Source organism: Bubalus bubalis, chromosome 10 (genome assembly GCF_019923935.1).
Source record: "Bubalus bubalis isolate 160015118507 breed Murrah chromosome 10, NDDB_SH_1, whole genome shotgun sequence".
NCBI classification, from domain to species: domain Eukaryota; kingdom Metazoa; phylum Chordata; class Mammalia; order Artiodactyla; family Bovidae; genus Bubalus; species Bubalus bubalis.
The window spans coordinates 80,798,917-81,037,945 of NC_059166.1; the positions used below are offsets into that span (position 1 = coordinate 80,798,917).

The 239,029-nt window shown below is 39.0% G+C and overlaps 1 protein-coding gene and 1 pseudogene across 1 annotated transcript; both read left to right on the plus strand.

Moving 5' to 3' along the window:
• Window positions 1-5,948: 5,948 nt before the first annotated feature.
• On the plus strand, window positions 5,949-8,481 carry LOC102403239 (annotated as a pseudogene).
• Window positions 8,482-12,204: 3,723 nt separating this feature from the next.
• On the plus strand, window positions 12,205-233,862 carry ME1 (malic enzyme 1). Its single transcript, XM_025294822.3, has 14 exons — window positions 12,205-12,369; window positions 42,624-42,757; window positions 50,931-51,080; window positions 116,657-116,732; window positions 120,813-120,974; window positions 140,624-140,727; window positions 193,347-193,456; window positions 204,982-205,079; window positions 206,844-206,957; window positions 215,936-216,041; window positions 217,739-217,881; window positions 221,171-221,344; window positions 227,605-227,703; window positions 232,240-233,862. Exons 1-14 carry the CDS (start codon window positions 12,292-12,294, stop codon window positions 232,405-232,407), a joined length of 1,716 nt encoding a protein of 571 aa, XP_025150607.2. The 5' UTR covers window positions 12,205-12,291; the 3' UTR covers window positions 232,408-233,862.
• Window positions 233,863-239,029: the final 5,167 nt, after the last annotated feature.

Sequence of the window (239,029 nt, forward strand, 5' to 3'; positions counted from 1 at the left end):
TTTTCAAATTCGTTTCCTATATAGGTTATTACAGAATATTGGGTATAGTTCCCTGTGCATATAGCAGGTCCTTGTTGATTATCTATTTTATATATAGTAGTATGTATATATTAGGAGGTTGGGATGAGCATAGAATAAATCCCCAACCTCCTAATATATCCCCCAACTTGCACCTTTCCCCTTTAAGCCTGATTATTTTCAAAACCTCAGAATGACTTCATAACTCTTATACTGAATCTATACAAAATTTTTTTCCTCCTGCCCAAAGATTCCCAATGTCCCTATAGAAACTAGACCATGTCTTTTTTTTTTTTTTCCATTTTATTTAAATTTATTTGGTCATAATATCCTTTTTTTTAAAATTTTATTTTATTTTTAAACTTTACATAATTGTATTAGTTTTGCCAAATATCAAAATGAATCCGCCATAGGTATACATGTGTTCCCCATCCTGAACCTTCCTCCCTCCTCCCTCCCCATTCGGAAAGTGATTTGGTCTTGCTATTTCCACTACAGTGAAATTTATTTTAGTACTCCACATTTCCACCCTGGCCTACGTGCTTTCTCCCAAGCCTCTTCATCTGTCATGAATGAATCTCTTGTATAACTCTCCTGAGTACAACCTTTCATGCACATTTTCTCCCTCTCCCATAACCCAGGAGGTCTGGAGCTCTGCCATGGTATTAGAGCTTCAGCTTAGGACTAGACTCGAAATGCCAGGTTTCTGGTGCCATTAGAGATTGATGCTGCTACTGCTAAGTCACTTCAGTCGTGTCCGACTCTGTGCGATCCCATAGACGGCAGCCCACCAGGCTCCCCCGTCCCTGGGATTCTCCAGGCAAGAACACTGGAGTGGGTTGCCATTGCCTCCTCCAATGCATGAAAGTGAAAAGTGAAAGTGAAGTCGCTCAGTCGTGTCCGACCCTCAGCGACCCCATGGACTGCAGCCTTCCAGGCTCCTCCGTCCATGGGATTTTCCAGGCAAGAGTACTGGAGTGGGGTGCCACTGCCTTCTCCTAGAGATTGATAGTTGGTGCCTAATGCTGGCTTAGTTATATTTCTTCCAGATCACTAGATGCTAACCACTAGATACAGCCCATGGGCTCCAAATTAACAAGGTCAATGTATTTTGAGTTGATCTCCAAAAACACCGACTATTCTTTTAAACTTCAAGTTGGATAAAGCAAAACAAATAAGAGTAGCTTTTATTTGTGTGATTTTTTTATTCATTATTTTCTAACGTCTGTTAGAGCTACAAAGGCAAATAATTTAACACACTGTCAGGGATGAATGGCAATTTTAAAGCAATTACTAGCTGTTCATTAAAAGGAGAAATTGAAGTAGTTTTTTGAACCCTTTTTTTGTGTTTGAAAAACTTTACTTGAAAATAAATCATATTTGATATGTATTTTCTCTAACTGTAGCATCAAGTTTTTCAAAATATGAAGCAGATGTGTGTGTGTGTGCATGCTAAGTCGCTTTCAGTCATGTCCAACTCTGTGACTGAGAAGGAAAAAGTCACATAATATTGTCATTTATAGAACATCATGTTATATTTGAAAATCAATTATTTGTTCACTTAATTCTGTGATAATCTGTTATTTAGGTGAGTCAGGGTTAACTGGTAAATTCAATATATAGTGTTATGAAAAATGGTTACCTTTCTACACAGCTTTTTAACTTTAAATTTGAATCCTTATTTTTTTTTTTGGCTTGTTTTCAGTCCAGCTTTTTCAAAGTTAGACAAGTAGGGTGGATCCACACAGGTGTTTGGCAGAGGAGGGTATTATGAAATTTATCCTCCCTGTCTCAGAGTCGCATTATGTGGCTGGCTTTAGTGCCTCCTGGCAAGCAGAGATTTCAGGTATCCATACTGTAATGTGGTATAATGCCAAACTGTTGTCTCAATTTACCTTTGGAACAAAGAAGAAAATTGAGATTCCTAAAATTGTACAGTATATTGTTTTAAATATAGGTACCCACTGGGTATGTTCCAAAGTTTAAAGTTTTGTTTTTTCTGAATGTAAAAGTAATATGTACTCTTTATACAAACTTCATACATTACAGAAGTATAAACTAAAACAAATCATCAACAATTTTGGAGCAGAGTTTTCCAAGTTAAAAAAAAACTCTATCCATTTAGTATTCAGTATTACTTTTTGTGTTTTAAAGGTAGATCCTGGCCTTAGTAGGCTGAATTTCAACTCTTTAAAGTCAGGGTTTAAGTCTTTGTTGAATTTGTTACAATACTGCTTCTGCTTCATGTTTTGGTTTTTTAACTCTGAGTCATGTGGGATCTTAGCTCTCCAACCAGGGTTTGAACCTGCCACCCTGCATTGGAAGGTGAAGTCCCATCCACTGGGCCACCAGGGACATCCCCAGTATTACTTTTAATATGATATTCTTACTACAGTTAAACTAATACATGGTTCCTAATAGACCCCAATATCTTTGGTTTCTAATAAATAATTCTTTCACTGCTGCTTGTTAACAGTCTATGAAATGAGCCTCATTTAGTAACCTCCTAACTACTTAAGATAATTAAAGTATTGTAGAATATTGTATGGAGAAGGCAATGGCAACCCACTCCAGTACTCTTGCCTGGAAAATCCCATGGATGGAGGAGCCTGGTAGGCTACAGTCCATGGTGTCGCGAAAAGTCGGACGTGACTGAGCAACTTCACTTTCACTTCTCACTTTCATACACTGGAGAAGGAAATGGCAATCGACTCCAGTGTTGTTGCCTGGAGAATCCCAGGGACGGGGGAGCCTGGTGGGCTGCCGTCTATGGGGTCGCACAGAGTCGGACACGACTGAAGCGACTTAGCAGCAGCAGCAGAATAGTGTATTATAGCTAATTTAATATTCTGGCACTAATGTGTATATTTTCTATAAACTGTCATTTTTCAAAATATTAAAAGAATATATACCACATTAAATCACATTGAAAACAATTTTAGAAAGCACTTTGAAATCTTGTATTCACGATAATGATCGGTGACTCCAACATCTGATATACTGAAGATATAGTAAGGGTTGGGGTCTGTATCTAAACTGAACTATGGCTTAGCCTCTAGTTTACTTTTCTGGAATAAATTTTTCTCAACTTGTTTCCTTATGCACATTTTCAATCAGTGTCAATAACTTGTATGTATCAAGTGTACCACCCACTGCATATTTTAGATGATCTAGTACCCTAAAAAAAGTGATGGGAACAAGGAGTCTAATAGATTTCTTCACACTATGTGGCAGGTTGTATTTTCCAAATGGTTGCAGCAAATCTCCTATCTACATGCTCTTCTTCCAGTGTGGCTTTGGTACTTCTCCCATTGAGATAGGTTTTTGTGACTACATCAAGAGAGTATGGAGAAGGGACAAGGGTAAATAATCAAAAGGAAGAGCTTTTTTTTCTACTCTGGAATACTTGTGCTGGAAGTCTTCAATCTCCAAACAAGCAGTTTGACTGCCCTGAGGCTGCCGTGCTGTGAGGACCCAAATTAACCCAGAATGAGAGACCCCGTGGAGAGAGCCTAAGAGTACTTGAACAGAGGAAGACAAAGAGAAGTGTCTGGACAGCCGTCAACTACTCTATAACCTACCCCCTTTTCACTGGAAGCAATGATATAGACTTATTCTTGACAATGATGGGAGGTAGTTTTTATCTAGGTTGAGTTAAGCAAATGTAAGGAAGTAGTCAAATATTAATTCAATGAATATGAATAGCAAAAATATCGAGCTGGGTCTTTTTCATAATATATGTAACTTTATGTTTTAAATAATACAGTTAGTATGTGTGTGTGCTCAGTCTTGTCCAACTCTTTGTGACCCCATGGACTGTAGCCCACCAGGCTCCTCTGTCTATGGAACTTCCCAGGCAGGAATACTGGAGTCGGTTGCCATTTCCTAGTCCAGGAGGATCTTTCCACCCCAGGGATTAAGCCCATGTCTCCTGCATCTCCTGCATTGGTAGGTGGATTCTTTACCACTTCAGTCACCTGTGTGTGTGTTAGTCACTCAGTCATGTCTGACTCTTTGTGACCCCATGGACTGTAGCCCTCCAGGCTCATCTGTCCATGGAATTCTCCAGGCAAGAATATTGGAGTGGGTTGCCATTTCTTTATCCAGGGGATTTTCCCGACCCAGGGATTGAACCCACGTCTCTTGCATTGCAGGCAGACTCTTTACCAACTGAGCCACCAGGGAAGCCAAACAATACAATACATGCTATTAATGCACGGAAATGTTATTGACAGTATATATAATTTTACAAGGTGCTAAAACATTATACAATGGTACAATCCAAATGAGTATTCATCAGAGAACAGTCTCAATCAAATTTATGCCATTCTGTAGGAATATAGTAAGCAAATTTTTCAAGAACAGTTTGAAAACCAAGGATTATTTGAAATGTTGAATTTTCTATGTCCAATTCTGGTGGCTTATTAATTATTTCTGGATAAATCTTTTGCTAAAGAGGAAAGGATCTATGCCCTTTATGCCGAAGACTTAAAGACGACAGTCAAATAAATACTTGTGAAAGAAAAGTGTGTATGAATAAATGGATCATGAAATAAGTTAGAAAAGTTGTTTATGTGGAGTTCTGGAACAAAGAAGTGATGGGTTTCACAGAAAAGACCAAAAGATGTAAAATCACCATTGTTATGGAGTTGACATGTGAGCATTCATATAAGTGAATTGCATATTATATTTAAATATAAAAAGTTCTGTGGAGAAAAGTAAGGAAGACCTATAGAGAGTAAGGAAGATGTGTAAAGGAAGAATAGTGATTGCTGTATTCCATGGCATGGTTAGTGAAGGCCTCAGATGACAAATGACACTTGAGCAAAGACTTGAAGGGATTGAGGAAACCATGTAGATATGTAGGGGACAAGTGCTCCAGAGAAGGACTAGCAAGAGCAAAGGCCACGAGGCAGGGATGTGTGTATTCTGTTTGGGGAAAAGTAAGACAGTCACAGTCAGTTAGAACAACAGGAAAGAGGAGCGGGGAGATAAATGTAATAAAGCCACAGAGATAAAGGGACTGGAACAGTTTCTATGGGGCCTTATGGGTCAGCTAATGACTTTGGCTTCTACTAGGAGTGAGGTGGTTGCCATTGGAGAATTTTGAGCAAGAGGATTTAAATTTAGAACTAGTCTTTATTTTTAATTTTGGGATAGAAAATCTGAACTATATTTCGCATTTGGGAATATTCCTGTGGGGTTTTTAAGGCCCAGGTTGTATGAATGCCCTTTATGTATGTAGTGAGATAGAACAATTATTATTTCAAACCAGATGTGGCTAGAGTTGATTCTGCCTTTTAAAGCAAATGATATAGTTCATATCTACTGAGAAACAAATGTTTATATTATTATTGTATTTCCCCAGGGTATATAGAAAGATTACTCATGGAATATTAAATTGGAACTTGTCAGACATTTTATTCAGAAATATTTTATTTTTAAAAAACTTTAGGAAGACTCTTTTATTCTTTGTATGATATTTCCAACATTATGTGTTAATGGGCTTTTAAGGGGAGAAGGAAATGGCAATCCACTCCAGTATTCTTGCCTGGACAGAGGAGCTGGCAGGCTAGAACCCAAAGGGTAGCAAAGAGTTGGACATGACTGGGTGTCTAAGTGTGAATGCACAGGCTTTTAAAACTAGCATGGAAGCATTTGTTGTATTATGGCTACGAAAAATGCAATATGATTTCTAAATCATTGACTTACACATGAACTTTAGGAACATAATTCAATACCAATTTGGAAACTGCCTATACAAATAAGTAATGTTTTTTTGTTTTGTTTTTTATGTGAACCATTTTTAAAGTCTCCATTGAATTTGTTACAGTATTGTTTCTGTTTGATGTTTTGGTTTTTTGGCTGCAAGGCAAGTGGGATCTTCACTCCCTGACCAGGGACTGAAACTATAACCCCGGCCCTGAAAGATGAAGTCCCAATCCTGGACTACCTGGGAAGTCCCAGGTAGGAAATGTTAATGGTTAACCTTCAGTAGACCAAGTGGTCTTAGATTTTTCAAGTATGGAAAAGAAGATTTTAATTTAAATATAAAACTCAATTTAGTTTTTAAAAAGTTCAAGTATGTTTGCAGCAACTTGGGTATATGCATCTATCATTTCAACTGTAAATTTTATAAAATCTAAGTAGAGAACAAGTACTTCTGATAAAAATTTGGTGTCAGAATTGAGATGTGCTTTATGTATAAAATACACATTAGATTTCAAAGACAGTACAAAAGAAAAATGTAAAACATGTCATTAATTTTACATTGATAACAAATTGACATACTCATATTTTGGATATAGTATTAGGTTAAATAAAATATATGATGAAAATAAAATTCAACTTTTTTTTTTTACTTTTAAAAAACTTGGCTACTTGGAAATCTTTAAACTATATATACAGCTCACATTACATTTCTTTTGGATAGCGCTACTCTAGACTATTGGTTCTCAAAATGTGGTCCCTTAGCTACCATCAATATCATCACCTGGGATCTTGTTAGAAATGCAAATTTTGGAGCTCTACCTCCCACTTTACGAATCAGAGACTCTGGGGGTGGGGCCCTGCTTTAAGGAGCCTTGCAACTGATTCTGATGCAAGCAAAAGTGTGATAAACATTCTTCTAAACCAGGGGTCTGGAATTCTAATTTGGCTGCAAATTAGGATCATCTGGGGACCTTGGGGCACAGAATCCTGGTGCTAAAGTTACCACCCAGACCAATGAAATCAACAACTCTGGATCCAGTCAAGAGTGTTTTTAAATCTCCCCAGGGGATTCCAATATGGGAAAAAGATTGAAAACCACTGGCCTAGATCCTTGATTTTTAACCTAGGGCTACAGGAGGCCCAACCATGCTTTCTTTCCAGCCTTAGGTGTGTCTGCTTGGTTCTTCACCCTGCTCACCCTGGAAAGCCCACTGCTGTGATTTTCCTGCATGGATGGGGAGATACAGGGTGGGGGTGGGCAAGAAGCCTTTGCCGGTATCAGAAGTTCACATATCAAATACACCTACCTGCATGTGTCTGTTAATCTGTTACATTAAATGTGAACATGGCTGTGCCTTCTTGGTTTGATATTATTGGGCTTGATTCAACAGGAGGATAAACTTGGAATTAAACAGGCAGCAGAAAATGTAAAAGCTTTGATAGAGCAAGAGGTGAAGAAGAGTATTCCTTTATTCCTTTTAAGATTATTATTTTGGGTGGGCCTTTATCTTTGTCCACCACTGTTACCATTCAGCAGAAACTGGCAGGTATCACTGCGTTCAGTTGCTGCCTTCCAACAAGGGTCCTAACAGAGGTGCTAACAGAGACGTTTCTGTCTTCAGGGTCATGGAGATTGCTACCTTTAAGTTGCTCTAATGGTCAGTTCTCTTACTGTAGAAAAGTTAAAAACATTGGTAAACCCAGCCAATGTAACCTGAAAAACCCAGTTCATGTCACCAAGAAATGATGGATATCAAGCAACTCTTTGATAAACTCCCACTTCCAGTTGATTGACATCATGAAGAGGCATTGTGAAGAAGTATTCAGCATCATTGTAGTCGAGTATATACCTTTTCCTGTGCCCCATCTTGAAACTTCTGATGTTTGCAATGTTAAAATGTTTTTACAGATACATACATACCAGTGACACAGACTAAATAATGTCTTCTTTTGGGAGATTTATGATCTTCTAAGTTTCTGTGCATGTATAATATGATCCAGAGCATACTAGTATTGAAATAGGTGAAACAGCTAGCTTCTTTTTCCCAAATGTAATTCAGCCAAATACTGCAAGCACATTTTTATTACATCATTTGAAAATTATTAGTGTGCTTAATGAAAACTTTTTCAGGTATAAATGAACAGTTATAAATGATGTATGCATGTTCTGACTCAGTCTATGGATTTACCCCAAAATTATGAAGTCAGCATGCAGCATTTGTATTATTATATATGTTTTCATATATATTTAATGATTGTAATATATAATAAGAATGAAGTGGTATTACATTATTCCTAACAGTAGAGAGAATGCTTTTTAAGGGTTAATAAAGAGGGATATTACTTTCTTCAAAAAAAGTTGTCTTCTATGGAGCTCTAGACATTCTGTAGGGTCCCCCTAGAGCAGGGTTTCCTAATCTCCAGGATCTAATGCCTGAGCTGATGTAATAACAGAAATAAAGCGTACAATATATGTAATGTGCATGAATCATCCTGAAGCCATCCCCCCATCCCAGTCTGTGAAAAAATTGTCTTCCATGAAACTGGTCCCTGGTGCCAAAAAGGTTGGGGACCACTGCCTTAGAGGATTGGGCTTTTGCATAGACTTCTGTTTTCAAATAGATTAAAATAAGTGTACAAGGATTCCCTGGTGGCTCAGTTGGTAAAGAATCTGCCTGCAAATCAGGAGACAGGGGTTTGATCCTTGGGTCAGCAAGATGTCCTGGAGAATGGAACGGCAACCCACTCCAGTATTCTTGCCTGGGAAATCCTATGGACAGAGGAGCCTGGAGGGCTACAGTCCATGGGGTCACAAGAGTCGAACATGACTTAGTGACTAAACCACCACCAAAATAAGCGTACATCTCTTTAAAACCTTCTAGTGAAATGACTCACGTACCCATTTCACCTATTACTATAACACTCAAATACCAATAACTAATAGCTTGGTTCATCAGGAGTTCCTTGGAGTCAGGTAAAGTCACCCCAAAATATGAGGACCAGGGGAATCTGCAAATCTTATTCTATTAGTTTCTTCTCATGTATTTATCTTCCTACAGTTTGCTGCCCTTGGAAGCCTAAAACAGCTTTCCTTTGTCATGTCATTTCTCTACCGATTTCTTGTTCTTTGTTGAAGATGATGCATAGGCTGCAGTTCTAGGCTACTTGCTTTAGCCGCTCTTCATTTCAGTTTTCTCCTGGGTAATGTGTGCTGTGTGTTTTAGTTAATAAACTCTTTTTCTTTTGTTAACATGTCATCTTCTTAGAGTCCCAGCTGACCACCTAGGATGGGTAGAGATCAACTGTTGCCACCTCCATGTGAGCACTTATTCAAGTCCTGTTCTCACTGCAGTATGTAGGTAAAAAGTCAACTCTTGCCATGGTTGCCAATTACACTGGGGCTGGCCACGTTTGAGTCAGCTGTTTTTTAAAAAATATTTATTTACTTGGCTGTGCCATGTCTTAGTTGCAGCACACGGTATCTTCAATCTTTGTTTTGGCATGTGAACTCTTAGTTGCGACATGTGGGATCTAGTTCTCTGACCAGGAATTGAACCTGGGCCTCCTTGTATTAGGAATCTAAGCCACTGAACCACCAGGGAAGTCCCCCCACTGCCTACTTTTGATTCTGAACTTGTAGGGTCAGCCACTCTGGTAGACTTTCTCTTAATATATTGAACAGTGGAATTCTCAAAATTAGAACCCTAAAAGGTCAAAGTTTTTTGCTTCATACAGAAACAAACCAAGAGTCAGGCATGATAAGATATTCAACTTAAAAAAAAATGGAACTTATTTTACATAACAGTAATGGAATTGGGGGCAGGAGGAGAAGGGGACGACAGAGGATGAGATGGCTGGATGGCATCACTGACTCGATGGACGTGAGTCTGAGTGAACTCCGGGAGTTGGTGATGGACAGGGAGGCCTGGCGTGCTGCGATTCATGGGGTCGCAAGGAGTCGGACACGACTGAGCGACTGAACTGAACTGAATGTGTTTTTGTGTGAAGAAATACAAAATCATTTACTTAATATCACAAACCATCATAGAGCTACATCTTTTTCTGTTAGATTATCTTTTATTCTCATGAAAGTTACATTTGAAATGTTACATGTACTGTTAGGTATTTCCTGAATTTTCTCTGTGTGAAACCTCAACATTAGGTACGAATGCTGTAATCATACTTAAATATGATTGCAGTTCATTGTTCATCAAACTTGGGTAACAAAAAATCTGATTTTGATATAGTATTCTCACAGAGCATCAGAAACTACACTCTACTCCCTTGTTTGTGAATCACACCCATTCTTTGATCAACGGTGTGTAAAGTGACTGTAGTTTCTCACAAGGAAAATTCTAACAGAAGTTTTTTTTCTGTTGTTTGGTGGTTTTTTTTTTACACGTTTTTTGCAATAAAACCTAACTTTACAACCTTTAAAAAGGACTGAAAAAGTTGGTGTCCTTCCTAGTTGACATTTAGGTGGAAAAATAGGTTCTCTCCAGTAGTTTTGGTACTGCACATGGATATACAAAATGGCTTCCCCAGCTAGGCCTCATCTCTAGAGGGGTGGAGGGTTGGAGCTCTTTTCAAGAGAGAAATAAATGTAATGGAAGAGAGATGTGAATTTTACCTGCATTGGCAGGCTCGTGTAATCCCTCTGTAATAATGGCTTGGGGGATAAGCCCACAAACTCTTTGGGACTACTCTGTATTTACATCAGCTTTTCTATCTGTAAATATATCACAGAACTAGGACTAGACAGATAATGTGTGTAAATTTATGTACTAAGAGCTGTGTTATAATAAGGTTCTGTTGTACTTACAGTTTTATCTCTTTTTCAGTATCTTGTTTTGTTTCCAGGCCTGTCATTGAACTGTTTTTGTCTTCCATAAAATTCTTTTAATTGTAATGTGCCTGAGTTAATTCAAGAGAATGAGTTTTGTAAAGTATACCTTCTTCTCAGATGTTGCTGGGTTAATTATTTATGTATTATAGAACTCACAGTGAAAAGTGTTACTGAAATGCAAGGAATCAAAAGAATTCTGTGACACAAATATTCCCTATTAAAAAGCAACTGATTCTAGATAATTTAAAGGCCAGGACTAAGAAACTGCTGGATATACGTGTGGCAAAAAACACTACTGTAACAAATCTTTCTGGTAAGGAAAAGTAACATAATTAGAAATAAAACTCTTTGGTTGAATGTCTAATTTATGGATATATAAAATCAAGTGTGTTGCTGTGTTGTGCTAAGTTGCTTCAGTTGTGTCTGACTCTTTGCAACCCTATGGACCATAGCTTGCCAGGCTCCTCTGTCCATGGGATTCTCCAGGCAAGAATACTGAAGTGGGATATAAAATCAAATACTGAATCCCAAACACACCTTTTTATACAGTCATTAGGTAGGAACAGGGCAGAAACCAGCCATCCTATTAACTGAAAAGGAAACTGGGGCCCAGAAAGCTTTTAGTGTGTGCCGTGTTGGACACCCCTTTTGCCTGCGATATGACTACTTCAACATTCCTTGAAACTTAACGTATAAATATCAATAACAGAATTCCAGCATTGGGAGGTCTTTTACTCTGACTTTCTCGGTTTACCAAAGAAGAAACTGAAGCCCTTAAAGATTGAGGGCTTTATTTTCATCATTCAGAGGGGCAGGTTCTTAAACATCCTGGTCTCCAGAACTTTTAGGAACAACATTCACAGGAAAAACGTGACTGTTCATTGGGATCTAACATTTGCACCTTGTCTTTTAATGAAAGCATTAAAATAAAATTCCCAGGGATGGCACTCTCCTCTCTGGCCTTTCTCCCAGTTCTACCCGGGGCCGAGGCTTTCTGGGTCAAGGTTGGAAGCTTCCTCCGGCCCTGGCAGGCATCCAGAATGGTGAATAGAGAGTTTGGAAGCGTCTGATAGGAGACGCTTAGATGAATTAGATGAATTAAAGATGAAGTCTAATTGTCATCGGTCAGCTGAGGTCTTTTGCAAAGAGCCCCCCTGTCCCCACCTCCCCACCCTGGGTCTCCCTCTGTGCCTGGGCAGCCGTCCTCCGCCCAAGGCTCTGGGTTTCCCATCCTTTCTCAACCTCCCCGCGGCTGCGGCTGCGGGGGCAACCTTGGCCTGGGGTGATGGTACCCCGGGCCGGGCGGGGAGCCTGACCTTGCCCCCTGCCCTTTGGGTGCTCCATTGGAAGCACGTCCCGCACGCAGGGATGGGCCGGGACGGTGGCGACTGTAAACCGATGGCGAGCGGGGGGACCCTGGGTGTGTGGAAGGGAGCGGCGCCACCCGGGCCTCGCTTTTCTCCTCCTCCTCCTCCTCGCTCGCCGCTCGCCAGATCGCCTACCATGACTCAGCGCTTCTCGCAGGCTGCCCGGCTGGGGACACCGGCTCCTCGCCGGCTCCTCCCGCCGCGTCCACCCCCTCTCGCCACCCACGCCCGCCCCCCGGCCGCCGGCCCTTTCTCCGCGCCGCCGCTGCCGCCGCACTCCGCGCCAGCGTCCCGGCAGCATCCGCCGCCCGGCCCGCTCCCACTCGCCGCGCACGCTCGCCCCCCGCCATGGAGCCCCGGACCCCTCGCCGCCGCCACACCCCCCAGCGCGGCTACGCCGTCACCCGGAACCCCCACCTCAACAAGGTGAGCCCGCCTGCCCCTCCGCGGTCCCCGACTCCGTCCGGCTCACGGGCAGCAGCACCCCGACCCTCCCCCGGCGGCGCCGCGGACGCCGCCTCGCCCCTCCGCCCGCCTCCTCGCCCCTCCGCCCGTGGCCCCCGGGACGCCCCCAGGGGCAGGCAGACCGGCGGGCGGCCTCCGGGGCGACCCCCCACCGCACCCCACCCCACCCCGAGCCTCGGCGCTGGCCTAACGGAGGGGCCGCCGGGGGCGGAGGTGCGGGTACCCTGGAACGTGATGGGAGGCCGGGGGTTTGGCTCGGCGCCTCGGCATCTCGTTTGGGGAACGCAGGGGATGTACAGCTTGTTTTTAAATACTTCTCTGCTTCTCCAAAAGCCAGAGCCAGGGCAGAGAAAGGAGTGGCAGCGAAGGGCGTGAACGGTTGTTGTCTGTGAGGGTAGCAGGTGGGCTGCCCGCTGGGGCCTCGGGGTGCCAATCCAAATAACGAGGTCCCAATCCAAATAACGAGGTCCGCTCTGGGGTGCCGATCCCCGGAGGCTGCTGTGGGAGCGAGGTGGCCCTACTGGTCCAGCCTGGATGCAAACGTGCTCTGAGTGGCGGGTCACGTGAGCAACCTGAAAGTCAAGGCCTCTTGGTTTCTGGAGCGTGCCTGGTGGGTGGCTATAGCCTCGGGCGCTGCGTGGCTTGGTGCACCACCCTGCCCTAGACTTGGGGCTGTGGGGAGAGCCAGATTTTTTTGAATCGGGCCTTCTGGAAATGAATTTTCTAAGCCCTCCCCTCCTTTTCATTAAAAGGGCGATTCAGTGCAAGAGACCCCTTTTCAGATCCGTTTCCTTTTTCTTCACAGGTTAAACGCCCAAGATCTCTCTCAATGAAAAAACACCTCGGCATGTATAAATTTGCTTATTGGCTATTTAGCATTCACCCTCTTTTTATAGTCAGGTTTGTCTGCAGATGGTTCCTTTTGTGTAAAGGTGTGCTTTTTGACGTTTCCTTTGAATTTGGTATATGGAAAATGCCATCAGTCAGCACGGAAGCCTGTTGGTTCATTTTGGGATTCTCTTTACTAGACACTTTTTTCCATCAAAAACTGGACTCAGCACCCCTCTCCCCGACTATGTTGCCTGGTAATTTGTATATTGTTGTTAATGGCATGAAGACGTGTGGTTTCTTTGATTTAATAAGTTCTAGCTCCTGTGAGTTCTTTTTGATGTTTATGATGACAGGCAGTTTTACGTATCTATAATTATTTAGCATTTCTGGTCATAAAGCATTATGAAGTTTTAAATATTTCCCACTTATTTTTTCCTCAATGATTTTAATTGCTAGCTTTTTTTTCTTCCTTTTTATTCTAAAGGTTGGGGCCTATTTTAGGTAGGAAAAAAGGGAAATTTTGATGTGACAAAACAATTTATTGCTTGTTATAAAAAAACCTGCCTGCTATAATTCATGACCAAGTACTGGGTAGCCTCTTAACAAGAATCACGTGAGTGGTATAACCTGTTTGTTGTTTGAATTTCCTCAAGTTGCTGAGGAGGGTGCCTGTTTCAAGTGGGTTGATGGAATAGGCAATCCCAGAGCAAGAGTCATTATGCCATTACTGTTTACATCAAGAATTTATGATCTTGACATATTTTCAGTGCTCTTCATGAGTAAGGATTAATTTCTACTTAAGAATAATAGTATCACAGAGATCTTCCACCAAAGGCATTAAGGTGTAGGTGTCATTAATGTGTTAGAAACACCTTTTTTGAATTTGTAATTGAATTTTATTGCATAGAATCAATTTGGACTTAAAATTCAGGTGGCCGACTTTGGCGTGATTAATGGAATACGTTTTACTCTTGTACAGTCCTAAGACTGTGTGGTCCTCGTGGAAATAAGAGTATCTTCAGATGAACCATTGAAACTATAGCTGTGGGATCTTCTTGAAGGACCCTACTTTGAAGACCTCTGAGCCTTTAAGTTTTCCGCTAGCCCAGGAATTTTTGTTGGCTTTTGCGGTAACTTTGGCTACAAAGAAACACTAGTAGATGTTCCTCCTGTAACACCCTTCCTAGCCTGTCAGCTGGCTACACTAAGCCTTCTTCAGCCTCTCACATAGACCTTCATCACCTTACCTTTGGGTAACTGAGACAGTTTTCTGGTTTTGTTTTCAGTATTATAGTCTGTCTTACGTGTAGATGTGAAAGAAATATCTTCGTCAGTTAGCATGTTCTTCACGTTCTGCTTCTGTTATCCGAGTATTTGCTGTGTGGCATTATTTCCTATTATGTGATGTGTGTTCTCAGTCGTGTCCGACTTTGGGTACCTTGGGCTGCAGCCCTCCAGGCTCCTCTGTCCATGGAATTTTCCAGGCCAGATTACTGGAGTAGGCTGCCATTTCCTCCTCTAGGGGATCTTCCCAACCCAGGGATTGAACCCACATCTTCTGTCTCCTGTATTGGCAGGCAGAATTTTTTTTACCACTGTGCCACCTGGGATGCCCCCTCTAATCTATTTCCTATTATGTTGAGCATAAATCAGTCTGTCAATTAGGTTTACTGTCTTCTCCAAATTTATCTCATTAGTTCCTCAGTTTAGTTTTCCACTTAAAATATATTTGCTGAATCTCTTACTTAATACCTTTTGTCTGTGTGTAATTCCTACAATTAAAATATTTAGTTGATTTAGTTCTCTCTTCAGGGAAGAATCTCCTAATTAGTCTTATTATCATACTTAATACCTTTGTTTTTTATATAGTCTATTGTAGCATGTCATTTAGTATTTACTATAGTGTATTTTTTATTTGAGTTGGATTGTCATAGGGCAGGCATTGTAATCCTTAGTACAGAATTTTGCTCAATGTACATTAAATATTTAATGAATAAATGAACCATGTTTAAGAACTGTTTTTTGTCTTTCAAACAGAACTCAACTTTTAAAGCAGGTAGGTCTTAAAGTGGTAGTTTGAGCATTATTCTAAGACATTTACCCTTTTTAGTGTAATTTCTTGAAAGTAAACTCACATTGGAAGCTAAAGCTCAGTTGACTTCATATACCATTATATTGTATTGTGTAATCGCATATAGTCAGAAACAATGGAATTTGGTTTAAGCCTGGGCATGCCATGAAATTTTATTTATTTGCTGGATAACCTTTCAGAGGTGCTTAATCTTGGTACAAATTGAATTTAACAGTAGATGTGATCAGAATTAAAAAATAAAGAATTTAAGGGAATTCCCTGGCAGTCCAGTGGTTAGGATTCTACCCTTTCACTGCTGAGAACTCAAGTTCAATTGCTGGTCAGGGAACTATAAACACATAAGCTGTGCAACACGTCCAATAAAGAAAGAAAGGAAGGAAGAAGTTAAAAAAACCTTAGAGAAGTAGAATCTTTCTTCACTGGTAATAATCCTGTCTGGTTCCCACTGTTTGTATATTCACGTATGCATCACTGCAGGTGGGATTGCCTTGTAGGACGTGGAGAAGCATTTCTGCCTCACACATAGGAGATTCAGTATCTTTCTGCTCATAACCCAAATTGCTTTGGAGGTGCTTATCTTTGTCTGAGTTATATGTCCTCTGATCTAACATTTAATGTTTATAATTTTCAAGGATATCCTCTGATTTAGATCAGTTGTATTTCAAATTTTTTCTCAGGAATTTTCAATAATAAAATAATGTTTCATAAATCACTCTTCAGAGTTAAAATTCTACATACAAAACTAATCACACTTATTTTTTTAATTTCCCAACTTATTATTTAGCTGTATTTCTTCGTGCAGTGGTAGAAAACACTAGTTGATAGGTGTGTTACAATTAAGTTGTTTACATGGCTTCTGTATCTTTAAGACGAAATGATAAATGTGACCTGTAAGTAAATTAGATCCAGTCTAAGATAGTGATGGTGATTTATCTATGTCAGTTTTGGTGAGCCTGTTAACTTTTACATGTGAGAAATGAGCTTCTGGGCATGTGCTTTTGCAGATGTTTGTCTTGATATGCCAAGACCTAGTTGAATGTGTTGTAGGGAAAAAAGAGAGAAACAAGGCTGATGATTATGAAGGAAAGGTACCGTAAACCTCTTCTTTTTCTTCAATGTAAACTGTACTGGAATGAATCATTCAGAAATTTTTCACCTAGTATAGGCTTCCCAGGAGGCTCAATAGTGAACAATCCATCTGCTAATGCAATACAGGAGACATGAGTTCAATCCCTGTGTCAGGCCGATCCTCTGGAGGAAGAAATGGCAACCCGCCCCAGTATTCTTACCTGGAAAATCCCATGGACAGAGAACCCTGGCAGGCTACAGTCCATAGGATCCCAAAGAGTCAGACATGATAGCAGCTGAGCACACAGTTCTCTTGAGTTGCCTCAACAGTATGAGAAACTGATATATTATTTAATGTGAAAGCTTACTGATGTGAAGGCAATCATAAGATGTACAACCATATGCCTCCGTATTTGTCTCTTGCCTTGGTAACACAGGATAGCACAAAACAAAAAAATGTTGTGTTCTAATGAATAGAAGGATGAATTCGATTCGAGAACTGGTGATGTGGAGTATGGGCTTTGCTGGTGGTTGAGACAGTAAAGAATCTGCCTGCAGTGCAGGAGATCTGGGTTCGATCCCTAAGTAAGGAAGATCCCCTGGAGAAGCGAGTGGCAACCCACTCCAAAATTTTTGCCTGGAGAATCCCGCGGACAGAGGAGCCTGTCAGACTACAGTCCATAGGGTTGCAAAGAGCTGGATATGACTGATTGGAGTACAGAAAACGTTGAAGAGAGGAATAGCTTTGAGATTTTTCATTTTGTGTTCTGATGTCCTTCAAACTTTTGGACAAGTGTGGAAATATGAAATAATAGAATGAAGCCTCTAAAACTTTATGTCTAGAAGAAGTGAAGCCACCAATTCTTTTCATTTGAGTGAGATTTTCTTAACTGGCTTCATTTATTTTCTTTGTAATATAGAGTGATGATATCATTTATTTCTTTTACATTTTAACATACTTATTCAGAATCCACTATATGCTAGGTAATATTCTGGATACAGGGGATATTCAATGAATAAGATTCTTGCTTTAAATGTACTTATATTTCCATTGTAATATGATTTCTGTTTTACCTCTTTGCTCAGATATTAAAGAGTATATATTAGTTTTCCTTGAATTGTATATTATAAAACAGATTTTTATTACAACTATTGATATTTTTATATGTAGAGTTAGAACTCATAGCTAGAAAGATTATGAAGTACTTATTTTTTTAGTGTACTTTTTACTCCCTTCTCTCTTGAATTTTTTATTTAGCAAATCGAGCATGATTGTGTGACTTATTAAATTAATGAATTTTATAGTAAAAAAACCCCCTATATTTAGCTCTGGGTGAAACACTTACGTTTTAGTCTCAGATTCATGTAAATGCACTCGACTGACATCATATGACCTTTGCAATCGTTCATAGATTTTCACAGAATGCCAGGTGGAGGTTAAAGAATGTCTCTGTGGAGAAAAAGAACAAGGAAAGCTTTTTGCTTCTCAGGACTCTGCTTCAAGTGTGTAAGGGCTTGGAAGTTTATGAGAGAAAGGTAGAGGTATGCCCTGGGGAGTTAAACTTTTTGGGGTGAGTGCAGTGAAATGCAAAGACAAAAGATTTAGAGTCCAGTGAAACCAGCCTTTAATATATTTGACTTTGGAAGTAATCAGGACTCGGACAAGACAAGTATTTGGACTGTTTTCCAATGGTTTTCAAAACTGACATGATCAAATAATGTTACAGACTCCAGGTGGCCTGATTTGGTCTATTTATTACATCATTATTTATTTTATGTTACTAAGCCAACTCAACAAACATGTTGGCAGTGTATGGACCCAGAATTGATCAGCAGACATGTTGCAATTCAGCAGGACTAATTTGGGACTGTTGGTACCCTAAATTGTTAAGAAATTGTTTTAGACATGGGGCCTAAATATACAGTGTGGTTTTTATGTACTTTAAGTGCTATTTAAAATATTTTATGGCTTATATATTAATTTTTACCCATCTAACGTAGTTGTATATAGTATAGTACATTTTAAAACAAAGGCTTATTGTTGCCGTAAATGAATTTAGAGAATTTAAAACAATTTAAAGAATTTAGAGAATTTAAAACAAAGTCCCTGAAGATATATCTAAGTTAGCCATCAACTAAACTAGTTTTAGATGCTTGGGGCCTTTGAAATTAAAGAGAGGGGAGACACTGTGCCTTTAAGCTTCTGTAGTTTAACCAGGTAGTTTGGAAAGTCAAAATAGTAATTGATAATGTTCTTTAAAAACATGGAAATATAATTATCAGAGGTTCAATGTAAATAAACTCTAGACCTAACAACTATTATATTTTTACTATTCAGGTAATGCTTAAGTACATTAGCAAGAGTACTTACATGTTCATAGGAACATGATTATGTGAGTTATATCATGATTACATTATGAGTAGCCCAGTAGTAGTTAAATTCTAGACTATTTCATTAAGACCTGGAAACTGAAGGAGGCCTAAGGCTCCATTATAATATTAGAGTTGAGCCCCTAAAGCTTGTAATATATTAAAATACATTTAAAACATCTATTCAGAGCCCTCTAAAATACTTTCAAACTTCTTTGATTGTAAAACTATATATGTATAAGTATATTGTTATGGGCTGAATTGTGTCCTTCCTAAAATTACATGTTGAAGCTTTAACTTCCTGTTTCTCTGAATTTAAGCATATTTGGAGATAAAATCTTTGAAGAGGTAATTAAGGTAAAATCAAGTCTTTAGGATGGACCCTAATCCAATATGACTGGTGTCCTTAAAAGAAGAGATTAGGACTCAGTGGGAGAAGATACGCATCTACAAGTCAGGGAGAGAAGCCTTGAAATTGAAATGTAAGCAGCCCTACCAACTGAAATCTTGGTCTTGGACTTTGAGCCTCTAGAATTGTGAGAAAATGAATTTCTGTTGTTTTAGCCACCCTTTGTGGTCTGTCGCAGCCGGCGCGCTTCTCAATGAAACTAAGCCATGCCCGTGGGGCCACCCAAGACGGGAGGGTCATGGTGGAGAGGTCTGATAGAATGTGGTCCGCTGGAGAAGGGAATGGCAAACCACTTCAGTATTCTTGCCTTGAGAACCCCATGAACAGTATGAAAAGGCAAAATGATAGGATACTGAAAGAGGAACTCCCCAGGTCAGTAGGTGCCCAATTGCTACTGGAGATCAGTGGAGAAATAACTCCAGAAAGAATGAAGGGATGGAGCCAAAGCAAAAACAATACCCAGTTGTGGATGTGACCAGTGATAGAAGCAAGGTCCGATACTGTAAAGAGCAATATTGCATAGGAACCTGGAATGTTAGGTCCATGAATCCAGGTAAATTGGAGGTGGTCAGACAGAAGATGGCAAGAGTGAACGTCGATACTCTAGGAATCAGCAAACTAAAATGGACTGGAATTGGTGAATTTAACTCAGATGACCATTATATGTACTACTGTGGGCAGGAATTCCTTGGAAGAAATGGAGTAGCCATCATGGTCAACAAAAGAGTCTGAAATGCAGTACTTGGATGCAGTCTCAAAAATGACAGAATGATCTCTGTTTCCAAGGCAAACAATTCAATATCACAATAATCCAAGCCTATGCCCCAACCAGTAACACTGAAGAAGCTGAAGTTGAACGGTTCCTACAAGACCTTTTAGAACTAACACCCAAAAAAGATGTCCTTTTCATTATAGGGGACTGGAATGCAAAAGTAGGAAGTCAAGAAACACCTGGAGTAACAGGCAAATTTGGCCTTGGAGTATGGAATGAAGCAGGGCAAAGACTAATAGAGTTTTGCCAAGAAAATGCACTAGTCATAGCAGACACCCTCTTCCAACAAAACAAGAGAAGACTCTACACATGGACATCACCAGATGGTCAACACCGAAATCAGATTGATTATATTCTTTGCAGCCAAAGATGGAGAAGCTCTATAAAGTCAGAAAACCCAAGACCAGGAGCTGACTGTGGCTCAGATCATGAACTCCTTATTGCCAAATTCAGACATAAATTGAAGAAAGTAGGGAAAACCACTAGACCATTCAGATATGACCTAAATCAAATCACTTATGATTATCCAGTAGAAGTGAGAAATAGATTTAAGGGACAAGATCTGATAGACAGAGTGCCTGATGAATTATGGACAGAGGTTCTTGACATTGTACAGGAGACAGGGATCAAGACCATCCCCATGGAAAAGAAATGCAAAAAAGCAAAATGGCTGTCTGGGGAGGCTTTATAAATAGCTATGAAAAGAAGAGAAGCCAGAAGGAAAGGAGTAAAGGAAAGATATAAGCATCTGAATGCAGAGTTCCAAAGAATAGCAAGGAGAGATAAGAAATCCTTCCTCTGTGATCAGTGCAAAGAAATAGAGGAAAACAACAAAATGGGAAAGACTAGAGATCTCTTCAAGAAAATTAGAGATACCAAGGGAACATTGCATGCAAAGATGGGCTTGATGAAGGAGAAATGGTATGGACCTAACAGAAGCAGAAGATATTAAGAAGAGGTGGCAAGAATACACAGAAGAACTGTACAAAAAAGATCTTCATGACCCAGATAATCATGATGGTGTGATCACTCACCTAGAGCCAGACATCCTGGAATGTGAAGTCAAGTGGGCCTTAGAAAGCATCACTACGAACAAAGCTAGTGGAGGTGATGGAATTCCAGTTGAGCTATTTCAAAACCTGAAAGATGATGCCGTGTTAGTGCTGCACTCACTATGCCAGCAGATTTGGAAAACTCAGCAGTGGCCAAAGGACTGGAAAAGGTCAGTTTTCATTACAATCCCAAAGAAAGGCAATCCCAAAGAATGCTGAAACTACTGCACAATTGCACTCATCTCACATGCTAGTAAAGTAATGCTCAAAATTCTCCAAGCCAGGCTTCAGCAATATGTGAACCATGAACTTCCAGATGTTCAAGCTGGTTTTAGAAAAGGCAGAGGAACCAGAGATCAAATTGCCAATATCCACTGGATCATCAAAAAAGCAAGAGAGTTCCAGAAAAGCATCTATTTCTGCTTTATTGACTATGCCAAAGCCTTTGACTGTGTGGATCACAATAAACTGTGGAAAATTCTGAAAGAGATGGGAATACCAGAGCACCTGACTTGCCTCTTGAGAAACCTATATGCAGGTCAGGAAGCAACAGTTAGAACTGGACATGGAACAACAGACTGGTTCCAAATAGGAAAAGAAGTACGTCAAGGCTGTATATTGTTACCCTGCTTATTGTACTTATATGCAGAGTACATCATGAGAAATGCTGGGCTGGAGGAAGCACAAGCTGGAATCAAGATTGCCGGGAGAAATATCAGTAACCTCAGATATGCAGATGACACCACCCTTATGGCAGAAAGTGAAGAGGAATTAAAAAGCCTCTTGAAAGTGAAAGAGCAGAGGGAAAAAGTTGGCTTAAAGCTCAACCTTCAGAAAACTAAGATCATGGCATCTGGTCCCATCACTTCATGGGAAATAGATGGGGAAAGGGGAAACAGTGGAAACAGTGTCAGACTTTATTGTTTTGGGCTCCAGAATCACTGCAGATGGTGATTGCAGTCATGAAATTAAAAGACGTTTACCCCTTGGAAGGAAAGTTACAACCAATCTAGATAGCATATTAAAAAGCTGTCTGTCTAGTCAAGGCTATGGTTTTTCCAGTGGTCATGTATGGATGTGAGAGTTGGACTGTGAAGAAACCTGAGCACTGAAGAATTGGTGCTTTTGAACTGTGGTGTTGGAGAAGACTCTTGCGAGTCCCTTGGACTGCAAGGAAATCCAACCAGTCCATTCTAAAGGAGATCAGTCCTGGTGTTTATTGGAATGACTGATGCTAAAGCTGAAACTCCAATACTTTGGCCACCTCATGTGAAGAGTTAACTCATTGGAAAAGACCCTGATGCTGGGAGGGATTGGGGGCAGGAGAAGAAGGGGACAACAGAGGATGAAATGTCTGGATGGCATCACCGACTCGATGGACGTGAGTTTGGGTGAACTCCGGGAGTTGGCGATGGACAGGGAGGCCTGGTGTGCTGTGATTCATGGGGTCTCAAAGAGTTGGACATGACTGAGCGACTGAACTGAACTGTGGTACTTTGTTATTGCAGCTTTAGCAAACTAATATATTTAGGTAATTGAAACAAAATTTCATAATACACTACTTTTCCTTGCAGTGTACTTTGCCTTGCTACTCTAGTAGTATCCCATTTTAATTTTTAAAAAAATATTAGTTGTGATTCACTAGTGAATCACAATCCATTTAATCCATTAAAAAATCCAAGTTTAAAAAATTCTGCCCTTTGGTTAAGTAGTGCTTTCATGTAGCTGGGAAGATTATTATAGAGTGAGTTTATCATCTGTCTTAATGTTGCATCTGAAGTTCAGGTTTGACTTGGCAGTACTACACTAGCCTCCTTTTGTTTTTCCATCTACATATCCAAATTGAACTGTGGTGTTGGAGAAGACTCTTGAGAGTCTTGAGACTCATTGGAGAAGACTCTGATGCTGGGAGGGATTGGGGGCAGGAGGAGAAGGGGACAACAGAGGATGAGATGGCTGGATGGCATCACCGACTTGATGGACGAGAGTTTGAGTGAACTCCGGGAGTTGGTGATGGACAGGGAGGCCTGGCGTGCTGTGATTCATAGGTCTCAAAGAGTCAGACACGACTGAGCAACTGAACTGAACTGATCCAAATTGAGGTATCGCTTTAAACAATAATCTGGAAACTATGAGATTGTTATTGTTGTTACTAATAGTGGCAGGTCTGGTTAGTCAGCAAAACAATAAGATCTTATGTACCAAGAGCCAAAAGAAATTGAAACTTAGTGTTTTCATGGGCCTTTAAATATTTTGCTTATTCAAAATTTTGCTTATATTTAATTTTTATGTATGTTAAGTATAACATGATAGAATTAAGAGCAGATTGGTCATTATCAATAAATATGAAGATTAACTCACTGCTAATAAAATTATTTTCGGGTTGTTTCACAAAGTACAAGCAGACTGTGTTGCATATTGATAAAGAAATGTTACAGAAAGACTAGAAATAAAGATATGAGAAAATGAAAACAGCAAGAAACAGGATTGTCCTAACATGAGACAATGTAAAGTTCATGCCAAAAAGCATTAAATGAGACAAAATACACTTTATAATGTTGAAAGGTATGATCATGAGTGAAGTTTTAAATGTAATGAATGTCTGTGCACCAAGTAATAGAGCAGCTACCTTTATGAAAAAAGACGCTATAGGACATACAAAGAGAAACATCCAAAACACTAACCCTAGAAGACTTCACCAAATCTCTCTCAGTGCAGTACACGTCACAGAGGAAAAAAGTTGTCTTCATAGAGCAATTTTTTCCTCGAATTTTCCAGGAAATTTATGTTTTTCCATGTCATGGGAAGATTCAGTTGAGGACTTGGGAAAATGAGAAAGCTTAGTAAATAACATAGAGATATCAGAGTTACTACTGATTTGAGAGACCCATTGACACAAGTCAACAGGAAGAGCTGGAAATGGTACTTGTAGAGTCAGATGTTAAGGCTTACATTCCCTAGGATCTTCACAGCAGTAATGACTTGATCTGTCAGTTTTGCTTGTAGCCAAATTCTGACAACATCTGTCTTTTAATTTCTCTGTTTAGAGCATTTACATTTAATGTGATTATTAATGTGGGCCTCCTAGGTGGCTCAGTGGTCAACTCTCTGTCTGCAGTGCAGGAGTTGTGGGTTACACGGGTTGGAATTCTGGGACAGGAAGATCCCCTGGAGAAGGAAATGGCAACCCACTCCAGTATTCTGTCCTTGGAAATCCCATGGATAGAGAAACCTGGCAGGCTACAGTCTGTGGATTTGAACACAACTTAGTGACTGAACAGTAACGATTATTAATATGCTTGAATTTCTGTCCAGCATTTTATTATTAGGTGTCTGTCCTCTCTGCTTTTCATTCTTCTGTTTCTCCTTTCCTGCCTCCTTGTGTATTATTTGAATGTTTTTATTATTCCCTTTTAATCTCTGTTTTTGACAATGTCTCTTTGTGTAGACTTTATTAGTTGCTATGGAAATTATGATATACATACCTTTTAATAATCTACTTAAAATGAACATTTTACCACGTCAATTGGAACATAGAAATCTTACCATCATAGAGGTCTTACTGCTTTCCTCTTTATGTTACCGTTGTTATATGTATTATATTCACTTACATCTTCATGTATGTATTATATAATGAGATTATTATGTATTACAAATGGAGATATAATTGACATGCTGGCTTAAAACTCAGCATTCAAAAAACTAAGATCATGACATCCAGTCCCATCACTTCATGGAAAATAGATGGGGAAACATGGAAACAGTAGCAGAGTTTATTTTCTTGAGCTCCAAAATCACTGTGGACAGTGTTTGCAGTCATGAAATTAAAAGATGCCTGCTCCTTGGAAGAAAGCTATGACAAACCTAGACAGCATATTAAAAAGAAGAGACATCACTTTGCTAATGAAGGTCCACATAGTCAAAGTTCTGGTTTTTCCAGTAGTCATGTATGGATATGAGAGTTGGACCTAGAGAAGGCCAAGTGTCGAAGAACTGATGCTTTCGAACTGTGGTGCTAGAGAAGACTCCTGAGAGTCCCTGGGACTGCAAGGAGAGCAAACCAGTCCATCCTAAAGGAAATCAACTCTAAATATTCACTGGAAGGACTGATGCTGAAACTGAAGCTCCAATACTTCGGCCACCTGATGTGAAGAGCCAACTCATTGGAAAAGACCCTGGTGCTAGAAAAGATTGAAGGTAGGAGAAGAAGGGAGCAACAGAGGATGAAATGGTTGGACTGCATCATCGACACAATGAACATGAGTTTGAGCAAGCTCGGGGAGATGGTGAAGGACAGAGAAGCCTGGTGTGCTGCAGTCCATGGGGTCACAAAGAGTCAGACATGACTGAGCAACTGAACAACAACAATAATTGATACGAGATGTTATACTAGTTTCAGATATACAGTGTAGTGATTCAATATTGTATATATTGTGAAATGATTACTGCAATAAGTCTAGTTAACATCCATCATTGTACAAGGTTGCAGAAATTTTTTTTCTTGTGATAAGACCTTTTCAAGTGTACTCTCTAAACTACCTAACTTGCAATAGGATTTTATTGACCGTAGTCACCTTGCTGTACATTTCATCCCCTGGACTTATTTTATAATTGGAAGTTTGTACCTTTTCATCACTATCACCCGTTTTGCCCATTTCTTACTCCCCACCTCTGGCAACCACCAATCTTTTTTCTATATCTGTGAGCTCATTTTTGTCATTTTAAAAAAAATTCCACATATAAGTGGGATCAAACAGTATTTGTCTTTCTCTGTCTGACTTCACTTTAGCATAACGCTATCAGGGTCCATCCAGCTTATTGCAAATGGCAAGATTTCTTTTTTTTATGGCTGAATAATATCCCATTGTATATATGTACACCACACTTTCTTTATCCGTTCATCCATTGATGGACACTTTGTGTCCCTGACTTGACTGTTGTAAATAATGCCTCAGTGAACATGGGGTGCACGTATCCTTTTGAGTTAGTGTTTTGTGTTCTACAGATAAACACCAAAATGTGGAATTTCTGCATATGGTAGCTGTATTTTTAATTTGGGGAAGAACTTCCATACTCTTTTCCATAGTGGCTGCCCCAGTTTCACTTGTACCAACCATACATGAGGGTTCTCTTTTTTCCACATCCTTGTCAACACATGTTATTTCTTGTCTTTTTGCTAATAGCTATTTTAACAGGTGTGAGATAATATCTCATTGAGGTTTGGATTTGCATTTCCCTGATGATTGGTGATATTGAGGACTTTTTAATGTACCTGTTGGCCATCTATATGTCTTCTGTGGAAAATGTCTATTCAGATCTTTGGCCCATTTTTTAAAAGACAGAATTCTTTGTTTTTTAGCTATTGTCTGGGAAGTATTTTTGATGTAATAATTTAATGTAATGTTTATAATTTTTTAACTGTTATACTCATTTTAAAGAATTTAAGAGGGAAAGGACAATCTATTATAGTTACCCAAATATTTACCATTTCTCTTACTCTTCTTTCATTCCGATGTTTCAGATTTTTCTTACGTATCATTTCCCTTCGAGCTAAAGAATTGCCTTTAGCATTTATTTAAGAGCATTTTGCTGGAAACCAGTTGTCTGTTTTTTCCTTCATCTGAGATGCCTTTAATTCATTTTCATTTCTGAAAGATATTTTCACCAGTTATAGATTTCTGGGTTGACAGTTGTTTTCCTTAAACCCTTTAAAAATGCTGTTTCTCTTCATTTTGGCATGTTTTCCATCTGATGAGAAATCTGCAATCATTTGAAATATTGTGTGTATGTAATGTGTTGTTTTTCTCAGAGTCCTTTAAAGATGTTTTCTTTGTTTTTAGTTTTCAGCATCTTAAAATTTTTTTTGGATTTGGCTTTCTATATCTTCTTGGCATTTGCTGAGCTTATTGAATTTATTAGTTTATTCCTTGTACCAAAATTGGTAATTTTTTAGCCATTATTTCTGCAGATTTCTTTTTTCATTTTCCTCTTTTGAATTCTATTGAGATAAATGTTAGGCCTTTCGGTATTGTTCCACAGGTCCCTGAGGCTCTTAACTATTTTTTAGTCTTTTTTTATTTCTTTTCAGATGGTTAATTTCTAAAATTATCTATCTTTTAACTGACTGTTTGCTCTTACATCCCTGTTCTATTCTTGAGCCCATCTGTTAAATATTTTATTTCAGTTATTGTATTTTTCAGTTCTAAAATTTCCATTTGGTTCTTTACAGCTTTTATTTCTTGGCCAAGACTCTTTATCTTTACTTTTCTTTCAAAGTTTTGCCCTTATAGATTGCAGTATAGACAATAACTGATTCTAAGTCTTCATCTAATAACTCCATTATATGTGTCATCATGGGATTGGTGTTTGTTGATTATTTTTACTTTGAGAGTTAACATTTTTTGTTTCTTTGTATGCTGAGTAATTTTTCCATCTATTTTGGATATTTGAGTATTAGAAGATTCTAGGTTTTGGTTAAATCCTCAGATGAATAATGTTCTTTTTAGTTTTTTAGAGTCACTCAACCTGATTGAAAGTGAAAGGGTTAGTTGCTTGGTCGTGTCTGACTCTCTGGGACCACATGGACTGTAGCCTGCCAGGCTCCTCTGTCCATGGAATTCTCCAGGCAAGAATATTGGAGTGGGTTGCCATGCCCTCATCCAGGGAATCTTCCTGACCCAGGGATCAAACTCATGTCTCTCACATCTCCTGCATTGGCAGGCAGGTTCTTTATCACTAGTGCCACCAGTTTGAAAATTGGACCCACCTTCTGTGGATTGTGGTTCCAGGATCAATTATATTTTCAAAACCTACTTCGTAGTGTCTTTTGGATCTGTTCATCATGTGTACCACCCAGTGGCCGATGTGGGATCTACACAGTGGTTTGCTCTATGGTTTTCATATCCTTTGTTATGCTATTTAAAATCAGGTCTATACATGATTCAAAAATCAAGATTGCCGGGAGAAATATCAATAACCTCAGATATGCAGATGACACCACGCTTATGGCAGAAAGTGAAGAGGAACTAAAAAGCCTCTTGATGAAAGTGAAAGAGGAGAGTGAAAAAGTTGGCTTAAAGCTCAACATTCAGAAAACTAAGATCATGGCATCTGGTCCCATCACTTCATGGGAAATAGATGGGGAAACTGTGGAAACAGTGTCAGACTTTATTTTTTGGGGCTCCAAAATCATTGCAGATGGTTACTGCACCCATGAAATTAAAAGACACTTACTCCCTGGAAGGGAAGTTATGACCAACCTAGATAGCATATTCAAAAGCAGAGACATTACTTTGCCAACAAAGGTCCATCTAGTCAAGGCTATGGTTTTTCCTGTGGTCATGTATGGATGTGAGAGTTGGACTGTGAAGAAAGCTGAGCACCGAAGAATTGATGCTTTTGAGCTGTGGTGTTGGAGAAGACTCTTGCGAGTCCCTTGGACTGCAAGGAGATCCAACCAGTCCATTCTGAAGGAGATCAGCCCTGGGTGTTCTTTGAAAGGAATGATGCTAAAGCTGAAACTCCAGTACGTTGGCCACCTCTTGCAAAGAGTTGACTCATTGGAAAAGACTCTGATGCTGGGAGGGATTGGGGGCAGGAGGAAAAGGGGACAACAGAGGATGAGATGGCTGGATGGCATCACTGACTCAATGGACGTGGGTTTGAGTGAACTCCGGGAGATGGTGATAGACAGGGAGGCCTGGCGTGCTGCGATTCATAGGGTCGCAAAGAGTTGGACATGACTGAGCAACTGAACTGAACTGATACATGAATAGCCCAGAGGTGAGTCCCAGAGTTCATAAACAACTTTATGAGATTGCTTTTTTGAGTTCTCTTTCCCCTGTGATCTTTCTGATATTTCCTCTCTTCTTGGGGTCCACACTTTCCAGCCCACTTGCCAGAAAACTGGGTGTCTAGTTGCCCCGCTGCTGTGTACTTCCTCCAAATGCATTTGGATAGGGGGCCGAGAGAGAAAAAATGCAAACCAGACATTTGACCCATGATCTTGGGACCATCTCTCCTTTGGTGGAAAAGGAGGATTTTCATCCCTCAGAAATTTAGTTATCTGCAGTGATCATCCTTCTAACATCCACTACAGAATTGTTTGGGGGTTGGGACTAGAGAGAATGGAAAAAAAATAATAGTGAATTTACCTGCTCTGTGATCTTTAAAAGCGTACTGATTTCTGGTTTTTGACTAGAAAGAGAAATCTTCTCTGAGTACTCTTTTTGTATGCACTCAGTTGTACATCCAGCTTTTCTGCTGCTTTTTGAGAGGCCAGTTGATGAGAGAGGGGGATTAAAAAAAAAGGCCAGGTCATACTAAAGGGCAGAAGTCTAGGGAACCTCAGTGATGGTTTGGTGATACTTTGGATTCTGGTCTTTTCCCCAGGTCTTCTGCTACCATTTATTTTTCAGAATCTTCAGATGATTTCTCAATGCATTCTGTGCAAGGTCTATAGTTGGATTCAGTGGGAGAGACAAGGAAAAGTATGCTTACACCATCTCTCATAGGACCAGAACCATCAGATTGTTTTTTTAAAGATGTGAATGTGTGAAACTAAGTCTAACTTGATGTTTAAGTTTCAGGGGGAAAAAATCAAGAGATGAGCTCTCAAACATGTATTTACATTTTTGCCCATTTTCCTGAAAACTTATTTGCTACAAGCAGATAAATATTAGTAGTAAAGGTTATTCTGTGGAAAATCATCTATTTCTATGTAGAGTTCTATGGAAAATTTTCTGTATTCTAAGGATTTCGAAAGATAGTTGTTTTTTTTTTTAACATCTGTATAGTACTGCACTTCTGTTATTCATGTTGCGATGGCAAAAATACTGCAGAAATTACAAGATTCAGAGTTCCTTGGTGGAAGTGTGTTATGCTGGTTTTGTTATAGCTTCAGCTTTCAACATAGTTGCTCAGAGGACCTGGAATATAGGTAAGTATTCTATAAAAAATAGTTTATTAAAGAGATAAATGAAAGATTATTCTTGAAGTCATTCTGATAGCTCTGTTCTACCTTTCATATGTGGCCTTAAGCTCTCTACAGATCACACACCACTTTGGAGGATATTCATACTATTAGGTATGTGGCAGAGAATCTCTTTCCTTTAATGGGTGTAAGGATGACCCATGTATCATTTAGAATTAGACTTGGCTACATATAACAGGCTTCCCTGGTGTCTCAGATGTAAACTATCTGCCTGCAATGCAGGATACCCGGGTTCCATCCCTGGGTCGGGAAGATAACCTGGAGAAGGGAATGGTAACCTACTTCAGTATTCTTATCTGGAGAATCCCATGGACAGAGGAGCCTGGTGGGCTACAGTTATTGGGTCACAAAAGATTCCAACATAACTTAGTGACTAACGCCACACACACATATAACAAACAGTTCAGTTCAGTTCAGTTCAGTCGCTCAGTCGTGTCCGGCTCTTTGCGACACCATGAATCACAGCACGCCAGGCCTCCCTGTCCATCATCAACTCCCGGTGTTCACTCAAACCCATGTCCATCGAGTCAGTGATGCCATCCAGCCATCTCATCCTCTGTCATCCCCTTTTCCTCCTGCCCCCAATCCCTCCGAGCATCAGAGTCTTTTCCAATGAGTCAACTCTTCACATGAGGTGGCCAAAGTATTGGAGTTTCAGCTTTAGTATCATTCCTTCCAAAGAACGCCCAGGACTGATCTCCTTTAGAATGGACTGGTTGGATCTCCTTGCAGTCCAAGGGACTCTCAAGAGTCTTCTCCAACACCACTGTTCAAAAGCATCAGTTCTTCAGTGCTCAGCTGTCTTCACAGTCCAACTCTCACATCCATACATGACCACTGGAAAAACCAGAGCCTTGACTAGACGGACCTTTGTTGGCAAAGTAATGTCTCTGCTTTTGAATATGCTCTCTAGGTTGGTCATAACTTTTCTTCTGAGGAGTAAGCGTCTTTTAATTTCATGGCTGCAGTCACCATCTGCAGTGATTTTGGAGCCCTGAAAAATAAAGTCTGCCACTGTTTCCACAGTTTCCCCATCTATTTCCCATGAAGTGTTGGGACCAGATGCCAAAACCCAACAAAACAGCAGTGACTCAATTAAGATCTAGCTTATTTCTCTTTCATACCTGAAGGAAATTAGAGTTGGTCTGGGACTCTTTGGTGGGTCCACAGAGTCATCAGGAATGTTGCAGCTCTGCTGACTTCAGGAGCACTTCGTGGTCCTAATGACTGGTTTATAGGCATCATATGCTCTTTCCAAGCTGGCTGCAGGACAGGAACACAAGAAGATTCACTTCCTGGTGGAGTCAGCTCCCTCAGAGGAGCCCTCCCACAACCCACACAACACTTCTGCTTCCATATCATTGTTCAGGACTTTGTCACATGACCACATCGCTCTCCAGGGTGGTCTTTTTCTGATGCATGACCACCCTACATAATATTAGGATTTTCTTGCAGGGGAGGAAAGGAAGAACAGATGTTACAGTAGGCAGCTAGCCATCTGTACTGTAGCCAGAGCCGCCAGAAACAATAGGATAGAGATTGAACCAGTGTAAATAAGAGATATGATCATTATATTCTTAGAAAATGAGATAAATGGTTCTTAATATGCTTCAAGATCCTTGCAGATTCACTGAAGAAAAATAAAAATACAAAAATGAGACAAGTTTGTTTCCTTCCCGTTTCTGTGCCCCAAGCGAGTTGGTTTCCCTTTCTGGAGGCAACTACTGTGTCCATTGACCAGGGTTTCCATTATATATTAGAAATATTGTACACAGTGTGACTGTAAATGTTGTATGAAATTAATTTTATATATTAAAATACATTGACGTGGGGCATGAATCCCTGGGCGTGATGAAGACGAGATGGTGTTATAAAGAGAAAAGGTGTAGTTGAGAATATGTGTGTGAATCAGATGGATACATGAAAAAACAGCTGAGAGTCATGGTCCCAGGCTGATGACCCTTCTGTCAGCTGTCTGGTGCCCTGAAACTGGTTCTGAAGCTTTGTTTTCTCTTTCTTCGTTGAGCTAGCTTGAATACGGGGATTCCTTAGAGTTGGAATCACAGATACTGTGGGGCGAGTGCTTCTGACTGCCTTAAGCATTTTCATGAAAGGGCATAACATCAGGATGAAAAAAAGCAACCCTGGTTTAAGGTTTGAAACCTTACCTGGTCAATGAGGACTTGCCTATTTTATCATTCTTCTCACAGCTGCTGTTTCCTTCCCTCTGCTTTCTCCAAGAAGCCACTCTTTTCTGCCTCAGGGTTTGTGCCTCCGTTTCTGGCAGTGCCACCCCCAGAGTTTTTAACCCTCTCAGTGAAGTTGGATCTTAAGTTTTCCCTTTTCTTTCCCTTTTCTTTCTAAAGTTCATGAAGCTTTGAACTGCATTACATATGTTAATATATTAATATGAACAGTCACTGTTCCATTGGTTTAGTGCCTGCAATCACTGTAAGCATCCACTCAACATAAATTTGTTGAAAAATATTTGGTGAGTATGATGATTAATTTTGTGTCAACTTGACTGGGCCACTGGATGACTAGGCTTAGTCAATTATTATTCTGGGTGTGTCTGGGAAGGTGTCTCTGGATGAGATTAACATTTGAACTGGTAGACTGAGTAAACAAGACTTCCCTCCCTAAGTAGGGAACTCCTCTTCTTTGACTGCCAGTAAGCTGGGCTTCCCTGGTGACTCAGATGGTAAAGCGTCTGCCTGCAAAGCTGGAGACCCAGGTTTGATCTCTGGGTCAGGAAGAGCCCCTGGAGAAGGAAATGGCAACCTACTCCAGTACTGTTGCCTAGGAAATCCCATGGACAGGAGCCTGGTAGGCTACAGTCCATGGGGTTGCAAAGAGTCGGACACAACTGAGCGACTACTTTACAGGCTGGGACATCAGGTTTTTTCCCCCTACTTTTGGACTTGAGCTGAATCCTTAGCTTCTACACCCAGTGGCCTTCTCCCTAGAACTATACTATCAGCACTCCTGATTTCTCCAGCCTTTGGACTTGGACTCAAACTATACTGTTGGGTCTCTGAGCCTCCAGCCTACCAACTTCAGACCAGGGGACTTGTCAGCTTCCATAATTGCATGAGCCAATTCCTTATGGTAAATTGGTTCATATGTATGATGTATAAACATATACCCTACTGGCTCAGTTTCTTTAGAGAACCTGGATCAATACAGTGGGCTTTACAGTCTTCCATAAGGTAACTCTAAGAAGAGACAAAATATTTCTGAAAATCTCCACTGTGGATCTGAAGTAAGAAAGCCATCTTGTGGTGTTTCTGGGAATATCATGTGAAGTATATATATCCTTAGGGAACTGAGGCATAATTCTTTGCAACAGTTCTTAACATATTTTTTGCCAAAGTGCCCTTTGGAATTTTGGTGAAGTCTGTGTGACTCCTTAAAGGTTTAAATAAATAATTTCTTAAATAATACTGTTATATAAGAAACCAATTATAATAAAATGTAGCTCTCAGAACATGGAAAAACAAATGTGGGATATTGTAAGATATATTCCTCTTTAATAAAGACTTAAATAGCAAGACAATATATTTAAATATGGACAATTTAAAGTAAAATTTAGGGACTTTCCTCGAGGTCCAGTGGTTAAGAATATGCCTTGTAATATAGGGGATGTGGATTTGATTCCTGGTCAGGAAACTAGGACCCCACATACCGAGGAACAACAGGCTGACCCGCTGCAATTACTGAGCCTATGCCCTGCCGCTAGGGAGGCCATGTGCTGCCATGGAAGAGCCTGAATGCCGCAACTAATACCCGAGGCACACAAATAATTTATTTTTTAATTTATTTTTTAAAAAGATTGTTGAAGGTCATCAACATGACTAGACTACATGTCTGTTCATGTTCTAAAACAACCATATTTTGGTCCTAAAACTATTGTAATTTCAAAATAATGATAAATGATATTTCAAGATATATGCCACAGATTTAATGTGATATGAAAATATTTGTTATTTCTATTTATGACACAGTCACAGGAGCTACTAATATTTCCTTTGTTTCCTTCCTTCTTTTGTAATGGAGGGAAATACTTAGTTTCGTAGAATTAGTGAGGAAAGATGTCTGTGCTTAAAGACTCCTGACTTACACCTCCTCATTTCTTGGGGGTCTGTGATTATCAGGTATATGGACCTTAGGCTCACAACCTTTGGTAGGGAACTAAATTGGATCTTCACAAAAAGTACAGACAGGGCGTCTAAAAAACTGATTCTTAAATTCAGGAGCTTTCTGACAGTACCAAGACCATGAAGAATAAAAGTCAGTATTTACTTAGCTCTTGTGTATTCCTTGGAAGGAAAGTTATGACCAACCTAGACAGCATATTAAAAAGCAGAGACATTACTTTGCCAACAAAAGTCCGTCTAGTCAAGGCTATGGTTTTTCCAGTGGTCACGTATGGCTGTTAGAGTTGGACTATAAAGAAAGCTGAGTGCCGAAGAATTGATGCTTTTGAACTGTGGTGTTGGAGAAGACTCTTGAGAGTCCCTTGGACTACAAGGAAGTCCAGCCAGTCCATACTAAAGGAGATCAGTCCTGGGTGTTCATTGGAAGGAATGATGTTGAAGTTGAAACTCCAGTACTTTGGCCACCTGATGTGAAGAGCTGACTCATTGGAAAAGACCCTGATGCTGGGAAAGATTGAGGGCAGGAGGAGAAGGGGATGACAGAGGATGAGATGGCTGGATGGCATAATCAACTCAATGGACATGGGTTTGGGTGGACTCCAGGAATTGGTGATGGACAGGGAAGCCTGGCGTGCTGCGGTTCATATGGTCACAAAGAGTCGGACATGACTGAGTGACTGAACTGAACTGTGTGTTCATGATTTTGTTTTAAAAGTTAGTAACACAAGCATTTTTGTAATATTTTATAATTTACATAAGATGTAGAAATATCTGGTCTCACTTTATCCTCTCAACAACAGAGTGAGACACACATAACATACACACAGACTGTGTATTCCATATGTTTGATTACTCCTGTTTAGTAGATGCAAAAGTTGAAGAGAGTCTCCGTTTAACCCCAAACACTTTAAGTACCTACTCAAAACCACAGTGTTAAATAATATCTGCTTGTGAATTGGTGTATGTGTGCTCAGTTGTGTCCAACTCTTTGCTATCCCATGGACTGTACCCCACCAGGCTCCTCTGTCCATGGGATTTCCCAGACAAGAATACTGAAGTGGGTTCTTCAGGAGATCTTCCTGACCCAGGGATTGAACCTGCATCTCCTGCATTGGCAGACAGATTCTTTACCACTGCACCACCTGGGAAGCCCACTTGTGAATCAGATTTGGGTCTCAATGCAAATAGATTTATGTTGCCATGAATTCATATTTGCTGGTGAATTATGCATGTAAGTTTAAAGTGTACGAATCAATGGAACCTGTAATATACCCAGAACGTACTAGACAGCTGCCTCCAACAAAGACTTATCTAGTCCAAAATGTCACTAGTGCTGAGGTTGAGAAGCCCTTGTTTAGATGAAAGTACTTAAAGAAAATCCCCGCAAGCTCTGGCACTTAAGGACGGTAGGTGGAAATGTCATTTTGTCCAACCAAGTTGATCTTGAATGCCTGGTCAAAGTCAATTTAAAAAGCTGTCACAAGGGGATTAATTTAATTGAATAATCTAATGTATGTGTGGAAAGTTCAGTTGTTACTTGAGAGATTTCAAACCATCAGCTCTCTGTATTACTGTATATATTAAATATTTTTTTAGTTTGAATGGGGTGCATTGGTTGTTTAAAATAGAACTACATAGAACTGAACTACGTGAAACTGACAGGTTGTTTCAGATCCATATATTTATTATCCATTTGTTTATCTAAAATTGATTGAGGCACTACTCCATCCTGACTTTGAATTAGGTGCTGTCGTACAAGTATGAGTAGCATAGTGCCTGTCTTTCAGAAGCACCTAGATCTTTGGGTAAAATGGCTGTTAAACAGAAATAATGAAGAATAGGAAGTTCATGATAGAAGTTCATGATGATGTGAGAGAACATTGGAAGACATCTCTCTAACCCAGAGAGAAAGAGGAAAGCTTTCTTGAAGGGGATTCACCATTTAGCTATAGGCAAGGGACATTTATGCATGCATGTGTAATTTAACTGGTAGCTAAATGTGTTGAATTTCTGTCTAATTTTCATACTCTGTAGATTCCTTCTTTTAAAAATTGGGGTATAGTTGCTTTACAGTGTTGTGTTCATTTCTGCTGTACAGCTAAGTGAATCAGCTATATGTATACATATATTCCCTCTTTTTTGGATTTCCTTCCCATTTACCCTATAGGTCACCACTCTATAGATTGTTCTGCTTCGTCAAAGAGTTAAGAAATCAAATTAAGTCACCATAGACAATTATCTTGTAATCCTGATCTTTTGGTTCACTATCTGAGCAATTACTTTACGTATTATCATAGGCATACTTAGAGGGTTTGTCTGAAACATGCACACACACACATATGCATATATTTGTTGTTGTTGTTCAGTCACTAAGTCATACCTGACTCTCTGTGAACCCATGAACTGCAGCACGCCAGGCTTCCCTGTCTTTCACTGTCTCCCTGAGTTTGCTGAAACTCATGTCCATTGAGTCAGTGATGCCATCCAACCATCTCATCCTCTGTCACCCCCCTCTCCTCCTGCCCACAATCTTTCCCAGCTTCAGGGTCTTTTCTAGTGAATCGGCTCTTGGCATCAGGTGGTCAAAGTATTGGAGCTTCAGCATCAGTCCTTCAGTGAAGTGCAGATGTCCATGTGATCACTAGAGACTCTTCTGGCGATAGGTATTATGCATTTGGTTTGGATTATTCATACACATTTTGAACCAGGATCTTAGACTTAGTTTTATCCTTTGTGTATGTTGGTAGTTTGAATAGTTTACTAAGAATTACCAGTCTGCTTATGTAACAGGAACTTTTTGCCACTGTGAAAAATGTGAAATTGACCTTAAAACTTCTTTGAGAACAACAGCACTCCATCCTGCTGAAAGGATTTTGAAACTTTATTAATGTTAGTGTTTCAATTTCAGCGTCAGTCCTTCCAGTGAGTATTCAGGACTGATTTCCTTTAGGATGGACTGATTGGATTTCCTTGCAGTCCAAGGGACTCTCAAGAGTCTTCTCCAGCACCACAGTTCAAAAGCATCAATTCTTTGATGCTCAGCTTTCTTTATAGTCCAATGCTCACATCCATACATAACTGCTGGAAAAACCATAGCTTTGACTAGATGGACCTTTGTTGGTAAAGTAATGTCTCTGCTTTTTAATATGCTGTCTAGGTTGGTCATAACTTTTCTTCCAAGGAGCAAGTGTGTTTTAATTTCATGGCTGCAGTCACCATCTGCAGTGATTTTGGAGCCCCAAAAAATAAAGTCTGTCACTGTTTCCACTGTTTCCCCATCTGTTTCCCATGAAGTGATGGGACCGGATGCCATGATCTTCGTTTTCTGAATGTTGAGCTTTAAGCCAACTTTTTCACTCTTCTCTTTCACCTTCATCAAGAGGCTTTTTAGTTCCCCTTCACTTTCTGCCATCAGGGTGGTGTCATCTGCATATCTGAGGTTATTGATATTTCTCCCGGCAATCTTGATTCCAGCTTGTGCTTCATCCAGCCTTAATATGATTATGGCCACAAACATTAAAGTTGATGAATTCTGTTGTCATAATGAATTCCCACATGTGTATAGATTGTCGTCAAGAAATTTCTGATTTAGATAATGTTTGCCTTTTTGCCATCCAGCTTGATTATTTTTAGTCATTATCCAGAAAAAAGAAGACAAACTACTGAAGTTCACTGGAAACAATAAAGATTGTTATCATGGAATGTAGATCTTATTTGTTCTGTTCTTGTGGTAATAGTTTCTAATACATTACTCAGGACAAAGTTTCTTTCTCAGTTATGTTTGCTCTGTGCAAACATGGTTTCCAATATGTCTTCTGTTATGCCAGGAATTTTGTTTTCATTTCTGCTTGGTAGTCTCAGTTTTCTCAAGAAGATATACATAAATTAATTATTAGTGTCCAGAAGAATAGTTGTGCTGTTTGCTGCCCTCAGAAGTGAAACCACATACCATTCTGATGTCTAGGGATTTAGTCCAAAAGGTTTTTTTAAGAAGTAAGGCAAGTAATAGAAAAGAAGAAAACCAGGCTTGAACGTCGAGTGTTAGAGAATGCTTTAGGGAATTAGAATTATAAATGGTCTGGAAACCTAATATATGTATAGCTAAGCTTTTGAACTACATGAAAAAGACTCAATAGAAGTCATTTGAAAGTTAGAACCTGCATCTGTACCTTGGACACACTGTCCTTTCTTGGCCCTGCAGGAGAACCGTAAGGTTAAAATTCTTTGAAGCAGATATGTTATCTCATCTTTCTAATAAGAATATATTAAAGGTAGTGTGTCACTGTGAGGTTTTGGACATGACTGATCTGTGTATAAATTTCTCCAAAATATATCTCTATTAATATGTCTCTTATAGTTTGAAACAATGAAATAGAGAGCAGGGATTATTACATTGTTCAATATTCAACTTACTGTTTTTCTGAATACTTTTTGGGAAGCTCCTGTTTGGTAGGAATCACACTGATGTGTCATTCTTAAAACTGCCATATATATTTAAAAATTTTTCAGGGGTTTTAAGATTTAAGTTTACATATTCATTGTTTTTTCTGTTTAAATTTATTTGGCTACGTCGAGTGTTAGTTGTGGCATGTGGAATCTTCCTTGCTTCATACAGCATCTTTCATTGCAGAGCACAAACTCTCTAGTTGTGGCACGGGCTCAGCAGTTGCTGTATGTGGGCCTAGTTGCCCCACAGCATGTGGAATCTTAGTTCTTTGACCAGGGATTGAACTCACGTCCCTGCCTTGGAAGGCGGATTCTTAACTGGACCACCAGGGAAGTACCAATATTCACTAATTAAAAAAAAAAAATTCATAAAGAGTAGTGGTAGCTCAGCTGGTAAAGAATCCACCTGCAATGCAGGAGACCCTGGTTTGATTCCTGGGTGGAAAAAATTGCCCTCAAAATGGGATAGGCTATCCTCCACTCCAGTATTCATGGGCTTCTCTGGTGACTCAGACAGTAAAGAATCTGTCTGTCAAGGGGAAGACCTGAGTTCGATCCCTGGGTTGGGAAGATCCCCTGTTGAAGGGCACGGCAACCCACTCCAGTATTCTTGCCTGGAGAATCCCCATGGACAGAGGAGCCTGGTGGGCTATAGTGCATGGGGTCGCCAAGAGTCTGATGTGACCAAGTGACTGATCCTGGTGCATAGCAGTACAATGTGAGCCCAGTCATAGCACTTGAACTCAGCCCAGTGTTCCAGATTCCCAAGTCCTAGTGTTTTTTTTTTTTTTTTTTTTCTTTTTTTTTTAATTTAATTTAATTTTATTTTTTTAACTTTACAATATTGTATTGGTTTTGCCATATATCAACATTTATCCACCACAGGTATACACGTGTTCCCCATCCTGAACCCTCCTCCCTCCTTCCTCCCCATACCATCCCTCTGGGTCGTCCCAGTGCACCAGCCCCAAGCATCCAGGAGAATGGCCTTGAGACATGTATAATATCATATATGAAACGAGTCGCCAGTCCAGGTTTGATGTTTTTGTTTTCTTAAAAGTTGAATTGGCACTTCAGTGTATCTTGGAAAATTTGGCTAACAGTGTATGGAAGTTTGTAGTTATTAAACATCAAAGAATATCAGGAGATACCCAGATGGCATTTTTGTTTACATGGCATAAGGTATGCCAGACCTGTTAGACTGAGGAATTGTTTCAGACCAGACATTGGAAAATTCATGTAAAAAGACTGGCTAATTTCACCAATACATAAGTTAGTGCCTTGTAAAGCGAAAGAACAAGCCTATGTCAGTACTTCTAATAATGAGCCTTATTCTCAGAATATTAGTATTTTGATTACTATTTTTGCAGGCAGATTTTCCAGGGCATAACATTCAGAAGTTTGCTGCTGCTTCAGATACATTTATATGTTTTTGAGACTGTAACTTCAGCCCAGCATTTTTGTCCCCTATTTTTAACTTACAAGTTTTATTTCAAGCTAAAGAAAAGTCTGTTGAGGCTTCTTTTACAAATACATTACTGTATATAATTTTTATATACAGTAAATATATTTACAGTAAATATGCAACAAAATTTTATATACAGTAAATATACAATAATTTTTATATAATTACAGTAATATAATACATAACTGTAAATAACTCTAGGAGTTATTTCCTGACATTTTACTTTGTATCTTTATTAAAAGTTGTATCTTTAGCAGGTGAACTATGTCTTCTATTCTGTGTAGATTCCTTTTTCTCAAAAACATCCCTTTCTGGTTACTTTAAATTTAAAATATAATTTTACCAAGCTTATATTATACAGAGTGAAGTAAGCCAGAAAGAAAAACACCAATACAGTATATTAATGCATATATATGTAATTTAGAAAGATGGTAATGATAACCCTGTATGCGAGACAGCAAAAGAGATACAGATGTATAGAACAGTCTTTTGGACTCTGTGGGAGAGGGCGAGGGTGGGATGATTTGGGAGAATGGCATTGAAACATGTATAATATCATATGTGAAACGAATCACCAGGCCGGGTTCGATGCATGATACAGGATGCTCGGGGCTGGTGCACTGGGATGACCCAGAGGGATGGTATGGGGAGGGAGGTGGGAGGAGGGTTCAGGATGGGGAACACGTGTACACCCGTGGTGGATGCATGTTGATGTATGGCAAAACCCACACAATATTGTAAAGTAATTAGCCTCCAATTAAATAAATTTATATTAAAAAAAGGGCAAAAATTAATTTTACCAGGCTAATCAGTATCCTGAGCAGCAGTTTTAATGCTTTAAAATTTTTAATGTAAGTCTGTAGAATTTTTAAAACTTTCTGTTTTGTTTATGTAGCACATTGTGCACGCATACTCAGTTGCTTCAGTCGTGTCCGACTCTTTGCGACCCTGTGGACTGTGGCCCGCCAGGTTCCTCTCTCCATGGGATTCTCCAAGCAAGAATACTGGAGTGGGTTGCCATGCCCTCCTCCAGGGGATCTTCCTGACCCAGGGATCCATGTAGCACATTACTGAGGTCTAATTAGGTTGGTTAGTATTCTGAGCACTAGGGATAAAGTAATGGGAAAAAAGAGATAAAATTCCCTGACCTCATGGAGTTTGCATCCCTGTGGAAACACAAAGCACAAATGAAAAAGAAATTGGCATGGAAAGCTTCCAGCAACACCATGGGGTCCCCTGGTGTGGACTGGGATCCAGGCAGAGGACAGAGAGGATGGCTGGTCTGCTGTGCTCCAGGCAGCCAGGAGCAGGGGCACTAGACTGGATAGGCAGGGGTAGGGGAGGAGCGGTGTCCTCTCAGTGGGGGAACATCCTCCTGTCCACGTGCATTAGACTCTAAAGGACCCATGACCAGCCATGTAACACTGGGGGCTTTTGCACTGAAGGGAATGGCTGCTAGTGGAGCAAAACATCTTGGAAATGGGCACCAGCTGTGTGGATAGCACGTGGAGCAAAGCCAGGCGTGGTCATGGTAGGGCCAGACCCAGAGTGGGCACAGTCTAATCGAACAAGCCTCTTGAGCTTCAGTATCTGGAGCAAGAGACCTTCCCAGGGAGACTCCTCATCCCAGTCCTTCCAGGTTCATGACTACTGGGGTTTCTCTGCTTTACTTGCCTCATATTATAACCCGGCCTGTCTCTTAGGTCCATTCTGCATTTTTGTATCCATTCATCAGTTCTCTTTGGTTTGCTTGTTTTTGAGCCTCACAGTTTGTAATACTATTGTTTTGTACAGTCAGTGTTCATGTAAACTGATAATGTAGATATAATAGTAAGGCTCCAGTGGGCTTACTGGGTGAGACTGGAAAAGCTTTAGAGAGGAGGTGGCATTCGAGGTACGGCTTGGAAGGAGAGAAACAGGGAAGACTCTTGTCCATGGTATCCTGGAAGGGTAAAGGAGTGTGGTGTGTCCAGGCAGTAGGGAGAAATTTTGTATAACTAGAAGTGTATAAAAGAAGGAGATAGTTTGGGAGAGGAGTGTTGGAAAAGTTGCCTTGTAATCATAGATACAGTGTCTTCAACCTATTTTGTATGTATTGGTTTGGCCAAAAAGTTGGTTCAGCTTTTTGTGTGCGATGTGACAGAAAAACCCAAACAAACGTTTTTTGCCAGAAACACAGTATGTCATAGGTGACCTCCTCATGTTCCTCATTTTAAAATCTCTTAAAATAACTGCTATTCATTTTTCCATTTAATGATTCCAATACTGACAATTATATCTTCTTTCACTTGCGTGTCTTCAGATAATCTCCTCCTATGCATCACCTGATTTTATCCTAACAATATCTAAGCGACACGAATCTGAAAATGCTATCCTAATATTGAAAAGTGAGGAAACTGAGGTGTGGAGAGACCCCATGATTTCCTCACAGTCACATGGCTGTGCTCGAATGGATGCCAGATCTGATTTTCAATTCCGTATACTTACTGATCTCACTGGTGTGTAGATAAGCGTTTTGTCCTTTTCCCCCTCGAATTATTGCATTTTCCTTTTCTCTGTAGGACTTGGCTTTTACCCTGGAAGAGAGGCAGCAGCTGAACATTCATGGCCTGTTGCCGCCCTCCTTCATCAGTCAGGATGTCCAGGTCCTTCGAGTACTTAAGAATTTTGAGCGTCTGAACTCTGATTTTGACAGGTAACATGTTCCTGAAGGTGATTTTTTATGTTTCTCTGAGGCAGCTGTCTAGTTTATGTCTTATTAGATGAGCAAGTTTAAATATTTAGTGCTTTAGAAAGAGTAGTCAGCTTTGAGGAAGATTTGCCTGTAAATACAGTGATGTTTGTAAAAGAATTTACCCTGTGTAGGAACATCTGAAGAAGATAAAATTTTCTTTTCTAAACTATATCCACAGAGAAATGACTTTTTTCTCCTGTGACAGAGTTGTTGCTATCAAGGTCAGTTACGGGGAGATACCCTTCCAGACTAGGTGAAAGTGGCTATGAGTCAGATCTAAAGTACATTATAGGTGAAAGTGCACTGTTCAGGTTTCCAAGTGTGGCTCCAACACTGTTCAGAGTTTAGGTCACTTACTTTGTCTGCAGTCCAGTTTCTGTGTTTATACAAGGGTAAAGGTAACATTGTTCCCTACCTTTGGAGTTAGGCAGCTGAAGTTGAAATTCCAGCTGTATTTCACTAGCATTGGATCGTTGAGTAAACCATTAAAACCACTGCCATGACCACTGCATGTGTCTCACTGTTTTCTTTGGACTCTTTTTGTATTAAAATGTTGCATGCGTGCATGCTAAGTGGTTTCAGCTGTGTCTGACTCTGTAACACCATGGACTGCAGATCACCAGCTTCCTCTGTCCATGGGATTCTCCAGGCAAGAATAGTGGAATGGGTTGCCATTTCTCCTCCAGGGGACCTTCCCGACCCAGGGACAGAACCTGCATCTCCTCTGGCTCCTGCATTGCAGGTGGATTCTTTACTGCTGAGCCACTAGGGAAGCCCCTTAAGGTGTTAAACCCACCTAAACCTCGGTTTTTCCATCTCTGGGTTGAGAATAATAGTTACTTGAAAATGTTATTGTGAAGGTTAGAAGAGAGAGCTAACCCAGTATCTAGTAAGTCTTCATAATAGGGTTCTCCAGAGATATAGAACCAACAGGATTTGTGTGTGTGTGATTATGTACATAATGAGAGGGGGAGGGGTTTATTGATTGATTGATTTTGATTGTAACGAATGAGCTCAAGTGATTATGGAGGCTTGCTGCTGCTGCTACTGCTAAGTCACTTCAGTCGTGTCCGACTCTGTGCGACCCCATAGACAGCAGCCCACCAGGCTTCCCTGTCCCTGGGATTCTCCAGGCAAGAACACTGGAGTGGGTTGCCATTTCCTTCTCCAATGCATGAAAGTGAAAAGTGAAAGGGAAGTCGCTCACTCGTGCCTGACTCATAGCGACCCCATGGACTGCAGCCTACCAGGCTCCTCCGTCCATGGGATTTTCCAGGCAAGAGTACTGGAGTAGGGTGCCATTGCCTTCTCCGATGGAGGCTTGGGCATTCCTAAATCTGCAGGTAGACTGGCCAGCTGGAGCCCTGGGGAAGAATCTGATTCAAGTTCAAAGGCTTGAACTATTTTTTTTGCTGAGGAGTTAGAGGGAAGGCCAGTTTTTGTTCCATTAAGGTTTTTAAATGATTGGATGAGGCTCACCAACATTATGGAGGGTACTCTGCTTTATTCAAAGTACACCAATTTAGATGTGAGTCTCATCTAAAAACTACCTTCACAGAAAAGTCCAAAATAGTGGACCAGATATCTGGATACTGTGTCCCAGCCACGTTGACGCATAAAATTAACCTCTCCTTTTCAACTTGGAAGCCATGCCTTTCTCCTTAAACTAAACTTAATCTCTGCATAAAGACAATAAAAAGGTCATACTTGAGCCTAACATGATAGAACTAGCCTGGGAAAAACTGAAAACATGCTAACACTTAACCTAAAAGAGGATATAAAACCCTAGGGATATGTTTACTTTTCTCCTTGATATCTTTTAACTTTAATACCATGATGTAAAGTTAACAATACATTTGACCCTTGAATCACATAGATTTGAATTATATGGGTCCACCTATATGTGGATTTTTCTCAATAAATGCATACTACAGTACTTACACAATCCATAGTTGATTGAATCCTTGAATGGGAACTACACATGTGGAAGGCCAACTGTAAGGTATACCTGGATTTTTGACTGTGTTAGGGTTGGCACCCTTAACCACCACATTGTTCAAAGTGCTCAGTTCAGTTCAGTCGCTCAGTCGCGTCCGACTCTTTGCGCCCCCATGAACCGCAGCATGCCAGGCCTCCCTGTCCATCACCAACTCCCGGAGTTCACCCAAACCCATATCCATTGTGTTGGTGATGCCATTGAACCATCTTATCCTCTGTCGTCCCCTTCTCCTCCTTCCCTCAATCTTTCCCAGCATCAGGGTCCTTTCAAATGAGCCAGCTCTCCGCATCAGGTGGCCAAAGTATTGGAGTTCAGCTTCAACATCAGTCCCTCCAATGAACACCCAGGACTGATCTCCTTTAGGATAGACTGGTTGGATCTCCTTGCAGTCCAAGGGACTCTCAAGAGTCTTCTCCAACACCACAGTTCAAAAGCATCAATTTTTGAGTGCTCAGCTTTCTTTATAGTGCAACTCTCACGTCCATACATGACTACTGGAAAAACCATAGCCTTGACTAGACGGACCTTTGTTGGCAAACCGTATTCAAATGCTATGATATACAGTCAGTACATCTTATGTAACATGATAAAGGGATAAAAGAGGGAAAAATTATATTTGTTTATGTATCTTTGCATATGTATTATACATGTTTATATATGCACAGATATATATGTATTTATGTACACACAAACGTATTCATAACATAGTAAGGAAGAAATACTCATAATAATTGCACTCCTCATTTCTATAGCTGGTCATATTATCATAGCTGATATTTATAACTGTCTTCTTCCCCTACCCATTTCACATTTCCCTTGCTTTCAGCAAGTACTTCAGCCAGTCTTGATTCTTCCCCTGGTAGAGGAAGCCAAATTTTTAATTCTGAAGCGTCTGGGCCATTAGTAGTCCTGTTGGAATTGGGTGTTGTAGTTTTCCATTAACTTTAATTGTGGGGACCCCCAAGGGATCTCTTGTATTCCAGACATCCTTTTCCTTATGTCTATTATGGAGTGGTAATCCAGTTTCCCCTTGGAGTCAGGATCGGTCACTCCACCAGCACGGTAACTCCCTTCTTTGCCTGTTAATTCAGAGGCATGTGGTACCCAGAGTGGCCAGTGGTGGTTTTAACTTCCAGTTCATTGGAATCATTGTCTCCCAGTAAGACATTCTTCCCTTTGGAATGAACACTTTGGGGCCAGCGGAGCATAAGATCTCAGGGACAGGAAGCAGGAATTGATAGTGGACCACTTGGGGGCTTCCCAGGTGGCTCAGTAGTAAAGAATCTGCCTGCCAAGCTGGAGATGTAGGTTTGATCTCTGGGTCAGGAAGATCTCCTGGAGGAGGGAGTGACAGCCCCCCCCCAGTCCATAGGGTTGCAAAGAGCCCGACACGACTGACATGACGACGCACACACGCATAGTTGGGAATGACAGCGATGGTGCCACTGCTGTTTCGACCCCCCTTGGTTCCGGGACCCGTGAATGCTGGCTGTGGGAGAAGCAGAACCATATATCGGGCTCTGATTCAGAGCAGGTAGAGCCTCCCAGAGAACCTTGCCCAGCCCTGCAACATGTTGCCCCCTAGCTGGTGCTGTAACTGAATCTTCAGAAGGCCATTCCAGCATTCTGTTAAGCCAGCTGCTTTAGGATGTTGGGGAACATGTCAGAACAGTGGGTTCGATTAGCAGGGCCCATGGCCTCACTTCATTTTCCCTGACATGAGTTCCTTGGTCAGAAGCCATGCTGGGTAGAGTACCATGATGTTGAATGAGGCATCTTGTAAGTCCCTGGAGGGTAGTGTTGACAGGAGCATTGTATGCAGGGAAGGCAAGTCTTCATACAGAGTGAGGGTCTATTCCAATAAGAGCCAATGCCATTCCTTCCATGGTAGAACTTGTCCAATGTAATCAGCTTGCCACCAGGGAGTTTGCTGATGACCACATGGGACGGTGGCATATCAGGGCCTCAGTGTCAGTCTCTGCTGCTGGCAGTTTGGGCCCTCAGCAGTGTCTGCAGCCAGGTCGGCCTTGAGGGTGGAAGTTCATGTTGCTGAGCTCATGGGTACCCTTTATCCCTGCCATGACCACTTCTTTTATGAGCCTGAAGGTGGTAATGGGCTTCCCAGGTGGCACAGTGGTAAAGAATCGGTCTGCCAAGCAGAAGATGAGGGTTTGGTCCCTGGGGTCAGGAAGATCTCCTGGAGGAGGAAATGGCAACCCACTCCAGTATTCTTGGCCTGGAGAATTCCACTGACAGAGGAGTCCGTTGGGCTATAGTCCATGTGGTTGCAGTCAGACATGACTGAAGAGCAACCCTGCACACACACACAGGTGGTACTGGGTCAGCTGAGGAAAGGCTGACTGGATTATTCAACCATATGTATTTGCTTCTTAAACTTTACCATCCCTTCCATGTGTTTCTAAAGTCCTTCCTTTATTCTCTTCCATTTTTACTTTATATTCTTTTCCTGGGCCATTGTATCACTTGCCTCCTCAGAGCTAGTGACTTCGTATTTTTATCGCAGAATGTCCCTCAAATACTCACTGAGCATCAACTTAGTGTCAGGTGCTCTTTTCACTACTGGGATTAGAGACAATGATCTCTGCCCTCATGAAACTTAGGTAAATTATTTTTGAAAAGTAGTAAATGGTCAAATAATGAATAAATTATTTAATATGCTAGAAAGTGGCAAATGTTCATGAAAAAAAGAAAAGATGGAGTGTGTTAAGAGGGACTGAGAATGCGAGGGGGTGGGTAGGGTCACTTTTCGTTGTTTAGTTCCATGGTCAGGATGGACTTCAGTAAGAAGGTGGGTTATGAGTGAGTAATGAAAGGCAGTGAGACAGTTAGCCATGAGGAGACTGAGGAGCAGTGTTCTTTTAGCTGGCACATTCAGGGACCAACAGGGAGACGTGTGTCTGGAGCAGGATGAGTGAGCAGGAGAATGGTAGGTCAGGAGAAGAAGTTAGGTCATGGAGGATAGATTGTTAAAGATGGATTATGGAGGCCATAGTTGTAAGGCTTTTGCTGTTTCTCTGAGTGAAAGAGGGGCTCATTCAAGGTTTTGAACAGAAGGTCAACATGATCTGAGCTATATTTCTAGAAGACTTTGCAATGTTGAGAATAGAATATAAGAGTATTTAGGAGACTTAAAGGCAAAAGATGATGGTGATTTAGATCCTGGATGGTAGCAATGAAGGTGTGTAGATTTGGATAGATCTTGAAGCAAAATCACTGCTGATGGTGACTGCAGCCATGAAATTAAAAGATGCTTACTCCTTGGAAGAAAAGTTTTGACGAAACTAGACAGCATATTAAGAAGCAGAGACATTACTTTGCCAACAAAAGTCCATCTAGTCAAGGCTAATCCAGTCCATCCTGAAGGAAATCAGTCCTGGGTATTCATTGGAAGAACTGATGTTGAAGCTGAAACTCCAAAACTTTGGCCACCTGATGCAAAGAGCTGACTCATTTGAAAAGACCCTGATTCCTGGAAAGATTGAAGGTGGGAAGAGAAGGGGACAACAGAGGATGAGATGGTTGGATGGCATCACCGACTCAATGGGCATGAGTTTGAGTAAACTCCAGGAGTTTTGATGGACAGGGAGGCCTGGCGTGCTGCAGTCCATGGGGTCACAGAGAGTCAGACACGACTGAGTGACTGAACTGAACTGAACTGAAGCAAAGCTAGTTGTAAAGAATATGTCTACCCGTGCAGGAGATATAAAAGATGCAAGTTTGATCCGTGGGTTGGGAAGATCCCATGGAGGAGGGCATGGCAACCCACTCCAGTATTCTTGCCTGGAGAATCCCAGGGACAGGATCCTGGAGGGCCACAGTCCATGGGGTCACAAAGAGTTGGACATGACTGAAGCAACTTAGCACTGAAGCAAAGCCAGCATAACCTCGTAATGTAATAGAGATGAGTGTTAGAGAGCCTCTAGAGCCCAGGAGAAAACAGCAAAGAAAGAAAAAAAGGAATGATCAGTGAAAAGGGAAAATCAAGAGAATCTGGTGACCTGGAATTCAGGTAAAGAGAGTGTATGGAGCTGTAGGGAAAACCACTTGTGTCAAGTGTCCTAAAAAGTGTTGACTTAGCGATGATGATTTCCACATGGCTAGATCAGTGTTAGCATCATCTTTTAAGTCATCATTTTCTTCCCAGTTGTTAGTGTTCGGAGTTGAAATAACATCTATTTGCCAAGGATTAGAATCCTTGTGTCTCTGACTCCAAATTCTATGCATTTTCAACTATTCCAGAGAATGAGAATCAATCCAAAAAGGCTGGTAGGACTATTAAGGACAGTTTTGCAAGATTCTTCCAGGTTGTACCAAACAGTTGGAGTTTTATTGTATAAACCACTGAAGATTACAAGTAATATGATAAGGTTGATATTTTAAAAGATAATTCTGGTTCAGAAATGCCTCTAGAAAGAAAAAGACCTCTTGATCTAAATAATTAGAAAAGTCCCTTAAACTTTCTTACCTTAGTAATTTTTAGGGTCATTGTTAACATTCTGTAGTTATTTTCTGCTTGTCATTTTTCTTGGCTCTTCAGTACTGCAAATTAAACGATGAAGTCTTTGTATTTAGTTAGTTAAGTTACTGTTTAAACTTTATCTATAGTGGTATTTTTCATTTGTCTTTCATTTTAAAATAGGGATAAAGTCATTTAAATATTAAATAAAACTGTGCAGTTTCAGCACTGATGTTAGTGTTTGAATGACACCAGCTCAGGTTATTGTTCTTTATTTTTTTTAGATGATTAGGAATATTTCTTTATTTTTTTAAACTGAAACCTGATCCAATTTTTATTTTATTATTATTTTGGCTACACTGGGTCTTTGCTGTGGGGCTAGGGCTCTTCACTGTTGCGCACAGACTTTCCCTACTTGTGGTATGCAGGCTTCTCTAGTGAAGCACGGACTCTAAAGCATGAGGACTCTCTAGTTGCAGCGTGCAAGCTTAGTTGGCCCATGGCATGTGGGATCTTAGTTCCCTGACCAGGGATCAAACCCATGTCCTCTGCATTGGAAGATGGGTTCTTAACTACTAGACCACCAGGGAAGTCCCAGGAATATTTCTAAAGTCTTTTTTGATCAGATGTTTTCTATGTGACCTAAAAATTACTGTATGTGTTCAGTAGCTGAGTCGTGTCCAATTCTTTGCTACCCGGTGGACTGCAGCACACCAGGCTTCCCTGTCCTTCACCATCTCCCGGAGTTTGCTCAAATTCATATCCATTGAGTCGGTGATGCTGTTTAACCATCTCATCCTCTGCCGCCCCCTTCTCCTTTTGTGTTCAGTTTTTCCCAGCATCAGGGTCTTTTCCATTTAGTTGGCTCTTTGCATGAGGTACTCGAAGTTTTGGAGCTTCAGCATCAGTCCTTCCAGTGAATATTCAGGGTTGATTTCCTTTAGCATTGACTGGTTTGATCTCCTTGCAGTCCAGGAGACTCTAGAGTCTTCCTCAGCACCACAATGGGAAAGCATCAGTTCTTCAGCACTCAGCCTTCTTTATGGTCCAACTCTCACATCTGTACATGACTACTGGAAAAATCATAGCTTTGCCTATGTGGACCTTTGTTGGCAAAGTGATGTCTTTGCTTTTTAATACTTTGTCCAGGTTTGCCATAGCTTTCCTTCCAAAGGGCAAACATCTTTTAATTTCATGGCCACAGTCACCGCCCACAGTGATTTTGGAGCCTAAGAAAATAAAATCTGTCACTGCTTCCACTTTTTCCCCTTCTGTTTGCCATGAAGTGATGGGACCAGATGCCATGATCTTTGTTTTTTGAATGTTGAGTTTTAAGCCAGCTTTTTCACTCTCTTCTTTCACCCTCATCAAGAGGCTCTTCAGTGTCTCATTTTCTGCAATTAGAGTGGCATTATCTGCATATCTGAGGTTGTTGTTTCTCCTGGAAATTTTGATTATAGCTTGTAATTAATCTAGCCCAGCATTTCACATGATGTACTCTGCATATAAGTTAAATAAGTAGGGTGACAATTTACAGCTTTGTTGTACTCCTTTCCAGTTTTGAACCAGTGTATATGTTGTTGCAAACATTTAGTTTTATAAACAGCTATTTTATGACTGTGTTGGAATGTAGATCTAATTATGTCCCATTTCTACAGGTATCTTCTCTTAATGGATCTTCAAGATAGAAACGAAAAGCTCTTCTATAAAGTGCTGATGTCTGACATTGAGAAATTCATGCCTATCATTTATACTCCCACTGTGGGTCTAGCTTGCCAACAATATAGTTTAGCATTTCGGAAGCCAAGGTATGTAAAGTTTTATTTTAAATACAGTTTGTCTTCATTTATTTTTTGTCAAGTTTTTGCTATAATTAAAAAAATTATGTAATGAGATAGAAGTTCAGAAAAATCTAAAGCTTCATTTGGGCCCCTGGTGGCTCAGATGGTAAAGAATCTGCCTGCAATGCGGGAGACCTGGGTTAGATCCCTGAGTTGAGAAGATCCCATGGAGGAGAGCATGGCAACCAATTACAGCATTCTTGCGTGGAGAATCCCCATAGATAGAGGAACGTGGTGGGCTAAAGAACATTAAATATAAATGTATATATGACATTTTAAAATATTGTGTTTCATTCCTAGATTTAAGATCATGGGGAAGTTATTTTTTATAAACCAATTTGTATTTCCTTTTACAGATACTAAATGAACATTTTTTGGGTAAAAAAGGTAGTTGATCATAACTAAGTTTGTCTTTGAGATAGTAATTGCCTCTATTATGCGTACATTTTGTAACTTAAAGATTTTAGATTTTCCTGAAAATAAGGAGTATTGTTATTTAGTCGCTAAATTGTGTGCGACTTCTGTGATGCAGTGGACTGTAGCTCATCAGGCTCCTCTATCCATGGGATTTGTGGGTTGCCATTTCCTTCTCCAGCAGATCTTCCTGACCAAGGGATTGAACCCAAGTCTCCTGAATTGGCAGGCAGGTTCTTTACCACTGACCCACCATAGAAGCCCAAGGATTATATTATTTCCTAAATTCAGAGTTGGCATTAAACAGGCCCTTTTGTTGATTTCCTTTAAGTGAAATTGTAACCATCTTTAAAGATAAGTAAAATATAAAATGTAGTTTTTTAAAACCATGGCTTTACTTTGTCATATTACTTTAAATACTTTTGCAGCAAGGAACAATTGAAGTAAATATTAATGCTTTTAACAGCAGCAACAACAAAAGCTCAAGTTGAATATTTATGTGCTGCTTATAGTTCTGAATTTAAAATAAAAAGAAATGTTTATAAGTTTCTATCACAAATATAAAAGCCTACTGTAAGTTCTGTCATTGAAAGGAATGTTTCAGAGGTAAGATCTGAAAGTTAGTAGATTTCACAAAGGTGTATTGATGTAGTGGTAATATTTTGCACATTTGTGCCAATTGCCTTTTTTATAAAGAAAATAATTAGCCACATTATCCCTTATATAAAGAGAATAATGAATTGTAGATGGTCTGTTAAATTTCCTTAATAGCACATATCTGTATTGCATTTATATAATGGCTATGTTAACAGAGAATTTTTTTTCATAGAAAAACAAGAGTTAGAATTTAGCTGGTAACTGTATTATGATGAATAATTCTTTTTTGAGTATATGAATATTTTCTTTTTAAATTAAGCAATTCTGCTGCTGCTAAGTCGCTTCAGTCGTGTCTGACTCTGTGCGACCCCATAGATGGCAGCCCATCAGGCTCCACCATCCCTGGGATTCTCCAGGCAAGAATACTGGAGCGGGTTGCCATTTCCTTCTCCAATGCATGAAAGTGAAAAGTGAAAGTGAAGTCGCTCAGTCGTGTCCGACTCTTAGCGACCCCATGGACTGCAGCCCACCAGGCTCCTCCGTCCATGGGATTTTCCAGGCTAGAGTACTGGAGTGGGGTGCCATTGCCTTCTCCAAATTAAGCAATACATGTTCATTATTGAAAAATGAGAAAATACAAATATACAAAAGAAGTATTTTAAGAATACCTAGTTTCATGATAACAAAAAAACTCGATGCAATACTGTTTTCCTTATAGAAAGGATCATACTATATAAACTGTTGTTTACCTATCAGGTTATAGGTAGGTAAGTAGATAGATAAATAAATAGGAGGGGAGAGGGAGAGGCAGAGATGGGGTGAGACGTAGCACAGCAGTTGTATCAAAATGCTCACACATATTAATTTTAGGTGACGTATTCATGGTATTCTATCAAATTTTATGCAGTATTTCAAATTATTTTTTAATTTTTTTTATTTAACAATAATTGCTTTACAGAATTTTGTTTTTTTCTGTCAAGCCTCAACCTGAATCAGCCATAGGTATACATATATCCCCTCCCTTTTGAACCTCCCCCCGTCTCCCTCCCCACCCCACCCCTATAGGTTGATACAGAGCCTCTGTTTGAGTTTCTTAGCCATATTTCTTAGCCAAATTCCCATTGGCTGTCTATCTTGCATATGGTAATGTAAGTTTCCATGTTACTCTTTCCATGTGTCTCACCCTCTCCTGCCCTCTCCCCATGTCCATAAGTCTATTCTCTATGTCTGCTTCTCCATTGCTGCCCTATAAGTAAATTCTTCAAGACCATTTTTCTAGATTCTGTATATATGGATTAGAATACAATGTTTATCTTTCTCTTTCTGACTTACTTCACTCTGTATAATAGGTTCTAGGTTCATCCACCTCATCAGAACTGACTCAAATGCATTTCTTTTTATGGCTGAGTAATATTCCTTCATGTATATGTACCACAATTTCTTCATCCATTCATCTGTTGATGGGTATCTAGGTTGCTTCCATGTTCTAGCTATTGTAAATCGTGCTGCAATGAATAATGGGATACATGTGTCTTTTTCAATTTTAGTTTCCTCAGGGTAGATGCCTAAGGAGTGGGATTGCTGGGTCATATGGTAGTTTTATTCCTAGTTTTTTAAGGAATCTTCCTACTGTCTTCCATAGTGGCTGTATCAATTTACATTCCCACCAACAGTGTTAGAGTGTTCCCTTTTCTCCACACCCTCTCCAGCATTTATTGTTAGTAGACTTTTTGATGATCACCGTTCTGATTGGTGTGAGGTGATATCTCATTGTAGTTTTGATTTGCATTTCTCTAATAATGAGAAATGTTGAGCATCTTTTCATGTGTTTGTTAGCCATCTGTATGTCTTCTTTGGAGAAACGTCTGTTTAGGTATTTTTCCCACTTTAGTATTGGGTTGTTTGTTTCCCTGATATTGAGTTGTGTGAGCTGCCTATATATTTTGGAAATTAGTCCTTTGTCAGTTGTTTCATTTGCTATTATTTTCTCCCATTCTGAGGGTTGTCTTTCCACCTTGCTTATAGTTTCCTTTGCTGTGCAAAAGCTTTTAAGTTTAATCAGGTCCCACTTGTTTACTTTTGGTTATATTTCCATTACTCTAGTAGGTGGGTCATCAGAGAAGGCAATGGCAACTCACTCCAGTACTCTTGCATGGAAAATCCCATGGATGGAGGAGCCTGGTGGGCTGCAGTGCATGGGGTTGCTAAGAGTCAGACATGACTGACTGACTTCACTTTCACTTTTCACTTTTATGTATTGGAGAAGGAAGTAGCAACCTACTCCAGTGTTTTTGCCTTGAGAATCCCAGGGATGGGGGAGCCTGGTTTGCTGCTATCTATGGGATCGCACAGAGTTGGACATGACTGAAGTGACTTAGCAGCAGCAGCAGCAGCAGCAGGAGGTGGGTCGTAGAGGATCTTGCTTTGATTTATGTCATCAAGTGTTCTATGTTTTCCTCTAAGAGTTTTATAGTTTCTGGTCTTACATTTAGGTCTTTGATCCATTTTGAGTTTATCTTTGTGTATGGTGTTAGGAAATGCCCTAATTTCATTCTTTTACATGTAGCTGTCCAGTTTCCGCAGCACCTTTATTGAAGAGGCTGTTTTTGCCCCATTGTATCTTCTTGCTTCCTTTGTCAAATATAAGGTACCCATAGGTGCATGGGTTTATTTCTAGGCTTTCTATGTTGTTCCATTGGTCTATGTTTCTGTTTTTATGCCAATACCATACTGTCTTGATGACTGTAGCTTTGTAGTATATTCTGAAGTCAGGCAGGTTGATTCCTCCAACGCAATTCTTCTTTCTCAAGATTGCTTTGGCTATTTGGGGTCATTTGTGCTTCCAGAGTTGACTCATTGGAAAAGACTCTGATGCTGGCAGGGATTGGGGGCAGGAGGAGAAGGGGACGACAGAGGATGAGAGGGTTGGATGGCGTCACTGACTCGATGGACGTGAGTCTCAGTGCACTCCGGGAGTTGGTGATGGACAGGGAAGCCTGGTGTGCTGCGATTCATGGGGTCGCAAAGAGTTGGACACGACTGAGCGACTGAACTGAACTGAACTGTGCTTCCATACGAATTGTGAAATTCTTTGTTCTAGTTCTGTGAAAAATGTCATTGGTAATTTGATAGGTATCGGGTTAAATCTGTAGATTGCTGATTCTTCCTACCCAGGAACATGGAATATCTCTCCATCTGTTTATGTCATCTTTGATTTCTTTCATTCAGTTCAGTTCAGTCGCTCAGTCATGTCTGACTCTTTGCAACCCCATGAACTGCAGCGTGCCAGGCCTCCCTGTCCATCACCAACTCCCGGAGTCCACCCAAACCCATGTCCATCGAGTCGATGATGCCATCTAACTATCTCATCCTCTGTCATCTCCTTCTCCTCCTGCCCTCAATCTTTCCCAGCATCAGGGTCTTTTCCAACGAGTCAGCTCTTTGCATCAGGTGGCCAAAATATTGGAGTTTCAGCCTCAACATCAGTCCTTCCAGTGAACACCCAGGACTGATCTCCTTTAATATGGACTGGTTGGATTTCCTTGCAGTCCAAGGGACTCTCAAGAGTCTTTTCCAACACCACAGTTCAAAAGCATTAATTCTTCGGCACTCAGCTTTCTTTATAGTCCAACTCTCACCTCCATACATGACCACTGGAAAAACCATAGCCTTGACTAGATGGACCCTTGTTGGCAAAGTAATGTCCCTGCTTTAATATGCTGTCTAGGTTGATTGTAGCTTTCCTTCCAAGGAGCAAGCGTCTTTTTATTTCATTGCTGCAGTCACCATCTGCAGTGATTTTGGAGCCCAGAAAAATAAAGTCAACCACTGTTTCCCCATCTATTTCCTATGAAGTGATGGGACCAGATGCCATGATTTTAGTTTTCTGAATGTTGAGCTTTAAGCCAACTTTTTCACTTTCCTCTTTCACTTTCATCAAGAGGCTCTTTAGTTCTTTTTCACTTTCTGCCATAAGGGTGGTGTCATCTGCATATCTGAGGTTATTGATATTTCTCCCGGAAATCTTGATTCCAGCTTGTGCTTCATCAAGCCCAGTGTTTCTCATGATGTACTCTGCATCTAAGTTAAATAAGCAAGGATATACAGCCTTGATGTACTCCTTTTCCTATTTGGAACCAGTCCGTTGTTCTTTTATTAGTGTCTTATAATTTTCTGTGTACAGTTCTTTTGTCTCTTTAGGTAAGTTTATTCCTAGATATTTAATTCTTCTTGTTGCAGTGGTGAATGGGATTGATTCCTTAATTTCTTCTTTTGAGTTTTCATTGTTAGTATAGAGAAATGCAAGTGATTTCTGTGTATTGATGTATCCTGCAACTTTGCTAAATTCACTGATTAGCTCTAGTAATTTTCTGATACTGTCTAGGGTTTTCTATGTAGAGTATCATGTCATCTGCAAACAGTGAGAGCTTTGCTGCTGCTTTTCCGATCTGGATTCCTTTTATTTCTTTTTCTTCTCTGATTGCTGTTGCTAGAACTTCCCAGAACTATGTTGAGACACCCTTTTCTTGTTCCTGATCTTAGGGGGAATGCTTTGTGTTTTTCACCATTGAGAATAATGTTTGCTGTATGCTTAAAATGTATGACTTCCCTGGTGGCTCAAACGGTAAAGTGTCCGCTTGCACTGCAGGAGACCCAGGTTCGATCCCTGGTTTGGAAAGATCCCCTGGAGAAGGAAATGGCGACCCACTGCAGTACTCTTGCCTTCAAAATCCCATGGACAGAGGAGCCTGGTAGGCTACAGTCCATGGGGTCCCAAAGAGTCAGACATGACTGAGCAACTTCATTTTCTTTTCTATCATATATGGCCTTTACTATGTTGAGGTAGGTTCCTTCTACGCCCATTTTTTCAAGAGTTTTAATCATACGTGGGTGCTGAATTTTGTCAAAGGCTTTTTCTGCGTCTGTTGAGATCATATGGTTTTTAACTTTTAATTTGTTAATATGGTGTATCACATTGATTGATTTGCATATAGTGAAGCATCCTTGCATCCCTGGAATAAGCCCAACTTGACATTAGTGTATGAGCTTTTTGATGTGTTGCTGAATTCTGTTTGTTAAAATTTTGTTGAGGATTTTTGCATCTGTGTTCATCAGTGATACTGGCCTGTAGTTTTCTTTTTGTGTGTTGTCTTTGGTTTTGGTATCAGGGTGGCGGTAGCCTCGTAGAATGAATTTAGAAGTGTTCATTCCTCTGCCATTTTTTGAAAGAGTTTTAGAAGGCTAGGCATTAGCTCTTCTCTGAATGTTAGATAGAATTCTCCTGTGAAGGCATCTGGTCCTGGGCTTTTGTTTTTTTGGCAGATTTTGGTCAGAGCTTAAGTTTCAGTGCTTATAATTGGGTTGTTCATAATTTCTGTTTCTTCCTGCTTCTGTCTTGGAAGATTGAACTTTTCTAAGAGTCTGTCTGTTTCTTCTTCCAGGTTCTCCATATAGTTGTTCATGATAGTCTCTTATAATCCTTTGTATTTCTGCAATGTCCGTTGTAACCTCTCCTTTTTCATTTCTAATTTTGTTGATTTGATTCTTCTTTTTTTCTTAATAAGTCTTGCTAAAGGTTTGTCGATTTTGTTTATCTTCTCAAAGAACCAACTTTTAGTTTTATTAATCTTTACTATTGTTTCTTTCATTTCTTTTTCATTTATTTCTGGTCAGATCTTTATGATTGCTTTCCTTCTGCTAATTTTGGGGGTTTTTGGTTCTTCTTTTTCCATTTGGTTTAGGTGTAAAGTTAGGTTGTCTATTCAATGTTTTTCTTGTTTCTTGAGGTGGGATTGTATTGCTATAAACTTCCCTCTTAGGACTGCTTGCTGCATCCCATGGGTTTTGAGTTGTCATGTTTTCATTGTCATTTGTTTCTAGAAATTTTTTGATTGCCCTTTTGATTTCTTCAGTAACCTGTTGGTTATTGAGAAACATATTGTTTAATCTCCATGTATTCGTGTTTCCTACAGTTTTTTCTTGTAATTGATGTCTAGTCTCATAGCATTGTGGTTGGAGAAGATGCTTGATACAGTTTCAACTTTCTTACATTTACTGAGATTTGATTTTTGACCCAAGATGTGGTCTATTCTGGAGAATGTTCCATTTAAACTTGAGAAGAAGGTGTATTCTTCTGCATTTGGGTGGAATGTCCTGAAGATAACAATGAGATCCATCTCATCTAATGTATCATTTAAGACTTGTGTTTCCTTATTAGTTTTCTGTTTTGATGATCTGTCCATTGGTGTGAGTGGGGTGTTAAATGTCTCCTACTATTATTGTGTTACTGTCAGTTTCTCCTTTTGTCTGTTAATGTTTGTCTTATGTATTGAGGTGCTTCTATGTTGGGTGCATTGATATTTACAATTGTTATGTCTTCCTCTTGGATTGATCCCTTGATCATTATGTAGTGTCCTTCCTTATTATCTCTTGTAATCTTCTTTATTTTAAGGTCTATTTTGTCTAATATGAGTATTGTTACTCCAGCTTTCTTTTGCTTCCTATTTGCATGGAATATATTTTTCCATCCTCTAATTTGCAGTCTGTATGTGTCTTGAGGTCTGAAGTCAGTTTCTTGTAGACGTCATAGATGTGGGTCTTGTTTTTGTATCCATTCAGCCAGTCTGTGTCTTTTTGTTGGAGCATTTAATCCATTTACATTTAAAATAATATGTGTTCTGATTGCCATTTTCTTAATTGTTTGGGGTTGATTTGATAGATCTTTTTTCTTCTATTGTATTTCTTGAGTATATAAGTCCCTTTAACATTTGTTGTAAAGCTGATTTGGTGGTACTGAATTCTCTTAACTTTTGCTTGTCTGAAAAACTTTATTTCTCCATAAATTTTCAATGAGATCCTTCCTGGGTACAGTCACTTTGGTTGTAAATTGTTCCCTTTCAGTACTTTAAATATATCCTGCCATTCCTTTCTGGCCTGCAGAGTTTCTGCTGGGAGATCAGGGTTTACATGTATGGGGTTTCCCTTGTATGTTACTTGTTGCTTTTCACTTGCTGCATTTAATATTCTTTCTTTGTGTTTAGTCTTTATTAGTTTGATTAGTATGTATCTTGGCATGTTTATCCTGTATGGAACTCTTTGCACCTCTTGGACTTTATTGACTGTTTCCTTTTACATGTTGGGTAAGTTTTCAACTATACTCTGTTCAAAAATTTTCTCATACCCTTTCTTTCTCTCTTTTTCTTCTGGGACCCCTAATATTTGAATGTTGGTGTGTTTGATATTGTCCCAGAAGTCTCTTAGACTATCCTCCGTTCTTTTCATTCTTTTTACTTTATTCTGCTCTTCAGAAGTTATTTCCACCATTTTATCTTCCAGCTCACTGTTTCGTTCTTCTGCTTCAGTTATTCTGCTGTTGATTCCTTCTAGAGTATTTTTAATTTCAGTAATTGTGTTGTTTGTCTCTGTATGTTTATTCTTTAATTCTTCTAGGTCTTTGTTAATTGATTCTTAACATTATCTATGTTCAAGGTTTTTGATCATCTTTATTATCATTATACTGAATTATTTTTCAGATAGTTTGCCTATCTCCTCTTCATTTATTTGGACTAATGTATTTCTAGTTTGTTCCTTCATTTGTGTAGTATTTCTCTGCCTTTTCATTATTTTTTTTTTAACTTACTGTGTCTGAGATCTCCTTTTCCCAGGCTTCAAGGTTGAATTCTTTCTTCCTTTTGGGTTCTCCCCTCCTAAGGTTTGTCCAGTGGTTTGTGTAAGCTTCATATAGGGTGAGATTTATGCTGAGTTTTTATTTGTTTGCTTGTTTTTCCTCTAATGGACAATACTGAGTGAGGTGGTAATTGTGTCTGCTAGTGATTGGGTTTGTATTTTTGTTTTGTTTGTCGTTTAGATGAGGTGTCCTGCACAGGGTGCTACTGGTGGTTGGGTGATGCTGGGTCTTGTATTCAAGTGGTTTCCCTTGTGTTAGTTCTCACTATTCGATACTCCCTAGCATTAGTTCTCTGGTAGTGTAGGGTCTTAGAGTCAGTGCTCCCTCTCCAAAGGCTCAGGGCTTGATCTCGAGTTTTGTGTGGTTCTGTATGTTGTTTTCCACTGGTCAGGTACTCTTGTCTGCTCTCAGCTGGTGTTCTGTATGCACTTCTGTGTCTGAAGGTGTATTCCTGATGTATCTGTGGAGAGAGAGGTACTCCATGTCCATCTACTCCTCCGCGTTCTTGTTCTCCCTTTTTTTTTCCCTTTGTGCTTTCTAGTTTCACTGGCTCATAAGGTGGCCGGGCCCAGAGGCCTCCCAGCTGGTGCTTCAGACCCAAGTCTGTATTGTAAAATCAGTATTTGAAATTTAAAGGAACACTTCACTAACAGAGAGAAAGTAAACTTTCCACAATTATTTGTAAATGATCACTTTATGGCAGTTTTCTGTCATGTGGATCTTTAATGTGTATATTTTGTTCAATTTTTGATGATTTTTGAAGATATTTTTATTGAGATAATATTTGAAATGTTTCAGGCAAATAATGGAACAGTTGATTTGACATTTAGATACATTACAAAATGATCACCACAGTAAGTTGTCTAGTAACTGTCTGTCCCTACACAAAGTTATTACAGTGTCATTGACCATATTCCTCATGCTGTATATTATATCCCTGTGACTTAACTGAAAGTTTGTAGCTCTTAATCTTCTTCACTGTTTTTGTCCAATTCCCCACCCTGCCCACCTGTGATAACCACCTGTTTGTTCCTTGTATGTATGAGTCTGTTTTCTTCCTGTTTATTTTGTTTTTTAGATTCAACGTATTAGTGACATCATATGGTATTTGTGGTATTTGTGTTTCTCTTGACTTATTTCACTTAACGTGATACCCTGGATCCTCCCAGTTGTTCCAAATAGCAAGATTTAATCCTTTTTATGAGTAATATTCCATTGTGTGTGTGTGTGTGTGTGTGTATGACCATAGTGTGGTGTCAGTCACTCAGTCATGTCTGACTCTTGGCGACCCCATGGACTGTAGCCCACCAGGATCCTCTGTCCATGGGATTTCCCAGGCAAGAATACTGGAGTGGGTTGCCATTCCCTTCTGCAGGGGATCTTCCCAACACAGGGATCGAAATCTGGGTCTTCCACAATGCAGGCAGATTCTTTCCCATCTGAGCCACAGGGGAAGTCCATATGTGACCATATATATAATAAATATATATATATGTATATATCACATCTTTTTTATCTATTCATCTATCATTAGACACTTAGTTTATTTCTATATCTTGGCTGCTGTAAATACTTCTGCAATGTACATTTTCTTCAAGTATATACCCAAAAGTGAAATAGCTGGATCATGTAGTAGTTCAACTTTTAATTTTTTTAAGGAACCTCCATAATATTTTCTGTAGTGGCTGCAGCAATGTGCCGTCTTACCAATGTTCCCTTTTCTCCACATTCTCACCAGCACTTGTTAATTTGTTGTCTTTTTGCTGATAGCCATTCTGACAGGTGTTAGGTGGTATCTCATTGGTGGTTTTGATTTGCGTTTCCCTGATGATTAGTGATGTTAATAATCTTAATTTATTTTAGATGTTAATCCCTTATTGGACATATATTTGCTATATCTTGGGTGAGTTTTCCTTTGTTTACCTCCTAGGTCACTGGTTTGTTCTTCTGTACCATCTAATCAACTGCTAAATCTAATTTGTGCCATCTAATTCAGTCCTTCTAGTGTGTTTTTCTTTCAGTTATTCTTCAACTCTGATTGGTTCATTGTTAACATTTTTTAACTCTTTGTTGAAATTTTCACTGTTTTCATCCATTTTTCCTCCCAATTTTGGTGATCATCTTTATGATCATTACCTTGAATTCTTTTTAAAGTGTATTACTTATCTCTGTTTCATTTAGTTCATTTTATGAGATTTTGTCTTTGTTTTTTCAGTTGGGACATAGTCCTCTGTCTTCTCATTTTATCTAATTCTCTTTTTGTATCTGTGTAGTACTTAAGTCTGTTATGTCTCCTAGTCTTGGAAAAGCGGTCTTAAGTAGGAGACATTCCATGAGTCCTAGCAATGCACTCCTCTCTGGTCATTAGATCTGTGTGCACTGGGAGTGCTTCCTATGTGGGCTGCATGTGCCATTAGTTGGTGTGGAGCTGACTTCCTCCTGCCCAGCCCTGTGTGGTTACTTTGGGTACAGCCCAGGGTGGAACAGGCCTCAGAGTTAATGGGCTGGAGGGAGGATTCAAACATGGTGTTTGCCAACATCTGTATCAGCATGGTGCAATGAGAGACCCACCCCAGGGGGGTCCCAGCTGCCTCCTGTCTCTCTGGAATGCTTTCCAAGATCAACAGGTGGGTCTCTCAAATTACTACCATTGTGCTAGGACTCAGCTTGTGAGATTTTCTTCTCACCCTTTAAGGGGGAGTCTCTGGCTCCTGTATCTCTCCTGCTCTCCCAAATGTAAGCTCCACTGGTTTTCAAAGCCACATGTTCTAGGGACTCATCTTCTAGTACAGGATCCCCAGGCTGGGAAGCCCACAATGGGCTCAGACCCTTTGTTCTTCGGGGAGGACCACTGTGGTGGTGATATTCTTTCTGTTTTTGGGTCACTAGCAGGGTCATGTGGGTCTTGAGTAAGCTGTGTCTTTACTTCTTCTACGTATCCATTTCATTGTGGCTCCTCTCTCTATGTATTTTAGTTCCGTTCAGTCGCTCAGTCGTGTCCGACTCTTTGTGACCCCACGGACTGCAGAACACCAGGCTTCCCTGTCCATCACCAATTCCCAGAGCTTACTCAGACTTATATCCATCGAGTCAGTGATGCCATCCAACCATCTCGTCCTCTGTCATCCCCTTCTCCTCCTGCCTTCAGTCTTTCCTAGGTTCAGGGTCTTTTCCAATGAGTCAGTTCTTCACATCAGGTGGCCAAAGTATTGGAGTTTCAGCTTCAGCATCAGTCCTTCCAATGAAACCCAGGACTGATCTTTAGGATGGACTGGTTGGATCTCCTTGCAGTCCAAGGGACTCTCAAGAGTCTTCTCCAACACCACAGTTCAAAAGCATCAGTTCTTTGGTGCTCAGCTTTATGGTCCAACTCTCACATCCATATGTGACTACTGGATAAAACCATAGCTTTGGCTAGACGGACTTTTTTTTGGCAAAGTAATGTCTCTGCTTTTTAATATGCTGTCTAGGTTGACCATAGCTTTTCTTCCAGGGAGCAAGCATCTTTTAATTTCATGACTGCAGTCACCATTTGCAGTGATTTTGGAGCCTCCCCAAAATAAAGTTTCCTACTGTTTCCATTGTTTCCCCATCTGTTTGCCATGAAGTGATGGGATCAGATGCCATGATCTTAGTTTTTTTTTTTTTTAATTTTATTTTATTTTTAAACTTTACAATATTGTATTGGTTTTGCCAAACATCAAAATGAATCCGCCACAGGTATACATGTGTTCCCCATCCTGAACCCTCCTCCCTCCTTCCTCCCCATACCATCCCTCTGGGTTGTTCCAGTGCACCAGCCCCAAGCATCTAGTGTCATGCATCGAACCTGGACTGGCGACTTGTTCCATATATGATATTATACGTATTTCAATGCCATTCTCCCAAATCATCCCACCCTCTCCCTTTCCCACAGAGTCCAAAAGACTGTTCTATACATCAGTGTCTCTTATGCTGTCTCGTATACAGGGTTATTGTTATCATCTTCCTAAATTCCATATGTATGTGTTAGTATACTGTATTGGTGTTTTTCTTTCTGGCTTACTTCACTCTGGATAATAGGCTCCAGTTTCATCCACCTCATTGGAACTGATTCAAATGTATTGTTTTTAATGGCTGAGTAATACTTCATTGTGTATATGTACCACAGCTTTCTTATCCATTCATCTGCTGATGGATATCTAAGTTGCTTGCATGTCCTGGCTATTATACACAGTGCTGCGATGAACATTGGGGTACACGTGTCTCTTTCAATTCTGGTTTCCTCTGTGTGTATGCCCAGCAGTGGGATTGCTGGATCATAAGGCGGTTCTATTTCCAGTTTTTAAAGGAATCTCCACACTGTTCTCCATAGTGGCTGTACTAGTTTGCATTCCCACCAACAGTGTAAGAGGGTTCCCTTTTCTCCACACCCTCTCCAGCATTTATTGCTTGTAGACTTTTGGATCGCAGCCATTCTGACTGGCGTGAAATGGTACCTCATAGTGGTTTTGATTTGCATTTCTCTGATAATGAGTGATGTTGAGCATCTTTTCATGTGTTTGTTAGCCATCTGCATGTCTTCTTTGGAGAAATGTCTATTTAGTTCTTTGGCCCATTTTTTGATTGGGTCATTTATTTTTCTGGAATTGAGCTGTAGGAGTTGCTTGTATATTTTTGAGATTAGTTGTTTGCCAGTTGCTTCATTTGCTATTATTTTCTCCCATTCTGAAGGCTGTCTTTTCACCTTGCTTATAGTTTCCTTTGATGTGCAGAAGCTTTTAAGTTTAATTAGGTCCCATTTGTTTATTTTTGCTTTTATTTCCAATATTCTGGGAGGTGGGTCATAGAGGATCCTGCTGTGATGTACATCGGAGAGTATTTTGCCTATGTTCTCCTCTAGGAGTTTTATAGTTTCTGGTCTTACGTTGAGATCTTTAATCCATTTTGAATTTATTTTTGTGTATGGTGTTAGAAAGTATTCTAGTTTCATTCTTTTACAAGTGGTTGACCAGTTTTCCCAGCACCACTTGTTAAAGAGATTGTCTTTAATCCATTGTATATTTTTGCCTCCTTTGTCAAAGATAAGGTGTCCATAGGTGCGTGGATTTATCTCTGGGCTTTCTATTTTGTTCCATTGATCAATATTTCTGTCTTTGTGCCAGTACCATACTGTCTTGATGACTGTGGCTTTGTAATAGAGCCTGAAGTCAGGTAGGTTGATTCCTCCAGTTCCATTCTTCTTTCTCAAGATAGCTTTGGCTATTCGAGGTTTTTTGTATTTCCATACAAATTGTGAAATTATTTGTTCTAGCTCTGTGAAGAATACCATTGGTAGCTTGATAGGGATTGCATTGAATCTATAAATTGCTTTGGGTAGTATACTCATTTTCACTATATTGATTCTTCCAATCCATGAACATGGTATATTTCTCCATCTATTAGTGTCCTCTTTGATTTCTTTCACCAGTGTTTTATAGTTTTCTATATATAGATCTTTAGTTTCTTTAGGTAGATATATTCCTAGGTATTTTATTCTTTCCGTTGCAATGGTGAATGGAATTGTTTCCTTAATTTCTCTTTCTGTTTTCTCATTATTAGTGTATAGGAATGCAAGGGATTTCTGTGTGTTGATTTTATATCCTGCAACTTTACTATAATCATTGATTAGTTCTAGTAATTTTCTGGTGGAGTCTTGAGGGTTTTCTATGTAGAGGATCATGTCAGCTGCAAACAGTGAGAGCTTTACTTCTTCTTTTCCAATTTGGATTCCTTTTATTTCTTTTTCTGCTCTGATTGCTGTGGCCAAAACTTCCAAAACTATGTTGAATAGTAATGGTGAAAGTGGGCACTCTTGTCTTGTTCCTGACTTTAGAGGAAATGCTTTCAATTTTTCACCATTGAGGATAATGTTTGCTGTGGGTTTGTCATATATAGCTTTTATTATGTTGAGGTATGTTCCTTCTATTCCTGCTTTCTGGAGAGTTTTTATCATAAATAGATGTTGAATTTTGTCAAAGGCTTTCTCTGCATCTATTGAGATAATCATATGTTTTTTATTTTTCAATTTGTTAATGTGGTGTATTACATTGATTGATTTGCAGATATTGAAGAATCCTTGCATCCCTGGGATAAAGCCCACTTGGTCATGGTGTATGATCTTTTTAATGTGTTGTTGGATTCTGATTGCTAGAATTTTGTTAAGGATTTTTGCATCTATGTTCATCAGTGATATTGGCCTGCAGTTTTCTTTTTTTGTGGGATCTTTGTCAGGTTTTGGTATTAGGGTGATGGTGGCCTCATAGAATGAGTTTTTGGAAGTTTACCTTCCTCTGCAATTTTCTGGAAGAGTTTGAGTAGGATAGGTGTTAGCTCTTCTCTAAATTTTTGGTAGAATTCAGCTGTGAAGCCATCTGGACCTGGGCTTTTGTTTGCTGGAAGATTTTTGATTACAGTTTCAATTTCTGTGCTTGTAATGGGTCTGTTAAGATTTTCTATTTCTTCCTGATCGAGTTTTGGAAAGTTGTACTTTTCTAAGAATTTGTCCATTTCTTCCACGTTGTCCATTTTATTGGCATATAATTGTTGATAGTAGTCTCTTATGATCCTTTGTATTTCTGTGTTGTCTGTTGTGATCTCTCCATTTTCATTTCTAATTTTATTGATTTGATTTTTCTCCCTTTGTTTCTTGATGAGTCTGGCTAATGGTCTGTCAGTTTTATTTATCCTTTCAAAGAACCAGCTTTTGGCTTTGTTGATTTTTGCTATCATCTCTTTTGTTTCTTTTGCATTTATTTCTGCCCTAATTTTTAAGATTTCTTTCCTTCTACTAACCCTGGGGTTCTTCATTTCTTCCTTTTCCAGTTGCTTTAGGTGTAGAGTTAGGTTATTTATTTGACATTTTTCTTGTTTCTTGAGGTATGCCTGTATTGCTATGAACTTTCCCCTTAGGACTGCTTTTACAGTGTCCCACAGGCTTTGGGTTGTTGTGTTTTCATTTTCATTTGTTTCTATGCAAATTTTGATTTCTTTTTTGATTTCTTCTGTGATTTGTTGGTTATTCAGCAGCATTTTGTTCAGCCTCCATATGTTGGAATTTTTAATAGTTTTTCTCCTGTAATTGAGATCTAATCTTACTGCATTGTGGTCAGAAAAGATGCTTGGAATGATTTCTATTTTTTTGAATTTACCAAGGCTAGATTTATGGCCCAGGATGTGATCTATCTTGGAGAAAGTTTCATGTGCACTTGAGAAAAAGGTGAAATTCATTGTTTTGGGATGAAATGTCCTATAGATATCAATTAGGTCTAACTGGTCTATTGTATCGTTTAAAGTTTGTGTTTCCTTGTTAATTTTCTGTTTAGTTGATCTATCCATAGGTGTGAGTGGGGTATTAAAGTCTCCCACTATTATTGTGTTATTGTTAATTTCTCCTTTCATACTTGTTAGCATTTGTCTTACATGTTGCGGTGCTCCCGTGTTGGGTGCATATATATTTATAATTGTTATATCTTCTTCTTGGGTTGATCCTTTGATCATTATGTAGTGACCATCTTTGTCTCTTTTCACAGCCTTTGTTTTAAAGTCTATTTTATCTGATATGAGTATTGCTACTCCTGCTTTCTTTTGGTCCCTATTTGCATGGAAAATCTTTTTCCAGCCCTTCACTTTCAGTCTGTATGTGTCCCCTGTTTTGAGGTGGGTCTCTTATAGACAGCATATGTAGGGGTCTTGTTTTTGTATCCATTCAGCCAGTCTTTGTCTTTTGGTTGGGGCATTCAACCCATTTACGTTTAAGGTAATTATTGATAAGTATGATCCCATTGCCATTTACTTTATTGTTTTGGGTTCGAATTTATACACCGTTCTTGTGTTTCCCGTCTAGAGAAGATCCTTTAGTATTTGTTGGAGAGCTGGTTTGGTGGTGCTGAATTCTCTCAGCTTTTGCTTGTCTGTAAAGCTTTTGATTTCTCCTTCATACTTGAATGAGATCCTTGCTGGGTACAATAATCTGGGCTGTAGGTTATTTTCTTTCATCACTTTAAGTATGTCTTGCCATTCCCTCCTGGCTTGAAGAGTTTCTATTGAAAGATCAGCTGTTATCCTTATGGGAATTCCCTTGTGTGTTATTTGTTGTTTTTCCCTTGCTGCTTTTAATATTTGTTCTTTGTGTTTGATCTTTGTTAACTTGATTAATATGTGTCTTGGGGTGTTTCGCCTTGGGTTTATCCTGTTTGGGACTCTCTGGGTTTCTTGGACTTGAGTGATTATTTCCTTCCCCATTTTAGGGAAGTTTTCAACTATTATCTCCTCAAGTATTTTCTCATGGTCTTTCTTTTTGTCTTCTTCTTCTGGGACCCCTGTGATTCGAATGTTGTAGCATTTAATATTGTCCTGGAGGTCTCTGAGATTGTCCTCATTTCTTCTAATTAGTTTTTCTTTTATCCTCTCTGATTCATTTATTTCTACCATTCTATCTTCTAATTCACTAATCCTATCGTCTGCCTCTATTATTCTACTATTTGTTGCCTCCAGAGTGTTTTTGATTTCATTTATTGCATTATTCATTATATATTGACTCTCTTTTATTTCTTCTATGTCCTTGTTAAGCCTTTCTTGCATCTTCTCAATCCTTGTCTCCAGGCTATTTTTCTGTGATTCCATTTTGATTTCAAGATTTTGGATCAATTTCACTATCATTATTCAGAATTCTTTATCAGGTAGATTCCCTATCTCTTCCTCTTTTGTTTGATTTGGTGGGCATTTATCCTGTTCCTTTATCTGCTGGCTATTCCTCTGTCTCTTCATCTTGTTCAAATTGCTGAGTTTGGGGTGGCCTTTCTGTATTCTGGCAGTTTGTGGAGTTCTCTTTATTGTGGCATTTCCTTGCTGTGTGTGGGTTTGTACAGGTGGCTTGTCAAGGTTTCTTGGTTAGGAAAGCTTGTTTCGGTGTTCTGGTGGGTGGAGCTGGATTTCTTCTCTCTGGAGTGCAATGAAGTGTCCAGTAATGAGTTATGAGATGTCTGTGGTTTTGGGGTGACTTTGGGCAGCCTGTATCTTGGAGCTCAGGGCTGTGTTCCTGTGTTGCTGGAGAATTAGCTTGGTATGTCTTGCCCTGGAACTTGTTGGCCCTTGTGTGATGCTTGGTTTCAGTGTAGGTATGGAGGCGTTTGATGAGCTCCTGTCAATTAATGATCCCTGGAGTCAGTAGTTCCCTGGAGTCGGGGTTTGGACTTAAGCCTCCTGCTTCCAGTTATCGGTCTTATTTTTACAGTAGTTTCAAAACTTCTCCTTCTATACAGCACCATTGATAAAACATCTATGTTAAAGATGAAAAGTTTCTCCACTGTGAGGGTCACCCAGAGAGGTTCACAGTGTTACATGGAGAAGAGAAGAGGGAGGAGGGAATTAGAGGTGATCTGAATGAGATGAGGTGGAATCAATAGAGGAGAGAGTGGGTTAGCCAGTAATCACTTCCTTATGTGCACTCCACAACTGGACCACTCAGAGATGTTTACGGAGTTATACAGAGAAGAGAAGAAGGAGGAAGGAGACAGAGGTGGCCAGGAGGATAAAAGGGGGAAATGAAAAGGAGGGAAACAGATCCAGCCAGTAATCAGTTCCTTAAGTGTTCTCCACCGTCTGGAACACACAGAAATTCACAGAGTTGGGTAGAGTAGAGAGGGGTTAGGGAGGAGACACAGGCGACTTTGAGTCCAAAGGGGGAGAGAACAGTCAAGCCAGTAATCTCGTTCGCTAGTGAAAAATGGGTACTGAAGATTGGGTTCTTAAAGGTACAAAATTGGTAACAAATACATAAAAGCAAAAATTAAAAATCTAGAGTAGAGTTTGGAATTTCAAAATACAATGTTAAAGAAAAGAAAAAGGAAAAGAAAGAAAAAACAAAAACAAACAAAGTTGCAAAAATTATAAAGAAAATATAGGTAGAAAATTGATAACAAATACCAAAAAGCAAAAGTTAAAAATCTAGAGTAGAGTTTGGAATTTCAAAAATACAATGTTAAAAAAAAAAGAATAAGAAAAAGAAAGAAAAAGAAAAAAAAAGAATAAGAATAAGAAAAAAAAAGGTTCTTACTCAAAGTGATGCAGCCTGCGCTGTGCCTCCCTGCCCAGCTCCCACTTGCTAGTGGCGTGTGCAGGCGTCTGCGCTGCTTCTCCACTGGGGGAGTTACCGTAGGGCTCGCAATCTGCAGGTTTTAATTGTTTATTTATTTTTCCTCTCTGTTATGTTGCCCTCTGTGCTTCCAAGGCTTGGCACAGATTCGGCAGTGAGAAGGTTTCCTGGTGTTTGGAAACTTCTCTCTTTTTAAGACTCCCTTCCCGGGACGGAACTCCTTCCCTCCCTCTTTTGTCTCTTTTTTTGTCTTTTATATTTTTTCCTACCTCCTTTCGAAGACTTGGGTTGCTCTTCTGGGTGCCTAATATCCTCTGCTGGCATTCAGAAGTTGTTTTGTGGAATTTACTAGGCGTTTAAATGTTCTTTTGATGAATTTCTGGGGGAGAAAGTGTTCTCCCCGTCCTACTCCTCCGCCATCTTAGCTCCTCTGATGATCTTAGTTTTTTGAATGTTGAGTTTCAAGCCAACTTTTTCACTCTTCTCTTTCACTTTCATCAAGACGCTCTTTCATTCCTCTTTGCTTTCTGCCATAAAAGTGGTGTCATCTGCATATCTGAGGTTATTGATATTTCTCCTGGCAATCTTGATTCCAGCTTGTGCTTCATCTAGCCTGGCATTTCATATGATGTGTTACGAAATGTTATATATCTTTAGTTGTGAAAAAACTTTTCTTCTAGTCTTTTGTTGTTATTGTTCAGTTGCTAAGTCATGTCCAACTCTTTGCGACCCCATGGACTGCAGCATGCGAGGCCTTCCTGTCCATCACCAGCTCCCATAGTTTACTCAAACTCATGTCCATTGAGTTGGTGATGCCATCTAACCATCTCATCCTCTGTCACCTCCTTCTCCTCCTGTCCTCAGTCTTTCCCAGCATCAGGGTCTTGTCCAATGAGTTGGCTTTTCATATCAGATAGCCAAAGTTTTGGAGCTTCAGCTTTAGCATCAGTCCTTCCAGTGAATATTCATGGTTGATTTCCTTTAGAATTGACTGGTTTGATCTCTTTGCCATCCAAGGGACTCTTAAGAGTCTTCTCTAGCACCACAATTCGAAAGCATCATTTCTTTGGTACTTAGCCTTCTTTATAGTCCAGCTCTCACATCTGTACATGACTACTGGAAAAGCCATAGCTCTGACTATATGGACTTTTGTTGGCAAAATAATGTCTCTGGTTTTTAATATGCTGTGTAGGTTTGTCATAGCTTTTCTTCCATGGAGCAAGTATCTTTAATTTTTTATTTGTAAAACATATATATTTTATTGAAGTATAGTTGACTTACAGTGTTGCAGGTGCACAGCGAGGTGATTCAGTTATACAAATACACATATATTATTTTTGAAATTATTTTCCAGCTTAGGTTATTACAAGATATTGACTGTAGTTCCCTGTTCTATACAGTAAACCTTTGTTGCTTGTTGCATATCTATTTTTTTTATTGGAAATCTTGTATTCTACTCATACTGAGTCAAACAAGTAGAATCAAAATGTCATAATGTTTTTTAGTTAGGCAAAAATTCATTTTCTTAAATATATGTATTATATGTATATATATACACACAAAAGCTTTTCTATTACACTTGATAAAGGCTTGGGAAAGAACATCAAAAAAAAAAGAGGAGATAGAGAAATTGGAGAACATAGACTAAATGAAATGGAAGCACTGAATATTAAATAGAAAAAGTGAAACAAATTAGGTAAAAGTAAAAAAAAATCAGCATACAGTTCAGTTGTTTTTAAACATGACTGCTCATTATAAACGTATCTGGAACTCTGGAGAAAAAAAGCCATACCTGAGCATTTGTATTTTTCAAAAAATTTCAAGATAATTCTGATATGCATCTGGATTTTAAAAAGTGGTAACCAGTTTTTCTATTAGATCTTAGTTTTGGTGATTTAGAGTTCTATTATTTTTCTGTTGACCAATCATAATACAGTGGTATTAAGTGAGTAATAGTTAAATAATCACAATAGTAAAAGATGTTCATCAGTTTTCACAGTCAATAGCCAGACAGAAAATGAAAGATAATTACAATTGCAAGCCATAATGGGAACATGGATTAACTTAACAATATAAAATAACTACATACAATTTGAGGGGGTCAAGCAGAGTGATGTGGTAAGTGGAATTGCGTACAAGGACATGTTTTCATCCACCTAGGCAGTCTCTGTCTTTTAGTTGGTGCATTTAATCCATTTACATTTAAGGTAATTATTGATAGGTATGATCCTATTACCATTTTCTTAATTGTTTTGGGTTTATTTTCTGTAGGTCTTTTCCTTGTCTTGTGTTTCCTGCATTAAGAAGTTCCTTTAGTATTTGTTGTAAGGCTGGTTTGGTGGTGCTAAATTCTCTTTAACTTTTGCTTGTCTGAAAGCTTTTGATTTCTCCCATCAAATCTGAAGGAGAGTCTTGCTGGGTGGAGTATTCTTGGTTGTAGATTATTCTGTTTCATCACTTTAAATATATCATGCCATTTCTTTCTGGCTTATGGAGTTTCTCTTGAGAAATCAGCTGATAGCCAGATGGGAGTACCCTTGTATGATACTTGTTTTTCCCTTGTTGCTTTTAATATTTTATCTCTGTCTTTAATTTTTCTCAGTTTGATTACTATGTGTCTCGGAGTTCCTCCTTGGGTTTCTCCTTCCTGGGACTCTCTGTGCTTTCTGGACTTGGTTGACTATTTCCTTTCCCATGTTCAGGAGGTTTTCAGCTGTTATCTCTTAAAAGTGTTTTCTCAGTCTTTTCTCTGTCTCTTTTCCTTCTGCGAATGTTGGTGCATTCAGTGTTGTCCCAGAGATCTCTTAGGCTGTCTTTATTTCCTTTCTTTCTTTTTTCTGTATTCTGTTCTGCAGCAGTGATTTCCACCATTCTGTCCTCCAGGTCATTTATCCATTCTTCTGCTCAGTTATTCTGCTATTGATTCCTTCTAGTGCATTATTCGCCTCTGTTTGTTCTTTAGTTCTTTGGTAAACATTTCTTGCGTCTTCTCAATCTTTGTCTCAATTCTTTTCCCGAGATCCTGGATCATCTTCACTCTTATTATTCTGAATTCTTTTTCTGGAAACTTGCCTATCTCCACTTAATTTAGTTGTTTTTCTGGGGTTTTATCTTCTCTATTCACCTGCGACATAACTTTCTGCTTTTTCAACATGATTAACTTCCTATAATATGTTTTTGGTTTAGCCACTGTGAGACTGTGGTTCTTGCTTCTTCAGTCTGCCCTCTGATGTCTGAGGCTAAGAGGCTTGTGTAAGCTTCTTGAGAGGGACTGGCGATGGGAGAAACTGGGTCTTGCTCTGCTGGGCAGGGCCTACTCAGTAAAGCTTTAATCCAGTTTGCACTCCCTCCCTGGTAGTTTTGCCTGAGGTGACCCAGCCCTGTGGTCTATGGGCTCTATAGCAGGGTTACTGTCAGAGACTTTACACCAAAGGGGACCTTCCAGTGCCCCCATCCCTCTGGGGAGCCCCTGCCGACCCACACCTCCACAGCAGGCCCTCCAACACTATCAGGTAGTTTTGGTTCAGTCTCCTCTGGGCTCACTGCTCCTCTCCTCTGGGTCTTAGCGTGCACAAAATTTTGTTTGTGCCCTCCAAGACTGGAGTCTGTTTCCCCCAGACCTCTAGAAGTTCTGTAATTAAATCCTGCTGGCCCTCAAGGCCAGATTCCCTGGGGATTCCCAGGGTCTTTGTTGGGTACCTAGGCTGGGAAGCCTGACGTGGGGTTTAGAACCTTCACATCAGTGTGAGAACTTATTTGGTATTATTGCTCTCCAGTCTGTGAGTCACCCACCCTGCAGGTATGGGATTTAATTTTATCGTGTTGCACTGCTCCTACCATCTCGCTGTGGCTTCTTTGTCTTTGGACGTGGGATATCTGTTTTTGATAGGTTCCAGCAAATCCCAGGGACAGGGGGGCCTGGTAGGCTGCTGTCTATGGGGTCGCACAGAGTTGGACACGACTGAAGCGACTTAGCAGCAGCAGCAGCAGCATCCTCTTATCAATGGTTGCTCAGCATAGTTGCAATTTTGGTGTTCTTGCAGGAGGAGATGAGCACAAGTCCTTCTATTCCACTATGTTGAACGGGAAGCCTCGTAAGTGTTTTTTAATTTTATGGCTGTTGTCAACGTCCATAGTTGACATGGAGCCCAAGGAAATAAAATCTGTCACTGTTTTCGTTTTTCCCATCTATTTGCCATGAAGTGATGGGACCAGATGATCTTAGTTTTTGAATGTGGAGTTTTAAGCCAGCTTTTTCACTCTCCTCTTTCACTTTCATCAAGAGGCTCTTTAGTTCCTCTTCACTTTCTGCCATAAGGGTGGTATCATCTGCATATCTGAAGTTGTTGATATTTCTCCTGGCAATCTTGATTCCAGCTTGTGAGTCATTCAGCCTGGCATTGGGCATGATGTACTCTACATATAAGTTAAATAAGCTGGGTGACAGTATACAGCCTTGATATACTCCTTTCCCAATTTTGAACCAGTCTGTTATTTCCTGTCCAGTTCTAACTGTTGCTTCTTGACCTGCATATGGGTTTGCTTGCAATGCAGGAGACGTAGGTTCGATCCCTGGGTTGGGAAGATCCCCTGGAGAGGGCATGACAACCCACTCTAGTTCTTGCCTGGAGAATCCCCATGGACAGAAGAGCCTGGTGTACTACAGCCCATGGGGCGCAAAGAGTAGGGCACGACTGAGCGACTAAGCACAGGTTTCTCAGGAGGCAGGTACAATGGTCTGATATTCCCATCTCTTTCTTAATTTTGTCCTGTTTTTTGTGATTGACACAGTCAAAGTCTTTAGTGTAGTTAATGAAGCAGACGTAGATGTTTTTCTGGAATTCCCTTGCTTTTTCTATGATCCAGCAGATGTTGGCAATTTGATCTCTGGTTCCTCTGACTTTTCTAAATCCAACTTGTACATCTGGTAGTTCTCAGTTCACATACTGTTGAAGCCTATCTTGAAAGATTTTGAGCATTACCTTGCTAGCATGTGAAATGAGTGCAGTTTTAAGGTAGTTTGAACTTTCTTTGGCACTGCTGTCCTTTGGGATTGAAATCTTTAGTCTTTAGATTGTCTTGGTGATGCTAGTGGTAAAGAACCTACCTGCCAGTGCAGGAGATGTAAGAGACATGAGTTTGGTCCTTGGGTTGGGAATATCCCCCAGAGAATGGCATGGCAACCCACTCCAGTAGTCTTGCCTGGAGAATCCCATGGACAGAGAGACCTGGAGAGCTACAGTCCATGGGGTTGCACAGAATCAAACAGTACTGAAGCAACTTTAGCATGCACGCATGCACATAGAGAGTTGCTGTTTAGGCAGTTGTGATTTTGGTGTGCTCATGGAGGTGGTGAGTTTAGGGCCATCCTGCTCTGCCATCTTGATCCCACACCTCACCAATTCTGTAGTAGAATAATTCTCATGTCTTCTTTTATGATTGTGAGAAAAGCAACCTGGTTGGAAATGTGTTACATGGCATGTATTTAGATATTATATTAGGAAGGAAATTGTGATTGTGTTTGAATAGTGATGGATCTTTCAGGTGTCATTTAACATCTGTATTAAATTTTACATCTGTATTAAATCTGTAAAAATTTTAATTAATTTTTATTGGAGTATAGTTGCTTCACAGTGTGGACTATTTTTAAGTCAAAATTGACAAATGTCTTTTTATCTTTTCCTATTGCAACAGTAGGTATTCTAAGACATTTAGAAACTAAACAGAAGGATTACACCCCTCATTATATTTAGTTTGTGAGTTTGATGGTAGCAGTTAGGAACATAATTAGTGAAAGTTCAGCATTAATAGTACAAGTACTGAGCTTAATACAGTTGCAGACAGGTGTATCTTTTGATCTTATACTTTTTAATAAATCTTAATGACACGATACTTTCTTGTGGCTAGATTTTTATTTTTCATTTTGAATATGGCATTAAAATCTGGCTGGGCATCCAAAAATAAATTCTTATATAAATAACTCTACTTCTAACATTTTTCCTTGAGGTATGATACTGGAATATTCATTTACTGGTACTGTATGGAATTTCTTTTCTCTTTGGCATGGATATATTGTGTGGATTTTTCAAGGTGTTGTGGATAATGATTTTTTAAGGCTGTTATTGACTTTGTTTAGATTCTCTTGTTCCCATAATATTCAGTTCTTGCAGAATTTTCAGTATTTGGTAATGCAGTCTGTTTATGCCAGTATACTTAATTGTGGCTAATTTGTAGATAGAGGTGTCATTTTTGGAAGCTAAAGACAATTCTTTTTTATATTTTTGCAGAATGCTGATCCCACTATATTACTTAACTTACTTGAATTCTGTGAAACTGTTTTAAAATAAAAGTTTTGTGGAAATTAATAATGCAGGTATATGTAAAGTACAGCTAAAGTAGTTTTGCGTGATTTCTTTGGAAATATTTCTACCTGCTATATTTTACCTGCATTTTCCAAGAATCATCTCCCTTTCCTATGAGTTCTTATTAGCTGCATATCACTTTACCATGACTTTGGCAGTTAATCATGTTCCTATTTTTTGATATTTTGAATGTTGTATCAAGGTACTTGGTCTCTCTTTTAAATTTTATTCATTTCAGTTTTTCAATTAAGGTAAAATTGACATATACTATTAGTCCCAGGTATATAATGTAATGATTCAGTATTTGTATATATTGTGAAATTATCAACACAGTAAGTCTAGGTAACATCCATCACCATACATAGTTACAAAAAAACTGTTTTCTTGTGATGAGAACTATTAAGATACACTCTGTTAGCAGCATTCAAATATGTAAAGCAGTATTATTAACTGTAGTTGCTATGTGTCTATTACATCCCCAGGCCTTACTTATTTTGTAACTGGAAGTTTGTAACTTTTGACCTTTACCCACTTCTCCTTATCCCCCACAATCCATTTCTGGCGATCCATAGTCTCTTCCATTTACAAGCTCAGTATTTTTTTCCTTTTGGTTTCTTTTGTTGTCATTTTACTCTTCAGTTCAGTCGCTCAGTTGTGTCCAACTCTTTGCGATCCCATGAACCGCAGCATGCCAGGCCTCCCTGTCCATCACCAACTTCCAGAGTCCACCCAAACCCATGTCCATTGAGTCAGTGATGCCATCCAACCAATCTCATCCTCTGTTGTCCCCTTCTCCTCCGGCCCTCAATCTTTCCCAGAATCGGTCTTTTCAGATGAGTCAGCGCTTCACATCAGGTGGCCCAAGTATTGGAGCTTCAGCTTTAGCATCAGTCCTTCCAGTGAACACCCAGGACTGATCTGCTTTAGGATGGACTGGTTGGATCTCCTTGCAGTCCAAGGGACTCCCAAGATCTCAAGAGTCTTCTCCAAACCACAGTTCAAAAGCATCAATTCTTCGGCGCTCAGCTTTCCTTATAGTCCAACTCTCACATCCATACATGACTACTGGAAAAACCATAGTCTTGACTAGACAGACCTTTGTTGACAAAGTAATGTCTCTGCTTTTGAATATGCTCTCTAGGTTGGTCATAACTTTCCTTCCAAGGAGTAAGCATCTTTTAATTTTATGGCTGCAGTCACCATCTGCAGTGATTTTGGAGCCCCAAAAAATAAAGTCAGCTACTGTTTCCCCATCTATTTGCCTCTTCATTTAGTTTCAACTAGATTGTAAGCATCTAGAGAGAAGGGATAATATTTTATAAATTATTACTGTATTTCCCATGCTATTTAAACTTAGTGTCTGGTTTGTCTTGAATATGTTGTTTTTTACCTCACAGAAGTAGTAACTTATTATTACTCTATTCATCTACTCACAAAGAAAAACAAAGTTTTGATTATTTATTTCTCCTACTGTTTTAAGCATACTGTTCTAACAGGCAAATTCTCATAAATAATAGATCTGAAATAAATTATCTTCATTCCAAGGAATCAGGCTGTGAGGAATAATATTTTGATTAAATAGAGACCATACAACCTTAAAGGGGTTTCCCCCGTAGCTCAGTCAGTAAAGAATCCACTTGCAATGCAGGAGACCTGGGTTTAATTCCTGGGTCAGGAAGATCCCCTGGAGAAGGAAATGGTAACCCACTCCAGTATTCTTGCCTGGAAGGTCCCATGGACAGAGGAACCTGGAGGGCTACATGAAGTCACAAGAGTCAGACAAGACTTAGCAACTAAACCACTATACAATTTTAAGCACCTACTATATGCCTTTCAACTACTCATCTTTGTACTGAACATCACTGATATGATTTTGGAAAAGAAAAGTGAGCTAATACAACAGTTTGTTGGTGACAGGTTTCTTAAAAAAAACATTTCCATAGTCTGATCCAACTAGTATCATTAATTGGTTGGCCAAAAATGAGGTGAAAAAGCATTCAGTGCTCAAATTAACCAGAGGAAACTGGAATTAACTAAAATTAAACAGGACCCTTTAGATTTCTCAGACTAATATATGTTTTGCAAGTTTTTTGAATGAGGGAAATTAGGTTTAATCTGGATAATATATTTAGCATAATCTTGACACAAAGTAGTTTTTCCCAAGTGGTGGTTATTACAACTGGTATTACTGTAACTTCTGGATTTCTTGATGACTAAATGGATGATGGTAACATTCACTGAGTTTTGAAATAACCAAATATGTTTGTAAGGGAAGTAGAAAGTTCTTTTGGGGACATGTTGAATGTTTTTTTTTCTGGACATTTTATTTTTTACTGAAGTATATAGGTGTATATATATATTATATATATTTCACATTCTTTTCCATTATGATTTCTTATAGGTTATTGATTATAGTTCCCTGTGCTATAAGTAGGGCCTTGTTGTTTATTTATATATAGTAGTTTGTATCTGCTAATCCCAAACTCTTAATTTATTCCTTATCCCCTTTGGTAACCATAAATTTGTTTTCTAGATCCATGAGTCTGTTTCTGTTTTATAAGTAACTTCATTTATATCATTTTTTTAGATTCCACATATAAGTGACATGTTTATCTCTCTGTTTCTGAGCTAACTTCACTTAGTATGATAATCTCTTACGTGCACCCATATTGCTGCAAATGACATTATTTCATTCTTTTCTACGGTCGAGTAGTATTCCATTGTATATATTTACCACACCGTTTTTATCCATTCATCTGTCAGTGGACACAGGTTGCTGCCATGTCTTGACTATTGTCAGTCGTGCTCCTGTGAACATAGGGGTGCATATATCTTTTGAATTACAGTTTTGTCTCATACATGCCCAGGGGTGAGACTGCTGGATCATATGGCAACTCTGTTTTCTGTTTCTGTTTTAAGGAACCCCCATACTGTTTGCATAGTGGCTGCACCAGTTTACATTCCAACCAACAGTATAGGAGGATTCTATAGGATTCTATAGGAGTGTGTTTTCTCCACACTCACTGCGGCATTTATTATTTGTAGACCCTTTAATTCTGACTGGCATAAGGTGGTGATCTCCCTTTGTGGTGGCCCAAAAGTTCATTCAGGTTTCTCAGCAAGAGGTTACAAAAAATCCAAATGAATTTTTGGGCCAACACAGAGTTTTGATTTCCATTTCTCTAATGAAGTTGAGCATCTTTTCATGTGCCTCTTGGACATCTGGGAGAAGGCAACGGCGACCCACTCCAGTACCCTTGCCTGGAAAATCCCATGGATGGAGGAGCCTGGTGGGCTGCAGTACATGGGGTCACTGAGGGTCGGACATGACTGAGCGATTTCACTTTCACTTTTCACTTTCATGCATTGGAGAAGGAAATGACAACCCACTCCAGTATTCTTGCCTGCAGAATCCATCTGTCAAGACATGCTGAGTTTTAAATGTCTTTGGGACTTCCAAATTGAGGGGAGTGTCTAAAAGGCAATTAAATGTATAGACCTGGAACTTAATACATAATGTACATGCTGCTGCTGCTGCTGCTAAGTCGCTTTAGTAGTGTCCGACTCTGTGCGACCCCATAAACAGAAGCCCATCAGGCTTCCCCGTCCCTGGGATTCTCCAGGCAAGAATACTGGAGTGGGTTGCCACTTCCTTATCCAGTGCATGAAAGTGAAAAGTGAAAGTGAAGTCACTCAGTCGTGTCCGACTCTTTGCGACCCCATGAATCGCAGCACACCAGGCCTCCCTGTCCATCACCAACTCCTGGAGTTCACTGAGACTCACGTCCATTGAGTCAGTGATGCCATCCAGCCATCTCATCCTCTGTCGTCCCCTTCTCCTCCTGCCCCCAATCCCTCCCAGCATCAGAGTCTTTTCCAATGAGTCAACTCTTCGCATGAGGTGGCCAAAGTACTGGAGCTTCAGCTTTAGCATCATTCCTTCCAAAGAAATCCCAGGGCTGATCTCCTTCAGAATGGACTGGTTGGATCTCCTTGCAGTCCAAGGGACTCTCAAGAGTCTTCTCCAACACCACAGTTCAAAAGCATCAATTCTTCGGTGCTCAGCCTTCTTCACAGTCCAACTCTCACATCCATACATGACCACTGGAAAAACCATAGCCTTGACTAGACGAACCTTTGTTGGCAAAGTAATGTGTCTGCTTTTGAATATGCTATCTAGGTTGGTCATAACTTTCCTTCCAAGGAGTAAGCGTCTTTTAATTTCATGGCTGCAGTCACCATCTGCAGTGATTTTGGAGCCCCAAAAAATAAAGTCTGACACTGTTTCCACTGTTTCCCCATCTATTTCCCATGAAGTGGTGGGACCGGATGCCATGATCTTCGTTTTCTGAATGTTGAGCTTTAAGCCAACTTTTTCACTCTCCACTTTCACTTTCATCAAGAGGTTTTTTAGTTCCTCTTCACTTTCTGCCATAAGGGTGGTGTAATCTGCATATCTGAAGTTACTGATATTTCTCCCGGCAATCTTGATTCCAGCTTGTGTTTCTTCCAGTCCAGCGTTTCTCATGATGTACTCTGCATATAAGTTAAATAAACAGGGTGACAATATACAGCCTTGACGAACTCTTTTTCCTATTTGGAACCAGTCTGTTGTTCCATGTGCAGTTCTAACTGTTGCTTCCTGACCTGCATACAAATTCCTCAAGAGGCAGGTCAGGTGGTCTGGTATTCCCATCTCTTTCAGAATTTTCCACAGTTTCTTGTGATCCACACAGTCAAAGGCTTTGGCATAGTCAATAAAGCAGAAAAAGATGTTTTTCTGGAACTCTCTTGCTTTTTCCATGATCCAGCAGATGTTGGCAATTTGATCTCTGGTTCCTCTGCCTTTTCTAAAACCAGCTTGAACATCAGGAAGTTCACAGTTCACGTATTGCTGAAGCCTGGCTTGGAGAATTTTGAGCATTTCTTTACTAGCGTGTGAGATGAGTGCAATTGTGCGGTAGTTTGAGCATTCTTTGGCATTGCCTTTCTTTGGGATTGGAATGAAAACTGACCTTTTCCAGTCCTGTGGCCACTGCTGAGTTTTCCAAATTTGCTGGCATATTGAGTGCAGCACTTTCACAGCATCATCTTTCAGGATTTGGAATAGCTCAACTGGGATTCCATCATCTCCACTAGCTTTGTTCATAGTGATGCTTTCTAAGGCCCTCTTGACTTCACATTCCAGGATGCCTGGCTCTAGGTCAGTGATCACACCATCGTGATTATCTGGGTTGTGAAGATCTTTTTTGTACAGTTCTTCTGTGTATTCTTGCCATCTCTTCTTAATATCTTCTGCTTCTGTTAGGTCCATACCGTTTCCGTCCTTTATTGAGCTCATCTTTGCATGAAATGTTCCCTTGGTATCTCTGATTTTCTTGAAGAGATCCTTAGTCTTTCCCATTCTGTTGTTTTCCTCTATTTCTTTGCATTGATCGCTGAAGAAGGGTTTCATATTCTTCTTGCTATTCTTTGGAACTCTGCATTCAGATGTTTATATCTTTCCTTTTCTCCTTTTCTTTTTGCTTCTCTTCTTTTCACAGAGATAATTATTTGCAAAAAATTGATTTTCATTTATTGAGATTTAGAGGATATACTAATTAATTCAAATTGACTATTTTTTCTGATCAGACTGTCATATTTATGAAAGTGTATGAATGTATGTGATTTGTGTTAACAGGAGTGAGGTAGAGTAGCCTGTTATCTTAAGTACTAGAAATTCAGTGTGTGCCCACAAGTAGCTTAAAATACCAAACTATCTTCTTTCCTAAGTAATTCCTTAATTATGAAAAATCTGGAGAATGGAAAAAATGTAGGCATGATTCAGACATTATTTTTTCACATCAGTATATAAGTATTATCTAAATGTATGCATAGACATACAACTCTTTTGCAAAGCAGTGAAAGTTATGTTTTACTGTAAAAGACCCTTAAAAAGTGTAATGTAACAGTTCATTGAATCTCCATATTCAGCTGGAGACTTTATATGTGGAAAACTTGAGTGGAAATTTAAGTTTAGGATCCAAAAATAACTTTGCTACAATCTGTGTGGTACACCCAGGTGTTTTGATTTAAGTTTACACATAACATATGGAAAATTAAGAAAAATTACCAAGTTTTATCTCAAGTAGTATTTGTGAAAGTGTATTAATTTGGGTGGTGTTGGGTGTTTTTAAGAAGGATTACATGTGCCAGTCTTTATTATTAAAAATAAAGAACTTTTTAAAAAGAGAGGCAATAAGTTATCCTTCCCAGATCACATCTGGAATATTGTGTTTAGTTCTGGATTTCATGTTTTTGAAAGGACTTAGGCAAACAGATATATACAAAGAAGAGTGACCAAAGCAGTGAGTTATTGAAAACTAGATAATGAGAAAGAGTTGGGGGGGATAGAAATGTGGAGCCTTAAAGACAAGACTTGAACAGGACATAGTTAGGTCTTAAGTTATTTGGAAGATTTTCATATGAGAAAAAGAATACACTTGCGTGGAATAGCCTCAAAATGTAGAACTGGAACATGTCACAACTAATTCACACATCATTTCAAATAGCTCTATCATTTCAAATGTATAGAAATTATACATTTCTAATTCAGAAAGTTTTTGGTAGTAACTTTAAATCACAATTTTAGGGCATACTAAAATTAGTAGATTTTCAAATAAGAAAGATTTTAAACGGGTTTAAAGTGATTTGATGACACAGCTCATCAAAATTCCTATTCTTTCCTCTCAAAATACACATAAGCACATGTCAGTTTACACAGCTGCATCCTAGTTATAAGCTGGTTCATTTTCAAAATTTCTCCAATTTGAATGGATAAATGTTTAATGTTGACATTTTCTCATCTGAAGTAATTATGTTCTCATCTGATTTTTAATTTTTTTGTAGTTTTTTTCAGACTATTGGTTTTTCTGTATATGCTTTGAAACTGTTGTTTATTTTTATATATTTTATTTAACTTAGTTACTTAATTTAACTTAGTTAACTAATTTTAGCTAGTAAAGGAATTATTAGGAAAAATTTTCCAGGAGGTAATGTTTTGCCCCTCCCCTCAACCCCTCCCCACCAACCTCCATTCAGTAATTGAGTAGAAATAGCCAGCCTAGATGTTTGCTTTTACTCTTTCCAAAATTTCCTACATGCTTCTTAGGTATGCTTCTGAAAATGTGAAGGTCTGTTTTCATGACAAAATAATCTGTATTTAGTATTGTCTAAGAATTCTTTTATATACCTTTAAAAAAATTGGATATTTTATACCTAGGTAATTTTATAGTCTAAATTTCAACTCTCTGAAGTAAAGTCATAATTGAAGTTGTCAATTTCAGTGCCTTACTATATATTTTATGATGATATTTTATATTCATTGTAGTAAAATTTATATAATATTTGATAGAATTGCACATTACCTAATACTTAAAATCATGAAAATTACTGAATTTCATTTCTAAGTAAAGAAAATTTTCATTTATCAATATAAATTCTAGTCTTACATTGATTGGTGACTGAATGAATGACATTTATAATAATTTGGAGGGTGTCATATTTTATACATTTTACAGAATTACTGCTGCTTTGTGAAATAAGACATTTTCACTATGAAATGAGGTAATATATTTTAAAAGCTGAAAATGTGTAAGTATGTTATTTCCCTAATGGAAGAAGTTAATTTTCACTAACGGTGTGCCAAATAAATGCCATCTGTTTGATAAATTCAGTGTTACCTTAGGATTCTTGCCAGTGTTTTCTACCATGGAAAGTCCTTTGGATTTTAACTATCAGAACAGCATCTATTAATTTTAGCTTAATTAATCTGAATGCTCATATCAGTTTTAAAATGAATAAAGAGGCTGCTGCTGCTGCTAAGTCGCTTCAGTCGTGTCCGACTCTGTGCGACCCCATAGATGGCAGCCCACCGGGTTTCCCTGTCCCTGGGATTCTCGAATAAAGAGGAGCTTATCTCAAATTGATTTTATGAGCATTTACAGTTCACATTTACTTGGAAATAGTTGGTGAGTGAAGTTTGTGGAATATGTGGAGATGGAGTCATTAATGTTTGGTAGCTGGTAGTTTTAAAAATCTATTTATTTTATAAATAATTTAAAAGTCATTCCAAGAAGTTCAGTACCAAGTTGTAAGTACCAGAGTTGGGGCTTGAACTCATTTTTCTTCCTTGTTGTTCTCTCTAATAGAGTTCTGCAGAAAAAGAGAATCAGTAATATGTATGTATCAGTTCAGTTCAGTTCAGTTGCTCAGTCATGTCTGACTCTGTGACCTGATGGACTGCAGCACACCAGACTTCCCTGTCCATCACCAACTCCCGGAGCTTGCTCAAACTGACATCCATCAAGTCGGTGATGTGATCCAACCATCTCATCTGTCATCCCCTTCTCCTCCTGCCTTCAGTCTTTCCCAGCATCAGGGTCTTTTAGAGTGAGACAGTTCTTCCCATCAGGTGGCCCAACTTTTGGAGTTTCAGCTTCAGCATCAGGCCTTCCAGTGAATATTCAGGACTGATTTCCTTCAGGATTGACTGGTTGGATCTCCTTGCAGTCCAAGAGACTCTCAAGAGTCTTCTTCAATACTACAGTTCAAAAGCATCAATTCTTTGGTGCTCAGCTTTCTTTATGGTCCAACTCTCACATCCATACATTTGACTACTGGAAAAACCATAACTTTGACTAGATAGACCTTTGTTGGCAAAATAATGTCTCCGCTTTTTAATATGCTCTCTAGGTTGGTTTTTCTTCAAAGGAGCAAGCATCTTAATTTCATAGCTGCAGTCACCATCAGCAGTGATTTTGGAGCCCCCCAAAATAAAGTTTCTCACTGTTTCCATTGTTTCCCCATCTATTTGCCAAGAAGTGATGGGACCAGATACCATGATCTTAGTTTTCTGAATGTTGAGTTTTAAGGCAACCTTTTCACTCTCCTCTTTCACTTTCATCAAGAGGTTTTTTCGTTCTTCTTCGCTTTCTGCTGTAAGATTGGTGTCATCTGCATACCTGAGGTTATTGATATTTCTCCCGGCAATTTTATTCCAGCTTATGCTTTATCCAGCCCGGCATTTCTCATGATGTACTCTGCATATAAGTTAAATAAGCAGGGTGACAATATACAGCCTTAATGTACTCCTTTCCCCTTTTGGAACCAGTCTGTTGATCCATGTCTGGTTCTAAATGTTGCTTCTTGGCCTGCATACAGATTTCTCAGGAGGCAGGTCAGGTGATCTGGTATTCCTATCTCTTGAAGAATTCTCCATAGTTTGTTGTGATCCACACAGTCAAAGGCTTTGGCGTCATCAATAAAGCTGGAGTAGATGTTTTTCTGGCACTCTCTTGCTTTTTCGATTATCCAATGGATGTTGGAAATTTGATCTTTATGTATATGTATATGTGGTTGTGTGTATGGAGAGAGATTTATTTTAAGGGATTGGTTCACGTAGTTGTGGAAGCTGGCAAGTCCAAAATATTCAGGGTAGGCCTCCAGGCTGGAGGACCAGGGAAGAGTGGATGCTGCAGTTGACTCCAAAAAATCCTTTACTAGCAGAATTCCCTTTCCCTTGGGGAAGGTCATATAAGTCTTTTGTAAGGTCTTCAAATGATTGGACGAGGCCTGTCCACATTATGGAAGGAAAACTGCTTTATTCAAAGTCTGCTGATTTAAAAGTTAATCTCATCTAAAAATTAGCTTTCCAGAAACATCTAGACTAATGTTTGACTGAATTATCTGGGTACCATGCCTAGCCAAGTTGATACATAATATTAACTGTCACATCCTAGACTAATGTTGAGTCTTCTTTTTACATTGATTGTATATTCTATCTTGAATCTGAGTTGTTCAAAGAAGCTATACTCTTAACATGTAGCTTCTTGGGCTTTTCCTCATTGACTAATATGTGTTCTGATTTTCAAAAGTTAAATTTATATATTGTGTTGCTAAGATTTTCCCCCCAGATATGGAGTGTTTACATGTAAGAAATTTCATGTATTTCTTTCTAGAAGACTTAATTCTAATAGATATTCCATAGGAATATTGTTCAAATATGGTTTCACCTTAAGAAATTTCTAACACTAATTGATCTATTGATAAATAATTTATCATTTAAATCTAGTTTTAGACATTGTCAAATAACACTGTTGATCACTCAGTGCTTCTGGAAGGGCCTTGCTTTGTTTTCTTTCCAACTCTGCCACTTCTTCAAAACCTATTTGCTGATTCTCTATGTCATGATTTCTTCTCGCCTTCCTTTCTTCAACAGAAATATATTGTGTCCACTGCATGCCAGGCACTTTACTAACTGGATATGGGTAAATAAAAGACACATTTCCTGCCTTTGTGGAATTTACAAGTGAAGGCATACCTTGGATATATTACAGTTTTACAGTTTACCACAGTAAAGCGAATATTGCAATAAATGAGTCACACAAATATTTTTGGTTCCTCAGTGCACATGAAAGCTATGTTTATACTGTACTGTAGTCTGTTGAGTTGTGCAATATTATGTCTAAAAAACCAATGTACATGCCTTAATTTAAAAATATTTTATTGCTAAAAATTCTAACCATCATCTGAGCCTTCAGTCAGTTGCAGTCTTTTTGCAAGAGTAACATCAAAGATCAGTGGCAACAGAGCACTGAAAGAAAAATGAAAAGGTTTGAGATACTAGGAGAATTACCAGTGTAGGACCCAGAGATATGAAGTGAGCAGATACTGTTGAAAAAATGGTGCTGATAGACTTGCTCAACAAAAAGTTAGCACAAACCTTCAACTTGTTTTTTTTTTTTTTTAAAGCATGTGAAGCACAATAAAATGAACATTATCTGCCTATAGTATTCAGGTCAACAAAGAAAGACATGAGTACAGCTTGGGTTATGAAGGGAAATGAACAGAGGACAGTGATGAAGACTAACGAGGGGATTTTTTTTCATGGTATAGCCAGGGATGTGCCTCTGAGGAGATGACATTTAAGCTGACACCTGAGGGATGAAGAGTTAGCTTATGAAAACCAGGAAAAAGATTTTTTTGTGGCGAAGGAAATAACATGCTCAAAAGGTGTGGAAGTGAGAAGGGTAGCATGAGACAAGGTTTGAGATAGTCAGGAGTCACATGATAATGTTTCATTGTTATTTTTAATCCACTTGTGGAGCCACCGAGGTATTTGAAGCAGAGAATTAACAGCCTCCATTAAAGGTTTAAAAGATTATTCTGCCTATTACTGTGGTTGAAGACTGGAACTGAGGGGCTAGAATGGAAATGGGAGACTCATTGACGTTGGCTCCCCTCCATCGATCCAGACCACTTTGAGTGGACTTGATCCCCTTAGGCTATGGCGTGAGGAAACCAAGCAAGGCTATTTTGTAAGCTAACTCAGTTGCCAGTCGCAGTAACCCATTCACATGGGAGTAACTCCACAGTCTCTCGGGCATGCAGGGATGGCTCTGGGAGAGGTGACTCAGATATATGACACCCTAGTGTGTTCACACTGACCCTAAAAGCATTAGCAGAGATAAGATCTGCTGTACATAAGAGTTTCTCAAGCTTGCAGATTTAGTACAGATTTTATTTATAACCCAAGTCAGTTCTCCTATGGTCTTATCCTATGTTCATTATACAAATCCATCTGGAACCAACACTTTCTTCCCCCTAAAGGAAGAGCCAACTGGGCCATGTTTTACACTGCGACTACATCCTATTCATTTCCTTTCTGTGCATGTATTTTTTAAATTAAAATATTATTAACGCAGGATTGGAGCTCCATAACTCTGCCTGCATGGCTCAGTCTCAGCTGGATCTCCTGCCCTGCAGAGTTGAACTCCAGCTGTGTTCTTGGCTCATCTCACCCTTGTGGTTGCGAGAATGTAAACACTCTGCCTGATCCTCCTTATCTCATATATTCCTCTCCATTTCCCCTAGGAATCCATTGGCTTAACATTTTATTTCCATGAACTAAACTGACTCCATTTCTGCTCTTCAGTGAACTTCTTCTTAGTCTACACAGCTAAGTTCAGTGGTCCTCCCCCTACACTAAAATGTCAGTGCACCCTACTGTTTTCATCTAGGTCCTGTTTTCTGTCTCTTCTGTTACTCCCCAGCATACCATTCCAGTCCTCCAGGCTTCATTTCTGTTTGTTTTTTAATTTCTCTGGCTGAGCCGGGTCTTAGTTGTGGCTTGACCAGGGATTGAACCCTGCTCCCCTGCATTGAGAGCATGGAGCCTTAACCATTGGACCTCCAGGGAAGTCCTGCCCCCAGGTTTCTTAACTTTGGAAAGTGCAACACCATCCACTTAGTCACCTCGACCAGACACCTCGGAGATTTTCAGGATTTTAACTCCCTTTTCTTTCCCATTGTGTACCTTGTCGATTTTCCCTCTTAATTATCTGTTGGCTCTCTTCTCCCATTGACATTCAATCCCACTGCCAGTCTTTTAAATTAGGCCCTTCCCATTTCAAAAGAGAGTGAGGTTTCAAAAGGGGATGCCTAATTATGTCACTTTTGTGACTAAAATCATCCAATGACTCTTCATTTCCCCCATCATAAAAGTCCAGACTTCTTGGCATGGCCTTCAAGAACTTCTGTAATCTGGTGGCACTGGCTCCCTCTCTGTCCTCGTGATTACCCCGTCTCTCCTCTTCACGTCCTCCTCGCCACCCCACCCTGAGGGTCCCCACACCCCCTGGTGCTTTCACACGCTGTATCGCACTGACACATACCAACTGACTTTCTTTTCTATCTATTTTCCTCTAGGGGAGCGACTCTGTATCCTTCACCTCTTACCCCAGATTCTAGTAGAACTTGCAGTCTTTGTTGAGTGGAAAATGGGCAATAGGGCCTGAATAAAAATTGCCAGCCTATCATGTGCCTTGCACCCAAAGAGGCTTGGTATGAATCTCTTTATTGCTGCTTATTAACTGTGTGGCTTCTTGGGTCTGTAACATAAATTCCCTGACCTTTAATTTCCTCTTCTGTAAAATGAACATTGTTATTATATTTAAGTAAGATATTTTATTTATTTATTGGCCACACTGCACAACGTGCAGGGTTAGTTAGTTCCCCAACGAGAGATTGAACCTTAGCTCCCTGCAGTGAAAGTGTGGATTCTTAACCACTAGACTGCCAGGAAAGTCCCAAGATGATCTTTCCTAAACCTTTTGACAGATGTACAGCAGAAATTAATAATTAGTTTTTCTCAAGTTCAGATATAGTTATGTTTCTCAAATACGAATTTCTTATGAAGTGGAAATTTCGTTTTCTAAGTATTGCAATTTAGTTTAAGGATGGTAGTCACAACTACCACATAATTAGTTAAGATGTTTTAACATATACTTAGTAAAATATAAGGAAGGGAAAAAATGAGTTTCACGTGAATCATCAAGTCAAACTATATTTTCAGAATTAGAATATTTCTCAAAATACTATGTACAAATATAAATTATGTATTATAAATATAACTAATGAAGATACTTCTAGCAAATCAAGACCTGCAAAAAGCTACTGAAAACATGTGTTTATAAGTATTCATCAAACACAGTGGAAGTTTATATATTATTCTGCTTCATGACCAGTATATTTAGTACAAATATCTCTGAAAACAGATGGAAAGTGTTAAGTAATAATTTAAACTCTGTTAAGTTTCTCAAGGAAACACTCACCAGAAGAAGTGTCCAGTGGTAGCAGGGAGTTCTCTTTCTTTCACATTAGAGGATGAGCTCATTAATTTTTCCAGTAAGACAAATGGGATACTGAGATTGCATACTCCTTTTTGCAAAGTTTATTTTTATACCAAATTTAGCTTTTAATTTATTATCTTGTAGTTATAAGACATTCCTAACATGTGACTTAAAGTCTTGGAGATGATAATGTGGTTTTTTCCTTTATACCCTTCATTATTTCTCATGTAACAGGGTAAAGCACAGAGTTCATCAATAATGTGAAAAGTTGTACTAATGAAATACACTTTATTAGTAATATAAGTAAAGAAGTAATTGGAACACTGTGTATATTAAAGTTTATAACGCTAACATGAGTAATCCCAAAGGGTTTAATATATAGGTATGGAACTGCCTTCTTCTTGCTTTTACTTAGAAAGAGATGCATGCCCCACCTCCAATAAAAAATGTGAAGCAATCTCAGAGGACAATCGTCATTCTTTACCCAGAGAAAACCACAAATGCGTATAATGGCAAGAATTCCTTGTGGTTGGAAAAACAGATGAATAAGTTGCACAGAGGCTCATTTATGTATTAAGCTAGCTGAGTCAGCATAAGAAAACTTTCACATATGAAGGTTTTCTATCATGCAAGTGTCTGCTAACTGCTACCTTGACTTTGTATAAAACATTCCCTCCCCTCATACACCCTCCCCCAATTAATAGATGAGTATTGAGTAGAGAATATACCTCCCAGTTTGATACTTTAACAATACGCAAAGTATGCTTCATGAAATTTAGTTTTGATTTATTCAACTTGGTTTGCAGGCATTCATAATTTAACATTATATACTATTTTTATTAGGGTCCATATGAGAAAGAAATACCAAATAGAGAAGATTCTTCTATATCTTGCATTAAAACTTCTGTTGGAAACAGTGTCCTTTATATAAGGCTCATTTGATAGATTTATCTCAGATTTGAAGAAGTACCTTTTATTTCTTCCCAGTTACACTGATATGCTTCCTTATATTAGATTTAAAGACTAATTCCATGTTCACTCTTGGACTTTGACTGTATTTAGCACTCAATTGCAGTGGTTCTCTTTAGATCATCTTCTTTTTCCCGTCTCCCTTTCTCCCTAAAAACTGTATTTTCTTTGATGAGTATGTCTTGCAAACCCTGAGTTTAGATGGTCATTAACCCTGCAGTTCTTTCCAGGCTAACTGGAAAGCCCATGTCCTCTTAAAAACTATAGCATCTTATTAGAATTTTTCACTTTCTACCTTCTCCAAGGTAGGTGGCTTCCTGCACCCCAGGAAAAACAGAATAAAGTCTGCCAATCTTCTGGATTCCTGTGTTTACTGTCATTTTCCTATGATTTGAATGATTTCATCCATGAATGTAAAACTTGTATTGGTTACTGTCCTAAACCTTTATTAATGTAATGAAAACATTTATCAGTTTATCAATTCTAGTTTTACTTTAGTTTTAAAGGGGAAAAGCCCCCCAAACAGAAGCTAAAACCATCATTTCAGTCTTGGCTTTGTTCTGATATTGTCTGTGCACCAATCCCTTTGTTTTCCCACTTGTGAACATGTTGTTATTCAGTTGCTCAGTTGTGTCTGACTCTTTGAGACCCCATGGACTGCAGCATGCCAGGCTTCCCTGTCTTCCTTTGCCATCTCCCCAGAGCTTGCTCAAACTCATGTCCATTGAGTCACTGAGGCCATCCAACCATCTCATCCTCTGTTGTCCCCTTCTCCTCCTGCCTTCAGTCTTTCCCAGCATTAAGGTCTTTTCTAATGAGTCGGGTCTTCACATCAAGTGGCTAAAGTATTGGAGCTTCAGCTTCAGCATCAGTCCTTCCAATGAATATTCAGGGTTGATTTCCTTTAGGATTGACTGGTTTGATCTCCTTGCAGCCCAAGGGACTCTGAAGAATCTTCTCCAACACCACAGTTCAAAAGCATAAATTCTTTAGCACTCAGCCTTCTTTATGGTCTAACTCTCACATCCATACGTGACTACTGGAAAAATCATACGTTTGTTGGCAAAGTAACATCTGTGCTTTTTAATATGCTGTCTAGATTGTCATAACTTTTCTTCCAAGGAGCAAGTGTATTTTCATTTCATGGGAGCAGTCACCATCTGCAGTCACCATCATATGTGAACATGTGACATAGTTAATTAGCAAGATCTCAGGGGAACCTGATGGCTGAGATCCTTAAGATGTCATATGTTTTCTTTCAAGTGATTCTTCATCAACCTGTTGCTTTTTCCTTTTCAATTAATTTGTTAATTAAATATTTAGGAGCTTAAAAGATTTTATTCTTTTGATTGCCAGTATACTGCCAAACATTAGGATACATGTGTACTCCATCACTTCAGTTGTGTTTGACTCTTTGCGACTCTGTGGACTGTAACCCACCAGGCTCCTCTATCCATGGGATTCTCCAGGCAAGAATACTGGAGTGGATTGCCATGCCCTCCTCCAGGGGATCTTCCCAACTCAGAGATCAAACCTGAATCTCCTAAGTCTCTTGCATTGAGAAGTGGATTCTTTACCACTGCACCACCTCAGAAGCCCAGACATTAGGATAAGTTTAAATATTTCCAATAACCATATTCTCAAGTTTACAGTAAAAGATTGAGAGTAACTGTGATAATTTCATTAGTTCCTAATGATGTTTTTTTCCCCCTTTCTGAAGTGACATTCTTGATAGAAATTTTTTTTCTATTACTTCATGTCATATTACAAATATGCCAATGTATAACTCCACCACTGAGAGAATTCTTTGGCTATTCACAATGTATGGGAAGCATAAATCCTTAATTTAATAAGAACAGCCTAGAAATAGTAAAAAATAATTTTCAAAATTCATGTTTCATCTGAAATATAGTGAAAAGTGTATTCCTTGGATTCTAAAATCATTGCCAATCCCTTATTGAAGTACATGTATCTTTGTATGTCATTCACCTGATTTAAGAATTTTGCTCAATTCTGTGGCCAGTCACAATCAGGAATAAATGTTAAATATAACACTGAACTTTGGCACATGTGGGAATCTAAGATAGCACATCTGTCATCATCAGTGAAAGCTCAAGATTATGTTTATTACTGTAGATCTGTGATCACCATGCCATTTTGCTCATTAACTCTTTAAGAGAATTTTGAAAAACTGTGCACCTCTTGCTCTTCTTAACTTGATATATAAAAACTTTCATCATAAGTTTGAACAGTTGCAAGAAATGTAGTGCCTATATTAAATTCTGGTATTGGACTTTTAGAAACAATTCGATAATACAGATAAATAATAAGTCATTAATTTTGCTAGGCATAATGTTCAAACTTTCTGCATATTTAATGATAAAAATACATATTGCTAAAAACAAATTGGTCGTGGGTAATAATTTTACCTTATAGACAAAGCTGTAGAAAAATATGAAATGTAAAATAAAATAATGTGGTTAACTGTTATAGGAATAATATTTTATAAACTTAATAAAATTATAATGTGTAATTAAATGTTAGACCTTTATTTTGAACAGAATCGTATTAAAATTTTTAATCTGTAGGTTTTATCCATTATATCAATAAGTACTTAATAGTTTTGGAAAAATCATAGGTGGGGCACCTAACTAGACAGAACTGGAGTTAGGCACAACTCCTCAAAAGAAGTAGCTTGAGAACCCTACATTTAATTTTACCCCTTAATTTCCCCAAAGTCTTATTGATATTGAAGGGTTGTTGCTGAACCACGAAAGATGCCAGGATTCTTAGCCTCCGGAGGAGAAGAATTCAGTCTAGGGCCAGAGATGAGGCTTGATCACTCAGAGCTTTTATGTAATAAAGTTTTATTAAAGTATAAAAGGGATAGAGAAAGCTTCTGACATAGACATCAGAAGGGGGCAGAAAGAATACCCCCTCACTAGTGTTAGCAATGGAGTTATATACCTTTTAATTAGTTATTACAGTGAATCAAAAGAATGTCTGGAGGTTGTAAAGACCTTACTAGACTCACTCCCATCATTTACATTTTAAGATTACAGGATTAGCCAGAAGGTTTTTTCTAGAAACTGTCCTCAAGCAGGATACATCATTGTTATATAATCCTAAGGAATGCAGAGGAAAAAAACGTTTGTCCTTTCCTCCTCCTTGAGAATTCCAGACCCTTCTCTCCTTGGGGACCCCCAGACTTCTTATCAACCTGCCTAGGAATTGACTCTCTCAATATGATAATGTTATAGCTTATGCTGTTTGAAAGCGTATTTCTCACTTTCAGTTCAGTTCTCTTCAGTCGCTCAGTTGTGTCCGACTCTTCGGGACCCATGGACTGCAGCATGCCTGGCTTCCCTGTCCATCACCAACTCCTTACTTACTCAAACTCATGTGCATCAAGTTAGTGATGCCATCCAACCATCTCATCATCTGTCATCCCCTTCTCCTCCTGCCTTCAGTCTTTCCCAGGATCAGGGTCTTTTCCAGTGAGTCAGTTCTTCTCATCAGGTGGCCAAAGTATTGGAGTTTCAGCTTCAACATCAGTCCTTCCAATGAATATTCAGGACTTGATTTCCTTTAGGATTGACTGGTTGAATCTCCTTGCCGTCCAAGGGACTCTCAAGAGTCTTTTTCAACACCACAGTTCAAAAGCATCAGTTCTTTGGTGCTCAGCTTTCTTTATACTCCAACTCTCATGTCCATACATGACTACTGGAAGAACCATACCTTTGACTAGACAGGCCTTTGTTGGCAAAGTAATGTCTCTGCTTTTTAATATGCTATCTAGGTTGGTCATAGCTTTTTTTCCAAGGAACAAGCGTCTTTTAATTTCATGGCTGCAGTCACCATCTGCGGTGATTTTGGAGCTCCCCCAAAATAAAGTCTGTCACTTTTTCCATTGATTCCCCATCTATTTGCCATGAAGTGATGGGACTGGTTGCCATGATCTTTGTCTTCTGAATGTGGAGTTTTAAGCCAACTTTTTCACGCTCCTCTTTCACTTTCTTAAAGAGGCTTTTTAGTTTTTCTTCATTTTCTGCCATAAGGATGGTGTCATCTGCGTATCTGAGGTTATTGATATTTCTCCCAGCAGTCTTGATTCGAGCTTGTGCTTCATCCAGCCTGGCATTTTGCATGATGTACTCTGCATATAAGTTAAATAAGCAGGGTGACAATATACAGCCTTGACGTACTCCTTCCCCAACTTGGAACCAGTCTGTTGTTTTAAGTCCAGTTCTAACTGTTGTTTCTTGATCTGCATACAGATTTCTCAGGAGGCAGGTCAGGTGGTCTGGTATTCTAATCTCTTGAAGAATTTTCCACAGTTTGTTGTGATCCACACAATCAACGGCTTTGGTGTAGTCAATAAAGCAGAAATAGATGTTTTTCTGGAACTCTCTTGCTTTTTCGATGATCCAACGGATGTTGGCAATTTGATCTCTGGTTCCTCTGCCTTTTCTAAATCCAGCTTGATTATCTAGAAGTTCACGGTCACGTACTTTTGAAGCCTGGCTTGGAGAATTTTGAGCATTACTTTGCTAGTGTGTGAGATGAGTGAAATTGTGTGGTAGTTTGAGCATTCCTTGGCATTGCCTTTCTTTGGGATTGGAATGAAAACTGAGCTTTTCTAGTCCTGTGGCCACTGCTGAGTTTTCCAAATTTGCTGGTATATTGAGTGCAGCACTTTCATAGCATCATCTTTTAGGATTTGAAACAGCTCAACTGGAATTCCATCACTTCTGCTAGCTTTGTTCTCCGTGATGCTTCCTAAGGCCCACTTGACTTTGCATTCCAGGATGTCTGACTCTAGGTGAGTGATCACACCATCATGGTTATCTGGGTCATGAAGATCTTTTTTGTACAGTTCTTCTGTGTATACTTGCCACCTCTTCTTAATATCTTCTGCTTCTGTTAAGGTCATATCATTTCTGTCTTTTATTGAGCCCATCTTTGCATGAAATGTTCCCTTGGTAGCTCTCATTTTCTTGAAGAAATCTCTAGTCTTTCCCATTTTGTTGTTTTCCTCTATTTCTTTGCATTGATCGCTGAGGAAGGCTTTCTTATCTCTCCTTGATATTCTTTGGAACTTTGCATTCATATGGGTATATCTTTCCTTTTCTCCTTTGCCTTTCGCTTCTCTTCTTTTCATAGCTATTTGTAAGGCCTCCTCAGACAACCGTTTTGCCTTTTTGCATTTCTTTTTTCTTGGGGATGGTCTTGATCACTGCCTCCTGTACAGTGTCACGAATTTTGTCCATAGTTCTTCAGGCACTCTGTCTATCAGATCTAATCCCTTGAATCTATTTCTCACTTCAACTGTATAATTGTAAGGGATTTGATTTAGGTCATACCTGAATGGTCTAGTGGTTTTCCCTACTTTCTTCAATTTAAGTCTGAATTTTGCAATAAGAAGTTCATGATCTGAGCCATCGTCAGCTCCTGGTCTTGTTTTTCTGACTGTATAGAGCTTCTCCACCTTTGGCTGCAAAGAATATAATCAATCTGATTTCTGAGTTGTCCCTCTGGTGATGTCCATGTGTAGAGTTTTCTCTTATGTTGTTGGAAGACGGTGTTTGCTATGACCAGTGTGTTTTCTTTCAAAACTCTGTTAGCCTTTGTCCTGCTTCATTTTGTACTCCAAGGCCAAATTTGCTTGTTACTCCAGGTATCTCTTGACTTCATACTTTTGCATTCCAGTCCCCTATAATGAAAAAGACATCTTTTTTGGGTGTTAGTTCTAGAAAGCCTTGTAGTTCTTCATAGAACCGTTGAACTTCAGCTTCTTCAGCATTACTGGTTGGGGCATAGACTTGGATTACTGTGACATTGAATGGTTTTTCTTGGTATTGAACAGAGATCTTTCTGTCATTTTTGAGATTGCACCCAAGAACTGTGTTTTGGACTCTTTTTTTTGACTATGAGGGCTACTTCATTTCTCCTAAGGCATTCTTGCCCACAGTAGTAGATATAATGTTCATCTGAGTTAAATTCGCCCATTCCAGTCCATTTTAGTCCATTTCTCACTTATACTTACTTGACTTAAAGGCAATGTGACAGATTTCCAGTAATAGAATGAATTTGAATTTTTAGAGGGGGGTGGTCTAAATGTGAGGGGAAATGGCCGTTATTTGGTTTATGAAGTAGGATTGGAGGATCAGTTTCTTACCTCCAGCAGTGGCAACCTCCCCTGGAAAATTCTTTGGAAAAGTTGAAGCCAAATCTGGCCTCTGTACTCTGACAGCAAGTTAAATCTCAGAGACAAGAGTTTTGAGTGAAGTAGGAAAGAACTGCTCTATTACTTTGTGGGGGGCCACAGTGGTCTAATGCCCTCAAAACTGTGTTTCCCAAACTGGAGGGGTTAGTGAGGAGTTTTATGGTGATAGTTCAGAGAGGGTGTGACCAGCTCATGGACAATCTTCTGATTAGTTGTTGGTGAGGTAAGTGGGAGTAAGCATCATCAATCTTCTGGTTCCAGCCAGTCTGGGATCTGTGTGCTTATGGGCAGCATACTGTTGTTAACTGTTAACTTCTCCCTTCTAGTGGGGATTTCAGTATCTGCAAATCAGCTCAAAGATGTTGTGTGTATCCCTTGATGAGGAACCAGGACCCTGCCCTGAGGCTGCGCTGTTGTTTCTTGACTGTTCCTCCCTTGTCTCACATCTACTGCCTTCCCTAATTAGCAATTGCTTGCCTCTGCGTGTTGGAACTCAGGGAAGGTCACAGAGGCTGAATGAAGCATATTTCCTGTAATAAAAGAAGTGGGGGGACACAGAAAGGCTTTATACCCAGGAGCCCCACAGGGTATTGTATGGTATCAAAGTGACCTCACATCAAAGACATTCGCTTGAACTTTATTTGGCAGTACACCAAGTCTGCCTATGTTGCTTATATTTTTCTATTGATAAGGTTTCTTTCTCTGAAAAGGGAGGAGGGAAGACTACCTAGGGACAATACCTGTACATAGCAATTTTTTTTTTAGCTTAATAAAGTTCTGTTCTTATGATTTGCTGCACATGCATATGAATCTGTTTTCTTCAGTATGAGAAAAGGAAGTGGGACTAACTGGGTGAATAGTTTGATCACTAGTTTTAGGTTTATGCAAACTCCTCTGCAAGAATACAGACTTCCAAAGGAAAGACTTCTGGATAAAGGCCCAGAGTGTAGGCTGTGGGATTTACTTTATTAGCCATTTGAAAGGAACCTGAAAGCAGAGCTTCATCTAAGAAGCTCTTGCTATCCAAAATGCTGTTTATCAGAGAAATGAGAGTGAAGGAATTAGGATAAACTTTAGTTGGTTTATAGCAACAACAGCATGCTTAATGAAAGTTGTTACATTCATGTCGAGATTCCTTTAAGATTTTGGACATGGGATCATGAGCCAGAGTGGGTAAATTTCATGTAAATATTAGGACAAATCTTAATGGTCTGAGGAAAGTGTTATATGTGGGAAAGTAATTGAATTCTTCTTTATCCTTGTTTTCATCACTGTTTCATGTCCTTAGTGCCTTTGACTTCTTGCAGGGAAAGAAGTGGCGTTATTCTTGGGCACTTCCATCATTAAGTGTCTCTATTATTTCCGCTCTTGAATGCCATTGCATAGTCAGTTTATATTGGCCTTCGATGTAACTCTCATTCCATAGACATCAAGTAACCGAGGGATTTTTGTCCTTCCATTGCCAATAAAATGTTTGGTAGGATATATGCATTTTCCCATAACAGTGAGAACAAAAGTGCTTCCCCCCACTTCCCTTCATTGCTGTTATTTGTAGTTTTGGAAGGAAACCTGAGATATCAGCTTAGATGTGAGACTAAGCAATTATTCTATTTAATAGAATTTGCTAATTCAAACAGAATGAATCAGATGGACACTTGGCAAGGAATTGGTACTAATGCAATTGCTTTTTGTGTATAGGAATCTACCATTCTATAACCGTTTCTCCATGTTTATCTATTCTCAGTTTAGTCTTCTGCTTCTTTTCTCTGGGTATGTTTTTATTTTCGTCATTTTATGTCATATTTAAATATGTAATTTTGGAAGGAAATCTGAGATATCAGCTTAGATTTAAATAATTTTAGATTATCCTGTGAGATATGTTTGATATGTTTTGATGTCTTTGCTCCTGCTTTCTTAGTAAAGGGGAGTTTAGAAGAAGCAAGTATCATGTAAGGAAATGAACACAAGGTGGGTAAGATTGCCTTTTTCTGTGCAAAGTTAAATTGTCAACTTTTTTGTACCTTTTCTTTTCGCCATCTAATATCTTGGAATAATGATAGTACAGACTGAGAAAGACCTGGATTTGTCAGCAGCTTTGTTTCCTTAATTTTTAATATCACATAAAACCTTAAACACATATTCTATGATTTTCTTAAGCCTAACCATTTTGTTGGGTCAGCCAACTTGAACAAACTTTTTGGCTGACTCAATAATATTTAATAGCTTTTACAGATGCAAACCTTAATCGCTTGTCTTTTATCTAAGTTTTTATTCTTGATTGAAATTTTAAAAATAAATACTCTTATACTCTTTGTAAGTATCCTATTTAAAAACTTAAATATTTTTAAAGATATTTAAATACTGTTATCTTTTTCTCTTTATGTCTTCTCCACTACATCCTTTCAAAACTTTTCCTTTAGAGGTTTCCTTTTAAAACATTGAGTCATCTTTGCTATCCTTTTAAGATTCTTTAAAAATCTATGATCACTTTAAATCTTATTAATTGACTGAAACTATGTAGGAATTTTGATATAATGACTGCCAGGTTTTGATCTGAGAAAGAGCACACTCCTTCCTCTCAAATTATTGTAAAAAAAATTGTTTTCTATGGCTTTCACTTCTGGAGGTACTAGATATTCTTGCTGTTGCCTTATTTGACATTTTGCAATAAATGAGAATGTCCTTTCCCAGGGTGTTAAGAATTGAACTCTCTTTTTCATTGACTGAGCATTCAGCATAGGATATGTTTGTCTTGTTCCTGTAAGTGATAGATAGTTATATATAAGGCCAAAGTTTGTGTATTTCCATAATAATAGAGAATAGATAACTTACATTTTATGAAATGACTAAACTAGCATCCTTTATGGGAATGGCACCAGCCATATGAAGAGAGCTGCTGGTTCAGATTAGTTGGTGTGGCCAGTGAAGAACCTGTCATATTCTTTAAAATATTTTTATTTACGATGCATTTGTAATGATCACGATATTATTGGTTTGTACTGATGCATTGAACAAAAGGAAAAGTAGTCCTTTGTTACGCTTGATGAAACATTCTTAAAAATGATCAACTGTGGTAAAAATACATCCTTGTAACATTAATAATAATCAACATTTTTCACCTTAGAAAATAGAAGGGTCATTTTTCTACCAGTCATTCAAAATGGAAGATGTTATTTCCAGCTTAGGAACGAAAATATTATGTTTATATGATGGCAGACTTTGCATTTATATAAAAGGGGAAAATGAGGTCATTGACTTGTCGGAAAAACTAAGGACTTGCTTAAAAAAATCTCACCAGCCAAAATTCTCTAAATAAAGGGTATTTTTTAAAGCATGACGCAAACATATTTCAGTTCATTTCAGCAGATACTCAGAGAGCCTACAAATTTGCCTGTGTTTGACATGATTTGGTGTCAGGCATAGAAGTGAAAGTTCCAATGACATGTTCTCTATGGTCTCCCAGCACTGATAGGTCTGTGACTGCCCACTTGTCATCCCTCATTTTTCTTTATGTAATGACCCACATGACCTGATTCTTAACTATGTGCCTGAAAGTTCCAGGAAAACAGGACAAAATTGACAGGAGAAAATTCTATAAAGCATATCTTATTTTTTTTATGGGGACCATTTTAAAAGTCTTTATTGAATTTGTTACAGTATTATTTCTGTTTTATGCTTCTGTTTTGTTATTTTGGCCACAAGAGATGTGGGAATTTAGCTCCCTTCAGTTCAGTTCAGGTCAGTCGCTCAGTCGTGTCCGACTCTTTGCGACCCCATGAATCACAGCACTCCAGGCCTCCCTGTCAATCACCAACTACCAGAATTCACTCAAACTCACGTCCATCGAGTCGGTGATGCCATCCAGCCATCTCATCCTCTGTCGTCCCCTTCTCCTTCTGCCCCCAATCCCTCCCAGCATCAGAGTCTTTTCCAATGAGTCAACTCTTCGCATGAGGTGGCCAAAGTACTGGAGTTTCAGCTTTAGCATCATTCCTTCCAAAGAAATCCAAGGGCTGATCTCCTTCAGAATGGACTGGTTGGATCTCCTTGCAGTCCAAGGGACACTCAAGAGTCTTCTCCAACACCACAGTTCAAACAAAAGCATCAATTCTTCAGCACTCAGCTTTCTTCACAGTCCAACTCTCACATCCATACATGACCACAGGAAGAATCATAGCCTTGTCTAGACAGACCTTTGTTGGCAAGGTAATATCTCTGCTTTTCAATATGCTATCTGGGTTGGTCATAACTTTCCTTCCAAGGAGTAAGCGTCTTTTAATTTCATGGCTGCAGTCACCATCTGCAGTGATTTTGGAGCCCCCAAAAATAAAGTCTGACACTGTTTTCACTGTTTCCCCATCTATTTCCCATGAAGTGATGGGACCAGATGCCATAATTTTAGTTTTCTGAATGTTGAGCTTTAAGCACTTTTTCACTCTCCTCTTTCACTTTCCCTTACCGGGGATCAAACCCACACTCTCTGCTTTGGAAGGTGAAGTCTTAACCACTGAACTGCCAGGGAAGGCCCTATAAAATATATGTGTATGTGTGTATATATATATATATATATTTTTTTTTTTTAAGTCTATTCTCTCTGATAGGAGAGTTTCTTCATTCACACTTCCTGTAGTTGGAAAATTCTGTTGAAATCTCAGGATTGGAAAAACAGTATCCTAGACACAGAAAATAGTGAGACACAGCTTACTGTCATTATAGATCAAATCTTCTTTCTTCTTTGTGAGTTACTGAAACTAGAAAATTTAATTGCCTGACCTAGAGTTTTGTAGCTATGACTAAAACTTCTCTTCCTATCCAATATTGTTCTAGAATATGGAGCCCAAAAGGTATGATATGGTTTACTCATTATATGATTATATACTTCAGTTGCATAAACTGGTGTCCTAAACTGTGAGATCAACATATGTAACTTTATTGTATTTTCATTCATTACAGTATAATATTTAAGTAACTCCTTTGAAATCAGAGGACTAACTACAAGAAAAATGGAAAATGTATAGAGGCTAGAAAAGTAATAGGATTAATAATTAAATATTATTAATGCAAAGGTCATGGAAAGAGAGAACCAAACTTATTAATGTGCTTGAACAAATTATTAAAACATGGTTTTTATGCTCTAGTTCTACTACTTTAAAGATTTGTTTCCTGGCAAAGAGAGAGTTAAGCCAAGAGGAATGTCACAAGAAGTAACATTAGTTCCCAGTTCAGTTCAGTCCAGTCGCTCAGTTGTGTCCGACTCTTTGCGACCCCATGGACTGCAGCATGCCAGGCTTCCCTGTCTATCAGCAACTCCTGAAGTTTACTCAAACCCATGCCCATCGAGTCAGTGATGCCATCCAACCATCTCATCCTCTGTCGTCCCCTTCTCCTCCCACCTTCAATCCTTCCCAGCATCAGAGTCTTTTCCAGTGAGTCAGTTGTTCACATCAGGTGGCCAGAGAATTGGAGCTTCAGCTTCAACATCAGTCCTTCCAGTGAATATTCAGGACTGATAATTCTTATCTTTGTACTGTCCCATCCACTCTATTTCTCCCTCTCATAAGTCTCACACCTTCTTGTTAGGCAGTTGATTTACTTCCTCAATCATCAACTCCCCTACCTTCATCATTAGCCTATGGCTTTTCTCTTTCATCATGACATATGTTGAGCTATTTTTGTTTAGATTGGCCCCAGACCTCTTTCCTGTGAATAAGAAACCCTGATTGCACATGACCTGGTTACCTGGGCTCTATCTCATCGCCTCTCTTGCTGGTCAGCTGGCTGTAGATGCACATGGTTTATAATACAGGTTAGCCCTTTATATTAGTGTTTAGAAGGAGTTTACATCTCACAGTAATGTGGAAGGGGACTGCTCTAAGTGTTGCAAAATCAGGGTCTTTGTCCTGCTTCTACTACTAAGTAGCTCTCCAAGCCTGAAAAAAATTATTCTTCTTCTGCTCAAAGAGAAATGTATTTATTTTTTCACTTAACTTTTCTCTTTAAGATGTGAAATAAAATCATTTCTTGAAAAAAGTCAAAATGTAGGAAAATTGCAAAGACTAATTACCCATACCCATCATTTGATTTACAGTATGGTACTGGCACAAAGACAGAAATATAGATCAATGGAACAAAATAGAAAGCCCAGAGATAAATCCACGCACCTATGGACACCTTATCTTTGACAAAGGAGGCAAGAATATACAATGGGGAAAAGACAATCTCGTTAACAAGTGGTGCTGGGAAAACTGGTCAACCACTTGTAAAAGAATGAAACTAGAACCTTTCTAACACCATACACAAAAATAAACTCAAAATGGATTAAAGATCTAAACATAAGACCAGAAACTATGAAACTCCTAGAGGAGAACATAGGCAAAACACTCTCCGACGTACATCACAGCAGGATCCTCTATGACCCACCTCCCAGAATATTGGAAATAAAAGCAAAAATAAACAAATGGGACCTAATTAAAAGCTTCTGCACAACAAAGGAAACTATAATAAGCAAGGTGAAAAGACAGCCTTCAGAATGGGAGAAAATAATAGCAAATGAAGCAACTGGCAAACAACTAATCTCAAAAATATACAAGCAACTCTTGCAGCTCAATTCTAGAAAAATAAATGGCCCAATCAAAAAATGGGCCAAAGAACTAAATAGACATTTCTCCACAAAGAAGACATACAGATGGCTAACAAATGCATGAAAAGATGCACAACACCACTCATTATCAGAGAAATGCAAATCAAAACCACTATGAGGTACCATTTCATGCCAATCAGAATGGCTGCGATCCAAAAGTCTACAAGCAATAAATGCTGGGGAGGGTGTGGAGAAAAGGGAACCCTCTTACACTGTTGGTGAGAATGCAAACTAGTACAGCCACTATGGAGAACAGTGTGGAGATTCCTTAAAAAACTGGAAATAGAACTGCCTTATGACCCAGCAATCCCACTGCTGGGCATACACACCGAGGAAACCAGAATTGAAAGAGACATGTGTACCCCGATGTTCATCGCAGCACTGTTTATAATAGCCAGGACATGGAAGCAACCTAGATGTCCATCAGCAGATGAATGGATAAGAAAGCTGTGGTACATATACACAATGAAGTATTACTCAGCCATTAAAAAGAATACATTTGAATCAGTTCTAATGAGGTGGATGAAACTGGAGCCTATTATACAGAGTGAAGTAAGCCAGAAAGAAAAACACCAATACAGTATACTAATGCATATATATGGAATTTAGAAAGATGGTAACAATAACCCTGTATGCGAGACAGCAAAAGAGACATAGATGTATAGAACAGTCTTTTGGACTCTGTGGGAGAGGGAGAGTGGCATTGAAACATGTATAATATCATATAAGAAACGAGTCACCAGTCCAGGTTCGATGCAGGATACAGGATGCTTGGGGCTGGTGTATTGGGATGACCCAGAGGGATGGTATGGGGAGGGAGGTGGGAGAGGGGTTCAGGATGGGGAACACGTGTACACCCGTGGCGGATTCATGTTGATGTATGGCAAAACCAATAGAATATTGTAAAGTAATTAGCCTCCAATTAAAATAAATAAATTTAAATTAAAAAAAAAATTAATGATAATATTGACGTCCCCTTTGGCCTTCAGCCCGCTCCCATTACCCTCACCCCTTCCTTAAGGCAGTTATTGACCTGAAATAAAATTTCTTAAAATATCCATCATATAGCATTAGATGAGATGAAAAGTAAGTTATAATGAGGTAGTTGTTGTTATTTCTAAAGTAAGCTGCAAAAAAAGGAATTCTTTATTCCTCAAATGTATGGTCCATTTTTCTGCCCAAATATTCTTGTTTTCTCACATAGTATCTTAGGATATTAGTACACTGTATCTGCATTTTTTTCAGAGAATACTGCCAGTGCTTCGTTTTGGAATTCTAAAAATCTAGTTATAATAGCTATCAAGGTACTGCCATTTGGAAGAATATTACCTATCTTAGTAGTCACTTTTGATTTCTGGAAACTACAGCCATCTCTGCTAAATAATGCTGTGCATTGGTGATTGGGTCACAGTGACAACAGAGCTGTTCAGCTGTGTGGATAGTCCTCTTGTCTTTTCCCTGGCATCAAGCACTGTATCATGCCTTTAATAAAATAAATATGAATCAATGATAAATATGGAATGAGCATCTGAATTTTACTTTTTGGTATACATACTGTTTGTTTCAGGGTTGTATTGCTGTGTCACAGATTACTACAAACTTAGCTGATTAAGACAACATCCATTTATTAGCTAACAGTCCTGAAGGTCAGATTTCTGGCATGGTGTGGTTGGGTCTATGTTTAGGGTATCAGAAAGCCTAAATCATGGGACTCATCTGCTCCCAAGGTGACTCTTGTTGGCAGAGTTCAATTCCTTGCGATTGTAGAACTGAGGTCCCTGTTTCCATGTTGGCTGTCAGATGGAGACTGCTCTCAGCTGCTGGACGTAACTGTTATCCCTTGCCACTTGGTGTCCTCTAGATTCGCAGTAGTGCTTGGAGTCCTCCTTACTCCTTGAGCCTCTGACTTCCCCTTCTTTGACCAGCTGGAGAAATTCTCTAAATAAATCTTAAGAGTATGGACCCACCCAGATAATCTTCCTATCTGCAGGCCAGCCGAACTTCCCAGTGTCATTTATCTAGAGTACAGTCCGTGCACAGTCCTAGGGCTGATTCAGGATGTGAACATCAGAGAGGTGGGAAATCTTGGGACCATCTGTCCCAAGATGGTAGAAATCTGTCTACCACACTAATTTTCACTCCTCAGGAGGACTGAGACTAAAAATAGAGCTTTAAGTACTGTCTGCAGTAAGCAAAATGAATTCACAAGATTATCATTGCAGAGCAAAATCAAGTAGTTACACAATGAAAAATGTCATGCATGTTAGCAGTGATAGGATATTATGTATAAAACAAACACCTCAAAACTCTTACTTTTGGAAGTTGATGACCAGAGGAAGTTGGAAATCTACCTTTCTCTTCTAACCTCAATTAAAAAGTTTTTAACTTTACTCATAAATTGCTTCTCAATCAGAAGGCCCCTGACTTTCCGCTGGGTCCTTCCCAACCTATAGACTCTGTCTCATCCTAGTTTTATTTCTAAGTTAAACCAGAATGAAGCCCAAGGTGATTAAACCACTGTATTTACCTGATGTGTTCTTATAATAATCTGTGATTCTTTCTCGGATGTAGTAGCTCTTGAAGCTGTCAGTTGGTTCTCTCATTATTTCTTAAGTCTTTTGCCATCATTAAAACCTTTTGCCCCCAGGTTAACGCTAAGAATTCAAATGGCAGATCTGTTAGGAGCAAGTACTCCAAGTCCTAGAACTGGGCATTGGCTCTGGTACTGTACTTTTCCAGGGACTTTCCCCATAATTTGTGGTTCCTTTTGTCCGTTCCTTGGCCTTGTCATTTTCAGAAGACCCCCAAAATTATATACGTCGACCACATAGCACCTGAGTATTCTCTGGCCCAGATTTTTTGCTGTAATGTTTTCCCCAACATTGGGTTGGCTAGTGCCAAATCATGTCTAAACTAACTTTCCCTTTTCTCCTTTCATGCTATAGCTCCTTGTTTCCTTCTTCTTTTTTTTTTTTCCTATGAGCAATGCAGAATTCCTGACTTCAAGAGTTTATAATCTAATAGGACAAACATATAAGAAAGTGAAAAATTATATGACAGTATGATAAGTATTATGTTACAGAAAAGCAGCAAGGGCCTGTGGGATTAGAGACATTCCAGCTCAGCCCAAATGTTGGTCAGGAAATATTTCCAAGAGGAGGTAACACTTGCATGGTCTGTGATAAGCAATTAGGAGCTGGCCTAGTTGGGAAGAGGAGCTGGGGGCATTGGAGGGAGGCCTAAATGAATCCTTTAAAGATGATCCAGAGTTGGAAACGAGATCGTCCTCAAGCTGAACTAGTTGAGCAAATGCCAAGAGGAAAGGATGGGACCAAAAATGGGAGATAAAGCTAACTGATCAGATATTCTGCAGAAGCTGAAGCAAATTGAACCTTGAAAATGAGTCCAAGGATGGGAACAAAGCTGGGTCCCAAGACCTTCACTGGGCATGAGAGTGAGAAAGCAAACTGTTTCTAGCCTGAAGAGTGCCAGCATTTAAGGGCTAAATAAGCAGAAATAGGAGATGGTGAAGGAGACCAGGAAGTGGTCCGAGAGTGACAGCGTGAGAGCAAACCGCGCTTGAAGACAGAGATACTGGGGCTTTATTCATGGATGAATAGTGAATAATGGGAGGAGGTTTCTAGGTGGAGAGCTTACAGCTGAAAGTCTCTATTTTGTCTTCTGAGTGAAAAATGATGTCTGAGTCTGATGAGAGTGTAGAGTGGTGGGGATAGGGGATGGGGAACAACGAAGTAGCTCTTGTGGTCAATCTCAGAGAAATCAGTAGGAGGTCCTTGCGGGTGTCATGCTGAATTGTGAGGACCTGGCTGACGATGGGAAGGCTGTGAGGTTTTAGTGGATCTAACACACTTGGTTGAGCTCCTGTCTCAAACAGCACTCTGCGGCAGGGCTTGAGGGAAAAAGGAGGCAGATGGATTGATTTAGATTTGGTGGTTTTCTGCAAGGGTGTGATGGAAAGAGCAAAAAGGCTAGGGAGTTAAGAATGGTTGGCAGAACAGATAAAATCTAGCTGAGTAAAGAAGGACTTTCAATCAGCGTAGACAGCTAATTTAGAGGGAAAAAATAAAAGCAGGGACCAAAAGACAAAAGATATTAATGAAGTCAAGGGTAGTTATTACCAGAAGAGGAGATATTTGGAGAAGTATGACATGGATTATTAGATCTTCATATCACAGGCTCTGCTGTCATTTCAGATAGATTCAAAGAACTAGACCTGGCTTCCCTGGTGACTCAGTAGTAAAGAGTCTGCCTGCCAGTTCAGGAGACACAGGCTCGATCCCTGGTCCGGAAGGATTCCACATGCCGTGGAGCAGCTTGTCCCATGCATCACAAATACTGAACCTGTGCTCTAGAGCCCAAGAACCACAACTGCGAACTCAGGTGCTGCAGCTACTAAAGCCCGTGTGCCCGAGAGCCCAGATTCTGCAACAAGAGAAGCTGCCACAGTGAGAAGCCCACACACTGCAAGTAGAGAGTAGTCTCCATTTGCTGCAACTGGTGAAAAGCCCACACAGCAACAAAGACTCAGTACAGCCAAAAATAAATAAATAAAGAGTAAAATTTTTAAATAATAATAAATAAACTGAAAAAAAAAAAAGAGCTGGACCAAACCAAAAAGAAAAAAATTAAAATACAGGAACATGATTGATGAGGGAAGACTTTGTATACTTAAATGTATGAAATCTGACAGAAAAATCAACTTGTTTTATTATAAATACATGAAAAACAATGACAAAAGTGAAAGATAAGAAATTAAGACACTAATTTCTGCAATTATGATAAGCAAAGGGATAAAACAGCTTCCCTGGTGGCTCAGATGGTAAAGAATCTGCCTGCAACTCAGGAGACCTGGTTTCAATCCCTGGGTTGGGAAGATCCCCTTGAGGAAGGCATGGCAACCCACTCCAGGATTCTTGCCTGGAGAATCCCATGGACAGGGGAGCCTGGTGGGCTACAGTCCATGGAGTGACAAAGAGCTGGACACGACTGAAGTGACTGAGCATGCACACATGCACACAAAGGAATAAAAATCCTTCATCTGTAAAGATGGGATCTAGGTTGGTATTTCCCCAGCAGCTGTGGATAATTGTAGCTTCTTTTTGCACATCCATCACCAGTTTTTTCTGCTCCTCAACAGTTAGAGGAGCAGTCAGGCTGTATCCTCTCTCTGCTTCATGCTCCTCCTGTCTCTGATTAAAAGGCCTGGAGGGCCCAGCAAAGGGTTTTGGAGCCTGGGCGGGGTGGAGGGCAGCCTGGCTCAGGTGTGAGCCAAGCAGGTGGAAGGGAGGATCTGGTAAGAGAATGGTCCAGCACTGGGTGTCAGAGCCCCAGGGGGGCCATCTGTGGGGGAGGGCTGCCCACTTCAGAGACTGGAGCCTTGGTGAAGGAAACGGGGCATGTACGCAGGGAGGGGACAGGATTGATTTCATACAAGAAGGCTGATCAAGTAAGGAAATGTATGACGCATTATGGGAGTGCGTTTTCTTATTCTAGGAGAAGATTGTCACAAATGGGAAAACCAGGGGGGAGAACACGAGGATGAATCCTGTGGTGGTGTTGGAATTGCAGGTATTAGTGTGAATTTATGGTTTGCCATGTATAGACAGATGAATGTATAGTTATAGAAATATATATACGTGTGTGTATGTATCTGTATGTGTGCATGCTTGTGTGCTAGGTTGCTTTAGTCATGGCTGACTCTTTGTGACCCTATGGACTGTAGCCCGCCATTCTTGTCCATGGGATTCTCCAGGCAAGAACACTGGAGTGGGTTGTCATACCCTCTTCCAGGAGATCTTCCCCAAGCAGGGATGGAACCTGTGTCTCTTACATATCCTGCACTGGAGGCAGGTTCTTTACCATTAGTGTCACCTGGGAAGGATGTAAGAAGTATGTATGTACACACATATATTCTCTAATTCTGTCTATTGAGTTGGCTTGGCCAGTAGCGACAGCCCAGTAACAAGGAGTACACTCAGCACTCAGATCTAAATGCTGTTCTCTGCCAGAAAAGGAATCAGAACTCCTTAGAAAAATTGCTGTTTCCAGGGCTGGGCCAGGATAAGCAAATGATGAGCTTGGAACATCCTGTCCCACAAAATAAGGAAGTGCTCAAAGGATGATGGGGATGTATCGAAAGGACATAGAAACCAGCTTGAAGAGGTTCCCACTGGCCAATTCTGGACCATTTTAAGCATTAAATAAATAATATGTGCAACAGATTAGAACCTATTTAATGAAATGATAAACACAAGTCCACAGTAATATGAATAAATTTAAAGTTGAATGGAGGAACAGGGTTTTTTCAGTTTTGAAGAATCTTCCCATAAAATAATTGTTCATTACAAAGAGAAAAAAGATCACATTAATCAAATGATCAAAAGGAACATTGTCAATAATGGGACAAAGCAGGAATGGTGCCACCTGAAAGGATGCAAGGAGAAGCAGCTAGAATCACTTGTGGGGTATTCTTGACCAAGATGGATAGTCTGAATGGGATCATGAAGAAACACCAGTCAAACCTATGTCGTAGAACAGTTTACAAAAACACCTGTAACTTCAAAAGCATTAAGGTCATGGGAAGTGAAGGAAAGACTGAGGAAATGTTTCAGACTGAAGAGGACCAAGGAACATGACAACTAAAATACAGTGGACTCTTTTGTTATGAAGGAGGTATAGTGAAATGTGAATGATGTCTGAAGATTTCATGATAGCAGTGTATCCATTTTCTGATTGTAATTATAATTATGTAGCAGAATATTTTGGAGAAGGAAATGACAACCCACTCCAGTATGCTTGCCTGGAGAATCCTGTGGACAGAGGAGCCTGGTGGACTGCTGTCTATGGGGTCTCACAGAGTAGGACGCGACTGAAGCGACTTAACATGCATGCATGCATGCATTGGAGAAGGAACTGGCAACCTACTCCAGTGTTCTTGCCTGGAGAATCCCAGGGAAGGAGGAGCTTGGTGGGCTGCCGTCCATGGGGTCACACAGAGCTGGACACAACTGAAGCGACTTAGCAGCAGCAGCAGCAGAATATTTTTGTTTGTAATGCACTCAATTATTTGGTTATGATGAGGGATCATGTTGGCTACTTAGCTTGCAAATACTTCAGGAAAAAATTTTTGTCATATATTTAGAAGACTTCTTTTAAGCATTTTCTGAAGTAGAGAATAATATTAAAATAGTTTTCATCTGCTAATCCCAAACTCCCAATCTTTCCCTCCCCCAACCCATCCCTCTTGACAACCGCAAGTCTGTTCTCTCTGTCTGTGACTCGGTTTCTGTTTGGGTCATATTTTAGGTTCCACATGTACATGATATCGTATAGTACTTGTCTTTCTCTCTCTGACTTACTTTTGTTTAGTATGATAATCTCTGGGTCCATCCATTGGATGGTACAAATGGCATTATTTCATTCTTTTTTAAGGCTGAGTAATATTTCACTGTGTATGTGTGTATTGTGTGTGTATGCTCAGTTGTGTTTGACTTTTTGCAACCCCTTGGACTATAGCCCACCAGGCTCCTCTGTCGATGGGATTTTCCAGGCAAGAATACGGGAGTGGATTGCCATTTCCTCCTCTAGGGGATCTTCCCAATCCAGGGACTGAACCCATGTCTTTCGTGTCTCCTGCATTGGCAGATGGATTTTTACCACTATACTACCTGGGAAGTCCATGTGTGTGTGTGTGTGTGTGTGTGTGTGTGTATGGACATTTAGGTTTTTTCCATATCTTGGCTATTGTGACTAGTGCTGTTGCTGTTGTATCTTTTCAAATTATAGTTTTGTTTTGATATATGCCCAGGAGTTGAATTGCTGGACCATGTGATATTTTTATTTTTAGCTTTCTGAGGAACCACTATACTGTTTTCCATAGTGACTGCACCAATTTATATTCCCATCAACAGTATAGGAGGGTTCCCTTTTCTCCATGCCCTCTCCCACATTTGTTATTTGTAGACTTTTTTTTTTTAATTTTATTTTATTTTTAAACTTTACATAACTGTATTAGTTTTGCCAAATATCAAATGAATCCACCACAGGTATACATGTGTTCCCCATCCTGAACCCTCCTCCCTCCTCTCTCCCCATTCCATCCCTCTGGGTCATCCCAGTGCACCAGCAGACTTTATAATGATGGCCATTCTGACCTGTGTGAGTTGGTACCTCATTGTAGTTTTAATTTGTATTTCTCTAATAATTAATGATGATGAGCATCTTTTCATGTGCCTATATTTTCTTGTTCCAAGCTTTCTTAACATTGTCCTCCCTTGACTTCCTATGGCTTCAGAAACACTGGTTGTTTTAGATTTTTTTCGCAAGGCCTATTCTTAGTCATCCTAATCTTCTAGGAGAGAGATAATTTGTAATATTTCTTCTTTGACCTTCTCTTCTTTCTCTTTTATTCCTTTCAACTCCAGGCATAGGATTCTTAACTCTGCATCTTTATCCTAGGTCTCTCTGGATGCATCTTTATCCTAGGTCTCTCTGGATAGGAAACTTCATTTTACCTGAATTAGCTGGTAAAGAATCTGCTTGCAATGCAGGAGACCCTGGTTCAATTCCTGGGTCAGGAAGATCCCCTGGAGAAGGGATAGGCTACCCACTCCAGTATAATGGGGCTTCCCTGGTGACTCAGATGATAAAGAATCTGCCTGCAATGTGGGAGACCTGGGTTCAATCCCTGGGTTGGGAAGATCCCCTGGAGAAAGGCATGGCAACCTCCTCCAGTATTCTTGCCTGGAGAATCCCCATGGACAGAGCAGCCTGACTGGCTTCAGTTCATAGGGTTGCAGAAAGTTGGGCATGACTAAGCACAGCACAACACAGCTTTTGTGGGCACATTTTTTTTCTCATTAGCCTAGACCCGCTGGAGTAACTCAGCTTTCAGTTAGCTACTGGGGCTCACTAATGCAAATTCAAATTTTGTGAAAATTACAGAGTCTAAATTTCTTCAGCTTCTATAGGAGAGCATTATTACTGAAAACTGTAGAATGATTGCTTCCTCCTCTGGGTCAGGAGCAGTCATGAATTCATTGCCATAAGAAAATATATAAGTCTGGTTACCACAGAAAGTTGCATGTTAGAAAATGAACTCTATTTTGATATGAAATTAATTTCATTAGAGATGTTATGTGAGACAACATCAAGTAAGAATCTTATCTGACAGATCTGTTTTAGAGTGGAATATATACAATATCAGAGGTTATGAGAAAAGTTTGAAGTGTGTGTCTGAGAAAATGATCCACATTTTTAAATTGTCTCAGTTCTAACATGAATTAGACACAATAGTATGAATATTTTAATTGGCATGGTTAATATGCTTTGAATCAAGATTAAGTATTTTAAACAAATTGATGAATTAATAACCTACGAACTTGGACCAAGAAAATATGTTTACTGTAATCCCATTCATTTAAAAATATCATTGATAGATAATTTTCTTGTCTGAACTTTTAATTTTATGAATGTATATATTTATGTATGTTGAGATTAATGTTTCATGTCCAGTTTTTATACCAGGAAGCATGAGTCTTTGCTGACATACTTTTGGATCTCTTATTAAATTTCTCATCAAGGAGACATTCCAGAAGTTTTACAAATTATTCTATCAAAATGCTAGACTTTGGTGGGACATTACAGATTCTTCATTTTTTGAGCTTTCTCCAAAAGTAAGCACTTTTGCATAAATGAATCTGCTAAGTGCAAGAGATTACAAGTGTCCAGATGGCTCTCACTGAAGTTGTGCTCATACGTTTGTACAATAAACTTGGACATTTAACTGATGCAAATTTTAATATATTCGTTGTCCTTCTCGTTTAAAACAAAGATGCTGTTTCCTGAGATCAGTGTTACTTGGAAAACCTTGGCTATCTAACAAGTTCCCAAGAAACATTATTTAATGTACATTGCCAAGAACATCTTAGATAATTCAACAGCATTGCCTTCTTTAAAAAGTCCAAATATATTTCCTATAAATGTGACATTTATTGAGACCTTGTTGGTTGCATATTTGGATATGACAGGGTTCCAAAAGAAATACATAATTTATAATGAGCATATAATCATTCTGGAGAAGGAAATAACTTCATATGAAACAGCAAAAAATAAACAGGAAAGGATGCAATTTAGTGCCAACTTAGTAAATTAATATTTTTGTTGAATCAGACGGTCGTCAGTCATTTGCCTGTGGTACTTACTATCATAATATAATTTTGGATTACTTAAGTCAGTATAAGTCTGGGTTTGCTTCATGTTTTCTGAACTTAGAAACTTTTTTTTAATTTGGAAGGTTTATTTTTTTCAGCACTTTGAAGTCAGCACATATTGTTGGACACGTACTATGTGCCAACACACTTATAGACATTGGGCTTATAAATATGAGCAAAACAGAGTCTCTGTACTTAAGGAACTTACTGCTTTGTGTGTATATGTGTCCTGGAGGGTAGGGGGGCATGGGCAGTGGTGGGGAGGAGACAGATGGCCAACATATAAGAAAATAGGTAAGGGAATTTCAGAAACAAAAGTATTATGACAATGGTAAAAATATTCGAGTGGAGGTGCTTGGACTGCTGTTGTCGGAAGTCTTGTCTGAGGAACTCAAATTTGAGTTGAGGCCTGAGTGATGAGAGGGCTTAGGCACCTAGTTAGATTTACAGTTTGAAGCCCCAGGGAGTGGTCTCAGTGGAGGACAGACATCTGAAAATCTTCACTGTGGACGCGACACTGAAAGCCAGGCCAGTCACAGTTGGGATATAGGGTGAGAGTTGAGAGCTGATCTTTGTCTTTATCATATGTCTGTCAGCAGTGTCTTTGGGAAGAGCTATTTTTGTGGAGACGTGAGGAGGAAAAGCCTAATTAACAGTGAAAAGAGACTGGGAGGTAAGGATATGAAGGCGTTAAGAATATACACGTCTCTGTAGGGTTTTGCTCTGAAGGAGACAGAGTAGAATGACGGTGGCCTTAAACAGTGGTTAAGATTGTGTGTGTGTTGTGTGTGCTTCTCTGCATTTGAGTCGGATTTAACGATACTACAGCAAAACTTATAAGTTATTGTTGCCAAAATCTTGACCCCCCCCCCCCCCCACCGTCCACCGGTGCTGAATGAAAATGCTGAAACAGAGTTTGGAGGAAATAGAAAAATGGCTTTATCTTTTCTTGGCAAAGTGGAATGCACAGCAGACTAGCACCTCAAGTACTGTGCTCCCCATTCCTGGGAATAGAGAGAGGTTATATCCCGGGGCTTGTAGTCTGTGGGTAGGTGATAAGGCTCAAAGCAATGAAGATCTTGTATTTTGTTTTTCCTTTTGCGAAGTTTCAAAATGGCCACAGCTGAGATCATGCAGCTCAGCAACTGGGTCTGGTGTCCCTGAAGTTATCAGCCAGTGACCTTCTTTCTGAAATGCTATCAGAATGGTACAACAGAGTGAAAGGGGAGAAGAATGCCAGGTGCAGAGTGTAATCTATATGGAGTCAGAGAGTAATTATTAATAGCTTTGTGAAGGACAAGTCTAGCTACAAGTGTTTGTTAGTAGTAACAGCTAAAGTATAACCAAGATTGTTTAACTCTTGCAGGCCTGTTTGACTGGTATGTGCCAAAGACTGTTCACTCATTTATGTTTTTGTGGCAATATTAAGACATCTGCACATTTTTTACTTTAATTTTTAAAGTTCCTTGTTAAGCTTTCATAGGAATTGGGAAGCCATAGGAGAGCACCGTTAAAGACTGAGAGTTAAAACTGAGCGTGAAGAATAGAGTTACAAACAACGGAGACCACAAAGCAAAGAATCAAGTGAAACTGAGCTCTGGCAGCAGGAGTTTGCAGCAAAGGGTTTATTGCAGGAAGCCAAACAAAGGAGGGGGGGATAGGCTTGGTCTTTCAGTTGGGTGTTTTTAAAGGGGAAGAACAGAGGCTGGGGTCAGTCATCATCTTACATTTAACTACATTCCTTAATCATGGTTTCAAGTGTCAGGATGCTTCTGGTTTGGATTCTCTGGCCAGGTGGTCCGTGGCTTGGGGGTCTGTTAGCTCATCATGCCTTAGAGAAACAATCCAAGGTTGTGTGTTAATAATGTTTATCTATAATAGCAATGATGTTATTTTTAATACATCAGCGATGATATCAACAACAGCAATTTTAGTGCCTTAACAATGGTAACAACAGTAATTTTAGCATCTGACTCGAATTGATTAAGGATTGAGGGGACAAGAAAGAATAAAGTTTTGGATAGAGGGATTAATCATAAACTCGGTTTGGGGGGGACTCAGTATCAGGGTTTCACAGGTAATTTTCACATTAAAGGACTGCTCAGCATGTGTTTGTCACTTCAGCCCACTCCTATAGGTGGTCCTGTCTTCACACTGTGAATATGTAATAATGGAATAAGCAGTGAAAATGCCTGTGTACATGTGCTTCATGCTGTTTTTCAAAGTGCTTTTACATGTATTATCTTATTTAATGAAGACTATAATCTATGGGAGAAATGATAATGCTATTTAAACTATGTATAAAAATTGGGAATGTTAAATTAAAAATACTTAAGAATATGTGTTATAAGGATTAACCTGCCTTTATTGTAGATGTCAATATATTATTTAATATGATAACTAACAATATTACAAGTAATAACCTTACTTATAAGATTCCTGTCCCTTATTTGTTTAAGGAAATAATTTTGGTAAACATTATTGATGAAGATGGAAATACGTTTAATGGCTTTGATAAAAATTATAGGTAAAACTGGAGATATAGAAAATGGATTTAAAAATTTTTAAATGTTCCTGAGAGTTTGACAAGTCTGAAGTAAATTAAAATTACTCTTTTTTTCTTTCCTGTCAGAGGTCTCTTTATTAGTATCCATGATCGAGGACATATTTCTTCCGTTCTTAATGCATGGCCAGAAGATGTCATCAAGGTAAGTTAGTTACCACTTTTTTTCCATTGTGGCACATTTGTTCTTTTTCCTGTCCCATAACATACTGACCCTTTTCACAATACTAGGTGGCGGTAGCATTCTCTAGCTTTTCAATTTATATCCGATTGATTTTTGCATAGTGGATTAGTTTTATCCTGATACCATTTAGATTCTAAGTTTCCCCTTTATTTCTGTCAAGTTTTTTTTTTTAGTATTTCTTTATTTATTGTGACAATAAGTGTTGAAAAAATGTTGAAGTAGTATCTGAATTTCTTTAAGCAAACTCCTATTTCTTCTGTAATTATTCATCTACTTAGAAGAATCAATGTGGGCAGAAAAACATCTGTTAATTCATTTCCTTTAGCATGGTAACCTCAAGTATCTTATGGGACTTCCTCTGGGAGGGAGGAAGCTAATGAAAACAGAATAATGTTGTATCTGACATTTGGTAGCTTTCTGAGTGAGACACTTTACCTAGATTAACTCATGTATTTAGTATCATGGTAATTCCATGAGGAAAGGAAGGTGCAGGTGGATTACACAGTAGTATGTGGTGGTGGTGGGACCTGAATGCCGGTGTCTCAAGTTGCCTCCTCCAAAACAGCCTAACATATTGACCCTTTGTAATGAGATGTGGAAGATTTGACAAAGATCAGCTTTATGGAGTATGCAGAAATAATTTTCACCCTTCTCTTCAATGTATTTACTTTTAAGGCAGTTCTTTAAGAGCTGCATAAGATTGCGGGGAGAAATATCAATAACCTCAGATATGCAGATGACACCACCCTTATGGCAGAAAGTGAAGAGGAACTCAAAAGCCTCTTGATGAAAGTGAAAGAGGAGAGTGAAAAAGTTGGCTTAAAGCTCAACATTCAGAAAACGAAGATCATGGCATCTGGTCCCATCACTTCATGGGAAATAGATGGGGAAACAGTGGAACAGTGTCAGACTTTTTCTGGGCTCCAAAATCACTGTAGATGGTGATTGCAGCCATGAAATTAAAAGACGCTTACTCCTTGGAAGGAAAGTTATGACCAACCTAGATAGCATATTCAAAAGTAGAGACATTACTTTGCCAACAAAGGTCCGTCTAGTCAAGGCTATGGTTTTTCCAGTGGTCATGTATGGATGTGAGAGTTGGACTGTGAAGAAAGCTGAGTGCCGAAGAGTTGATGCTTTTGAACTGTGGTGTTGGAGAAGACTCTTGAGAGTCCCTTGGACTGCAAGGAGATCCAACCAGTCCATTCTAAAGGAGATCAGTCCTTGGTGTTCTTTGGAAGGAATGATGCTAAAGCTGAAACTCCAGTACTGTGGCCACCTCATGTGAAGAGTTGACTCATTGGAAAAGACTCGGATGCTGGGAGGGATTGGATTGGGGTCAGGAGGAGAAGGGGACGACAGAGGATGAGATGGCTGGATGGCATCACCAACTCAATGGACGTGAGTTTGAGTGAACTCTGGAGTTAGTGATGGACAGGGAGGCCTGGCGTGCTGCACTTCATGGGGTTGCAAAGAGTCGGACACGACTGAGCGACTGAACTGAGCTGAACTGCATATAGGTGAATAGAAAACTAAATGAAAAGATAACAAAAATTTTTGTATACGCATTTTGTGTGGTAGAAAAAGCAAACACTCAGGTCTTGTTTCTTCGACATTAACCAGATAAATCACCTGAGGCAAATTATTTCAGTTCTCTGATGTTCAGAGGGATTAAAGAGGGATAGAAAATAAGAGGGATAGACTGAATATACTCCAAATCCCCCCTTACTTCTAAAATGCTCTGATTCTGTACATTAGTCCTTATGATAATAATAGTATTAATACCTACAGTTTTTTTGAGAATTTGTAATGTATTGGGTACTGTGATAAGTTCTTGTATATCATGATTTCATTGTATTGAATCATCAGTTCAGTTCAGTCTCTTGGTCGTGTCTGACTCTTTGCAACCCCATGGACTGCAGCATGCCAGGCCTCCCTGTCCATCACCAACCCCCAGAGTTTACTCAAACCCATGTCCATTGTGTCGGTGATGCCATCCAACCATCTCATCCTCTGTCACCCCCTTCTTCTCCCACCTTGAATCTTTCCTAACATTAGGGGCTTTTCAAATGAGTCAGTTCTTCATCAGGTGGCCAAAGTATTGGAGTTTCAGCTTTAACATCAGTCCTTTCAGTGAACACCCAGGACTGATCTCCTTTAGAATGGACTGGTTGGATCTCCTTGCAGTCCAAGGGACTCTCAAGAGTCTTCTCCAACACCACAGTTCAAAAGCATCAATTCTTCAGTGCTCAGCTTTCTTTACAGTCCAACTCTCAACATCCATACATGACTCCTGGAAAAACCATAGCCTTGACTAGACGGACCTTTGTTGGCAAAGTAGTGTCTCTGCTTTTTAATATGCTGTCTAGGTTGGTTATAACTTTCCTTCCAAGGAGTAAGCGTCTTAATTTCATGGCCTTCCATCACCAGTCACATCCACAACTGGGTGTTGTTTTTGCTTTGGCTCCATCTCTTCTTTGTTTCTGGAGTTATTTCTCCACTGATCTCCAGTAGCATATTGGGCACCTACCGACCTGGGGAGTTCATCTTTCAGTGTCCTATATTTTTGCCTTTCATACTGTTCATGGGTTTCTCAAGTAAGAATACTGAAGTGGTTTGCCATTCCCGTCTTCAGTATTGAATCATAGATTTATTCAATTGACTAATGCTTGTTGATCGTTTTCTGTGTGCCAAGTGCTGTGCTAGGTATTGGTGTACGGGGGCGAGCAAAACACAATTGGTTCCTAATTTCATGCATATACTCTGAGAAGTACCTTTTTTTTTAATCCCCATTTTTATCTATAAGAAACAGAAGCTTTAATTCATCAGTTTATCCAAAGTCAATAACTGACATTTTATTCTAGGCTCAATGGATATGACGAGTGTAGTAGTTTGTAGAAAATCTAATAAATTCTGTCTCACAAAATTGGTTTTGCTTAAATTTATATAATGGCCACGAATTACAGAATAAAGATGATAGATCCATTAATTTCAATAAAGACAACAAATTACTTAGAATTAAAATCTCCACATGATTAAAATGCATGCTTTTTAGATATAAAAATAAACTAAAATTAGAAGTAAACTAAAATAAACTTAGATTAGAAATAAACTAAAATAAAAAATAATTGTCTAGTACTACTCTACTGTCAGTTAAGAGTAGCAATAGACCGTGCTTGGTAGGACAGTATCCGGTGTAATAAGAGTTGAAGAGGATGAATCAGCATTGTTGTGAAATTAGAAGGATACATAAACTAAAGATCAGAGCACTGGGGACTCCTCAGTAATTATGTGCTATTTAATCATGGGCTGTCCTCTAATGGTACTCAAAATGGATGTGATTAGTTTCCAAGCTGTCGTAAGTGTCACTTCATTTCCCAGTGTGAGCTTTTTATTTATGTGTACTCTGCCCATGTACTCCTCCTGATTGAAGACTTGAGTTCTTTGAGTTGTTTGAATCATTCTGAAGGAGATCAGCCTTGGGATTTTTTTGGAAGGAATGATGCTAAAGCTGAAACTCCAGTACTTTGGCCACCTCATGCAAAGAGTTGACTCATTGGAAAAGACTCTGATGCTGGGAGGGATTGGGGGCAGGAGGAGAAGGGGACGACAGAGGATGAGATGGCTGGATGGCATCACTGACTCGATGGACGTGAGTCTGAGTGAACTCCAGGAGTTGGTGATGGACAGGGAGGCCTGGCGTGCTGCGATTCATGGGCTTGCAAAGAGTCGGACAGGACTGAGCGACTGATCTGATCTGATCTGTCTTTTTATTTTTAAACAATCAAATTAATCATCTGTATATATTTTAAAACTACATTTAAAATACATGTTTCCAATTTATTCTCCCCACTCTTCTACACTTAATGATTATACAAAATCATTTCCATCATTTATGCTCATATAAAATCATGTCCACCATTTATGTTTTCTGACAGCTTAGTATTTCATTGCATAAATATTTAACTTCAGAAATAGAGAGTAGGAACTATGGCCCAGGATTTGCAAACATCTATTAATATATTTTTCTTTTTATTCAAGGCTATTGTGGTGACTGATGGAGAACGTATTCTTGGCTTGGGAGACCTTGGCTGTAATGGGATGGGCATCCCAGTGGGTAAACTGGCTCTGTATACAGCTTGTGGAGGGATGAACCCTCAACAGTGTTTGCCTGTCATGCTGGATGTGGGAACAGAAAATGAGGTAAACACTTTAAGTCTGTAACAACTATATACCTTAAAAAGTAGTACCATTCCTGCATTTTGAGATTATTTTAGGAACCTCATGAAATTCATTTTTTTTCTCTTTGATTCTTTCTCTCTCCTCAAACCCATCCCTCAACTCTTATAAGAAAAATTACTCATTCTCTTTTCCGTTTCTTTTCTTCTTTTCTATAATATGAATAATCTTTTACCAGCTTCTTTAGTGTTTTATTATCCTTTAGTAAGCACTCAGCCCATTATTCTGTAGAGTGTATGATTTACTTTAGGGTATCATTGTTACTTTTAAAAAATTACTGTTTTTTATACTAGACAGAAATTTATTAAGTATAGTCAGTCTGATATCTTGTTCTAAAAGTCTGCAGTAGATTATTTGGAGTTTAGCATTTCTCTTTACTGCATTGATAGACTCTTAAAGTTATATATTAAAGTGAAGTCGCTTAGTCGTGTCCGACTCTTCCTGACCCCATGGACTCTAGCCTACCAGGCTCCTCCGTCTATGGGATTTTCCAGGCAAAAGTACTGGAGTGGTTACCGTCTGAGCCACGGTAAAGCATCTGCCTACTGCATTGATAGAATCTTAAAGTTATATATTAAAGTGAAGTCGCTCAATTGTATCCGACTCTTTCTGACCCCATGGACTCTAGCCTACCAGGCTCCTCCGTCTATGGGATTTTCCAGGCAAGAGTACTGGAGTGGTTACCATCTGAGTCACGGTAAAGCATCTCCTACAATGTGGGAGACCCGGGTTCAATCCCTGGGTCGGCAAGATCTCCTGGAGAAGGGAACGGCAACCCACTCCAGTATTCTTGCCGCCCCCCCCCAAAAGTTATATATTAAGTACTACATAATTTTGCTCATCTGTAATTGGTAATACTTGGATCAATTGTGGGTGATAGATGAGCTTGCCAGGTGGCATTAGTGGTAAAGAACCCACCTGCCAGTGCAGGAGTCATAAGAGACATGGGTCAACCCATAAGAGACAATCCCAGGGTCAGGAAGAGCCCCTGAACGAGGTTCATGGCAACCTACTCCAGTATTCTTCCCTGGAGAGTCCCATGGACAGAGGAGTCTAGCGGGCTATGGTCCATAGGGTCACAAAGAGTCAGACACGACTGAAATGACTGAGCACACACACATGGGTGATAGATACTAGAAATTAAAGGTAGAATTTTCTGAAATAGAGATGAAAAATAATGGTCAATTAAGATAGACTTTTAAAAAGTTGCATGTGAATATCAAACCTAGGCCTAGAATGTCATCATCAAATGAGATATTTATCATGTTAAGGTGTGTTTTCTCTGTATCCACTGTGTTGACAGTTTTTATCATTAATGGATGTTGAATTTTGTTAAAAAGGCTTTTTGTCATCTGTCGAGATGATTATATGATTTTTCTATTGTTTAATTGGTTAATGTGGTATCTCACATTGATGTGTTGCATCACATTAATTTGCTGATATTGAACCATACTTGCATTCTTGGGATAAATCCCACTTGATTATGGTGTTTGATTCTTTTGATGTATGGTTGAATTTGTTTTGCTAATATTTAGTTTAGGATTTTTGTTTCTATATTCATCAGTGACATTAGCTATTAATTTCCTCTCTTGTGTGGAACATCCTTCTCTTATTATTTATATCAAGGTGATAGTGGCCTTTAGAATAAGCTTGGAAGGATTCCTTTCTCTTCTACTTTTTGGAATAGTTTGAGATGGATAGGTGTTAACTCTTCTTTAAATGTCTTATAGAGTTTTCCCTGTGAAGCCTCATGGTTCTGTACTTTCATTTGTTGAGATTTATTATTATTATTATCACTGATTCAATTTCATTTCTTATAATAAGTATTTTTTCCTGATTCAGTTTTTGGGAGATGTAAATTTCTAAGAATTTATTCATTTCTAGTAGGTTGTCCATTTTATTGGCATATGATTGTTCATAGTAATCTTTTATGACCCTTTGTGTTTATGTGGTGTTTCTTTTTTAACTTTTCATCTTTTATTTCTGATTTTATATATTTGGGCCCTTTCTCTTTTTTCCTTGATAAATCTGACTATAGGTTTATTAATTTTGTTTATCTTTACAAAGGACCAGCTCTTAGTTTCATTGATGTTGTCTGTCTCTATTTCATTTATTTTTGCTCTGATCTTTATGATTTTTTTTTTCCTTCTTTGGGTTTTGTTTTGTCTTCTTTATGTAGTTCTTGAGGTGTAAGTTTAGATGGTTTTAGATTTTTCTTGTTTCCTGTGGTAGACATATATTGCTATCAACTATCTTAGAAATGCTTTTGCCGAGTACCTTAGGGTTTTGTTTTTATTTTTGTTTTAATTGATGTATAGTTGATTTACTATATATTATGTAAATTTCAAGTGTACAGCATACTAATTCACAATTTCAAAATCTTTAAAGGTTATATTCCATTTATAGTTATTATTATATAAAATATTGGTTATATTCCCTGTGATATACAATATATCCTTGTAACTTATTTTATACATAATAGTTTTGACCTCTTAATCTCCTATCCCTTTATTGTCCTTTACACCATCTCTCTCCTGTACTGATAATCACTAGTTTGTTCTCTGTACCTTTGTCTGTTTCTTTTTCATTATGTTCACTAGTTTATTTTGAGATTCCACATATAAATGATATCTTACAGTATTTGTCTTTCTTCGTCAAACTTATTTCACTTTCACTTTAGGATAATACCCTGCAGGTCCATCCATGTTGTTATAAAAAGCAAAAGGTCATTCTTTTTTATGGCTGAGTAGTATTCCATTGTGTGTATGTGTGTGTGTGTGTGTGTGTGCCACATCTTCTTTATCCATTCATTTCTTGTGGATAGCTTAGGTAGCTTCCATGGCACCCCACTATTCCATGTGGATAGCTTAGGTAGCTTTTTAGATAGCTTCCATGGCACTCCACTCCAGTACTCTTGCCTGGAAAATCCCATGGATGGAGGACCCTGGTAGGCTGCAGTCCATGGGCTCACTAGGAGTCGGACATGACTGAGCGACTTCACTTTCATGCATTGGAGAAGGAAATGGCAACCCACTCCAGGGTTCTTGCCTGGAGAATCCCAGGGACGGGGGAGCCTGGTTGGCTGTCGTCTATGGGGTCACACAGAGTCGGACACGACTCAAGTGACTTAACAGGTAGCTTCCAAACCTTGGCAATCATAAATAATGCTATGAACATTGAGGTGCATGTATCTTTTCAGCTAAGTGTTTTCGTTTTCTTTGGGTATATAAAGTGAAAGTGAAGTCGCTCAGTCATGTCTGACTCTTTGTGACCCCGTGGACTGTAGCCCACCAGGCTCCTCCATCCATGGGATTCTCCAGGCAAGAATACTGGAGTGGGTTGCCATTTCCTTCTCCAGGGGATCTTCCCAACCCAGGGATCAAACCCGGTCTCCCGGATGGCAGGCAGACGCTTTAACTGCTGAGCTACCAGGGAAGCCCTTCTTGGGTATATAACCAGAGTGTAATTGTGTGGCCATATGGTAGTTCTGTTTTTAGTATTTTGAGAAACCTTCATACTATTTTCCATAGGGGCTACACCAATTTACTTTCCCACCAGTGATGTATGAGGGTTCCCTTTTCTGCACATCCTGCCAACATTTGTAATTTGTGGTCTTTTTGATGATAGCCATTCTGAGAGGTGTGAGGTGATATCGCATTGTGGCTTTGATTTGCATTTCTCTGATGATTAGTGAGGTTAAATATCTTTTCATGTGTCTGTTGGCCATCTGTATGTCTTCTTTGGAAAAATGTCTATTCAATTCTGTCCATTTTTTAATCAGGTTATTTGTTTTTTAATATAAGCTGCCTCTATATTTTGAATATTAACCCCTTATTGATAACATTTGCAAATGTTTTCTCCCATTCAGCAGGTCATCTTTTTGCTTTGTTGACGCTTTTCTTTCCTGAGCAAAAGCTGAGTTTAATTAGATCTGATTTGTTTATCTTTGCTTTTGTTTCTTTTGCTTTTGGAGACATACTCAAAAGCATTGTTATGATTTATGTCAGAGTGTTCCAGCTATGTTTTCTTCTGGGAATTTTATAGTTTCTGGTCTTACATTTAGGTCTTGAATCCATTTTGATTTTATTTTGGTGTGCAATGTTAGAGAATGTTCTAATGTCATTCTTTTACATGTAGCTGTTCAGTTTTCCCAGCACCACTTATTGAATAGATTGTCTTTTTTCCATTTCATATTCTTGCCTCCTTGTCATAGATTAATTGAATATAAATGTGTGGGGTTTATTTCTGAGCTCTCTGTTCTATTCAGTTGATTTATGCATCTGTTTTTGTGCCAGTATCATGCTGTTTCGATTATTATAGTTTTTAATATAGTCTGAAAACAAAGGTCCGTCTAGTCAAGGCTATGGTTTTTCCACTGGTCATGTATGGATGTGAGAGTTGGACTGTGAAGAAATCTCAGCGCCAAAAAATTGATGCTTTTGAACTGTGGTGTTGGAGAAGACTCTTGAGAGTCCTTTGGACTGCAAGGAGGTCCAACCAGTCCATTCTGAAGGAGATCAGTCCTGGATGTTCTTTGGAAGGACTGATGCTAAAGCTGAAACTCCAATACTTTGGCCACCTGATGTGAAGAGCTGACTCATTGGAAAAGACCCTGATGCTGGGCGGGATTAGGGGCAGGGGAAGGGGATGACAGAGGATGAGATGGCTGGATGGCAACACCGACTCGATGGACATGAGTTTGGGTGAACTCCGGGAGTTGGTGATGGACAGGGAGGCCTGGCGTGCTGCGACTCATGGGGTCGCAAAGAGTCGGACACAACGGAGTGACTGAACTGAACTGAACTGAAGTTAGGGATCCTGATTCCTCTAGCTCTGTTCTTTCTCAAGATTGTTGTGGCTGTTGGAGTTCTTTTGTGTTTCCATAGAAAATTTTAAATTATTTGTTCTAGGTCTGTGAAAAATGTCCGTGGTATTTTGATAGGGATTGCACTGAATCTATTCAGTGCCTTGGGTAGAATAGGCACAGAATGTTGTCATTTTAACAACATTAATTTTTCTAATCCATGAACATATTGTATATTTCCATCAGTTTATGTCATCTACAATTTCTTTCATCAATGTCTTACAGCTTTCTGTCTTTTACCTCCTTAGACAGGTTTATTCCTAGGTGTTTTATTATTTTTGATGTGATGGTAAATGGGATTGTTTCCTTAATTTCTTTTTCTGATCTTTTGTTGTTAGTATATAAGAATCCAAGAGATTTCTCTGTGTTAATTTTGTGTCCTGCAACTTTGCTGAATTCTTTGGTGAGCTCTAGGAGTTTTCTGATAGCACTTTTAGAATTTGCTGGAGTTGGTGATGGACAGGGAGGCCTGGCGTGTTGCAATTCATGGGGTCGCAAAGAGTCGGACACAACTGAGTGACTGATCTGATTTGATCTGATGTATGTGCTAAGTTGCTCAGTGTGTCCAACTCTTTGTGACCCCATGAGCTGTAGCCCGCCAGGCTCCTCTGTCCATGGGATTCTTCAGGTAAGAATACTGGAATGGGTTGCCATTCCTTTCTCCAGGGGATCTTCCCAACCCAGGGATCGAACTTGTGCCTCTTACATCTCCTGCATTGGCAGTCAGGTTTTTTAGCACTGGAGCCACCTGGGAAATCTCATTGCTGTGCATATTATCATTTAATCTACAAACAGTGACAGTTCTATTTTCTTTCCAATTTGAATTCCTTTTATTTCTTGTATAATTGCCATGGCTAGGACTTGCAAAACTATGTTGAATAAAAGTGGTGAGCGTGGATATCCTTCTCTTGTTCCTGGTCTTAGAGGGAATGTTTTCTGCTTTTCACCATTGAGAATGATGTTGGCTATGAGTTTGTCACATATGGCCTTTATTATATTGGGGTAAGCTCCCTGTATGGCCACTTTCTGGAGAATTTTTATCATAAATGAGTATTCAATTCTGTCAAAAGCTTTTTCTGCATCTATTGACATTATTATATGGTTTTTATTCTGCAGTTTGGTAATGTGGTGTATCACACTGACTGATTTGCAGAAATTGAATCTTTGCATTACTGGGATAAATCCCACTTGATTATGGTGTATGATCCTTCTAATGTATTGTTGGATTCAGATTGCTAGTATTTTGTTGCGTTTTGAGTCTGTGTTCATCAATGATATTGGCCTGTAATTACTTTTTTTTTGTGATATCTTTGTCTGATTTTGGTGTCAAACTGAAGCTGGCCATGTAGGAGTTCGGAAGTGTTCCTTCCTCTGCAGTTTTTTTGGTATAGTTTGTAGAGAAATGGTATAAACCTTTTCTGAATGTTTGGTAGAATTTACTTTTGAAGCCATCTGGTCCTAGACTTTTGTTTGTTGGGAGTTTTTAAAATTATTCATTCAATTTCATTACTGGTATTAGGTCTGTTCACATTTTCTGTTTCCTCCAAATTCAGTCTTGGGATAGTGTACCTTTCTAGAAATTTATTCATTTCTTCTCAGTTGTCCATTTTATTTGTTTATTGTAGTCTGTTGTGATCTTTTGTATTTCTGTGGTGTCTCTTGTATCTTCTTTTGCATTTCTGACCTTACTGACTTGGGCCTTCTGGATTTTTTTTCTTGATGAGTCTGGCTAAAGGTTTATCAATTTTGTTTACCTTTTCAGAAGCCCAGCTCTTAATTTCATAGATCTTTTGTTAAAGTTTCCCTTTTATTTATTTCTGCTCTGACCTATATGGTTTCTTTCCTTCTACTAACTTTCGGATGTTTTGTCCTTTTTCTAGCTCCTTTGGGTATAAGGTTAGGTTGTTTGAGAGTTGTCTTAGTTCCTGAGGGAAGCTTGTATCAGTATAAACGTCTGTCTAAGGACTGCTTTTGCTGCATCCCATAGATTTTGGATCATTTTGTTTTTATTTTAATTTATTTCCAGGCATTTTTTGATGTCTTCTTTGATTTCTTCAGTGATCCATTAGTTGTTTAGTAGCATATATTTTAGCCTCCACGTGTTTGCTTTTTTTATTTTTTTTTTTTTGCATTTTTTTCTTATAGTTGATTTCTGGTCTCATAGCATTGTGGTTAGAAAATATGCTTGATATGATTTCAGTTTTCTTAAATTTACTGTGGCTTGTTTTGTGGTCTAACATGTGATCTGTCCTGAGAATGTTCCATGTACACTTGAAAAGAAATGTGCATTATGCTGGTTTTGGATGGAATGTTTCATAAATCTATTAAGTACATCTGGTCTAATGTGTTGTTTAAGGGCGATGTTTCCTTATTGCTTTTCTGTGTAGATGATCTGTCTGTTGGTGTAAGTGGGATGTTAAAGTGCCTTACTATTATTACTGTTGCTTTCTCCCTTTATGTTCTTAGTACTTGTTTTATGTATTTAAGTACCACATGTTGTTGTTCAGTTGCTAAGTCATATCCAACTCTTTGCAACCCCATGGACTGCAGCATGCCAGGCTTCCCTGTTTTTCACTATTTCCTAGTTCAGTTCAGTTCAGTCGCTCAGTCGTGTCCGACTCTTTGTGACCCCATGAATTGCAACACGCCAGGCCTCCCTGTCCATCACCAACTCCCGGAGTTCACTCAGACTCACGTCCATCGAGTCAGTGATGCCATCCAGCCATCTCATCCTCTGTCAACTCCTTTTCCTCCTGCCCCCAATCCCTCCCAGCATCAGAGTCTTTTCCAATGAGTCAACTCTTCGCGTGAGGTGGCCAAAGTACTGGAGTTTCAGCTTTAGCATCATTCCTTCCAAAGAAATCCCAGGGCTGATCTCCTTTAGAATGGACTGGTTGGATCTCCTTGCAGTCCAAGGGACTCTCAAGAGTCTTCTCCAACACCACAGTTCAAAAGCATCAATTTTTCGGCACTCAGCTTTCTTCACAGTCCAACTCTCACATCTCCTAGCTGCTGCTGCTGCTAAGTCCCTTCAGTCATGTCCGACTCTGTGCGACCCCATAGATGGCAGCCCACCAGGCTCCCCCGTCCCTGGGATTCTCCAGGGAAGAACACTGGAGTGGATTGCCATTTCCCTCTCCAATGCATCTGCTAGAGTTTGCTCAAATTCATGTACTTGAGTCAGTGATGCTATCTAGCCATCTCATCCACTGCCACCCCCTTCTCCTTTTGCCTTCCATTTTTCCTAGCATCAGGATCTTTTCCAATGAGTTGGCTCTCTGCATCAGGTGGCTGAAGTTGTTGTTAGCGCTTCAGCTTTAGCATCAGTCCTTCCAATGAATATTCAGGATTTATTTCCTTTAGGATTGTCAGGTTTGATCTCCTTGCAAGTCCAGGGGACTCTCAAGAGTCTTCTTTAGCGCCACAATTCGAAAGCATCAATTTTTTGGCACTCAATCTCCTTTATTGTTCAACTCTCACATCCGTACATGACTACTGGAAAAATCATAGCTTTGACTATATGGACGTTTGTTAGCAAATTGATGTCTCTGCTTTTTAATATGCTGTCTAGGTTTGTCATAACTTTTCTTCCAAGGAAGGAGCATCTTTTAATTTCATGGCTGCAGTCACTATCTGCAGTGATTTTGGAGCCCAAGAAAAGAAAATCTGTCACTACTGCCACTTATCTCCCTTCTATTTGCCATGAAGTAATGGGACAGGATGCCATGATCTTAGGTTTTTCATGTTGTTTCAAGTCAGCTTTTACACGCCCCTCTTTCATCCTCATCAAAGAGGCCCTTTAGTTCCTCTTCAGTTTCTGCCGTTAGAGTTGTATCATCCACATGTCTGCACTTGTTGGTATTTCTCCTGGCCATCTTGATTCCAACTTGTGATTCCTCCAGTCCAGCATTTTGCATGATGTACTCTGCATATAAGTTAAATAAACAGGTGACAATATACAATCTTATTGTACTCCCTTCCCAATTTATAACCAGTCTGTTGTTCCATGTCTGGTTGTAACTGTTGCCTCTTGACCCTGATGCAGGTTTCTTAGGAAGCAGATAAGGCAGTCTATTATTCCCATCTCTTTAAGAGTTTTCCACAGTTTGTGGTTATCCACACAGTCAAAGACTTTATCGTAGTCAATGAAGCAGAAGGAGATGCTTTTCTGGAATTCATTTTCTTTCTCTATGATCCAACAGATGTTGGCACTTTTATATGGTTATGTAGGAGATGTCCTAGGGGGCCCAGCAGCAGTCTTCTCTCTGGTTACCAGAGCTGTATGTTGTAAGGGTATGCCCTGTGTGGACTGGGTGCTTCCTTCTGTTTTGACAGGGTCAGCTCCTGTGGGCCCGCTGGTAGTCAGGGCTGGTTCCTGCGCTGGTTGACTGTGAGGCTGTGCCTCATGAGGTGGCTCTAGGCCTACTGGACAGGAGAGTAGGCTTCCTGTGCATTTGGCTGCATGACACAGGGTTGCACCGGCCTGCTGCCAGCCTACTGGTGGGTGAGGCCGGGTCTCTACTTTGCTGGCTGTGCAGCTGGGAAACTTGTGGCTAATGCTGGCCTGCTGGAGTACGGGGCTTTGACCTTGGTGTTAATAAGCTAGCAGGAAGAGACCAAAATGGAGCTTTGCCAGAGCCAGTGTTAACATAGTAGAATGAGCTCTCCCAAGTGGCTGTTGCCAGCACTTCTTTTCCAGTTGCAGTTGCTTCTTGCATATTTAGGTGGCTCTCTTAGATTAACAAGTCTGTTGGACCCAGCCCCCCTTTCAAACTACTGCCTCTGGACAGGAAATTGGCGTGGGTGAGAACTTTGCTTATACTTTTTAAGAGCCAAGTCCGTTTCCTACTGCCATCCAGCTCTCTCAGATAGAAGACCTACTGGTTTTCAAAGCCTGATATTCTGGGGACTCATCTTTGCAGTACAGAACTCCTGGGCTCAGACCCCTTGTTCCTTGGGAAGAACCTCTGAATGTGATACTCCTCCTATTTTTGGCGGTATGGGTCCTGACTATCTTGTCTCTGCCCCTCATCTGTCTCATTGTGCTTCTTCCTGTCTTTTTCTTTGTAGAAAATCTTTTCTGTAAAACTTCAGGTCTTTCTTATAGATACTTGTTCTGTAAAGAGTTGCCATTTAGTGTGTCTGTGGGGTGAGTGTAGGGTCTTCTTATTCCCCTGTCTGGGACACACATTGACACTCTGTTCTCTTTATCCTTGCACTACTGCTTTACTGAGAAGACAAAAAATTTACTTCGCTAAAATATGGTTGAGTTGATGGGTTTGTGGAAAATGTAGTTTTTATGTTGCCATTCTTTGTTCCACTTTCACATTTGGAAAAACCACTTGTAGTCAAAATATCTGTAATAGCAGTTTTTAATCTCATCCCTTTTGTGGATCTCTGTTCAGTTTATACTTCATAATAAAAATACAAAATTAATTGATCACAACATTTAGGTTTTTTTTTCCAGAATCTAGAAAATTTCTTGAGGATTAGATCCCCTTTTAATAAATTATTTTACAAATGTTTTCTTCATTTATCATAAATACCTATATTGAGTAGTAATGAAAGTGGAAAAGGAATTAACAGCTGATTGGTAAGACAGTCCTCACTTTCTGACTTCTTAAATCTCTGCAGCTTACAACTCGAAGTTTACAGAAGCACTTGACTAAAATATACTCTTATTTTTTAAGTTAACAATGCAAAGTATTTATTTAGGTAGGATGATTGTGTTTTTACCTTATCTTTAATCTGTTATTTCATAGTCCATGTTTTCTTTAATTTACTTGTAAAGCAGTTGTTATATAAAGTTTATCTTTTACCTGAAGTAAATTGTTTTTGTCTTTAAGAGAATGGGCTTCCCTTGTGGCCCAGCTGGTGAAGAATCTGCCTGCAATGCAGGAGACCTGCATTCAATCCCTGAGTTGGGAAGATCTCCTGGAGAAGGGAAAGACTACCCACTCCAGTATTCTGGCTTGGAGAATTCCATGGACTGTATAATCCATGGGGTCGCAAAGTCAGACATGACTGAGTGACTTTCACTTCACTTTATGAGGATCCCATATTTTCTTTCTTTTTTTCCCTGTTGTTGCCAAATCTTTTCATAGCGGCTTTCCTGGTGGCTCAGATTGTAAAGAATCCGCCTGCAGTGCAGGAGACCTGGGTTCAATTCCTGGGTTGGGAAGATCCCCTGGAGAAGGGAAGGCTCTCCAATCCAGTATGGTGGCCTAGAGAATTTCATGGACAGAGGCGCCTGGCAGGCTACAAGTCCATGAGTTCACAAAGAGTCAGACACAACTGAGTGACTTAAAAAATATATATATATATATACACACACACACATACACATATATGTGTATGTGTGTGTGTGTATAAAAGTTTATCTTTTACCTGAAGTAAATTGTTTTTATCTTTTAAGAGGAGCCATACTTTATTTTTTTCCCTGTTGTTGACAAATCTTTTCATGGAAGTTATGTTTATCATTTGTCTTTTAAGTAAGTGACCAATATCAAAGCTTGATATTTTACTAAAAATGTGAGTAAATGTGCCTTGTGGACCCTCCACGCTCTTCCATGTGTTGTTAGGCCTTAAACACTGCTACATGTATCACATGGGGTGTGCTTGCTAGGGCTGCTTTAACAGTACCATAAACTGGGTGGCTTAACCAATAGAAGTTATTTCTCACAGTTCTGAAGGCTAGAAATCCATGATCAGGATATCAGCAGTCAGTTTCTTCTAAGGTCTCTCTCTTGGCTTGTCTTCCTTCAGTATCTATACATGGTAATTTCCTCTGTGTATCTGTGTCTTAATTTTTTTTTCTTAGAAGAGCACCAGTCATGTTGGATTAGGGCCCACCCTAGTGACATCGTTTAACTTAATTATCTTTTTAAAGAGTCTGTCTGCAAATACAGTCATATTCTGAGACACTGGGATTTGGACTTGAAGCTATGAATTTGGGGGAGGTTGCAAACCCAGTAGAGCCTGTAACACACGATCAGTTCTCAAGAGGCGCTGGAGAATTCATACTCCTATTCAGTATGTATAGGAGATTATTGTCTCTACATAGTCAGTCTCTGTTTATTAAACCATTGCTCCAGGTCTCAGCTTTTCTGATCTGGTTTTATATTCAGTCTGGCCTTCAGATCATGTGTACAGTGTATTGAGATCTAGAATCATCTAGATCTTGTGATGGAACTTGAAGTCACAAAGTTGAAGTCTCTTCCACTGAGGAGGTTCCTACTTGTGTTCTGGAAAGAGCCCTTTATGTTTGGCATGAAGCAGCTTGTTGGAGAGAAACTGAACAAAATAAAAACCTTATAGATTTTCTGTTATATGTACCTGCCACATATTTTTCAGCTCATGTACAGAAGTCAGTGTTGACATTAGATTGTGGCTGGTTTTAGGTTTCTGTTGCTATCGTGACAAATTATTCTGTTGCTATCATGACAAACTTAGTGGCTTAAAACGGCACAAATATATGACCTTATAATGCTAGAGGGCACAAGTCTCAAAAGGCTAAAATCATTAAAGATGTCAGCAGGGCTGAGTTCCACACCCTTGTCTTTTCCAACTTCTAGAGGCTGCATTTGTTCCTTGGTTCGTGGTCCCCTTTATCTGTTTTCTGTATAGAACAGTCTTATGGACTCTGTGGGAGAGGGAGAGGGTGGGAAGATTTGGGAGAATGGCACTGAAACATGTAAAATATCATGTATGAAACGAGTTGCCAGTCCAGGTTCGATGCACGATACTGGATGCTTGGGGCTGGTGCACTGGGATGACCCAGAGGGATGGAATGGGGAGGGAGGAGGGAGGAGGGTTCAGGATGGGGAACACATGTATACCTGGGGTGGATTCATTTTGATATTTGGCAAAACTAATACAATTATGTAAAGTTTAAAAATAAAATAAAAAAATTAAAAAAATTAAAAAAAAAAAAACTAGCAATGTAGTGTCGCTCTGACTCTGCTTCTGTCATCACATTTCTTTCTCTGACTACAGCCAGAAAAGGTTTTTTCACTTTTAAGGATTCACCCTTCATCACATCTACAGTGTCTTATGCCACATAAGGTAGCAAGTTTACAGGTTTGTGGGGAGAAGCATTTCATTACTCTGTCTATCACGTGGTCCCAGCTAGATTGTCAGCATTTTTCTCTTAAGCCTCCTCACTTTTTATCTTTGCTTTCCATATTATGCTTGCCACTTCAGACAAGTGATCCTGCATCTGAATGACTCCTAATCATTATAGTAAAGTCAGAGAAGAGAAGATAATCCTCACTGCCTAACTTGGTTTGTATTGTCACATGGTTACTTTTTCACTGTCTCCTCTTAGCTCACCCTCTCTAAATTAGTGCGACAATGGATTATATCGAGGATTTATTCATCTGTTTTCTGAAGCACAACACCGATGCCTTGGGAAAGAGAATGGGGATTTCAGTTTGGTTTTATATGTACTATAAGTCTCAGGAATTCCTTGAAGTTTGGGGTATATCTTAGAAATGCCTGTTACATAAACTAAAATAGAAAAAAATTTACCTGAGACGGGAACTTTTAGGGAAGTAGAGTGCTTTTATTTTAGCTTAATAATTTAAGTGGTTTTCAGTGTATGTCTCTTGAATGTTCAGTTCAGAATTAATGAGGGGATGTGTTAAGAATGCAAAATCCCAGGCTCTGATCCAGACTTACTGAATCACAGTCAAATTTTAGTCATTTTTATTTCCACAGCTTTTTAACATTTCATGCCAGCTCATATGCATGTTGACACTTGAAGTATTGCTTTAGAATCTTGATGACCATTAGCAATTAGATTGCTTAATCATATTGATGGCATGAACCAGCAAAACAACAAAAATTTTACATAATTTCTTTGCAGAATTTGGTCTTTTATTTGAAAAGAATGAGTAAATAGCAGCATAGAGTATGATTATCTATATATTATAAGTATAATTTAAACATAAATGCTGAAAAGGAAAATATTCATAACATTTATGGCAGATAAAGATTTAAAATGTTCTTAGTATTCAAAGAAAACATTTACGTTAATAAGAAAATGCTAAATGTGAAATATACAAATTGCCTAAGAAAACATGGTTACAGGTAATTTTAAAATGAAGACATGAATGGTCAATAAACTTATGAAAAATGTTTAATGATATTCAGTTCAATTCAGTCGCTCAGTCGTATCGGACTCTTTGCAGCCCCATGAACTGCAGCACACCAGGCCTCCCTGTCCATCACCAACTGCTGGAATCTACCCAAACCCATGTCCATGGAGTTGGTGATGCCATCCAACCATCTCATTCTCTGTCGTCCCCTTCTTCTCCTGCCCTCAATCTTTCCCAGCATCAGGGTCTTTCAAATGAGTCAGCTCTTCGCATGAGGTGGCCAAAGTATTGGAGTTTCAGCTTCAATATCAGTCCTTCCACCCAGGATTGATCTCCTTTAGGATTGACTGGTTTGATCTCCTTGCAGTCCAAGGGACACTCAAGAGTCTTCTCCAACACCACAGTTCAAAAGCATCAACTCTTCAGCACTCAGCTTTCTTTATTAGAAAAGAAATATAAGTGCATGCTACTTTAACATAACAAAAATATATTTATATATTATGTATTTTACATTTATATTTCATATATATACACACATATATATGTGGAAAGATAAAAATCTTCCTTTGGCTGCCACAAAAGGAACATATTTATTACTATATATGTCAGTGGGGTATGGGGATTGTAAATTTGTTCATCCTTTCTAGAAAGGTAGAGTTCCAATACAGATCACAAGTTTTAAAAATAATCATCTAGTGAGTGATGTGAAGACTTTTTACAATATATTCTTATGTGAAAAAGGGTTATAAAACAGTCTATGATATTGTTCCCAATTTGGACAGATAATATTGTACATGCATAGATGCAGAGAGAGGGGCCTGGAAGAATATGCATCAAGGTGCTAGTGGTGGGTAGTTCTGAATGGGTAGAGCTTATTGGTTTTCTTTGGTTTTGATTTTACATTTTGTTGCTCTCAAGTTTTCTCTTAGGAAGTATTATTTTTTTGTAATGATTTTTTAAAGCCTTAAAATCTTAAGAAAATATTTTGTAATTCTCAAAAATTTTAGATGAGAAAGGTAGAAATGTGAGAGATATGAACAAGGTTAATAGTGATTACTAGTCAAATCAAAATTTCCAAGATTTCAGAATTGAGGCAGTGCTAAGAAGTAAAATAATTAACTTTACCAATATATGCACTCCTTATCTCCTCTTCGGAGAAGGCAATGGCACCCCACTCCAGTATTCTTGCTTGGAAAATCCCATGGACGGAGGAACCTGTTAGGCTGCAATCCATGGGGTCGCTAAGAGTCGGACACAACTGAGCAACTTCACTTTCACTTTTCACTTTCATGCATTGGAAAAGGAAATGGCAACCCACTCCAGTGTTCTTGCCTGGAGAATCCCAGGGACGGGGGAGCCTGGTGGGCTGCTGTCTATGGGGTCGCACAGAGTCAGGCATGACTGAAATGACTTAGCATAGCATATCTCCTCTTTGGGACTCTTCTTAGAGTGTTTCCATATGCTTTGTTCTTTACTCTCCCTAATGTTTCCTTTTCACATGCTTCTAAGTCTCTGTAAGTCTTCAATGACAACAAATGCATTGCATGTGACACGTCTTGTTAAAGAAGGTCTATCTTTTTTTTAAAGTGTTTGCTTAATACCAAGTCTTTTATTTATTTTCCAACAAACATCTATTAAGTGTTTACTCTTGGCTGTGAGAAACTTTTAATCCAACAAATTAATGTCACCTCTGTGCCAGGCTCCGTGGTCTGTGGAGCCATTATTAAAATGGGATAATCTTGTTAAATTGCTTTTTGTAGATGTTATTTTTTTGTCAGCCAACTTTCCAAGAATGCACTCATTATTGAAGCCTTAATTATCATGAAATTTTTTTAAAAAAATAGTAATTTTTGACAGAGACATTATGGCTAGAAGAAGTTTTTAACTTCCTGATTTAATTCAAAAGCTATCTTGTTCATAGATCTTCATAATTGACAATTCACTGTAGCCAGACTTCTTTATGATATACTTTAATTATTAGCATGGGAAAGAATGAGAGAACAAAGCAGGGGAAATGTGTGACATCTTTTCTCAATTGTGTTCTTTTTCTGATTCACGTTTTAGAAGTCCAAATATATCCCAGACAGGGAGAAAGTATTTTAATTCTGGCAGCCGTTAATCGCTCATTGGCACTTCAACATCAGCTGTTCAGAAGACTGCCAGTAGATTGTTTAAAGTTTTTAGACTTCAAGGAACAGCTGGGCTTTACAACAGCACTCAGTTGCAGATTCTACATTTCATGTGAAATACATTTTTATGATTTGATATGTTAACTTCCAGCTTGCCAGAAAGCCTTAACTCATTGTTGTGCACTACGTTATAAGTGGGATGACCAAAAAAATGTATTGGCCAGACCAAGGCAGTTTCACAGTGAGAGAGAATGCTATTAGTAATTACTCTAAGACACCAGATGTGAACTGGGCTATAATTCCTGTTGGCTTTAAGCAAATTCCAACTCAAGTAATTCACATGGTTTAACCTTCTTAATAAGTATACCTACAAAATCATATTGTTTATAACAAACCTATCTAAACATAGTGACTTAAAATAATTGCTATTAATGATCGTGATTCCCTGAGATGGCTAGGGAGGCTGGAATGCTTGGGACATATAGATTCTCATCCTTCTTATAGATTCTAATTCTTCACATATTGTTCACACTCTGCAGGTAAGATATGCTTGTATCCATCCTAGGTTTCCAAAAATGACATCCCAGTAGGAACAGCAGGCCCAAAGTTCAGGATCCCATCATCTAAATCAGGTCTAGATACAGATGAATATTCTTGTGTTTTGCTCTGTGGTGTGCGACTGGTCTTATCTGTTCCCACATACCAGACATACAGTGGATGGCAAGGACAGAACCACCACACTAAACACTCCCATCCAGAATGGTGGGGATAAGAATCATGTAACACTAAGTGGTTCATAGCAATTCTGAATTTGCATTGGACGTGTTGCCAGGCCACCTACTTGAGGGACAGGGAATGTTCTTTGAATCGGGCCCAGTTTCATTTCCTCAGAATGTGATTCTGTAGTTCATTTTTCTCCTAGGCTTTTGGGTCTGCTGGCTGGGTTCTTGGTTATATCCTCTTAGATAGTCTTCCTTTTCCATAAGAAATAGCTGTGTTGCATCCTGAATAACTTTCTCAGCAAGCTTCTTGCCTATGGATAATTGAGGACCCAGTGAAGTATTTTCATTTCGAAGTGTCTCTGTGTCGATTAATCCAAGTAATGCAGTACCCTTACATTTTTTTTTTTTAGCTTCTATGTATTAGATTATAGTCTCCTCCATTAGATAAAGGCCCTACTCACAGTTCTTTTCAAAACAGACCTTCTCTGTATATTGGCTGACATAGCAGAGTGCTGTGGACCAGCCCCACTGAACTAGACAAAAATCTCTTAGGAACCTAAGTCTCTTGAAGGTTCCACTTTAAATCATTCAGAGGTTCTCAAAAGACTTGTTACAGTCGCACACTTAATTTGATCTTTGGCTGCTGGCCTTATTTTACTTTAGAAATCTTTTACACACAAGTTTTGTGCCCTCTATATTCTGTTTACATTTTTCTCAGAGACTGAACATTTCCTTCTGTAGTTCTTATCCATTTTAGCCTTAGCATACAGCTAATTCACACATTCAACATTATTCCTGAAAATCTTTTTAGTCAGATTTATAAGCTCATTAAGTACATTTTCCTCTTTTCTAGATTACTGAAGGTGATAGTTTTGTACATTGTTTCTTTTTTTATCACACAGATTACCATTTTTCCCCCAAAAAGTTTGTCTTTGTAATTTCTTTCAGCAATGTTTTGTGGTTTCTGGTATAGAGGCCTTACACATATTTTGTTAAATATGTCCCTGTGAATTTCGTGTTCTGGAGTGCTATTGTAAGTGGAGTCATGTATTTTATTTCATTTCAACTATTCATTGCTGCTGCTGCTAAGTCGCGTCAGTCATGTCCGACTCTGTGCGGCCCCATAGACGGCAGCCCACCAGGCTCCCCCATCCCTGGGACTCTCCAGGCAAGAACACTGGAGTGGGTTGCCATTTCCTTCTCCAATGCATGAAAGTGAAAAGTGAAAGTGAAGTCGCTGAGTCGTGTCCGACTCTTAGCGACCCCATGGACTGCAGCCCACCAGGCTCCCCCGCCCATGGGATTTTCCAGCCAAGAGTACTCGAGTGGGGTGCCATTGCCTTTTCTGATTCATTGCTAGAATATAGATATACATTTGCTTTATATAAATTGACCTTATATTCTACATTCATGTTAAATTCACATATTCTTTTCTAGTGGATTTCTTGCATAGATTCTTTAGTATTTCCATGTATATGATCCTTTGTGTACAAATAAAAACAGTTTGTTTCTTCCTTTCCAATCTTTATTCCTATTTTTTCTTTTTCTTGTGTAACTGTAATGGCTAGGATCTCTAGTATATATAGCATTTGATAGAAATAATGAGAGTAGAAATATCTTTGTCTTGTTTCTAGTCTTAGGGGTTGTTAGTTGTGGGTTTTGCACAGATGCTCTTTACTAGGTTGGGGAAAGAAAAGAAAATTTTAGTTGCTCAGTCATGTCCAGCTCTTTTCAATCCCCTGGACTATAGCCCTCCAGGTTCCTCTGTCGAAGGGATTCTCCAGGCAAGAATACTGGAGTGGGTTGCCATTCCTTTCCTTGGGGATCTTCCTGACCCAGGGATTGAACCCAGATCTCCCACATTGTAGGCAGATATTTACTGTCTGAGCTACCTGGCAAGCCCGGGTAGAGGAAGTTCCTTTCTTTTTTTTTTTTTTTAAATTTTATTTTATTTAACTTTACAATATTGTATTGGTTTTGCCATATATCAAAATGAATCTGCCACAGGTATACATGTGTTCCCCATCCTGAACCCTCCTCCCTCCCCATACCATCCCTCTGGGTCGTCCCAGTGCACCAGCCCCAAGCATCCAGTATCGTGCATCGAACCTGGACTGGCTTTCTATTCGTAGTCTACTGAGAGCTTTTGTTATAAATGTGTGCATATTACTGTATATAAATTATACCTCAATTAATAACTGATTTAATAAAATTACCCATTCTAAAGCATGAACAGAGTAGTGTTGTCTGATATATATTAGTTTTGGAAAAACTTAAACTGTGTAAAGTTTTAAAAGTTTAAGAAAAATCTTATTTAAGACTAAAAGGTTTTAACATCAGTCAACAATCTTATTAAAGATATAATCAAAATGTTTAAGATTTTTCTTTCAAAAACAAAAGATAGATCTAAGAAAGGAATTGCTGTGTTTCCATTTACTAAGCTAATATGATACTTCAAAACTTTGTTATTTTTCTGGGTGGTAAACTTTGCCTGTAAAATCTAAATTTAGCACAGCTGAGAGATTGTAATACCTTTTCTTTTCTCAAGAATAAGACCTAAGAATAACAATGAAAACATAAGAATGCTTTTAATGTTTAGTAATTATATTTTGTGTTCTTATTAACATTGTAGATATATATAATACTAAATAATAACTCTATAGGTTAATTCTGAAACAGTATAGCTAGATTTTATTTAAATTTCTACTCTTATACATACAAGAAAACTGAGGCTCACTCAGAAAAAGTAATGATTTGCCTTTCATTGTTTCTATATTTATGGTAATTTTTTTAAAAATAGGAGTTACTTAAAGATCCATTGTACATTGGACTACGGCAGAGAAGAGTAAGAGGCCCTGAATATGATGATTTTTTGGATGAATTCATGGAGGCAGTTTCTCTCAAGTATGTATAATCTTTATTTTGTCTACATTTAAGTTGGATTTCAAAAACTTAAAGATAATCTAACATAATAAACTATAAAAATGTTCAAGTTTGGTATAATATGTTTAATATAAGTGATTTGAGTGAAATATATATATATGTATATCCTCATAAATATTGCTGACCAAATGATAATGTCATGTGTCTATCCCCCCAAAAGTTGTCTGTGTTTCTATCCCTGAAGATATTTTTTTCTTACAAGAAACTTCAGCTTCTATGGTTTGGGATTCATAATTATGGTGAATGAGGCAGTGGCCAGTGACTAAATTACCTGAGTAAGCCTTTTCATGATTATTGGCAGTCTGCATTTTGTTTCTGGCTGCTGATAAAATCTGGTTTTCCATCATCTTCCTGGGTGAATCTAACTCTTTTGTGGTAGGAGAGGCAGAGAAGTGAGCATGAATTAGTACGATCCGCAGGGTCCAGAATGAAGCAACGTCCACGAATCTCTGATTAAGTCTACTGTATTTGATTAAGATGCAGTACAATATTTCACTGAATACTTCATTTAATTGTGGACCAAGGGCTGCTATAAAATTTTCTATTTTTTTCCTTCAAAGTAGAGACTTCTGCCATAATTAGTAAGGTACTCTGAGAGAATTTTTTCACACTAACAGTGGTCCCATTTGTCTCTGTATAGCCACAGAAACCATGTACTATTTAAAAACATATATGTTGCTTTGGTTTTTCATAGAAATGAACTCATCACTGGCATCAACTGTAACTATAGACATACTTCTGGTTTCTTTTTATTATAAGGTTTAATTTGAAGAAGTTGAATTCAGTAGCAGAAAGTGCTCTCATCAGCTTGCAAAATATATAGAATATTTTGAATGTCTTGTTACCCAAGGTTTTAGCGCAAAGTACATTTACCAGTTAGTATGGACTACTTTTTTAAAACCCGTGTCTGATATATTTCTTATTATTATTTAACTTATTTAATTAAATTGTACTTATAGACATAGTTGAGCAACTCTAAAATTCAAGAGTTCATGGTACAGTTAATTACCAGAAGTTTTTCATATTTAATTTTAAATTTCCTACTCTTTAAAATTTATATAAGATTGTGCAATTATGTGTAACTTTGTAGGTAGCAATATTAGTCAAGAGATTGTATAGAGAATACTGCAAGGTGGCATAAAAGAAAAAGAAATTCTCAGCATATTTGTTTTTGTCTGTTTGTGTGAACAAAATTTATCTTTATATGGGTGACTTCAGTATATTTACCAAGAAACTGAGTCATGAATAAAGCATATATGGCCTATATACTTAAATATTGTTGAAATAAAAAGAGAAATGTATGGCCTATATACTTATGCTGTTGAAATAAAAGAGAAATAATTCCACAGAAACAAAAAGATAAATAATTCCATAAACAGTGAAAAGCTTTCTGAATGAAAAGCTAATTTTGAATGAGCTTTGTCAATCTAGAATCAGAAAAACTGTGTGTGTGTGTGTTTAATGTTGAATTGAGAAGTTACCTAAGATCTATAATAAGAAATGGGGATTGACAAAAGTCAACAATAATTTAAAATGCAGAAACCACCTATAAATCAGGAATTACACTTCTGGGCTCTTCCCAGAGAAAAACCCCACGGACTTTTCAAAGGTACTTTCTAGCATAACTCTACTTTGGGAAGAGTTTTCTAGAAATGAAACATACTACTGCTACCAAATTAAATTGGGACATAATCCTGAAGATAAACCCAAAATTATTTAAAAAGGAAATGTAGCTTACATTCAAGGTGGCAAATGCCTGTTAGGAGTTGGCTTAGCCAGCAATTGGATTCTAGATGGAGTTATTAAGGAGTGCAGTTGGAATCTACCCTTTTGTAAGGGAAAGAACAGGAAAAGAAGTGGATGAAGGAGAAGTTGAACTACAGTGTCGACTTGCCAACAGCCCTTGGGACCACACTTTCATGCTGTCTATTTAGACCCCTAGGAAAAACCAATTTCCATTCCCCACTCCCCAACCAATATTATGTTGGTTTTCTAATTTACCTCTTTTGAGGATTGACCTGGGGCAGTTGTCATTTCTTCCTTTTGGCTTTCTCCACAATTATATTTCTTAGCTCATGGGCCAAAGACTTGTTATGGGTGTTGCAGCAGTCACCAAGTAGGTATCTGTCCTGGTTCTGTATTTGAGGACTGAGGAAATCACCGCCATGTGGGTCTCTGGTCCCAGGGCCCATTACGAGCTAGACCTTAGCCAGGGCTCCGTTTATGATTAGGCTCCAAAGCCTTCTAACAGGGAGTGACAGCATATTGATGCTTCAGGTCTGTGCCCTCAGAATGTCTGAGTAGTCTGTCTCCCTGGTGCACAGTTGCTGGATTAAAGGGCTGTAGGTCCCTTTGGGGGAAGGTTGGGGGAATTACTACCTTGTATTCTTGTTATAATGTTACATAGTCCTTCCCTCTGGAGATTCGATGACTTCTTCAGTCAGTGAGTTCTGGGTCCAAAAGTTAGCTAAGATTTGGAAACTGAGTCACTGATTGAGACATTATTGGGACAACTACCCTCCACTTTGTGGCCATTCATCTTTGATTTATTTTGAATGTACATGTTGAATAAGTCGCCTTGTTGGGATGCCATATTTTATTAATTATGTCAGTAACTCTCTGTGGGTCAAGCACACCCCATACACCAGCCTTGCCACTCTCAGGATAATCGTGCCCACCTGGCTTCTGGTGGCTTCTGATCTTCACCTGGTTCTGTTATCCCCATTGCTGTTGATGAGCCTAATTCTCTTACATACCTTCCCTCTGTTACTTCTGGTCTTCAGAAGAGAGCCACCACTCAGAACCTAGTAAAGAAGATTTCATCTCACTAGTACCTTCCTTGCAACTTAGGTTAGTGGTGTGTTTTCTGGGCCTTCCTGTGGAATATCTCCATCTGATGGGGTTCTGGCCCTATGCAGCATGTGCACCCCAGAATATACTCTCTGAACCTGTGCGCCCCTCTTCTGACCCCTGCCATAGAGTTTCTGGCATTTCATATTTAACATGAGCTATTACTTCATCCTTGTTTTTAGGTACCATCCTAGTAGCCAGTTCGCACATTTCCTGAGATTCTTGCTAGTTTTGTCTTGCCTCTTAGGACGGCGCCCTCACATGGATGGTGGTGGTAGTGCTGGTTTAGAACCTAAGTTGTGTCTGACTCTTGTGACTCGATGGACTGTAGCCTGCTGGGCTCCTCTGATCATGGAGTTCTCCAGACAAAAATACTGGAGTGGGTTGCCATTTCCTTCTCTGGGGGATCTTCCCTACCCAGGGATCAAACATGGGTCTCCTGCATTGCAGGCACATTCTTTACCAACTGCCTGAGCTACAAGGGAAACCCACCCTCACATGGATAAACTCTCCCTTGTCTAATCTTAAATTCCAGCCCCTTTGATCAAACACCTTCAGTATTTAATCTTACATGTACTCTCCTTGCTAATGTAAACTTGCTAGATCTTTCAGTTCCTTCCTCAAATAGTGTCTTTGTTTTTCAGGCCTCATCACCCTCTGTGGGTTATATTGTGATATAATCCTAGTTACATAGGCTTGAGTGTCTGGAGAGGAGGTGGGGGTGAACAGATCGGGGGTTAGGGAGAGATAGGTTGTCTTTTTGGGGAGAAGCCTCTACCTATATTCTCCCCAAGAAAGAAGGGGCAGGGCTACTTATATTGGTTCAGAAAGTTCTGGGGAATTTGAGAGTTCAAGATTTTGGGGAGGTATCGAGTAAGACATCTTGTGCCACATGGGAGGAACCTGGTCTTTTCCAGTCAGGATGTTGACTGAGCACATCTCCCGTGCCTGCAGGTTTGGGGGTTTTTGACTGCTCTGATACTTAATCCCAGCTCCTGGTCATTAGCTTTCTCTGCCCTAAAGACCTGATAACATTTTCATACCTACCAGAGAGTTCCTCTGGCTTTCAGGTTGGTGGTTACTTGCTTTTAGCTTTTTTATTTCTTTCAAATTTCCAAATGCATTCTTTTTCTTTTTAAAAATTTTATTGGAGTGTAGTTGATTTACAGTGTTGTATTAGTTTCTGGTATATAACAAAGTAAATCAGTTATACATGTATTGCCCTTAGCTTTTTATTTTCTTTACCCGTTGTCCTTAAAGTTATTATTTCTCTTCTGTTTCTCAAATATCATTCCAGCTACACTGTTCCCTTCTGCTGACCTATCAGCCCAACCTATCCCTGGCAAGAGCTTTAACTATTGGACAGCTACCTCGTGCCAGGGCTTCTCTGTGTTCCCCTGGGGTTAGGGTCCTCACTGCCAGCCAAACAACCAGGGATCCAGCTCCGCAGCCCCATCCTGTCACCTGCTTTCTCGGACCACTCCTGGTACCATCGGTCACAGATTAGGTTATCTGGGACATATTCGGAAGCACACTTTGGTCTTCAAGAGGTTTGTAAGAAGTGCCCTAGAGGTCATCACCCTTGAAAGGGGTGCAGAGGGAGAAGAAATGGGCACAGGGACAGAATTGAGCTGGGATGCAGCACAAGACACCTTCCTCTGGCCCCATGGAGAACTCTGGAACCACAGTGGCTTTTCAGAGTTGTCCTCCATCACCTGAGATGGCCAAGCCTTCCTGTTTCTGCATCATTTAGTCATTGAATGTGGGTTCCCCTGAGAAGGAGCATGACCTATGGTTTAGGGCTCCCTGTAGCTGAGACAGTCTCTGGGACAACAGTGGGGAATCTGAAAGCCATGTCACAGTAATGTTTAGATAAAGATAAAAACTGAGCAGAAAAAAGTATTGAGGTTTGTAATAAAGGCACGTGCTAGAGTCTTAGGAGGGACCGTATTTCTGATATTCTAGGTCACGTGACAGACAAATGCTAGCCTCTGCATAGTATTCTTGCTTTGGAAACATTGACCATTGGAGCAAACATTGAGTTGCTTCAGGAAACCATGCGCTAAAAGAAGCTCGATCTCTCCAGTAAAAATGTCACGTCAAACTGTTTCTTCTTTCTCACTGTTTTGACCCATTTGTTCATTTATTGAAAGCCAGGCACTGTGTTTGGTGCTGGGAATACAGGACTGAATCAGACAAAAATAATCTTTGCCTTTCATGTAGCCTCTTTACTAGAGAAGTCAGATAATACACAAGCAAATAAGGAAATGAAACAATGCAATTTATGGTAATTGCAATGGAAGAAACAGGAAATTGTACTGAGAACAATAGGAAATGACTTAATTTATATGTCAGGTAAGTTACTAGATACATTCTATGAAGTCAGTTGTCAGTCATGATACTTTTTTAGGCATGCTACTTTTGTTGCAAGTTGATAAGAGCTCTTTGATTATAGTTAGGTAAATTCATAAACAGTGGAAAACTGAATCTAGAAAATATTGATTGATTAGAACCGATACTAAGGAGCATCTCTTGTGGAGTAATACCACAGGTCCATTTCCCTAACTTGCCTTTTCAGTGATTTTATCAGTTGGTCCTATAATTACATATTTGAGAATATCGATTAAGAAAATAATCCTGAGTAGAAAATAGTTTCTATATCCACATATGTTCACTGAGCATTTTTATCCCATGGTTTTCTTCCCTCTGTGTCCTGAGTAGCACACCCTCCTTGCTTTCTTCCTACCTCACTGGTTGCTCCTTCACACTTCTCTTGGCTTCTTTCTTCCAGTCCCCTTGACCTCTGTCCCTTTTGGTACTCCAGGGCTTGGTGCTTTCCTAGGTCCTGTTTATCTTCACTCCCCTTGATGACCTCCTCTGGTTCTTCTTCTTGTATCTGTGACTCCCAAATCTATGTTTTGAGTCTGTATCTCTTGGAACTCTAGAATCATAGTCAGCCTCCTCCTTGACATAGATCTGTAATAGACAAGAGCATATGGAGAAGTCCAGAATTGGACTCCTGACCTCCCTCCCACCTCGCTGACCCCTGCTTCTGCTGTAGGATTTCCTATTTCAGTAAATGACAGCCCCATTTGTCCTGTTCCTGAGGTGAAACTCATTGGCATTATCACTCCGTACGCATCAGATCAGATCAGATCAGATCAGTTGCTCAGTCGTGTCTGACTTTTTGCGACCCCACAAATCGCAGCATGCCAGGCCTCCCTGTCCATCACCAACTCCCAGAGTTCACTCAGACTCACGTCCATCGAGTCAGTGATGCCATCCAGCCATCTCATCCTCTGTCGTCCCCTTCTCCTCCTGCCCCCAATCCCTCCCAGCATCAGTCTTTTCCAATGAGTCAACTCTTCGCATGAGATGGCCAAAGTACTGGAGTTTCAGCTTCAGCATCATTCCTTCCAAAGAAATCCCAGGGCTGATCTCCTTCAGAATGGACTGGTTGGATCTCCTTGCAGTCCAAGGGACTCTCAAGAGTCTTCTCCAACACCACAGTTCAAAAGGATCAATTCTTCAGCGCACAAAACTCGTTAGCTTTAACTTCAGAGTATATCCAGAATCTAGGCCCTTCTCATTGCCTCTGTTATTACTTCCTGTATCTTCTCCCTGATTATTTTCATAGTCTCCTAACTAGTTTGACTGCTTCCTCTCTTGTGTGCCCCCTTAGTCTGTCCCTAGCACCGAGGCTAAAATGATTGTAAGTTAGGTAATTTCTCTGCTCAAAATCCTCAAGGGCTTATCATTTCATGCAGAATTAAAATGAAAAGACAAAGCGTGAAAGCACTAGTCAGTCAGTCATGTCTGATTCTCTGTGACTCCATGGATTGTAGCCCGCCTCTGTCCATGGGATTTCCCAGGCAAGAATACTGGAGTGGGTTGCCATTCCCATCTCCAGAGGATCAAACCCGGGTCTCCTGCATTGAAGACAGATGCTTTACCTTCCAAGCCAAGTGGGAAGCCCTGCAGGGAATAAAAGTAAGTCCTTGCAATAGCAGAAAAAGACCCCGGACCAACTGACTGCTTGTTTGCTATTTTTCTGAGTAAACCCAGGCATGCTGATGCCTCAAGGCTTGCCATTTTTTCTTCTTGAAATCGTTCCCACCCTCACCTTACCCAGTTTTCCACATGGCTAGCTCTCTTGCCTCCTTTAAAGAGATGTTTAAAATCCTGCTCCCTCCCCAGCTTGCCAAAGGGATTTTCTTGGCAGTACAGTGGTAAGAACTTGGGCGCTTTCACTGCTAGGGCCCAGGTTCCATCCCTGATTGGGTACTAAGATCCTGTAGCGTGGGGGAGAAAAAGAGAGAAATAATAATATAAAATAAAATATAATTTCCTCAGCTATTTCTTTCTCAGTGAGGCCTTCCATGACCAACTTCTTTGTAATTATACCTCTAATTCATTTTTTTTCTTCCCTGCATTTATCAGTATCTGATGTATTTATATTTAATTATTTATGTTCTGCCTACTTCCCTATGCTGTAAGTTTCACGAGAGCAGGAGTTTTCTCTTTCTTTCACTGCCATATCCCTGGTCTTTAAGATATTATCTGCTGCTGCTGCTAAGTCACTTCAGCCGTGTCCGACTCTGTGCGACCCCAGAGACGGCAGCCCACCAGGCTCCCCCATCCCTGGGATTCTGCAGGCAAGAACACTGGAGTGGGTTGCCGTTTCCTTCTCCAATGCATGAAAGTGAAAAGTGAAAGTGAGGTCGCTCAGTCGTGTCCGACCCTCAGCGACCCCATGGACTGCGGCCTACCAGGCTCCTCTGTCCATGGGATTTTCTAGGCAAAAGTACTGGAGTGGGGTGCCATTGCCTTCTCCAAAGATATTATCTAGCATGTGATAAGTACTCAGTAAATATTTGTCAGGTGAATGATTGAATTTGATTTATTTTGTTTATGTAGCTTAAAATGATAGATATGACTGGAAGAACTCTGGTATTTTAAATAAGTCACATAAATATTTTCATGTGATTTAATTTCAGGAAATATTAAACCTCATAATCCTTACATACGGCCAAGTACATACTAAAAATATTACTTGTAGGTTACTCCTTAAATATTTGTTTCTATTTTGTGGTTGTACTTCTTAAAGTAGCTTTTGTTTTCCAAAATCAATTGCATCTGAAAGTTAATAAGAACAGTAGTGACAGCTTCAGCTCTATCGTCTAAAATCCTTTGGAATTTCATACATAGTTATTAACTAAATGAGAAAACAAAGAAGAAAAACAGTACCTCAAGAGAGCTTTAAAAAGCTAGTATTAAATTTTTTTAATGAAAGTAATAGAAGCTATTCATCTGTGACTTAATCTTTTTTCCTTTTTCTTTTTAAATGATTAAAATAAAAAATCACTTGGAAGTACTAGGAATGGCAGCAGAGATGATTATTATATTTAGACCTCAACCTTGGCTGCCATCACAGATTTTATTATGCTCTGTCACTTAACACCTAAGGGAAGTAATCTTAATCTGAAGCCATACCATCTGCCACTTCTGCAGGGTGTGATAATGGTGTTTTCATAAAAGGATGTTTTCTCTACTGATTTGACACTGAACCAGAGCCTTGACAGTTTGCCTGAGACACACCAGACTATTCAGAGAGGTTATTAATTTGGTCAGAGTTCTCAATATTAGATTTCAAAGGAATAAGCCATATAGCCCCTGATTATAGTGGCCAGATTTACTAAATATATTTTATGATTATTATAATACTTTCTCTTTCTAAAGATGTCATCAGATATACAAGTTAATGTGCTCTTCATCATTACTCAGGGCTGCAGTTCAACACTTTCTCCACCATTCTACACTGAATCTTTGGTTGCGCTTTACAGAAGGGGCCTCGTTACTTCCCTGTTATCTTTCTTTCTCCTGTTTCTGCTGCAGTTAATTTCATGGCTGACTTTCTGTGCTGCCTTCTTCCACCTGTTCCAATCATTGCCTTTCATTCCTGATCCTTTTTTTAGCTGAATGGGTATATTTATAGCTTAGATGATTTTATCTATAAATCTTTGAGGCCCTTTGGATTCCACCTGTCGCTTTGATCAGCATAAGTTCCTTAGGTTTTCATAAGAAATTTAATAAAAACATATGACTGTATGGGACACCACCTGCTATTCTTCCTTGTGGTCCAAAGGTGAGGTAAACCATTTGAAAAAAAAAATCAAGTGGAAAGAATGTCTGTCAATATGAAAAAAATCAGCAACCATGTAACTAAGGAACATGACTCAAATCAAATTTATGACTCAGATGTTTTTTTCCATTTTTCCATCCAAAGAAAAATCAGATTCACACTTTAACTATAGCCATAGTTTTCTTGAAATGCCAGGTGTTTCTATTTATAACTTTCTCTCCACTTTTTTTTCAAGTACATGAAAAAGATAGGTCATGTAAGTATTAGCAATCTATAGGTGTGCTTTATGTATACATATGTGTAAATATATATATACAGTTTTATTCCCTTAAAGATTTAAGATGGATGTGTATTGGGTTGGCCAAAGAATTCGTTTGGATTTTTCCATAAGAGCGCACAAAAACCCGAACAAACTTTTTGGCCAGTCCAATACTTCAGTATTTTAATGCTAGTTTTGCATCTTTGCCCATATTCCAGTCCAGTCTTGGAGGAGCCAGTTTGACTTGGAGGAAAAAATCAAATTTATTATCTCTTTCTGAATATAGTTTACAACTCTTTTCTTGCAGATGCTTTTCTTTTCTAATTGTATTTTATTCTAAACATTAATTCTGATTGCATTAATTCTAGCATTCCTTTAATATGGATGCAGATTTTTTACACTGGTTTTATTCTGTGTGAGTATTACATATGTTACTTTATTGTGCCCTGTTTTCCTTACTTGAATATGAGTTCTGTCAAAAAAAACTTTGTTATCAAGGTATCGTTTTTTTCTCACTGTCCCACATTATACTGTACCACGTGAAAGTGGAAGTCATTCAGTCATGTCCTACTCTGCGATCCCATGGACTATACAGTCCATGGAATTCTCCAAGCCAGAATACTGGAGTGGGTAACCTTTCCCTTCTCTAGGGGATCTTCCTAACCCAGGTTTCCCGCATTGCAGGCAGGTTCTTTACCAGCTGAGCCACAAGGGAAGCCCAAGAATACTGGGGTGTGGGTAGTCTATCCCTTCTCCAATGAATCTTCCCAACCCAGGAATCGAACCAGGGTCTCCTGCATTGCAGGCCAATTCTTTACCAACTGAGCTGTCAGGGAAGCCGTGCTGTGCCACTAGTGAGTATAAAATAGCCCTGTTGAAAGCATTACGTAAATGTTGAAGCCATCAAAACTACTGTGACACGTATCTGAAGGAAAGGTGATTTTCTAACATAAACTAGAGAATCATATAGTTTTATGAATAAAGTGGCTCTGCTATTAGTAAACTAAAGGTTTGAATTTTAATTACAGAGAGACATTTATGTTTTAGAGTTTACATTTTCTCTAAAGAAGAAAAGTGTTTTAATAAATTCCCATTGTATCCATTATTGCCTGTCTTTTTCTCTTTGAATCAACAAGCATTGAGATCTATAGAGAGGAATCCGTTGATCTTTTATCTGAGTTTATGAAAGCTGTATCATTTTATTTATTAAAGATAATCATTGTGGTTTGACAATTTGTATACCATGCTTCCTCTCTGTCTTCTGACTTTCATTTAGCTAACTGAACCCTAACTTCTTTTATTTATTTATTATTTTTGTCTGCGGTGGATCTTCATTGCTGCGTGGGCTTTTCTCTACTTATGGTGAGTGGCTTCTCACTGTGGTAGCCTCTCTCGTGTAGTGCGGGCCCTAGGGGCACATCAGTTCAGTTCAGTCGCTCAGTTGTGTCCGACTCTTTGCCACTCCATGAGTCGCGGCACTCCAGGCCTCCCTGTCCATCACCAACTCCCAGAGTTCACTCAGACTCATGTCCATCGAGTTAGTGATGCCATCCAGCCATCTCATCCTCTGTCGTCCCCTTCTCCTCCTGCCCCCAATCCCTCCCAGCATCAGAGTCTTTTCCAATGAGTCAACTCTTCGCATGAGGTGACCAAAGTATTGGAGTTTCAGCTTCAGCATCAGTCCTTCCAAAGAACACCCAGGACTGATCTCCTTTAGAATGGACTGATTGGATCTCCTTGCAGTCCAAGGGACTCTCAAGAGTCTTCTCCAACACAACAGTTCAAAAGCATCAACTCTTCGGCACTCAGCTTTCTTCACAGACCAACTCTCACATCCATACATGACCACTGGAAAAACCATAGCTTGACTAGACGGACCTTTGTTGGCAAAGTAATGTCTCTGCTTTTTAATAAGCTATCTAGGTTGGTCATAACTTTCCTTCCAAGGAGTAAGTGTCTTTTAATTTCATGGCTGCAGTCACCATCTGCAGTGATTTTGGAGCCCCCCCAAATAAAGTCTGACACTGTTTCCACTATTTCCCCATCTGTTTCTCATGAAGTGATGGGCACATGGGCTTCGGTAGTTGAAACACAGGGGCTCAGTAGTTGTGTCTCCTGGCATCTAGAGCACAGGCTCAGTTGCTCTGCAGGATGTAGAATCCTCCCAACCCAGGGATCGAACCCATGTCTCCTGTATTGGCAGGCGGATCCTTTACCAGTGAGCCACTGTGGAAGTGCAGCCCAGTTTCTTAAAATTTTTCTTTCTTGTTGTTGTCCATCTATATTACCATATGTATTAAGTTAGAAAAATTTGGATATATCTGCTAGTTGCTGATACTAAAAAAGAATAATCACTGTAGATTTCCTTAGTCGTATTCATCGATTAACCTAAAAACAAAAACCAAAAAACCACTACAAGTAACAATGCTTTGTGGATCACAATAAGGTTATCATCATCTTTTCCTGCCTCCTTTTGTGTGTAATCTTCTTTTCCTGCCCTCCTTAGTTTACATGTCTTTATAAACAGAGCAGATACGCACATATGAAAGTAGTTTAGTTTTTACTTTCAAAGACTAACCTTAATCTATATGGCTGGGTTTGATGGGGAAATAGTGTTACGGTACTTGAATGAGATAGAATTTTACTATTGGAAATTAAAGATGTTGAAAGGAAAAGAGGAATTAAGCAAAGTCAGAAAGGTGGTGGGGGTAAGGTCAAAATTAAAAGGGACTCTTTTGTTCTTTAGGAAGTTTGGAATCTAATTTGCAATTAATGTTGTATCTTGACTTAACATTATTGCTGATAGTCAGCATGTCTCAGTTAGTAAAAGTCAGAGCCCCTGTGTTGGTCCGTCCTGATCTCCTGTGCAGAGGTCACCCTGTCTGCCCTGCCTGCCCTGGCACTGGACTCTCAGGGCATGTTCCCACCTCAGAACATTTGCGCTTTCTTGTACTTCTTTCTAAAATATCCTCCACTCTCCCCCACCTGCCCCCTTCCCTCCCTGATATCTACTTGATTAACTTGGTTTTTTAGTCTTTATTGAAATCTTACCTTCTCCTAAGCCTTATCCTTATTCCCCCATCCAGATAATAACTGAAATCAGCCCAACCTTCTTGCCACCCCTGACTCTCCTGATAAAATTGTTTGGCGTGACTTTTTCCTTATAAGATAACTTTCTTTTTTCACATTTTTTTTTGAGGTGGACCATTTTTAAAGTCTTTATGTCTTTTGATTTTGTTGCATTACTTCTTTGGTTTTGGTTTACTGCATTATGTTTTCGTTTTTGGCCACAAGGTATGTGGGATCATAGCTCCCTGACTAGAGATCACAGCTGCACCCCCTGCATCAGAAGGCAAAGTCTTAACCCCTGGACCACATAGGGGAAGTCCCTTATGGTATAACTTTATATTATTTGTATAGATTACATCATTGTATATAGTTTATTTATTTATTACATTTATTGCTTACTGTGTGTCTCACCCACTGGAATGTATGTTCCCCAAGGATAGTGATCTAGTTTGTTCATTTTATGAGCAAGTTCTTATGTTAATGCCTGATACAGAAGAGGTATATATTAAACACTTGTTGAACTGAATTGAACTATACTCAGAGGGAGACCACACAGAGAATATGAGTGAATTGGTACAAATGTTTCACTATTACTAGGAAATTAAATTTTAAACATGCCTTCCTTTTGATGAGTTACTTGCATCATTTTCATTGGAAAGAGAACCATAAAGATGTTGTGAGTGGTGAATACCTGATTTTCTCAGATCTCAATAGACTGTTTCTTGAGGGACTAAAAATAAGTACTGAAGTTGGTATGTTATATAAAATAATGACTATACATTTGATGCAAGCTGGTAGTAGATCTTTTTGAGCTGATAGATTTCCAAGTTCTATTATTTAAAGCTGTAACAAAATTTGTGTAAAATTTGTCATAATCAAGACATAAGAATAAAGTAATTATTCATATTACCAAGATGATTACATTCTGGCTAATTCAATTTTCCATCACTTGACTGTTATTTTTGTTTCACAAATTATAAAGCAAGCCAGAATTAACACAGCATGCCGCAATTTTGACTTAACCATGATGTAGTGGTTAATTCTTTAGACTGTTTTTCTTTGTGGTGTCCACAGATGGTGACCCATTTTTTTTTTCACATCTTTAGTCAGAACAATTCCACATTCTACAGTGTACGTGTAAAGACTGCCACATTTGCAAATAGGAAGAAGATTGAGCAGCTGTTAAATGTATTGTTAGCCAGTATGGTGAGATTGGAATTATAGAAATTCTAATATAAAAAAAGGCTCAGTCATTTTGAGGCTAGGTTGGAGTGGGGTCGCCTGGGATAGGTCAAAGTTCATTTCTTCGGAGTCCTCCTAGTGTGACATTTCTTATTTCAGTGAGTTCACTGTAGTTTGGGATCTGACTTTCAGCTCAGGAAGTTTAGAAAGCTGACTGCAAAGCCCATATCTCAGGACCATGTGATAAGTAAAACCTGGGCTTTAAAATGTACATGGCCAGATGCACTTAGGTATATAGATTTCTCTCTCCAGTGAGAGGGTGGATTATAATTAAACATTCTCAAAAGTGTTCCAATTTTAGGATTTTATTAAAGTACTGAAGAAGCTGTATTTTGTTTCAACATTCAGGGCTGGATCTGTTTCATAAAACATGGTAATTCAAGAATATCTGTGATCATTATGAGGTAGTTGAAAATGTTGGTCACATCATCTAATTATACTTGACCCAGAGGAATAAACTCACTCAGTGTCTTAAACTACTTTGTTCTGCATAAACTTTAAGTTTTCCTTGCTGCCCAAAGTTTATTTTATCAGGAGCTCAAAAGACAGTGGGCAAAGGGAACAATTCAAGAGAAAAAAAAATTCACAAAAGATTTTTTATTTGCCTTGCATTACTTTCCCTGTGCTACATATTAGTTGTATAATCAGCTTCAAAGCAAGTTCATGATAAAAATTACTTCCACAATTAAAAAATGATACAAAGATACTAAAAGTTGTTGAATTAACTGTGCAAAGATTAAAAATGAGATTTAGGCTTGCATAAGCTATTTATGGTAATCACGTAGACCAGTTCTTTGGTCTCTCTGTGTGTTTTTAAAACATCTATATTAGTACCATTTGATTATATCCTGAAATAGAGACAAATAATTTCTTCTTGAGTATTTGGTTATATCTTATCTGATTATATTCTGAAGCAGAGACCAGTAATTTCCTCTTCTTGAGTATTTTCTTTGACCCCCTCAAAGTTTTCTTGTGCATATATCTCATGAACAAGTTCATTATTAAATCCATCTGACATTCCTACTGTTATGTCCTTGATCCATGCCCTGACTCCATGTCTATCATCATAGCCCTTCTTCTTAGACCTTGACCACTTCTATTCTTTATCACCATACAAAACCCTTCAGTAACTTTTGCATCATAGTAATAAGTCTTCATACACTTACCTTCACCCCTTTTAAACTCTTTTTACCTTCCACACATAAACCCCTTTCTGATCTGTTCCTTGCACTTGATCTTTCTGTCTTGCCACCTTCTACCCTCCATGTATCCTTTGTACAAATCATGAAGATGTAGTTTTAGTTGCCTGTACATGTACTTGTCTATCACACCTTTGTACATATTGCTCCTTTTTGCCTCACTGTTTTTGATTGTTTAATCATTGCTTGTCATTTATAAACCAGTTGCAATCTGTAGACTATCCTTGTAATAGAAGATAGAGGCTTCTAATAGGTAATAGAGGCTTCTCTGGTAGAGCTAGTGGTAAAGAACCTGCCTGCCAGTGCAGGAGACATAAGAGATGTGGGTTCGAACCCTGGGTCGGGAAGATCCCCTGGAGGAGGGCCTGGCACCCCACTCCAGCTTTGGTGCCTGGAGAATCCCATGGACAGAGGAGCCTGGCAGGCTATGGTCCATAGGGTCACAAAGTGTCGGACACGACTGAAATGACTTAGCACGTAGCACACATATATGGTTCCTTAGCATGGATACACCCTAATAGCATGCATCACACTGGGTTGTAATTACATTTATTCATCTGAGTTAGCACTAAGTCTTGGAAATACTAAAATTCAAGGACTGGGTCTTTTTTTTTCTTTTCCTTTATAATACCTGTCATAATACAGAGTAGGTGCTCGAAAAATGGTTGTTGAATGAGGACTGAGGTGAAATTGTAAAGTTCTGAAATGTTGGAGATGTAAGTATCTGAAGACTGTATAACTTTAAGGGAAAGTATTGGATGATTACTTGAAATTAGAACTGAATTGCATAAAGGAATAGAGTTTCCACTCTCTGTGGCTTTATAGTATAAAACTAACAACTCTTTATAGATGAACAAATCATCCATAGAATCATTGTATTCATGTTTCTGGATAGACTTTAGTATTTTATATGCATTACAAGGGTAAAAGGACTTTTTGCATAGGAAGTAAAAGTTTATTGTCGTCAGTTGCCCAGTTGTGTCCAACTCTTTGCAACCCCATGGACTGCAGCACACCACGCCTCCCTGTCCCTCACCATCTCCCAAAGTTTGCCCAAGTTCACGTTCATTGCATCGGTGATGCCATCCAGCCATCTCGTCCTCTGACACCCTCTTCTCTTTCTGCCCTCAGTCTTTCCAAGCATCAGGGACTTTCCCAGTGAGTCAGCTGTTTGCATCTGGACCTTCAGCTTCAGCATCAGTCCTGCCAATGAGTATTCAGGGTTGCTTTTCCTTAAGGTTGACTGGTTTGATCTTTTTGCTGTCCAAGGGACTCTTAGGAGTCTTCTCCAGCACCACAGTTTGAAAACATCAATTCTTTGGCATCCTGCCTTCTTTATGGTCCAGCTCTCACAACCGTACTTGACCACTGGGAAGACCATAGCCTTGACTATACGGACCTTTGTCAGCAGAGTAATGTCTCTGCCTTTCAACGCACTGCCTAGGTTTGTCATAGCTTTCCTGCCAGGAAGCAATCATCTTCTGACTTCATGGCTGCAGTCACCATCCACAGTGATTTCAGAGCCCAAGAGGAGGAAATCTGTCACTACTTCCACCTTTTCCCTGTCTATTTGCCATGAAATAATGGGGCCGGATGCCATGATCTTAGTTTTTAAAATATTTAGTTTTAAGCGAGCTCTCACTCTTCTCCTTCACCCTCATCATGAGGCTCTTTAGTTCCTCTTTGCTTTCTGCCATTAAAGTGGTATCATCCCCATATCTGAAGTTGTTGATATTTCTCCCGCCTATCTTGATTCCAGCTTGTAACTCATCCAGCCCAGCATTTCTCATGATGTGCTCAGCATATAGGTTAAATAAACAGCAGACAGTCCTTTCGTACTCCTTTCTCTATCCTAAACCAGTTGGTTCCATACAGAGTTCTAACTGTTGCTTCTTGATCCACCACATACAGGTTTCTCGGGAGACAGGTAAGATGGTCTGATAGTCCCATCTTTTTAAGAATTTTCCGCAGTTTGTTATGGTCCACACAGTCAAAAGCTTTGGTGTCATTGATGAAACAGAAGTAGATGTTTTTCTGGAATTCCCTTGCTTTCTCTATGATCCAGCAAATGTTGGCAATTTGGTCTCTGATCTGTCTGCCTTTCTAAACCCAGCTTGGACACCTGGAAGTTCTTGGTTTGTGAAATGCTGAAGCCTAGCATGCAAGATTTTAAACATGACCTTACTAGCAAGGGAGATGAGTCTAATTGTCTGATGGTTTAAACATTCTTTAGTACTACCCTTCTTGGGAATTAGGATGAGGGCTGACCTTCTCCAGTCCTGTGGCCACTGCTGGATCTTCCAGATTTGCTGACATATTGCATATAACACTTTGATAGCAGAGTAGTAGAAGTTTAACCTTATGTATGTCCCATATTTATTATGAGTTTGTTTACCTAAAAGCACTGATGTTGTTTTCTGGTTACAAACAGTTAAGGATATAAACAACTAATAATTCTAACCTTTTTTAGCTTTACTAACTAAACTCAGGCTTCCCAGATGGCTCAACAGGTAAAGAATCCACCTGCAATGCAGGAAACACAGGAGACACACATAGGATTTGATTCCTGAGTCGGGAAGATCCCCTAGAGAAAGAAATGGCAACCCACTCCGGTATTCTTGCCTGAAATATCCCATGGACAGAGGAACCTGGCAGGCTGCAGCCCATAGGGTCACAAAGAGTCGGACTGACTGAGCAGCTAAGCACCTGGTAGCAACCTGAAAGCACTGATGTTGTTTTCTGGTTACAAATAGTTAAGGATATAAACAACTAATAATTTGAACCTTTTTTAGTTTAACTAAACTCTGGATTATGCTAATGGATTACTCCACATCTATAGTCTCTGCCCAGTAGAGTTTCAACTGTTGAAAATCGTGTGCACAAAGGCAGTAAGTAAAGAGATGCTATAAGTTAATGCAACAGAATAATTAAAATATTCAATTCATTTTAATGGTATTTGTGATAAAAACTGATGCCAGATTTGTATGGTAGCTATGAAAGTGAAGTGAAAGTGTTAGTCTCTCAATTGTGTCCAGCTCTTTGTGACCCCATGGACTGTAGCTTCTCTGTCCATAGAATTCTCCAGGAAAGAATACTGGACTGGGTTGCCCTTTTCTTCTCCAGGGGATCTTCCCAACCCAGGGATCAAACCTGGGTCTCCCTCATTGCAGGCATCTTCTTTACCAATTGAGCCACCAGGGTAGCCCCTATGGTAGCTATGGCCTTTGTTTATTTATTTATTTTTTAATTTCTTTGAAAGATTTCACACTGACTCCAGATTTTCTATGACAGGTCTTTATTTTTTTGTCCATACTCTTGCAGGATCATAATTCCCCCACCAGTGATTGAACCTGGGCCCTGCCACTGAGTCCCAACCACTGGACCTCCAGGGGGTTCCCTAGAGATGGTCTTTGGAAATACCTAGAATGAGGGCAAGTGCAGTGAAAGGAGTGACTCGACAGCAGACCCAGTACGATAGTCCCTTCCTCTCTCATCTTAGCCCCCGCTCACATATATATATGGTTGATTTTCTAAGTGAAATTCATTTCTGTTCTGTTTATTTTAGGAAACGTTTCTTGCTCAGGTCAAAATGCTAGGTACTAAATCTTCACTTTCAGTAAAACATACCTAAATAAAATTTTCCCATAAGAAGTTGTTAGTGCTTGAATCTCTTCACATGAAGTGTCTGGAGTAGTCAACGTCATAGGACCAGAAAGTGGAAACATGGGGTGAGGAAGGAGAGGAGGAATTCGAGTTTAAAGGGTCTGAGCTTTGCAAGATTAAAAAGTTTCCAGAGATCTGTTGCCCAGCACTGGAAATATACTTAAATTATTGAACTGGACACTTAAAAATGGCTAGGATAGTAAGTTTAATGTTAGGTGTCTTTTTTTGCCACAATAAAAAGGAGAAATTGTTAGTAAAGTTTTTATAGATGAAAAACTTAAGTGAAAAAGCTTTTTAAAGATTTGTAAAATATCATTTAGTGTTAGAGACTAAAATCTTTCTTATTGTTATGATTACATGAAATATTCAGCCCATGAAAGTGTTTGCAATAGTAAACCTCAATAATATTGTAATTGAATATAGTAACCTTCACTTTTAAATGCAGTTTGATGTTGATTCATTTTATACTCCTTTTACTGACAGGATACTGGCATTGTAACCCAAAGTGATCTGATATATTTCACAAGAGCTACTTTTATAAACAGAACACCTGGAGGCTAAAAGGAAAATTTTAATATAAATATGCATTTTTCTATATATTTTATGCTTTGTGAATTTCCATGGAGTAGCTATGTTGCCCTTCTGTTTATTACTTGTTTGTAATTTTTCCTAAATGGTATAAAATACAAAAGTATTTGCTTTTAATATACCTTTTACATACTACTGAACCCTCAAAATATTAAGTATTGAAAGGCATATTTTCTTCTAACTTAGAAATTATCAGAAGGTGACTTCATTTGAATGCAGTTTTTTTTTATATTTAAAATTATCTATTTAAATACAAGAATGACTACTTTATACATTCAAATAGTATCATGGATTTGAATCTTCAAAAGTTCAGGAATGATTTTTACTACTGAGAGAGAAAACAGATTAAAAATTAAGGAAGTATTGGGATGTCCCTGATGGTCCAATGGTTAAGACTCCATACTCCCAATGCATGGGTTTGATCCCTGGTCAGGGAACTAAGATTCCACATACCACACAGTGTGGCAAAAAGGAAAAAAAAAAAAAAGAAATTGTAATTCCTTCTTATTTTGGATATGACACATTAAAAAAAATGACCAGATGTCTTCCATCATTAATAATAACAGTAGCAACTACAATGACAGCGAATATAATTTTAGGATATGCACCAGCCTCTGTTCTCAGAGCTTTTACTCTCTTTTCATCCTCAAAACAAGCCTGTATCATCCTTACAATTATTTGACCCCATTTTTCAAATAAGAAAACGGAGGCACAGAGAAATTAAGTAAATTTCTATAGCTATCCAACTGAAAAGTAACAGGTCAGAGATTCAAATCCAGACGGTCTGGCTCCAGAGCCCATGCTCTTAATCAATGTGCTACATTCCTCTCTGATTTGAAGGAATATTATCCAAACATGACAAGTGCAGATAACATAGCCTCTATTGTCCATTCTGAGTTCAGATGTCTTATAAATGGAACTTTCGGTATAATGATGAAAATAATAGGGATCACAGTAACTCTAAGCTCTAGACTGAATTTTAAACATACAGCCACAAAGATCAGCAGTGCCCTAACAAATTTTTGCAGTTATGGAAGATTAGGTGATTTTGTTTGAAACTATGCATTTTCCGCTTTCCCTGAACATTATAACTTTCTTAAACAAAACAGTTTGATGATATCTTGTGGTATCTGAATGATAAATGGATAGGAAATTCATGTGAATTCAATAGAATTTTTCTTCCATGGGAATTCCAGATCTTGCTGTTTCATGTACTTCACGTACACTCCTACCTCAGTTCTTTGCTCCTGTAGGCTTGCTCTCTTCCTCTCCATCCCCTCCTTTTAGTCTTTACTCACTTGTCATCTTCTTAATGAAGTGTGCTCTGCATTATTCTATTATAAATTGCACCCCCTCACACTGGCTGGCTTTCTCTGTCTCCTTCCTCTGCTTTATTTTATTATAGAGCTACTTATTACCTTATGACATGTTATATAATTTACTTATTTATTATCTGTCTCCCATAAACAGGTAAGGACTTTTGTCTCTTTGGTTCACTGTTTTATCGCCAGAGCCTAGCTCCTAGGAAACACTCAGTAAATGTTTATTGAATGCATTCAACCTCTCTGTGGTTTCTTAATAGTAGTTCAGATTAAGATTTAGCTGGCAGTTAACAGAATGAAGGGCTTCCCTGGTGGCTCAATGGTAAAAAAAAAATCTGCATGCAATGCAGGAGACCCAGGTTCGATCCCTGGGTCAGGAAGATTCCCTGGAGAAGGGCATGGCCACCCACTCCAGTATTCTTGCCTGGAGAATCCCATGGACAGAGGCGCCTGGCGGGCTATATAGTCCATGGGGTCGGACACAGCTGAGCGACTAACACTTTCACTTTAAAAGAATGAAATCTTTCATGCTTTTTGTTGCAGGTGAAAGAACAAAACGGAGGAAATTTATCCACTTGGGTTCTGAACAGTCTCTAACATATAAGATGTTTTCAGTAACAGTTAAATACATATTTTACTTTGGTGGTTCAGGTTGTTGTATTAGTCAGTTTTATAATACAATGTACTCCTACTCCTATTTTTCATTCTTAATATTCTGATGTTAATAAAAGACAAAATAAGCAACTATATCCCATAATTATGCATATTAAATTGTAAACACATAGTTGATTTCTTCTGAAATTATATTCTGCCTTATAAGATTTAATCCAGCTAAAGCACTGGAAGTCATCACATTCTTTTGCCTTTTGTTCCTAAATTTAATATTAATTTAGGTTGACATATATGGGGCTTCCCACATGGCACAGTGGTAAAGAATCCACCTGCGCATGCAGAAGACTCGAGAGACTTGGATTTGATCCCTGGATCTGAAAGATTCCCTGGAGTAGGAACTGAGAACCCACTCCAGTACTCTTGCCTAGAAAATTCCATGGACAGAGGAGCCTGGTGGGCTACAGTCCATGGGGTCACAGAGAGTCAGACACAGCTGAGCAACTGAGCACACCTATGTGTCACCTTATTTAGAAATTCTTGCATTATTTTTGTAAAAACTGAAAAAGAATGGAAGTCATATTTTATTTTTCTTTAGAATCACTTCATACCCCTACTATGCATTGATTGCCATGAAAAGTTGATTTGTAGCTGTGTGTTATTATTCAGCGAGCTGGTAAATCATTGATGTCTGGAATTTTACATGGTGGAATGCCAGCCTAGAAAGGTAGAGAATTTTCCCAGACATCTTTCGTATGGAAAGATAGCCATTTAAATTTGGTTGGTTTTAGCAACATGATACTGCATGTAGGCAGAAGCATGCCATAGCCAAATGGGACTTTATGTGAACTTCAGTGTAGGTTCAGTGTCAAACCAATATTTTTATAGTTGTGTAAATTAAACTTTTTTTTAGGTAAGCAATACTGATATATTGAAAACTGAATAAATGAGAAGTGAGGGTAAAAGAACAAAAACAAAAATCAAATATTGTTGACTGGTCTACCGTGAGAGGGGCTTCCCTTGTGGCTCAGCTGGTAAAGAATCCACCTGCAATGCGGGTAGACCTGGGTTCGATCCCTGGGTTGGGAAGATCCTCTGGAGAAGGGAAAGGCTACCCAATCCAGTATTCTGGCCTGGAGAATTCCATAGACTACTGCATAGTCCATGGGGTTGCAAAGAGTTGGACACGACTGAGCGACTTTCACTTTCATACACTGAGAGAAATTAGCTCAGTCTTCTGCAACTATACTTCATCATATTAATGATTGCTATAAACTTAGTCAAATAAAATATTTATGGTACCTTGAATTATCTGTTCATTCAGTAAGCACATCAAGCACATATATGTTCCAGGCATTCATTTTGCTAACTTCTATTAAAGAATTCAGTCTAGTTTGGATAGAGAAATAAATCAACAGATATTTTCAGTAAGCCCTGTAGTAGAAATGAGTTGAGTACTATAAGAGACTATACTATAGGAAATAGTGTACCTAATAAGTAATGTGGGGAAGATGAGTTGTCAGAGAGGACCTGTCTCATTTGTCTCTTCTGGCTTTTATAGAAAGGGTACTTTACTATTCACTGTTCTTTTTTTTTTCAAGTGCCAAACCATATGAAATTAAAATCAGGGGCAGATTTGCTTACTGTGTTCCTTTTGATTCACCATCATCCCTTGATATTTTGAAATGTTATATTAAATTTCCATGAAATTGGCTTTAATCATGGAATAAGGCTGCCTAAATCTGCATATGTATCTGGAAAGGTTTCAAAGTATTTTTTCACAAGTGAGTGTTTTGCGTTTAAAGACTTAGACACCTGGCCTCAACACCTTTTAATGTGCCAGATGTAAGATCTTTCCCAGGCATACTCTTAAATACTTCTGCAAAGTTAGATTTCAGAAATGCACACCAGTACAGGAGATTTCATTTTATTTGTGAAATGGTTGTTAAAGCAGGTTGACAAATAATATTAAAAAATATTATTTCTCAGCAAGTATCAAATATTCTTCCTTTTAGCATCAGTTCATTTATTCATTCAATAAGTAATGTGTATTTGCTATATGCCAGGTGGTGTTCTAGGTACTGGATATATATTTTGATTACGAGTAGTATTAGACTCACTTGCCCAGAGTTGTTGTATCAACTAATACCTACTTACATGTTCACGGTGAGGCAAGAGTTATAAAAATTTCTGTCACACTTTCAGGTCTTTAGCCAGTGTGATTATTGGATCAATTCTTTCACTGTTGTGGGTAGCCTTTTCTGTCTCTTTGTTGAACTTATTCATCATCTTGCCAAAACATGAGTATCTAAAAGATAGAGTAGTTTGAAGAACCAAAACTTGAACTACATAGAGCTCTAGTAGACACATCCAACATACTACAAGTAAAGGAAGACCAAACAGTTAGTTAGTATACCAAGAAACTAGTACTGACATAAACATTCATTTTTCTCTCCTCTACTAGTGTATAAATTATACTTCTTTGAAAAAATGTAGTGGTTCCCCCAGAATTTGTGTTACACATTTGAAGCTAATACTAGACCCCTTTCAAGAACCTGTATCACATCATGGGTAGTGTAGGTAGCTTATAACAGAGTATTCCCAGTTCTCCAGCCAACCCTTATTTCATTACTGTCTTTCATTTCACTTACCCATAAGCTATAATTATGTAATACATTCCTCCCATTGTTTTGAAAAAGCTGTTATCTATCAAATCAGTTAAGACAAAGAAACAAGGTTTTCTTTTATTTCCACTTATTTCTTCTCTGACGCTCTTTATGTCAGAGATATATGTAGATCTGAGTTTCATTATGTAGATCTGAGTTCCTGACCTACATCATTTTCCGTCTCTCTGAAGAACTTCATTTAACATTTCTTGGAAGGCAGGTCTACTGGTGATAAATTCCTTCAAGTTTTGTCTGAGAAAGCCTTTATTTCTCCTTCTCTTCTGAAGGATAATTTTTCTGGATACAGGTTTCTAGGTTGGTGTGTTTTTTTTTCTTTCAACATTTTGAATATTTTATCCTGCTTTATTCTTGCGTAGTTTCTGGAGAGAAATCTGATGTAATCCTTAACTTTCTTTGTCTGTAGGTAAGGTATTCCCTTCCCCCTGACCCATGTATTAAGTACTTTACAATACTTCAAAACCTCTTTCAAAGTTTTCTCTTTGTTATTGATTTTCTTCAGTTTGAATATTACATACTTAAGTATAGTTTTTTGTTTGAGGGTTTTTCTGGGGGATATTTATCCTGTTTGGGGTTCACTGAATTTCCTGGATCTGTGGTTTGGTATCTGTCATTAATTTTGTAAAATTTTTAGCTGTTATTAATTTAAATACTTCCTCTCTTCCATTCTTTTTTCTCCTTCTGGTATATCCATTATGTGCTTGTTACACCTTTTTTAATTGTCCCACACTTCTTGACTATTCTTTTCTTTTCCTCTGTTTACATTTCAGTGTTGGAAGTTTCTATTGACACTTTTCCATGCTCATGAATTCTTTCCTCCTCTGCATCTCGTTTACTGATGAACCTATCAAATGCAGTCTTCATTTTTATTACTATGATTTGATTCTGAGCATTTCTTTTTGACTCTTTCTTAGAGTTTCCATCTTTCTGCTTCCATTACCTATATGTTCTTGCATGTTGTTTGCATTTTCTATTAGACTCCTTAGCATATTAACTGTGGTTATTTTAGGTTTCTAGTCTGATTATTCCAAAATCTCTGCCATATCTGAATCTTATTCTGATCCTTGCTTTACATTTTTACTTTTATCATGCCTTGTAATTTTTTGCTGAAAACTGAATATGATACTTGGACTCCAGTCAGAGGGTTGCTCCTGGTTTTCTGTTCCTGGTAAACCGGGATTCTCTATGTTTGCTGGGTCATCTCTCCAGTTTTCAGAGCAGCAGCATTGGTCTAAGAAAGGAATTATTAATTTTGAGTTTGTTCAGCATTTTTTTTTCTTGTAAAGACTGAAGCACCAACTTTCAGGCTGTTTGCATGTCAGACTGGAAATCTTGACCTCTAGATTCACAAGTCTGGGATGCAGATGGCAGGAGGTTCAGGAAGAAGAGGTTGCCTTCAAGCACACTGAGTTAAAATTCTAAATCTTATGTTTGTTTTCAATTTTAGTTTGTTAGTCCAGACAATGACCTTGCCTTTTCACGTCCTATATGAATCCTTTCCCCTCGTATTACCTTAAATTTCATAGTTTTCTAACTGTTCTGCTGCAGACCAGCCAAGCCTTTGATCTTCCGTGACCCAGAGCTAACATACTGTGGTGGGCTTGTGACCATTGGTTTTCAGATGTGTTTTCTGCTAAAGAAGAATTATTAGTTGATCTGATTAAAGTGTGAGAGTTGGGCCTGTTGGAAGACTTATACTCAGATCCCAAAAGACACTGGATGTCTCCCATGATTGAAAAAATTGTAGCAGTTAAGTGGTAGGCATTACACATCTTGGCTCTTACAGTGAGTGAATTTAAGAATATAAATATTCTGTTTACGAAAGACAATGTAAATGGGCAGACTTATAATTATTTAGTTCACAAAATCTATTAAAAGTTATATTAGAGAGAATGTTTATTGCTATGTTTTCCTCTAAAGGAATTCATCTTCTCAAGTATTTTTTTTGAGGTGGGATTCAGTTCATTTAAAAACAGATGATTCTGTGTCCTAAGACTTGATGCACTAGAATTCATTCTAAAAATCTTTATTTTCTTAACTGTTTGTTATGGAGCTAAAGAATTGTTAACATATAAATTAGTTGTTTTTAGAATTAGTCTCTTTCCTGTGGTAGTTTGCTAATAGATATCTACTAAAAAGCAGAACTTTTTGCAGTTAATAGATTCATAAAAACATACTTTCCATCCATCTTTCTTTTAGTTTAACTGTGGACATGAACACTTAACAGTATCGTGAGAGAAATCAAAATGGAAATTGAAAAAGTCAGATAGTAGAACTTCCCAAGTGGTCCAGTGGTTAAGACTTCGCCTTCCAATGCAGGGGGTGCGGATTCAATCCCTGGTCAGGGAGCTAAGCTCCCACATGACTTGGGCCCCAAAACCAAAAGATAAAACAGAAGCAGTATTGTAACATATTTAATAAAGGCTGTAAAAGTGGTCTACATCCAAAACATTTTTTTAAAAGTCAGGTAGTAGGCGTAAACTAACTTTATGTTCTCCTTCTCCATGTTTCGGTGTTAGCAGAGGATTGGGAAACCAGTATTGGATTATTATTAGCAGAGCCGAGGAAAGGAGACAGATGCTGGAAATGTAGCAGTGAGGCTCGGGGTGAAAGTTTCAGCTAAGATGGGTTAATAGGGCCAAACACAAGTGAATCAAGTAAGGTAAGGGTTAACTTTTTTCTCTTGAAAATGTCCCCTTTTTTTCATTATAAAATAAGATACTTGATGTGAAGGGGTTAAGACGCACTTAAGCGAATAAGGTCACTGGAGCACACATGGGAGTCCAGTTAGAAAGCCTTGGCAGAAGAAGACGTAACTGAAGCAGCAGAGACAGGATCATATCACTTTCATTCCATAACAGAGAACATGAAATGGATTCTTGTCAGCAGACATAAAATCTTCTTCCAAAAATCGTAGTGACTTTACCTGATTTGGCGCTGTAAAATCAATCATCTGAATATTTTAGGATAATTGAGTAGAAGGCAAAATCAAGCTCTATTTTTGTTTTAATCTCTATCTTTTTTGAGGATAAAAAATGCCTCATCATAGAAGGAAAACTGTTTTGCAATCATAGAATGAGGATTTTGATTGTAGAATAACACAACTTTGGGGATTTTTGTTGAAAACATGAGTTTTGACTTCAGATGGTTGATCTTTTTTTTTTTTTTTTTTTGGCTTCTAAAGCATTTTGTTAAAAATTGGTAATGGTGGAAAACTTGAAGAGCAATCTTTAAACCAAGGTTCTCGTGAATCCGAGCTAGGGGGAAAAAAAAAGTATATATTTAGTCATTGTTTATATTTAACTGTGGTTTTTCAAAAGATTAGCTCATTACAAACATTAAAACTTTCTTATTTTATATCTTCTTAAATGAGATCATTTGAAACTCATTTTAGAAACAAATATTGGGGCTTTGTATCTTTTGCCTCTATTTCAAGGGGCTATTGGTTGCTTTTATAGAAATATTTTTGCTTACAAACAGCACCACTCTGAATCTGTATTCTCTTTTCTTGAAAAATTTCTTTCCTCTTAATTTGGGATTTGAAAAATATAAACCTTACTCTTTTCACCGGATACCACAGAATCCACAAAATGTTATTGTTATCAGTTTATGGGAAAGCAAAGTGACTAATCCAGCTCATATGAGCAAAAAGAGCAAGGGCTTCTCTACTCCACATATGTTTATGATTTAAGCATCCAACTTTCAGAAAACCAGTTGCAGCCTCCGTGTGACTCAGTTGTAGCCACAGGAGGTTGTAACTTCAAGTAAAAAAATCAACTTCATAAGCAGAATATAGGCAGTGAGCACGACATTTAAAAACATGGACATCATTAAACCAACTCATCAGATAGAGTAACAGGATCCTAGAGATATGAATATGAAGTATTTTTCTTATATATATTCTCCTTTTTCCACTGAACTGCTGTATAGCAATTCTCTTATGATTTGCTAGAGTCAGCCTTAGGAAGAGAGAAATTGGTACATTTATAAAATTGTCTATAAAATTGTCAGTAGTGATTACTTCGGCAGAGGAAAGTGTAATAGTTAAGTGAGATTTGTCCTGCGTAAAGATCAAGCTTTTTTAAAATGTGAGTGGATTTTAGGGAGAAGAGGGATTTTGATCATTTAGCTATAAATCTGGAATCTGGTCTGTGCTGGAATTTAGCTAATAAGAAATGGTTTAGAAGGTAAGTTATAGTATGTAAAAGTGGATATAGCTTGGTTAAGAGTATATTTTAATAGTATATATGGCTTGGAACAGGCTTCCCTGGTGGCTCAGTGGTAAAGAATCTGCTGGCAATGCAGGAGACCTGGGATCAGTCCCTGGGTTGGGAAGGTCCCCTGGAGGAAGGCATGGCAACCCAGTCTAGTACTCTTGCGTAGAGAATCCCATGCACAGAGGAGCCTGGCAGGTGGCAGTCCGTAGGGTTGCACAGATTCAAACAAGACTGAGGCAAGTAAGCAGCAGCAGCAGCATGCCTTGGAAAACTCATAGAATTTATTACACAGATCAATTAATGTATGGTAATATCACTCATTTTACTGACAAAATAGTACATATCTTTTTCTACCACTTGCTCCAGCACTGTTTTTAAATATTTTTAAAAATATTATTATTGTAATGATTTATTTATTTTTGGCTGTGCCGGGTCTTCATTGCTGCCCAGGCTTTTCTCTAGTCTCAGCACGCAGGGGCAGGCTCCTCATTGCAGTGGCTTCTCTTGCTGCAGAGCATGGTCTCTAGGGCATGCAGATTTCAGTACTTGCAGTGCATGGACTCAGTAGTTGCAATTCCTGGGCTCTAGAGCGCAGGCTCAATAGTCTGCTACATGGGCTTAGTTACTCCACAGCATGTGGGATCTTTCCAGACCAGGGAGCGAACCCATGTCTCCTGCATTGACAGGCGGATTCTTTACCACTGAGCCATTAGGGAAGCCCGACACTATTTTCTGATGCATTATCTTGTTTTTTTGTCCCGTTGGATGGAGAAAGTATGAGACATATGGTCTTTTTGCACGAATGCATTACAGAGGTCTGTAGGTATGGACTTCTAGGTATATATTTTATCCAGGGTTTTGGAACAATATAGAGGTTATTTTTCTTGCTATGGAGAAATACAGAGTTTTGGAATGAGACAGAAAAACATATTTCAAAAAGTTAATGGAGACTTTTACTTTTCCAAGCATCTACTTATTCCAGAAGTTTACATTTGGCCAGACTCCTAGTTTTAAAACCAAAGATAGGGATTAGAATCTCATTACAATCAATATTTGACTGGGTCGTTCTTAAAGACTTAATGTTCCTCCAAATTCTCATTCACCTGGTCTCCAAAGACAAGAATGCAGGAAGAATACCTTAGTTATTGCACTTCTTTCCTCATCTTTCTTCATAGCTGGGTTTCATTCTGGCCTTTAATTATTGTGAATTTCAGAAAAGTATTGATGAAAAAAGGGGGAATTGGTGTGTATATCTGGAAAAATAATTTTAGGGGGAGGAGCTAATTTTAAAAAAGAATATCAGCTATGCTTTGACTTCTGCATTATTTTGGAAAGAATTTATATTGTTTGACTTATCCTTAATATTTCCCCTCTACTAAACTAATACAACAGTCTCAAGCTTTTGAACTATGAAATCCAAATATATGATAGTCTCTATGAGAGAGAAGACAGTTTACTGAAAGCTTCCCAAGAATGTTTCTCAAGTTTTATAGTTTGTTTTCTTTAATGTTAGTTGTTTGTGTACTTTATTATAAGCAAAAAAAAAAAAAAAAATCAAAACACAAATGGTAGAGGAACAAGTTTTAGAGTGTAGATTAGTCATTGACAAAGAGAATTAGACTGGAGGTATTTATCATCACTGAATATTTTATTTGAGATGACCCTACCTTTACCCTGCAGCTTCCCTGGTAGGTCAGACAGTAAAGAATCTACCTGCAAGGCAGGAGACCTGGGCTCGGTCCCTGGGTTGGGCGCCTCCCCTGAAGAAGAAAATGGCAGTCCACTCCAGTATTCTTGTCTGGGAAATCCCATGGGCATTTCTGTAGCCCTGGTGGGCTACAGGCCTTGGGGTCGCAAAGAGTCGGAAACAACTGAGCAACTAACACACCCACATGTGGTGTACCTGCAGTACCTTCACCTGTGTGCCGGAGTGACACTTCTATAAATATATCCTGTATCTAAGGAAAGGACCAATAAATGTTCCCAGATCATTGTTTACTCAGTTGTGGTTTCTTATATTCCCAGGCCTAATCACTGCTCTTGTGATAGATAAGAAAATCACAATGGGTGAATAAAAATAAATACTTTAGTGAATGCTTATTATGTGTTATCAATTGTTCCAGTGGCTTATATTAGTTCAATCACACCTATGAAGTGGGTACTATTATTCCCATTTTAGCCATGGGGAAACTGAGGTGTTCAGTTCAGTTCAGTCTCTCAGTCATGTCCGACTCTTTGCGACCCCATGAATTGCAGCACGTCAGGCCTCCCTGTCCATCACCAACTCCCAGAGTTCACTCAGACTCACGTCCATCGAGTCAGTGATGCCATCCAGCCATCTCATCCTCTGTCGTCCCCTTCTCCTCCTGCCCCCAATCCCTCCCAGCATCAGAGTCTTTTCCAATGAGTCAACTCTTTGCATGAGGTGGCCAAAGTACTGGAGTTTCAGCTTCAGCATCATTCCTTCCAAAGAAATCCCAGGGCTGATCTCCTTCAGAATGGACTGGTTGGATCTCCTTGCAGTCCAAGGGACTCTCAAGAGTCTTCTCCAACACCACAGTTCAAAAGCATCAATTCTTCGGTGCTCAGCCTTCTTCACAGTCCAACTCTCACATCCATACATGACCACTGGAAAAACATAGCCTTGACTAGACGGACCTTTGTTGGCAAAGTAATGTCTCTGCTTTTGAATATGCTATCTAGGTTGGTCATAACTTTCCTTCCAAGGAGTAAGCGTCTTTTAATTTCATGGCTGCAGTCACCATCTGCAGTGATTTTGGAGCCCCCAAAATTAAACTGAGGTGTAGGGAAATTAAATAATGCCCAGTGTCAAGAGGTAATAAGAAGTAGAACTGGGATATTAACTCAAGCAGTTTAATTCAGTAGAGGCTTGGGTTCTAATCTACTCCATCAAGATACCAACTTGAGTTGTTCATGAAGCAGTTCCTGAGATAGAGTTGAGATATGAGGAGTATCCTGGGGTTAATGCCTGTGAAACTGGGAGGGAGAAAAATTGGGCAGGGAAAGCCTTCAGACCAGAGCACATCTGGAAACAGAACTGGGCAGAGAGCACCATTTACTGTAATATATATCTGCCAAAGTCTCAGCCAACTCCTCGGGAGCTGTAGAGCAGAGAGTGCTCGTTAGGTGAGTTCCACATTGAGTGGGAATGGCCAGCCCCCAGTACTGCTGCTGTGCAACCCATCTTCCAGCATTGTGGCCAGAGGCAGTTACCTAACTGTACTCCTAGGCAAGTTTTTTTCTGGAGGGGTTGTCCAAGCAGCACTTTTCTGTGGCTGCCTAACATCATCCTACCATCTTATAGATACAAATACTGTTTCACACCCATCAGATGGACAACAGTGATTGAATCTGACAATGCCAAATGATGGGAGGCCATGGATGAATATATCCACTGCTTACAGGAGTGTAAATTCATAAAACACTTTGGCAATATGGTTAAGATTATCGTGATCTACTGCATAGCTCTTGCACCCCAGAGAAGCTCCTTGGTAAGGAGACATGTACAGAAATTTTCACAGCAGCATTATTTGCAGTAGTAAAAAATTAGAAGCAGTCTAAATGTCCATCAACAAGAGAATTGATGATTTGTGCTGTGTGTGTGTGTGTGTGTGTGTGTGTGTGTATGTATGTATTTGGGCTTCCTTGGTAGCTCAGACGGTAAAGAATCTCCTGCAATGCAGGAGACCAGGGTTTGATCCCTGGGTCGGAAAGATCCCCTGGAGAAGGGAATGGCAACCCACTCCAGTATTCTTGCCTGGAGAATTCCATGGACAAAGGAGGCTGGCAGGCTACAGTCTATGGGGTGGCAGAGTCAGACACGACTGAGCAACTAACACACACACACAGAGAAATTGCAGTATCACATAGTACATAGAAATATTACTTCATGTGTCTACATGAATATCAGAGAACTGAGGGACAAATTCCCAAAGGAGACTTTTTAACTCAGCCTGGGTTCTTAATAATGGCACCCTGCTGTCACTTCAGAAGAATCAGATACTGTTCAATATCCATCAGGTTCATATACAGTTATTCATGAATACCAAGCTTAAAAGCAGTGCCGTGTTTGCTTTTGAGTCATGTCCTACTCTTTGCGACCCCATGGACTGTAGTCCACCAGGCTCCTCCATCCATGGGATTCTCCAGGCAAGAATACTGGAGTGGGTAGCTATTTCCTTCTCCAGGGGATCTTCCCAACCCAGGGATCAAACCCAGGTCTCCTGCATTGCAGGCAGAAACTTTAACCTCTGAGCCACCAGGGAAGCCCAGTAAAAGTATAGCTTGCATGAGGATGATAAACATCAAGTTTAGGTGAGTGATTGCCTGAGGTAAGTAGGATCAAGGAGGGGCATAGGGAGTTTCAAGTCATGTGTGACTTTTTTTGTGGTCTGAAAGATAATAAGTATGGCATAGTGTTAATATTTCACAAAGTTGTTTAGGGAAGCATGTAGATGTTAGTGAATTTTCTCTAATGCTTTTCTCTGTGGTTAAAATATTTTGTTAATAGATTTGTGGATATTTAGTAGTGAAACAGTAGGTGTGCATCTAAAATCTACTTTCACACGCAAGGTGTCCTGTCTACAGATCCAGATAAAGTCCTCCATTCAAGGAAGACCAATGCCATTCCACTGAAATCCTTTGTTAAAAAGTTTTATGGCATAAAAACATAAATCTATTTTTAAAAAAGATGTTAACCTCACAGAAGTTAATAAAATCATTCAAAATTCTGTGGAACTATAAAGGACTTAGACTAGCTAAAAGAATTAAAAAAAATAAAGTTGTAGAATTTATACTCTTTCATTCTAAGACTTACTATGACTGTGTAGTACACCAAGATAGCCTGATATTATAAGGCAATAGAACAGAATAAATCAAAGAATAAAAAAAAATCCATGGAGACCCATGTGAAGATGGTTAATTGATTCTTGATGACATATCAGTGTGATGCAGGGAGATTAGGATAGTACTTTCAAGAAATAGTCTTGGAACGATTAGATATTCATAAGGAAAAGCAAGAGTCTCAAGTCTTAATCTCTTACCCCACAAAAATGAACTCAGAGTGGTTGTAGACTTAAACATGAGGCTAAAACTATAAAACAGTTAAAATACAGGAGAAAATCTTTGTGCCTTTGGGTTTGACAAAATTTAGAGAAAGCACAAGTCATAAAAGGAAAAGGTTTTACATTGAACTTAAAATTATTAATAAAAGCAAAGCTCTTCAAAAGATACTGTTTGGAAAATGACAAGGCAAGCCACAAACTAGGGAAAAGATTTATAATATATATATCTGATGAATGTCTAGCATCCAGAATATATTTAAAAGACAACAACAACTCATACAGCTCAAGATAAAGAACTTGATTTCTTAAAAGAGGCTGACAATTTGAAGCAAGACTTCACAATGATAATTAAGCACTTGTAAGCTCCTAAGTTATCAGGGAAATGCAAATTAAAATAAAATGAGAGGCCATTACACACCCATTAGATGTCTAGAGTTTAAAAGACTGATGCCAGCAAGTATGGTGAGCATTTCCAACAACTGGCACTCTTACACATAGCTAGTGGGAGTCTAAAGTGGCAGAACCACTCTGGAAAACTGTTTAGCATTTATATTTTTTATATACCTACCATACTACCAAGGTTTTTCTGTCATGTACGGACATGAGAATTGGCCCATAAAGAAGGCTGAGTGCTGAATAAACTGGTACTTTCAAATAGTGGTGCTGGACAAGACTCTTGAGAGTCCCTTGGATGGTAAGGAGATCAAACTAGTCAATCCTAAAGGAAATCACTGTGTGGATCACCAAAAACTATGGAAAATTCTTCAAGAGATGGGAATACTAGACCACCTGACCTGCCTCTTGAAAGATCTGTATGCAGGTCAGGAAGCACAAGTTAGAACTGGACTTGGAACAACAGACTGGTTCCAAATAGGGAAAGGAGTACGTCAAGGCTGTCACCCTGCTCATTTAACTTATATGCAGAGTACATCATGAGAAATGCTGGGCTGGATGAAGCACAAGCTGGAATCAAAACTGCCAGGAGAAATATCAGTAACCTCAGATATGCAGAGAACACCACCCTTATGGCAGAAAGTGAAGACAAACTTAAGAGCCTCTTGATGAAAGTGAAAGAGGAGAGTGAAAATGTTGGCTTAAAACTCAACATTCAGAAAACGAAGATAATGACATCCGGTCCCATCACTTCATGGCAAATAGATGAGAAAACAATGGAAACAGTGACAAACTTTATTTTTTTAGGGTCCAAAATCACTGCACATGGTTACTGCAGCCATGAAATTAAAAGATGCTTACTCCTTGGAAGAAAAGCTATGACCAACCTAGGAAGCATATGAAAAAGCAGAGACATTACTTTGCCAAAAAAAGTTCATCTAGTCAAAGTTATGGTTTTTCCAGTAGTCACATATGGATGTGAGTTGGACTATAAAGAAAGCTGAGTGCTGAAGAATTGATGCTTTTGAACTGTGGTGTTGGAGAAGACTCTTAAGCATCCCTTGGGTAGCAAGGAGACCCAATCAGTCAATCCTACAGGAAATCAGACCTTAATATTCATCAGAAGGACTGATGCTGGATCTGAAACTCCAATACTTTGGCCACCTGATGCGAAGAACTGACTTATTGGAAAAGACCCTGATGCTGGGAAAGATTGAGGGTGGGAGAAGTGGACGACAGAGGGTGAGATAGTTTGATGGCATCACCGACTCAATGGGCATGAGTTTGAGTGAGCTCCAGGAGTTGGTGATGGACAGGGAGGCCTGGCATGCTGCAGGCCATGGGGTTGCAAAAAGTCAGACATAACTGATTGGCTGAACTGAACTGAAAGGAAATCAACCTTGAATATTCATTGGAAGGACTGATGCTGAAGCCGAAGTTCCAGTACTTTGTCCGCTCATGGTGAAGAGCCTGCTTCTGTTTCTGGGAAAGATTAAGGGCAAGAGGAGAATGGGGTAGCAGAGGATGAGATGGGTTGGTGGCATCACCAACTCAATGGGCATGAATTTGAGCAAACTCAGGGAGGTAGTGAGGGACAGGGAAGCCTGGCGTGCTGCAGTTTGTGGGGTCACAAAGTCACAACTTAGGGACTAAACAACAACAACAGTACTGCCGAGGAATTCCATTCCCTGGTATTGGTTTGGCCAAAAAGTTCATTGGTGTTTTTCCATAACATCTTATGGGAAAACCCAAATGAACTTTTTGGCCAACCCAATATTTTCAAAAGAGAAAATGAAACCTTTCAAATGTTCATGGCAGCTTTATTTGTAAGATCCCCAAACTGTGATCAACCAGATGTCCAGATGTCATAATATATCCAAATTGTGGTATAGCCATATAATGGGAAAGTATTAAGCAATAAAAAGAAACTATCAATTCATGCAATAACATGGATGAATCTCCAAAAACCAAGCTGAACAATAGAAGCTAAATACAAAAGATTTCTTGACTATTCTTCCATTTATATGAAATCTGGAAAAGACAAAACTAATCTTTAGCAATGGAAAGTAGATCAGTGGTTGTGTGAGAACATTGTTGGGCTGAGGGTTGATTAGAATGGGCTACATGAGTGCTTTTGGGGATGTTGTCGAATATTCTGTATCTTACTTGTAGAGATGGTTCGATGGGTATGAAGTGAAATGAAGTGAGTGAAAGTTGTTCAGTCAGGTCCGACTCTTTGCACCCCCATGGACTGTATAGTCCCTGGAATTCTCTAGACCAGAATACTGAAGTGGGTAGCCTTTCTCTTCTCCAGGGGATTTTCCCAACCCAGGGACTGAACCCAGGTCCTGCATTGCAGGCAGATTCTTTACCAGCTGAGCCACAGGGGAAGCCCAAGGATGCTGGAGTGGGTAGCCTATCCCTTCTCCAGCAGATCTTCCCGACCCAGGAATCAAACTGGGTCTCCTACATTGCAGGCGGATTCTTTACCAACTAAGCTATACATTTGTCAAAACTAATCAAATTGGACACCTAAAATGGTTGTTTATTATCCTGTGTTATTAGAGTTGATTTTAAAGACAGCAAGATACAGAAAAATCTTAACCTGACAAAAAAGCTGTTACAGTTTCATATCATTTATTGAGGTGACTTTGTGGATTTTGTTATTATTTCATTATTTAGGTTTTTCAGTCACTTTCTGTATTTTTCTCCTGTTTAAAGAAAAATCTCCTTTTGGCAGTTTCATTGTGTAGTAGAAAACCTAATGGGGTCTGAAAAACAAAAAAGAGGGAACATCATTTGAATTGACTAGTTAAGACTGAATGAGGAGAATGTTGAACCTATTAGTTTATTATAAAAGGTTGTCAGATATCTTGTATCTGTGTTCCTATTCTTCAAATAGTCTCCAGTGAATTATCAATGGTGAAGTGGATCACATATATACATTATTTATGTATATACATAAATATATATAAAACAAAGCTATGAGAAATCGAGTCAGTATTTCTCTTGCTTTTCATATGCATGCTCAGCTGCTCAGTCATGCCTGGCTCTTTAGGACCCTATGGATTGTAGCTTGCCAAGCTCCTCTGTCCATGGAATTCTCCAGGCAAGAATACTGGAGTGGGTTGCCATTTCCTCCTCCAGGGGATCTTCCCAACTCAGGGATCAAACCTGCATCTCCTGCGCTGGCAGGTGGATTCTTTACCACTGAGCCACCTGGGAAGCCCTCTCTAGATTTTCATTAGTCTACTGTTGCTCAGAAGTAAGAATGGGATTCTGTTATTCTTACACATGTGAATTCTAACTACCTCTTTTCAGAAGTTACTTATGTTTCTTGCACATCTCTGAAAAATGGGTGTATCAAAATACTCCTGGACAATGCAAAATTTAGACATCTTGCCAGCTATATCTACCTCATCAGTAATAATAGTTTTATTCAGACATCTCTCATCAGAGAGGCTACCTCTGTTCTCCATTTGGACTGCATGGAGAGCAAAATTATCAGATTTTTATTTCCTTACCTTTCACTAATCAGGTTTGTAACAGAGTCAGATTTTTCAAAACTTGAGTACTTTGGATAGTGGTGTGTGTTGTTAATGACCTCTGTTGAGTATATTTTTTCAATTCTTTTTATTAATTTAGGATTGTAAAATGAGTTCTCAGAAAGGTAGTGGAAACACAGAATTTGGCCCCAAAGACTCTTGTAAGTAAAGAGGCAGAATAGGTAGTTAGATTCTAAGCCCATTGGATTATTAGCTTCCTCTTAAGTGTTGTTTTTCAGGAAGTACTGTTTTAGGCATAGAAATAGTTGTCTTGGCTCGTATTTCTCAGTGATGCCAGAATAAAATTATTAGTTTACATATGACAAGTTGTCATACTTCCGCACACACTTGTCCAAAATTTGGAAATACGTCAGTATTGCAGAGAAAGAGTTGCATTCTTGAAGACTTAGACTGAAATATATGTATACTTGTTAATTCAAAAGGGTTTCCCTAGTGGCTCAGACAGTAAAGAACCTGCCTGCCAATGCAGAAGACATAAAAGACGTGGGTTTGACCCCTGGATTGGGAAGATCCCCTGGAGAAGGGAACGGCAACACACTCCCGTATTCTTGCCTGGGGACTCCCATGGACAGAGGAGCCTGGCGAGCGACAGTCCATGGGGTTGCAAAGAGTCTGACACGACTGAGGACTAAGCACGCTGTTACTTCAAAAAAAGCATCCGAGTCATTTCAAAATGATTTAATGCAAAAGGAAGTCAAAACAATTCTTAGAACTGTGTCAGATTTTGTCCCCAAGGAGTGTTCAGAATTAAGTAAGGACTGCAATAGGATTCTGATTGTAGTATGTTAGATTTTAGATCACTTAAACTAATTATTGAGCTATTTTAAGCAGGGGGGGGGGGGGGAGTCATTGACATGCAGGTAAATGTACCCGCACAGGTGCCAGTAGACAGAGTCTTAAGCAGTTTGGGCTTAAGACCTTCAGGATCACTGGAACACGTAATGACTTAGTTCATGAAGTCCCTAGTATGTGGGAAGAAAAGAGCTTATTAAGAAAGCAGGGAATATGATATTTTTGGCATTCTTATTAGTATTAGACAATAATACTCCCATAAGAAATACTATTAATATGCAAATATAAATAGATATAACTTCAGGGCACATTATTGGTAGATGGGTTCTAGTTATGGAAAATGGCTAGTGTTCAAACTTGGACGTTAGTCCAGACGACTGCCAGAGAGGCCAGGTTTGTCATTTTCATTGGATTTGTGCCTTCAGCTAGTTCCAAACGTATAGTTCTCAGATTTTTATTGAATAATATGCATAGATTCCTCTTATACAGTGGCATAAGAATGGATATCATCTTTCCAAGTTTGTAAGTAGTGGTATATGCAAAGCCCTTTTTCATTTTAAAATTGATTTTGAGGTTTCCCTATAAAATAGTGTGATTGATTCTTTCTAGAACAAAGTTAAAATGCTAATGAGTGTTATCTCTTTTCAGATAATACCCTAGAAATCTGTACAATGATTACTGCCGATATTTGTAGTACTTTTGGAATGCTGCTCTGAATATTATGTTTAGAACTTTTAGTAATTCTTTTAAATTTCACAATGATGGGATTTAAAGAAAAATCCTTTGAGGCTGATAGTGATTCTTAAGAACAGTCAGAGTGAGAATATTGATCCAAGTCAGTATTTAGATCTAGTTCTTGTTCACAACTCTTTCTTCAGATTCTTTTTATTGTTAGTTAACAAAGAAGGAATAAAATTACCTAAAATATAGAGTGATAAGAGTGCTGGTGGTGTAGTCACTAAGTCGTGTTCAACCCTTGTGACCCCATGGACTGTAGCTTGCCAGACTTCTCTGACCATGGGATTCTCCAGGCAAGAATAGTGGAGTGGGTTACCATTTACTTATCCAAATGATAAGAGTAATATAACTGATTTTAAAGTCACTTTGAAAATAGTTGAACAGTTTGCAGCATCATTGGATATATAGTATGAAAGTGGACACTCTGAGGCTAATGTTCATATTTACTTGAATATATAAATTTTTACAAGTATCTGTGAAAATATAAATATTCTGTGTTTTTATAATCTAAAATAAGACATTTTCCTACATCAAAAAAGTCTGGTATCATAAGTGGCTGCTGTACTTGGGCCTTCTGGCTTTTCTCTTAGCGATACTCACTAGTGCCTGCTCCTGTCATCCTGGGTTTTATTTAATAACCTTCCTGGGCATTCCTTGTTGTTAAATGGTCTCCAAGGACCTTTCTAGCTTGGAAATTTTATGGCTCTGATAATCTTCAGCAAAATCACATACAGTTCTTTTTGCTGCTCAAAGCTTGATTCCTAGTGTTTTGTGGAAGTTCTTGGCTTTTAGAAATAAACAGTTTGATCTAGACTAAATTGGGAAGGAAGCACAGACAGATTTATTGATTCAAACTGCAAAATGACATGATTGAGGTTGGATATAAGGTATTTACTGGAACATGCATAGAGACTTTTAAATCTCTATGGTAAGTTTGTCGGCAGAGTTTACAGAAGCATTTTCCAAATTTCTGCATATTTTATATGACGGCATTCTGGGCATGGGAATTCATGCATACTAGAAAGGAAGGATCAAAACACAGTGATACGTTGAAGCAGAGATCTGTCCATTAGAATCAGAGCTGCCCTGAGGATTTGAGCCTGTACCGGCGCTGCTCAACTCATAGACACCAGGATGCAACTTTCACCCAGCCATAAACCCACCTCCTCGCACTCCACCTTTGCAGTCCATCATGTGGGCTCTGAGCATTGTTGTTCAGTCGCCAAGTCATGTCCAACTCTTTGTGACCCCATGGACTGCAGCGTGCCAGGTTTCTTTGTCCTTCACTATCTCCCCGAGTTTGCTCAAATTCATGTCCATTGAGTCAGTGATGCTATCTAATCATCTCATCCTCTGCTGCTTCAGTCTCCTTTTGCCTTCAGTCCTTCCCAGCATCAGGGTCTTTTCCAATGAGTCAGCTCCTCGCATCAGGTGGCCAAAGTATTGGAGCATCAGCTTCAGCATTGGTCTTTCCAATGAATATTCAAGACTGATTTCCTTTAGGATTGACTGGTTGGATCTCCTTGCAGTCCAAGGAACTCTCAAGAGTCTCCTCCAGCACCACAGTTCAAAGCATCAATTCTTCGGCGCTCAGCTTTCTTTATAGTCCAACTCTCTCATCCATACCTGACTACTGGAAAAACCATAGCTTTGACTATATGGAGCTTTGTGGGCAAAGCAATGTCTCTGGTTTAATTCACTGACTAGGTTTGTCATAGCTTTCCTTCCAAGGAGTAAGCATCTTTTAATTTCATGGCTGCAGTCACCGTCCACAGTGATTTTGGAGCCCAAGAAGATAAAATCTGTCATTGTTTCCATTTTTTCCTTTTCTATTTGCCATGAAGTGATGGGACCAGATAACATGATCTTAGCTTTTTGAATGGTGAATTTTAAGCCAGTTTTTTCACTCTCCTCTTTCACCCTCATCAAGAGGCTCTTTAGTTCCTCTTCACTTTCTGCTTCACATTAGTCTCCCATTTTAATGTAAAAATAACATGCCATTTTTCTATTCCCATGTACCCTTTCACATACTTCATGCTTTTTCATATTTCAAGTTTTGTGTTTCCTTTCCCCTAAACCAAACTCCCAACGTTCCCTTCCCTCTCAAAACTTACCACTCCGTCTTTGGAAATCTGTTCCTTAATAAGGCTCCCTGACTTATTCACTGAATGGTTCCTTTGCCTTCCTGCTTTCCTGAATTCTGACTTTTATTTAAGACCTCCACTTTTCTTGCACTGCTTTCTTTCTTTCAAATATATATATGCATATATTATAAATTCCTCAAATCTATAAATATATTACATATATATATTTAATTTAGCTGTGCCAGCTCTTAGTTGTGGCATGTGGGATTTAGTTCTCTGAACGGGGATCAAACTCAGGCCCCCTCTGTTGGGAATGTGGTGTCTTAGCCAGTCAACCAGCAGGGAAATCCCTGCAGTGCTTTCAAATAGTCATGCTTGTTGGTCCACAATGTATTTTATGGTTGGGAGGTGAGATCAGCACCTTCTCCCGTCTGTGCCTTTTAGACTATGCTTCCTTCATCCTTATGTAAGCCCTCCCCCGACATCTTTGATGTTTCTGTCAATTATCTTCTCCCAGTTTCTTAACTAACCTCTAATTCTTAATCATTTTCAAAGCCTTTCTTTCCACTGACTTTCATTTCCATGTGGATAGTGTGTTTGGGAGGCATTCTTGTTCTTAGGATCTCATTTCTGATGGCCTTTATCCCACACTACTTTAGACTCCCACTCGTGGCTGCATCATGGACCTTATCTTCACAGGCAGCTGCTCAAACTCTGGCATACTGAAGTCACACACCTTAATTTTTCACAGCTTCCTCTGCTTGCATATCTCTGAGGTTGCTCTAAAGCAGTGTTTCCAAAGCAGAACTCATTATTTTCCCTACTAACCCTGCTTCTTCTCCTGAGATTTTATTTTATTTTTTTTAATATACTCTATTGTCTGCCACGTGGCCCAAATTAGAAACTTGGAATTCATCCTAGATTTCTTTTTTCCTTAAAAAAGAAATCAAGGATTTAAAGAAAAAAAGAAATCTCATCTACTACTCATCATCTCCTCTTCATTTAACATAGTCCCTTCTCAACGCCCCTTGTCAGCTCAGAAGCAGTTATGGAACGAGAACGACGCCCCTTTTCCCTAGGCAACATAATTCTCCTAAAAGAAAAGGGGGGAATGAGAGAGTCAGTTCCTAGGCAGGTTGATAGGGAGTCTAGGGATCCCCAAGGAGAGAGGGGACTGGAATTCTCAAGGAGGAAAAAAGGACAAACTTTTTTTCTTTCTCCACATTCCTTAGGATTATATAACAATAATGTATCCTTCCTAAGGACAGTCTTTGGATTCAACCTTCTGTTATCTTAAAATGTTAATTATGGGAGTAGACCTGGTCTTTACAAGGATGTATCTTGCCTGAGGACAGTGTTATCTTAAAATGTAAATTATGGGAGTAGGTCTGATGAGGTCTTTACAACCTCCAGATATTCTTTGGTTATATAACTTCATTGTTAACACTAGCAAGCGGGTACTCTTTTTGCCCCCTTCTGATGCCTATGTCAGAAGCTTTCTCTGTCTCCTTTATACTTTAATAAAACTTTATTACACACACACACACACACACACACACACACACAAAATAGTCCCTTCTGTCTCCTGAATGTTTCTCAAATCCACCTACTTCTCCCCATCCCCACTCTCATTCCAGATGCAGGCTTGGTATTTAGTGGCAGCCTCTTAAGAAAGCTTCCTACATCTGGTCCTGCTTCTCTCTATGCCATTCTTCATCCTGATCATACAGGATGTCTGTATGATTTAGTCTAGGTAGTCTAAAATGCAAATTGATCATGTCACACGCCTGTTTAATGTCCTATTTATAGGATCAGGTATGCAAACCCCTTAATATTGGTTAGAGGACCGGCATAATCTTGCTCTACTTACCTCTATAGCCTTAATTCTTATCTTTTTTCCATCAAGCCTTGTGATTTAATCATAATTTATTTCAGTTCTTGAAATATGCCATTTATTTATTTCACCTTGAGCCTTTGAGCATGTTCCCTGTTCCTCATAAATTCTTCTTCCTCTTAACTTGATAAACTCCTACTCATCCTTCAGGCTTTAGCTTCTTCTAGAAAGCCTTTGCTCATCCTCTTAATTCTTGGTAGGTGACCCTGCTCTGTTTTGGAGTGCTGAATTTCCTCTGTTACAGTGCTTACCAGACTGCATTATATTCTCCTACTTACTGTATCCACCATAAGACTACAAACTCTGTGAGGTCAGAAATGTATCAACCGCACCTGGAACAAATCCTCATCCCTAGTAGGTGCTTCCCTGAGGGAGGGCATGGCAGCCCACTCCAGTATTCCTGCTGGAGAATCCCATGGACAGAGGAGCCTGGAGGGCTACAGTCCATGGGGTCACAAAGATTTGGACATGACTAAGCACAAGCATCGGAGAAGGCAACGGCACCCCACTCCAGTACTCTTGCCTGGAAAATCCCATGGACGGAGGAGCCTGGTGGGCTGCAGTCCATGGGGTTGCTGGGAGTTGGACCCGACTGAGCGACTTCACTTTCACTTTTCACTTTCATGCATTGGAGAAGGCAATGGCAACCCACTCCAGTGTTCTTGCCTGGAGAATCCCAGGGACGGGGGAGCCTGGTGGGCTGCCGTCTATGGGGTCGCACAGAGTTGGACACGACTGAAGTGACTTAGTAGCAGCAGCAGCAGCAGCAGCAAGCACAAGAATCAGTAGGTGCTCAGTATATTATTTGGTAAATGAATAAATGAAGAAAGAAAGGATAAGGTTTCTTTTTGAGAATAAGGGGATATAAGTTTAGATGAGATCACATTACAGAGGACCTGCTTTAAAATAGGATAAACATATTTTTTTATTTTCTTACTGTGTAAACTGGTTTCAGTCAGGCAGTATACGAAAGCAAGGAGACTAACCAGTAGATGGTAGTACTATGGCAGTGATGTGGTCCAAAGAACCTGGACTTGAATTGAGGCACTTAGACTAGAAAGCGTAACAATTACTATGAAAAGTGTATCCGAAGAAGGTATAACAGAGCTTGACCACTAGAGTATAAGGCAGAAGGCAAAACAGAAATTGATTATAATATTTTAATATTGGTGGAAATAGGAAATATTTGGATCTGTTTTGTAAGGAAAAAAGTTTGGAGTTTCTCGAAGTTTAATACTTTTATATTAAATTAGAATTGTTAGAGAAAAGATTTCATTGATTTTGGAGGCAAGATGTAATTCTGAAATGTTTTTGAGTAAAATATACTAAATATAAATTTTAGCTATAAATGCAATTTCAGAATTTGTTGATATTTAAGGAACTTAAATTTTAACAAATCCTGCTATTTTTTTGAGAAGTAGATGACAACCAAAGAAAATAATTCTATTTTGTTGATGATACATTGTTTGTCCTTAATGTTATAAAATTGTTAATTTTTTGATACTGTAATACTTCTGATACTATAAATAACAGTAAGAATTGTTGACAACATATTAAAATATTATCATATATGCATTTATTCCTTGTTATAAAAAGGTTTATAATATAACATTTTTCCATGCCTCTCTTACTATCATTTTGGCAACATGGAGTTTCTTTAAAGGACTAGTGACAGAAATTGTCAATTTAGAAGTTATTCATCTGAAGATGATTACTGAATCCCCATGCATGGGTGAACTTAATAAGGAAATGATTATAGGAGGAAAGAAATGTTTGTAATTTACAGTGTCAAAGAGAATAATTAAGTGTCAGGAAATATAACAGAAAGAATAATAGGAAAAATGAAAGATATTATCTAAATGTTAGGAAATAATACAGAAACAAAGTAGTAGGAATTGGAGCCATATTACAGTAGGTTAACAAAGGAGTAAACACATTTTCTTAATTCTTACTGACAAGGAAAAACTAAACTTGAATGGTTCTTACCAAGGAGAATTTCAGTCAACTTCATATGACTTATCCTAGCATTCAAGACTATATATGATCTGAAATTCAGTGGCCATTATTGATCTTAAGTTCCTCAAACTATTGTCCTTAAGCACAAACTCTGAGACCTCTGTGGTTTTGTTTCCCACCTCAGTCTTTCTCATTGGAATCCTACCTAAGGGCTTAGTTTAAACCTCAACTTGATTCATGTTGTCTTCCCTAAATACCATAGTGATCTCTTTGTGTACCACTGATGTTGCTTTTAATTTGAACCCTCTTTAAATTACTTGTATCTTTTGTCTTCCTGATAAGACTGTAAGCATTTTAAGGACAAGATCCATGTTTCCTGTTTGCAGCTCAAGTTGCTCAGTTACATTATTGAAAATGAGTAATTTGTCTTTAAGGTACCCATCAGAGCTAAAATGCTCTGGATCTTAAATGCTGCATAATTCGACATACATAATTGTTCATTGTTGTTCAGTCGCCAAGTTGTGTCTGACTCTTTGCTTCCCTATGAACTTCAGCACGCCAGGCTCCCCAGTCCTTCACTCTCTCCTCAAACTCATGTCCATTGAGTTGGTGATGCCATCCAACCATCTTATCCTCTGTTGCCCCCTTCTCCACCTGCCCGTGATCTTTCCCAGTATCAAGGTCTTTTTGAATGAGTCAGCTCTTTGTATCCATTAATAAATCCTAAAAAAATTTATTAAGTCAAAATATGCTTGGTTGGCCTAGTTAAACAGTGACTTCTTGATACTTTGTAATCAAAGAAAGACTAATGTTTTCACCAACATCTGCCCATACACTTTTTAATACAAAAATAACCTAGTATACTGAATGCATACAAATGCATTATGTTAAAATTTTATGATAAAATTATAACTCCCTTATTTTTTCAGTACAGTCCCTTTCTTTCTAAAGAAAGCACTTGTTTGATGTTGACATTGGTGCTCTGTAGAAGCCAGTATATAAAGTAGTTAAAACCATTGGCCCTGTGGTTCAGCCCATACTCTACTAGTTATTAGCAGCATGAACTCAACCATGGCCCTAAATCCCTCTGAGCTCAGTTTCTTCATATGTAAAATGGATAATAACTGCCTTCCCCATTGAGTTGCCGAGAGAGTACATAATTCCCGTGAAGTGTGGAGAACTATGTCTGGCACTTAGTAAGTACTGTCAACTGTAAGAAGGGTTTTGTCTAATTGAACAATGCCACAAGAGAAAGTGCTCTGCAGTTTTTACATATTAATTTTATGGGTGGTATTTTTGTTAACTTCTAAAACTATATACCCACTGTTTTATGTGATATTTTGATCATGAAATAGTAGGTTCTTTTCATAGTTATGTAGAATCCAGTTGGCTAACACCCTTGTGTTCCACTGCTTATAATTTCATAGAGAAAAGGCTGGTTCAATCTGGAACAAAATATCCCTTCCATGGCTTTCTTTCATTATATGATGCAAGACGCTTGTATCACAAAATGAATTCAGGATGCCTCTCTCTAAATCTTTAGGACTCAAATCAGAGTTAACTACCAGGTAGAGAAGATTCATGAAATGAAAACTGATAGGCGTATTCTCCAAGGAACGATTCTAAAATACCCTTTTGTAAATGAGGTCTCTTGTGTACGCCTTTACTACCTATGCCTATTCCCAAATTTCACTTAGAAAACATTATAAATTTATAGTCTGACCACATTGTGTCCTAAACACTGAAGGCAAATCATATTGTGGGGATTTCATTTTAACCACAGAGAAGCTGGAAACAGCCCCAAACCATGGGACCAAGTAAGTAGTAGGTCCGGGAATAGAACTGAGAAGGCTCTGATTCCTCCTCACATCCTGTAACCGCAAGGCTCTGGGGCTTTGGAACATAATAACAGAGCATCTGGTGCTGCTGGACCACAGTACATGACACAGCAGGAGCGAAGCATAGGAGGACACTGTCTGAAAACATGCAGCCTTTACTTTGTGAAGAAGGGCTGCTTAGGAACCAGGGAAGGAACAATGGGAAGGAGCCATGATGAGCACCAGACGATGCTTGACTGATATTTATGTTTGGGGTGATCAGTTGCTGCCACAAAGTTTGCTTCTCTGCTAAGGTTTTTTTTAAGGGTAATAATTTGTAACCATGGAGACGCTTTTACCCATTCTTAACATTTTAGTAATTTTTAATCAGGATAGCTAAACAGTTTCCTAGAATGGCATTATATAGCATTATGGTGTCAGAATTTGGTACTTTAAACTTCTTTTTTTAAAAACAATTGTGTTTATTTATTTTTGATTGTGCTGGGTCTTCTCTGCTTCGCGGGCTTTTCTCTAGCTGCAGTGCACAGGCTGCTGGTTGTGGCAGCTTCTCTTGTTCTGTGGGGCACAGGCCCTAGTGCACGTGGGCTTCAGTGGCTGCAGCTCCCAGGATCTAGATGACATGCTCCATCATCGTGGTGCATGGGTTTAGCTGCTCCATGGCACATGGGATCCTCCCAGATCAGAGATCGAATTGGTGTCTCCTGCATTGGCGGATGGATTCTTTACCAGTGAGCCACCAGGGAAGCCCTGAGACTGCCTCCGAGTTATAGGCCTAATATTAACAAGAAGTGAAAAATGAGGGACCCTGCCTCAAGGCTGCATTATTGTTAATTGGCTTTTCCTCTCGTGTCTCTGCATCCCCTCCCTTCCCTGATTAGCAGCTGTTTCTTATGTGCCCTTAGGAACTCAGGGAAATTCATGGAGGTTGAAGGCTATTCTTCACAATTAAGAAACAGGAGACAGAAAGACTTCTGTGTCTAGGAATCCCACAGATCCTCCTTGGTTTCACTAGGGGGACAGTCAGTGCAAAGCTGAAGTAACTTCCTTCAGCATACAGAAGTGAAAGTAGGAAGAATGAACTTGAAGGAAAGAAAGGACCAAATGAAGAACAGATTGTGTACTGGAGAAGGAGTTGGTGGAAGACTAGGAGGACAGGACTAGGGGCAGAGTGGAGAGTATTGGAAATTTTATTCATACAAATAATCTGGCTGTAGAACTTTTAGACCATTAACTTCTTATTAATTCATATCCTATTAGTCTTTTTGCTCATATGGGAATTTTCTAATACTGCATCGTTGGGCTGAAATATTACTTCTTTTAATGACCTAAAGGACTACTTTAGAAAGTCTTCTGATCAAATAACTAATATTTCCAAAATGACTTTGATAGAAAGACAAAAGAATAAGGAATAGAATTTTAAAATGCTGATGGAAAAAATAGTTTTGTAGAAATTTATTTTCCTAGGTAACTGTAGAAAATAAGTAGTTTCAAAGGAGGGGCAAATAAATATGAAGAAAAATTATAAGAGTAATTGTGACTTACATAATTTAACATGATTTAAATTCCTGTTTGTATTTGGGAATTTATCCAAAAGAGAAACATGTGTTTACATCTTATAAGACTAAATGAGTTCTTTGAAAAATCTTGGTTTGACTAGACTAACCTTTTTACTTCTATTAACAGAAACTTTTGATACTGAAAACTTCTATAGCCTACTTAGTGCCAATTCTTTTTAAAAAAGTAACATGAATTTGATTTAGTTTCTTGTTAGTAGAGAAATTCTAAAATGAGTCATGTCTATTTAAATAATAGAAAGATTATGCTTTTTTTGAACTAGTATGAAAAATGCTAAACTCTAAAACTTCTGGAATAAGTTAAATATTCCAGAATAAAGGGAAAACCTACTCTGATGTAGTATTCTTGCCTGGAAAAGTCCATGTCCAGAGGAGTCTGGTGGGCTACAGTCCTTGAGGTCACAAGGAGTCAGACTCGACTAAGTGAGCACAGTCGCATGACTGAGCACTGCTCTGATGCAACATTCAAAACAACTAATATTCATAGTATTCAACAGTGCAGTTTACTAAGCAATAAGTTATTCTTATTGTATGAAGTAAATTTTTGCTTACATTTTATATTCACTTGATCTTTTCTCTACTGAAATAGTACTATCGGATAGAGTTTTAAGTCTCTTAAGAACTTTTAATCTAGTTAATGAGATGTCTACACACTAGCAGTTTTAGACCCAATGTAATGATATAGAAAATATTTGCCAATTCAAGAGTAATGGTGATTTGCAATGGCAGTGCCTTAATAAAGACATAGGGGAACTCAGTGCTCTGTGGTGACGTAAATGGGAAGGAAATCCAAAAAAGAGGGCATGTGTTAATATATATACAAGCAGCTGATTCACTTTGCTACACAACAGAAACTAAGATGACATTGTGAAGCAACCCTACTCCAATTAAACTTAAAGGAAAAAAATAAAGATGTGGGAAGGAGGACGTGGCATGTTTGAGAGTGGAGGAAAGCAGTGCAGTGGGGACGGGACTTACCCTGGAATACAGGGAGAGATAAAGCAATTTAAAAGATAATATTTGATGATAGGCCCTTGAGTTTAAGGAATTTGGGTGTCATCATCAAAGCAGTCCACTCTGAATTTTGAGCACAGAAGTAGCTGGAGGAAGTTGCTATTTATAAAAATTTGACAGCTCTGTATCACATGCTTGAGGGTAGCAGAGAGAAGCAGAGAGACCAATAGACTTTTTGCAGCCCTAGCAGGAGCGAGACTAATTTCTTTGGCTACAATAATGTTTAAATAGTAAAAATGATGTGTGCTAAGTTGCTTCAGTCGTATCTGACTCTATACAACTCTATGGACTATAGCCCACCAGGCTCCTCTGCCCTGGGATTCTTCAGGCAAGAATACTGGAGTGGATTGCCATGCCCTCCCTCCAGGGGATAGAACCAGCATGTCTTATGTCTCCTGCACTGGCAGGTGGGTTCTTTACCACTAGTGCCACCTGGGAAGCCCCAGAAATGATAGGAAATAGTAATTAAATGAATACAATGTATTAAAAAAAAAGTAAGACAGTAGCTTTAATCTTTGGGTCTCTGAGACAGGGAAATACATGTTTTCATTAAAAAAAAAAAATTGTTGAGGTTGCAAGTCAAGAGACTACTTGGCTTTGGAAATGTTCCATGGAGATGATTGAGTTTCAGTAAGCAATCTGGGTTAGACATACAGAATAGATGATTTATAAGAAGGTGTTTGTTTAAGTCTTGACGAGACAGACTTCACCATGAAGAGGTAGGACCATAACAAACACTGAAAAACCAGACCTATGCTTAGCATCTTTGTATTAACAGTTGGTTTGCAACGAAACATAGCCCCTATTCAGTCTTTTGCACTATTCAGTCTTTGCACTAGTTTATTTTCTGATTAAATTTTATAAAACTTTTCTGTTGTATGTCTCCTTAGTTTTAGAACTTGGCATTATTCAAAGATACATACTTAAAGGTATATGTAATGACCTACAGTGTAACAGAAAAGAATCAATCATAAACTTAAAGCTTACTTTAAACATCAGACTCGTCCATATTGTTGGGCAGAGCTGAATGCAAATCTCTCCTCCCCAGCTTACCAGGAACTCAAGGCTTTCCTTATCTATAAGACTGTGCCTTGAGCTTAAATGAAAAGGTATTTGTAAGTTACATTCATCCAACTAATATTTGCTGAGTACTTAATAGATTCTTTGGGAATATAATGAGTTTAATTTTGAAATTTTCAATTTGAGGTTTGTTCAAGTGAAATTATCCAGCTGATCGTGAGATATATAAGTTTGAAGTTCACAGGATTAGACTTTCAAACATATATTTGGGAGTCACTGTACGTAGTGATTAAAACTATGAGTAGGATCGTATCTGTCGGGACACACACACACACACACCCCCCACCCACCCACCATGCTGTAGACCAAGGGCAGAGTCATGGGAAACACCAGTGTTTGCATGCTAAGAATTCCCTAAGGGAGAAAGAAGAAATGATCAGTACCTTGGGGGAAGGCAGAGTAAGGCATGGTTTCACAGAAGCCTAGGGAACAGAGTTTCAAGCAAAAAGAAACAGAATTAGCAGAAGTACAGCAAAGAGCTCTAGTCAATTAAGGTTTGAAAACAATGTTCCTTGGATTTTTATTTCAGAAGTACTCTAATTTTGGAGCACACAATTTTAGTAGAGTTGTGAGGGCAGAAGGTAAATGACAGAGGATGGAGAACAATGTCAACTATAAATTCTTATTTCATGTACATTAAAAGGAAAGGATAGGAAAAACTTGGGGTCAAGACTTCTCATTTCTACCTCTAATGAGAAGCTCAAAATCAGCTGTTGATAAAGAGGAAGGAACTTGTCCAGAAGAATGTTGTTGTTGTTCAGTTGCCAAGTTGTGTCCGACTCTTTGTGACCCCATGGACTGCAACATGCCAGGCTTCCCTGACCCTTACTATCTCCCAGAGTTTGCCCAAGTTCATGACCATTGAATTGGTGATGCCATCCAACCATCTCATCCTCTGTTGCCCCCTTCTCCTTCTACCGTCAATCTTTCCCAGCTTCAGGATCTTTTCCAGTAAGTCAGCTATTTGATCAGGTGGCCAAAGTATTGGAGCTTCAGCTTCAGCATCAGTCCCTCCAATGAATATTCCTTTAGGATTGACTGATTTGATCTCCTTACAGTCCAAGGGACTCTCAAGAGCCTTCTCCAGCACCACAGTTTGAAAGCCTCAGTTCTGCAGCACTCTGCCTTCTTTATGGTTCAGCTCTCACAACTGTACTGACTATTGGAAAAACCAAAGCCTTGACTATATGGACTTTGGTGGCAAAGCGATGTCTTTGCTTTTTAACATTCTGTCTAAGTTTGTCATAGCTTTCCTGCCAAGAAGCAGTCGTCTTCTAATTTCATGGCTGCAGTCACCATCCGTAGTGATATTAGAACCCAAGAAGAGGAAGTCTGTCACTGCTTCCACCTTTTCCCCTTCTATTTGCCATGAAATAATGGGACTGGATGCCATGATTTTAGTTTTTTAAATATTGAGTTTTAAGCCAGCCTTTTCACTCTTCTTCACTTTCATCAAGAGGTTCTTTCTTTGGTTTCTCTTCAGTTTTTGCCATTAGAGTGATATCACCTGCCTATCGGAGGTCCAGAAGAATGCATTGTAATAGATGGGAGAAAGGGAACTAATTAAGAAAGAAGGGATGAAAATGTGGGCACTGGTGGTGAGTTACCTTGAGCAGGAAGAGGAACACCTTGTTGACTGATGCCTGAAGGGTAGTGCTGAAGACAGAGATGTGGGGTACAGTGGGGGGAGAATAGTCAAGGGAGGTAGTGTATTATGCCCTCATTATGCCCGGAAGTAGGAGAAAGTAAAGAGGTCAGGATTTTAAAGGATTGGCAAAGATTAGGAAGTCTTTGGGTACAGCGAAAGTGGAAGCTGACCAAGGACAAATAAAAGGAATCACACAAATAGAATGGCACTGAGAGTCTAGCCGAGATTGGAGAGTAAGTATCTCTAAATCACCTAGCAAGGAGGTTCCTGCCTACAAGGCTTTCCCTGGCAGTTCTCAGATACATGCGGTATCAATGGTGTTAATTTCCCTTGCCTTAGATGGCTAGGCTATGGATGGTCATAAAAAGGTTCAAACAGGTTAATTTCAGAAATAAAAACCTCTGTACTTCGAAACTCAAAGGTTTTTTAACTGTAACTATAGAACAAACACCAGAATCCTAGGCTAGAATTTTTATGGTTTCCAACATAAAATTCTAACTTTGTCTTTCACTACACCCTTACATGTACCAAATATGACATTTTAGCCAAATAAGGCTTCTTGCTGTTTTTTTAAAGATTTTTTTTTGTTTCCTAAATTTCACTTCATTGACTTTGCTTCTGCTATTTACTCAGCTTGTGAAACCCTACATCTCTTTTGAAATCATGAGGTGTCTCAATTTGTTACCTGGTTTGTAAGCCCAATAAGGAATGTTGCCTGTCTTCTCAGCATCTGTTATACCACTTTTATATTACTTTTCATGTACTTCTATATATTTCAGAATATCTTAGTTTCTAATAACTTTTAAATTTCTTAACTGCAGGTACCATATTTTTGTCATCTTTGTAGCTTGTCACAGTGCCAGTGAAATGCTTTTTCTATAGTAAGCATGTAGTAAATATTTACTGAACTTACATTGTATTTCACATTTGTACTAAGTAGCAAGATGGGACCTTTAAAAGAAAATAACATTTTGCCTTTTCTATAGGCTAGTGAACTGAACTGAAAGGCTAGTTTTAAAGGTTTATTTTTAAATGTTTTTTCATTAACTTCTAATGTGAATGTTTTGTCCCACAGGTATGGCATGAACTGCCTTATTCAGTTTGAAGATTTTGCCAATATAAATGCATTTCGGCTCCTGAGAAAGTATCAAAACCAGTATTGCACATTCAATGATGATATCCAAGGTAATCAGATTTTTCACTGCATATGGATCAAAAACAATGTGCCTTGATATTAGTTCATAATTTTCTAAGGATTCAAATTCAATAAGAAATGTGCACTAGACACCTATGAAATGCCAGGAATTATGTTTGATAATTTCACACATTGTTTCTCACTGAATTCTACATATTTGAGACTCTGACTTTAGAAAGTACTGTATTCTGCATGAACTGGAGAAAGAGTGCCCTAGAATCTGATAAAATCCCCAGGGATTATGGCTGAACAAAGAATGAAATGTATGAAAATATATTATTCATTGTGTAAAATGAAGAGTGTATACACTTCTCTCTTCAACCTTCATCTCAATCAGCCACAGTTTCTAAGCATCGCCACAACAGAAGCTGCCTTTGTATACAGCGTGTGCCAGATTCTGCTGTTTGTCTTTGATTGATTATAGATTCTTGGCTACCTGCTTTTGTCTGAGTTGTTTTATTTTTCTCTAAGCTTTGTTTTGCTTCTTTCTCTAGATCCACCTCCCCCAAAGTACTTCCCCAAATCCAAAACCTCCCAGTGAGAATCTTACTCTTCCTGTTTCATGAAGGGCAGGTAGAATAAAAGCACAGGCAGAGAGTCAAAGGAGAAACACCTGATGAGTTCTGACAGCTTAAAAGATCACACATAGACTTCCATTTCACTAATCACAATGAACATTTTTCCGTATTGACCTTACTTGGATTCTCAGCAGCTTTTAACATTGTGGAACCCACTCTCTTCCTTGACGTATTCTCTTCTGTTAACTTCCGTGTCACAGACCCCTGCTGACTTTCTTCCTACCTTTCTGAATTTTTGCTTCCCCCCGCCCCCCAAGTTTCATCCCTTACTGACTAGCTATTAGATGACAGAACACTTCAGCATGCAGTGCCAGGCCCTTTTCTCTTTGTTCTGTGTTATATGTTGGGTGTATACTCCAGGGTCACACACTGCATTAGCAGATTTATATCTCTAGCCCAGACTTCTTTGAGTTCTAGGTCCATATACCCATCGGGTTATTTTAAACTTTCTCTAGGAGTCGGGCACGACTGAGTGATTTCATTTTCACTTTTCACTTTCATGCATTGGAGAAGGAAATGGCAACCCACTCCAGTACTCTTGCCTGGAGAATCCCAGGGACGGGGGAGCCTGGTGGGCTGCTGTCTGTGGGGTCGCACAGAGTCGGACATGACTGAAGTGACTTAGCAGCAGCAGCAGCAGGGATATCTCAAAGTTATCTCCTAGTCAGCTTCGCCGCCATCAAACTCTTATTTCCCCACCAAACTTGACCTTCTCTGTGTATTCTCTGTCTCCATGAATTCCTTATGTCTCTCTCTTCTTCACCTCTCTCTGCCAAATATAGCCCATTACTCATCCTCCTGACTTTTAGCACTAAGTTGGATAGAGAAGGAAGTGAAGATGTAAGGACAGGTAGATAGGGCAAAAGGGTCTAGATTCCCTATCTTTAATAAAGTTAAAGACTAGGTATAAGGGGGATAATTGAATAAAGAACTGAAAAGGTAGAAGGTTACACACCATGATGAGTGAGTTATTCTAATATAGGTCTTCCAAGAAGAATTAGTTCTGAGTGATGGTAAGAACCAAGATACAACTTATGATGGGAGGAAGACAGCCAAAGGGGAGTAAGATGAATGTCATTGAAATTGATGGGATCCAAGAAAAGTTTAAATGTAAAAGGAGGATAATATTTCTCTCATAGAGTTTTTATTGTGGACAAAATAGTTATTTGTGAAAATACCCTATCAACTGAAATATACTGTATAAATATAATTTTTAAAATTTGCTATGCTTAAGTTCTTTAGTATAACATAGCTATGTAAATATAATGTCTCTTTACATTTAGAACCACACCAACGTAATTGGTCTAATCTTTCTTTTCCTAACATCCTTTGTGATGCCAATTATATAATTTATTGTCATTTTTATGACAAAAATGCTTATGTTATTTCAGTTTTCTTCTTTTTGTATTCATTTTTTGAGTGTTTATTTATGAGAAGTGAATGTGTAGAGGATTTCAGAGAGGAAATGATGGCAGTCTAATGTGCTACCGCTCTAATCTGAAAATGCAGTGTATAGTGATAGAATGCCTTTGATGCTATAGACAAAGGCTTTGTAGACCAGTGTCTCTAAGTCAACTTACCTGTTCATTTCGTTGTTGCCTCTAAAGTAGCCACCAGTTAAACTGTTAAACAAACCTATCCTGTCCTTTCTTTAACATTCTCTATCTTTCGATTTTGGAGTCTCACGGAAATGTCTGTGTAGAAGTTAAAAACCAGGATTGCATAATCTTGAATCATTTTGCAGAATTAATAGGTATCAGAGTTCAGGTTAAGGAAAAGAACGTGAAATCCAAGTCATCAAACAAAATGATCAATTAAGAATTAGGTTCAGCATTTCTGTCAACTGTCATCAAGAATTTAGGAGTCAAGCCTTGGGCTGCCTCAGAATTAAAGTCAGGAGCACAGGAAATAAGAGACAGATAGATGCCAAGCCAAGACCAAGAGCACTACATGTGGAGTTGCCCTGAGAATTCACTGCAGAACATTCCCCACAGCAGGTCACCACTGCGGAGGCATTACATGACTAGTTTTTCACCCCAGCTAATCTGTCTTCAAATATAATCTGCACACACATAGTCTACATTATTTTTATATAGGTGTTTTCGTGTCCTGCAACCTTAGCCAACAGAAAGTTAGGTTTGAGAAAATGGGACTAATGTCTGACTTGAGAAATCTTTTGGCAAGTTATTGAGGTTCTGACTAGCCATGACCAAACTATTTTGCGCTTTCTTCTTCATACCGAAATAGTGTCCTTAGTGACACAGCTTCACCATATGTTTCTGTTTTACCTTTTTAACCTTATGTTTTTACCATTTTGCCCACAAATGCAATACTTTCCTCACTGTGGGCATAGAAATTGCATTCTAGTGCCAATGAAAATAGTTATGCAACTATTACAGCCTTACCATGTAAATAAATGCTTTTAACTATACCCTTGGGGGGACTTTTTTGTTAACAGATGTGTTATTGAAATGTATTAGCTTTTTATGAAAAGTATTTGATTTTTAAAAAATACTTAAATTCTAGTATATTAATGATCTAAGATAATGTTAAATGATAAAGATTTTGGTTCAACTGTTATTTAGACCTTCATGCATTCTAGTTGTAAATTATTGCCAACAAGAAAAATGTGCAAATTAAATCTATTAAGGAACGGATATTTAATAATATAATATGGAAACCATCAGATTTCAGCAAATTCAGATCAAAAGAATGAAGTTTCATCCTCTGGTCATTTAAAATAAAATCATCTACAAAAAAGAGATTTTTCTTCCCATAATACCCTCTCTGGAATGTCTGTGTTCTGACTTGACATTTCTGAGTATTTTGCATAGAAATTTTTGCAATGATTAACTAGTGATGACTAGTGATAAACTAGTTAGGATAAACTAGTTAGGATTTTTTTAAAATAAGGTAATCTTGTACCAAATATTTTGATCATTGTAAAGATCAAAGATAGACGTGGTAGAACATTTTGCAAAAGAAGGAATACCATTGGCCTGAAAACATGTTTTAAGGTTTAACCACACTAGGTTTTAAAAAGCATTTTAGATGACAAATGAGATACTCATTTTCTCTGTCAAGGTGGCAAAGATTTTTCTTGTAATCCCAACTGTTAATGATGCTTTAAAAAATGAACACTCTTGTACATCGATGGTGAGAATATAAATTGATACAACTCTCGAGTAGTCAATATATGTCAAAAACCGTGGTCATAGGCCGATCTTTGATCCAAGATTTCTATTTTTAGAAATTTATCCTCAGTAAATGAAGGTGTGTGAGACAAATGTACAAAGATTTTTAGTTTATATATTTGTTTATTTAAAAAATTGAGATATGGTTGACATATAACATTGACTTAGTTTTAGATATACAACATAATGGTGTGACATGTGTATTTATTGCTAAATGATCACTGCAATAAGTTAACATCCATCACCACATATAATTACAAATTCTTTCTTTCTTGTGATCAGAATTTTTAAGATCTACTCTTGTGCCAACTTTCAATGTACAATAGAATGTTATTAACTTGGCCGTTATGAGGTGTTACATCCCCAGAACTTATTTGTCTTATAACTGGAGGTTTGTGCCTTTTTGACTTCCTTCACACGTTTTTGCACAACCCCCACCAATCTGTTCTCATATCTATGAGTTTGGTTTTTGTTTTAGATTCCGCACATAAATGAGATCATACAGTGTTAGTCTTTGTCTGTTTGACTTATTTCACTTAGTATAATGCCCTCAAGGTCTATCCTTATTGACACAAATGATAAGAGTTTCTTTCTTTTTTTTTTTAGTGGTTCAATAATATTCATATGTGTATCTACTTCAAATTTTCTTATCAGTTCATTTGTCAGTGGACACTTGGGTTGTTTCCATGTTTGGGCAATTGTAAATAATGCTGCCATGAACATATATGAGCCACCCAGGTGGCACTAGGGGTAAAGAACTCGCCTACCAATGAGGGAGGCATAAGAGACCTGGGCTCAATCCCTGGGTTGGGAAGATCCCCTGGAGCGGGGCACGGCAACCCACTCCAGTATCTTTTGCCTGGAGCATCCCACCGACAGAGGAGCCTGGTAGGCTACAGTCCATAGGGTCACAGAGTCAGGCACGGCTGCAGTGACTTAGCACAAACATAGGAGGGCATATATTTTTTCAAGACAGTGATTTCATTTCCTGTAGCTAAATACCCAGGAGTGGAATTACTGGGTCATATGGTAGTAATTCTAGTTTTAATTTTTTGAGAAACCTGCATACTGTTTTCCATAGTGACTGCAACAGTTTTCATTCCCACCAACAGTACAGCAGCATTCTCTTTTCCCCACATTCCTGTCAACACTTGTTATTTTTTTTATTTTTTTGAATACCAGAAATTAAGTTTATTCAGGAATAGAAGAGGAATTGCAATTTGGGAAACACATGATGTAGCAAACTACAGGCAGGTCCCTTGTCTATTTGATAACAGCTGTTCAATCAGGTATGATGTGATAGCTTATTTTGGTTTTGAATGGCATTTCCCTGATGGTTAGTGATGTTGAGCACTATTTCATGTACCTATTGGCCATTTGTATGTCTGCTTTGGAAAAATGTCTATTTAGGTAAAGATATTTGTTGCACTGTTGTATTTATGGTGGAAATAACCTTTTAAATATCAAAAAATACAGATTTGGTTAAATAATCATCACATGTTCATACTATGCAATATTTTAACTATGAAAAATAATATTTTAAAATATATTATTGATGTGGTAAGATACTCACAAAATATTTTGTGATGGGCCAAAGAACTAAATAGACATTTCTCCAAAGAAGACATACAGATGGCTAACAAACACATGAAAAGATGCTCAACATCACTCATTATCAGAGAAATGCAAATCAAAACCACTATGAGGTACCATTTCACACCAGTCAGAATGGCTGCGATCCAAAAGTCTACAAGCAATAAATGCTGGAGAGGATGTGGAGAAAAGGGAACCCTCTTACACTGTTGGTGGGAATGCAAACCAGTACAGCCACTATGGAGAACAGTGTGGAGATTCCTTAAAAAATTGGAACTAGAACTGCCTTATGATCCAGCAATCCCACTGCTGGGCATACACACTGAGGAAACCAGAAGGGAAAGAGACACGAGTACCCCAGTGTTCATCGCAGCACTGTTTATAATAGCCAGGACATGGAAGCAACCTAGATGTCCATCAGCAGATGAATGGATAAGAAAGCTGTGGTACATATACACAATGGAGTATTACTCAGCCATTAAAAAGAACACATTTGAATCAGTTCTAATGAGGTGGATGAAACTGGAGCCTATTATACAGAATGAAGTAAGCCAGAAAGAAAAACACCAAGACAGTATACTAACGCATATATATGGAATTTAGAAAGATGGTAACAATAACCCTGTGTACGAGACAGCAAAAGAGACACTGATGTATAGAACAGTCTTATGGACTCTGTTGGAGAGGGAGAGGGTGGGAAGATTTGGGAGAATGGCATTGAAACATGTGTAATATCATGTATGAAACGAGTTGCCAGTCCAGGTTCGATGTACGATACTGGATGCTTGGGGCTGGTGCACTGGGACGACCCAGAGGGATGGTGTGGGGAGGGAGAAGGGAGGAGGGTTCAGGATGGGGAGTGTATGTATACCTGTGGTGGATTCGTTTTGATGTTTGGCAAAATTAATACAGTGTTTCAGGTTTAAAAATAAAATTAAATTAAAAAAAAGTATATTAAAATAATAAGCATGGCATGAAATATTTTTTATAAATTAAAATTTTCTTGAATTTCCATATATCAGGTATAGAAGAAATTTGTGAGACTGTACATCAGAATGTTGAAAGTTATCATACCTAGACAATGGGATTATAGGTGACTTATTTATTATTAAGGTTAGCCAAAAAGTTCACTTGGATTTTTCTGTAAGATATTATGGAAAAACCTGAGCAAATGTTTTGGTAACCCAATATTATTTATTATCTGTGCCATTATCAACTTTCTGCCAGTATTCTTTGAGTTAAGTAGAGAAGAGTAAGCATCCATTGAATCTTCTTTTCCATATGGTACCCCTGTGCTCTTTTCCCTGGTAGCTTGCAGTAATGACTGATGTCTTTACAGTCTGGGGACTCTCTAGAGATTAAACCTCTAGTTGCTTTCTAAACTTCCAGTGTGTTGGGGGAGCCATTAGGAGAGGAAAATAGATCTGGGTTCAAGCTGCTTCTTAACAAATTTTGGGGCAGCTTCCTGTGTGTAGTCTTTCTTTTCTCCCCACTTCCAGAGGTACTTGGTGCCTCCTACACCCAGGCCTTTTGAGAGTTTTGCTGTGTCAGTCTGCTTCTTAGCAGCCCTCACGACTGGCCAAGAATTCACCTTTCTCTACTAATTCAGTTACCATTTGCCTTTTGGGCTTCCGGCTTCTGAAATTGTCTTTGTGTTCTCTTCTGCTATCCTCTGATTTTTAAAGGTCTTTTTTCTGTTATTTTAGTAGAGCTTGTTGATGGGAAGGAAAGTTAAAGTATGTGTTCAGTCCCTGATTTTGCACTGTTAGCCCTGCCTCCCTGTCTCTGCACTTGCTTTTCCTGCATGTGTATCCTCCTGCCCAGGGTCCTGTACCTCTCACATTCATCCTTCACTTCTGTGCTCAGGTGGTGAAAAAAAGTGAAAGTGAAGTCGCTCAGTCGTGTCCTACTCTTTGTGACCCCATGGACTGTAGCCTACCAGGCTCCTCCCTCCATGGGATTCTCCAGGCAAGAGTACTGGAGTGGGTTGCCATTTCCTTCTCCAGGGGCTTTTCCTGACCCAGGGATCGAACCCTGGTCTCCCACATTCCAGGCAGACGCTTTAACCTCTGATATCCCTGCCTGTAAAGTCGTATCCGACTCTGCGACCCCATGGACTAGCCTACCAGGCTCCTCTGTCCATGGGATTTCCCAGGCAAGAATACTGGAGTGGGTTGCCATTTCCTTCTCCAGGGGCTCTTTCCCACCCAGGGATTGAACCTAGGTCTCCAGCATTGCAGGCAGATGCTTTACTGTCTGAGCCACCAGGGAAGCCCACTAAACATCCCTGCTTAAAGTAATTTACCCATCCTCCTCCACCTTCTAGTTCTGATACTTCACCTGATCTATGTATTTAGTAAAGCACATGAGCATTATAATTATTTGATTACAAACCCACTCCAGTGTTCTTGCCTGGAGAATCCCAGGGATGGGGGAGCCTGGTGGGCTGCCATCTATGGGGTCACACAGATTGAACACGACACGACTGACGTGACTTAGCAGCAGCAATCCTTCTCTGGACTTTCCTGGTGGCTCAGTGGTAAAGAATCCACCTGCCAATGCAGGAGATGTAGGTTTGATCCCTGGGTTGGGAAGACCCCCCTGGAGAAGGAAGTGGCAACCCACTCCAGTAACCTTGCCTGGGAAATCCTATGGACCGAGGAACCTGGCAGGCTACAGTCTATGCGGTCACAAAAAGAGTCAGATATAACTTAGCAACTAAATGAAAACAACAACAAAGTCTTCTCTACTAGTTTTATATAGTAATTCTAATCAAATTAACAAACAAATTGTATGAATAGAAGCAATTCTTCCTTTCATAAAAGGTAAGACTGATGTTTAATAACCACAGCAGAAGGACAGCATAACTGGTGACTTCTTTTCACGTTAAAGTTGTATACAAATATGAATAGAAGTTTTTATACTTTTAAGGTTGACTCTCTTTAGTATCTTGCTAACAATACTAAATATCACGTACTCTTTAAAAGTGATAGTACAAAAGATAAACTTTAACCTGTCTTTGATTTACTAAAAGTTTATTTTTCAAGCTCAAAGCAAAAATTATTTTGAACAATTTATTGTGGAGGCTCACATGTTTGTATAACATCAATTTACCACATTTACTCCCTTGATTGCAGTGAAGTTTAAATCAAAATAGCACTAGGAGGTAGGACCAGGTTATGCATAAGAATCATGTTCAAGTTCACCTTTTGGGAGTACTAAAAATATCTTTAAGTTTTGTTAATTTTGTAAAGAGAAGCTTAAATGTTTCATTATGTCCTCAGGAAATATTATAGATATACTTGCAAAAATATAAGGCTCTGACAATCCAGTATAGATAGAGACTTATTTTGCCTTATTTGGGATAATATAGTTGAACTTAAAACACTTTGATCTTTACTACAGAATGATGTAGCATGACCATATAAAAATAAGTCACACATTCTAGCTAGTATCTTTTGGAATATTTTATTCTATCTATCCTCAAATGCCCAGTTCTATTTAAAAATCAAAGCAAGAATACAAATACATTGATTGCTGATGTTACATGAACTTTGAGTGTTCAGTTGGTTAAAACTTGGGGTGGTGGCAGAATTTGTAGAACCCCCTAAAGTTTTATAAAGTCAGAGATGGAAGGGAGCTTAGAGTCCCTCAAATTCAAACTTCTGGCCAATGTAGCTGCTAAGCTGCTAAGTCACTTCAGTCGTGTCCAACTCTGTACAACCCCATAGAGGGCAGCCCACCAGGCTCCCCCATCCCTGGGATTCTCCAGGCAAGAACACTGGAGTGGGTTGCCATTTCCACAGCATGAAATGCTATTTGTAAGTGTTCATCTAGTGACTGGAGAGTTATACCTCTTTCATTAAAATTTTCTTTTCACCTGTTTAACAACTCTAGTGAATCTCTCTCTTTTTTAAAATTAAAAAAAAAATTGTGTGCCACATGGCATGCGGTATCTTAGTTCCCCATCAGGGATAGAACCTGCACCCCCTGCACTGGAAGCACAGAGTCCTAACCATTGGAGCCACTGACCGCCAGGGAAGTCCCAAATCTACCTTGATGTGTGAGACAAATATCATTCTTAATCCTGCCATGGCATCTTTCCTACATAGATCAGTATTTTACTCAGGCTTTCATTCTAAATAATATATAGAAGAGTGGCTTTTATGTAATGTTTGACTTTCACAATTCATAATTTGTTGCATGGTAGCTCAAAATTGCAAGCCTTTAATTTTTGTGTTCCTAAATGAAAAACATGCAAGAGACACACAGGTCTTCAGCAATTATCATTTATTGTGATCTTATTTGTAACTACCAAATTCTGTAAGAAAGAAACAACCAAAAGATTGAAAAGAACGTATCTACTGATGGTGAAATGTTGAGTGCATCTTTGGTAGCTGGCATACATAACACTTCATCACTGTGTCATTCATCAAATCTATTCTAATCTGATTTTCATTGTTGTTGTTTTTAACCAAATGAGGGAGTTTAAAGTTTCACTGGGCTTTACTACCCTTCTGAGTGATCTAGGAATCATAGGTAGAGTGTTACTTTAGAGGAGTAAATTGTAGATACAGCTGGGAAGTACTGCAGAAAACTGCAGAGTTTTATTTCAGATGTGAACCATAAAGAAGCTGAGCCATGTAATTATGTTCAAAGCAAAAGAAACACTCTGTGATCTGTGAAAGTTTAAATGGCAAAGTAATAAAATTAGAGCTGGTGAAGTTTCTACTACTATGAGGCATGATGAGGAACGGTCAGTTTTTATACTAAGTAAATTTTGTGTTAATTTTGTCTAATATCTTTGAGATTCACCAATGATTTATCATAAATAGGAGGCTGATCAAAGACTGTGCTGACCTCAGATTTTCATTGCTATTAAGTGTTAGTTTTTCCAGTTGAAAATCAAAACATTTAAATTTTCTAATGGCATCTAGTTCTTTTTATCTCATACTTTGAATGATTTTATAGCTAAGGAAACTGATGGACACAATGATTTCTCTAAATTCGTTCAACTAGTAAACAGGTTGAGCTGGAAATCTACCAGAGAATCCAAACCTCGTGTTCTTTTTAATTAATTAATGTATTTATTTATTTTTAAGTTGAAGTATAGTTTACAGCATTGTGTTAACTGCTGCTGTACAGCAAAGTGATTCAGTTATATGTATATTGATGTATATATATTCTCTTTTTAAATGTTCTTTTTCATTATAGCTTATCATAGGATACTGAATTTAGTTCTCTGTGCTATACTGTAGGACCTTGTTTACGCATTCTGTATATAAAGATGACATCTGCTAACCCTACCCTCCCACTCCACCCCTCCCCTAACTTTCTCCCCTTTGGCAGCCACCAGTCTGTTCTCTGTGTCTGTGAGTCCATTGCTGTTTCATTGATAGGTTCATTTGTGTCATATTTTAGATTTCCACATATAAGTGATGTCATATGGTATTTGTCTTTCTCTTTCTGACTTACTTCACTTAGTATGATAATTTCTAGTTGCATCCATGTTGCTGCAGATGGCGTTGTCTTGTTCTTTTTAATGTCTGAGTAGCATTCTGTTCTACATGCATATGTGTGCACGCGTGTGCATGCGTGCACACACACACACACCATATCCATTCATTTGTCAATGAACATTTAGGTAGCTTCCATGGTTTGGCTGTTGTCAGTAGTGATGCTAGGAGCATAGAGGTGCATGTATCTTTTTGAATTATAGTTTCGTCTGGATATATGCCCAGGAGTGGGATTGCTGGATCATACGGTAATTCTGTTTTTAGTTTTCTGACAAGCCTCCATTCTGTTTTCTACAGTGGCAACGCCAACTGAACTTTCCTACCAACTTTTTTCCACATCCTCTCCAGTGTTTCAAACCCCAGGTTCTTAGTCATCACATCACCGAATTCAGTCATAAAACCTTTTTTGGAAAGTTTTCAACCGTAGTAAGTTGCTGTCTTAAAAGACTGATGTCAGTACCTTGAGGATTTCACATCAGATGCAAGCATGGGTTCAGACAACTGCAGGTTCCCTTTCTGAGTCAGTTACCTGTTGTGTGATGATTTCAAGAAGTGAATATCGATTTGAGGCTTGGGATTCGGGGTACTGCAGCGCCCGTGTGAGGATCGCTCAGGCTGCTCTTACTTGTTGCAGGAACAGCATCCGTTGCAGTTGCCGGCATCCTTGCAGCCCTTCGAATAACCAAGAACAAGCTGTCTGATCAAACAGTTCTATTCCAAGGAGCTGGAGAGGTACCTGCCTTATGGAGTGCTTATGTTCTCCTAAACTAGTGAATATAGCATTCATTCTAGTAACTCATGAATTTTAAGTCTGAAGTAGTTCATGAAATTTTTATTGAAATTTTATTGAAAGTTTATTGAAATTACAGGTTTTATTGAAAGATTCTTTAAGTTTTGAGGCTTATTAATTTTTCACAGGAGACTTTAGAGGCATAGAGGTATTTTTTGCAGCTATCAATTTGTAAAATTGTCAGATGTTTCCATGGGTTTTTGTTAGGCATATTTAAGGTGCCATGCATGAACCAAAAATGTTTCCAATGCATGATTAATTATGTATAGAAACCTTTAAGCTATTACAGCCGGTGCTAACTGTTAGTATCCTCCAGTGTCACATACCAAAATTTTCCTAATTTGACTCACAATTCACTATGCACATATATAACTATATACAGGATTTTTTAGAAGAAATATTTTGAATCGGAGATTGATCATGCAGTATAACAATTCACATGTGAAAGAACTAAAACATTTTAAATTGTTGGAAGGAGATGGCAGCAATACAAAATAATGCTAAATCCATTTAAGAAGCCTTAGATTTTATAATTTAATATGACTATGAATAATTGTATTCCACTGGTAGAAACTATGTATACTATGTTGGGTTTGATTTTACTTGTTCTTAAAGCAAAATATGTGAAGCTAAAATTTGCATGCCAAGTTATAAACGTGAACGTATTCAGAGTGTAAATCTCAAATTTATTTTCACATCAAAATGAAAGCCAAGGTTAAATTATAGCTCATTAAGGTTTGAGGTTATTTTTTTTAATTTTCGTGAATGTTACATGCTGTACTTAATTTTAGTAAACGTCTTTAAATTTATGAAGGGTTTTTGTTGAATGCCACAGGCTAGTTCTTGATACTCAGCAGGAAAGAAGTATTCATGGTTGGATGATCCAAAACTGGCCCTTCTTTGTCCCTGAAAAGGTTTTGGAAATTTCACAGATCATCACCAAATTTATCATATACCAAAGGAGTTGATTCCTTTAATCTTATAAGAAGTCTCACAGTACTTTCTTTGTCCAAATTAGAGAGTAAATAATGCTTGAGAACACACATCTTATGTGTTCTGTTTTGTTGCCTAATTGGTGAAGTTCCCATCCAAATCATCCAGCTTCATTCTTCAAATTCAATTAGCAGAACAATAAGCAATACAGTCCGATAAGCCAGGGTGAGCAGTTCATTATTTTAAATTCAGTATTTTCTTATCAGAGGAAATCTTAATTGTATGAACAGAATTAAAGATACGGAAAAACAAGGATATCACTGGTTTATCTGTGGCTAAGTATCAAGCCACATAATAGTGATTCTGTTGTAATAAGAGTAAATAATTGTCATTTAGCATAGTAAACTCTGGGAGTTGGTGACGGACAGGGAGGCCTGGCGTGCTGCAGTCCATGGGGTCACAAAGAGATGGACACTACTGAGCGACTGAACTAAACTGAACTGAAATGTGACAAAAATACTTTGCTCTCCAAGGTTAAATTACAGCTCATTAAGATCTGGGTTCTTTTTTATTTCTGTGAATTGTTACATGCTGTACTTAACTTTAGTAAACTTCTTTAAATTGAAGTTTAAAGGAGCTTTGAATGAATATAGCTCTTTGGATTGGTAGAAAAAGCCATTTTGTACTTGTTTATTAACAGTGATGAAATGAGGTAAAATGTAACTCTTGATAAGGGATTATGTAGAACCACTTGAAACATTTTTGTTTTTCAGGCTGCCTTAGGGATTGCACACCTGATTGTCATGGCCATGGAGAAAGAAGGTTTATCAAAGGAGCAAGCCATAAAGAAGATATGGTTGGTTGACTCGAAAGGATTAATAGTTAAGGTAAGAGTTCACCATTTTTAACCAGGTACAGTATTTTAATCAATATGCCATTCTAGATGCCCATCTCTAAGACAACTACTATTTCCACCTACCCCATCCCCAACCCTGTGTTAAAAAGAGTGTCCAGGGAAGCCTGGCTTGCTTCCTGACTCAAGGATTAAACCCAGGTCTTCTGCATTGCATGTGGATTCTTTACCGTCTGAGCCATCATGAAAGCCCACAGTGATAGGTTATACTTACCTAAATAAAGGATACTGTGACATGAATTGGGTAGTAGCCACATAGGTGTAATATACAGGCTTTAAGTTATTTTTATGGCTTAGTCGGTAAAGGAGACCCGGGTTCAATTCCTAGGTCTGGAAGATCCCCTGGAGAAGGAAACGGCAACCCACTCCAGTATTCTTGCCTGGAAAATCCATGGACAGAGGAGCCTGGTGGGCCACAGTCCATGGGGTTGCAAGAGTCGGACATGACTTAGCGACTAAACCACCACCAACAACGTTATTTTCAAAGAGCTATAAATAGCATTAAAAGATTCATTATTTAATATTAGGTGAAAATAGGAAAATGTCACATTACATACAACTATTTTGCTTTAAAATTTGAGTTGCATATAAAAATCATAGAAACGGATTGAATACATATTACTTTAAAACCTATTTTAGCGCTTTTCTATATATTCCAAATTCTCCTGAGTACTTATTTTTCTTTAAAGCTAGAAAAATGTTCATTTTTAAAAAGATTTAGAGAAATTTTGTTTTAAATGAAACAAAAATATGGTTCATAACTTTTTGTAGCAAATTAGTATCTATAAAGCTGTGAAATAAGACTGAAAGTACCTTTACAACATCTCTTGAGGACCAAATAATAGTCATTTTATTAACAATAAATGACAGTGTAACTGTTTATAGTATACAGGAAATAGTTTTACATTTCTTGGCTTAAAAATTGCTATTGCTTTAAAAAACAATCAGCATAATTGTAAGAAACTGTACACTGTGGCCATATGACATGTCCTGTCATGAAGTAAGAACATTTGCTGAGTGAAGTCATCTGCGGCTCGGGCTTTGTGCTTATTGTGGGGACACTGTAAGGCTCTTAATCTCAGGAGGCTCCCAGCCTCATGGGAAAAACTCAAACAAGCCAACAGTTACAACTCCACATGACAGTATAGAAATACGTGCTTGGTGCCAGGGGTGCACAGGAGACGGTGCTCCCGCCACACCAGAGAGAGTCACGGGGAGGCTGAGGATGATTCCAAAGCAAGGTGTCTCTCCAGCTAAGTTTGAAAAGAAGAGTTAGGAGTTGGTCTAGAGTCTCCATGGACATCTTCAACCTCTTACATGCAAAACTGAAACAAGGGAAGTTGAATGGCAGATTCACTCTGAGATCCTGACTGAAGTTACGAATCATGTCTTCCACCTCTCTGATATCTTCAGAGCCCTGCTAGTGTCGAGTTACTGGCAATAAGTGTATTATTAATAAATGAACTAATGACTGAGTGCCTTCTGGACAGAATAAGAGCATTTGCAAAAGAAATTATTTTGAGAAAAATATTTAGGACTAAGACTGAAAGGAATAGAGTGACAGGTGATGAAGGCTCTTCTAAATGCTGAACTTGAGCAGTTTTCAGGCTCTTGTCACTCTGATGGCATCGCGGAGGATGGACTGAAACGAGGTGAGGCTGAGGAAAGGAAATTGGGTACAAAACCATTGCATTAATACAGATCAAAGGTAATTGGGGCCTGAAATAAAGCAATGAGTGAAAGATGTTTGATTCAGTAGGTATGTAGGAAATAGGATCGGCATACTTAGTAACCAGTTAAATACGGAGGGAGGGTTAGAGTAGAGAAAGGAATCTAGCAGGACGCCTTGGGTGTCTGTGTAAGTGATGTGGCCATTGCTGTTTGTTTGTTTAAAAAGGAATAAAGAACAGGCCCGTTTAAGGGAAAGATAATGAGATCGGTTTTGGACATAGCCAGGTAAAGGTGTCTGTGGAGACCTCAGATAGAGATGTCCCCTTGGCAGTTGAAGAGACAAGACTGATGCTCAGAAAAAGGATTTGGACTCCCAGAGATGGAGATCTGGAGATAATCCACATATATATAGTGGGAGCCACGGGAAAAGCTGTACACTCTGTGCTGTACTTCGGGGTGCAATACATTCAAGAATCAAAAAGGTGAAAGCCAATGACTGTGATTCCTAATGACATTTTAATGAGAAATCTTCATAAAAATACATAAATTTTAGCATCTCAAGTAATTTTAACATAGACTTACTGAACTGAGACTCCACATTCCATGGATTACAATACTTAGAATAACGGATTATAGCATGACTAGTATTTGGAATAACTGTGAAGTTGTTGCCTAGACCTAATTCGTCACTCTTATTTCATGTTTTTTACTTGCCAAAGTAAAGAACTGCATATATTCTCCTTGCCAAGATAAATAAAGTTATGTTTTAAAAGATTGTTATATGTTTAATAGTTTTGCACTATTTAATATGAGAAACATATGAAGCTTCAATTCACCACTGTTTTTTCTTTCATGTTCTTAAACAGTCAGAATTACTATGTTGATTTTTGTGGCAAAACTAGTAAATCTTAGAATAATTACTAAATTAGTATAATCTAGCTCTCAATTTTATATGATCTTTCTGTGCTTGTTATCCTTTATCCTTAGCATTTTTACAACCCCTCTTGAGAGCCAATTATAATCATTTCATTAATTTCATTAACTTACAATGCAGTTGTTTATAATATATAAAAATTATCTTAATGTATTAAATAAAAATTTGTATAAGTCAAACTCCTTCAGTTTTTAAAGACATAAAACCAAGAACTAAAAAGTATCACTGTGAAGTTAGTGCATTTATGGAGTTTATCATCTCATCATCAGACTAGACACTGATTATTCTAACATGTTTTCTGCTTTCATTTTCAGCATGACATCTATGGTATTTTTTGTCATTTATTTCACATCCATATATGTTCAATAATATCAGTATTTTAAATAATTCATCAATATCAGTAAGGTTGATTGAAATGAATTATTTGGTCACTGATAATACTCAGATAGTTTTAGTATCTTATAGCAAGAAACAGATGACATATCTATTTAGCCAACTAATATTAGTATATTTTAATATTAACAAACCAATATTTTCTTTAAAGTAAGTCATTCCAAAATAAAATTAGATGGAGAATAAATACAGTAAAGACAGGATAAAAGAGGAGCATTGCTGGCATGACTAGGATTTGCATTTCACAGTGATAATTTGGACCATTTTTTAGGGAAGACAAGAAATGACAAAACCTTTTTAGGGAGGACAAGAAATCACAAAACAAACCAATCCAGACTTAATCTCTCCCTTAAATAAATACATTTGACTTTCACTAATGAGCCAAATTAGTGCTAAGGCAGAAATCTCAAAAATAAAAAGTGGAGTGTTATAGATATCATGAAGGATAAATTTCATCTAACCCAGAATAGGACTATAGTATTTTGTTTTTATTTTAATTTTCTTTTGCTCTAGTTTACATAACTCTGTTTTCAATTTTTAAAACAATTTTTTCTTTATAGTTATTTCTTTTAGTTCAGTGTTTGGTTCTGATAAGGCAGAGGTAGTGAATAAAAGTACTTTATATGCTACAAGGGTAGATTTGACAATATAGTTATTTCCTCCCTGAGAGTTTAATTTTTAGGTCTAGAACTTGAAACTCCATGCTGTTTAGAAAAGTTTTCCTTTTCCTTGTGATCTTATCGGAATTTTAGCCCGTGATACTTTCACCACCTTGAATGATGGCTCATATATTTCATACATTGTGGTTTAAAAAAATCTAACTCCTAAGAAATGTTGAAGCTTGATGAAAAGGATCCGGCTATCTTTTCTCCCTCCCTCTTTTCCATGTCTTCTAGAGTATGATCAATGTATATGTATATATTAAACTGAGCAGAGGGAGAAGATTATATGCATGAGTCTTTCAGACAGTCAGAAAATTATGAATTTTTAACAATTATTGATTTTTAACAATGCACAATTAAATATTTTTAAATTACTCAAATATTGATGGAGTTACCCACTTAGTATCTTCAGTTATGGCCACTCTGCACCCCTTTTTTATGCTCTAACATGGAGTGCTTTTGTCACACCATTCATCTTCTTTTAATCTGTTCTGAGATGATGAAACCCAGCTCTGAGCTCTTTAGCAAATGCACACACTTACACTGCAATTGAAATGTTACTGATAGTGTGCTAGGAAGGTTCTGTCTTCAGATAAAGAGGGGGCCAGATTCAACTCTGAAAAACTAATGACAGCAGTATCAGGCCAGTAAAATGGGGCAGGTTGTCTAAGCAGGCATGCATTCAAGAGTCCTAGTGCCTGGAGAATCCCAGGGACGGGGGAGCCTGGTGGGCTGCCGTCTATGGGGTCGCACAGAGTCGGACACGACTGAAGTGACTTAGCAGCAGCAGCAGCAGTACCTGTGCATAGGAAGGAAAACATATTTATCAGTGGCAGTGTACAATTAACTTTTTATACCTCCTGGGAAATGAAATGCTAACTCAAAATCTTGGCAGTGTTTGCTGCCTTCCTCCCCCAGGTCCCACCAGCACGTAGGTGCTTTTGAAAAAGATAGATAGTTGTTCAGTCTGGTTATATCTTTTCTACTAAGAATCAGCACAAAACAAGGAGGGTGGGCGGAGACCAAAGAGATAATAATATTTGAAGGAAATTCCTAGATATTCATAGTACATTTGCTATAAGTAGAGACTCCTAAAAAAAAAGAAACACCATAGAATTTGAGGTTCAGTTCAGTCACTCAGTCGTGTCCGACTCTTTGCGACCCCATGAATCGCAGCACACCAGGTCTCCCTGTCCATCACTGACTCCCGGAGTTTATCCAAACTCATATCCATCAAGTTGGTGATGCCACCCAGCCATCTCATCCTCTGTCGTCCCCTTCTCCTCCTGCCCCCAATCCCTCCCAGCATCAGGGTCTTTTCCAATGAGTCAGCTCTTCGCATGAGGTGGCCAAAGTATTGGAGTTTCAGCTTCAGCATCAGTCCTTCCAGTGAACACCCAGGGTACTTGAGAGAAAAAGTGGCAAATGCAGGCAAAAAGCATTTCAGCAAGGGTTCCTGAAAAGGGAGACTGAACAGAAAAAAAATCTATGTCTACCTCCAGCTGAAGTATTTGGTGTAAAGAAGGTGTATTCCAAATTGCATTTTGAAAAGAGGAGAAAAGTGAGCCATTGGTATAGAAAACAGGAGTCCAAAGGGAAAGACATTTGCCTGAATATTACAGATCCAGAGAAGGTCCCATTCCAACAGTTTTTTAATCTAAACCAGATCAGCACATCAGCTTTGAAAATTGTATAGAAAATACTTGGGAGGCCTTTATTTTTGTCTTTTGATTTTTCTGTTCTTGGTAAGTTGAGCCCTTTGGTGATGCTGGTATGCATGATTCCTGGCCTTCTTTCAGTGTTCCCTCTGCATTCCTAAGTCCCCACTAAGAATTACGTCTTTGGGGGTGAGGCTGTAGGTAATTTATGTTTCTTGTTAGACAGATGTCTTCTGGCCAAGCTTTAGTGGCCCGGAGCTGCCAGTGCTGTTAAGATGATTAATAAAGTTAGATGTTCACGATAAGCGCATAAGCATACATCTTTTCCTATGATGTTTATCAGTCTTCTTCATGATTTGTTTCTCATTCCAGGAAACTTACGGGGTTTTAAGCCTTATTAAATACTTTTCATGTTATCTCATGAAATGTTCAAAAGAGCAGTACTAGAAATCTGTGCTTTTACGTTATTTTGTAGCATTCTTTCATTAGAACTCATCATTTTCTACTTTTTTGAAAACAGATCACATAATACCTTTAAAAAAATGCTTCTGGTAGACATCTGATAAACCCTTTAGTGCAGTGATGCTCAAAACTGGCTAATCACTCAAATCATCTGAGAAGTTTGAAAAAAAAAAAAAATACAGATGCCAGGGCCTCATCCTGGACTTGAATTAAAATATCTGGCAGCAGGGCTCAGGAATCTAATTTTCCTCGAGTGTGTCTGGTACTCAGCTGGCTTTGTAAAGCCCAGATCAGGTTCGTTTTCATTACACTGTCATCGTCACCTAACCGAACCATTTTCTAGATGGAGAAACCAGCATCCATCCAAATACCAAAGGCCTTGCCCAAGGTCATGAGTGAACGGAAGGGCCTAAGGAGGACACCACTACCCTGAGCCTGAGTCCCATGTTCTGTCTCCAGCATTTGTAGATGGCATTTTCTGGGGAGGTTTTCTTTATTTTTTTGTATATTATTAAAGCTCTCAGAAGTAACATAAATGTATTTGTTCTTAGCTGTTAGAATGGACTCTGATACTAGTATTTATTCATGTCCCTAAGCCAAAAATTTATCACAATTTATATCAGTTTATTTTGACCATAATTAATAGCTGTGAGAACAATGTTGTAAAATACATTTAAAGCATTTTTAATTTGCTCTTTGGGATAATCTGGGACAGTATGCTGAGGAAAATATTTTGAATTACTGAACTAAAAAATGGGGATTATGTCTCTCACTCACAACATCTTTTAAATTCATTTCATATTATGGATTTGTAGGTCCACATTCAATATAAACAGACGAGACCCTCTTCTTTTATTTATAGCTGACTTGTAGCAGTGGTACCATTCATATTATACGAGGTTGAATTTACTTATTGCAGCTGCCCGTAATATCATTTCTAAGACTTTTACTCCCATGCTGCTTTTATTTTCTCATGTAGAAGGCTACTTCTTGGCTTAGTAATATAATGAAAATGAATTGTTGTTCAGTTGCTCAGTCATGTCTGACTCTTTTCAGCTCCGTGGTCTGTAGTACACCAGGCTTCCCTATCCTTCACCATTTCCCAGAGCTTGCTCACACTCATGTCCATTGAGTCGGTGATGCCATCCAACCATCTCATCCTGTGTCGTCCCCTTCTCCTCCTGCCTTCAATCTTTCCCAGCTTCTGGAGCTTTTCCAATGAGTCGGCTCTTCACATCACGTGGCCAAAGTATTGGAGCTTCAGCATCAGTCCTTCCAATGAATATTCAGGATTGATTTCCCTTAAGATTGATTGGTTTGATTTCCCTGCAGTCCAAGGGGCTCTCAAAAGTCTTCTCCAACACCACGTTCAAAAGTGTCAATTCTTCGGCACTCAGCTTTTTTTATGAAAATGAATTGGTGTTCATTTTTATGTGATCATATGCAAATTTATTTAAAGCTGTATACCAGAAGCAGTTTGGATATGTTCTCATCGGCATGTTGTTTGTCAGCAGCTAAATGGTCAAGAATGGGTTGTTTCCTGACTCAGAAGCTTCAGTAAGCCCTCTCTGTGGCCTCCTCGTTCTTATGTTTCTCTCTGCGGGCCATGGTGTTTTACCATGGATTGTGTGGAATCTTCCTGTTTTGTAAGTGCAAGCATTTTTTAGAATAAATAAATCAGGGATGCAGTCTCCTCTAAAAACTATTTTTAGTACTTCCTATTCTGTTAATAATCCTGAACATCTTATACATGTCCTTTTCCTCACAATCCTTTTGGTGGGGGTTCTGTTTTCTATTCCAAAGTAAATCACAGAAAAAGATTAATTATCCTATTTGACTGTTATTAAAGAAGAAAAGGTGATACTTGAATGCACTAATATAACATGGAAGGAAAGCTCTAGGACGTATGGTAGTTCCTTTGACCGTAGTCCGCATTGGTTATTCCTTTGTTGGAATGTATTTGCTTAATACTTAAACTGGTCAGGTGGAAACCAAAAGGCCAAGAGGCAAAACCCTGAAGTTCATTCAGTCTTCTCTAAGGGATACACTTATTATCAGCAGCCCTCAAGATTACATAACACTAGATCGAGATGACTATGGTTGTTTTGGAGTAGGTGAATAGTTATCCTGAGATTTTTTTTTTCTCTGTTAAAGAACCTAACAGAGGCTCTGACAGTAGGTATCCTGAAAAGTAAATCTCTAAACCTTTGAAGAAGTAAGCACCAGACTGAAGTTTCATCCCTGGGTTGGGAAGATCCCCAGGAGAAGGGAACAGCTACCCGCTCCAGTATTCTTGCCTGGAGAATTTCAAGGACAGAGGAGCCTGGTGGGCTACAGTCCACGGAGTCACAAAGAGTCTGACATGATGAGTGACTAACTCACTGAAGTAAGGAAAATGAATAATAGGTAAATGAAGAGAATTCTAATTTGAGCAGATACTATCCCTGGTCATAGAAGTGTAGATGAGAATTTCATCTTCAGATCTACTAATTATGTGGAAAGATAAAATACTGAAAGATCAGGGGAAAAATGAAGGAAGCAGATTTTTAGATAACATTCCCTACCTCCATCCTAAGTTCCTTTTTATAGCTGAGATATTATAATTAGATGTTTCTTAGATAATACATGATACAACTATGATCAAAACATTACAAAATAAAAGCACACGAAGCTAGTGCTTATTCAGAACATCACAGTGTTACATAAACATGGCATCAAGTTCCATTCTTAGTGAGTGGTCCGTAAAGGATTTGTGCAAACACTAAAGGCCGCTCTGCACTCTAGCACAGCTTCGTCAACACAAATCATATCTAAGAAACAGTATCTTTATTTAAATGATATTTTGCTTTGCCATTTGTTAACACTCGTTTCTTGCAAGGGTCTGTTGAGTTAGGATTTTAAATATTAAATAATAGTTAAATAAGGGAAAGACTTTATTTTGTTCACTGTTACACCCTCATTGCTTGGAGCATTGTCTGAAATATAAACCTTTGTGACAAGAGTCAATGAAATAATTCTCTGATAATTGGAGAGGAGACTTTAAGAACAGCTGGAACACATACTACATAAACCTATTCAGTATAAATTCTGCTAATATGTGTAATACTCTGAAACTTCCTTGACTCTCATACACTTGACAGATTTATCATTTCTTCTTATTTGCTCTACGTAGGGACGTGCTGCCTTAACACAAGAGAAAGAGGAGTTTGCCCATGAACATAAAGAAATGAAGAACCTCGAAGCCATCGTTCAAGATATAAAACCAACTGCCCTCATTGGTGAGCTTTGGCTTCTTCCCTCTCCTGTAAACCCTGTCCCCACCCCACGTGGGCCTGATTTGTTTCCTTACAGTTAATTTTTTTTTAATTACTTATTGCTTTATCTTATTTTTGGCTGCACTGGGTCTTTGTTGCTGCATGAGGGCAGTCTCTAGTAGAGGTTGCTACTCCTGTTGCAGTGCACGGGCTTCTCACCGAGGTAGCTTTACTTGCTGTGGAGCAAGGGCTGTGGGCCACGTGGTCCTTCAGTAGCTGTGGTCCACGGGCTTAGTTGCCATGGCGTGTGGGCTCCTCCCACACCCGGGATCCAACCGTGACCCCTACACTGGCAGGTGGGATTCCTGTCCACTGTACCACCAGGGAAGTCCTCTTGCTGATAATTTTTGAGACATTCTTCAGCTTTTTGAAATTCTGGTCTTGGAATTCCACAAAGTTCCCTATTCCCTGAAGTGCCCCCTAGACGCCTAGATTTGTAATTTTCATTTGTATTTTATTCATTTAATTTGTAAATTTCAGTGCCGCCTTGTTAATGCTACCGATGATGCCAGCTGAGGGGCGTGGTTCCCTCTGCTAACTCTGTCAACCTGTCAATACCTGGCACATCCAGCACTTTGCCAGGCCAGTTATTCCAAACAGACAGTGGCTCTCGAATGGGGGTGATTTTGCCCCGTTAAGAAACATTTGGCAAAGTCTGGAGACATTTTTGTTGTCACGGGTGGAGGGAGAAGGTCAGGGCTGCCGACATCATTGGGTGGAGGCAAAGGGATGCTGTTCCACCTCCTCCAACGCCCAGGAAAGCACCCCTGCCCCCAACAAGGAATTGTCCAGCCCAGAATGCTCATGGGGCCAAGGTTAAGAAAGACTGAAAATAGGGACTGTGATTTCACGTCTTTATATCTTCCCCATAGCAGACAACATGGTAGTTTCCATGCTGCACGTGCACAGAAAGATGTTTAGTGTGGACGAGTTTGCTGTGGTTGGAAAAAAAAATCTCAAAGTTTTGAAGCTTTAAATCCTTTATTTTGTGTGTATATAATGCCAGCCCTTACTTGGTCTTACATTCCATTTCTAGAAGCTCCCGTGCAACTGATGACAATATTGAGAATAAGGATGAGAACCCTAATAAAAACAAGTATTTACTCCATGACAGCAACTGTAGTAAACCTTCATTGCTGTTTTTTTATAAAATGTGTCCTATCAGGAATCTTACTGTTTAAAATTTTCATGATGCTAATTGCTTTATTTGTCTGTTCAAATTCTTTCAATGAGTCATACTTCAGTTCTGTCATTGAATGGGATGATTGACTTTAGTGTTAGCACTAGATTATAAAACATGATTACTTAGTAGCCTCAGACACTGAAATAAACCTCTAGAATTGTTTACAGAGAGATAATATGTATTAGATACATTTATTTTCCAATACAAATGCCTATTATCAGAATTCCTAGTGATTGGTCATTAAATCTACTCATGAGCCGAATATTAAAACTGTTTGTTGTTGTTTTTTTTTTTTTTCCCATAGATACTATAACCTTAAAGGCTATTGGCACTAACAGACATCTCATATAAATATTCTATATTGCTTAGGGTATATTACAAAATGACCTGACGTGTCTCATTGTTTGGTGGGGCTGGGGGGGGCATTGGATTAAATAACCAATGATGGTCCTGTTCACTGGTTTCTTGTTTCTGTTAGGAGTTGCTGCGATTGGTGGTGCATTCTCAGAACAAATTATCAAAGACATGGCAGACTTCAATGAACGACCTATTATTTTTGCCTTGAGTAATCCAACTAGTAAAGCAGAATGTACTGCAGAGCAGTGCTATAAACTGACCAAGGTAAAGGAAAAAAAAAAACATGTAACTGATATTTTAATAGTCAAATTGTAATTCTTTATAGGGAAGCCCAGGGTATCTAAGGTGCCTGCCAGTTAACCTTTAAACATTTTACAACCAAGAGTGAAGGAGAAGTGAACAGGTCAGGAAGGATAAGAACCATATCCTTTTTTAGAATGTCATATAAATCCTGTTCTTCAATAAAACAGAATAAACTTTGTAATGTTTTATTGATAATTTTCCTTAAGTGCTTTGGAAGTATCTAAGATCTAAACATAAAAGTTAAAGAGGAAAAAGTTTGATCCTAGATGCTTATTAAAATAACTTTCAACTAGCTATTCCTAAACACTGAAGCATACAGTATAAAACCACAGCCGTATTTTTACTTTGCTGACTGCTCCTGGGTTTGGATTTTGATGCTGTGGGTGGAGCATTTGGGCAGTTATTTTGACATCCAGCCAGGTTGGTATAGGCATCCTTAAAGCTTCAATACATAACTATTTCCAAAACATGTGACTTTCATACTCTGTGTTTATTAATATGTACTTGACCAGTACATTGCCAAGAGCTCCTTTTCCCCTTCAGAGACTTGAAAATGTCATTGCGACAAAATAGAGGTTGAGTCACACATATCTAACACTTTTATTTGTAAATAAATATAAAATGAACTAGAAAAGATAAACAAGTCAGAGATATAGCACTCTCCATAAATCAAACTCGATGCATAAATAAACCTGGATGGCCTTACTTCTTTAATATTGTATCCTTAAATGCTTATTACTAGAATTAATAAAATTTTGCAGAGGAGCTACTCTACTGTTTATTTCTCTTCTTTGGGATGGCATCAGTGCCTTAAATAATTTAAATTTTTATCCCATCTCTAGATGAGGAAATTGCCTCACATAACTCAGTCCTCAAATCCTTAAAGAAAAAAAAAAAACAACCAATAACAGAATCTTAGCATGGTGCATTACACATAATAGGCATGTAATAAATAAGTGCTTAAGTATTTATTTTGTTTTGGCATATTTCAGTAGGCCTCAAAAGTTGATAGATTCAACGATAGTAGATGTAAACAAAATTAGCCAAATTTATATAGTTGTGTTTTTAAGTTTGAATGTGTCTGATATAAATGACCTAAACTCATGATTTTGCCTAATGCTCTTTGTTGCTATACATAAAATTAAAAGTCATTTTGAAGCTGAAAACACTGGTTCAGCCAAAGGATTACAGAACAAGAAATGGGCTGCCTGTTGCTGGGTGTGTGTCTCTACTGCTGCAAGCACAGGTGAAAAGTTATTAGGAAAGGTTCAAAATGCAAAATACAAGAAGATTCTTGAATGCTGAAAAATAATAATTATATCAAAATGCTGTGGAGAGGTTTCCTTCTCCATATTGACAGTCTGTATCGATGAGACTATTTAGCCATTACTTATTTAATACCTTGGGCTTCCCAGGTGACTCAGTGGTAAAGAATCCACGTGCAGTGCAGGAAAGGCGGGTTCGATCCCTGAGATGGAAAAATCCCCTGGAGGAGGAAATGGGAACCCACTCCAGTGTTCTTGCCTGGAGAATCCCATGGACAGAGGAGCCTGGTAGGCTACAGTCCATAGCATCACAAAGACTTGGACATGACTGAGTACACACACATAATATCCATAAAATACAATGACTGTAGAGTGATAAGCAGGAGAAAGAGTGAAGGACAGGAGAGCAATAAACAAGTGTGTATATTATGTTGCAGGTCTCTTTCTCAAATACAATTTTCAAGGATATATATCAATTATGTATGTAAATGATAATTTAGTTACATTAGAGATTTGCTTATAATAGAACATTTTATCTCCTAGTCAGAGCTGATGGTATCAGACTTGTCTGAAAACAAAACCTACTTTTGTGAAAAATATGACAAGTGTCTGATAAACATGTAGATGAGAATTTCTTTTTTTTTCCTCATCTATTTTCCTCTTTTTATATCCCAAATAAGGTTGATTTGTATTATACTTTACCTTTATAGAAAAGGTGAAGTGAAGTGAAGTGATGTTGCTCAGTCATGTCCAACTCTTTGCAACCCCATGGACTGTAGCCTACCAGGCTCCTCCGTCCATGGGATTTTCCAGGCAAGAATACTGGAGTGGGTTGCCATTTCCTTCTCCAGGAGGTCTTCCCGACCCAGGAATTGAACCCAGGTCTCCTGCATTGTAGGCAGATGCTTTTCCATCTGAGCAAGTTAATATAATATCATAATGGATTTAGACTCTAGGTGTAAGAGGGATGAAATTTATAATTCAGTCTATTTCCATTTAAACTGTACTTTGGGGATTTGGAGAAGGAAATGGCAACCCACTCCAGTACTCTTGCCTGGAAAATCCCATGGACGGAGGAGCCTGGTGGGCTACAGTCCATGGGGTTGCAAAGAGTCGGACACAACTGAGTGACTTTACGTTCACGTTGGGATTTAGTGCTGTTTATGCTTTTCAAGGGCATTTCTTAGACTGTGATGTTTATTTGTTGAGGGTTTTCTATCCCTGTTTTTGAGAACTGAGTCGTTTCATCTATATCGCCTTCCAGATCACACAGATGCCCCCTCGCTTTGACTGGCAGTCTGGAGTCTAGCCCCTGACAGGCCCTGAGTTCATGCTGTCTTAAAACTTGTAAATACGAGGTTCCTCAAAAACATGAGAAAATATTGGGTTGGTCAAAAAGTTTGTTTGAGTTTTTCCATATGAACTTTTTGGCCAACCCAATATTAAGACTAGGGGAAAAAATATAAAGACTATTTTTTATAATTATTGATAATTTATTCTTATTTGCTAATCCCTCTTGTGCTAGTGAATTTTTTTTCCTATGAGACTTTCCAGATAATTGTTTACAATGTATAAAATTTGTCCCAGTGATTACATGGAAGTAAACTCTAACCTATAATGTCAGCCTTTCTAAGACTCAAACCCCAACACATCATTTTTGTCTTCAGAAGCCTATAAGTGGAAGCCTCTAGGCTAGAGATGGTTGATGGCCCTGTGTGTTGGACCACCGCCAGCAACAGGTGGTGGTCTTGGGGTCTCCTGTACTTTGTACGCTTCTCCTTGGAGGAGAGAGGAAGATAGAGAAAAATCAGCACCCACTTCAGAATTTACCACCAACATCATGAGAACTTGCTCATTCACACTTCCTAGGGAGTCAATGAAAAATTAGACCTCTTTCTAAGTACTAAATACTTGCACTATTCTCTTAGGATCCATCTGTTTGAAGACACCCTGCCTCTTTTCACGGTTGCGTGTCTGTCTTGCAGGGTCGCGCCATTTTTGCCAGCGGCAGTCCTTTTGATCCCGTTACCCTTCCGAGTGGAAAGACTCTTTATCCTGGCCAAGGCAACAATTCCTACGTGTTCCCTGGAGTTGCTCTTGGTGTCGTGGCGTGTGGACTGAGGCATATCACGGATAAGACTTTTCTCACCACTGCTGAGGTACTGTAAAATACTGTCTGTTTGTCAAGGCTGTGAAATCTCAGATCAGCTCGTTGTAGGCCATCTGCATCTCAGCTCACCCCCTAGAAGGTGTAAAGTCCGAGGATCAAATCTTTCCCCCAGGGGAGTAAGGGGTGGGTTGTAAGTTCACAGCGAGTCACTGGTAAGCATTGTTCTTCTGTAGCCTGCAGAAAGACTGTGTTCTGATCCCTTAAAAGGGACCTTTTTTAAATTGATGTACAATATTATATAAATTACAGGTGTACAACATAATGATCCACAATTTTCAACAGTTATACTCCATCTGTGCCTATTATAAAATATTGGCTGTATTCCCGTGCTGTACAATATGTCCTTGTAGCTTGTTTTGTGCACAATAGTTTGTGCCTCTTAATCCCACCTCTGTTTTGCCACTCCTCCTTCCCTCTCCCCACTGGTAACCACTAGTTTGTTGTCTGTGTCCATGAGTCTGCTGCTGCTTTGTCATATTCTCTATTTTGTTGCATTTTTTAGGTTCCACATATAAGTGACATCATACAACATTTATCTTTCTTTGCCTGACTTATTTCACATAGCATAAGGTCCTTCAAGTCTATCTCTGTTGCTGCAAATGGCAAATTTTCACTTTTTTTATGGCTGAGTAGTGTTCCATTATATGCATATACCACATCTTCTTTAGCCATTCATCTTGATGACACTTATGTTACGTCCATATCATGGCAGTTGTAAATAATGCTGCTCTGAACATAGGGACATGTGTATTTTTTCAAATTATAGTTTTGTCTGGATATATATACACATACACTCTGAAGAATTTCTGGGTCATATGGTAGTTCTAATTTTAGTCTGAGAAACTTCCATACTATTTTCCACAGTGGCTGTACCAGTTTGCATTCTCATTAACAGAGTTCAAGAGAAGGAACTTGAAAAAAAAAAAAAAATCTGCAAATTTTGATCAAGTTCTGTGACAATAATGAGAAAATTAAAATTTTTGTTTCCAAATCATGAAATAAGATTTGGAGAATCTTCTATGGAGAAGATTTCTATGGAGAACCTTCCTAAATGATGACATTTTCATGATTTGAAATAAAAGTCTGATTTGGTATAGTGAAGAAATGTTTATCATTCAGGGTTCAGTGCAGAATACAGCAACCACTCTAGTATTTCAGCTAAGAAGAAATTAAAACAGAGAGTTTGGTGTTTGTAAAAAAAAGGACTTCTGTGGGCCTTCAGGAAAGATTCACAGAACACACAGCAGACCCAGTAAGGACGCTGTGTTACACTCCTGTTTGGCACGCTGAAGGACCTGAAATTTCACCTTTGTTATTTAGTCACTAAGTCGTGTCTGACTCTTTTGCAACCCCATGGACTGTAGCCTGCCAGGCTCCTTTGTGCATGGGATTTCCCAGGCAAGAATATTGGAGTGGGTTGCCGTTTCCTTCTCCAAGGGATCTTCCTGACCCAGGGATCAAACCTGCATCTCCTGCATTGTCCGGTTCATTCTTTACCACTGAGCTACCAGGGAAGCCAAAAATTCAACCTTACTTGCAGGCTAGCAAGTCAGCCTGCCACAGATTCACAGATGCCGGCAAAGGACATAGAACTCCTAGGTCAGAGATAGAGGAATTTATTACTCCTAGCACAAGAGCTAATGGGAACCTCAGGCTCCCATCAGTTTCCCTTCCCGCCCAAGCTTCGGGAGGATGACACAGTGGTTGGACCTTCATTTGTGAAATCATGAGCTTGTGATAATCGGAGTGTTCATCTGGTTGATACTTTTGAGGAGGATGCAATTCATGGGGAGAAATTTAAGCGAGTTTCTTCTCTTAAAATCAACCCACTGCGCAACATGCTAACTGAACCGAACCACATCCAAACTGATTAACGTTCTCATGATTTCATCACACATACCGGCTTTTCTCCCCACCGTGAAAGATGTGTATGTTACTGGCGTGATCTCAAGGAGCACAACCCCAGGGTTTCGCACTTGTCATTCCATGAGAACATCTGTCTGTCAGCCCTCCTGCTCGGTCTCTTTGTTCTCACTGCATGATGGCCAGGGTTTCAGAGCTTCTCGGACTCAAAAAGTCATGTTAAACGTAAGTAGATGTCTACTTACTGAGAGCTTTCAAAGTTGTTCTTACATTAAGGAAAATGTAGTCATTGTCTTTTATAGCAGCCACATCAGAAGAAGAAAGATGATCTTTTACAGCTGCCAGTGATTTCTTTCCTAAATAACTCCAGCACCCTCTAGTGACAGATTTCTAGCCAATGCTCTCTCGGGCTGAATCTTTTGGCCTTTTCATTACTTTCTTCTTAGATTACTTTCTTCTTACATTTCTTTCTTCTTAATATTTCTGTTTCTTATGCCACATCAGTGGTTTCTTTGTGTCCCTTTCAAGTCCCTTTAAAAAAATTTAATAGAGTACAGTTGCTTTACAATGTTGTATTAGTTTCTGCTGTACAGCAAAGTGAATCAGCCACATGCATACATGGATCCTCTCTTTTTTGGATTTCCATCCCTTTCAGGTCACCACAGAGCATTCCCTGTGCTCTCTAGTAGTTACCTATTGACTAAGCTTCTTCCCAAAATTCATTATCTTTTGTTCTCATTTTTCTCTTTTAATTTCTGCTTTCAGAGATCTCACTCTTTCTTTCGTTTCCATTGTCGTCATTCTGAAAGGGGCCAAATATGTGTATCTCTGTTCTTATCTTTTACCACATCTCCTGTGACCCGATGGGTATTTCCACCAAAATGCCCTGTTGTTTCTTTAAATAAAGATGTGAAAAAACCATCTTTCGTCTTCCCTCACCCTCAATATCCGCATTTCTCTTTGTGACACCCACTTTGTAAGCAGGCTCCAAAGCTTGGAAGACTGCCCTTCTTTTTATCCTCCCTAATCCCAAAGCCTTGAAATATACCACGCCCAGGAACAGCCATGGGACTGCCCTATGTATCGCCTTGACCTGAAATGATTCCTTCTCCACTGGTCTAAGCCTATCTTCAGATCCTGGCTTAAGTCCTGCCTCATCCTTGGCTCTTTCTGTGACTGCTCTGAATTATTTTTATCTTTCTCCTTAGCCATGACTATTTTTAGCAAACTCTTTGATATTTCATTTGATTCCTCGCTGTATTATGCTTTCAAGTGTTTCACATATCAAACAGTCAAGTCTTGCCTTATAACTAAATCATATGTGATATTCTGTAAAAACAGAAGGTCTCCCATATACATCTTTCAGAAGACCAGTAGCACCTAACACCATGCTAAAACACATAGCAGAAACTTACTAAATACTTATTCAATTAAATAAAACTAGTCACTAGTATTTATCAGTGAGAATACAATACTATAGACACGCCTCTTGTTGTTCAGTGGCTAAGTCTTCTCTGACTCTCTGGGACCCCTTGGACTGCAGCACGCCAGGCTTCCCTGTCCTTCACTATCTCCCGAAGCTTACTCAAACTCATGTCCATTGAGTTGGTGATGCCATCCAACCATCTCATCCTCTGCTGTCTCCTTCTCCTCCTGCCTTCAATCTTTCCCAGCATCAGGGTCTTTTCCAATGAGTTGGTTCTTCACATCAGGTGGCCAAAGAATTGGAGCTTCAGCTTCAGCATCAGTCCTTCCAATGAATATTCAGGGTTGATTTCCTTTAGGATTGACTGTTTTGATTCTCTTGCTGTCAAAGGGATTCTCAAGAGTCTTCTCCAGCACCATGATTCAAAATTATCAGTTCTTTGGTGCTCAGCCTTCCTTGTGGTCCAACCCTCACATCCGTAAATGACTACAGGAAAAACTATAGCTTTGTCTAAATGGCTCTTTGTCTGTAAAGTCTCTGCTTTTGAATGCACTGTCTAGGTTTGTCACAGATTTTCTTCCAAGGAGCAAGCGTCTTTTAATTTCATGGCTGTAGTCACTGCCTGCAGTGATTTTGGAACCCAGGAAAATAAAGTCTGTCACTGTTTCAATTTTTTCGCCATGAAGTGATGGGAGCAGATGCCATGACCTTGTCTTTCTGAATGTTGAGTTTTAAGCCAGCTCTTTCACTGTCCTCTTTCACTCTTACCGAGATGCTTTTTAGTTCTTCTTTGCTTTCTGCCATTAGAGTGGTATCTGCATATGTGAGGTTGTTGATATTTCTCCTGCAGTCTTGATTCCAGCTTGTGATTCATCCAGCCTGGCATTTCTCATGATGCACTCTGCATATAAGTTAAATAAGCAGGGTGACAATATATATAGCCTTGACATACTCCTTTCCCAGTTTTGAACCTGTTTGTTGTTCCATGTCCGGTTCTAACTGTTGCTTCTTGACCTGCATATAGGTTTCTCAGGAGGCAGGTCAGGTAGTCTGGTATTCTCATCTCTTTAAGAATTTTCTACAGCCTTTAGAGTGCACAAAAAGAAGAATGCTCTTGTCTCTATTTTGTAGTTAACAAAAGTAGCATGTAAGAGATCTCGGTGAATGTTTTGTTTGGCCACCACATATCTAGTAACTGTTAGGATTATTGTCAAAATGCTAGTTGGCTCTCTTATGGAACTAGAAATCCCACAGATTGGCACCAGTCCCAAAGATTATTGCTGCAGATTTTTATATCACAAAGAGATTTTTGGCTTTCTTGGTCCTCTGGACAGTCTCTTGGACTTAGAGTGTTCAGGGTCAGCAATACAGACTCCCAAGTAGTCTGTACAGCAGCCTGAAACAGTCTCCTGTTTCCGGTTCACATCTGGGAGGCAGACCTGGTCCTCCTGCCATCACACCCTCCTCCTAAATCACTTTCCCCACCCTCTCTAATGTCTGCCCAGATGACTGTAGAGGGCATCCCCCTGACAACAGCACCTGGAGGAGACTGTGATTCATGTAAGTCACTGGATAACTGAAAACCCAGCTAATTTTAATATTCATATAGTGCACCCCACTCCAGTACTCTTGCCTGGGAAATCCCATGGACGGAGGAACCTGGTGGGCTGCAGTCCACGGGGACGCTAGGAGTCGGACACGACTAAGCGACTTCACTTTCACTTTTCACTTTCATGCATTGGAGAAGGAAATGGCAACCCATTCTAGTGTTCTTGCCTGGAGAACCCCAGGGACGGGGGAGCCTGGTGGGCTGCCGTCTATGGGGCCGCACAGAGTCAGACACGACTGAAGCGACTTAGCAGCAGCAGCAGCAGCAATGCTATCTAATGTATAATCCAAATTCAAATTTTGTCAGTTATTTATAAAAGACCTTTATAACTTGCAGAGTGCTCTTTTCATATGCAGGAACATCTCAGCCTCTCTGTGTCTTTTCTGGCAATGGCATTTTGAAGAGCACAGGCTAGTTGTTTTTCGCAGTGTTCCTCATGATTTAATTCAAGTTATGTGGTTATAGGGTTTGGTTTAGTTGGCCCAATAATCATATCCTTCTTGGTACATCACATCAAGAAGCTCATGATGTCACTTTGTCTCATTTGTAAGCTATTTCATTGAGGTATGATTGACAAAAAGCCACAAATCTTTCAACTTGAGTTTAGAGATAAATATACACCTTTGAAGCCATCACCACAATCCATACCATAAACAAATATATTATCTCCAGAAGTTTTTCCCACCCTCTTTATTATGTGTGTGTGTCTGTGTGATAAGAACATTTAACGTAAAATATCTACCCTTGTAGCACATTTTTATGTCTACACTGTTTCCTTTAGAAACAGGGAGTGTGTGGGGACAGCCCATGCTGAAGCTGGTTAGATGGTTCACATGATCCAAAATCTGTGTAACATTAATATCCTGCTCTGCAGTGTGACTCAGAAATAGCTTTCTCAGTCTCCTGTCTGCCTCCCATGTAAGAGTACATGAGCTGGGAGTAAGGCATGACCGACCTCTCCCCCCTCTGCTTCCAGGCCCTTTCCTATCACGTCTCTCATCGTCCTCTGAATTCCTTACTCCTCTGCCCCCGGGGCTCTAGTGCATCGGGTCAGAAAGCTGCCAGCATTTCACGGTGCAGTAGAAGAGGAACTGAGTTAAGAGGAAACCCAGATGCTTATCACCATCTTTTTCACTAATTATCTTCTCCTCCCAGTCTCCAAAAACATTTGCATACACACACCAGTCTCTAAGTCTCTCTGAGCTCCATTTTCCATTGAGAGAGGGAGACATGCAAGTGCCCATGACATTCATGTGATCTGCTTTTATCTGTAACGATATTCAGCATTTTCCTCACAACTACCACGTTGTATAATATGAAGGTTTTTTTTGTCTTTTTTTTTTTTTTTAAGGTCATAGCTCAGCAAGTATCAGATAAACACTTGGAGGAGGGCCGGCTTTATCCTCCTTTGGACACCATTAGAGATGTTTCTCTGAAAATTGCAGAAAAGGTAAAACCACTGTGGTTCAAGTCTCATTGTTTTTCCTTCCTTCTATGGCTAAGTGTGCATATTTAGACAGTAAAATGGTAGTAAAAATGCACTTCCTTGAAATGTCTGTGTCCACTGCTTATGCCAGAAGTCAGAGAAATGAGGCATGGTGCCCTGACAGAGCGTAGGAAGTGTATTTGATCCTTCGGCATGGGTTGAATCTTTGATTCCCCTACCCTTCTTTTTCTCTCCCAGAATTGAAGTAATTCATCAGGCTTTCATTTCAGCTAAGCTTCCCCAACTTCACCCTTTTTTGTTTGGTATTTTTCATATAACACTATGATAGTCACCACAATATTGCAAGTATGATAGAGTGATGTTTAGGCCTTTAACCACCCAAGTCTCTGTGATATGCGACATCTTAAAAATCACAGTTGATTAAATTGGGCAGGAAGCAAAACAGTGAGAACAGAGAACTCAAAGCTGTTGGGGTGGCAGATGAACTCTTCAAGGAGCTAGTCAAGAAGAACCGTAATTTTCTGTAACTAAGATGAGAGAGAAATGGACTTTTTTGTAGGGTGGTTGTATTCATCTGCTAGGGCTGCCATAGTAAACTGCCACCAGCTGGGTGACTTACATAACAGAAATTTACTTTCTCACAGATCTGGAGGCTGGAGATCTAGGATGAAAGGGGTTGGCAGGTCCAGTTTCTTTGGAGGCCTCTCCTTGGTTTGTTGATGACCACCTTCTCAGTGGGTCCTCTTGTGGCCTTTCTTCTGTGTGTGCCCATCCTTGGGGGCTCTCTGTGTGTCCATATTTTCCGTTCTTATAAGAACACCAGTCAGCTTGGGTTAGGGCTCACCCAAACAGTCTCATTTTAGCTTAATTATCTCTCTAAAGGCCTTGTCTCCAAATGCAGTCCCACCCTGAGGTACTGGAGGTTAAGGCATCGCATTTTGGGGCACTTCAGCCCACAGGAGCAGTCACATGTTGAAACTGGAATTTCTCAACCTCAGGCCTGTGCACATGACTCTGTGCACTGGGTAACTCTTTGTTGTGGGGGCTACTCAGGGATTATAGATGGTTTAGCAGCATCCCTGGTCCTTATTCACCAGACACCAGTAGCCTCTGCAACAGGTGTGACAACTGAAAACGTCTCCAGACATTGCCAAATGTCCACTTGGAGGCAGAATTGCTCCTGGCTGAAAGCAAAAATTTATTAGCAAATTGATCAAAACAGTCCCGCTTAGGATTCATACATCATTATTTATCTTGTTGATTGAAAGTAAGTGCTTCAAAAACCAAGTAATCAAAACAAACAAACAAAAAACCTTTAAATAACTCTGCTTGGTTATCTATTCATGGAAGAGTATCCTCATGGTTTGTCCCAATTTGTCTCTACTAGTTTTAAACCCCTAATAGTTTGGAGTATTAGTGCATGGAACATCACATTGTCATGTTAAGTTCCTTTTGAAGATTTCGATGAAAAGGAGTAGCATATGATCAGAGGAGAAAGTAAGATGATGAAGGACAGCAGGAGAGTACAAAGGACTCCGACATTTCTCCAGGCAAGAAGACTGGAGTGGGTAGCTATTCCCTTCTCCAGGGGATTTCCCAACCCAGGGATCGAACCTGGGTCTCCTGCGTTGCAGGCAGATTCTTTACTGTCTGAGCCATCAAGGAAGCCCAAATTAACATGCTCCTAATTTCTCCTAATTTGTATCTACTAGTTTTAAACTCTCAATAGTTTGAATTATTAACACACCAAACATCACATTGTCATTTTAAGTTCCCTTTTAAGATTTCAGTGAAAAGGAGTAGCATGTGATTGGAGGAGAAAATAAGACAATGAAGGACAGCACTCAGGTATCACACCTATAAAGGGGAAAAAAGAAAAGCTGAGTGCATAAACAGAAGTTAAGAAACCAGGACAAAGAATCAGCTTCAGAGAGGAAGGTGGTGTAGTAGACTGAAGGTTGCGGCATCCATGGTACATTCAGATGTACGATTCTAACAAGTAGATGGTGATGACTGAAACTTAAAGAGAGGCTGGATGTAAAGATGGGGGATCATTTATATGTGGTAGCAGGGGAAGCTCTCAAAGTAGTTGAGGTCACCAAGAGAGCAAGGGGCAACAGAAGAAAACTGAGGCTAGAACACAGTTCATTATTCTGACCAGAGAGAGAAGAAAGAAACCAGTTAAAAAGGGGACCAGTAAAAAGAAGAGGCTCAGAACTGAGCTGCTTGTCAGAAATTAGAGAAGACACTGTTTCAGGGTGGGGGTGGAAGTTATGAATGATGGAACCAAATCCCAGTGATAAGAACAGAGGAAGACATTTATTTAGTGCTTAGGAAGCTTTCAGAAACTTTTACAAACACAATCACAGTCCCGCAAGAAGTTGGGAAGTCGGGGAGAATTAGGAAAGCAACAATATATAAGCCACTCTCCAGAGAGTCTGGCATTGACGAGGAGGAGAGAGTGAATATTTCACTGATGGAGAGCATTGTGAATACAGTGTGTCCTGGGAGCAGAAAGAGGAGTGGATTTGCACAGAGTCTGGGTCAGGAATGAAACAGAACATTTTATTATAAAAGTGATACAGCCATTGCAAAAGAGGCACAGGGGAACTTTTTGGGGTGATGGAAATGTTCTGAAACTGGATGTAGTAACAGTTGCCTAACACTCTGAATTTACAGAGGTAATTGGATTGTATGCTTGAAATGGTTGAATTTGGTCGTCAGTGAATTGTAACTCAAGTATATCTGTTAAAACATAGTAATACCATCTCATAGGCACTCTGGAAAGTGGAAAATACCTGATATTCTACTTTTCTAATGCAAGGATTGTCATCCTTTATTTTGGTGTGTTTGGTTGCAGTCTTTTTTCATTGGGTTGCTTTCTTTTCTAACATCATTATAATAAGGTATAAGCATGTATTCACATACTTTGATCCCTATTTTTTATAAGCGTTTATCCATAATATAGCACAGTCTTTATAACTTTAATTTTTCAGAATTGCATAATTTTACATTGAGAAGAGATAGTTAATCATTCTAATATTCTTCAAAATCACACTTATTCAAATAAGTCTGTCACACAAACAGCTCTTTAAGGATTGCATTCTTAAAAAACTGGAGTGAATTAAAGACCACATGGGGAGTGATTAATTTTGACAGTGGAATCCGTTTTTCTCAGCACAGGGGAGGAGAAAATGTCAAGACATGGAGGAGATAGTTTGAGATGATGAGAAATTGAGAGTTTTCTCTGATTAGTTGGAATTTTCTCAGCAAAGTGAGGTGAATCAAATTGATACATGATGGGAAGGGAAGGTTTGAAATTGACTTGAGAGGAAGTTTTTTGTGTGTTTGTTTTTGAGTTTTAAAGAATAAAAGCTTCATGTGTAACCATGTGGGACCAAGTAAAGTTAGGAAAAGTGTGACATGTCAGGCGACAACTATGAAAGGAGAAAGTGCTGAGGATCACCCTGGCCGGGGACTAGAATGGGCACTATGACAGAAAGGCGTGGAGACAAGGTTCTGTGACACCAGTCAGGGGGCGCGGAGACTGCCCCCGGAGCCCCACAGATTAGGGTGAGCATCGCCTTAACTGTGGGATGAATAGAGATTCTGTAGGAGGCTCATTAATTGAGATTGCTCAAAGTGCAGGATATCTGAGTTCAAACTCTGTTTAAGGTATTGAGTTCAAGTTAACTATCAGTCAGGTCATTTCAAGGCTTTTAAGACTGACTCATCTGAGAATTTCTGGTAGGTTCACCCATGAGTAAATCTCTGGCAGCCACACTTTCCTTTGTTGCTGACATCATAGTCTCCTCTTGTTACATGATTGCCTTTTCACTTTATATCTTTGTGATCATGTGTTCTTATTTTAATACACTGAAGTTTTTGGGAACAGGCAAGATGTAAATTATTTTAATCTTTTGAAACAGATATAAAATTTGTTTTTTTTAATGGAGGTATAGTTGATTTACACTGTTGTATTAATTTCTGCTGTACAGCAAAGCAATGCAGTTATATATATATATATATACACACACACACACACATACACACACTTTCTTTTTTATATTCTTTTCTGTTATGGTTATCATATTCAATATAATTCCCTGTGCTCTGCAGTAGGACCTTGCTGTTTTTCTATCCTGTGTATACTGATAATACCTGACACCTGCTGACCTCAATCCCCTACTTCAGTCCTCCCCTTGGCAACCACAAGTCTGTTCTTTGTGCCCATGAGTCTGTTTCTCTTTCATAGATAGCTTCATTTACGTCAGGTTTTAGATTCTACATATAATTGGTATCATATGGCATATGTCTTTTTCTGACTTATTTCACGTAGTATGATAATCTCTAGTTGCATCCATGTTGTGGCAAATGGCATTATTTTGTCCTTTTTTAAATAGCTGGTTAGTATTCCATTGTGTTTATTTACCGTGTCTTTATCCATTCATCTGTTAATGAAATCAGATGAAAAGTTTCTGATGTGCTCATCATCACCTCTATTCATTAAAATAATTAATATTCTTTTTTTATTTCTAGATTGTGAAAGATGCATACCAAGAAAAGACAGCCACAGTTTATCCTGAACCCCCAAACAAGGAAGCATTTGTCCGCTCTCAGATGTATATCACTGACTATGACCAGATTCTACCTGATTGTTATCCTTGGCCTAAAGAGGCCCAGAAAATACAGACCAAACTTGACTAGTAGCATAATAGCTGACATTTCTAACTCCATTAATGAGATCTTGAAGTCTTTCATGATTTTCAAAGATTGAAATCTTTTATAACGTTTCATAATATGCTAGATTACGATAATTTTACTTTAACAACCTAAAAATTTACAGAAGAATATTAATATACTTTAGTGTGATTATCTCATTGAACAATTTGCTTCATTTACTTTCTGGTTATTTATGGTTTTCATCTTAATTATCTTTAAAAGCTATTGTAACTACCACTGAGAAACCCATCATTTTTATATAGGGAACTAAGGGGAAGTCCAAAATTAGTAATAAATTGATATGATCAGTATTAAAATCCATAATTCTTTTGTTGCTCACTTTATTAAAAATCGACTTAAAAGATTAAAATCAATTTAGGCGTGGACGAACTTTTGCTAAAAACAGAAACAACACTTTGTTGCCTAGAGAAAAATAACTCCTCAGGTATTTTTATGCCAATCCTGGATTATATGTGCTCTTTTGATGCAACAGAATTCTAACGTTTCTAAGAAAGATCATTGCTGTTTACAATGCCTTGTGCAGCCTTAGATTTTAATATTCTTTCGACATTATTCCATCTCCTTAACACCTTGGTCCTCCATCAGAAATCCCTTCGTAAAAGCACCTTTCTTTCTCCCCGACCAATGCCCTGTCCTTCAGCCCTGCACATTGCTGCTGGGCCCTCGAAGACCATGGCCCTGTCCTGAGGTTGGTGGCTTCAGCTGAGCACAGCCTGAGAAGTGGGCAGAGCAGAGAGAGTGGGGGGCATCTTGAGAAAGGGCTGCCTGTGGGGTCAACGTCTTCAGACACACATCTCCAGAGTCAAGGCAAGCAGGGTTCCCAACTGAGTAACCTGCCCAAGTGTCCCCTTGAGTAGCTCAGGTAATTAAGAGCTCGTTGTGTTACAGCAAACTCACCTTCCTGTGAGTTTGAAGAAAATTTTGTCACCTCTTCCCTAATATCAGAAACCTTCTTTACATCAGATATTAAAATACTCTAATGACTATCAGTAGTTACAGTCCAGAAATGAACGTTAATTTCAGGTTTTACTTTAGAAATTAATAAACCAGTGCAGACAAGTTAAAATTCTTAAGCTCAGGTACAATAACATTTACTATTTATTTACAGAATTATATGGAGACTTCTTGTTTTTGAAGTAAGGCTTTCAAGGAGTATAAGAAAATGTTCAGGATAAACTGTAGTATAAATGATTTCACTGAAAGTTACACAAATTGTTGTAGTAGAAGGGGTAGGGGTATTTCTGAAGGTAACGGTTAGTCAAGAATTTCCTCAATATAGTTATTTTGAAAAGATCTGGAATGCCTTTTCTAGTTTTCATCGTTTCTTGTCTAGTTTACGTGTTGTCTTGTAGCTCTAACTAAATGTATTTACCTATGCAAATGATTTATTAAAGCACTAGAAAAAGCAAATGAATAAAATGAGGAAGTAATTGTCTTTTTCTCAAAATATTGTTATGCTTAAAAATGACAGTGCTGGGTCTTGGCAGTCATATGATTGAGAATTTTGAATTTTAAAAACATTCTAAGCTGATTTCACTTTGAACTTCATTCATTTAATACATGTGTGGTCATTTAATACATGTTTGCTGTATACTGTTACCAGTGAGCTACTTCCTTATCCTCAGAGAAAGATAATGAAGCAAACATTGGATGATCAGGTACTGTGTAGTCTGTATCCCTTATCTTATTTAATGAAGTCCTCACCATTCCCATATGAAGTAGATACTTTAAGGTGCCATGTCCGCAGAGCTCATAAGTGAAGGAGGGGAACTCTGCATCCATGTTTACCTTTTTTCTCCATCGTCTGTTTTGCATTTGCCAGAGTACAGTCAGAACAGTACTGTCTGATAGAAAAAAAAGAAAGTGGGACATATGAGTAATTTCTGTGGTCCTATAAGAAGAAGTGAAGTCACTCAGTTGTGTCCGACTCTTTGCGACCCCATGGACTGTAGCCTACCAGGCTTCTCCATTCATGGGATTTTCCAGGCAAGAGTACAGGACTGGGTTGCCATTTCCTTCTCCAATAAAAAGAAGAAACAGGTAGAATTCATGTTCATGTATTTTATTGGAACCAATATATCCAGAATATTATGAAAACAATTGAGACATTGTTATACATTTTTACATTTCTTTTTTATTTCTATCATTTATTTATTGTGCCGAGTTGATTGCAGGACTCGGAATCTTCGCTCTTCATTGAGGGATGCAAGGTCTTTTCATTGTGGGTGGGGTGTTTTTAGTTGCAGCATGTGGGATCTAGCTCCCTGACCAGGGATGGAACCTGGACCGCCTGCATTGGAAGCGCAGTCTTAGCCACTGGACCACCAGGGAAGTCCCCATATTTTTGCATTATTTTGTTCACACTGAGCCTCCAACATCCAGGTATATACATCGGAGTCATGAGAAACATATAGAACAGTGTAATAGAACAGCTCACAGACAGATGCCCTGAATAGTTACAAAAGTAGCACAGAAATCAACACATAAAGAATGGTGTTCGGTAACCGGATTGGGACCGCCGGCCTACTACATGGAGAAAATGGAAACTGGAGCCCTGCCTCACCCTATGTAAAAAGGAAGACTTCAGATGGATGAAAGGCCTAAATACAAATGGTAAAAAATGTCAGTTAATAAAAATCGATGTAGCAATGTATCTTTGGTACCCTTCTCCACTCCCACCCACCTCCCGCTGGCCAAACACAAACATGAAGTGAAAAATGGATGGATTGCCTTATCTAAGGATAGGAAGGTTTTGCCTGATAAGTGGTGCTGCCATTTAACAGTATAAAGTGAAGAAATCTAGGACTGTGGAATAGGTTGATTGCTTTTACAGAGATGGACTCATAAACAGATAATTTAGGCTCAGGGGCTTAAATTCTCAGTTCTAGTCACTGTATCAGATCAGATCAGATCAGATCAGTCACTCAGTCATGTCCGACTCTTTGCGACCCCATGAATCGAAGCACGCCTGGCCTCCCTGTCTATCACCAACTCCTGGAGTTCACTCAGACTCACGTCCATCGAGTCAGTGATGCCATCCAGCCATCTCATCCTCTGTCGTCCCCTTCTCCTCTTGCCCCCACTCCCTCCCAGCATCAGAGTCTTTTCCAATGAGTCAACTCGTCACATGAGGTGGCCAAAGTACTGGAGTTTCAGCTTTAGCATCATTCCTTCCAAAGAAATCCCAGGTCTGATCTTCAGAATGGACTGATTGGATCTCCTTGCAGTCCAAGGGACTTGCAAGAGTCTTCTCCAACACCACAGTTCAAAAGCATCAATTCTTCGGCGCTCAGCCTTCTTCACAGTCCAACTCTCACATCCATCAATGACCACAGGAAAAACCATAGCCTCGACTAGACGAACCTTTGTTGGCAAGGTAATGTCTCTGCTTTTGAATATGCTATCTAGGTTGGTTATAACTTTCCTTCCAAGGAGTAAGCGTCTTTTAATTTCATGGCTGCAGTCACCATCTGCAGTGATTTTGGAGCCCAGAAAAAAACAGTCTGGCACTGTTTCCACTGTTTCCCCATCTATTTCCCATGAAGTGATGGGACCGGATGCTATGACCTTCGTTTTCTGAATGTTGAGCTTTAAGCCAACTTTTTCACTCTCCACTTTCACTTTCATCAACAGGCTTTTTAGTTCCTCTTCACTTTCTGCCATAAGGGTGGTGTCATCTGCATATCTGAAGTTATTGATATTTCTCCCAGCAATCTTGACTCCAGCTTGTGCTTCTTCCAGTCCAGGGTTTCTCATGATGTACTCTGCATATAAGTTAAATAAACAGGGTGACAATATATGGCCTTGACGAACTTCTTTTCCTATTTGGAACCAGTCTGTTGTTCCATGTCCAGTTCTAACTGTTGCTTCCTGACCTGTATAAACTCTAGGAAAAAATGCCTTTTTTTCTAATTAACTTATTTTTTATTGAAGAATAATTGCTTTACAGAATTTTGCTGTTTTCTGTCAAACCTCAACATGAATCAGCCATAGGTATACATATATCCCCTCCCTTTTGAAACTCCTTCCCATCTCCTTGCCCATCCCACCCCTCTAGGTTGATACAGAGCCCCTGTTACTCGCTATAAGACTGAAACAACAGAAACCCAAAATCATAGGTCATCCTGCTGGTTGCCAAATTTTAAGAGGAGTTGCATTCACAACCTCACCAGGAGTCTTATGTGAAACTAAAGAGTATTGACCAGGACACAGGAGGATGTTGATTTGGACTGGGGATCTCTGGGTAGGGGATTTGGAGGACTTGTAATACTCTAAACCAGGCTTGAGTTCTGACCATCCTGTGTCCCAGGAGACCCCTCACTCCCAGGCAAACCAGGACAGTTGGCAAATCCTTGCTCATCAACATGGGAGCTCTTCTGCCTACAGAGGTTGTAAATGCCTTGTGTGAAGAGCCGGTAACAACCTCACTCCATCTCCTCTTCCTCCTCCCAGGTGATGTCTCATGATCTCCATAGGCATCATTTAGAGACCAGCATGGAGAGGAGCTGTGGTGGATACAATTAAAAAGGCAAACCCAGGAGGAGAAGACTCACACCAAAAAAAGTCTAGACTTTGCTCATTTATATTGGCAAAATCTCAGGAATTCTGAAAATGTTCTGAGGATGGAACAGTGTCATTTAGGATTGGGCAGACTTTATGGAGGGCTTCCCAGGTGGCTCAGTGGTAAAGAACCAGCCTGCCAATGCAGGAGCCACAAGACATGTGGGTTCGATTGCTAGGTCAGGAAGATCCCATGGACGAGGAAATGGCAACCCCCAGTATCCTTGCTTGGAGAATCCCATGGACAGAGGAGCCTGGCTGGCTACAGTCCATAGGGTCATAAAGAGTTGGACACAACTGAGTGAGCACACACGCACACAGACTTGATAAATGGGGGATGCACTGACTGCAGATCCTGCGTTTAATGTGCTGCCTTGAGCAGCTGAAAATGACTCTGCTTGTTGGTTTAGTTAATTGACTGAAATGTAGACTTGACAATGATGCACATTAAATGAAATTGAGAACACGAATATTCCTTGAAATAATATAAAGGGATTCAAAGATTTACAAAGATAGGATTATAGGAGTAGATTTGCAGTGGGCAAATCTGACAATTTCAGTCCTAATGATCCCCTAAGTCTCCCAAGAAGACCTATTGGTGAACTTCCTTTCACTAAAGTCTTGAGATATAGACTGATGAAGGGATTAGTAGCATCAATGAAAAGCATTTTTAAAAATCGAGGTATATTTAATATGTAACATATTAGTTTCAGGTTTACAAGGTAATGTGATATTTATATATTGCAAGATGGTCACCACAATAAATCACCATAGCTAGTTACAAACTTTTTTTCTTGTGATAAGAACTTTTAAAATTGTATTCAGTTCAGTTCAGTCACTCAGTTGTGTCTGACTCTGCGACCCCATGAATCGCAGCACACCAGGCCTCCCTGTCCATCACCAACTCCCAGAGTTCACCCAGACTCACGTCCATCGAGTCAGTGATGCCATCCAGCCATCTCATCCTCTGTCGTCCCCTTCTCCTCCTGCCTCAATCCCTCCCAGCATCAGAGTCTTTTCCAATGAGTCAACTCTTCGCATGAGGTGGCCAAAGTACTGGAGTTTCAGCTTTAGCATCATTCCTTCCAAAGAAATCCCAGAGCTGATCTCCTTCAGAATGGACTGGTTGGATCTCCTTGCAGTCCAAGGGACTCTCAAGAGTCTTCTCCAACACCACAGTTCAAAGGCATCAATTCTTCGGCGCTCAGCCTTCATCTTTCAAATATACAATATTATTAACTACAGTCATTATGTGCTATGCTAAGTCGCTTCAGTCATGTCCAACTCTTTGCTACCTCATGGACTGTAGTCTGTCAGGCTCCTAAGTCCATGGGATTTTCCAGACAAGAATATTGGAGTGGGTTGCCATACCCTCCTCCAGGGATTCTTCCTGACTCAGGGATCGAACCCACATCTCTTAAATCTTCTGCATTGGCAGCTGGGTTCTTTACCAACAATGCTATTAAATTCCCATGACTTATGACTGATCATTCATGCTTTTTGACCCCCTTCACCCATTTTGCCCACTCCTCCATCCCCTGTATCTGGCAATGACCAACCTGTTCTTTGTATTTGTGAGCTTGTCTTTTTTTTTTTTTTTTTGGATTCCATATATAAGTGAGATTACAGGATATTTGTCTTTTTCTAACTGACTTATATCACTTAGTATAATGCCCCTGAGGTCCATCCTGTTGTTGCAAATGGTAAGATTTTGTTTTTTTTTTATGGGGTGTGTGTAGTTTCTTTATCCATTGCATACTTACATGTCTTGGTTGTAGTGCATATTACTGCAATAGGGCAGCAAACTAGTTTTTATTTTCCTCAAACAAATACTGAGAAATGGGATTGCTGGATCTTTTGGTGGTTCTATTTTTAATGACTTTAGGAACCCGTGTACTTTTTCCATAGTGATTGTACCTACCAGTTTACATTCCCCCTAGCAGTGCACAAAGCTTCCCTTTCCTGCACATTCTCACCAACATGTTTTATTTCTTGTCTTTTTGATTATAGCTGTTCTAACATGTTA

Excerpts from the sequence above, each read along its gene's own strand:
- ME1 (XM_025294822.3), top strand. The coding sequence starts at position 12,292 with ATGGAGCCCCGGACCCCTCGCCGCCGCCACACCCCCCAGCGCGGCTAC. Across the intron at positions 205,080-206,843 it reads TATTCCAAGGAGCTGGAGAG|GCTGCCTTAGGGATTGCACA; the intron begins GTACCTGCCTTA and ends TTTGTTTTTCAG. Across the intron at positions 206,958-215,935 it reads CGAAAGGATTAATAGTTAAG|GGACGTGCTGCCTTAACACA; the intron begins GTAAGAGTTCAC and ends TGCTCTACGTAG.